Below are 288,358 nucleotides of genomic sequence, written 5' to 3'. Positions count from 1 at the left end.
TCACATTCAAATTCCAAACTCCATGGCCACTGAATTAACTATAAAATTTGATCTAAATTAATTCAGATTTTCTTTCATGTATCAATTTATTTTGCTTGTAGATTTAATTTACCCAGAGAAAAAAAGAGGGGGAATCTTTTGTACAAATTTTTCAGCAAACACAATGTAAACAGTGAAATGACTTGATCCACTATCTATTGCATATAATTGCAACAACATTCACTGAAAACACAGCACCAGCACTGCTGAAAAGAGGTTAAAATGAGGAGAAAATTCATTTTGTAAAAATGAACAAGAAAATTATTCCTGATATGAATCACATTTTTGAAGTACATATTTTGTCCCATGAAAAGCTGATTCATTCCATTACCATGGCGACCTAGCAGAACATGAAATTGCCATGGATTAATGGTTTCACTTAGGGGTCAATTTTCAACCTAATAGACATGTGTTCCTTTTTGTCCCTACTCTTGTTGTTAACATTTACCAAGGGCCTTACTTCCAGTGTTTAGATATATGTATCATTTTTTTTTTAAATCAGGAGGTGAGGTATCCAAAAAGATGATAGAGAAAATGGATGTCTTCGACAAATCTCCCAAAAGTAACTAGTAGTTACAAAAACCAATTCAACTAAGTGTGTTTGCCTTGACATTGAAAAATGTATCAGAGGCTGCTAGAGGTTCATTAAAATCCATTAGTCTCTTCTTTCTTGGCACAGAATAAAACTCCTTGTCTCTGTAGTCAAGTTTGGCTAGATGAGTTGGACTCTACCCAATGGAATATGATTGGAGGTCACATGTGCTACACTCAGAGATGACTCCTCACCTGCATGTCCTTTTTTCCTTCTGAATGACTAGTATTGCAATGCCCCAGATAACCTTGGAAGCAACACTTCAACAATGGCAGAAAAACTGTCCTCCTGGTGAGTGAATAATTTCACAAAGGGAAACCACTCTGCTGCCTTTGACACCAAACTTGTACTGTTACAGGAAAAAAAAAATCTTGTTCCCCAAACCACTGAATTTTAGAGGGGTATATTTGTTATTGTAGCTTAGCCTACTCTAATTCTGACCACAGATTTGGTAAATATGGGTATGTTTGTCTCATACAGTAATAACTATAAATTGAGAAGAAATCTAATTATTAGGAACTTAAATTATAAGACCCTTATCCAAAAAAAAAAAAAAAAGAGAAATGATATATCTTCTTAAATTACTTGGCCTTCCTTAAAAAAAATTAGAGATAACACAAACTGTGTATTATGCTTATATCTTTTGATTGACATAATCTAACAAACATCTAAATTAAAGGTTTTAGGAATGTAACCATAAATTCTCTCTAAAGCACATCGACACTTTTTCCTGAAACCTAAGTGTTTTGTCATTATTTGGAGTTCTCCGTTTTCTTACTAATATGGATCCATCTAAGTGTGGCAACTGGTCAATATTTGATTACCATAGCTTCTTATACAAGGTTCAAATAACACCATTTTGATATATTACCAATTCCAAATGAGCAAATTTGCCATTAGATAACAGAATAGTGCTAATATTAAGAAAGCTGTTACAATACTGATACTTACAACAATACAAATTCAATTATATTTTCACACCATATTTAAGGATGATACTAGTTTCCACATGTGCAAATAAGAAATTAAGGCTTAGAGAGAGATAAGCAAATTGCTCGAAGCTCTAAAAAAACATAAGCTACTGGAACCAGGATTTGGACTCAGTCTTTGACTCCAGTGTTTGTGTTTTTCATTCCACCGATTCCATCTCAGCGAGCAGAATACTCGGCACAATCACTTTGCCAATTTTTATTGGATGTTAGTATTTTACAGACAATTACATGTACTAGCAAGTATAAAGAATTTAAAAGTGATGGAAAACTCATATTCAAAACTAAAATAATTACAACTTTTAAATTTAGAATTGTGAGGTAACAGCTCTGATTCTTCTGTATCTAGATAAGATAAATTCTGAAATGAGAAAAGCCTTTTAACATGAAACAGAAGTCACACGTATCAATGCCCAGTGGGCAGAAAGTAGGTGAATCCCATCTTACATTATGATTTGGAGAATTTTTTTCTTATAACATTAAAGTGATAAACAAGCACCCACCTAAACGAAGATTGGTGAAATATGGAGATGTGGATGAAAAGATGAGGGGAAAAAAAGCCACGAGCCATCTCATACTAGCGGGATGAAGCACTGGCAATGTGGGGAGGGTGAGAACAGTGAAGAGGAGTGAGAGGTGCTCTGGAGACATTCAGGGTCAGAATCTATAGTAATAGTGGGAACCAGATGGTGAACTTCAGTGCTAAAATAACATGTCTGCTTTAGATGTGATAAACAGTTAAAAACAACTGTTTGAATGTATAGCTGAGTTCAGATGCTTGTTTTGATGTTTGTTGGCTGTGTAACTTTTGGAAAGTAGGTGGACCTATTTGACCATCTGTTTCTTCATGTCATACATGGAAAAGAATTTTTTTTTCTTTTTTAAAAATATTCATTTATGATTAGAAGAACTGGGGTGGAGACCAGAGGTATGGGGGCAGGGAATGAAGGGATTCACCAGTGACAGAGTGGGGAGACAGGCCCAGCTACTGAATACACTGCTGAGGGAAGTGGCAGGTGAGACAGGAGAGGTCTGCTGCACCATGTGGGTCAGCTCCCTGGTCAGGGATGGAATTCCTGCTACAGTGGCTGGAGATAGCTTGATAGTACTGTGTCTTTAACCCCCTAAGTCACAGGGAGGCCCATGGAAAAGAAATTCTAAGCCAGGATTGTTGTACATACTGTGCCAGGGTGTTTCCCAGATTATAGTTAACAAAAACAGTTCTTATGAGGAAGCTAAAGACCAAAAATTTAAATAGTATGACTCATTGTATAAAGCCAATTTGAAAATCAAGAAAATAATTTTGAATAAATTCTTAAAGATGAGTGATTGTCACTAGCTCTCTTAACTCTCAGCCCTAAGTTCCTACCAATAAATCACATTTATTTTGCCAATTGTGTAAAATCTGAAACACACAGTGAACAAATTAGAAATCCCTGAACTACTAGAAAATTATACTAGTAGCTCAGATACTATGTATCATATACTATGATTATATTACATGTTATTAATAGCATATATAAAGAATCACAAACCAAACTAGCATTTTGAGCATATGAATGGTAAATTAAAAAATAGTACTATATCATTATTAAATTTATTATTATCGGAATATGTGATTATGTAAGAAAATACTTTGTTCTTAGGAAATTGTACTGAGATATTTAGAGGTAAAAGGCAGCAATGATACAACTTACTCTCAAAAGATTCTAAGAAAGGAAATATATATATATATATACACACACACACATATATATTCATATATATTCATTCTCTGAGTCTGTTTATAAATGTTCATAATTATAAGTACATATAAAGTATATGAATGTTCTTTGTATCATCCTTGACAATTTTAAGTAATTTAAAATTATTTCTAAATAAAACATATAAGAGAAAAAAGTAGGGAAAATAAGCAAAAAGCTAAGAAAGGCAAAGAATCAGATGGGGAGGAAGACATAGGTGTGTGTCAATGTTCAGTGACAGACTCGTGGTTCGTCCTCTTCTTACTATTTAAGTAAATATATTCTACAGACACTTTTGTTTATAAAATAGTACATTAGGGGAAAAAATGATATATCAGAAAGGAGAATACCTAGGAGTGGAATTGCTGGATCCTACAGTATTCTATTTTTAATATTTTGAGAAACTCCATTTTATTTTCCATAAGGGCGGGACCAGTCTACATTCTTACCAATGATCGGAGGGTTCCCTTCTGTCCACATTCCTACCAACACTTGTTTCTTATCTTTTTGAATATGGCCCAGGCTCAAAGTTGTGAGATCATATCTCATTGTCGTTTTGATTTGCACTTCCTTGATAAGTGATGATGAGCATTTTTTCAATTGCTTGTTGGCCATCTGCATGGTATCTACCCAAAGTATCTAAAAACACTGATTTGAAGGGATATATTCACTCCTGTCTTCATTGCCACCCTATTTACAATAACCAGTTATGGAAACAGCTTAAGTGCTCAAGAATAGGGGAGTAGATCAGAAAAATGTGTGTATAAATACCAAATGAAACACTCCTTGGCTACAAAAAAAAATGAACTCTCACTATTTGTAATGACATAGATGGAACTGGAGGGGATTATGCTAAGTCAAACAAGTCAAAAGGAGAAAGATTAATGACAGGTGTTTTCATACGTAGAATATAGAGAAACCAAACAAAGGACCAGATAAGACCAAATTAATAACAACCCCAGAAACCTAACTGTAAAATTGAGGCTACAACATGGGAAGGCAGAGGGTGGAAGGGGGGCGTGATGGATTATGGTGGTGGGCTCAGGATCCTTGTTGGTGCGTGTGGTGACACGCATCTGAGGAGGTGTGACCCTGTACCTGAGTCAAATACAGTTTTGTAAACCAATTATTATCACAATTAAAAAAAAAAAAGAGGTGTGCAGGCCTCCCTGGTGGCACAGGAGTTAAGTCTTATCACTATCAAGCTATCAGCAGCCACTGCAGCACGAGTTTGATCCCTGGCCAGCCAGGGAGCTGACCCACATGGCGCAGCAGACCTCTCCTGTTTGACCTGCTGCTCCCCTCAGCAGTGTATTTCAATCAAGTTGCCTGTTCTGCTCCCCACTCTGTCTCTGGTGAAGCCTCTCACCCAGGCCCCTGCACCTCTGGTCTACACCCCAGCTCTTGTATGCATAAATAAAGCTTTAAAAAAGAGGGGTTCAGATATAGGAAAAAATAATGCTTTGCATAAAAAAGGATTTGAGCAAGAAAAAAGAAAATAATTCTGCCTATAATCTGTCTGAATATTATAATGCTATATAAGCAATATACTTAGAAAAGGTGAGGCAATTTATGTAAGATAATTGAATATTTGAAAGAGAACGTTCAAGCCATTTGAGCTGTAATGAGAATGTTAAGGTTAGGGGTTGTATTCATTATGTCAGGCAAAGGCTATGGGAACTGGAGAACTCATTTGCTTCACAATGGTGAATTCCAGGACCTTGAAGATATATTTTACTGTTTCCATTTGTACTGTCCAGAGAAAAATCCCTAACAAAGATTTCATGTTGATGTGATTCTTAAATTTTAATAACCAAAATATAGATTCCTCAGCATACACAAAATGATTATTGTATGATAAGAACTTTATTAGGAGATATGAGGAATGAATAAAACCTGAGCAGCAGACTTCCACCTGAAGGAACTTATATCATGAGCATGAAATAATTGTTATGAGATTGAACATTAGATGTCATAAAAGAATAAGGCACAAAAGACTTCTTGGAAGGAAAAAGTATTTTGTGGGGTTCCAAAAAAACATCAGTGACTTAAGAATGGATTATGAAGACAGCTGCTTATGAGAAGACTGAAATCTGAGTAAGGTTGCAACAGGCAACTGTCACTGGAGGAATCATAGCAAGAAATTCATACCAAGCAGCATGGGATTGCGTGAGAAAAATGAAGTTAACACACAGAGTGTGCTTAGTTCAGGTGAAGATGAATTGTTCTCCTGAGTGCTGAAGAAGGGAAGAAAGGAGAGTTAGACCTGAATTTGTGCCAGGCATTGCCTATAGACTGAGAGAGGACTATTTCCCAAAGGTGGTAGCACAAACTCCAGCAGCATAGGAAACACCTCAATAATGCAGTGGTAAAGGCCTCCATCTGCCCCACCTGAATCACATTTAAAAAAAAAAATAGACTCCAAGAAGAAATTCTCTGCTTGACTTTGACAGTGCCACACCAGAACCCCAATACTTTCAAGTATCCGAGCAGCAGGGGCTTTCTGAATGTCATTTCTGGCATGTTACTCAATTTGGGTTTAGAAATTTGTATGTTACAAATTTGTTTTCAATTTGATATTAATTATTTTGTATGAAACTGATAGCAATATGTTTATATGAAATCCTAAGTGTTCCCTAATTTCAGTCAGCATGGAGAACTTTCTTCTCCATATTTTGTTGTGTTATGTTTTGTTTCTGTTTTATTTTACTTGCCTGTGGGTTTTTTCTTCCATTTAAAGTTCAGGTAGGGGAGTTAAACAAAGTCATATGGCTTTGCCATCTTACCTGGGAGTTACTTTTCTTCTTTGATTAAACTCCATAGGAGACTGAGAAACAGTCTCAGTAAGCCCTAGGCTAAAATTTTACTGACTTCAGAGCACAAAAGAGAATTTCCTTTTCAGTGTATTACTGGGGATAGAATGAAGCATTCCCAGTTTCTAAATTGAATTAAGCCAAGCTTTCCTTTCTCCCGCTACATCAAGTTAAGAGATTTTAATAGATTGCACAGTTAGTTCAGGAATTATTCCAACAGTTGCAATGATCAGTCCAATAAACTTATGTTATTCAGTTGTACCCATTTCACAATTTAGAATACCCTAATTTTCATAAAAGTACAGCTCTTAACAGAAGGTCTCACATTAGGATAGCACACTTTCCAATGAAGAAAAATAAAAAGTGCTATTTCATTTGACCAAGTAGCATTTTCCATTTCTCGTGCTTCTGCAGTGTGAAAAACTCTTGGTAATAACATCAGGAACTGGGTTAAGAGAAAATATTATGAGTACTCTAAATTGCTAAAAGTAAATTTCTTGTTGGGGCAGAAAATTGTGTTATCTGAGGAATCATAAAATAGTACAGCTAAGAGGGACTGTATAATCATCTAGTTAAACTTTTTTTTTCATTTTTTAGCTTGTATCAGAGAAATTGAATAACCTGGTTAAGGCTGACCAGAGCTAAATTGAACCTAATGGCTGGGGATAAGGTAGAAATTTATGTTTGTAATATGCTCTTTTTATGTCCTCTGAATTTTGTACTATATGAGCAATTTTTTTCTTTAGTTCTTCATTAACCATATATAAAAAGTGTAGGAGATGCATACAGTGCCAGGCGGACAATGGGTGGGCTTGTGGTGGTTAATTATAGTCAACCTCCCTGGATCATGGAGTACTCACATGGTTGACTAAACATTATTTCTGAGTGTTCTGAAAAGATATTTCCTGATGAGATTAACATTTGAATTGGTGGGCTCAGTAAGGCAGATAGCCCTCTCCAGTGTGGCTGTGCCTCATGCAACCCATTGAAGGCCTGGGCAGAGCACGGACAAAAGATGGAGGAAGGGAAAGTCACCTCCTCTACCTCGTTGCTTGATCTGGGATATCCATTGTCTCCTGTCTTTTGAGACCTATGCCATCAGCTAGCCTGGTTCTTAGGTCTTTGGACTCTGAATGCATCACACCATCAGCTTTCCTGAATCTCCAGCATGCAAACAGTATATTGTGGAATTTCTCAACTTTCACAATTGTGGAGCTAACTACTGATTGTCTCTCTCTGCCTGTTTCTCCGTTTTTGTCCATCTGTCTCTCTTTCACATACACACACACACACACATTTTTAACAGGATGTCCATGGTTAAATATATTGTGTAGTAGATAAACCCAAATGTTATGGTTTAATACACATGACTGTATGGAAAATGTCATATTAACAATGCAGACATGCTATGTGTGATAAACCCAGAATACTCTCCTTTGAAACCTCGTATATTCTACAGGGTCAGAGAGTGTGTGTCTAATGTGGGAAACAAGAACGTGCAGAGTGAACCTCAACATTCCAGAAGTCACCCTGCATCCACTTGGGGTTGTCTTTCAAGCCACTTACTTAAAATCTGTAAACAGATTGTTTATGATAATTTACAAGTAGCAATGATGTTAGATAGATTGACCTCCAAGTGGGAACTGCCCTAATAATGAGAGCGAGAAAAGCAGTAGAAATGGGTGAGAAAAGATGGAAATGAAAAGACCTAGTGAAAGCTAGGTCATGTCATCAGGGGCCATTAGATGGTCTTTCAAAAAAAAAAGAGTAATATTTACCAGTGCATGACATGATATAGCCATCTTAATTCAATGTTTAGATTTCACATCTTAATCTTTCTGATTTATTAAGTTCTTGCTTGAGAGGAAGCAAGTTAACAGAGAGGAAGTGTTAACAGTTATGAACTTAGGCCCTCAAGGCAAACTCACTAGAATTGAATCCCTGCTCTGCCCCATATTTAGTTGTGAACTTGGCCAAGCTACTTAATTTCTCTGTTGACTCACTTTTCTTACCTGTAAAATAGGAATAATATTAATAGTACTTGACTCAGGATTGTTGCAATGTGGTAATGTATTTTAAAGGGTTCAGAATAATGCCTGCCCCATAGTAAGCGATTTGTAGGTTGTAGCTATTATTCTCAATGTTATAACTGAGGCTCAAAAAGAAACATTTTGTATGAACTCAGTGACAGAATTCGAATCTTGCTTTTTCCAAAACAATATGTTTCAACAAAATACAAGTCTATCTTGAAAGTTTTTATAAGTATTTAAAAATAAAACTGTTTTTTTCTCTGATACCCGAGCACTTTATACATATGTCTGTTATGCCACTTTCTGGAAGGCAATGTGATTTTGCTTGTTCTTTTGCAGGCTTCTCTATCAAACTAAGATTTTAGAGCAGAATTGTGGATCATTGATAATTGTCTTTCCACTGCCCGGGAGCGTGAATGTTAGACAGTGGTTCTTAAATATTTGGTGAGTGAACAGTAAATGCTGCAAATAATAATATAGGGTTGGGTCTGTAATTTTCTTACTTCAAATCATATTACTCAAATTTTTATATTTTATTACATGTAGTCACACTTGAGCATATCTTTGGCAGATCATTGCCAAAAAACTTAATCATATTTAGTGGTACACAAAAAAAGACATTTCTCAAGTTACCCTTATTTCTTTTAATCTAACATAACATTCCACTTGGCAAATGTCTCTTATGAGTCCCAGAGTCATAACTCAGATTTATGTCATTATTTGATCAAAGGAACATATTATCTGATGTCCAATAAACATATCTTCCCAACAGTGGGGATCTTGAGTGCCTTGGCTATGTTACAATACTTTAAGGTTGTGACTCTCCTCAAATATTAAGAAATAAAAATAAACATGTAATTCCTTTCTTTATAGAAAATGTCTTCAGTGAAAAAAATAGAACATTAATACAGCAAGTCTTATTAGCATTATTCATTTTTTTAAAAAAAAAGATTTATTTATGCATATAAGAGCCGGGGTACATGCCAGAGATGTGGGGGGTGAGAAGATTCACCAGAGACAGAGTAGGGAACAGAACAGGCAGATCTACTGAAATACACTGCTGAGGGAGCAGCAGGTGAGACAAGAGAGGTCTGCTGCACCATATGGGTCACCTCCCTGGCCGGGGATTGAAATCATGCTGGAGTGGCTATGGATAGCTTCATAGTGCTGCATCTTAACACTTTGTGCCACCAAGGAGGTCCCTTATTAGCATTATTCAAATAGTCTCAAATTTGTTCATCATTGCAGCTTTCTATTTATGTAAATTTCACAGACACATATATTCAACACAGATACACACATATACAACACAGATAACCCCAAAATTAAAGAATTTGAAACTATTTAAAATGGGAGAGTGCTGACTTCTGGATGATTCAGGAAATCTCAAAGGTATAAGGTGCCAACAATGTCAGTAAAGAAAAGTTGATATGAAATGTTTCAGGGCTGCAGTTCAGTAACGATCTCTCTACTGCACTACAATTCTACATTTTGCTTTACTGGAAAATTTCTCTTATGCCCTAGCAAGGCCACCTCAGAGTCTGATGAAGTCAATAAGATGGCTTTCGACTTCAGCAAAAAACCTTGTGACAAAAAGCAAGAGAAAATTGTTAAAATTTCACAGTCCAAACTAGGCCCTGCCATGTTTTTGAGTTGCTAGGAGGAGTGTGAGATAACAGCTAGACTGAATCTTGAGGGGCACTTTTAGGATAAGTCATTCAAGTAACCGGTTGTCCTTGCATCTTCCCAAACATATAACTTCAACTAAATCAACTCTGTAAGATCAAGGGATTGATGTGAAGTTATGAACAATACTCCTTTGTCAATTAAATTGATAGAAACCAACCTGTTTTTAGTCATTTACCTATATGAACAAAGTCAAAAACTCCAAGGGAGGGGGACCCATCACTTGGAGAAATTTGGGGCTGGTCTTCCTGGCCTCAGTTTCCCAGTTTGGTTCTGAATTCTCTCTACTAAATTTCTGTTTTACTAAACTTTGAATTTGCTTCACAGTGATTATTTCAGTCAACCATAGCACATAAACAAAAAATATAAAATACTCCAAGAAAAAGCGAGATTTTATTATTTACTACATGGATAGACCTTGAAGATATTATGGCAAGTGAGATTAGTCAGACAAAGAAAAACAAATACTGGATGATCTCACTTACATACGGAATCTAAAACACAAACAAAAAATACAGCAAATTCATAAATGCAGAGAACACATTGGTGGTTACAAGAGGCAGTGGGTGAAATTGATGGTGGTGATAAAAAGGTGTAAGCGTCAACTTGTAAAGCAAAATAAATCCTGAGGGTACAATGATTGTATCATATCTTTGAAAGTTATTGAGAGAGTAGATCTTAAAAGTTCTCATCACCAAAAAAATAAAGGCTTTGTAGTTATGTAGGGTATAAACTAGATTTATTGTGGTGATCATTTGCAACATATAAACTAATTTAATGATATATATCAATTATGTCTCAATTCAAAAAAGTCAGGACTACCCTAAGTTGTTGATCCCTGTTCCTCTAGTAGAGTCAATCTTCTACGGTTTAGAAGTAATTTCAATATTTTTATGTGGAACATGATCTTGGTTAAACAAAACATCAAAATAAACGCTTTGTATCCCTGGAAATAGTTCAGTACTAAAACATTTTTAAGGTTGCAGCACATTTATTGGCCTTACACTCACAATAAAAGAGTAGACATATTTTCTGTTATTTGAGGAATAATCACTTGTCAAATCTTAATCTCAGTATATTGTAGACCTTTTATTTACACACGTGACATTCCTTACTCAAAGGCAATTTATTTTTTTACAGAAAGTAATTTTAAAAATCTTGATAGTCATTTGAAAATAATTATAGCAATTTTTTTCAGCTGGGAAAATACCAGAGTATTTTGATGATTTATTCATGTTCACATAGAATTGTAAAAATAACTTATTAAAGGCAAGGGCCATGATCTGAACTGTCCTTGTCACCCTTCCGAGTACAACGGACAAGATACATGATGCCATATAGTTAATGTAAGGCTGCAGACACCACCTGGGGATGAATATTCCATGCCTTCTCCTCCATGTACACACTAAAATTCACAAAATAAAATAGAATATTATTTCTATTTTTAAGATTATTTTGAATAAAAATACTGTTGCTTTACCTACCATTATTAAAAAAAAATAAAACTTTCTCCTTCATAAACACAGCTTGAGGAAATAACAGAATTTTGATAATGGAAGGTCCTTATATATGTTAGTGTAGCTTTTTGTGGAGACAGTTCAAAGGCAATTCAACCCTTTGTAAACATCATCCTCATAATGCTAGCACTACTGTTGCCATCTAATTCATTTGAAATCAACTATGATTTCAAATGCCAAAGATATTTGGCTGCCAAAGATATTTTTAATGCAATATGTGGAAATGGAATTACTCTTTAATAACACAAGTTAATCTGTATGTGTTCAAGCTTTGAAATCATTACAATAATCACAGGTTCCAAATTGGTCTACTGATGTAAATCGTTCTGTTTTCAAGGTAATTTAGTAGTCCCTGAATTCATTGTATGAGTTGTATTTTGATAAAAGCTTGATAAATTATGCTCCTGCTTTTTTTTAAGTCATTGTGAGAGATTTGATTGCCTTGGGAGATGTTCAAGAGTTTATAGTCAGATATCTAGTTAGCCCTTAGTGATTGAGCAATAGAGCCTTATTATCAATGATCACTTTGATCTGTCCCTAGGAATGCATCACCGCTCTGTGTACATGTTATGAAAACATAGTTAAGAAAGTCAAGCGTGAGGCACATCAGTCTGAATCACTGAGTACTAATGCTGAAAAGTGGTGTTAGAGATCAACCAGTACCTTCACTTTTCACGTGAGGAAACAAAAATGACAGATTAAAAAACATGTACAGCTGCATGTAGTTAGCACAGGTAAAGCTAGAAGTCTGGGTTTTCTGTATAGTGATCCCATATTCTTTCTATTATATCACCTTAGTTTATTTTCAATTCAGCCCAATGCATTTGACTCAATGTTACCAAACAACAAAGTATTAGGTAATGTGCTGAATGATGGAGATAAAATAATAAAAAAATATTATATAGTCTTAAGAAGAGAGAAATATATAGATAGATGGCTTAATTTGAGATCAACCATAGTAAGAGAAAAAAAGACCAGGAGTCAGTGAAGTTTTCACCAGAGAGTCAATTTCTGAATTAAGTTTAGGGTAAGTCAGTTATTTGTCAAACCAAATAGGAGAATAATCTTATGAGAGAAATAGCATGAATAAAAGCAAGAACCTAAGATGTCCTGTCTGTGACTTTCCCCTGGCCACAACACCTCCAAAGGCAGATATTGCAGTGGGAAACCAGGATTTTCCTATATGCCAAATAAGACTACCCACCCCTGGCCTCTGTGACTCAATTAGCAAGAAATAAGTGGGTGCCATGGAGCATCTATTGTTCTGGAGTTAGAACCAGGACACACAGACAGGTGTTCTAGGGAAGATCACCCTTCCTTTGGCATCCACCTGTCTACCAGAGGAAGTAGACAGGGGATCCCTTACTCTTCATGCTCCCTGCAGAAGGAAACACAGCCCCAAGTCCTGCCACCTCATTGCCACATTCTTCCTGAGAAAATCAAGGTTGATCATATAGTAAGTGTATTTTATCTTGGATCATAAGTTGCTACATAAGCCAAAATTTCAAAAACAACCCTCATCTCAGCTTCTCAAATTTCTTCTAGAGGGAGATGTACAGTCAAATTCATGGTAAACCAATAGAGCAAAATATTTATCTTCAAAAGAGCCCTAGGTAAGTCAGATCATGCCCCTGTGTAATTTTTTAAAAAATACTTCTCTGTTCTGCACAACCAACCCCCTGCAGTCTGTTCCACAGTGGTTTTCTCCTGTGATTTGTTCTGTTGGCTTCGGCACAGAGCCCCGTTCATTCTCTGCTAAGTGTTGTTGCCTGGCCAGGGTGTAGCTGCAGGCATAACAGTCAAGAAGTCTTAGTGACATGGAAGAACCTAGAATTTACTTGGAGCTGGTCTTCAAAAAAGCTGTGAGGATTGTTATACCATTGCCTGAAGATGTGAGATCGGTTTCTAATCCTCATGGTCGATCATGGAAATTGTTGACATATGTAGCTATTGTATTTTTGTTGTTCTCTGTTTTTGTGGAGAAGTTATCAATCAGTGAGAAGCTGATTTTATGTGGGAAGAGAGAAAAAAGTTTCTACAATAATTGAAGAAAAATGTAAACTACTGGAAAATTTGGTCCTTGGCAAAAAGAGTTTAAAGATTTAGAGAAACCTTTAAAGGATACCAGCTTTGAGGAGGAAGAGGAGTCAACAGAAGAATAAAGCTTGGAGGTTATCAATCAAGAGTTGGACAGGTCTAAATCCTAAACTTAAGTATGAAAAGCTTTCTCTAGAAAATGAGTTAAAAGAGAAATCCCTATTTTTTCCCAAAAAAAGTGGATATATCTAAAAGGACACAATTCCTACAAAAGGAATCAAAATCCCTCAAATCATAAGGCGCTACAGTCAAAAGAATCTTTAAAACATTTTGAATGTTTTAAAACATTTGAATGTTTAAAACATTTAAGGGGGCCTCCCCGGTGGCGCAGCAGTTGAGTGCTGGGTTGCGAAGCTGCCTGCAGCCTTTTTAGTGCCTGTTCAATCCCCGGCTGCTCCCCGGCCACCGGAGGAGGGTCCCGCATGGCGCGCAGACCTCTCCTGCTGCCCGCTGCTCCCCTCAGCAGTGTCCTTCGGTCCTTCTGCCTGCTCTGCTCCCTGCTCTGGCTCTGGTGAATTCTCTCACCCTCCCCGCGCGTCTGACTGTATCCAGTGCTTGTATAAATAAATAAATCTTTAAAAAAAAATTAAGGATGACAAGGTAGTTTTAAATGATTATATGACTGAAAATTCCCAGCTTCAGGAGGAAAGCCAGAAAGTTTTTATAAGAGCTGAAAAATGGAAATGAATAAACTTAACAATTGAAAACTCCAAAGTAGATGTTGAAGAATTCTGTATGAAGAAAAGCAGAGCAAGTCTCTGACTGAACCCTTGCTAAAGATGAAAGATTGACTCCTTGCTTGGAGAAGACTTAAGAGATAATAACTTGGAAATGAAGAATGACATGGAAAATGATAATTGACTAAAATGACCTATGAAGAAACTGATTCCTGCTGCTAAGTTAAATACTTCTTGAAAAATCCAAGAAGAAACCAAATTACCCTCAGTTATCTGAAGTAGAAAAAGCAAAAGAAAAGCTTAGAGAGTATTAACAACCACCAGACTGAACAAGCATCTTTATAGTCAGAAAATGCAGCTTAAAAGTGAGAATCAAAAGCTTCAGCCAAAACTTCCAGTAATGACTGAGCTGATTATCAAGAAACTTTCCAAGGCAGATGAAAAGACCAACCAGGCACCTGAAGAGATTGAATCTTTTTTTTAAAAAAACAGCCAGTGCTCTTGAAGAAGAATTAAAGAGAATCATTCATTCTTGTCAAAGAGAGATTATTTCCTATGACCAAAAAAAAATAAAAGCTGCCCCATGACAATTGGTTGGCAGTTCAGAGTACTGAAAATCTAAATGATTTAAGGAAAGAACATGGTTACAACAGAAGGAAACTAACTGAAATAGTTTAAATTTTAACTTTTAGAAAAAGATGCTTATGCATTTGAAATTCCAAATACAGCTTTGACATTCCAAATACAGCTTTGGCAGAGAGCATTCTTCATACAGTTCCTCACCACTGGGTCAACCTTCACCTCAAATGAGAGGGTCTTCCTCACCTTCAGTTTCTTTGGAGGGTTCATTCAAACTCATACTTTTGTGTCCAGGGGGAGGACATGTCATAATAACACAAGATGGGGTTAGCTCCAGAATAGAAGATTGGTTTAGCCTTAGAAAATTAACCCATGTGATTCTCCACATTAACAGGATAAAATGTTTTTAAAATATGATCTTTGTAGATTCAGGAAAAGAGTTTTGGCAGAATTAAACATCCAAAATAAAAAAATCCCATTGAACCAGGAATTGAAAAAAACCTTTTAATATGGTAAAGGTTATTTACAAAAACATGCAGCAACATCTTACCTAATGGTAAAATATTAAATCTTGCTTTTCCCCTAAGGTTTGGAGCAAGGCTAAGTCCACTCTCATCCCTTCTGTTAAGCATCATTGTGGAGTTCATAGGCTCTGCAGTAAGTTAGAAAAAGAAACAAAATCCAGGCCTCCCCTGGTGGCGCAGCAGTTGCGCGCCGGGCTGCGGAGCTGTCCGCAGCCTCAGCAGTGCCAGTTCGACCCTCAGCCACTGGCGAGGGTCCCACATGGCGCGACAGACCTCCTGCCATGGCAGCTGCTCCCCTCAGCAGTGTATTTCATCAGTCTGCCTGTTCTGTTCCCCGCTCTAGTTCTGGTGAATTCTCTCACCCTCCCGTGCTTCTGACTGTACCCAACGCTTAATCTTTTTTTTTTTAAAAAAAATCCGTATCTATTCAAAAAAGAGGAAAACTCTCTTAATATGATTACTTACATGACAAGCCCTTTGAAATCTATCCCAAAATATGTTAGTTAGAATTTGTTGGTAAATTTGGAAGACTTCAGCTACAAGGTAAATAATCTAGCAATAAATGACTATAAAGATTTTTCTAAAATCTACATCAAAAATAAAGTAAAAAATTTACATCATAAAATAAACATCTAAGACTACATCTAGCATAGAGTTCTCAGATCTATTCTCTGAATTATCAATATCATTTCAAGGTTTTATGTTACCTAAGTGTCTTGGAAATTATATTCAAGCTGACATGCCACAAAACATGATTAGTCTTGAAAGAAAGTTTATAGAAATAATTCAAGTAAATAAATTTTTCATAATCAAACATTTTGTAAGAGTAGAGTTAGCCTATTTTATCAGTAAACTTATTTAAGTTTAGAAAATCAAATGCAAATAAAGTATTTTTTATACTTGTCATAAATCAGACATAGCTGTTTTATCTAAGTATTAAGCTGATCTTGTTAGCTACAGTTATCTTAATTAAGTTATGTGGAAAATTAAAACACTGCGTTGATTTCTGTAAGGAAATAAAGTTTAAATTTATTCCAATGTGGGGTTGGAATAACATGTTCTTTAAAGGCTGGATCCATCCCACAGGCCAGCAGTTTGTCATGTTGACTTGGCACGTCTACATGTCTAAACAGCTAGCTAAGCCAGTAGTCTTGAAATATTTTCCTCATATTCCTAGAAAATTTAAAGTTGCATCTAAGTTCTAATTATTATTGTAATGATTTGATTGCTGTCATATTATTAATGCTGCCTTTTAAAATAAAATTGTCACATTTTAAACATCTGATGAAATTAGAATAACATTAAATCTGAAAGGGAAAATTTAATTCTGATTAAACGAAGTGGGTTCTATAAAGTTCAGGGCACCATGCCCTAGACTGTTCTGGACTGCAATAGGGGGATATTTTGCCCTGCATTTATGATGAGCTACTATGAACAGAGAAGTTTTACCTAATTTGTGGAAACTGGTACCAAAAAATAAGGGAACAATATTGGACTAAAAGTAAATGCAATATTTACAGCAGGGTTTTATCACCTCTTAAATGCATAATTTATATAGTAGAATCCATGAAATACTACTGGTCAGTTAATCCAAATCTAGTAAGTACATGCTAAGAATAGGCAGCAGCAGAAATAACGAGGTTCATTGACCGAGCACACAGAAATGTTCTATCAGTAACAGTACTCAGGAGATTTACAACCAAATGAAATAATACATATGACTATGTATTATCCAGAAACCTTGTCAGAAGTCAAGAAAACATGTTTTCTGTGAACCTAAACAAATAGTACAAAATTTTTAAATAATTTATTGACCTATTAGATATACACATGGAACTTTTAATGTCTGTCTTGGAATCATGCAAAGGATAATTTCATACTAAAGACACAAGTGACCAAGAGACTTTACCTTCTCCTTAAGGAGACTAAAAATGTTTTTCATAAATCTTGAATATACCATTTTCTAAAAATCTGAGATGGATGAAGTATAGAAACTTGTCAGGACTGTGGACTCGATGCAATAAGGTGCTGCCATCTTCAGTATTTCTTATTTTTCTTTGTATGAGACTCTCAGCAATAAGGCTTTGACAATAGCTGAGGACAGGGAGGGGGAAACTTGCTTTGCACAAATGTCATTATTGCCACATTTGTAATCTGTAATATATCTCAAATTCAGAACACATTCCTGTGGGTTAAAGTAACTTTCTAACTTCCAGGTCTAACCTTTCCAAAATTTTCAGTACAGTCATGAAAGACACAGTGATTTTCTGCTGGCTCATGATGACTTCACTAAAGGACACTTTGCCAGAATCAATATTTTGAAATGTTGCTTTGTTTGGAATGATGAATACTTCACACCTGGCAATGAATGGTAATAGTAAGAATGGGTGAAATGTAGGACTTTCTTTTGAAAAGTAGAAGAGGGGCAATTTTGAAAGAATACATTGGGGAAAAAAACCACACAGGAGTAGACAAGTAAATCAATTTGGGGAACAAAAATGTGGAATTATCTAAAATAAGATTTACTTTAAATCTTCCATGCCTACATACCATTTGGAAATCTTCAGGACCCACTCCCCACTGCCTAGCCTAGTACGTTATTTTGAAGACAGAACTTAACTTGCTAAAATACCTTAATGAGATTTCTTTACTGTAACTTCCTAAAGAACTTTTAATATGGTTTCTTTAAATGAAATATCAAAAGAGAATATAATCCAAATGTAATTGCATCAAGATGCAATTGAATTTTGGGGGAAACTGACAACCTATTTCTCAAATTTACATTTCAAAGACCTAGCATGGCCTAGATTTATTTGAAAATAAAATCTTGAAAACAAGTGAAGGAAATGGGAAGACTTAAACTGCTAAATATTAGGACTTACAAAAAACCAACGTGATAGTCTGTGGTAAGCCAGCAGCCTCCTATCATGTCAACAATGAGTAGGCAAATAGAGAGATGACTTTGAGAGATCAATCCTTACCCCCTCCACCTGGCCATACTGTCACCCTCATCTCTCCCCAATTTTCTGTCCTAGGACTTGTAAAATAGATTCTAGAAATCCAGATAGTAAATATTTTGGGCTTTGCAGACCATACAGTCTGTCACAATCACTCGAGTCTATCATTGTACCTCCAAAGCCTACCTCTGCCCAAGTGGCAGAGAGGATAGGAGCAGCACGGCCCTTCGAGAGGATGAATCTATCATTAACCGGGTGTTGTGGGTCTGTCTGTTTGTACCTCATCGTGTGGAAGAATACTACGGACATGATCTCAGCTGTGCTGCAGCACGACATGGGATGGCCGGAACTGGAGGCACATGTGGCCTTGATGGAGCTGATGCGCAAGCGCCTGGCTATGTCCTGCAGCATCTGGACGGTGCTGGCATCTGGATTGGCTTTGTTGGCCATGGGGCTGGCCCCTTAATTGCAGGGCAAATACAGCCACCACAGCGCGGCAGTTGCCCCATAAGACTCCTGTGGTCACGTCTAGATTCCTAGAGGACTGAGTTCAGCAACTGCTGAGGGTGATGTCGGGCCACAGATATCACGAGATGCTTGAATTGCAAAGCATCTGGAACTGCAATATTCCTAGTATACCGTAAATTATTACTGCTATTAATACACGACAATTATTTTTAAAACAAAATTAATTCACGTAGTCTGGTGGTAAAAGTAAATCTGTGCCCCTGAACTCTCCTACCTGCCGAGGGTTATAATTTATCTGAAAAAAAGCACAAGCCAATGACAGTATATCCTCTCCAGTGCTAGCATGTTAAGCTTCTTGATTGTTGAGGAATCACTCCTAATATTGACTTCACATTAAAATCATGACACTGTAAAACAAAACAATAAAACTAAAGAAACAATGCCTGTGTTCAACCTCCAAACAAGTTTAATTTAAATTTCTGGGTGTAGGATCTGGGAGCCCTTATTTTTAAAATGTACCCCTTGATTTAATATGTAGCAGTTAAAAATATATATACAATATGCAGATATATTTAAACCAGTATTTCTTAACTTTGTACATTAGAATAATCGAGGAAGTTTAAAAAGAAAAAAGAAATCTCATGTTCAGGTTTTACTTTAAGCCAATTAATAAATCAGATTTCTGAGTGAGGAATCTGGGTACCAATAATTTTAAAAGTTACCCAATTTCAGCATTCAGTCAAGTTGTAAACAGCTAATTCAGGGGCTCTTGCTACTCTCTACATGTCTCTTACATTATATCTCAGGAAAATATTTTAAATACTTGCCATTTAAACTAACTTTTAATTGTTAAGACTTGATATGAAAATAAGCCATAGTTGCATGACTCACAAGACTGGAAGACTTGCTAAAGGAATGTTGGAGTTGGAAAAGTCCTTAGAAGGTTATTTTGTATTCATTACTCCCTTATCTTTTGCAAATTAGTTTGTTTATCTTTTTAGACAACTAAAGGAACAGGAAATGAAAACAGACTGGGACTCAAAGTAAAGATGGGAACTAGAGAAAAAAATTTTCATAGAATCATAATAGCAAACTATAAGGCACTAACAAGAAAGCAGTTCATATAAACAAACACAAAGCTCACTATTATTTTGCCTGAGAGCACTAATAGAGCCAAACAATTGGTGAAGAATGATTTATAAGGCAGTGTTCACATGGAAAAAAAAGATAGGAGAAATAGTAATTATTTAACATTTCAAGTTCCCAAATTCTTCCATTCATTTTAAAATATTGCATAAATATTTCCCAAAATAGTAAATAAAAAGGTTTTAACGTTAATGAAGGTCAATTTTGTTAAGAATGTGATCCTTGACATTTAATACACTAGATAGTACATATTTACCTCTGTCTTTACTCTGAGACTGTAGGTTTTTTCTATTAATGTTTTCCGGGGCCTCCCTGGTGGCACAAGGGGTTAAAACGCAACCTATGAAGCTGTGCCCAGCCCCTGTAGCAGGAGTTCGATCCCTGGCCAGGGAGCAACCCACATAGCGCAGCAGACCTCTTCTGACTCGCCTGTTGCTCCCCTCAGCAGTGTACTTCAGTCACTCTCTGTTCTGTTCCCCACTCTGTCTCTGGTGAATTCTCTCACCCTCCACACCACTGGCCTGTACCCCAGCTCTTGTATGCATAAATAAAAATAAATCTTTAAAAAAATTTTTCAAATATTGTAATGATTTTTGTAAATTGCTTGTAAAATACTTTAAAGTGTTCTAAGAGTTTTACAAGGAAAGACTGGGAATTTAAATATAGATTAATATTTCCTTTAATATGTTAATGTTCTAAATTAATTTTATAATATACAATTGAAAATAACCATACAAGTATAAAGTATGAGAATTTGATAATGCAAGATTATCCACTGTAGCTGTGAACACAGCTTAGTCAAGTAAATCAAAAACATGATGACACATTCTATTCCTTCTATTTAAAAGAGGTTATTACTGACAAAAGGGCAGCCAAAGAATTTTAAGTCAACATGCCAAAAATTTAGTTGTCTTTGAGAAAAGTCCATTACTTATTTTAGAGGTTATCTTGGAAGACAGTCAAAAGCTTTCTGCAGATAGGAGGAAATCAGTCATTAATTTTGTTTTATCCACACAAAATAGGGATTGGCAAACTCAAGTGCCCCTTGGGGTAGGAGTGGCGATGAGTACATGAATATCAGAAAAATAAAGGTTGAATGGATCAGTGACAAGCTGGAGAATACAAGCCTATCTAAAGGCTTTCCAAACTCAAATTTGTGAATATTTTGTTGGGAAATAAACATACCAGTTTTGCCAGTTTTGACCCCTTACTTAAAAGTCTGTTTAAAAAAAAGCTTTATTTTACATTTGTTTAAATTTTTCACTATAATTTTTTTCTCAATATCTGAAAAGTATATATTATATTGTGTACTTCGGATGAAATAAAACCAAGCAGAGTTACTAATACAAACAGCTATGGAGGAGTGACATTGTTCGCCCCTCTGACATTGTCTCTGCTGACACCACCCTGCTGTCATCAGCCTCCAGCCCTCAGTCTCCTTGAGACCAAGCAACTGCCTTCAATTACGTTGTAGCATTCTGATGGAGAGATAATTGAAGTGGATGTGGAAATTGCCAAGCAATCAGTGACTATCAAGACAATGTTGGAAGATTTGGGAATGAACAATGGAGATGACCACCCGTTCCCTCTACCAAATATTAATGAAGCATTACTAAAAGAGCTCATTCATCACCCCAGGATGATGAGAATAATGTTGTTATCCCTGTTTGGGATTAAGAATTCCTAAAAGTTGACCAAGGAACACTTTTTGAACTTTTTCTAGCTCCAAACTATTTAGACATCAAAGGTTGGCATGAAGTAACATGGTAGCCTGAGGCCAGTATGATCAAGGGGAAAATTCCTGAGATTTGCAAAACCTTCAATATTAAAAGTGACTTCATTGGAGAAGAAGCAACCCAGTAGGCAGAACCAGTGGTGTGAAGAGAAGTGAAATGCTGTGTCTTACATTAACACTGCAGATGGTACTAAAGGACACATACCACCAACCAGATGAAAGGAAACATTGGATAGGGGCAAAACAGCTCTGGTCTCATGGAACTTGGGACCCGGCACAGTGACACATGGAAGCACTCTATTTCTCAGAACTCTCCAGAGCCCCTCCTTTTGCATTTTATGGAGGCTTTATTACTTAGCCATCATTGATTAAATCACTGCTCATTGGCAATTGAACTCAACCTGCAGCCCTCTCTGCCCTCCCTGGAGGCTGAGGGTGGGATTGGAAGTCCAGTCCTCTAATCACATGGTTGGTTCATCTGAGGCTACCACACTCACATAACAAGACACCTTTATCGCACTCAACACTTAGGAAATTCCAAGGCTTTGGGGGAGTCTGGAACTGTGGATGAAGAAAAAAAATATGAGTAATATATGTTGATCATCTGAATGACAAAATGTATCTTATCATAATATCTGCTTTTCAGATGTGTTTTTCAGTCTATGAAAACTGTTGCCTTTTATAGTTTGTCTAGTTTTCTAGTTGTTTATGACTAGAGGGTAAGTCTCATTCTAGTCACTTAATCATAGTCTCAGAACAGTATTTTAAAATGTTTTCAATGTTGATACATAATAGGGGTATATACTTCACAGATAGCTAGTGTACAAACTCTACCACTTTCAAGGATCATTCACATGTTTACCTCCTGATGTCAAGAGAATTAAGTTTCAGATTCCTAACTACACCAATCATCACTAACATTTTTGATGCCATTTAAAATATGTTTCCCAAAGTACAAACTAATGACATTTTAATTGTTAAGAACTATAGAAAAATCCCATTGCTATGGTTAAATTTTCCAGAGAGATTTTGCACTGCTCTGTTAAACACAAAGTCCTTTTGCATTTGAATGATTTTAAATTAAACTCTTCAAAACATATCAAATATCTACTTTTCTTATAAAGGGTATGAAAAGTAGTAACCTTTTCTCTAATGACTAATGATCTTCATTATAAACACTGGTTATTATATGCTATTGAAATTCAATCAAAAAAATCAAAATAACTATTGAGAATTATGCCCGAGGAAGCTTATTCCAGTACCATCATTTAGTACAAATGTTCCATTTTTATTACTATACTGCAGAATATTTTTCAGATTATGTGACTGAGGTAACAAAAAATGGCTGCACACCAAGAAAAAGGAAGTGTCTTAAGCAAGGTTAAAGTTCAAGTCTCCTTCATATAAACGTTGAGAGATGGTAGGTCTGGGCTTATCAGGTAGCTCTGTTCAGTTTTAATGAACAGAGGCCTACAAATCTAAAATCAATGACCTTGGTTTGCAGATGTCTGTCTTCATCTTGTGTTGCTTTACATCCTCTTCTCCCTATGCATGTCTCTGTATCCAAATTCCCCCTTTTTTTGAGGACCGCACATAAATTAGGGTTTACCTTAATGACCTTGTTTGAATTTGATTGCTTTGGAAAGACCATTTCCAAGTAAAGTTACACTCAGACGTAGAGGTTTACACTCCAAGACATCTTGTGCAGAGGGGCAGAACAGTTTAATCTATAATGCATGCATGTGGCAATATTACTTTGATAGTCATGTGGTCTTCTCATGTTCATGTCTGTCAAATTTTTTTATTGGGACACTAGTCATGACAGATTAGGAGTCTCAACTAATTAATCTACAATGATCCTATTTCCAGATAAGTTCAGGCACTCAAGGAAAGTTCCCCAAACTCTGGGCTCTTCTCCGGCTTCCTGAGTAATCAAAACAGCATCAGGTGGGCTGGCAGAAGAAAAAGACCAGTTTAACAATTTTCTCACAGGAAATGTACTATGAGTAGGTAGATACTGACTTCAGGTCCAAGAACAGAGTTTAAATTTGCAACTAAGGAATGGGGTAGAGGCCTGTGGTGCTAAAAGGAGAGGAAGGAGTACTTCACATGATGAGGATATGACTGCATGTTTATGCTGAAACTAAATATGGGTTTTTTTTTTCAGATAGAGAGAACATTTCTATAGGTAATGCTATACCTGGTTAATATCCAATTTTTATTCTTCTAGGTAGTAAAGGAGCAGTGGTCACTTGTTTTGATTTGGGGAAAGTCAAGAGCTTCTTTTTAGCCTCCCTACCATACCCTTCATTGATCTCAACTTGAAATAACATGCATGCTAGAGCATCTTGGTTGGATGGGGGAAACCTTCCAAAAGTAAAGGTGGAGGTCATTATCCAAAAGGGGGAGATATTAAGGGAGTTTGGATAGGGAATGTGTATCTAGGGGATGTCAGTGGGCCACAGTAATCTGAGGAGCAGCAGACAGTGGGTGACATTTCACAGTGTACCCAAAGGACAGCATTTCTAAATGGCTGCACATTTAGTTTGCGGGGGTTGCATTTCAAACAATTAGATGACTGAAATTTTGAGTTTGGCACCAGCAGACTTTTGGGTGACAGGGTCCCATGGGGCCTGTTGTGAAGAAAACACAGGACCCAAACACTGGGGCCCTTTTAAACATATTGACATAACAATGGGCCTCCCTGGCAGCACGGGCAGTTGAGCCAGCGCTGTGAAGCTGTCCCCAGACTCTACAGTGAGAGTTGATCCCTGCTGGCCTCGGAGCAACACACATGGCAAGCAAACCTCTCCTGTCTAGCCCGCTGCTCCCCTCAGAAGTGTATTTCCTCAGTCTGCCTGTTCTGTCCCCTGCTCTGTCTCCAGTGAATCCTCTCACCCTCCTGCGCATCTGGCCTATACCCCAGTTCTTGTGTAAATTAAAAAATCTTAAAAAAAGTATTTACAGGGCCTCCCCGGTGGCGCAGCTGTTGAGCGCTGGGTTATGAAGCTGCCCGCAGCCTCTGCAGCGCCGGTTCAATCCCCGGCTGCTCCCAGGCCACCGAAGGAGGGTCCCACATGGCACGCAGACCTCTCCTGCCGCCCACTGCTCCCCTCAGCAGTGTACTTCGGTCCTTCTGCCTGCTCTGCTCCCTGCTCTGGCTCTGGTGAATTCTCTCACCCTCCTGCACTTCTGACTGTACCCAGTGCTTGTATAAATAAATAAATAAATAAATCTTTGGGAGGGGGGGAGTATTTACATAACAATTAGCTCCCTAGTGAAAGACATTTGACAATTTCTCCCCAACAAAATTGCCACACACAGGTCAAAAGAAAAATTACCAACCAATTTACATCAGATATGACAAAAGGCTAATTATTATAATCAGCACTTCTAAAAATATGTAGGATAAAGTGATAAAGTCTCCTTGAAAAAACTCTGAAAAACAACAGAAACAGAAGAGTTGACTGTTGGAAGTAAAATTATAATTGTGAGTACCCCCTGGGAAGATGGGAACTAGTAAGTGATGGTGGGGGCAGGTGAACACAGCAAACCCCCAGAAGGAGTCTGAGGCAGCTTAGGTAGGATGTGGAGAGGCTGTAATTTTTGTGCTGTTTATCTCTCTTCAGTTTAGGAATGGGCAACGTCATGGCTTCCGGTTGTTGATAAGCATCAGCAAGTAAAAAAAAAAAAAAGAGCTGAAGAACACAGGGGCAGTATGACCCATGTCCTCAGAGACCCCAGTCTCCAGCTGGGCAGCTCTCTTGACTCTCCTTGTTCTCAAATTTTCCAAGGACACAGTCGAGAGTGCATGTCTCAACACTACAACAATCATTTTGCAGCAAGAGAGCTGCAGAACACAACCACTCTAAAAGAAAGTTACCAAAATAAAAGTAAAATTGAACACTAGGCATCTCAGGCATATTTTTGGGAATACACATGCCAGTAATGTAAAACAAGCACAACATATATTCAAACAGTTGGGAAGAATATGATAAAGAAAAGAAAGAAGAAATTACTTTGAAGAACAAGCAAAGATAATGGATGGAGTAATAGCATGATTACACCAGAGAGGTTAGGAATCAGACAATAGCTCACCTTATCATAGTTTTTTTTTTTTTATCATAGTTAGGAAGTGCTGTTTTATTCCAATTTATGTGTTAATGAACTTTTTTACAACCTGGGCCAGTGAAATTCAATGATGGATGATATTTGAGTAATCATTTAAAAAATGTTTATAGAACTTCTCAGGTTTTCTATTCTTAGTTTTGATGGACTATACAAAGAAGTTGCCCATTTTATCTAAATTTAAAATTTTAATGGAACACGTTTGATCATTATATCCTCTATACTTCCACACTCTAAAGAGATAAACAATAACAGACATGAATGAGGGGCTAAGTGGAGCTTTCATTTTGTAAGTGATTTTGCAGGAATATCACTATTTTGTTCTTTAAGAGAAGCCAAATTCTGACTTTCTTGATCTGCTCAATTATTCATATATTTCCTATTTCAATAATTTCAACTCTATTCTAAGTTTCTATTGTTCTTTCTTTATAGTCATGATATTGCTATTTTTACTCTTAGGATCCTCAAAAGGAGAGCCTTGTTGGGCTATGGAACTAAGCACCAGGGCAGATGCACAAATCTGGGTTTAAGCAGATAAACTACAGGCCAGGAGTGTGTGTGTGGGGGGGGGGCAGCAGGGGCAGGGGAATAAGTTAGTGAGTCTATAACAGGGTGGTCCCCAGGAAAGGGGACCCACCCAAGGAAGTGTGGAGCTGAGCAGGGAGAGAAGCAGCTGCGGGGAGACTGAGAAGGAAGGAAGCAGGATGGAGCCAGGAGACCTGGAGGAGGCACATGGAGCCAAGAGACACGTGAAGAAACTACGCTTGCCTTTTGGTCGTGGACTGGGTGACACAGATGTGGGTGAGAGACCGGTGGGGAGGTGACAATGGCGGTTTTTGTCTTGATTTTGATTTTGCTCTTTACCCTCCAGACTTGTCTGTTGTTTCTCACCCTTTTCTGTGGTCCCCACTGGAAGAGACTATATACTTGTGGCAGGTTTTGGGGTCTTGTTCTGGGCCAATCCTGCTTGGGTGGACTTTTACCCAAGAGGAGACGGTACATTTTGGGTGCTTGATTTATAAAGTCTATTCTTTGCCTTTTTTCTGTATTGTTTCCTAATTGTATTAAAGTACATTTTCATCAAAGTCGGCTATGTTTTGTGTTGATGCAGCAGATGGCAGAACCTATCTAGAGCACGCAGGTTTGCAGGGTCTGGGGCGCTCCTCTCCCTGCCCTTTAGCAAGTCGACCTCAAACTTCTGTCTTTCACCCCGCAGGGAACCAAATTTACTCTCTTCCAACCCAAAACTCCGTTCCACCGCCCTGCTAGCAACCAAGGAGGCGGTGGCCCGTTGGAATGGGGCTTAAAAGTCCCAGACGGGCGAAAAAGACCAGGTCTAGGTTCTAGGGGACCGTTTTAGAGAACGTACTCGCCCCTCCCCTTCCGGCTGGGTCCGCCCGGCTTCTCCGGCCCCACGTGTGTCTGGCCCAGGCTGTAGGCGAGCGCCTCTGTGGAACTGACCTGGAATTGCGTGGGTTCGAAGTGCAGCGGTCCCTGCAGGGCTGCGGGAAGTACCATGGTGGGCCCCCTCAAGATCCCCCCGCCCCCCCCCACGTACCCGTTAAGTCTCCTGGCAGGCTGGAGGAAATGGGCGGGCCTGGGAAGCTGAAAGGGGAGACTGGGGACGTGATGGCTTGGGGCGGTGCTGCGCGGGCGGGGTGCGGGGCAAGAGCGGGGTGCGGGCAGGTGGGGGGTGGGAAGCAGCCGCTGCACTGCCGGCTCCCGCCCCAACGTTCCCACAAAAGTTGTGAATAACTTCAGCAGTGTCCCCTTGACGCCCCGGCGCTCCTCTGGACTGGCCCGGCACATCCCTCCGGGACGTCTGCATCTTTGCATTTTTTCGCCTCTGGCGAGCATTCTAAGTGGGAGTCGGGGGAGCTGAGTTCTGCCAGACTCGGGGAGAGGGTGACCCCCCACAGCTGTGCCCGCGTTTGCGGGGTAGGCGGCCTCGATTCTGTGGTCCCCTCGGAGCAATCATCGTCCCTCCACCCCCTTGACCCGCTCCCACCCCAAGTCCTGGCTCTGTGGCCGGCCCCCTTTCTTGGCCTGTGCTCTGAAACTTTTGCTGGTTTCGTTCATTGTAATTAATGTCAGTAATCGTGGCGAGTTGCCTTCTTGTGTTAACTTTGCCGATTTAGTTTCTCTTACCTTGAATCTTTCCTGAAGCTTCATAAATGCATGTCTTTTTCTTACATGAAACTTTAATTTCATGTTACTCCTCCTTAGAAGATCTAAATGGGTTTGCATCTGAAACGAAATTAAACTAGCTAATTCATTTTTGCGCTTTTTAAGCCCAAAACAAAAAGTTGATCCGGTATTGAACCGTATGAATATACTGTTTTCTTTTCCTTCTATGTATTCTCATGATAAGGTTTAATTTATAAAATAGGCACAGTAAGACTAAAATCTTACAGTTACAAAATAGAAGTTCTGTGAAAGCCTCCTTGTTCTCTTATTATCTATTGTAGGTAATATCTGACAGGGGTTGCCCGAGGGCAACTGAAACCATGAGAAGCAAAACCAGGGATAAGGGGGTACTATAACAATAGCAACTATGGATTTATAAATGAGCTGTTATTAATTCTGGTGGCTTTATGGTACCACCCATAACCCCAAGTTATGCCAGGTTTTTTTTTTTTTCTTAGTACTATACTAATTATTTCTTCAGTTTCTACTTAAATGTCTCCTGGGCATCTAAACTAATGTCTAAAAGTGAATTTTTAAAAAAAGATTTATTTATGCATACAAGAGCTGAGGTTTAGGCCAGAGATATGGAGGGTGAGAGGATTCACTAGAGATATAATGGGGAACAGAACAGGCAGATTGAAGGCACACTGCTGAGGGGAGCAGCAGGCAAGAGAGGTCTGCTGGGCCGTGTGGGTTGCTCCCTGGCCGGCCCGGGGATTGAACTAGTGCTGCAGATAGGTTGTGCCTCCCTTGTGCCAAAAGGGAGGCCCATAAAAGTGAATTCTTGATGTCCCTTGTCTCTGTGTACCATTCCTACCTCACTTAGTGATACCTCTGACTGTCAGGTTACTTGTACTATGAACCTGGGAGTCATTCCTTATTCCTCCCCTTTTCCTCACCATATTCAAGTCCTGTCATCCAATTTTTAAAACATTTCAAACTTTGACCTTTTTTTCCCATCTTCACTGTCATCTAAAAATAAGTATTAAGTAGAGACTGCCCTAATCTATTTGGTTCCTAATCTATTTTTTCTCTAACTATAGTAATGCATTTTTTTTAGAGACATAAAATTTTTCTACTGTCCTTTATATAACTTTAAATTTTGGTTAATGTGGATGTGAGCAGAAAATCTGTTTTCCAGATGTTGCTCTTAAAGAGATATGCCTTTGATTTTCTCTTGTTTCTTAGTGCTGGAATTTAAATCTGGTATTAAGCAATCTTGGGCTATTTGGATAAATGTGAGGTCATGGCCTATCTTAGATAACAAAAAGGAAGGAGCCTGGCTCTCCAATGTTTTGGTGGAGCACAGCCTCTAGCTCCTACATTTACATGAAATAACTAAACTTTATCCTTGTTAAGTCATTATTTTGGGGGGCTTCTATTACCAGGAGCCAAACCTAGTTCCTACATAATGTAGGTGGGATAAGATAAACTGAATAGAACTGTAGGAATAAAAAATTCCTAACATGTCTACTTTAGAGGACTGATTGAACTGTGACCTAGTTAACTAGCATATCCTTGAATGGGAAAATTTGTTCTGTTTTGGATGTACTAATTTTGAGATAGCTTTTATTATTCCATCTGTTCCTGATTTCCTGTGAGCCCAACTTGGATTTTACTTGATTCACTGCCCACTCTGTTTCATGTGAAATTTCTACAGTCAAGCTCCCATTAACATCCTATGTTCCTTCTGCCCCCTTAAAGTTCAGTGGTAATATTAATTCCCACTGCGAGTCTCATCTGCCTTGTCTGTACCTGCCATGAGAGTGGAACAGTTCAGTAGTTGGATTTCTAGGCCCCTTGTTTGTCTTTCAGTGGAGTAGTTTTGAATATATCATTTCTGTTGTGACCATGGAAACGAAGACTGTCAGGATTATTTAACTTGTCGGCTTACCTCCTGATTCTTAGTGTAGCACTTCTGGCTCATAGTATATTATTGCCTTAAAAAATTTATTTTTGAAGAAAATTTGATAGAAATCATGTTTGTGTCTGACTACATGTGTCCTATGTTTTCCTACATTTTAGCCTAAAGCACCAAAAGGAAAAATTGTGGGACGGGAGAAAAAGGTCATCCATCCATATAGTAGAAAAGCAGCTCAAATTACGAGAGAGACCCACAAGCAAGAAAAAAAGGAAAAGTAAGTATCTTTTCATTTGTTTTATGCATCGGTGAACGGTCCATTTATGTTTACCCTTAATCAGTATCCCCTTCTCTTCCTTTAATATTTGTAAAGTGTATTCCTTGCACTGAAGGTGAAATAGTGAATAAGAATTGAGCTTTTATAGAGTTCACCTAAACAGACACATAAATTTAAGTAGATTGTGGTGAGTGTAATGAAGAAAAATTAAAGAGTTTTTTGGAAATGGAGAGTAAGAAGAGATTGTTTTGCGTGGAAGGCTTCTGTGAAGTTACATGTGAGCAGAACACTGAAAGATGTGAGGGAGTAAGCTAAGCAGATATATTAGGCACTTTAGCCTATATGTGCAATATGTATGTGGAAAAGGAGATTAAGGAATATAGGTAAGCCAGGCAGCTTAGGGTATCCAGCCTTGATACTCTTCCACAGAACTAAGGATTCTTTGTACCACTTCCTAAGGTAGTTTTTAGGAAGAAAAAGAGGTTGCAAGCTGGGGAGATCAGGGAGGGTATCTGTTAGGGTGCACTGCCTTTGACCAACAGTATACAAAACCAGATCTGCCAGAGTTTGGTAAGGTTGACTCGTATGATAGACTCTGATTAACTGAAGATAGTACAGACAACATGGAGTAAGAGTAAAAAAACTGGTATGGTTTGAAGACTGACATTTCCACCAGCGCACAATTTACAGATAGCAAAAGGCTACTCTCTATCATCGATTTAGCTTTATTTTGTGATTTTTTTTCAGCAAAGCCATATTTTGTTGCTATGTAGTGATATATTTTCTCCTGCCAGTTATGTAACAAAGAACTCCAGATACAAAATAAAAATGATAAAGAAATTAAACACCATGATAAGAAGCTAGGATATGATTTTGAGACTTAATCTTAAATCTTAATTCTTTATCCCAACTGATACCTCTCTAGTTCAAGCCCTCATCGAGTTGATTGAGTTATTGCAATTTGATATTAAACTAGATTCTTTCCTTGAGGCTTATTTGAAAGGAATAAATTCCTTGACCTTGCTATGAAATTTTTTAAAATCAGTTTTGAGTTACAAATACCAAAAATAAAGTTGACATTTCAACATAAGGGGTAGGTTGCTGACCTCCATACATTTGAAAATCCACATAAAATTTTTGACTCCCCCAAAACTAAACTACAGTCATCCCTTGTTATCTGCAAGTTAGTTCAAGACTCCCCCCACCTGCCCCCCAATACCAAAATCTATGGATGCCACCTCCCTTAATTTGCCCTCAGTATCTTTGGTTTCTGCATCTGCAGATTCAACCAACCAATATCTGAGCTTGGTTGAATCCAGGAATTTGGAACTCTGCGATAGAAAAAACTCAGAGTTTAAGTGGACTCACACAGTTCAAACCTGTTAGAGGGTCAACTGTAGATATATATTTAAGTATGCATATACTGAGTTAACAATACATTGGTGTATCCACCAGGGTCAGTATAAGGCATTTTCACCCTCCCAAAAGACTCCCTTGCACATCTTACAGTCACTCTTTAACCCTAGAGTTTCAGGCAACCACTGATTTCTTTTTTGATGTGACCTTTGTCTTTCCTAATATTTCATACAAATGAAATCATACTGTATGTAGTTTTTTGTTTCAGCTTCTTATGCTTAGCATGAATAAAGTTCACAAACATTATGCTATTTCATGTATTAGCTGTCATTCTCTTTCATTACTAATAGTGAGTGTACCTGTATGGTTATGCAGTTTGTTTTTACAGTTACATGTTGATGGTCATTTGGATTGTTTATTTTTGGCTTTTATGAGCTCTGCAATCTAAGGACCCATCTACCTCTTTTTATAAACAAAAACAAAAGAAAGTAGCTATGCCCTTTCCTGTCTCGTCTGCGACTGCTTTCAGGCTTACAGCGGCAAAGTGGAGTAGTTGTGACAGAGACTGACCATGGGGCTCACAATGTCTTAACAATGGTCAATTGAGAAAAAAATTTACCATCCTCTGCTATTGTGAGTAAAGTTGCCCCGAACATTCATGTACAGTGTTTGAGTGGATAAATGTTTTCATTTTTGTTCCTAGACTGGAATTGCCGGGTCATTAAGTAGATGTTTAAATATATAAGAAATGAAGTTTATAAGAATTGCTGGTTAGATGATAGGTGTAATGTTTAAAAACATAAGAAATTGCCTTAAGCTAAAGTGATAATACTCTTAAATATTTTCACCACTACTGTGTTATGTTCACTCCGTATCCTTTTATGGAGTTGCATTATTAACTTTAAAAAAAAAAAAGTTTTAATAGGTGTATCTCAGTATTATTTTAATTTGTACATTTTAATGACTAAATGTTATCTTTTTATGTACTTATTGGTTAGAAAAATCTTAAAGTACTTGCTCAATACTAGGTATTGAGTTGTCTATAGTAAGAGATGTTTATATATTCTGTATGCAAGTCCTCTGTTCATTATTTGCATTGTGAATATTTTCTATTGGGGCTGAAAGATTTTTATAAAAAGGCTTCATTTTACTTTTCCTATTTTCTAGTAGTTTGAAGTGAGGATAAATCTGGTCTGCTTTGTTAGGGCGGTGGCAATAAGTTTTTTGTTCACTGTTATAGCCTTCGTGGCTAGCAAGAAGTGTGGCAAAACTCACTTCAAACATTTCTTCTGAATGAATTAGTATCAAAGAACTCATTTAAGAAAAGTAAACATTTGGGTCTCCAAAGGTGGCCTTTAGTCGTTGAAGAGCCAAAAAGAAAAAAAAGTTTCTAATAGTATTTCATTCTAGTGATTTTAGAAGCATGTTCAGTGTTTCTACATTAACTAAATTAATGTCATATATATATATATATATATATATATATATATATAAGAATCATCTTTGAATTAAAGTTCTTTTGGCAGTTTTTGTTTTGGACAAATTTTTCAAAACTTGCTTTGGAAATTTTCTAAAACATGTACCTTATCTTCCAAGGTTGAAGAATGAAAAAGCATTGCGTCTCAACCTTATTGGTAAGTGAATTTATCTGAAATCTGATTAGAGTACATTGAAGTTCTGCCCTATACCTATTTTTTTAAACTCTCCTAGTAAAAATACTATTTTCATGTAAGTGAATTTCTGTTACCAGACTGATACACAAAAATATTGGTTTAAAAAAAAATCAGACCTTTAAGACAAAATGTTGATTTTTTTTCTAGAAACTGGTCTGCGTTTATCTACCTCTCATTTACCTCTCTGAAGTTTAATTCTTGTTCTCTATTAAAATTATGGAGAAGAGGTCCCTTAGGCCATGAAAAGTTATGGCCATAACTTTTCATGGCCTAAGTGTTTTGGAAACAGCAGTTTTAATATAATGATATGGATACATTCTCCCTCATTCTGTTCACACTCTTTTGTTAAATTTATTATTGGTAAATTTTTGTTGACAAGTTTGAAATTTCAAAAGTGATTATGGGCTACTTTGTCATGCGTAAAATCTAACTGAAAGTAACCATAATGGTGTGATTTACTTCTAAGGAAAAGGTCTGTTAGCTGTTTGATAATAAAATCTTAGCACTCTGTAGTTTCTGGCAGATCTTATATACTTAGTCTAGTTACTAACTTTGAGGCCCTGGACAAGATATTTAACCTTTCCCATCTGTAAATGATAGTAATAGTACAAATTCTTATACATTGCTGGAGTTCTTGATATAGGACCTACTGTTTATTAATTGTCCAGCAAATGCCATCTTCATTATTTTCATTTTTTAAAAACTTAGACAAGTTCTAGCCTTTGCTTTTAAATACTTAGAACTTCATGTTCTATTAAAAGTATTTTCTTTAAAATTTTTGCCTCCTTACTAAATATATACAGAAAAGTATGCCTGCCACCCATCTTTTCCCCAAATTAAAATGTGACAGTTTCTAACAGAATGGTTTAATTAGATTTGAACCCACACAAGACTTTATATTTAACATTGAAATAAATGTTGATACTGTTGAAACACATTTATGTTGAAAGTTACAATGAGTACTTTGCTTACATGATGACTTAGTATTAAACTTATTACAGGTGAAAAACTGCAATGGTTTCAGAATCATCTTGATCCCAAGAAAGGAGGATATTCAAAGAAAGATGCTTGTGAATTAATTGAAAGGTAAACACAGGGCATGTTATGAGCGAAAGGTCAAAGAATTCTCTAACATGGCTCAGTTCTGGCTTAATAGAAGAATCCATGGGCTTTGTCACTGAAAATGCTTTGGATTTATAAATCTAACCTAGTCACCTTAGTACATCTGTAACCTTTCTGGGCCTCAAAATGGTAGTGAATGCAGTCTTGTCATCATGAAAGGCTTCCTGGAGAACTTTCATCAAAACGGACTCTTGGAGGGTAGGAGTAGTTGATTGAAGTAAAGTATTTTTAAGAATCTCTAGGCAGAGAGAATGATATCTAGAAGGCCCAAAGGTGAGAGCAACATATTGCAGTGATCTGCCAGCCATTTAATATGGCCAAGACAACAGGTAAAAGGAGGCAATTGAGAGATGTGCTCCTCACTTGGGCAACTTAATGAAATTTGTATTTACTTTCTGAGATAAGGAACCAGAGATGGAGCTGGGTTTGGTGGGGGATGAGTGGGGTCAGGAATGAGGACAAGTTCAGTTTTGATACGTTCAGGGTGAAGTTCTAGGGCATATCCAAATGGCGACATCCAGGAGGTGATTGAATAAGAGGAGCTGGAGTTTAACAGATGCTTTGAGTTGATTATTGAAATGTTAGAAATGGTTGTTGTCTAAGGAAAGTTTGAGGTCAGAGGATTTGAACTCGAACTGTAAGAATTTATTTATTTATTTTTAATTGAAAAGCTATTTTCTTTGTAAAGATTTATTTATTTATTTATACAAGCACTGGGTACAGTCAGAAGTGTGGGAGGGTGAGAGAATTCACAGAGCCAGAACAGAGAGCAGAGGAGGTAGACCGACAAAGTACACTGCTGAGGGGAGCAGCGGGCGGCAGGAGAGGTCTGCGCGCCATGTGGGACCTCGCCCAGTGGCCAGGGATTGAACCGGTGCTGCAGAGGCTGCGGGCAGCTTCGCAACCCAGCGCTCAACCACTGCGCCACCGGGGAGGCCCTCGAACTGTAAGAATTTAGAGAATTAGTTATAGATTGACTAATTATTTTAAATGAAGTAATATAGGCCAAGTGTACGGAGTAACTCAAATCATTTTCTTATTTTTCAGATACTTAAATCGCTTCAGCAGTGAGCTGGAGCAGATTGAATTACATAACAGCATCAAAGACAGGCAGGGAAGGCGACACTGTTCCCGGGAAACAGTCATCAAGCAGACAATGGAGCGTGAGCGACAACAATATGAAGGATATGGCCTTGGTGTGTTCACTGTGATTTTCTTTTTCTTTCTAAATTACATAGTAATATCAGACTTGTAATTCATTTCAGAAGCTTAATATGGTTGCTTTATTTTCAATTCAGTTGGTTTTCTTCCTTTGCTTCCCTTTCCTTTGTGAATATATGGAATAATTTGGTTTTCCTTTTGTCCCCAATCCATTCCCAGAATTGTCAGTTGTGACAATGACATCATCTCTATTGTGACAGTTTTTCTCTTCCTTCTGGCACATGCCTAACTTGCTTTGTCATAAAGTCATTCCTTGCCCACCAAAGTTTCTTTAAAGCATATACCCTGTTCCTCTTATTGTTGTAATTTTTATAGTACCAGACTGTACTTGTTGCAGTCATCCTTGAGAAACTGGAAATCATCTTTCTTTCTTAGCAATGTAGCATTTCTTACAGTAATCCTTCCATGCCTCAGATAAATTCTTGATCTTTTCAAGGTGAAGTATACACTTGAAAAGATGTTTTCTCCAAGAAGATTTATAGAACAATCTAGAATGTTGTTTTAGGGGATTGATAATAGATTTTACCATGGACTTTTTGCAGTTTCAAAAAAGGACAATTATTAATAGGTTTGGTTTATTTCAGATTCTGTGTCAATTTTTATTTAATAGTATTCTTAAACCAAGCCTTTTATACTTAAAAACTTAAACTTCTCATACAGCATTATGGCAATACTCAAATTTTGTTTTGCTTTTGATCTTTGTCATTTTTCTGAATTCTGTGATAACGAACAAGAAAACTATGAAATGTTATGATTTTGAAGACATTGTTTAATAAATATGAATTATTTTCTTTCCCAGAGATACCAGACATTATAAATTCAAGTAATCTGAAAACCTTCAGGTAAGTTTTTTTTTTAATTTGAAGCTTAATATAAAATGCATGAGAAAGTTTCTTCTCTTTTGAGGCTAGATGAAAATGTTTTTAACTTTTTCTTTTGTCAGTGTAAGACTTTTCCAGTAATAAAACACCTGATAAACACTGAAATGATAGTGATAAGCTTATTTTTCAAATATTTTCATTTCACTATTCATATCCAGTTCATATTTTTTTAAAATAATAGTCAACAGACGGGATGCTTGAGAGCCCTACCCTCAGACTTAACAGCATCTTGTTTTGTACAAGATGGTTAATGGGAAGTAATCACAGAAGAGTTGGTCCAATGCTATTTCCAGAATACTCTTGTGACCAGAAAGACGGAGTAGGAAATTTCTAGTTTTCAAACATGGGTTCTTCTTTAGAAAATGATTCTTAAAAAATTTGTTAAAGTAGTAAATGATTTTTATTAGTAACTTAGGTCTTAACTAGACTGTTGATAGGTCTAAAATTAATTGAAATTAGGTAAATTTAAGCTCATTCTCTATACCCTCGTTTTTATACTTGTATACTTAATATTTATATTCATAAAATATTAGTCTAATAGAGTTGATTGATCATATTTGAGAAGTAGATCACTTTTTAGTTCATGTATATATATTTGTAGTTTAAGTACATGGAGCTGATGGGTTTTTTTATACCTTTTCCCCCTTAATCAGATATATAAACATATTCCTTATTTGTTAAATAATGTATATTCTACCCCTCCCAAAACATGACAGAACAAATTAGCGTAGATTATTAATATTGTTGGTCAGAGTTCAGTTGTCAAAACTATCTTCACATTACTTCTAAAATAATTGAACATAGAAGATTGTCCCAGAAAATGCTGAGGTTGAAAAACAAGTTTTCTATTTTAACCATGAAACTTAACTGCGATTTTGCACTGTGTATAAGAAAAACCTTTCCAACAGTGCATTTTGAAGATTTGCCTTGTATGATATAGTAAATTGTTCCTCCTTCTGAGACTCTTGATACCATGTAGCCTATAAGGAGAGTATGTCGGTAGGGAGAAAAAGATTGGAAGGAGCTTGCTTGTAACATCTGACTAATATTTTCCTGTTTTGCTTTGGAAGTTTTGAATATATGGGAATTGCCATAATTAATGCTATTTAAAATTTATGCTGTTTTAAATATAAAGCATTTATATTATTTCTGTGGAGTACATTTGATTCTACTATTAATTTATAAACTTTCATCTTTCAGAGTTTTGAGTATTGACTTTCTTCTGCCTTTTCACCTCCCTCCCAACCATTTGTTTTTTCTTTTGTCTAGGGAATGGGATTTTGACTTGAAGAAATTGCCAAACATTAAAATGAGAAAAATTTGTGCTAATGATGCAGTTCCCAAGAAATGTAAGAAGAAAACTGTTATTACAGCTGTAGACAAAGATTTAGGGGAATTGGAACTAAAAGATGAATCAAGTGACACAGATGAGGAAATGACTGCAGTTTGAGAACTTCAAGTTACACTTGAATTGATTATGGTAAATAATTGTCTAATACAATGCTGCTATTTAGCTTATTCTCTTATATGTTGAAAATCCCATTTACAAATTCAAAAACTGCTTTTTTTAATTTAAAAATGAATGTTGCTTTTCAAACATGTTTTAATTTTTTTCCTCATTATCACTTAATCTCACTTAGGAACATGGGTGATAACCTGTTTTCTGAAAGGGTCTTACAGGTATTTGAGCAGTGATACCAAAATTGTTTGCAGTAATAATGTGTCACTAATCTTCCTCAAACATTAACGTATATTCCTTTCTTATAAAGTAGGGAAAATTTATATACTGATGGATTATTTTTATTTATTACCTTTGAACTAGAGTAAAATGTTTACAAAAAATCTATTTTTGTGTCATCTCCCAAACTTAATCTCATCTTTTATTAAGAGATACCTGAGATCAGGTTGCTTTTTTCTCCCTTCTCATTGTGAAAAATGATAGGATTTATTTGTGAAAACAAGATTAGAGAACAAATTATTTCTATTGTCCTGTATTTTCTTCTAAAAGATAGGTTACATTGACATGTAACTAAATGAAGTACGAAAAACCATGGATGTCATTGACTGTTGTACTTCACTGAGCCTGTTAAATACAAGTATTTTTATGTCATCTACAACACAACTGTATTTGAATATTTAAGAAATAATGTGAGGTTAATTAGGTATCAACAAAGTCTTGCTATCAGTTTAAAAATGTTACAGCATTTTTACTTCTGAAAATAAAATTTATTTCCATAATATTGTAAAGTTCTAATTATTTTTAAGTGGTAGAATTGATGCTTATTTGCTTGTTTTAGTAATCTGGATAAAAGTATGATTTTTATGACTACACAATAAGTTCTCATTAGTCATTGAAAATTTTCCTTTTTGGGGGCTTGGTCTATATTTAGTCTCAAAATGGCTATAAAAACTGAGTCATAAACTACAATTAATAAAAACTGAACTGGTCTGGTATTTGAAAAACCATACTGTTAGATGATTAACTTGTGAAAATGGTAGCTCATCCTCCCCCTCAAACATTTTTTAGTTTTCCCTGTTATTGTGAAAAATTTAATAGCTTAGAACTAGAACAGGTAAATATTTGTTAAATCAATGAATTTGCCCTTCAGAACCGTAATTGTCAGGTCTTTTCTGATTGGACCAAAGAAATACAAGAAATCATTTGTCTCTAGAGTAATACTTTTAAACGATATCCTTAGTCACTACCTATAGAACATGTTCTCTCTGCGGTGGTAACTTTTACTCTCTTCTGACCCTTCTTGGTTAGCAGTATATCTTTGTCAGATCACTTGTGGTCCATGGCCACAGAATGAATGTCGCTTTAACAAATACACAATTTAATGCAATCCCTATCAAAATTCCAGTGACATTAAGGAAATAGCACAAAATACTAAGATGATATGGGACCACAAAAGATCCTGAATAGCTAAAGCAACTGGCTCACTATCTCCATGCACAAAAATAAATTCAAAATTAAAGACAGATGTTAGAACTCAAGCCATAAAATACACAGAAAACATAGGTGATAACAGGACGTCAATGATGAGATGCTTTTGGAAATATGATCCTAACAGCGAGGGAAATGGAAAAAAAAAAAAGACAACTGGGACTACATTGATTGATAAGGCTCTTGTAAACCGAGTGAAATTATCAGCAAATTAAAAAGCCCACTAAAATGTGTGCACATCCCATTCAATATACGGGGTTAATATCCAAGATACATAAAGAACTCAATCCAACTTAATACAACCCAATTAGGCAGACAGAAGGGGCCTCCCTGGTGGCACAGGGTTAAAAACAGTGCTGTCAAGCTACCACCAGCCACTGCAACTGACTCACATGGCGCAGCAGACCTGTCTCGCTCACTGCTTCCCTCAGCTGTGAATTTCAGTAGGTCTGCCTGTTCTGCTCCCCACTGTGGTGAATCCTTTTACCCCCTGCACCTCTGGCTTACACCCCAATTCTTGTATGCATAATCTTTAAAAAAAAAATGGACAGATCTGAACATTTCTAGAGCATACACTTATGACCAACAGACATGTGAAAAGATTGTCGTGTTAGGGAAATGCAAGTCAAAACTACAGTAAGTTATCTCAAACCTTTCAGAATAACAAAAAAAGACTGCTACCAACAAGTGAACCCACATATGCCGATGGTGGGATGTCAAGTGGAGTGACCCCTTTGGAAAGTAATATAGATGTTTAAGCAGCTAAAAATAGAACTATGTGTGATCCAGTAATCCCACTTCTGGATATCCTAAGACTACAAACCCATCAACCCAAGGAGTTATTTATATCACTATGTTTACTGCAGCATTATTTATGATAGCAAAGATGGAAGCAAGTGCCTGCGTATAGATGATAGACTGATAAAGAGAAAAAGGTGCCAGCTCCTGTAGTGGGGAGAAATATCCCGGTGAGGCTGTAGGCATGGGGGTGAAAACAGACTAGAGAACAGGGCAGGTGAATTTATTGAAATACACTGTTAAGAGAACCCTGGAGCGGGATAGAAGTCTTCACACGTGAAGAATTTGGGGCACCCTTTTATAACCTGTTTTCTCAGACTTTCCATGACGGGGGGAATCAGTTTGGACCAGTTGTTTGCTGTGTATCTGGTTTGGGGCTTTGACCTTTGACACATAATGTATCCTGGTGGTGCTTCTGCATTCATGGTCAAAGCGATCAGTCTTAAGGCCTGGTTCTCCTACAGTTCAAATCTTTATTCAAGCCTCCCAAACCTGCCTCCTGGGCAAGGAGTGGGGGCTTAGTTTTTAGCCTTATTAAAAGGATTCTCCGACACTCCCCATGAGACTTGCCCCCCAAAAACGGGTCAGATGACATAATGCGACATGAGGAGTGAAGCATCCTGTTGCTGGAGGGCTGATTCTAATTTGCAGCTAAGCAGTTCTGTAGCCTGCAGCTGAACCCTTAAAAGAGGTGAAAACTCACACTTTATCAGAACTCGGGGGAGGCAATAATAGGCTTTCTCCCTTTTCCTCCCTGGAAGCCAGGTAAGAAAAATGAAGTTTCTTAATAGAGAACCAGCCCTTCTGGGGAGTCCTAGGGCAAGTTAGGGTTAAGTAGGCGGCTTCAGGCACAGTGCAGGCAGGGACTTTGGGGGAGTTAAAGCTTCTGAGATAAAGGCAGAGAAATCCAGGAGGGCTAATGAGGGCAGTAAATTTGAAGACTAATAAGGAGAGTAAATTTTAAGAGAACTTCAACGGAGCAGTAGAAGACTAAGAGCAGTAAAGCTGGACACAGCTCTCCAGGGAAGTACAGCCACTGACAGCGCCAATCATAAGAGGATGATTAGATTTTAGAACAGAAAAAAAGGTTTAACTATCCCCTAGACATGGGCCCATACGACAACGCTGCCTTAGGGTCTTTGCTTGTGTTCTTTTTCTTCTAAAGAAACTTTACTTTCTTGAATATAGTTTGCTTTTCTCCGCTTATCTGAAAAGTCTGAATTCCTTTTTAAGGCTTCATGAAGCAAGAACCGATGGTGGTTCAAGGGCTAAGTTAACAGTGTACACCGGTTTCACCGGCATCCTAAGGAACGTGAAGAGCCTTAGTCCATGTAGGCCAAGTTGTCACAGCTGAGGTGAATTTTAGAACACAAAATGGGAGGATTGCACGAGCTTCCACAGCCAACTTCGGTTTTCTCCTTTTACTTAAATTTGAATGATTCGCATATACTTGTGATGCAAGTCTAACACTGAAAACGTCATTTCTTAACCTTTTCTCCATACTTCACTGCTGATTAATATCAGCAGCTGAAAACCCTATGATTTTCAACATACCATTCTCCCTCTCCAGGACTTAATTTCTACCTGTTGACCTCTTTCCGTATGCATCACCCATCTCTTGCCTTCACCTTTCTTGTTCAGCTTAGATTTCATAATTGCTTTCTTGTATATGCCCTCAATTTCTTTTGCCCTGACTGCACAGTATTTCTCTCAAAACTCAAACCAAGTAACACCCAATCTGCCTCCCTTATGCATATTTCCAAGCAGCTCAACCCTGTTGAACACCAAACCACGCTCACATTCATATTTGCAGATCTCGGGTTCTCATTTCTGCTTAGCCACTTAGCAATTTTGTTTCCCTCCTAGGTTCGTTTTTCCAATTTTGAGAGGATTTCCTAATTTTTCAAAGGTTCTAGCTCACCTTTAATACTAATTTCAACTGTTGCCTTTCTATATAGCATTAGGAAAGTAGAAACTAGTTGATTTTCTTTCCCTTTGACTAACTGAGCTAGCTTTTCTTCTTTCAAAGGTAAATAGACCTGCTGTGTCCTAGATCCACCCTATTGTCTTTTCAGGAACTTTTGATTCTCAAGATTTTCCACCTAATTTCTCAAGCCAGAAAATTGCCTATGTCAGTCCTCGCTTCTCCCCTTTCTCTTCTGTGCTTTTCCCCCCTCTCCCCACCAGTACTGCTGGTTCTATTTCCAGAAATTAATCTTGTCTGCCGGAAACTGGAGCTCTGCATGCAGCACAAACTGCACGGCAAGACCAGCTCTTCCCCACCACTGCCTAAGCGTGAGGAGCTGTTGGAAAAGCAGTGGCGTTTCTTGGGGCCCACGCCAAAGTTGCGGCTGTGGGCAGCCCCTTTCCCAGGCACTAGCTGGGTGGAATGCCAGGCCCCAGCAGGAATTCCCTGCCAGCTGCCCGGAGTGCTGCTTTGGCCGCACCCTGGCCGCCCTGCAGCAGAAGGCCAGGAAGAGTGAAGCCCTTCCTTTCTCAGAGGCCAGGGACAGCGTCTCATCTTTGTTCCGAAGCCCAGATCAGAGTCGCCCAAGCTGGCACCTTCCATGTCTTATACCCTCTTCCAGAGTCCTCCCCCACCACCTACAAGTCTGACTGGGCCATTTTCAATCCTGTGTCTGCTTGGATTACAGCACCAGTCAGCTCATAGCTCGCACCTGATCAGGCCACTGCACCTTCCAGGCGCCAAATCCACGGGCCTCTCTACTGTCTGCAGCTGGAGGAGCCGCAGCACTCACGCTGGCCCTGTGGGGCCCATGCTCCTCCCTGTGGTCCTGAACCAGGGGCTGCCTGCCTGGGGGTGGGGGGGATGGTAGGAGAACCACTGCTGTCCACCATCACTGCTGGCCCATGCTGTAGCCTGAACCCCAGTGGGGCCACTGGTGGCAGGTGGTAAAATGCCTGTCACTTGTTGCTACTTGCATTGCCCCAAGCAGCTTCTGGGCTCAGCGCCCAAGGAGCAGCAACTGCGGTGAGCAGAAAGCCCACCCGCTTTTCCAACAGCTCCTGCCTCCCAGGAGGCGGAGGGAACGAGCTGGTCTTGCCTCACAGCTCTTGCCTCACAGTTTCTGTTTCCAGCGCATGTCCACTTTTCACCCGTATGTAAGCCACTGCGTCTTACCTGTACCGAGTGCCTCAGCTTCCTAGCTGGCCTTCACGCTGCCATCCTGGCTCTTCTGAAGCCACTCTCCAGAGTTGCTCATGAATTTAAAAAAATGGACACAAAAAATGCTGCTCCTTTGTCCAAGTCCTCATAAGGGCCACATTTTTAAAATAGCGTGCTTATATAATGAGCTAAATTTTGTTTCTGACCAATTTCTAAAAAAATGATTATTTTTAGTGCAGTTTTAGATTCACATCAAAATTAAGATCCGAGGCTCCCACAGAGGCATAGCCTCCCCTATTATCAACACGGCCTCCAGATTGGCACATTCATTACAATTGACGCGCCTACATTGACATTTATCACTTTTTGAATGAAATTTAGGACTGTGTCATGGCCAAAGAGGCCTGAAATGAAGATTTGACTGCTTTTTCCTACCTCAACTGCCCTTTCAACTGCCCTTGGCTTCCTATACATCTGACGTGCTGGCCTTGCGTCCCTTTTTGTGGTCAAGCTGGTTCCTGCAGTGGACCAGCTGTGTGCTGGCATCCTGATGACTGCCTTTAGCCTCTTAGTGTGCTTAGACCAGGTTTTGTCACAGCTGAAACGAGTCTTAGAACATTGTAATCCTCCTGGAACACAAAATGGGAGGCGTGGGAGAAACTACCTACCAGAGGCCTCTTCATGTTCCCCTGTCTTCCAGGGAGGGATGGGAGAAAGTCATTGCCCCCTGGGTTCTGATGAAGTGAGACTTTCCACCTCCGACCTCTTTAGGATACAGTGCGGGCGACAGAACTGCTTAGGAGCAAAGCAGAGTCAGCCTCCCAGTAAAAGGGTGCTTGTGCCCTTATGCCATCTGACCCATTTTTGGTAGGGACAAGTCTTATGGGGAGCTCACACCTTTGTCCTTCTCTCTCTCTCTCTCTCTCTCACCTATATCATCTATCTATATGTAATAAACTCTGACTCTAATAAGGCTTGTCTCTTCACTGGCTGAATCATGCTTGACAATTCCTATTTAGGACTTTGGTACTCAGTTCCCTCTTAAATGAACTCTAACCCACATCCTTGCTGCTCCTATTTCTGTCACAACTCTCAGTTTTTGGACCTTTAGTTGAACATTCAGTGACAATGATTAGTGAGTTAGGCACGGCTGTTGCAGCTCTGGGGAGGGGAGGAGGCTGTGAGTTTAGATACTCAATTTGGGCAGAAGAATGAACACGTGCATTGAGATAGGCAAGCAGTTTGTTAAGCCTGAATTCAGACTTAGAGGTTGAGGCTTTGAAGGACAATTTCTTCACTATCACCAAACTCTTAGATCAGAAATAGATTCCAGTCTTTCTCTTGTTATTTATTATCTACAAAATTATCTGAATCTACTATTTTATCTGAGTAGAGAAATGCCATTCTGTGGTATATCCAAGGCTTATTCATGAGAAAATTTCTTCTCTAGATCGCATTGTGATTTTTCTGTTTTGTCTTTTTTTTTTTTTAATGGTTTAAAAGTCTGTGCAGATTATTTTCACTGGTTTTCCCTTGTTTGTGCACCTACTTGTTCCTTTCAAAATGTCACAGGTTAATCAGCCTATGTTGGTCTTAAAATAATGATAAAAATACTTAGAACTGGCTTAAAAACTCAGATCGTTATAAAATCTTAACATTCAAACCTGTTTGATAAATTATCTGCAGAAATCCCAGTGACTGGCAAAAATTACAGCAACCACAACCAACGTTTGAATCACTTGTTTAATATACAAAGTCTTTCACAGATAATTTTTTTCCTTAATTTGTCTTAGTACACATTATTCACAAAACAGGAAATTCTTAATGCAAGAGAATTCAGTAAAACCAAAAAAGTACAAATGCTCAATCTCAAAAATTGTACACAGTTAAAATACTTTTTCCTTATTGGTTTTAATGCAGTGTCCAATTTCAAAATGGGCTTTCTTCAGATGTGGAGGAAACACTGTAGCCCAAAATAACAGTACTTCCTTTCAACTGTATTGATATGTAAAATAGCACCTTTGGGCTGACTTAAGGAAAGAAAAAAGGTCTTCATCTTTCTTAATTAAAGTGTAAGTCTTACACAATTAAGTAACAACTACAGGAATAAATTTTAAGTGCTCTATTTTGTTCCAAAACATTCAGTGGCAAGGCAAGGCAAGGCAAACTGTCAGGCTGATGGGATAATCTTCTACACCTCACCCCCCCATGACAATTACAACATCTTAACAAATTACTCTGAGCTAATTTTTCTATCAAAGAATACACATTAGAGAGATACCCAAGGACTTCTGCAAAACAAGATGAACGCAACTAAGAGGCTATCTCTGGGACTATAATTACATGTAACAACAGCTGATCAGTGATGTAATCAGAGTATTTTGAAAAACTCCTTCAAAACACATCTATCTCCCTTCAATTTTTGTTTTGATTTTATTTTTTGTTTGTGTTAGTACTTAAGTTTAATTGCCTTCTTGGGCTTCACTTAAAAAAAAAAAGAAAACTACTGGAATTTCACTGCTTTACAATTTAATCTTTGATTCTAAATAAAACAGACACAACTTTAGTTTAAAAAATTAACAGCATAAGGGGAGAAGGAGGGAGAGGCATCAGAAGGAGGGAGGGAGAACAGGAGACTGTGGTGATGGTGCACCGGTGCCTTGGGAAAGGAAATTCTATGGGACTCAACCTGAGGGGTTTGGGGGAAGAAAATATTGTTCAAAAAAAAAATTAAAAATTAAAAAAATTGCTACAAAAAATAAAAAATTAACAGCATAAATGTCTGTTTTGTGGTATTGACAATACCACAGATTCATGATTATAAAAAGCCAAGGTTTTTAACAGAATTGTAAAGTCAATCCTCATTTTCAGTCCTTTTTTCAATTCCATCTTATTAGTTACACGAGCAGGTAAACATGCTTCAAAATATCTTATTCTAGAGGGCAGTTACATCCAGTCCACAAAAACATTGTCAAAATGTCCAATTCTTTCATTGAAAGGGCAGATGTACCAATGCCACAAAAAACATAAAAAGAAAAAACAATCAACCTTAGGTTTTAGATAGTTATTTCATATCGTTTGAATCATAAGCAGCTATTGTAGGCAGACTCTTGAAAGATTCAAATTTGGTTCAGGGACTAAGGTCAGAACAGCAGAATGAAAGTCTGACTTTTAACCTGCAAGGGAGCTTTATTCTTTCCTCATTACAAGAAAGTCAAACCGATAAAAGTTAATTTTGAGGATTTTGGTAAGGCTGAACACCATGTCACCTTTTATGGTTAATATAGTATTGTTTATCTTTTCATTATAGAAATATTTTCTTAGTGTTAATTGTAGTCCTTAATAGGACTTATTTTAGCCAATCATCTCCCACTGTGAAATGAGCTATGCACTTCTGTTGCTTAGGTTTGTACAGAATTTAAATAGTATTAAGTAACTAAGGTAAATATCCTTTTTTCTTCCTGAGCAAACAAAAGATGAATCAGTATTTCTTTGTTTGCTGGTGACTAAATCCTCCCTCTCCCCCCCAAGGAATATCTGTAAACAATTAAGTTGCCACTGCTTAGGAAACTGACAGAAAAATCAAATCAAGGTTAATTCCTTGGGTAAGGAGTCAAATCACCCAAAGCTTTGTTATCCATGAATGTATTTATCTTAAGTCTTTAAAATGGAAATTTAAGAGGATGTTAGTACAAAGATTAGATAACTTTTTTTTTTTTAATAGTTTGGAAATATCACATCTTCATTTATGCAGAAATTTTGGTCCAAATCAAGGTTAATTCCTTGGGTAAGGAGTCATAGTTACATCACCCAAAACTTTGTTATCCATGAAAGTATTTATCTTAAGCCTTTAAAATGTAAATTTAAGAGGAAGTTAGTACAAAGATTAGATAACCTTTTCTTTTTTTATAGTTTGGAAATATCACATCTTCATGTATGCAGAAATTTTGGTCCAGTGTAGTTACCTCAATTTGTTTTCCCTATGCCTTTATTCCACACAAGTTTAAGAAAGATGAGTTTTAAACCTTTTGTTTCCTGTCTTGTCTGAAAATTTAACATTTTCTTGTGTATATACATGAATACATCCCCACACCACACACATAGACAGTTGACATTATTTACCTTTCTTTATTTTTAGGAATTGGATCTATTCAGACTCACGGTCAGCCATTACTAATATTCATATCACCTGTGTCCTCATTAAAAGATTATTTCTTTTTCCTTTGTCTTATTATAATCTGTGAAGAACAAGCAAACTGATAATAACAAAGTGCATCAGTTGAGACCCAGATTTGTGCAATGTGACACCCATGCTTTGGTTCTTCTGGCCATCGTGGTTGCCTGTTCACAGGAATAAATATGACAGCTAACAAAAATAAATCACCTCTTTTATGTAAGACATCATTCTTTGACAAGCCACTATATCTATAATCATTAATCTAGCTCACTGCAGTATCATTCACGCTTCAGTTTTACATGAATATGCAAAGAACACAATAATCAACTGAACTGTCAAACCCAAACAACTCAATTTATTACACAGAATCTGTGGAATATTTTTGCTTCCCATCTGAGCAAGGAAAATACTGTCAGTTTTTAAAAATAGAGCCTAAATGCTTGGTCATAACTACTCATCTGTCAAAATGACACCTCATGTGGATTAAAAAAAAAAACAAAACCAAAAACCTTGCACCTTCGATTTAATAAGAAATATTTAATTTTTTATTTCACTATTCTAAGTGCTTCATAATAGCAAAGAGAAGTTAATTTTAGAACTTTGCTAGCAGCAGGTTGCTTTATCTTTCTGTACTTTTGTTTTTTCAGTCTTTAGAAAAATGGTAACTTCCTTACTCAGGTCACTAAATTTCTTTGACTTAGTGCTTTGTAAAAATCAACATTTGCGAGTTTTTGAATAAAAGACTGAATTAAGCTGCTATTTTGAAATATTTAACTGTTAAATAGTGCAAAAATTTAATCTCTACATTTTAGGGCTGCACAAATCCATATGGTTAATTCAAATTGAGATGCTGTAAGGATAAAATACATACCGAATTTTGAAGACTTGCTTCATGAAAAAAGTTGTAAGGTATCTCAATTTTTTGTATTGATGTGTTGAAATGATAAGTTGGATATATGGTATTAAATAAAATATATTATCAAAATTAATCTCATCTCTGTGTTTTTACCTTTTTTAATAGGGCACCTAGAAAATTTAAAATTTACATATGTGGCCTCCATTCAATGGCCCTTGCTATTTTTCTATTGGGAAGCATTCAGGCCCTGATGGTTGATTTCAACTCCTGTGAGTATTTTAAAAGAGCTAATACAACCAAAAATTTTTCTGAAAATCTTTTGTTCATGATTTAAACATAATTCCAGGTATTAATATCTTTCAAGGTGTATTGCATCTATTTTAAAAACATGCATTTGTCAAAACAAGTAGATTCCACTATAGCCATAAAAATCTGTTAGCTGTCAAAGTATGAATATCAAAATACGCATCCTCCAAGTTTGCTTCTGATGTGCCTTAGGGATAATGCAGACAGTTTCAAGCTTAAAATCAATTATGTTTGCAATTTCCAGATGAGACAGTTAACGACGTGACGAGGCCATGGAAGAAATACACAACACACTGCAATTCCAGTCCGTGTTCTTGAGCTTCCCTCTGCTACTGTGAGGAGGATCACGTGTCCATTTAGTCTTTCCTTGTTGCCTAAAAGCATTCCTTGCTCCGATGGTTCTTAAATTGTCTTAGAAATCATTCTCTGGCACACAAACTTTTCACATTTTCTTATCACACTTTTGACTCTGCTTCTTGGGATCCTGGCTGTTTGGTGTATTTTCCTCTTTTCCTTTTTGAGTAAGGGAGGAAAAACAAGTCAGTAGGAGAAAGGGAAGAAGATAAAGATTTAATAATTCAGGATCACTTCTGACACTGTAGTGGCCGAGGGCGAGAAAGAATCTCTTTATATAGAAACTCCCCACTGATTCCATCACACGGGGATAACTTCAGCCAGGCTGCCCTCTGCAGGCGGGAGGGAATTTGTACCCGTCTGTAACACAGGCACTACCACAGCATCCTTGATGTCCGTGTTTATATTACATGAGAAGTTCTTCTCCAATTTTTTGGCAGTGTCCGGGCAATTCTGCACAAAGATCACCCGGTTGTAGGCCTTCAGCCTGCGCCACAACTGAACGTAGACTTTACATTGTACGTACATGAAGACCAGACCTCCTGTGAAGCCAATGGCCACCACTACCAGCTTCGTCCAAAATGGCCACTCAAGGACACCTTTGAAAAAAAAAAAAAAAGAGAGAGAATGTTATCACCAATGGATGTGGTCATTTATTTGTGACTTCTTCAGAAGACTGCTAAATTTTTTTTCAAAGATTTATTTATGCATACAAGAACTGGGGTACAGGCCAGATGTGGGGAGTGAGAGGATTCACCAGAGACAGAGTGAGGAACAGAACAGATAGATTGACCGAAGTACACTGCTGAGGGGAGCAGCAGGTGAGACAGGAGAGGTCTGCTGTGCCATGTGGGTATTTCCCTGGCTGGCTGGATTGAACCCACGCTGCAGAGGCTGCAGATTGCTTCATAGTGCAATGCTTAACCCCTTGTACCACCAGGGAGGCCCCCAAAAGGCTGCTAAATTTAGTAAATAAGAAATATATTATTGGGCCTCCCTGGTGGCGCAGTGGTTGAGCACTGGGTTGCAAAGCTGCCCGCAGCCTCTGCAGCACTGGTTTGATCCCCGGCCACCGGGTGAGGGTCCCACATGGCGCGCAGACCTCTCCTGCTGCCCGCCCACTGCTCCCCTCAGCAGTGTAGTTCATCACTCTGTCTGTTCTACTCTCCGCTCTGGCTCTGGTGAATTCTCTCACCCTCCCGTGCCTCTGACTGTACCCAGCGCTTGTATAAATAAAAAAATGAATAAATCTTAAAAAAAAAAAAGAGTACTATGACTCTTTAAAAAAAAAAAAGAAATATATTATTGATAACTGATAAGAATTATAACCTGAATAGCTTAACTGCTTTTAAATATTCTACAGTTATTGTTAAAATGGTATGTGAAGAGATTCTCTCACTTATCACTGTAAGAATCTTATTCTCTTAGCATCAAGTGCCGACTGTGATTATCAGACACTACATTAGACTTTTGATACTTTGACACTTATTCCTTAGAGCTAAATCTTTAAGTCAGGATAATGAATGTACTGAAAGAAAAAATCAGAATTTAAATTCCTTTTAAAAGGGTGAAGTGTATGGATTGTATACATGGTTCCCTGCACTCCCTCATTTCCATTAAAATAAAAAAAAAATCAGAAAGAAGATGCCATATCTCACCAGAGACAGAAAATGAGAATTCCTGAATACAGACATCCATATGATTAAGGATTTTAGTCATTTAGTCCCCGATATACTCAGGGAAGACCAGTGGTTCTCAGCCAGGGTAGTTTTGTACCTCAGGGGACATTTGCAACTTCTAGAGTTATTGTTGACTGTCACACCTGGTGTTGAGTGCTGCTGTCTTTCAGTCAATGGGGCCCAGAAATGCTGGGTTAATATCCACCATATAGAGGAAACCACTCTCCAAGAAAGAAGCCTCTAATCCAAGTGACAACAGTGCTGAGGCTGCGAAGCCCTGCTGTAGGAGACAAGCGCTGGAGCTCCTTTATTCAGAAACTGGGTAGGATCTAGTATGCAAATGAGGTATCTTGGAGTTCCTCACATTTAGAAGAATTTTTGCTCTTGGCTGTTAAATTGAGCAGACGTTTCTGTATGTTTAAAAAGCTTTCAGCCTCAGACAAGCTGGAGATGCTTTCTTTTCCACTTCTGGGGAAATCCCTGTAGATTGCATATACATTTCCCCTCTGCTTACTAAATCAAACTACCAACTGTTCCTCCTAAGTACCTGGAGATTTTCCATTTCTGTGCCTCTATCCATGATATATAATCTCCCTCCATTTTCTTTCCTATTTCTGTGTGTCTACTTGTCCCACAAATCCCAACTGTAAGGGGAAGGACAGGGACACGGAGCGGGTTTTCTGTGATCGAGCAGATGGGGTAAAGGAGGACAGAGTCCTGGAACCCTCAGTGGCTTTTCAGGCTTTTATTGGGATTTTACTGGGTACACAGCTGGCAGGGGTGCCAGGGGGCTGGCACAGCAAGTCTTCACTCTATCTGGGCTCTCCGGCCTTCTCTGGTGCGTCTCTCGTGGTTCTGCTCTCTGCTTCTTCTGGTAGTTCTGTTCTCTGCTTCTATTCGTTCTGTTCTGCTGGCGTCTCCATGATGCCGCCCTTATAAGCCCAGTCTTAGGCCAGGTGAATCCCATCTACATATGCCCACACCCTACTCCAGGTGCCCGCCATCAGGCATGCATTCAGGACCACAGGGTTCCGACATCTATCCTAATGGCGGGAGGGCAGTAAAGCCTGATACTTTTACCTTACCCTACACCAACTCAGTAGTAATTTACAGCTGGAGACAAACCTGCCTATTCTTCTGTAGAAAGACTTATTTTCTGCCTCTTGTGGAGTAAGTTCACTCTTGAACATAAGTCATTTTTCCTTTGCCCTGCCATGACTGTGACAAACACAGAATTTCTATCTGGTCCGTCTTTGTTTCCACAGTGCCTTGTTCAGTAGATAGCTCAAGGATGAATAAAGCTTTTGAATTTCTGATTTGATTGTATTGCCACAGTCTTTCCTTTTTTTTTTTTTTTCAGTCTTTTCAATATACCAGAGGTGACAGCCTTTCTGTATTTGTCAGTGAAGCTCTGCTTTCTTTGGTGGAAAAGGTCTTTCTTCTGAAGAAGACTCCAGTCTTGATCCATTTTTCCACACAGAAATAGAGACCAGAATCCATAAGGCACATGAGAATTTGGGCCAGGAGTAAGTAGCTGTCATTTTCTTTGCCAGTTCAGGGAAACACAACCTGATCCCTCTATTTTCTTTCTCAAGGTGTATTTTCATCAATTTTCTTTGTTCAAGTTGTTCTTCCTTTAAATGTCCTGGGAGGGCCTCCCTGGTGGCGCAAGAGAGTGGGGTGTGCCCTATGAGTCTGTCTGCAGCCACTGCAGCATGAGTTCAATCCCCAGCCAGGGAGCAGCCCACAGGGTGCAGCAGACCTCTCCTGCCTCACCTGCTGCTCCCCTCAGCAGTGTATTTCAGTCAATCTGCCTGTTCTGTTCCCCACTCTGTCTCTGGTGAATCTTCTCATCCCCCGCCCCCCCCGCCAACCACACCTCTGGCCTGTACCCCAGTACTTGTGTGCATTAATAAATTAATCATTGAAAAAATGTCCTGGGAAATCAAAGCTCCCACTAAATTCTTAGGCAAAGCTTAAAGTACAGAGAATCCCTCCCACCCCACATCCAAAATGGGTATAAACCCATTGTCAAAAAATAACCATCTTCTTTCAGAGATAGCCTGATCTCTCTCTTTGCCTTTAATATTAAGTGACAAGATTTTTGTTTTCTTTCTTTCTTTCTATTTATTTATTTATTTATGCATAGAACTGGGGTGACTGGGGTATAGGCCAGAGGAACAGAAGGTGAGGGTGCGAGGATTCACCTCAGACAGAGTGGGGAGCAGAACAGGCAGATCTACTAAAATACACTGCTGAGGGAAGGAGCAGGCAGACACAGGAGAGGTCTGCTGAGCCATGTGGGTCAGCTCCCATGCCCAGGATCAAACTTAGGCCGCAGCATCAGTGATAGCCTGATAGTGCTAATATTTAACCCCTATGACACCACAGAGGTCCAAGATTTTTGCTTCCAAAGAAGAAATAATTGTTGAGCAGCTATAAAGATTTTACCTTGGAAAAACCACTATCAGGACATCTCCAGAGGAGATCCTAAAATGGGGCTAAGTGGATTTTTGAAGAATGTTTTCATTGTATTTCTGTCCTTTTATTGAATCTTAGACAATTGCTTTCATATTCAACTTTATTGGACTAGTCAGTTCTGTGCTGTCTTCTGTGAAGAGGAAAGAATGGACACAATAAGAAGTGGTGGTGTGAAGGGAAGGTACAAAATTTTGCTTCTTGTGCATCTTTTGTGCAACCTAAAGAACTCTTTGTCTTCACTTACATGTGTGAATTGTTCATATGTGTGAATTGCTATTGCGATTTCTTTCATGGGGTGAAGCTCAAAAATCTCACCAAAAATTAAAATAAAATCCTGAAGTGCTTAAGTGGCATCTATGTGAACTGTATTTGTTAGGAAACATGTCAAACTTTCCCATTACGACAATGGCTTATAAACTGAGATGTATCAGTTGACCTCTCTCAAACTCATTTACTTCCCACCAATAATGTTTCTCTGAAAATATATTTCCTTGGCAATGCAAGAGGATCCTCTTCTCTCTCCACACAAGTGCTAGGTCACCTGGAAAATCGTGCTGCTCTGCTTTCTCTTTACGTGAATAAACCAGAAAGTCCCAGGTGGGTGTTAAAATATAGTTGGAGATAAAATTACTTATTTCCTCATCTTTAAAACATTGATCTCTAAGGTCTCTTCCAGCTTTTAAATTTGGGTTCTTGGAGTATTCTGCATATCTTATGTAGCAAATCATGTGATGGAGACACCTGGAGTGTGTCTTTTTAGCCTTTTTAAGTCCCCAAACAGCAGAAAAGAACCTGCCTCATTTAACAGCTGCAGAGACAATGTATATTTAGAAAAAGCTTCTCATTGGCAAATTGTGATATTTTTGGCTGAGTACTTAAGGTTATACAACATTACAAAGTGTGTTTGTGTAAGGGTGTGCTTGAGTGGTGGGGCTGGGGACTGGTTTTCTCCTTCACTGTTTAATTTAAAAATTGTTTAAAAAAATAAACTCACACATTCATAACTCTTCTACACCTGTTTAAATGGTAATATTGTGAGTAGATATGTATGATATATGAGCAGTACTTGTTCAACTTATATGCTATAATATCGAGTTCATGGACTCTTTGCAATGAATCATAGAAAGAACCTCTGAAGGAGATTTAGTGCAACTTAGTTTTACAATGAGGAAATTGAACTTCAGAGTGATTATTTTTTTCAAGATGACCAGCAAGTGACCAAGTAGAACTAGAACTCTGGCCTTCTGTCAGCTAGCCCCATTCAGTGTTTATCATATTTGGATTATTATAATAATCACAACATAATTACTTTCCAAGGGAATGTTTAAATAACATTGCAGGAAATGAAAATATGTATTTCAAGGAAGTGATTTTTAACACATACTCTAGGCCGTTGTTAATAGCTAATGAGTTTTGCACAGAGTTCTTACCTAAAGTCAGCCACAGTCAACAAAATTTTTTGAGTTTCTACCAATTCCAGTGGGCTCCGAATAATGAACCATGACCTCTGCCCTGGAGATACTTAGAGGCTTACAGGTAAGTCAAGTATGGAAACAAAATTACCTTGTTAGGCGAGTGAGTCTCCCCTGGTGAACCCATAATCTGGGGTCACATTAAACTCTGAACCTATAGTCTCTTTACTAGATAGAATAAAATTTTGTTATGTTTTCTTGGTCTATATTTTTCTGTTTTATTTTTAAACACACGAAACGTATAGCAAAGCATTTTCTAGAACATGTTAAGATAAGGCAGGAAGAACAATGCTACCCCAATTAGAAGATGGCAATTTGAGTATCTTAGGTATGAAACTTTCAAGCACTATATATTTGATTTTTTTGTGTCATCTCTGGCAGAAAGAAAGGGTGGTGAATGAGTTTTTTGAGGAGTCACATGTGTTTTAGCTTAAAGAACCACAATTTAATAATATATGAAGGATTTTTTCTTCTCCAGATTATTACTTACTGATGTTCAAAAGATTCTGCTGTTTTATATTTCAACTTCAATTCTAGTTGAGGAAGGGCAATTTATTCCTCTTCACATATTTTTGAAGATTTTCAAATTGAGTTTATAATAGTTTGACATTTAAATTAATGAGTCTTCTTAGCAACTTTAAAAAGTAAGTTCAGGATCAGCACTCACAGTCCCAATACAAAAGGAAGATTAAAATAATAACAGCTCATCCTGAGGCCCCTACTACTGTGAATGTGTATTTTGGGAGGTCAGCTTTTAACTATAATTGGTATATACAGAAGTCACAGTAGTTTCTATTTGAAATTACTGATTTACAATCTGTCCCACTGCAAGTGGTTTTGGGGGAACAGCCACAGGTACTGCTGTTGGTAAATATTTTCGCTCCTAATTCAATAGCTCCGAATACCAAAGATAAAAGACATCATATTTTCATTTTGTTGTAAGAAACCAATAATATATTTAAAAAGTATATGATAGGAAGGTGACACTTGACCATCTATAAATCTTTTTTTTAAAGATTTATTTATTTATGCATACAGGCCAGAGATGCGGGGGGCGAGAGGATTCACTAGAGACAGAGGGGAACAGAACAGGCAAATTGACTGAAATACACTGCTGAGGGGAGCATCAGGTGAGTCAGGAGAGGTCTGCTGCACCATGTGGGTAGCTCCCTGGCGGGGGATCAAACTTGTACTGCAGTGGCTGCGAATAGCTTCATAGGTTGTGTCTTAACCCCTTGCACCACCAGGGAGGCCCCTATAATCTGCCTTGTATTATTAGAAAGCTGACCTTTCATTATCATGCAAGCTTTTCTATTGGGAAATCTGATTGAGGGGCCTGAGTGACAAGTCCATTAGGAAGCTGTCATCTGAAACCCTGCATCACCAGAACTGAGAAAGGAAAACATGTTTTGAAGAAAAACTAAAAGAAAATAAAAGATGGCAAAGCTTAAATGTGAAGCATTCATATTTCATCATTCATTTTCCAGCACTCACGGGACCCCTGTGTGGGCCCCAGACACATAGCCCAGGACCTGCACCTGCGTGTCAGTGCTGGGGAGGAGGAGACTCATGTCCCCCTAGACTGAACTGGGTCTACTGAGGAAGACAGAGTTAAATGAACAATGGCAAATCTGTGAGGCTAGTCTCCTAGAAAGGCAGAGCTTCTCAACATGACTATGATGGACTCATGTAAGGGGTAACTAAATCTAAATCTTGGGGGATAAAACAGAGGTGTCACAGTGGTATAGAAACTCCACAGGCAAGTAAAATGTGCAGCCAATGGAGAGGCATGATGGGGTGGGGGAGGTAAGTGGGCTGCTGTGGAAACAATTGTTCTTAAAACTCAGAGGGCATCAGGACCACCTGCAGGTTTTCTGAGTCCAAATTGTTGGGCTCCACCCTCAGAATTTCTGGGTAGGGGAGGTGGAGAATTTGCATTTCTTACCAGTGCCCAGGTTGTGTGATGCTGCTGGTCTGGGAGCTACATTTCAATAAACAACTATTCTAATTTGGGGAGTTGAACTAGATTGTGCAGAGGGAGTAATGTTTAATGTAACTGCAAATACAGGCTAGGGAGGTGTGTGAGAATATAGGTGTTGATGTGAGTGTGTGATGGTTGACCAGACAAGCTGGGGAGAAGGGATTCACAGAGAGAGAAAAGCAGAGCAGGGTCTGGAAGCAGATCTGGCGGGCTACGTGAAAGGCCAGCATAATTGGCTTCAGCCTGGTCATGTGGGCAGCAGAGTCTGAGTTTGGGGCATATTTTAAGAGTAAAGAGTAATGACCAAGAGGGACTAGGTGATGACCAGACTGGTGTTGTAAATTTGCTGTGATTTTTTAAAAAAGATTTATTTATTTATTTATTCATTCATTCATTCAAGCACTGGGTACAGTCAGAAGCATGGGAGGGTGAGAGAATTCGCCAGAGCCAGAGTGGGGAGCAGAACAGGCAGAAGGACCGAAGTACACTGCTGAGGGGAGCAGCGGGTGGCAGGAGAGGTCTGCGCGCCATGTGGTACCCTCACCGGTGGCCGGTGGCCGGGGATCTAACCTGTGCTGCAGAGGCTGCGGGCAGCTTCGCAGCCCAGCACTTAACAGCTGCACCACCAGGGGAGGCCCTTTGCTGTGATTTTTTTGATTGAGCATAGGTTGAAGGCAAAACTGAAAACAGACCAACTAAGAAGCTGTTGCAGCATCTGCGTAAAAGCTATGATAGTTTGTATGTAAATGGTGGCAGTAGGGGAGGACAGAAAAGGACTCATTTCAGAGGCATCTCAGGCAGGACGATGAGGAATGAAGGCTCAAGTCTGGGTCTGGTTACTGGGTATTAGTGCTGTCTTTCTTACAGTGCTGGAGTGGGAAGTGGCAGTAGATTCTGAATTTGGCACAAACAGTGGTGTGGCTGGAAGACTTTAAGCACTGGTTTAGGAGGTAGGTAGATGCATGAGTTGGAGCGCACTGTGAGTGCAGATAAATTGGGGGTTACCACCATAGACGTGACAACTGAAGGCATACGACTGTCCAGGGGAACTAAAGAGTGAACAACCAGAGGAACTAAAGAATGAACAAGGAAACTGAGATAAATGGAAGGCAGCCTTGGTTTTATGAGTCCTGGAGAGACTTCCGTGGCTGAAGCTGAGACAGACAAAGCCACTGCAGGATAAATGATCACCCACATGTCTTAGAAATGAGATTAAAAAGAAAGAATCTGAGACCTTCTGTCTTGTCTACATACTGATGATGTGTGCCATGAGATTGCTTCTGTTATTCTGGGAACGATGCCCTTAATCTTTTTTCCCTCACATGTGGCCAGTAGAGAACAGAGTCCTGCAGTCTCATGGCCAGTGGGAATACAAGAGGTTACGCTGGGGGCAAATTTATGAGTCTCAAACATCTAAACTCTAAATTAATCATGTAAAATATTAAGACGCCGTCTGTAAGGTCTGCCTTTGATTTCTAAGATATCAGCTGAGTGCTAAGGTGATGATACACTGGGCACAGGAGGTGGGGATGGGGTGCTTATTTGCTTTTCCAAATACACTTGGATTGTGCTCCAATGTCTCTATCTACAGTGGACATGACTTCAAAAAAAGGTCTGATTCTCAAGGAACTTTTATTTATTTTTGTGTTTTTTAGAGATTTAATGAAACAATTCATGTAAAGTACTGTGCAGTTATTGCTTAACATTTTTTTTAAATAATAAATTTTATTTTTATATTCCCCATACAATTGCAACCCCCTTAGTTTGACCCCAATCCCTCCCCTCCCGCCCCTACCCTCCATAGAGTGTCTCTGGTTCATAGCTCAAGGAATTATTTTAATAGGGATAGAATAGACATTTTTAAATCCAGGATTTCAGTAACAATACAAAATGTAGTTGTAAATAATGTAGTTCAGTATAAATTGTATATAAATGCCTTAATATTGGATCAAAAAACAATCCCCCAAACCTCTCTCTGTTATTCTAGCCCTGCGATTTTCAACAGCAGTGCTTTTATTCTCAGTCAGAAGGAGACCCTCGGTCTGCGCCTTTGTCACCAGCTCCACCTTCTTCCCTTCAAAATCTGGCCCCTCCCTCCGGCCAGTGCTGGCGGGCGGGTCCAGCAGCTTCGCCGTTGCTAGGAAGCCCGCATTGCACCAGCCGGTGCGCGCTGCTGCCCCCGTGAGGGAGAACGCGAGAATGCAACACCCATTCGCTGTGCCGTGGAGGAAACACCCAACAAATCTTTCCCTTTTAAAGTTCTTTTGCCTGCTCAGCTCCCCGCTCTGGCTCTGGTGAATTCTCTCACCCTCCCGCGCTTCTGACTGTACCCAGTGCTTGTATAAATAAATAAATAAATCTTAAAAAAATAAAGCTTTAAAGTTCTTTTCCTTCTTGCTTCTGCCCTCACTCCCTCTAATCTTTTTCCTTCATTCATTGTTTCTTTTGGAGAAGGTGCATAAGCATTTCATAAATTTACAATTACAGAAGTTCACAAATTTACCATGTTGGTGTCTAAAAAATTTCTCCTTTCAAATTCAGCAGTGGTTTAATTTTGGTGGGGGGGAGAGGGGAAAGATGGGTGATGTTAGGAGGATATTTCTCAGTGTCTCACCAGCTATGATTTAGGTTATATGAGAAAACTGATAGAGCCAGATGAGATAGAGAGCTGGGTATCTTCAGAAGGGAAGTTAACCAATTTTTCCTTATGTTTAAAATGAGCTATTTTATGTTAGAGTACGCCTCCATGATTCTAGAACATCTTTCTTTACAGACTTAACATCATCCTTCACAATCAACAGCATGGCTCTAATTTTAAACCACAGTCTTATAATTTACCTGATCAAGTTATATAGTATAAGACATGATAAGTTCTCTCTGGAGTATCAACCTATTCATGCTTTAAAAGAAAAACGACCAGGGTAAATTAAGTAAAATCCTCCCATTTTCACAACTGTTTGCCTTTTCCCATCAGGCAAACCTGATCCTTAGTGAGTTCCTGAAGAGCCTGAAGTGGTGTATGTCATCTCTATATTTCTCCCCAAGTTTTACAAGGACTTGATAAGCTTTGATTTCAGTTGGGTCCCCAAACAGTCAATGATTTATAGTCATTGTATTAATCAATGACATAATTGGAGAAGACTCAGCTGCCAAGACTGATTTTTGCTAGTGTATCATACAGGAAGGTATAAGGTGGGTAAAGAGCTTCACAACGCACTTTCCGGTATCCTCAGAGAATGCAAGAGAGGAAAGAAGAAAAGAGAAACCTGGTCACTTACCATTGTCGTTGCCTTGCTTTATCTCCTCCGCAGTCCGGTCTATTAAAACATACAAAGACCAAACCACACAGGTGATGGCAATGACGTGGAAGGTGACAGAGCAGAATATTTTCCTCCTTTCACTTGTGGTCATCTGTAGTTTCTCCCACTGCAATCAGAAATGAATCACACGTAACTGAATTTCTGATCAGGACATTTTGTTCCCCTTATATATCCCAGATATAGAACATGAATGCAAAAAAAAAATACTAAGTCTTTGCAATTTCAGATGATGCTATAATATCCAAATAAGTCCTCATGTTTGGAAAGATATGAAGTCATAACTTGCAAGTTCTATCTAACCACGTATTGAAAAGAAAATAGAATTATCTATTCTCTAAATGAATTCCAGTAAGTCATTTATTTTGCCAGTTTGTAGTTTTCTTATTTGTAAAACAGAACAGTTTTAATATTGTACAATTTTAAGAAGGTATTTCCTTTTGGATTTCTGCATATGACATCTCTGTAGTATAGATTGTAAGTAGTAATAAGTAAGCTCTTCTTGGATTAATACATAACCTGATAGAGTGTTATTTTCCTGAATGTAGACATTTAACAAGTGCTTGAGGGGTTGAAAAACAGTTTCAAAAGAATGTCATCAGCCATCTACTACTCTTCTTCTAAGACACATTTTATCATCTGGGTGGGGGCAGATAATCTGGAATTTTGAGCAATCTTGATTTGCTGCTGCTCCGATGGTGTCATTACTAATCACAATCATTGTCCCTTAATCACATTCCTCAGACAGTTGAGACTTGCTCCTTCAGTCTGGGAGACCAAAAGGAACCCACTTTTTACAGTAGTAAGTTTAGGTTCCTATGAAGGAAGGTGTTCATTATTTAAAGAAATAGACTCTCAAGTGAAATTTTAAAACCTCAACAATTAGAGTTATCACTTCATTTCTATGTTAGGATTGTGTTTTAATTTTCCTTTGTATTATTTCCTTTGGAACTGTAGCCACATGAGATCTTATTAGATCACTTCTATGATCTTATTAGAAGTGACCTGATGTGCCAAGCTTTCGATAATCCACGATTCTTTACAACAGTCACACTATTATGCTCTTGCTGAAACAAAATCTTTAGATCTTCAGAAGACCCCTCTTCTAGTGCACTCCACGCACACCTACACACGCAGGTCATTCCATGCATGAGTTGTTGAAAGCCAGAAGGTACACACGATGCCCGTGAAGTCCAGGTTCTGCTACTGGCTTTGAGACACGGGTGACGCCGCTTCATCTCTGCAGCCCCAGCTGCCTCATCTTCATAAGAAGCAGTTTGTGGCAGAGGCTTTGACAGGTCTGTCAATAGGACACAACTCTTCTTCTTCCCTTACTGACAGACTATTAGCCCAGGCATCAAGCTCTGGTAAAAGCCTTCCAGGCAAAGGTGGACACATTGTTTTTCACCAGTGAGCTGTGGGCATTGTCCATAGACAGACTGAGATTGTGCCTTCCGGACACAGGAATTGTCTTTCCTCTTTTCCTTCATTTTCTTTTCTTTGTTTCTCTTCGAAGAGTCCCAACAGTCACCTTGCAACCTCTTGGGAAAGTTTTGAGAACTGGAGAGTCCTAAGACGAAGCAGCAGCAGCTCCTCTCTGCATGCCCTCTCCTGTATGGGGAACATGAAACCCTGTCCCACTAAGCCATTATTTCTCAGGATTCTACTGTTTGCTCTCAAATGTAATTCCTGATTAAAGAATTAAGTAGATATTTCCTAACTTCCCCTCCTGTCTGACAATTAAGTTTCTATAATTTCATGTGTGGGAGAACACAGAACTTAAAATCTGATCTTGATGTTCCAAGAAAGTTCTTTATACATTTTAGAGAAAAAAGTATTTATTTACAAACACCATCTGTTCTTCTCTCACGGGCCAGTCATCAGATAGTTTTCCTTATAAGAGTCTGTTAGAATGAACACTTTATACTTAATTTTTTATTTTCTTTTTCATCAAGCTATATTTTATATATTATTCCAAGTAAATGATGGTGAAATCTTAGTAACACAGGCAGGGAAAGACAGATGCTTCAATCTAGGCTTTGTTTTTGATTAACCAATATTGAATTGGAAGATTTTACTGTGTATATTTTGTTTTTTATAAAACTTCACATCATATTTGTGAGACATTGATTTTTAAAATGTTGTTACTGATTTATTATGATATTAATCAGAATGACATGCATAATTATGAAATAGAATATTTATAATTTGAAAATAATATTTGGTAATCTAATAAATATTTCTTGTATTACCTCAAATGAAATGTGCAGAATGATGTAGAAAGCAGCTTTACATATTCAAATTCCTGTGTTCCAAGTGGATTAGAGTATCTTCGCTAACAAAATATTCTTACCAAATCAACCCTCAATTATAAAACATTTTTTAAAAAACCCTCAAATTTGGTACTTCTTAAATCTAAGGGGCAATTTGATGAAATAGCTGAAACACATTCTTTAAAACTATTGAGTCTCAAGTAGGAAAATATCAGTGGGCTGACAGGAATGTACCAAATCATTCATAGATGCCTTTTAATTCCAGATAATGGACGCTCTGAAATTGTCACTTCCTAATTTCACCAGTATTTTAAGGAGAAGTGAAGTGTAAAGAAACCATTGAACTTTCTCACTTTCCTTTATAAATCCTTACAGGCACCATTCAAAAAAAAAAAAAAAATCTCTAGACCACACACAAGTAAATGTAATACCACAGTGCCCTCTTGCTAATAATCACATCACTGCATCTAATAATCAGGATGAAGCACTAGCAGAAATCAACATATTTTATAAAATGTGTTTCATACATATCCATGTATTTTTTAGGTCTTTATACAAAGTTTAAATAAATTTTGCAAACTTTCACAGTGAGGAATGGATTGAGAAAGCAAGAATAGAAATTTAATTTCATTAATACTCTCATAAAGGGTCTTTTTTTTTCATTTTTATTTATACAGTTTTACATCATTGTTCATTTTTGTACAATGCTTGAGTTTACCTCTCAGGTGTTGTGCCTGTATAGTTACCACCACCAAGACATCTCTGACTGTCACCATAGACTCCTGTGCTCTTCCCTCCCTTTTTAATCCCTCTCTCTCACCATCCCCTGCTGAATGTCTCCAATTTACAGTTTGACAGCCAGTTTTGTCTTTTTTTTCCTATCCCTTGTATGTTTTCCCTATGTTCCTCCTATAGGTGAAACCATCTGATATTTTTTTCTTTTTCCTTCTGGCTTATTTCATTGAACATAATCCCTTCTAGCTCCATCCATGTTGCTGTGAATGACATAAGGTTATCTTTTTGATTGCCGAGTAGTATTCCATTCTGTACATATACCACATCTTCTTGATCCAGTCATCGGTTTTTGGGCATTTAGGTTTTTTTTTCCCATCTTTTAGCTATTGTAAATAGTGCTGCAATGAACACAGGAGTACAGGTTTCCTTTTGAATTAATGTTTTTGTAAGACCCTTCATAAAGGGTCTTAATTCAAAATTTGTGATGCTGAAATGCAATGCCAGTTCACAAGAGATTTTGTGATAGGAAAATGATAATCTGCACAAATGCAAAGCATTTTGATAAAGAGTAGTTTTATAAATAGCATGTGGCTGTGCCCACACAACCTAATATGTCTACCACTGTGATGCCTCTAGATGGGGGGTTTCACACAGGGGAGCCTGATGGGTGACTCAGGGTGGTCCTGGCTCAACAGCAGCCATGTCAGTATCACCCGGACACTTTTGCAAGGCCATCGCCTTTCCTGCTTAGATTACTCAGGCCTGAGTCATGTGTCAGTGCTCAGCAATAAGCCCACACATGTTTCTCTAAGTGGTCTCCATGCAGCTGATGGAAATAAGATGGCGGCTCCCATTCCCTTCTCCAAGGGGCAGGGGCAAGAGAGACACCACAACAAACCAACACACTTGATTCAGCCTCGACCCTGCTAACTCCTCCCAACTGCCCCTGAGCAGTTCACATTCTTGTTCACACCTGCAAAATTCAGGATAAGCTCACATTGACAAAACCTGTTTCACAAAACCTTAGCACCTCCTAAGTAGGTGGTCCTGGATTTTGTTAGACTTCGCTGGGTCTTTGGTGCCTGTTTTATTCTTCTTGGCCTCTGGTCCCTTGAGCAACTGCTCAACAGTAGAAAGAATTGAACAAGAACTCTGTTAACTCACTTAGAAATAGACTGCTAGGTTTTTCTGAACACTTTCAAATTGGAACATAAATTGATGCAAACTGTGTCTGTAAAATTTCCTATTTGCTCTAGCTAAATCAAACTGTGCAGGTTTTCTAATTCAAATTACTTTATTTGTATTCTGACCTAAAATGGAAATTCAAAAAATACAGCCTAATGAGAATGCCTCTTAAATCTTTATACAGTGAAGAATAAAGGCTGATTATTTGCACATTATCAACATACATGAGATAGAGTCTTCTTTACCAAGTGCATCTTGTTTCTCCCTTGTCACAGCTCCACTGCATTTTCCAGCGCCCACAGAACAAAATTATTAGTGAATATAATGAAAAAGCAAATAACTATAATATCACCAGGTGGCGCTGGGCTCAAATAGTAGCTAGCATTACCCAGATTGTTTTTGCAAGCCCTGCCAGACTCAGGAGTTCCTATGAAGTCAGCTGCCCAGTGTAAATGCAATGTCACATTTTAACTGTTTATAATTTCCGGATTCTGCTTATCATAATATTGCAGGGTTCTACCACATACCAATGAAAATAATACCCAGTATAGCAAGTCTAAAGTTTTTTTTTTTTTTAATGTGTTATCTACAGGCCTTTCTAAGGTATATTGTACTACAGGATAGAGAGAAAATCCAGCAAAAATTCTGGGACTTGTAATATTGGTGACATTTCTAGAGGGACACTGGTCTGGGGCACTTGTTCTTAAAGAGTGTTCCCCAAAAAGCATTAGCATAGGTGGATTTAGTGAGGTGACATGCATCTGAGGAGGTGTGATCCTATGTTTTTGAATCACATAGATACTTGTAAATCAATGTTACCTCTATAACAATAACAACGACAACAACAACAAAAATAAAGCATCAACATCAACCTGGGACCTGTTAGTGTTAAATGAAATTAACATGAAAGCCTAGTAAGCAAACCAAAACCTAAGCCTATAAATGCTTCAAGGTTGGGAAATCAAAGTAAAAGTACAGTCAGTCTCACGTTGCTGAATAGGGTTTAATCTATAGCCAGTGCAGAATTTTCTTGCTTTGCTTCTCTGCCCTGGCTCCCGTGGGTGGAGGGCCCCAACCATTTCTGGTGTGGCACTTCCCTATTCAAATACCTATTTTTAGCTCAAATAAATTCTTACGAATTTTATTAGTCCTCAGTTTATCTTTAAACATCAGACATGCAATATTTTAGATCCCATTCCACAGCTTAACTGAATCAGAAATTCTGGTGCATGAATGACACTTGGCAGAGTTGTATATTAATCTCAGGTGAGTTTATGTATTTCCAGATTTCCTTCCGGGCTAAATTGTCCTCTTTGAAGACTTAGGGACTCAAAAAAAAAAAAAAAATCTCAGGTGAGTTTATATTAGAAATGGCAATTGTCATGAACTAAGAGTACCAGGAAACTAACAATCACTTTGGTTCTGGACTGTGGTGTAAATATCTAAGGTTGAATGAAGGGACACACAATCAACCCATTTGTTTAAAATGAAATGATTTGAAGTGATTGAATAATTACTCAAACATACTGTTTCATTTTTTAAATTTCACCTTTCAAATTAGTGTTTATGTACATGTAACCATATTAAAGTCTAATTTTCCTAGTTATACCTTTTGGAGACAACAAAACAACAGATTCAACATTGATGAGTAACTCTTGAGACTTTAACAAACCCCCTGTCAGGATTTTGTATTGTATTGTAAATAACTTTCTTTTAAAAAATGGATTAAAGAACACCAGAAGAAAAATAGGACCTCATCAGGCGTTTAAAGTGATATTTACTACCGGCCCAATCACTATGGAGAGCTGTGTGGAGATTCCTCAACCTACTAAATATGGAGCTTCCAAATGATGCAGCAATTCCACTCCTAGGTATTTACCCAAAGGATACAGAAACAGTAATTCAAAAGGGCACCTGCACCCCTATGTTTATAGCAGCACTATTTACAACAGGTCAGTGATGGAAACAACCCAAATGCCCAAAAATAGATGACTGGATCAAGAAGATGGGGTACATATACACAATGGAATATTACTCAGCTATCAAAAAAGATAAATTCATGCAATTTGCAGCAACATGGATGGAGTTGGAAGGGATCATGCTCATAGAAATAAGCCAGAAAGAAAAAGAAAAATACCAGATGGCCTCACTCATGGCAGGAATTTAGAAAACCTAAATAAGGGACCAGGAAAAATACTAATTATAATAAAATAAAAACCAAAATCAACAAACACACTACGGGGAAGAGGGGAAGAAGGGAATAGGATCAAAACAAGGGGGGTGGCAATTGTACGGGGACTATAACCAAGATGAAAATGCATACATTGTGCAAAAATGAAAAATTATGTAAAAATATATATGAAATAAAATAAAATTTAATTTTAAAATAAAGTGATATTTGCTAATGTGAACATTTTATAAAGTTTTTTTTGGGGACATATCCCCTCCACCCCCCACCATGATCTAGCAGGCAAGAGAGTAAAGCCATCTGCATATGTCATGTGTGAAACAGCTATGCAAAATCTGATACCTGCAGGTAAACTCAGCCTCTTACACTCCCTCTGATGACCAACAGCAAGATAAAAGATCTTAACAACGGGTACCCAGCCTCTGTATTCCTGAAGTGGATACCTTAGGAGGAAGGCATTAAATTCTAGCATAATTTTATATCTGAATGGCCTAGAACTAGAAACACCCCCAAACAAGAATAATTACATTGTTAATGTCAATGACTTGTTGTTCCTACCTATGTAAACTAAATTCAAAATTGTGTTTATTGGAACAGCTTTCACAGAATAAAATCTGTGGAACTGCTTCGAGGGTTTGAATCTCATAATAGAGAAACAGTCTGTTTTTGTTACCTCTTTGTATAAAGAATGGTAAGTGGATGAATTACAGTGTGTTCACTATGTAGACTCATTTAGAAGACTGCACAATGATAGCTTCTTTTCTGTTAGAATTGAAAAAAAAATCACAGGTTGTAATCTATGCCCTAGTAACTTTTCATTTTCTGTTTGGAAACTCAATTCAAAATGTTATGTTAAAGCTTCCCATAGAAATGCTGTTATGGGTGACAGTTTCACAAAAGGTTAAAGGGAGTCAAATATCTGAAACTGAAAACATTCATGTGGGTGTGGGGGTTATTCTCTGAGTCAAGGAGAAGATGAAGCCACACAGAATTGTGTTCTGGGCTCCCACTCTGTCTTAGTGATTTCAGAGCCCTCAAAGCTACCCAGAATGGGTAAGAATGAAAGACATGGCTCTTTTTCCTCAAGAGGTGATCAACCTGGACTTCTATACATGATGACTCAGTGTTTCTTTTAAAGGAAAAGAATTCAAGGTCATTGCAATATATTTTCCCGAGAAAAGCTCACATCACTTACAGTATTTACAATAGTATTTTGATCAGCCCAGTGAAGTAAAAGAGTGAAGGTGTTATAAAAGGGAAAACTTAACTTATAACAAAAATCCAAGCATCACTGAAACTCTAAAAAAAGAAGGCTTACTTATTTAAAGCAGGTGTAGTAAAAATGTATTGATACGTCATAGTATTTTACAATGTGAGGAACAAATTACTAAGAATGTGACTCAGTGCTACTGCAGACAAAGGTGTCAACTACCAGATGAGAAACTGTCCAAAGATAAAGACTCTCGTACAATCAGAGGTTAAGAGAACACTGAAGATGTTGCAAAGGACAGATAGAGTAGGGAGACCTGGGATAGTGCAGGGGTCTGGAGTCTGGGTGAGGAGCGGAGCATAATGCCACTGTCAAGTTGAACAGGTAAGAGGCAGCATGCTCAGAGTGGCGCTGGAGGAAAGGACTTAACATAGACTCGGGTCAGGCTGACCTGCTTTAGAGCTCTGGCTAGGAAATGGTAGATGGCTGGGCAAGACCCCTATCTCCTTAAGCCTCAGTTTCCTCACTTGTAAAAGTGTGATAATGAAATTGTCTCTTGTATAAAGCAACTGTGAGAATTATATGAGATAAATTCCAGAAATAGGCAGCACATCATGTGCCCTGCAGTAAACTGGAGTCCTGAACTGGTTTATGAAGCAAAGTTTGACACGGTTCACAGATCTTCTATTAGGCCCAAAATAGGCTTTAAAATAAGTTTATTTTTGGAATGCCTTGAAAGGTTACAAGCTCACTTTGCCTTCCCCACCCCCACTATTCTCCTTGGTTTACACCCTGCCCACTTTGCTCATTTATATTTCCTGCTTGGCACCTGTGGGCAACTGAAGCAAAGCGTTAGCTTTGTTTTAAGCAGTTTTTCAGAAAGGTAGAAGCTACAAAGTACAACACACACACCCACAGCTTTCAGGGTCTTGAAAAGATTTCAGGAGTCAGCATGTAGTGTTTTCAGAAGGTCTACTATTCTGAAGAGATACCCAGAAGGAGCAATGAGGAAGGTCCAAATTGAGTTAATGCACTAGAAGGAATTTATTAGAAAACTCATGGATTGGGAATATCAGTCTTACAAGTCTAAAAAGTCTAAAAATATTCAACCAGTAAATCCTAAGTTCCTAAAATATCTGTGTATACATATCAGATATATTATGTTCAGTCTATCAGGGTTAGAAATTTTCTCATATAAAATGTATGTAGAGTACATATCAAATGTGTATGTAAATACATATCAAAGAAATGTTATAGCAAATAATTTTTCTTATAAACCTTTTCTTTACATCCCTTTGTTTCCTTTGAAGAAGTCATGAGAGATGGAATTTTCTAAAATTTTGAGCAAGGTATTGGTAATAAAGAAAAAAAAAATGCTGGGTAAAATCATCCACTAGAGGGTGCAAAGATATCACACATGATGATGATCTGAGGGAAGAAAAAGAGTAACAAATGGGCAAATGCTTATTTTGTGGTCTTTCTAGAGAGAAGATAAACTCCGTGGTACTTAGGCACACCTGCACTGGAACTGCTAAGGTAACAGATGAAATGGTAAATTCAGGCTAGGGGACAGAAGCCTAGGAATCTGCACTCCTAATAAATACTCCATGTGATTCTATGTATGCTGAAATGTGAGACTAACTTCCCTAAGGAAAGAAGAGGTCTATTTAAATGTCCGATGTCTGATATTTCATCACAGGAGTAGGCATATGTTTACCTCTCAACCCTCTCCCCTCCAAAACAATCCCATCCAAATCTGGGTTGATTAATGCTATGTAAGAACACAAATTGATTAAAATTTAGCTAACAGATGCATTTAAACAAAGTTTACTTTAAACTATTTAGGACAATATCTGATTATCTGATTTCTCTTGAAGGTGATGGTAAAAAATACTATATCATACATTCTGGAAGACAAACCAGTATAGTATTGGTTCAGACATGCCAAGGCAGTGAAAAGTGCTGGTGCTCTGTTCATGGGGATGCTTAATTATGGACTCACTTAGTAAAGAAAATGATAATTGGATTACTTTTCATAAGATGGCATGTTCCCTTTTCTAAACAGATTTATGTCCTTGCCTAGGACCTTTGGAATTGCCACTGGTATCTATGATGCTCTCCTCCCAAAGTTCATTTCATGTTTATTTCTGCTGTGTGGGTCTCCCTCCTTTCTCTTCATTGACTCTCCATTGTGCGTGTGGGGTGTACACAGGTCAGTGGCCAACCTTATGCCTAAAATGATCAAAGCCTTTTAGCTTAGGAAAAAGTGCTCATGTACTAGCAGAATCATAGATCTGGGGGTATCAGAAGACTTAAAAGACCCAATTTTACCCCCTTACTTTCTATATGAAGAAACTGAGCCCAGAGAACTGAATTGAATTGCCCAGGGAAATACAACAAATTATTAGTAGACTTCCTCCCATTGCTTAATTGAGAAATGGAGGTTTTCATTCAGGAACTAATTATTGAAGCACTACAATCTATCAGATATTTTTTAGCTGCCAGGGAAAAAGATAGTCAATATTCCTCCTTTCTTGAAGTTTACATTAGTATCATAACTGTGGCATTTTGTGTATTTATTAGAACAGGGGACTGTATAATTGCCCATCAGCAAGAGATAATGGGTTTTTATTTTATAAGCACTTCTTTCTTTTCTGTTTTTTTTTTTTTGTGCGTGTGTGTGTGTGTGTATCACATGTGTTGTGTAATTTTCATCCTAAAATATTCCTGTAGGTGGCAGCAAAAAGGAAGAGAAGTTTCCTATGGAATCTCCATTGTATAATAGTGCAAGCCCAATACTACTGAGACCCCATCCTCACTGATTATTTTCATGGGTCAAAAAAACTTATTGCATCCTATTTCTTATTTTTGCCTCACATCTGAACATGTATTATGTGATCTGGTGTTGTGGATTTTCCTTTTGTTGTTGTCATTGTTGTTTTACTCTCAGTCTTTTAGACACACAACTATTTGAAATAAACCTGATATATGTATAATCTACTCCAATTTAAATGGCACCCAATGAAGCTTTAATCTCTCTAAATGATTTGAATTTTGGATATAATAATGCAAATAAAATACAAATAAAACAAATAGCTTTTTAGTTAAAATATTTAAAAGTCAGGTTTATCAGTACTTTGATAATAAGCGTAATAATTGACAATTGGCTCAATATATTTTCTTTGAAGTTGTTTTTGTTATGTTAGGGACAGCCTTTACTAAGGCTTCTATACTCAGCAAACTTAAAACTGTAAACTTAAAACTTAGTAAACGAACTGTAAGCTTAAAACTAAGTAAACTTAAAACTGTCCTGAAACTTAAAACCTAATCCTTAAAACTGAAGACTTGTTTTCAGAAGTGTGGGGTTCCTCAGAATCTCCAGGGGCACACAGATTCCATAATTTTTATCTATAAAGCTGTGTATTTTCTTAGGTCCATAATTTTCTTTGGATTCTCAAAGAGGCCTGAGACATCTTTCAGATTAAAAACTCTGCTCCCCCTTGAAGTGATTTAATGGTACCATGTCAACTTCTTACAGAAATAGGGAAGGGTGGGAATACATAATAATCTCTTCAGGCTGGAAATGAAACCTGTGGTTTGGGGCCTGGACATGTTTGGAAAATAAAGAATGACTCTTCAACCGCAAAGGGCCAGGTTTCGTCTTCTGCACTACTCAGAATGGATTCCAAATCCCAGGTGCTGATGCTCAGGCTCTGGGGGTGGGAGAAAAAGACACTCAAGCCTGTTTACATTGGAATGTTGGCCTCATTCCAATATTTTGCTTCCTTAGAAAGGAAACTCTGGATTACTCTACTATATTCCCAAATTTCAGTTTGTTCCCTTTAAGAAGAAGGTGCTTTGAACCTCGGGAAGCTTTAGGGTGGCTAAGAAACTCATTTCAGTTCAGAAGACACCAGAACAATTTGTCTGGGCCTCCAGGAACCCTTGCAAGGAGTCAGGTTTTTCTTATGATAATTCCTTAGATGCGACTGGTCTCTGGCAATCTGTGCAGAAGTTTTGACACAAGTGAGAATCTGTTAAATTCTAGAACAGATTCCATTTTTCTTCTTAGAGCTTAAGAGAAGTGAATATGAGAGGTACTCTTATTCAAAAGTTCTTTTTAACAGACTGGCATTTTTTCCCCGGTCTCTTTGGAAATCTAATAAAAACGAGCTGGCCTTACTTCTTTCTCTGTCTTTCATTCCCGGTTATTAAAATTATGATAATAAACAGCTTTCTCCACTGCAGATTCAGTTGTCAATTTCTCTAGTACCACTGAATCCCTGCAAAATGGCAGAAATTAAATGATAAACCAAGCTAATATTATTCTAATAATTTGTTCTTATAAAAAACAAAGAGGTGTTATCCACATCGAAAAATGGAGCAGGAAGATTTAATCTTCCCATTTAATTATCCCCTTTCTATCAAAGTTCATAAAAGGCTTCCAGTGCTTGAGCTGGTGATGATAAGCGGGGGAAGAGGAGAAGGTGAGTTGGTTTATGTGAAATTTTATGGAGTTGTGTGGGATGGAGATTTGTCCAAGAAAACCGCAAGGACTTAGAGTATGAGCATGAGGTGGAAGTGGAGGAGGTGAGAGAGGAGGAGAGAAAAAACATAATAAATCGCCTTGATTATCAACACAAGGCATGCAAACATGGGACACAGGATTGAGTTGGATGGATTAATGTGCAGGGAGAAGTAGATGTTTTTCCCAGGTTTCTATATGGAATTTGTTCAAAATAAATGTCTTTATGACTAGTTGGAGAGACTAAAAGGCCGGAAGGGACATGGATGTGGCTGATCTGTTTGAAACAATGGGAAGAGGGCCTCCCCGGTGGCGCAGCAGTTGAGCACTGGGTTGCGAAGCTGCCCTCAGCCTCTGCAGGGCCCGTTCGATCCCTGGCTGCTCCCCAGCCACCGGAGGAGGGTCCTACATGGCACGCAGACCTCTCCTGCCGCCCGCTGCTCCCCTCAGCAGTGTACTTCGGTCCTCCTGCCTGCTCTGCTCCCCGCTCTGGCTCTGGTGAATTCTCTCACCCTCCCGCGCTTCTGACTGTGCCCAGTGCTTGTATAAATAAATAAATAAATCTAATAAAAAAAAAAGAAAAAATTAAAAAAAAAGAAACAATGGGAAGAGTTGTCTGTTGGCCTAAGGAGAGGGGTGGATGGAGGGGTTGGAACAGCTGGGGAGGAGCTGAGGAGCATGTGGACAGCTTTGGCTTCATGATGGAATTCCTCTCCCACTTCTGAACTCACCAGATGTTGAAGTGAGTGGGTCTGGAATAAAATCTGTCAAGTGACTGATCACTGAGATTAGATTTACAAGAATACAAGTGGGGCAGCCTGTATGGACAGAGTATATAGAATTAGAGGAAATAAGCTGTAGGCAGCTGCAAAAAGTAGGTGCAAAATGTAGATGGTTCCAGGCCATAGATTTGGAATTCAGGCCAAGTTTAAACAAATCTCCAAGGACTGAGGTAGAAAGGAGCTTGGGTTACTAGGGTTTTATAAAGGTCATTTTTGCAGCTGTAGGGAGGATGAACTGGAGATAGTCTCTGCAACTAGTTTTTCCTTCCAGGGGTTGGGAAAGGACTGCAGTCTTGACAATGGGTCTAATTAAATGTGACTTCTACTTTGGAGATTATTGATGCTCTCATTTGTACCTTAACTTCCTGTCTCAGACTAAACACATATTTATAACTACATCACGCCTTTCTAACTTCCTTCCCTCTTATCTAGGAGGACAAAATTTCCCTTTACTGTTGAAATTCCTCATGACTCTTTGATTATATCTTTTTTATTTATGTTAACTTTTCTCTTTCCCTATAGCCCCTTCCTTTCAACATGAAAATCTCCTTCTCTGTCTTTCCTACTTTTTATTTCATAGTAGTTATTATTTTATTAATTGCATCACTATAGAAAACTTATAAAAAAGTAAAACAGAAACTAAATCACTCATAATCTTATTATATTTATGTTCTTTTTTTTTCTGTCTCTGCACATAAAATATGGAATGTAAACATTCAGACCTTTTTAAAATGAGTCAATCCTTGCATATGTTTATTTCTTTGAAGCACTAGTTGAATGGAGGTGGGGAGCAATATGGGGAGTAGCTGACAATTAGGACAGTATAAAGGCTAGGAAAAGGTCAGAGGATAGAGGGAGAAGGGAAAATATTTCCATGTTGGGGACCTGGGTGACAACGAGCATCATGTAGAAGCTGTTCTGGTGGGTAGCTGTCTCAGCGCTCAGGAAGAACTTGCAGGATGGCTCTCACAAAGGACTACTTAGAGGGGCACTAAAAATGGGAGTTACACAAGTCTCTGATTCTCCTCTCAAAGACAATCTGTCCTTTAAATCCTCTGATTTATCTGTGTTTGTGTCCTAGGCCTACCATTCCTCCTATAAGCAGAGCCAGGAGGACTGGAATTTAACTTCACCCATTGATTTTTCCAACTGGCTATCAAGTGGGAGGGTCCCTTCTGTACCACGATGTCTTGCTCAGAATCTATCCGTATAACTGATACGGAAACTCCCTTTTGTAATGTCCCAGGACATTATACATACAGGAAATGGGTTCAGCCTGGGATAGCTAGTGGAGAGGTAATGGGGAGACTTCTACACTATAAAACTAAACAATTGTGAGTCATCCAGCCCTAAATTGCTTTCTGTTTACACAGTTCTTAAAAACAATTTTGAGATATGTTTGACATATATACTGTACATATTTAAAGTCTAAGAGTTGACAAATATTGAGATATATATCTGTGAAACCATAACCACAATCAAGACAAGAAGCATAACTCACATCCCCTAAAATTTCCTCTTATCCTTTTGTAATTTTCCACCTCATCTCTCCATGCTCAGTGATTTGCTCTCTGCCACTGTTGATTAGTATTTCCAGAGTTTTATAAGAATTGAATTATATGATATATGTTTTTGTGTGGTCTGGTTTCTTTTACTCAGTATAATTATTTTGAGATTGACTAATAGTGTTATCATCTATTAATAGTCTTTTCTTTTATTGTTGATAACATTCCCTTGCATGGCTATACCACAATTTGTCTATTTGTTCATCTATTGAAGAACATTTGGGTTGTATCTAGTTAGGGCTATTAAAAATAGACCTGCTATGAACTTTCATGTATAAGTCTTTGTCTAGACACTTTTTTTCCCTATTGTATGGATTACTGAGGTTCAAATGAGAAGATTATGTGGTAGGTCTATGCTTAACACTTTAAGAAGCCACCACATTGTTTTTTAAAGTGGTTAAATCATTTTATATTTCCATCAGCAGTTTGTGAGTTCCAGATTGTCCACATTCTTATCACCTCTGCATTTGATCAGTGTTTTGATTTTTTGGTTTACTTCTGGACTCTACTCTCTGTTCTGGTCTACTGATTCATTTGTCAGTCTTGACAGTACTATATTGTTTTAATTCCTGTAGATTTATATTAATACTTCAAATCAGGTGGTGCTCATCCTTTAATTTTGTCTTCCCTTTTCAAAATTGACTTTGCTATTCTAATTTCTTTGCTTTTCTCTATGAATTTTATATTATATTTATACTTTACTGGGGAAAATCTGCTGAAATTGTTACTGGGATTGTGTTAAACCTATAAACCAATTTTGTGGGGGGAAAACTGACCTCTTTACAATGAGTTGTCCAACTCATTAACAGTATATTTCTCCACTTGTTTAAGTCTTTACTTTACCTCAGCAATGTTCTATTGGTTTCAATGAAAAGGTCTTACGCAACTTTTGTCAGATTTATCCCTAAGTAATAATTTTGATGTTATTGAAAATCCTATTATTTTTTAAATTCTAATTTTATGGTAGTTTATAGAAATAACATTTGATTTTTATCTATTGATCTTGTATACTGTGATTTGGATATTCCATAGGTTCTATCTAGATAATCATGGCATCTGTGAATAAATAGTTTTGCTTAATCCTTTCCAATTTGCATTTTTTATTGCTTAATTATGCTGTCTAGAGCCTTAAGTACAATATTGAATAACTTTTATTTTTAAATAAAAAGATAATACATACTTAATTGAAAACAGTTTTAAATTGATATATCATGTAACTGTAATTCATGTTCATCACTACATATAAACCATCATATAGCTCAACTGAACAATATATCACTAGTCTGCTATTAAAATTTTTGGTTGGTTTTGGTTTTATAACTATCCCTAAGATATTTCTTCTATGTTTTCTTTTAAAATTGTTATCCGGGTCTGCCCTGGTGGCGCAGATGGTTGAGCGCCACGCTGTGAAGCTGTCCACAGCCTCTGCAGTGCCGGTTCGATCCCAGCCAGCCGGCGAGGGTCCCAAATGGCACTGCAGACCTCTCCTGTCACACCTGCTGCTCCCCTCATCAGTGTATTTTGTCAGTCTGCCTGTTCTGTTCCCCACTCTGTCTCTGCTAAATCCTCTCACCCTCCCACGCATCTGGCCTGCACCCCAGTTCTTCTATAAATAAATAAATCTTTAAAAAAATTGTTATCCTTCTAGGTTTTACATTTTGTTGTTCATTGTGATAGATAATGTTGTGCCAAGACTTACGGCAGAAAAATATTATACACATCCAAGATTCTTTATTAAGTTTTTGGAAATAAAATTTAAGGAAGAAATTGTATGATCTATTTAAGAGTTCAGCACATAGAGCCAGATTGCCCTCCAGGAAAGTAGTACCAAAGTATCTCACTGCTGGCATGTTCTAAATGCCAATATAAGAGTCTACAATGGATATTAGACTACTGTTAAATTTCCATTTCTTAGATTGCTTATAAAGGGGTATTTTGTGTGGATATGTGTATATGTTTATTGACTGTTTACATGTTGTGAGTTGCATTTTTCATATATTTTCTATTGGTTCGTCATATTATTGATTTTTTAAGAACTTTTTTATGTTTATCTCCAGTAAAAATCTTTGGTTCTATGCTCCACCTATAGCTACTGACATGTTTACTGCTTCATAGGTAGCATTCTGGAAAGCATAGTCTACCTTTTGCCCTAATGCAAACTCTTTCTCAACTTCTATTGATTTTTCAACCCCCTGAAATACAGCTGTCAAAAATGTTACCCCACTGAAACTACTTCGCCGAAATTATTGATGACCCCCTAATTTTATATTTACTCCCAGTCTTGTCTGAAATATCAGACACGATTGCCTTTTCCAGTTTCTGTTAAATCCTGGGTTTCAAGAGTGTCACCCTCCACTGGTCCTTTATCCCTTTCTGGTTGCTGCAGTTTGTCATTCTTTGCTGGCTTCTCTTCTATGTGCCCCTTCATCATGTCTCTAGGGCTCCCTCTCCATCCATATCACAGCCACATTAAATTTTCTCCCTCTTCATTCATTCATCTGAGCCTGAGGCTTCCACTACCAGAGATGACCTGTTGTCCACACCTCAATCTAGGTCCAGACTCAAGCTCTCTCAGACTGGCCTACTTTACCTGTCTGGCTCACAGGCATCTCAGACTCATGCCTTCTTATGCTAACCACCCCCGCCTGCTCTTCTGCGTGCATATTCTTCCCTCCTTAGTCATTAAACCCTTCACCCAATCACTCAAGCTAGAAAGTCGAGAGCCACCATAGATTGTTTCTTCCATCTCATCCCACCTCTTCAGCGCTTGCAGTAGCTCAGTAACTAAATGCTACCAGTGCCTGCCTCTCTATCCTCTGAGTTACTGCTTTAATTGAGTCTTTTTAGCTTTCTAGCTTGTATGTGTGCACCTGGCCCACTCACCTGGGTGATTCATTCCTAATACATTGTTCAGAGAGACTTTTTAAAAATTCAAATATATTGATTCCTTACTTAACGCCTTTCACTGTCTTCTCATTTCCTTCTGGATCAAACTGAAGTTCTTCAGCAACGTATGTTTAATCTGACACTTATTTTCCTTTCACCTCATTTATTATCTGTTGTAACAATAGTATCAACATGAATAGCTTTAAATTGCTAATTTGATTTTCAAAATCTTCTATTGATAGGCATCTTATTTTCACTCCCATTGTAGAGGAGGGTGGGAGATAAACAGACTCATGCTTATCCTCTCTGGAAAAGCCAGTATATGCAAGTTTTGAATTACTCATCCTCTGTGCATTTAAATGTACTGGTTTCTTTTGCTTGAAATATCCTCAACTCGCTACCTCACATCTATTAATCATTCATAACCAGTTTCAAGTCCATCCTCCCCTGGGAAGTGTTTCCTACCCTTCCAGGCAGATGGGATCACTCCTTAGTCTGAACCCCAGAGGCGGGGTAGGATAGTGCTTCACACCATGCCTCAGGCATAACAGTGATCTATAGATGAATCCCAGCTCCATCACATGAAAATTGACCGAGACAGTTTATTTACCCTCTATAGGTCTCCACTTTCTCATTTATGTCACTGTGGTAAGGGCACCTCATTTGCTTCCTGCACAGTGCTTAGCAGCAGTGAGCAGTTCAGACATTGTGTCTGAACACTGTGGCCACTAACGCAATGCAGTGTCATGCTGGAGATGAATCACAGCTCTACCAGCCAGACTAGCTCTAACCTCCCAGGAAAACGTCCCTCGGACCTGATAATCTGTGTATTTGCCAAAATATCTATATTTATATGCCACAGATTATTTAACTCCCTCTTTGCTTTGGCTATAAAACATGCTGGAGGAAAACTACTCTTCCCATCGAACTAGTATGCAGGACCCCAGTGAGTGGCTCCCTGATAGTTGTCTTATGATTTTAGTTCACTCACTTTCTGTTGCTACAAATTCCTGAACTATTCACCTTACTTCTTGGTATTTGTAAGCAGGCTCAAATCCTTTGTACCTCCTGATGGAGTGCTAATAATTTTGAAGGATACAATACGAAAAAGCTGAACTAAGTAACCTAAAAGGTTTTGTATACTGACACTTGAATGCCTGTTCTGCTCAGTCACAATAATGGAAAGAAAATAATGTTAATTCTTTAAAGTGGATATGATCATTTGTACTATTTGCTATGGATAAAATTCTTTAGTGAAACAGGAATGGCAGCTGAAAGGAACTGAGGTATGCTTTATCTAAAAAAATGTGTTACATGAAAATCCTCTGGGCCATGAAAAGCCATACAGAAATGTCACTGAAAGCCACACATTTGTGTTCTCAAATCTTTGGGAATCACAAAATGAAACGTGACTACCTTTTTTGTAATGAACTTTTGAACAAAAAATGTAAGGGGCAGAAAGTCTTATAAATATTTAAAAACAAACTGGAAACCCAGACCAACAATTCTGGATGAGGGGCCAAAAATTACTTCCAATTACAATGGAAGTTACATGTGAGTTGTACTGTCAGGATTAGGGTTGAAAATGAAGTCTTCAAATCTTCAGACCTCAGTAAGAATCTTAACCTAACCCAGCTTCCTTGTTAATAGTGAGCTAGCAAAAAGAGTAAAATTATCCTTAGTATACTTTCACTGGGACTTTCCTTTAAGCAGCCACTTGGGACCCTGGGTCTCTCGAAGATACTTTTCCTTAGAATGTCAGTCTCTGAGGTCAAGCATGATGCTATTATAGCATCTCGGAAAATTATGGCATTTCCCTACTTACATGGAAAAAACTCAAAACTGGGCCTTGACTGTTGAAAGGAGGGTGATAAACTACAGGTGAATGATATTAACCTCAGAAAATTCTTTATCTTTTAGTGATTTAATTTCACAAACTATGAAAAAGCTGTTGATTGCAATCAATTTACATAGAAATTAGTCAAAATATGCCAACATTATTACTACAGCTTCAAAATGTAACTGCCTGTAGTAAATAACTTCACATCTCCTGGAAATGCAGAGATAGAACATAAATGCTATGGGATGATTTTAACTTTAATGCTTTAATATACACATTATCCCTGAAGTCAAATTCTTTCACCATAATGACACGATATAAAAAAGTAATAGCTTTCTGCATACAGGGGTCTATTTGACCCTGTGTATTATAAGATATGATTGTGATTTAAGGTTGGCAACATTGGAAGTGGTTTTCGAGGGGGAAAAAACAGTGAAGTGGGTTGCCTTGACAACATGGGTTCGCTGCATCAAGAAATCCATGACAATGCAGGACCTTTTGGTATGTCGAGATTATAAACTATCTACTAAATTAGGCTAAAATAAAGCTAATCCCACAGCAAGGCATTGTTCCCTGACCTACGAAATATTAGTTCTCACTTTTTATCCTGAACCCTATTAGAAAGTAGATGAAAGTTCTATGTGGGAAGACAGGAAAGCAGGAAGAAAATAGCAAGGGCAAGAATTTTATTCATGAGTCTATGCCCCTTTCCTCTAACCCACTGCACCTGCAACAGGATTCTGGGAATTCGTACATATTCTCTGAAAGTCAATCCTGCTAAGAAAAATGTATGTCGGGCTGAATCTGTTGATTTCCCAGGCAGTCTCCTACAAAGCTTCTCTGCGGGGAATATCACTTGCTCATATGCACATTCTTAAATAATGAGCATAACCAGGATTATCACAACAAAAGGCTAGTTATTAGTTGAACAGAAAACAAAACCTGTTAACAAAGGTGCTCGCTTTTTTGTCATGGCAGGACTGAGGACATTGATCTGTAACATGTCAAGACTCAAAGACATAGCCTGTTATTAAAATCCAAACCTGCATCTTAGAACAAGCCTGTTCCTTTCCCCTGGCCACTTCCCCTCTGTGACCCCTTTCTAAGGGCACGATTTCAATAGTCTGCTTCGAAAAAATCACCATAAAGCAATTTTGAATGAGAGTTTGGATTTTCAAGAATTTTTTTTAAAGGTAAGCAGAATTATGTTTTCTTGGCTTAAGAGGCAGTGTTAGTTTTATTTTCAACACAGTCTCATGCTATGATTCATTTCATGTCATCAGAGATGGTTTCTGAGTGAAGCAGACACATTGTGTGGTTGAGCCGCCCTTTGCTTTTGTGTTTCCTGGTGCTAAGATGGTGGAAGGAATTAGGACCGGAGGGAAATACATTAGGAGCAGAGCAACTGCTTCTGATTTAACAATGTGGAGAAGCACTAGTCTAAGTCCCTGTGAGTCCAGGGATCATAAATGGGCAGCCTGTGACAGCTCCAACAAGTGCAGGCCAAGGTAACCTAGCAGAGTGTGCCACTGAGTATGAAGGTTAAGAATGAAGAAAGTTTTTGTTCCAAGTGGTATTTATTTTCTTTCTCCTGGGTAATAGACAGGAAGTCTAATAGATGGACCCATCACTACATGAAAGGCCATTGTCACCCAGGAGGTTTTATGTCTCTTGGAGGCATAGGCACCAAGCCTATGAATAATTTAAAAGGTGCCAATGGATGAATGGAAACATTGTTTTTTAGAAGTAGCTTTAGAAGTGACAAGTGGACAGGCATGGCATCAACAATGACTCACTGACTAGCTACCAGGTAGTAAAATAGGCATATTATTTGGGAAATATGCCAGAGTATTCTGATTTAATCCTAATCATTAGAATTTCTCAATCAAGATAATAATGAAGAAAATCCAAGCTAATATAAAGCCATTAAGTCATGATCATAGCTAAGTCCTTTACCAGCTGACAAGCCAACCCACACACTTTCTATGCAGATATTTTTTTTTTTTTAAGATTTATTTATTTATACAAGCACTGGGTACAGTCAGAAGCATGGGAGGGTGAGAGAATTCACCAGAGCTAGAGCGGGGAGCAGAGCAGGCAGAAGGACCAAAGTGCACTGCTGAGGGGAGCAGCGGGCGGCAGGAGAGGTCTGCGCGCCATGCGGGACCCTCCTCCGGTGGCCGTGGAGTGGCCGGGGATTGAACCGGCGCTGCAGAGGCTGCTGGCAGCTTCGCAAGCCAGCGCTCAACCGCTGCGCCACCGGGGAGGCCCTCTATGCAGATATTCTTAAAGGAATCACAGGCAACAGGAGTTTTATCCCAGAAGACACAACTCATCTTTACCCAATGACTTTCACACGCCAGTGGATCATCTGTCTTGATCAGTCTCACATGGGAACTGTTTGCGTGAAATATGAGTCTATCTTATGGTCACGTGCAAGGAAACTTCTCGATTTTAGGGAAGGCAGGCAGTCTAAGTAACATCTTCAGATGTGACACAGGGATTCTTGCATTCTGGTCCCTTATTTTGCACAGATGAGTAATATTTGATTAAGTTGTATAATAATCTTCAGGTCTCAGGGGTTTTATCCTTATGAAATGTTAAATTTGGTAGTTACTAATATTTTTTTCTTTAGAGGCCAAGATTTTTCAGAGTTGCAGGGACTATCTTAGGTCAAAAGAGAATGAAGAATGTGAAGTGTTCTGAGTTCCCTTCATTTTTCTCACTAGTATAACTAGAGTATTTAAGTTTTTACCTCTTTTTTATTTACCCTTTTATTTATCATTTTAAAATCAGCTTTTAATTTTGGAATAATTTTTGATTTATAGAAAAGTTCTAAAGAAACAAAGGTTGTATATGCTTTAAGGAAAATGGGTTAAATCAGGCTCTTTTTGCCTTCCATTGCTAGCTTCTACGGCCATCACCTGTAGCTTTGCTTTCCTCCGGTTTGATGATTGCCAAACAGAAGCACCATCTACTCAGAGTGCTTGACGCCAGAGACTCAGGTGAGTCAGGTGCACAGATATCCAAATTCCGGGACACACAAAAAAGAGTTTGCAGCAATTGTGGCTAAATACTCTCCATTTTTCACTGAAATGGTAATGGTTGGCCTTCCTGCTGATAGTCATTGCTGAATTTTTTTCAATAGTGCCTCTTCTGTTTGACACCATGGTTCCTGAACCAAACCATACTACTGGGCATCAAGGTTGAGGGTTGAGGCCATAAACCAGTGTGTGTACATGACCTCCTAGAACATCGTCCAACACTCTAAAGTGTTCTGGGAAGTTCTACAGAGTAAGTGAAAATAACTAGACTACTGCTTTACTTTGCATAGGAAGTCTTTAGAAGAAAGATTTTAAGTGCATCTATAAAAATGATTAATTACTGTATCAGGTTTTCATATGTAAGTGACTGCCTGGTTCACTTAGCATAACCTATTAGAAAGTAAGCACAAAATAAATTTTGTTCAAATATGCCACATAAGGCTAATTGTTTTCTTTAACATTTTCTTTATGAACTCCTGAAATGGGTTCAGTATGTTAATGATTTTCCTGTCTTAATCTTGCTTACTTTATTAATTTGCTCAGCAAATTCCTTACAATAAAGTAAGCGTGCAAACTTAAACCAGCATAATTCTTATCTGAATGACTATACATTTGAATTATTTGACTACAAATGAATCAATGCATGGACCCCTGCAGTCATCCAGTACTATAGTCAGTTCTTTGAGAGTGTGCATGGTATTCTCTTGCTGGTCTTAATGTGCATTTAATGATCAATATTAAATTAATAAGAATGGAAAAGTGAACTTGTTACAGAATTGATAATAGAGAGTTAGGAAGAATAATATCACCACCTTATAGGATTTTACGGTTACAAAGTACTTTCACTTTTATTCCTCAATCTCCAACGTTGGCAAAGTTGGTGCTATTGTCATCTCTTTGCCCTCCTTTTATTTTTTTTTTGGTACATAAGGAACTATTTTAAGTCACAGGACTCATCTAAAGTCACAGGGCAACTTGTGAGGGATTTGACTCCAGTTCTTTTGCATACCCAGTCTAGGTCTTTCCCCTGCATTATGCTGTATTTATTGGGCACTATAATATTATAAATATTATAAATATTAAATATTTCAAATATTTAAATATAAATTATAAATATTAAAAATATTTGTAGAAATATAAGGATATTTCCTCCCTGCAGAGATAATAAACTCTTGGTCTGTTGGCTGAATCTAGCCTTCAGATCTGGTTTGCTTTGCTGCATATTTTTCAAGTTTGAATTAGTTATTATTTTAAAAAAGTGAAAGCCATAAAATTAAGTTTACGATTTTGGCTTTGCTTAAAAAAGTAGTTTTGCTTTGGAAACAATCAACTAGAGATAAGTAGTTATTACTCCCTTTTGTAGGTACATCTATTCTAGAATGTCATGGTCCTTCCTGCTCTGTATCAACTCCAAGGATTGCATTATTTACCATTTGTCATCACAAAACCAGACTGCTTCATTCATTATATTACCTATCTCGTTCCTTTTATAAAGTAAATTATCTGTGGGACTGAGCCTCTCTCCACAGACACTACTAGTAATTTTTCTCTGCCAATTTGGACAGGGTTGTTTTTGTGCATCCTTCTAGCTCTGGTTCCAAATACTCATTCAACAACCTTTTCATCTTAATTTTCTCTATTAAATTGCTCCCCTAATGGAAAAGAGGCAGTTATGAAATTGAAGATCTCTTCACCTAAAATTCCCTTGAGTTATAATTTAATATTTGGAATTATGTCATCCCTGTCTGGAATTACTAGAATTATCTCTCACACCATTTTTCAAGTTTATTTCAAAATACAACTAACCCATTTTGAAACCCCCTACCTGCATTCCTATTCCAAGGATATAAATTTTCTGGGACAAAGAATTTTGTCCTGTTTATCACTATAATCTTAGTGCCAGAAACAACGACTGGCACATAGTAGGTCTTAGAAAATCTTTGTTGACTGAATGATTAAAGTGGGATTAGTGAATTCTAACTGGGCATTACTGGAATCTTCTCCCAGTGGTCCTTATGTATGAATTGAGCCCAAGAGGACAGTGTAAGTCTCTTCGGGAAAAGTCATTTTCTGGATGTAGAGAAAGATCTAGCTTCAAAATTTGTTAAGTTTATTTATAGATAGAAATACTGCATGACAATATCAACTTTGCATTACACTAGCTCTACATTTACAGAAAACGTTGCCTTCAATAAAACAGAACAGTTTGAGCTCATTTGCTTCGATCCTTTTTTTTTTTTAAGACTTATTTATTTATGCATACAAGAGCTGGGGTATAGGCCAGAGATGCGGGGGGTGAGAGGATTCACCAGAAACAGCGTGGGGAACAGAACAGGTGGATTGACTGAAATACACTGCTGAGGGGAGCAGCCGGCAAGCAGGAGAGGTCTGCTGTGTCATGTGGGTAGCTCCCTGGCTGGGGATTGAACTCGTGCTGCAGAGGCTGCGGATTGCTTCATAGTGCGGTGCTTAACCCCTTGTGCCACCAGGGAGGCCCCTTGCTTAGATCTTAAATCTACACTGGTTTTCCACTCTGTACCAAGGAGAAATTGGTTTTCAGTTCAGCCTGCTTCTTTCTTTAGGATCAGTTACCTTCTATGCATGTTTGAGAGGTGCAGAACAGCTTTGCTATCAAGGACCAACTTGAATTTTCTTTACTTTTGTTTTTAGCTGCCTGCTTTCAACTTAAAAGGAGGAAAAGCTTCTGTTCACCTTTCAGGATGAGCCCTCAATACTCAACTGCCCTCAAACACTCTCCTTCCCTCTCTTGGGCTTCCTTCTTCTTTTTCTTTTCTTCCCCCTTCTCACCTGCCTTTCCCCCTGTTTTCCTTTAGTCCTGCTGTCCCAGTAGCTGAGTGGATATATCTACCTAATTCAGGGGAAAATTGTCAAATGCAAGATAAAAGCATTGGTGATTAGTCCGTGGGTGAAGTGGTATATCCATGTGGGAAACAAGAGGAGAGAGGCCACTGATGGTGCCATTTAGAAAAAAAGAGAAAATTGGAAGGAAGCTGGCTTGTGAGAGACGAGTCTGCTTTTGGAGTGAAATCATCCAGTTTTCTATCTTATTATCACGTTGATAATAACACACAAGTATGTTGATTCATGTGTAATAGGGCTGGACACCATCAGTCCAATGGACCATACTGAAGTATCTTTTATTTGTCAGTACAATAAAATAAGAAATTTGACCTGGTCTAAAATATTTGCTTTCAAAATAGCCAGGTTGATTCCCAATGCCTTGTGGTTCAAAAAATTGGGTTTAGGGGAAATTTAGTAAAGTTAGTGGAAATTTCCCCAAATTTAGGGGAAAATTTTTTTATATTTATGTCAAGATATGAGAAGCTGAAATAATGAATAAAGAAAAAAATCCCAGTGAAGGGAGAAAAATCTTTATCTGGAGGAAATTTGACTATTAAAGTAACATAAACTCAATTATTACTCCCATCTTAAGAAAAAATAAAATGAAAGGCAAATGTACTCTATTTCCTATAAAATATCAATCATAAAGGTGACGATTTGGGGAGATCTTTATTTATAACTGTGTGTGTGTGTGTGTGTCTATGTGTATACATATTAGTTTGACACTTTTATGCTTTCCATATGGATCATTGTAATATTGATTCCACATTTTAACCATGGTTTATGTTTGAAGTAGAAAAATACAGTGTTAAAAAAAAGTTCCATTTTGTGTGTCCCTAGTCCTCGTTAAAATAAAAATGGATTTTCCTTAGAGTGAAGCTGTTTCCTGTTAAAGACAGCAATAGAAAATCTAATGTATGTTAAGTATTTCTTTTCATATTGAGAATAGTAACAGAGGATGACATCAAGTGAGGTTATGATCCCTGAGTGATACTTTTCAAAGACAGAAACAGTGGCAAAGCAGTACGTGATTGGATCTACTCCGAAGAAAGTACCAAAGAGAAATCTTCCAGCCAATGCTGATTATTCACGCATTGTTTAAGTCTCCTTTGTGACATCCTCTATCAAATCCTGCTCAATATACCTATCCTCTCTCCCCAATGAATGAATGGCTAACTACTAAGTAGAACCTTCTTGTTAGTCTAAGGTTTGTAAAGTATGAAGAACAAAAGAGAAAAAGACCATCATTTTACTCTACGTTTATAGCTATTGTAAAAAAAAAAATAATAACTTCTCACAGGGAAGGTCTCATAATGAAAGTTCCAACTTAGGATGTGGCTTGCTTTCTCTGAGTTTCCTCTAGAGTTACAGGAAATTCCTGATACCTACGCTATCACTTACCACCAAGCCTTTCAAACATATTATAAAATAGTGTAAGTAACTCACCTTCTCCTTCCTCTGCAGTGGGCTATACACACTCAAAGAGCAGGTGTTTTTCTAGTCCATGCATTGTGGCTGGCAAATAGTACATGGTACAGTGAGTTGAACAAATGAGTGAACTGGGCGTCATATGAGCCTCTCAGAACAATCATTTAGAACATAGGTTTTGCAGCTGTGGGAACTCAAATCTGCCCAGAGCAAGGGCCAGTTTTATGGATGGAAGTATCACAAAAGTAGAAGCTATTCTAATGCCCAGAGAAGAATATTTCTATTTTGAATGAACTATTCTGTAATGCTCATCCCAACTGACTAAGCAGATTGTTTCTGAAATTGTGAAGACTAATTGATCTACGAGTGTTTAATCAAAGATTAGGATGTGACCATGGGATTAAATCCCAAATATTTTCTATTAGAAAAAAGCATGTAACACCTGCCTTTCCTAGGATTTTACACTGTCGTATTATTTTCACTGAAATGCCAATTGTAGTTTAGAAAGCAGGAATGAGTTAAGGAAATAATGCAAATAAAAGGCAATAAAAAATGAAACAGGAAAAAGCATCTTAGTGGAAAGGATAATGGTCCCATTGAGGTGAAGTAGTTTTCCTTTAATGATTTTCTGTTATTTTGTGCTTTGCTCTTCCTTTCCCTTCCCACAGCAATCAGCTAGGTCGCCTGTTGGATTCTTCTTTTTCACTGAATGAAACAGTGAGAATACATAATTGGGCTGTAAACCACACCACCCTCCACCAGCAGTGAGAAGTTTGTAGTGGAAAGCTTACCTGGCTTATTTGGAGAGTGTGAGTTGGAAAAAAAGAAATCATTTCCTAAGAGTGTTCTAAATGACTTAGATCGCCCATGGGACTCATATAATAATGTAATTGAAACAGAGCAAAAAGATAAGAGAATTAGTATGCATTGCAAATTATGAGTACTGAGTTTTTGGGCAAGAATTAAAAGAAAGTTTTGTCTTGTCTCATACTAGGGCAGAGATTTTCATGCCTCCAGGCTTTTGTATTTGTAAAGAAATGAACCAGCAAACCTACTCCTCAGAACTAGGCTCTGAGATGATAGGAGAACAGCTTGGATCCATTAAAACTTCATTTGTGGCAGATTTTCATATCATGCAATCTCAAGAAATTTGTAAAATTGATAATTAGAAAAGATGCCAGAGAGAATCCTGGAGTGATGACCGAATGTCCATGCCCACAAAAGCTCCTGCCAATGATCAGAAGAGAATCTTGTAGAAGTTCATCGAGAACTGACTCCACCATTTAGAGACTCCATACTATAACTCTTGGTTGTTGTTGTTGCTTTAAAGCAGAAAAGCAGTAACTATACAAGATGCTGAATACAGGCCACTGGACAAATGCAGCAGTGATGGTGGCATATGCTCTCAGATCAGGAAAGAAAGAGAAATGACACAAAGCAGATAGAAGGACTTTCAAAACGCAGAGGCTGGTGGGAACAGCATGAAGATAAGCAGTCTTACATGTGTTTTTCGCGCTACTGAGGCTGTTAATATTTTGTCAGCCTGCAAGATAATTGATGTTCATATAATGATACAACTACATACTAGGTGAAATTAAGAAGGAAGACTTATTTTTTCTCATTTTGGAAAGGTTTGTTTTTGAGAGATTTCCATTAGAAATGGCTTAAATAAAAACTAGAATTTGATGCTGAAAGGGATGGCTGCTCACTCTCACTTTGCATGACTGACACAGTGCAGCCAAGGAGCACAAGCTTTCGAATCAGGTAGTTTCGGGGTGTGTGATATTGGATTAGTTTGATATTGTCTTATTTTTCTCATCTGACAATTGCACTTCACACATCTATATGGAATGGAGTTTTAATAAGGATTAATTAAATGATATAGTCTAAATATCTGCACGTAGTAGAAATTCATTAATACAGTCATAGTGGTGGCTGCTTTAATGAAATTGCATATCTCCCATAAAGTAAATAAATGAGGCACTTTGAATTTCTGTTTGTGCTCAGGCAACATTATTCAATAGGGCACTATAGACCCTCAGTAGGAATCTGATCACATTCCCTGTTCTGTCCAATATGAAGAGTATGAGTTGCAACACTACTAGATCAGCGAGAATCAATACTAATTTTTGGGCGATTCACTTGTTTTGGTCTTTGTCACTTTTGCAGGATAGATGTTATGTGAAATTAAGGAAAGGAGGAAATTAACATAGTATTTATCAACATTTTTAAACAGTATTATTTGTAACAGCATTTTTTTTTTAAATAGGCATTTCAGTAAAGCACTGTAAGTTTTTTGCTGGAAATGTAGAAATACCAAACTCATTATTCCTTTTTAGTTGGCACATTAAAGTCATACATTGTAAACTTTTAAATACTGAACTGTTTTTGATCTATAATTACAAATGTATATGACTCAACCTAATAATTACTAAAGCAAAGGTGGTTGATTCACTGTGTCATTATTTGGAGAAATGAGACAAGGAATAAAAAGATGCATAGTTAATATTTTCTATTATATTTCTCAAATAGTTTATACATAGAAAACTATATAAAGAAGTAATTTAGCAGAGGACAGAAAGTTCTTGTTGTAGTATTGTTGCCCCTGCTCAATATGCAATAGTTGGTTTCTGTAGTTCAAGTTTAGATCTGAACTCCATGCATTTCTTCAGCTTCAGAATAGATCAGTTTATGGTTCCTAACTGATATTGTGTGCTTTTTCAAATTACACTAAACAGTCACTGTTAATTCTATATTTTTGTTTTTTCAATTTTTCTGAGCCCTAAGAATTATTTCTGACTCTAGGTATCTCAGAAGATTAATGGGAATTTTATTATGTGTTATAAGGGGAGGTGAGTGACTGATTGAAAGATGATGAAAATTGTTTTCCCCCTTCCAATAAGTTCCTGGTTTTATTTAGACTTTAAAGGTTTTCTTCTGGAAATATCAGGATACCTTGATAAATTTACCAACTGTAGATTTAGATATAGTAATAGTAGCAATTAATGAATTAAGATTTTACCGATATCTTCAGAGACTATTAAGCCCAAGTTTCATCAGACTACGAAGATTTGCACCTTTGTACTTTAGAAAGCCATTTCATCTAAACAGAAGCTACTGCCTCCATTGGCTAATGGTAGACATTCGGACTCATTAGCTAAATTAATTGTTTCATGTAGTAGGTCTTTGGAAAGTATAAAACTGTAATGGAATTACTGAGTTGAGAGCAATTAATTGGATATACTCCAAATACATTCTAACCAAATGCTATACCTGTCATTCTTAATGACCACTTAAAAACTACCAAAAGAAAACTGTTGTTGAATCTTAGTGCCATCAAAATAAACCATCTAGAACAGTTTAAAAATGCCTCATGCCTGCAGTTTGTGTTTTCAGGATGTGAAAACCATTTTAGATACTGCCATTTAAGTGTTATTCCAATTCTATTGTCTCAAAGGAGAAAGAGAGAAAAATGGGATACTTTTTCCTAGGTTTTTTAAGTCCATAAATTATAGAGGCAGGAACAGAATACATGTTTCTGTCGTCCAGGACTTATGTGTTAGGCCAGTAGTTGAAAATTCAGACCCCTACACCAGGACCACACAGTACTCAGAAGAGACGAGAAGGCTGAGATCCCAGGATGAGAAGGAAAGGGAAGAGTACAAAATATGGAAAACATGACAGCAAATAGTTTTTCAAAAGGTCAGCCACACTTAACTGCACTGGTCGTGTTCCTGTGGGTATGTGGCTCCAGTGAAACCAGAAGATCTGATTTTCAAATACAAAATAAAAGTGTGGAAACTTACATGAAATAGTCACATGTTTAATGGTTGTAACAAATTCAAATTGTAACTCTGTGGGTCAAATGAAACACATCTGTGGGCTATCAGGAAGCAACTTCTGGATTAGATTCTACCATTCTCTGTAGATACATAAATGCTATTAAAAATGAAAGATGTTGACATGCTGTCCTTCATCAGTATTTATGATTAAAGGAAAGTTTTTTTAAAAGCTAAGGTATTTCCTTATTCAACAGATAATAGGAGCTCAGTAGGTTGCTGCAACGTACTCATTACTAAGAAGATTAAAAAAAATAGATATTTCTGCTGCCTTTCTCTGGCTTATAAACACATTAGTTGAGAAAAAAAATCCTGGTAGGGTTGGATATAAAATATTAAGAAAAGATAAAACTTGTATAGATGAGGGGTGATTCCATAAACTCTGCAGGTACAATAGAACAAGAAAAAATTTCAACTTCCAGATAGCATCATATATTGTGTACTATACAAAAAAATGAGGGCACAGAGTGCATGAAAAAGAGAAAATTTGAGGGCCTGCCTGCTGGCCTAGGGGTTATGTCTCAGTACTATCACTGTTGGCCTGAGTTTGAGCCCTGGCCAGGGAGCTAACCCACATATGGCACAGCAGACCTCTTCTGTCTTGCCTGCTGTTCCCTTCAGCAGTGCATTTCAATGAATCTACCTGTTCTGCTCCCCACTCTGTCTCTGGCGAATCCTCTCAACCCCCATACCTCTGGCCTGTACACCAGCTTTTCTACACCAAAAAAGAGAGAAAATTTTGAATATTTTATTATCCCAGATTGTTGCTATCAAACAGAAATATATTTAACAAAGTTGAAATGGAAATTTTATATAGATGTAGGTTAAAAAAAGGGAGAAATATACAGATGTTATGAATGATCTATATTTCCTTGAGAGATAAGGAGAGAAATATATGGGATCACAGAGAACAATGTACAACTTAGCTCCTTCAGCATGTTTCTTTCTTTTTTTTTTTTTTTAAGATTTATTTATTTATATAAGAGCTGGGGTACAGGCCAGAGTTGTGGGAGGGTGAAAGGATTCACCAGAGACAGAGCGGGGAACAGAACAGGCAGATGGACCAAAAGCACTGCTGAGGGGAGCAGCAGGCAAGTCAGGAGAATTCTGCTGCGCCATGTGGGATTCTCCCTAGAAGGCTGGGAATCGAACTAGCGCTGCAGAGGCTGTGGACAGCTTCACAGCTCTGCGCTCAACCCACTGCACCACCAGGGAGGCCTAGCATCTGTTTCTTGCACAAAGAAATAGGCAAGGCATAAAAGTCCATTTCTATTCTGGGATTGATTCCTCTGGGTCCTGTGGGTACAGAGTGTCACCTTTTGACACTCAGGTCACCCATGTGTTAATAAAAGACAATGCATATCCCAATGGCACTTCGTCCAACGTTTTTGAGATTTATAAACCATTTGCAGATTTTTAAAATTCAGGCTACCTCAGAAGCAGGCAATGCTATTCTTCCTCTCCCTAGTTTTGAGACTTAACAAAGAACAGCAGTGGCCAGCCACCAACCTCATGCCTTTTGGAATATCCTTGTTTGCTTTTCATCTCTGCTCAACCTGGCACCTATCATGTTTATTTCTAAGCAATGTTCTTTTTATCCACTTTTGCTTTGCATTTAATTTAAATGAAAAAGCAGCTCCAGGCAGATTCATTATTTAAATTGCACAGTCTCCTTTTGAAATTAAGGCATCCATATATGCAGTCAGGCTAAAAGACACATAAGTTATATGCAAACATCCAGGAGTTTAGCTCTCAAGCATGAATTATACAAAGTTCATTGTCTTCATTTGTCTCCTTTACAAGTTGTCCTTTGCTAGTTTTGAGTGAGATGCTAGCTTTATATGAGTTATATTCTTGTCTTTGCTCTTTAGAAAAATAGATCATAAATGAGGAATTTGAAGATTAAACTTACAGACTGAAATATACTTACCTTTCTCCTCCTGCTTGATACACTATATGGAAATAATACTTTTCATTTCTATCTATTCTAATTAAACAGGCAATATCAAGCCAAATCCCCAAAGGTGAACATAAAGTCATCACCTCTTTTTGTTCTCTTACCTAATGCCTGACTTTCAAGAAATTAGGTGAAATCATATTACATAATATATTATCTGACATTGGGAATTGACCTTAGATAGGTAGAATGTTTTTACACACCCCATCCATTCAATTACATTAAATGACAAGTATATTTTGCATATACACAGCAGGCACACACACATGCTTTTCTTGATGAGGAAGAGTGCTGTAAAAGCCAGTCTCAAGAATAAAAAACACACTGGTATATTTTACATAATTGAACTCAACATAGCACATGTGCTTCCATGGATGGAAACATGGTAGCAGAATCTTATTGTGGGTGGAAATGGATATTAGGAGGAAGCCTGTTTTGCAAGTTCTCTCTGGCAAATCAATTCCAGCAAATACTCACCTTCCGGAGGGGTTTGAGCTTGGTCTCCATTATGAAGTCATATTTGCAGAGCTCACAGCAACGTGTGTCTGAGCTCTTGATCCACTGGTGGAGGCAGGACTGGTGGACAAAGCGCAGGGTGCCCGTGCAGCGACAGGGTGTGATGAGGGGGCTCTCGTCATCCCCTTCACAGTGACAGATCCTGGGGAAGGACACGCCAAAGATTTAGAATGCTTGGATATTTCACTCCAACTTGATGCCAGGACCGAATCTATGACTGATTATTAATTTTCTTTCTCTTGCATAGTCCTTGCTGCAATTTTAAGTTATATTACAAGGCATTAGACACCAGCATGTCAAAAATTGTTCTAATTTCATTCCTGCACTGAAGCCAATTTTAATATGACAATCATGGATCTAGGCCCCCAGCTCAATTTATGTAATAGGTCTTTATCTACAGGCATAAGCTTGCTTTTGTATATAAAAGTTATGATGTTGGATTCTGATAATCTCAGTGTCTTATTTTAATGAGATGTTGTATAGAAGCATGGTGTATAACTTAGTATATACAGCATTCTGTAAGTGTGGAAATTTTCTGAAAATTTTTATTGTGTCACCAAGAATAAAGAAAATACAGAAAGTCTCAGTTTGAAATACTACAATGATTTTCCTGAAATAATGCACCTGTATTTGGTTTCAACAAATGGCTTAAACTGACAATAATCATTTTTGTTGAAAGTTACAAAAACTAATTACATAAATTTCAAGTATAGTAAATCCTGTTGTTTTATGTTTTAAATATAATTACTACATGTTCCAAGAAAAATAGGTTTAATTAGTTTACTCAATTATTATGAATTCTAGTGTCATAGATTCACAATCTATAAAATTTTCATTTTTCTCACCTTCATTTGAAAAATTAATTTATTTTCATCATTAGATAGGGCTTTTTATACCTCAAAATTGTGAAGCCAAGACTTAGCACCTTAATAATTCTTCTGAGTTAACCAGTTGTTAGAAATTGTTAATAAAGTAATTTGAAATAGTATTTGAAATCTGTTAGAAATATGAATGGAACATTAAAAAATATCTGAACAGTTACTTTTTGAAGCTGAGTCATAGTGGCAGTTTGGACAAATGTATGAATTGCTGATACAATTCTTTCCTTTTAGGTCTATATGTCGTATTCTCCAGGAGCAGAGTTTTAAACAGTGGATTTTAAAAATACATTTATCTAGCTCAGCTGTCTCCCCTGGGGAAATGAAATGGTTGCTCAGATTGTTACTGCACTAAGATACAGGAATTGAAACCCACACTCCCCTAACCTCAAAATAAAGAAGTATGACACAGTACACAAGTATTTTGAATCTCTTTTTCTTAAGTAAAAATAAAGTAAGCAAGAAAGAACATGATTTCCAAAGTTCAGAGTCCAACTCCTCTCCCGATCTCTCACCATTGAGTTAAGAAGTAGCAGTGTTGGAAGTGGGAGCACATGTAAAAGCCTAATGTAGTTATTCTCTGAGAGCTTGCATTTTAATATGAAAGGCTGAAATCCCTCCTCTTCCCAAATATATAGGTCCTAGGGATCAGGGCTCAGGATACTGTGTCACAATTGTTGGCTATGTCTAGACAGGTGCTCAGTAGATGTTTGCGGAAGAAAGGAATTGTCAGTCAACAAACTATGATTTATGATAAAAATAACCAGTGAAAGCAAATCTGGGTTTCTAGAGTACCTCATTTTGTTGTAATATTTATTTATTTATTTATTTATTTATTTACTTATTTATTTATTTATTTATTTATTTATTTATTTATTTATTTATACAAGCACTGGGTACGGTCAGAAGCGCGGGAGGGTGAGAGAATTCACCAGAGCCAGAGCGGGGAACAGTACAGGCAGACTGACGAAATACACTGCTGAGGAGAGCAGTGGGAGAGCCGGGAGAGGTCTGCTGCGCCATGTGGGTTTCTCCCTGGTTGGCCGGTAATCGAATTCGCTCAGCAATGCCTGCGGACAGCCTTACAGGCTGTGTCCTAACCCTTGCGCCACCAGGAGGCCCAAGGTTGATATGCCTTAAGTTCTTGTACCTCTTATCTTCCTGCTTCCTATAAAGATACCTCTTTAGATCAGCAGGCAGAAAATTATGGCTGGATTCTTCCTGATGAAATTTTTGCAAAAAATGTTTGTCGGAACACACCCATGCACATATATTTATGATTTGTGTAGAGCTATCTTTGTGTAATAACTACAGAATTGAGAATTGCTGCAGATAGCATAGGGCTACAAGGACTAATATCTTTACTATCTGATCTTTTACAGAAAATGTTTGCTTATGCCTGTCTAAAACATGGAGATTATGAGTTAAAGACAATGTATGAATATCGTCCACAAGAATGAAAACAAAATTGACAAAATCACTCCTATCTCTACAAGTAATATAAAAATTGAGGGAGAAGTTACACAGAGAAGCACACACAAAATGAAAGCCCTTTTGACCTGATATTTCGAGCTACTTCATGAATAGTCTGCAGGGACAGGGGGGAAAATGTTTTCATTTAAAAAAAAAAATTCAGCTCATCCCTTTTGTTAATTGATGACTAAAGAAAGATTGTGTCAGGGGCTCCCTGGTGGCCTAGGGGTTAAGTCTCAGCACTATCACTGCTATAAGTCAACTGTTGTGGCCTGAATTTGACCTCTGGCTAGAGTGCTGACCCACATGGCAAGGCAGACCTCTCCTGTCCCGCCCGCTGCTCCCCTCAGCAATGTATTTCAGTGGATATGTCTGTTCTGCTCTCCACTCTGTCTCTGGGGAATCCTTTCATCCCCTGCACCTCTGGCCTACCCCCCAGTTCTTGTATGCAAAAAAAAAAAAAAAAGCTGTGTTAAATGCTGCACAGACGCCAAGATACCTCTGGCTTCTTACTGACATGCAAAAAGCAATGTATTCATGAGCAGATTTAAACTAACACCTGGCTGATGACTGAGTTCAAAGTGACCTAGCACTTTTACTGATTGTCGCCCAACTTCCTAACTCATGCAGCTTCCTTAAAAAGAAAATACTGAAACTGTTACCTGAAGCCCCAGCAACAATATCGTTGTTCATAAAAGTAAGGTTATTTCCCACAGGGAAAGTGAAAATCTAGGTTCATTTTCATTCCCACTTCACAAGATTTATTTTACATGACTTTAACATTTTTAGCATTTTCTAAATTATTCAGTTCAAATTGGACTTCAGGAGTCTTTTTCAAACCAGTTTAGATTGTTTGAAATGAATTTAAGGGCCAAACATTAACTTCAAATATCTACCAGAAATAAAAAAAAAAATAATGCAATAATAGCATTATGGAAAGAATTAAACACCCCTTGAATTGATATACTTCACACAAACCACAATTGCTGGGTTAAAAGTGAAATCCCAACAAATGAAAACCCAGTAAAGATAAGCATGCCTTTTCCAACAGCATAATTGCATAGAAAATTATTCTAATAATGAAATAAAACTGCATTGTAAAATATTCATAATTTTGATGATTTTTATGTTATGGGAAATCGAGCCTCGGGAATGAAATGATTCTGTAAAATAACTGGTGATCTACATTGGTGTCTGTCCCTTAGTGATAGGAACAGCTTTTATTGGCATTTAGTATTTTAACCAGCTGCTTGCAATTTAATCAGCATATGTTGAGATCTTCACCATTTAAAACTTGAATGAACTCGTACTTCCATATAATTTCTAACTCTCTGTGATGCTCAGACCACAAAACACCTTTTAGAAAATAAAATTCTGAAAATTTTGCATGTTTGTGTGTGTATGTCACACATGCATACGCTGAAATCCCATAAAGTTTGAATTTTGATAAAATAGGTTAGTTTTGGTATTATATACCTTAAAATGACCTCCACTGCTCCTCACCCCTCCTTTAAAAAGGCTCCTTGGTTCTGGTTAACTAACATATTATTTCTTGCATGAGATTTTTTTTTTTCTTTAAAATTATTGATAACAAGAGCCTTCTTCCCTCCAACGCTTTGATAGCCATAGTGGCTATTTGTACATATGAGTGTTTTTTTTTTTTTTTCCATTTACTCATTCATCATTTTTTTCATTCACATTTTCTTAGTTCTTGGGCATGCAAATAAAATCAGATAGCAGTAGATAGTGACTTAAGAGGGCGAGAAAAGAAAGTGGAGTTAGGTTCTGGAGTTAGATATTAAGTATCTGGACCACTGTGTTGACTCAGGGTGGATGGGAGACTCTCTCAGTCTGCAGAGAGCTCTGAGGACGACTTTCTTTGTTTCCATAGTAGCTGTGACAGCAAGGCATGTGTCTACGTGACTGCTAAAGACAGTAAGCTCTGTAACCTTTAACAGCATTTCAAATTCAGGCCTGTCAACTCTTCTCCCAGATTCTATGACATTTCCCCCCTTTTCTTTTGGCAAATCTTTCTGATCTGTCCCCTCTCTTTCCCACCTACATTTTTTTTTTAGCCACTCGCCAACTAAATCATCATTAAGCACAGTAATTATAGACATTGCTGTGTTTGTAATGGTTTCATTTGGATGTTAATCTTTACTCAAAAGTAATTATCATGTTTCAGAGTTTGGCACTCATTGTTAGATTCACTTTAGTACACTAAAATGATTAGAATACGTCTTGGGAAGCCATATTGAAAGGTATTGACTGAGGGTGAGAACTCGGTGCTCATGCAAATGAGTGAAGAGATAAGGTCTCTCTTTTTGAGAAATCTAGCACAGCCATGAGAGGATAGCAGATGAAAGTTTAATTTTCATTTTTGTTCCATTTTATTTTTTAACAGGGAAAAACAGCTTGTTCAGAAGCAAAACAAAGATGCCACAAAAAGGCAGATATTAAAAAACAATAGTCAGGCAAGCAAATGCCCTATTGTTAAAGGAAGTTTCTTGAGAAGGTAAGATAGTATGGAAGAGGAGTCTATTTTTGCACAAGTGGAAGAATATACAGGAGAGAAACAGTTTTTCACTGGGCAAGAAGTAGATGCAAAATGACAGGTGAAGATGAAAAGGGGTGCAGTAGGTGGGTCCAGGAAGTATTATTATCTTCCTGTATAGGAGACAACATGTATGCTAAAGAGAAGGGAGGAAGGCATGGAGTTAAGGCCTTGTAGAGGCTATAAATAATTAGAAAAAGCCACTTGGAGAATGTGATGGGAAATTAACCAAGCCAGAAAATTAGAAATGTGCAGCAGCGGAGAAATCCCTATAGAGATAAGACAGCACAAATTTATAGCAGGCATTGTTATCACTGCTGTGTACTTGGCAGTGCTGAGCAGTCAAAGAGCAATACTACAGTAAGCACAGTCAACAGCCTTTATCACCAGGTCAGAAATGGAAAGAACACAGGAGTGAGGATTCTGGTGCATCAGAGAATATGAAAACAATTGATCATAGTGTCTAGACGCTAAGCAGGGAGGTCAGTGAAACCATCTTACGGTTAATGTAAGCGGATGGACTTGAGAGACTGGAAGTCATAATAGTGGTGAGGAACTGGTGTTGAAAGTGGGGGAAGTAGGATAAAGATTGTCTAAGATAGACTACTAATACCCTTCATGGATGAATTCATATCCCTTTTGTTGCATTTTTTTTTCATTGTCATAGAAAAAAAATGTACAATTATTTGGTGTGTGAGATTCACAAGGGCATCAAATCCTGATATACATCCTTGCTCTCTGTTCCAGTAAACTGGAGAAGTTCTCAAGTTATTCATGTGTAAAACAAAGTTTAAAATACCCCTCAAGGTGTCATGAGGGTTAAATGAAATAAAAGGCTGCAGCACCTGGCATGTGGTAGGAAATAAAACATTTTGATAATTCTATTATAACTAATTTGTTACTTTTACCCTGGAGTCAAAGGATGAATACTAACTACTACTAATTTGATTTACTTATATCAATGTTTTCAGTGCACTGGGACTAGCTGATTTTAGCAGCTAGTTTGGTAAGTTGACTAGAGCAAGTGCTTGTTAAAGTCAAGGTCGTGATTCTGACCTACAGGTGAGTTAGCTACTGACACATTTGAAACCCAGGTCAATCAAGTCACAGGACATGGCTCAAAGAAGTTAGGTGACTGGGTATATTTAGATCTTTGATTGGTAAATTTGGGATAGAATTCACCTTAGCTTTTCTGAGGGTGACCTCAGACAAGTTTTCAGACAGTTGGTTTTGATATTGGTGACATATTACATGGTTATTATGAGGCTCAAATAAGATAATGTACACGAGAAAATATTGCAGGTATAAACACTATACCAAAGTAAAGTATTATTATCATCATAGAAATGATCAATAAATCAACAAAAAATGCTGCTAGGAAAAAATGAACAAACACATTGCACGTTTTTATAAAAGTAACTCAATTTTTCATGAATGCATATCAGCTTATAGGAACTGTTGTTTCACCTTAAAGGACTGTGATATAAAGAGAGGGAAATATTTCCTTTTTTTAACTTTACTAATCAAGTCTAATAACATTTTCTTGATCCTCAGTTTTCCTGATTTTTTTGCATAATATTGCTTAGCCCCTTCTTGAAGGTTCTCTATTTTACATATGTGACATTGCTGCTATATTACTACACTAAAAGTGGGATTAACAGGGCATATAAAATGATTTTAGGGATTGGAATAGTAACTACTTATACAGGACAGACAAAAAATTTTAGGTTTCTGAGTCTAGAAAGATGAGAAATGATAGGGGAGATGATAATTTGACAATTGAGATATGATAGTGAGGGATGATAAGGGCAAATATAGAATTCAACATGTCTAAATTCATAGCTAAGACTCTTCAACTATATTTCAGAATTAAAGGTTAACAGGGCAGCTTTTAAAATATGGGTGTAAGATGTTAACTAGATTTATTGTGATAATTTCACAGTATATCCAGATATCAAATCACATGGTATACCTGGAACTAATACAATGTTTTATGTCAATTACATCTCAATAAAAAATGAAGTAAAAAGTAATATATAAATAAAAAAATAAAGTAAAAAATGAAGTAAAAAGTATCAGTGCGGTAATTTGGAGGCAAATAAAAATACTAATCACCACTTTCAACATTTATGAAGGAAGAAAAGACAGGGAAGGAGAATTTACATGACAGCTGTCTTCAGGTATGTGAAAAGCCATTGTGTGAAAGGACAGCTGCTCATGTTCTGTCCCACAGCTGGATCCAATGATGAGAAGTAAAGAAAACAAATTTCCATGAAATATATAAATATATTCTATAGTATTATATCTATATTTACATTAGTTATATAAACTCTACAGTAGCATAGAACATACATGTATATGTATGTATCAAGGCTTGTCTGAAGATGGAATAAGCTGCCCCATGAGTCTTCATTTCCTATCATTGAATGTACTCAAGCATAGGAGGGTGTCTAGATGACAGGCATAGTATAAAAGGAACTCATGCAAGGATCAGTAAACTACGTGACCTCAAATTTCTTTTCCAAAGTTGCAGTTCTGCTATTCTTCCTTTCCCAAAGACTGATTTCTAACACCCCATCCCACAACTTTGTCAGCATTTCCCCTCTGCTTCTCCTGAGGGTTTTGTACTTGACCCTTGGATTTTTCCTCTCTGCACTGACTGCCCTTGGGAGAAATGCAGGTCTGCAAGTCAAGGATTGCTCCTGGACTTGTGGTTTTAAACATTCATCTCCAAAACCAACCTCTGCTTCTTTAACAGCAGTAAATTTCAGCAGTTCTGAAACTCCGGTAATGGTCTATCCCCAGTGGAACACTTTCTAATCCCCACACCTCACCATCCCCCAAATAGTTTTTCTCAATTTTTTTTTTAGCTTTTTTAAAAAATTTATTTTTCACATCATTGTTCATTTTTAAACAACATTTGCTTCCCCCACCCCCTCAGGTGTAGTCCCCATAGAGTTTCCTTCCCCAAGGCACCTGTGCACCATCACCTCAGTCCCCTGTGCTCCTCCTTCCCTCCCTCTGATCCCTCTCCCTCCTCCTCCCCTGCAGGATGTCTCTGGTTTATAATTGTCTGTTTTTACTTTGTTGTGGTTTTTCTTCCTAAATATTCCATCCTGTAAGTGTCCCATTCCCCTGACTTGCCATTCTTTGAAGCTGCCATGTACGTTGGAGTCTATATTCAAATTATCATTGATATGCCAACATTTTTTCTCATACCCATGATACTCCCCATCTTGATAACACCTCCTCTAAATTTAAGCTGTTCTAAAATTCATCCTTTGCTAAAACAGTCTATAGATCTCTTTGCAAACAATGCTCTCTCCATGGCTTGAGGTTTCATTGCTCTTAAATCCTGCACCACACAGACCCAGTTTTTGTTGTTTATTAATTGCTTCACCTATGTAAGTTATTAAATTTAAACTAAGCAAATTCTTATTTATTAATTTTTTGGGGCAGGATCTTCCTTGAATGTAAAGAATAACATGCAAAGTAGAATAATTGAAGTGACTAAAGTGTTAAAAAGTCAGGGAAAGGATGGCTAGGCACTAGACCATAAATGAACTGGGAATGCTTTAACTTACACTCTATTTCAACTCGCACAGAGCACGGACAAAAAGAGATTGCGTAGTGAGATGATTTGGCAATTCCCAGAAGTTGTTACTAACGACCAGCGTTTTGTTTATGTTTCGGGAAATTCACATATAATGAAAGTGTGAAATATATGATCTCCACATATACCATGCACTCTTTAATTTGCATTTGAGGAACTAAAATGAGGTATACCAGCTTTATGCCCTATCTGAGCATCAGAGGAAGCCAAGCAAACTGATCTGCAATAGAAAGGAGAAGTAACTCTTAATAAGACAGAAGACGGAATGTATTTGATATTATTCTTATTAACCCACTATTTCCAGAATCTCTTACTGACATGAAGTGAGCATATATTTTTCATTTAAACCCCAAAGTAGTCAGATTTTGAATATTTTATTTATATTTTATTTATAGTAATGAAGATAAGCATATAAGCTACCATTCAGCCTGAGATTAGCAGTAACTTGAAAATTCTACTTAAAAATGTAATTATGGCATAAGAACAAAATATTTTATGGACAGCTGATACCATTTTTGTAATCATAAAATTGGTAACTTTGAATCTGCAATCTTTTTAGCATTTACAAGGTGAGTGACAGTTCTTCACACACAAGTGATTTTTTGAAGTGTTTTGTTTTCTCAAAGGAACAATTTCAACTCAAAAAACTTGGTGCATAGCATGACTTCCTGAGTTTAATTTCATGCCCTAATTTGTCACCACTGACTTGGTCAAAACATCAGACCATCTGCACAGAGCTGTAGGGAATAATCAAGAACAAAGACAGTGACACAACAATGTCCCTGGTTCCTAACTTGATCCTGGAACTGAGCCTAAGTTGCAACTAATCAGCTGTGTTTTCCTCCCACCAAACATCACAGTGATGGAAAACAGTGGAGAAAAAGATAATGACCACCTTGTTGTGCCAATAATGGAAGCAGGGGAAGCCCAGTCTTATTTGAATTCATAGCTATTTTGGTTGTGTGAGCTGCCATGGATTGGGAGGATCCTATTTGAATTGGTTCTTGTGTGGTTCTCATCAGCTCTTGTGATAGTTCAATTCCATCGATACCAGGAACTTAAATGCTGACTGGACTCCAGGATTCTCACAGGAACTCCTGTATATCCAGGAGTCCAGGCCAGTGACTCAGTCACATAGGGTGCTAGGTCTTCTTTGAGGACCTTCTGAGAGGTCCCCCAACCAAATGTGATGGTATGTGTAGTCCCAAAGGACACCCAGGAGTGTACCCCACAATAGAACATATCTTCCTCATTTGTTTTAGCATTGGTTTAAACTGTCCAAACCCTCCATGTCAGGAGACATCAAAAGCTGGGTTGTGCCCTTGGGGTAATTTCTCCTTAGTTCACCATCATGTTGTTGCCCCCTCTCTACCCTCTTGGTGATCTCATAGCATTATGCACTTTTGGGTAAAGGAATTGATTTTCCCCACTGGCATTTACCTTTCCAGATCCTACCTTATAATTTTGGCACATATGTGGTGAATTAATAGATAATAAAAATTGAATGAATACTCTGTGGGAATGATTTTCTTTATATTCTCTCACATATCACAAGCATTCAATTTATACCAGTTTTGAGATCTTTTGGGATATGTTTGCAAGATTGATAAAATTAAAACAGAGATTTTTAAAGCAGGTATTCTTAGAGTTATTAGGTTTACTTTAAAAAAAAACTATTTATTTTTATTTTTATTTATTTATACAAGCACTGGGTACAGTCAGAAGCGCAGGAGGGTGAGAGAATTCACCAGAGCCAGAGCGGGGAGCAGAACAGGCAGAGGACTGAAGTACACTGCTGAGGGGAGCAACGGGCGGCAGGAGAGGGTTGCGCACCATGTGGGGCCCTCCTCCCGTGGCCGGGGAGCAGCCGGGGATCGAACCGGTGCTGCAGAGGTTTCGGGCAGCTTCGCAACCCAGAGCTCAACCGCTGTGCCACCGGGGAGGCCCTAGGTTTATTTTTTATTGGTTGAATGCATTGAAGTGAAAAGGAAGAACAAAATGATAGGAAATACACCAGTTTGCTTGTCTGTATAGATATAACCAAAGAAATAGATACTTAGTTAATACAAAGTAGGACAAAATTGGTGTCAATTTGGGAAAAGGAGAAGAGCACAGCTATGGGAAAATGGGAGTAAAAGATCAACTGTAAGGATTTTAGGTTTCTAATTAAAGCGTTTCCTCAAGACAGATGCTCAAGACTAATTTATATACAAGACCTCTGATCATTTGTTTCTCACCACAGGTACCACTTTTAAACTATAATGTTAATTTAGTTTTTAACTTACACTGTATGGGAAGTCATTTTGAAAAGTGGAAGGAAGAAGTTTCACACTTTCTCACAGATACAATCTTAAATTTGAGCTATTTCGATGAATAATGATACTTGAAAGATATTTTTTCCAGATAGATGTAGAATTACAGATAACAAAGTCAGAGAATAATTAAATTTGAAATATGCTATTCCAATTAGCAATAGAATTGCAAATATATAATTAATAGTGTAGTTCCTTACCTCTTTTTCTAATTCACATTTTTCTAGTGTGTAGTATATCCAGAAAGATCGCTAGACATTATGATTATCCGCCCTCCCCCCATTTGGTTCTCAATCATAGGGCAGAAAGTACAACTTGGTAGAACAAAATTAAATGGCTTATAAAAATGAAATCACAAAACTTTTATTTTATTTAGAATCCTGATGAAACAGAATTTTTAGTTAGGTTAAAAACACTAAGATTTCTTTCTGATAGGTTTCATTCTTCAAAAGTTATGTATATGAACTTTCTATATTGTCATTCAAAGACATAGCAGAAAATATAGTATAATCCTATTAAAATGATATGCATAATTATGACATACACAAAACATTCAAGGAATTTATTAACATGTAAAGTGTTTATCCAGATAATCAAGTTTAAATAAAATATTAGTTTTATTTATTTTTAATTTTCTTTGCAATTTCCACAGTTTTGTAATAATGACAAAAATAAAAAAAGGAATGCAAAGATTTATAGAAGTTTTTTCCAGTTCTACTTCACTTTCTTTTCCCTCATTGTCTATAAGTTAACAGATTCATGAATAAATTTGCTAGATTTACATATTTGAACAATTTGGAAAAGGATCATGTCTTATTTCAGTAAATATAAATTGCCTTCCTATTCCTTTCTTGTCCAAAACCACCCACGTGCCATTTTGGTTACACTTTTTATCATTTATATTTTAATAGAAATATAAAATATTAAAATATTTTAATAGAAATATAAAATATAAAACTCCAAGTACTGAATCCAAGTTTCTATTATATCTCTCAATATACTTATTTATTGGATAGACAGAAATATCCAATATCCACCCAGAAAACATATACCAATGCCAGGAATATCTTGTTTTACATAAATTCTAAGTAAATAAGACATGGTATTTCATGTCAGCTATAGTATACAGCTATGATCTAGGCACATATGTGTATTCAGACATTCCACTCAGGTATATGAAATTCAGTTTCTGTTTCTTAGAAAATAAAGCCCATTTTTCCTGTTTTTTGCTAATTCAAAGCTCTATCTTCAACAGTAACAGAATTTCCAACTGCCAGATCTGTGAGTGTGTTACAACTTTCTCAACAATAATTCATTGTCCACTGAGTCTTCTCAACACCTGCACTTCACTTTGTCTCCTTACATTTTATCATCTTTTGATCTTTTCACTATGAAATAATCTCAATGACAGATTGGTATTATTTTCCTCCACTTTCAATATCAATGACTTTCATTAATCATGTATGCCAGATGCAATCATTTTGTATATCTCTTCCCTGCTGTCTTTGCCTTTCTGTTATGTCTCTGAAGCGGTTTTTTTTTTTTTTTTTGAAGATAAAACATAAAAAAAGTGTATCTTCAACATGAATTGTAATGAAAGTAAAGTAGAACATTCTTTTTTTTTCCATTAACAAACTACAAAGGTGGAAAATGCGAAAGTGAAAAATTCATGTGTGGTCTTGCACTAAATATTATACAAGATAAATAAATAGATGATTCTGTCACTACTAATGCCAGTTTATTTTAAGGTATTTTTGAACTTTGATTGTCTTACTGCTAGTATAAATAACTATATAATTTGGGGAATACAACTTCACACCTCCTTATGTGAACATGCCTCACGTTCCACAAAGCTCCAGTTCTATAACCCTCCCCCCATTTTCCCCATCTCCTCCTTTGGTGACCAATGTATTATTCATAGAGTCTAAGAGTTATTTTTGCTTTGCCAGTTTGTTCTCTATGGTTATTTTTTATTCATAAATGAGTGGGGCCATTAAAACTGATATATAATATGAAGTTATCCTTTACTTTTTCATATTGATGGAGAATATGTCTTATTTTTAAAGGCATAGAGCAAGTGAAAAAGAAAAAATTCTGGGCTTAATACTTAGAAACCTCTTGCCTATTACTATAACAAAAACTAGCTTTTATTTTTAAATTGTTTTTTAATTTTCAAATAGCACTTTCATGTGGATATTTTTTCAAGAATTACATGGTGAGTTTAAAGCACTAAATTCCTTCATTGTGATTTCATATAAATAGCATTTACTTGAGTCTAATTATAACTGTTTAAGTATTACAGATTACATATATACACATACATACACATACACATATCATACACATAATGTATACATTTCATTTCATAATTATAATCACATGTTAATGAAACATATTGATGCAGGGTTTGCTGATTTCTGAGTTTGATCCCTTAATGATAATTGATAAAAAGAAGGAAATGAAACAGTTGCAAATGGAAGCAAAGAAGACAGTCCAATTTGCTGCAGCATATCACTGTGATAAACATAAGGAAAATTCATCTACATGCTATTTCACTACTGCAAGGTTATGAACATCTTTATAATAGCTAAGCTATGGAAACAACCCAAATGCCCAAAAATAGATGACTGGATCAAGAAGATGTGATACATATACACCATGGAATATTACTCAGCAATCAAAAAAGATAAACTCATGCCATTTGCAGCAACATGGATGGAGCTGGAAGGGATCATGCGCAGCAAAATAAGCCAGAAAGAAAAAAAAAATACCAGATGGTCTCACTCATAGCAGGAATCTAGAAAGTCTAAATATGGGACCAGGAAAAAGAATAACTATAAGAAAGAAAAAATCAAAATCAACAAGCAACAAGCAATTATAGACCAGAGACACACTACAGTGAGGTGCAGGGGGAAGAGAAGAGGCATTAGGGTCAGAAAAAGGGGGTGGGAATGTATGGGGAATATAACCAAAATGAAAATGCATACATGATGCAAAAATGAAAAATGATGTAAGAATTATATAAAATAAAATAAATTCATAAAAAAATAAAAGCTAACCATACCAGTGGGTTTTATTTTTTGCCAAGGAGAATTTGGGCTAAGACGTCTCCCAGGGAATATTGGAAGGTATGACCATGAAATAAGGTAGGAAATCAGTACAAATGATCTTCTAACTGGGTGACAGTAGCCTATGATTTGTCACACTAGTTCAGTGTTTGGGAAGAAAGGTGGTGTTGGTGAGAAAGAAGAAACATAATTCCTTTTTTCTGCTCCATACCTCTAAAGCAAATTTGCAATGATTTTACCAAAATCTTTTATCTTTTTCACCAATGACATATTATATGTAATGGATCATGCAAAATGATAAAAAAATATGTAAACTATGACTTTTATGATACAACTTTGTATTTCTTATGAAATTAATAAACTTATAATAGTATATTTTGAGACAAAAATGAAAAAGAGAGCAAAAAAAAACTAAGCATGATAAAATTTTAAAAATAACCCTTGTAAGAATGTGCAAGTCATTATATATCATCATGGGAAATTATTACACAAGAAAGAACTGATCTTGAGTTGTTTATTGAGAAAAAAGGGCAGGCTGACAGTGTTGATAGATGTTTGTTTCTTTGATATTCCTTTTCCCAGAAATACTGGAGTTGGAGAAGCTAGCCTTCTAAGAACTCATTTCATAATGTTCTAGTTTAACAATAAGACATTACTCCCATCCTCTGCCAACACTCAGTTGCCAAAGACAGTGGTCTACAATGGATCGTGTTAACTACATAAAGGTAGCCAGGGATGTGATCCGCCATATTGAAATGTCTTCATTATCAGGACCCAGGAAATAAATTTTGCTCTTTATTCTTCATTACTCAAAAAATCTGTGTTTCATCTCAACAGTTTGCTTCCTTTTCCATGAATTTTGCTTTGGCCACTGCCTATGAAAATTAAATTTATAGTAAGTCTCCATATTTGCATTTTTAATAGATTTTATGTTTTTCTATCCTTACTTTCAGGTGTTCTGATTTTCTCAATTTCCTATTTCATCCTTTTGTAGTGTGTGTAGAAATATACATATAGACATACACACATGTATACATGTATACATACACAGAGACACACACACAGTATGTCAAGCCATTTATGAAGGAAATAGAAAATGACCAAATACAAACATGTATCATCTCCTTTAGTTTGTTTTGCATGTTGATGTTCCTCAAACACAGACTTGCATCAAGCCTTCACCCTTATCCTCTAAAGCACTGTAGAGAGACCCCATGTAGCATTAACAAACCCTGTTACACCTGCCTATTTGCTTTTGTGTACTCGCTACTTCAGCGCAGCTCACCCTTTAGCACGCAGACCAGTTAAAACCTAGATGGCTGGGCCCTCTCCTCGAGTCCCTGATTCAACAGGTCTGGGTTGGGGCCCAGTAATTTGCATGTTCATAAGTTCCCAGGGCATTCTGATGCTACTCTGTTTTGAAAAACATGGATCTGGAGGCTTTCTCACCAACAGTCTCAATTTAAAAGTGAATTGTAAACTAGCTGAGAAATTTGACTTTTAATTCAAGATGAAAGCTGTTAAAAATATCTGCATCTTCTATTTCCAGTCATTGACTGTGAAGTTTGAGAACCACTGACAGATGGTTTCAGAGCTGAGAGGAAATAATTTCACTAGCGGTGACCCCCAGGCTCCATTTTAGTGTCTGGATGACAGATGTGCTGCCAGGTGCCCTCCAGTCCCTAGTCAGATTCTTACAGTACATGCCCTGTGTGCCGCTCCCATTTGTTCACTTGAGTTTGGACTAAATCAGTGGTCACAAGGCCTGGCTGCTCATTCAAATTATCTGAGATGCTTTCTAAAATGTACCCACACTGAGACATCATTTCCAGAGTGATCTGGGTGGGTGGGGTTCCTGCAGTAACTTTTTTTTTTTTTTTTTTTTTAGCTTCCCTTGAATCTAATGTGCAGCCCAGATTGAGAAGCACTAGCGAAATGACCTTCATGGTCCTTTCTGTCCTGAACTGGTGAAATTTTAAGGCTTTGGAATCTGATTGGGACCAAAATTCCTTTGACTTGGGACATTTTAATAGTGCATTTGACTTCTATTTTATTGTAGCATTTCCTTCCCTCCCTCTTTCCCTGCCTCGCTCAACTGAGGCTACCTTAGAGTGTAGCGAAACATTATAACTCGGTCAAAGAATTTTGAACTGACTTAGGTAAAAGAATCGCTAAAATGAAGACATCAGAATTTGTTAAAGTGAGACTCAGAAGGGCCAAATAAAAACATAAGAGATTTTGATTACTTTTTGTATAACCTTAAGGGAAAGAAGAAAGCTTTCAGTATAATGTTTGAAGAAAAATCCACCTGCAAGAAACTTCCCAAGCACAGAAACTTCTGTATTATGGTATCTTCACTTCTGCATAAGCCTGGATGTGAGTGAAGGGGAAGTAACAGACTGCTGGAGTCCTCCTTCTAACATGACAGAGGTGAAGAACTTGGTGCTGAGCAGAACTGTCAGAGTGCTGTGAACAGAAGAGGCTCCAGGGGCATTTTAATTTCCAAACTGAATTGGACACTGGTGTTTCAATTTACCTATACTAACAATGATGGCTAAAATGACTGGGTAATATTCTACAGCAGTTATAAGGAAGATGAGAAGCTAAATATGGTAATTGGAAATGGAGGGAATGTTCAACCTATAAACAAACTCTCAGCTAAAAATACATGATAGCAGCAATAAGCACTGTCACCCAATAGTCATTAGTTTATTTTAAAATAGTGCTCTTTTCCTTTTTGCATAATATATAGGGGACTTAAATTTAATACATGTGTAATGATTTAAAGATGAATTTTGCATGAGAGGAGAGTGTTTTATTTTTCTGTCTTTTTAGAGATAAAGGAGAAATTGCACGTTGTAGAACAGATATTAAGTCCATTAAAGGAAGCACATAGTTCATTATTATGCAGTCCTGAACACATATTGTATTTATTAAGAAAATATTTCTTTTTTTTTTAAGTTTTTTTTTTTAATAGAGGCATGTTTTATTTATTTATTTATTTGTTTGTTTGTTTTGTTTATACATGCACTGGGTACAGTCAGAAGCGCAGGAGGGTGAGAGAATTCACCAGAGCCAGAGCGAGGAGCAGAGCAGGCAGAAGGACCGAAGTACACTGCTGAGGGGAGCAGCGGGCGGCAGGAGAGGTCTGCGTGCCATGTGGGACCCTCCTCCGGTGGCCGGGGAGAAGCCGGGGAACAAACCGGCGCAGCAGAGGTCGCGGGCAGCTTTGCAACCCAACGCTCAACCGCTGCGCCAACGGGGAGGCCCCAAGAAAATATTTCTTATTCACTATTTTACACTTATTGGTATTTAATGTAGTCAGAAATTACCAATAAAAAGATAAATGCAGCACAGTATCAACAGCTTTGTAATATATAAATGGTTACATCATACCTTTAAGGTTGAAAAATTTAAGGTTGAAAAATTCCTGATTGATATTCAAATCTACTTTCACCTGGTTTTATAAACCGGGAAATGCCTATTTTTTTCTTTTTTAAAGTACGACTTGTTAAATAATTGGCCTACAGTATACATGCTATTTCCAAAAATCAAAATGACCTGTTAGCCAAATTAAAAGGTAGTTAATCAGCTCACTTGGTTTTGGCCATGTGAGATAATTTACCAGTCAAGATAATCAGTATTATTGATGACACTATCATGTTTTTGCTGGAAAGATTATCTCCCAAATTCAGAACTATTAGGAAAAAAATCCCTGGCAAAATCAAGACATGTCTTTGGAAGCTATTACAAACATTTCTGTAAGCCTTTCAAGTTATTTTTCTCATAAGTTTCATTATCTCTGTGCATATATATACATATAAATCATTGTCTTTACATTGTTTTTGTTTATTCAAAAATACAAATTACTGATATAAATGCTGACAGACTGTGTGAAATGATATTAAACATTTATAACATTAAAGTGTGGTATTATAAATATTTTTTCTATGTTGGAGAACGCTTACTCTGTAAAATAAAGTAGCATAGCGTATATCTGAATTTTTACTGAGGACTGCAATGAATAATATTATTCATTTTAAGGAAAGTAATTAGGTCTAAAACATTGCATCCTACTAGTAATCCATACATTTGCAATGCACATTCATCTTCCATTTCTGATCAGATAATGGAAGTGGCAGTCATTTTACCTTTTCAAGTTTAACCTCTCCATGCAGAGCTAAAGCAAGAGTTGAAAGTGAGACCTCTTGTCTCTGTGTCAAGTAAAACCTCAAGTACTTTGTCTCTGGCAACAATGTTCACACCTGTATTTCCCAAGGACTCAGCTATTATTAAAATGAACAGGAGAAAGATGCTATTAATTCCTACAAGACTCAGCAAAACAAAGGCAGAGGCATAATGAAGGGAATAAATTTACAAACTTTCTTAAGCAATACTGTTAGAAATGAGTGCTTGTCAGTAATTCACTTAGGAAGATCTTTGTCCCTGAATATTGGAACCTCTGCACAGGTGATCTTACTCATGAAATGATCTTTGACAACAAAAGGCCAGTCTTACTTTTGTATAGAAAAAGTAGTAAGTCAGAAACTTGAGCATACACGCACACACAGAGAGATATATGTAGTTTATCATTAAGTACTATTTATTTCAAAATACTTTAAAAATCTATGCACTTTATTTTTAATATCTCAGCCATTCTCACTTCTGCCCTGGGACCCAGCTATAGCTTTCTAACTGATTTTCTTTGGCCTCAGTATTGTCCCCTCCTAGCTGTTCTGTATGCCTGAGTGATGTCCCAAAACATAAAAGTGATAGTGTCATTCTTTTACCTAAAAGTCTCCAGAAACTTTACCTTGTCATTAGAACAAAGTTCAAATTCTAATGGTGACTGATAAGGAGCTCCATGTCTGTCTTACTCCCCTCCTCTGCCAGATCTCACTGAAATCATTTATACCATATGCAGGGTAAGGTAAAAGGTATCAGGCTTTTCTGCCCTCCCACCATCAGGATAGATGAGGGAACCCTGTGATCCTGAGTGCATGCCTGATGGCGGGCACCTGAAGTGGGTACACCTGCGCTAAGACTGTGCTTTTAAGGGTGGCGTCACAGGGACGCCAGAAGCAGAAAAAGCAGCAGCAGAAGCCGAGGAGAAGCTGAGATCACCAGAGAGCCCAGATAGAGTGAGGATTTGCTGGGGGCTGGGAAGCCTGCCAGCCTCCCGGCCCCCCAGCACCCCTGCCTGCCATATGCCTGGTGAACCCCAATAAAAGACCTGCAAAAAGCCACTGAGGACTCTGACTCCTTCTTTACCCGGTCTGCATGGGATCAGGAAACCTGCACTGTGTCTATTCCTGCCTTTACACCATATCTCACTCATCTCTGGGTGTTGAAATTTGCCATATCCTTTTTTCCCCTGGAATGGGTTATCTCTTCTCTGTTTGACTTACTCCTACTTACCCTTTGGATTCCTCCTTAAGTGTTAGTTTTTCAGGGAAATGTGTCCCTTTAGCTTCGTTCATGGATATTTTGGTTTGTTTTTACACTTACTTGTTTGGTTTGTCTTACCAATGTAGAATTCATGTTCGTAAGGATTGGGAACATTACTGTATTTTCCATTTTGTAAGAACTTGCCTTGATGCAAGGCAAATTCCTAATAAATAGTTGCTGATGTGTGAATGGTGAATAACTGAGTACACAAATATATGATGATGGGGTAAAAAGGGTCCATTATTACACAGTTCTCTTTAGAACCTTAGTCCTAATATTCGAAAAGTATCTAAAAAGTCAATATTACCAATGATAGTTCTTTCTCAGAAGCATGATCTTACTACACTTAAAAAGTCTTCTCTGCTATGGACATTTTGAGTTTCAGGAAATTTCCTCTCCCAATTTTCCTGTATCTAGTTTAAAGTTATTACAACTTGTAAAAATAAAATATTTCAACATATATTTTTACTATATTCTCATCCAATTTAGCCTCAAAATTCTTTCTTAATAAAAAAATAATAATATGCATAATGGAAATTATAGCCTGACATAAAGTATACCCTCAAGTTCACCATTCAAGACAACCTAGAACAAGAATATTACCAGAAGCTATTATCTACCTTTGGATTCATTGAAGAACCAGTTGATGGATTCAATGTTCTTTATTTTTCTGTGTTGCACCACCCAATTCCCACCATTGTCCTCATGATTTTATCAGTTCTGTACTCTTAGCATACACCCATTACAAAGTTAATCCAAAAGTTCTGCTTAAGCGGTTGCTAAATGCCAGGATTATTCTGAGAAATCAGAAGAGTTACAAAAACATGTGTAAGATAAGATTCCTATCGTAAATGTTTGAAGAGAACACTTCTTTGTTCCTACTGCTGGTAAGTTCCCACTGTTGGTAAGTGTAAGCCTTAAGATGTCTCTGTTCACAATCTCTCTTCCCTCTGCTACGTAGAAGAAGCTTAAGTGCACTTTGGAAACAACCCAAATGCCCAAAAATAGATGACTGGATCAAGAAGATGTGGTACATATATACCATGGAATATTACTCAGCATTCAAAAAAGATAAACACATGCAATTTGCAGCAACATGGATGGCGCTGGAAGGGATCATGCTCAGCGAAATAAGCCAAAAAGAAAAAGAAAAATACCGGATGGTCTCACTCATAGCAGGAATCTAGAGAACTTAAATAAGGGACCAGGAAAATGAATATAAGAAAGTGAAAATCAAAATCAACAGAAAACTATGAACCAGAGACACTTTTTGGGGGGTGGGGGGCGGGAGGGGAAGGATTGGGGTCAGAATGGGGCATTTGCAATTGTATGGGGGAATATAAAAATAAAATTTATTATTTAAAAAAAAAAGAAGAAGCTTAAGTGCAGTTGGGGAAAATGAGAATACAGAGATGGGGAGAATGAGAGAACCACATTTTTTGAATCTCTGGGAAAGAGAGTCCCAGATGCCATTTTTCTGTGGCTAATGCATTCGTTTATTGCTCAGGCTCACTTCAATTAGTTTTAGTCATTTTTATCCTGGTAGAAGAATCCTGATTAAAATGGGTAGGAAGTTAAGGGTGAATGTGGAGAATAGAAGCATAGAGAAGAATCCAAATGGGTAAGTGGTAATGAGTATGAAGGTACAGGTCAGAAGCAACATGTAGTAGAAGGAATGACGGGACTTCAATGGACAGTGGCACTATCCAATGCAGAAGAAAAACAGTCAAAAATTTCAGAGGATTTGTAAATTCACTGAAGGATAATGGGGTTAGTTGGGATGAGGAAGTAGTTCTGAAAGAAACAATAGCCAAAACACAACATCTGTGTTCCTGGAACAGCTGGAATTTTGTCAGTCTATGCTTTTAGTGAGATGACCCATACTCTACTGGCATGACAATGTAATTATGGGGAAATCTGATTATGCTTTATGTCAGCATTTGAGACACTATGATACAGAACTATAATTATGCTTCTCAAACTCACCTTTCAATTTCTTTTTCTCTTTTCTCTTTCCATTTAGATCACAAGAAGAATTTGCAGCATAGTACTGTGGTGCTTAAAGCGTGGTTTCTTATCAGCAATACCTATGTCACCTGGGAACATTTGAGAAATTCTCATTCATGGGCCTAACCCCAGAGTAAAGAAGTCAGAAACTCTGGCGGTAGGTCCAGAGATCTGTATGTTAATAAGCTCTCCATTAGGTGCTGACACTCCCTTAGGTTTGAGAACTGCTGGTGTTAGGTATTCTTTACATATTGGGTCCATTGCAGGTGAGATAATCCATTTAGTGCTATGATTTAACACAGTCATGTGACTTCCTTAGATAAATATATTCTTTCTAAATTTATTAATTCAAAAACTGTGCATTGAGTGTGTGCTATTTGTTTACCAGTAAGCAGTAAAAAAATCCAATACAGCCAATCACAAAAATATACCAGCTATGGAAATTATGCTATGCATTACTTATAATAGTCCAGTGTTGATAACAACTTAAGTGCCACTGACAGGTGATCAGAGAATATGTGGGGTATGTGTATCTATACATCTGTGTCTATACAGTGGATGCTACTCAGTTATAAAAAAGGCTGAAATCCTGCCATTTGGATGGATGGACCTGCATGGACCTGGAGGATATTACGCTTAGTGAAATAAACACATTTCAAGAAGACAAACACCTATTGTTTCACTGATATGTGGCACAAAAAGAAAACAAATAAATGGATTAACTAAGTAAAACAAAAATATACCTTTAAACTATACAACCAAGTTAGTGGTTACCAGAAGGTGAGGGAAGAGGGGAAGGGTAAATCAGGCAAAAGGGGTTAATTATATGGTGTAGGAGAGAATTGGACTTTTTAGTGATGGACTTGATGTAGTATATATGCATGCTGATTTTTAATGCTGCATATCTGAAACTTCATTTCACTGTTATAAGGCAATGCTATTCAATTAAAACAATATCAAACAAAAAAATAAGATTATGCTTTGGAAGTGACTCCTGGGGCGTGAGTGTTTGCTAGGGAATCACAAATGTGTCCCTAAAAGTGGTGGTTAAACTAGAAAGAATGACCAGGCTCTAGTCTGGTGCACAGCAGAGGGGTAATGTGAAGTCATTCTAGGTCCTGAAAGGAACAACCCCGGGCATGTTGAGGGAACTGAAAATAGACCAGCATGACTAGGTTTTCTGTTCATGGTGCTGGTGGGAGTTGAAGTTGGAGGAGAGATCTGATCAATCTTGCAGGCATTTGTAAATCATTTACATTTTTTTAAAATTTTTCCATTGAAGGCAATTAAGAGGTCATTGAAAAATTTCAAACATGAAATTGCTTGCTTTTGGTGTTTTGGTGTGTATTTTTTTTTCTATAAAAAGGTAAAGCTTTTTCACTCTGCACAAGTGTCAGTGCAATAGCTTGATGACTTAAATTCCCTGTAAGTTATAATTGGCTAATAGAGAAACTCTGAATAAGACTTTGATAAGGATAAGAAAGGGTAAAGAGTCCACATGAGAACAAAATGTAAGGAACAGAAAAGGAGGAAGAGCTCAAGAGTTCCTTCTCTTTGTGGTCATGGCTCAGACTGGTCCTCCCTCCCCGTGCATGTCTGAAGCAGCAGGAGTGCAAGTTCACAGTCTGCTTCTCTCACCTATCATCTCTCTCCCCTACAGATTCCTGCTGCTAGGGCTGTGTCCACCTGCAGACTTTTCTCATACTTAAGGTTTTATTTTGAGATTTCATTCACTTTCCAGGCAACTCAGTCACTTCCCTGAGATAATACCCAAACCTATATGTCCTACCTGGCCTTGAAAAGATTTTCCATTTTTAATATCTTTGTGTTACTACCCTGTGCTAATGCATCATGTTCATGACAGCTGCACACACATAATTGTTTAGTGCTGATCTGTGTATAGATCCTGGATGTTTGAAGAACGCTACAGACTCAGCCCTGACTGCTCTCCTGTTTCAGTGACATGTCTCATATCACGTGCTGGAGAGCTGACTCTGATATATTGTCTTTACCACAGCCTACCTGTAACTGAAATCATGTTTTTCCCAAATCAACTTGCCTGTGACCTCTTCTGCTTTTGTCAGTAACATCAGAATTAATCTTTCTAAAATTCTAAAGTTTGGAGTCATCCTTGACCCTTTGTCTTATGTGCTCACCAACTCCAAGCACTAAGATTGCTCCTGTTGATGTGGGATCCAGGATCCCACTTGTCCCTCCCTGTCATTACCCATTATCATCCCAGTCCTACTAACCCCAAAGATGGACACCTCCATTATATCACAACCTGTTCTTCTAAATCTAGGTTTCCTTCCAGGACACACTCAGAGACACTGAGACTACTCTCTATATGCTATTCTCCACCAAGCCTATTGTATATAGCAGTGGCTATTCCTTATTATTATTATTTGCATTGGAATCTATTATTTCTCTTAAAGGAATATTATATAGAATCACATTGTATAAGAGAGATAACATGAAGCTTCTCTGGTTGAAGATGGGTTGAAGTGAGCACAATGCTCTTGATCTCTCCTCTGCTTTTGAGTCAAAAGGCTCTCATTCAGGTAGTTTGGAAACGATGCATAGGATAGAGTTAAACTCCTGGAAGGATACCCTTATTTTCTTCACCACATCTTCTTAAGAAATAGTTGTTCTCCATCTATGCAAATTTTTCAACCTAGTCACAGCAAGTTCACACAAAATTTTTAACTGTCCCGGGACTTATGGTATTTCCCCTCACTTGAGTACCTGAAATGCCACCCATGCATCTCTGCCAATCTGAATTCTCAATTCCAGTACCACCTCTTCTTAAGGGGTTTCTGGTTGTCCCAGTCATCAACAATTTTTTTTCTTCAAATTCCTGCTGTATTCCCCTTTTTATTTTATTTTATTTTTTTAAATCTTTTTTTTTTAAAGATTTATTTATTCATTTATACAAGCACTGGGTACAGTCAGAAGCGCGGGAGAGTGAGAGAATTCACCAGAGCCAGAGCGGGGAGCAGAGCAGGCAGAAGGACCGAAGTCCACTGCTGAGGGGAGCAGCGGGCGTCAGGAGAGGTCTGCGCGCCATGTGGGACCCTCCTCCGGTGGCCGGGGAGTAGCCGGGGATCGAACCAGCACTGCAGAGGCTGCAGGCAGCTTCGCAACCCAGCGCTCAACTGCTGCGCCACCGGGGAGGCCCTGTATTCCCTTTTTTAAATTCATCTTTGAACTTCAGTCTTTTCAAGTGCGTGCTAAAAATTTCCCACTAGATAATAGGATACTTGAAGGAAGAATCAACTCTTCTGTCACTTTTTATCCTCAGTTTCCAGGATATGGGCATCTAGCATGCCCATTATGTAGCTTAATAGGTATATTTTGAAAATAAGCCACAGCAGGAAATAGTAACTATAGACTCATCGATCTCACTTTAATTAATAGAAACCTAAGTTAAATTTCCTGTCTTCAATTATTTTCCTCCAGAGTGATGCATTTAAAAAGTTAGGCAAACCGTTCCCTATGATTTTAATTACAAGCATCTTTTTATCCAATTACCATTAAACATACAAACAGCACCTCTGACTGTCCTGCACTGAATTATACTGGAAGTAGGTCTGTGGATGACAGCAGGTGGTTGTAAATGGGGAGTTAGTCTTGATCAGAAACGGTATTTTAATCTATCCCCCAACATTTCAGCAAAGTCACACTCAAATCAGAGTCAAGATGATAAGAAATGCATATTAATACAAATCAAACAGTGTCACTTCTATTTCAGATCTCTTAGAGTTTTTTCCACGGCTCTCGCTCTTTACCTCCACCGCACAGCTATCTCCCCCACCGCACCTGAACCACAGCAGCTGGCTTTCAGTTCCCCGGATGACTGAGCTTTTTCCTTCCCCCTGTTGCCTGCAGTAGCACCTCTAGCTGGATGGCCTCCCTGATTCTTTCCTTGACTAATTCCTGTCATCCCTTGAGCCTCTTTGGTTTGTCATTTGCTTAGCAAGATTCTTCTCTGATATACCAGGATTCTTCTCTGATATTCCAGATAACAAGTCTTCCTTGTCATCTACTCCCATATTTCTTTTTTTTTTTTTTAAACTTTTTTTAAATTTTTTTATAGAGGCATGTTTTTATTTATTTATTATTTATTTGTTTGTTTGTTTGTTTGTTTTTTGTTTATACATGCACTGGGTACAGTCAGAAGCACGGGAGGGTGAGAGAATTCACCAGAGCCAGAGCGGGGAGCAGAGCAGGCAGAAGGACCGAAGTACACTGCTGAGGGGAGCAGCGGGCGGCAGGAGAGGTCTGCGCGCCATGTGGGACCCTCCTCCGGTGGCCGGGGAGCAGCCAGGGATCGAACCGGCACCGCAGAGGCCGCGGGCAGCTTCGCAACCCAGCGCTCAACTGCTGCGCCACCGGGGAGGCCCAACTCCCATATTTCTTAACATGATTGTAATCATATGTTAAGGGTGAGTTAGTTTGTTCTGACTCTGTGTTCCTCATTAGGCTGCAAACTCTAAGATGTCAGAGACTACACAAATCTCAAGCACTATAATATTTCTAGTGCCTAGAGGAAAACTTAATACATAATACATGCTTGAATGAATAAGTGAATGAGCATTTTATGAATGAATATCTTGTAAAACTTTTGGAGAAACAGACTACTCTAATATTATTTACACTCAGACATTAATTCTCCTTCTTGTCTTGCCCTGAATGAACATAGTCAGCAGTCACTGGATCACATCATTCACAGGAAACATACTTGTTTAATAAAGTAATTTCAACTTTCATAAAAATAAGTCCAAACAACCAAGCAAGCGTTAGCCAACAAGAGGCGTCACTTGTTCCCAATCAGAAAGTAGCCAGCTTAACTTATCAGGTATCATGTGAACATTTAGGAATATGTTTTTCTTAAAATGGTCTCATTTATGCATAGTAGCATGGGTATTCCTCTAATTCTTTTTAACATTATTTTAAAAAGAGGTTAAAAAGTGCAAGCAAGAAGTGATAGAGCAACACAATGTCAACATGCTGAAGCCTTTCAGTATGTGATGATCAGGAAAGTCAATGTTTTCTCCTTCCCTGGAGACTAGTAGCCCAGAGCTATGTCCATCACAGCTCTCCATGTCTTTTCGGTCTTGAATCCAAAAACTAGAGGGCAAATGAGTGCCAACTGAAAAGGAGATTTTCTGATATAAAAGGATATATTTTTGATACAAAAATCTGACCTTAAGAAACCCAGGGCTTGAATTTCTTATGGTTAGGGTGCTACTGCTCACCAAATTTGCACTGAAGAGTGAAAGATTTCTTTCACATATTTCCTCCACTGTTTATGTCTTAACTAGAATGGGTACAAAACCTCAACTAGTTTGTCAGTCCCTTTACCAGGATAAACCAGTCAATTAAAAGAAAGGGCAAGAGCAAATCTGATTCTATTCAGCTTTTAAACCCATGGAAACTTCTGCATTGTTCTTCTCATACCATCTTCTCTCCTTTCATCACTGTATATCCAGTTAGACCAAAAAACAGTATGAACAATGTTATATTCTGAAAGTAGGAGTCAAATGCCCAGCTAATTTGTATCAGGAAGAACTACATTTGGATGGCATCATTTTTTTTTTCTCAGTGGTGACTGACCTGCATGCTTTCAAATTATCAGAGTCATCGTTGTAGGTGGCAGGAGGTTCTTGAATAGAGCGGTTCATCTGGAACCCTGCATCATCTGCTTACCTGCCACCATCTGCTGCTGCCAACATGTCAGTGCTGGGATCTGTTTCTGAAACTCTTTTCTTGATTGCTTCATTATGCCTGGAGCTATGCAAGAGCTGGGGAGCTCTGTGGTGGTATCTATCTCCGCTTTCTTTGTGGTCCCTTGATGGTCTCTTCATCTAAGATGAGCATCTCTGCAGGGAGTGACTACATTCTTGGTACCTTGTGTCTTTGCTTCTGAGGCAACTGAAAGAGCAATTTTCATATTCAGTCTCTTCTTGTTGCTCTTTACCTGTAGATTGCAAATCAACCAGCTTAGTTCCATCAGGAGTAGAATATCCAGCCAAGGTTCCACAAGGTTTATTATTATTTGTTCTCCATCTTGAGACAAGTAGAATCAAATTTAGGCTCTTCTTCTTGCCTGAATCCAGCAAATCTCATCTGTAGTGGATGAATCTGAAGAATCTGTGCAAAGCTCATTCCATATGGCACTTGAGATTTGGAGGGGCAAATCATTTTTTCTTCCTTTTATTGTTCTTCTGCATGCTCATATCTCTCAAGAGACCTCTCTCCTCCTCCCAGGCCTGTTTCACTGATTTCTTACCAAACTCCTTCCTAGCAGGGCTCAGCACCATGACTGGGGTGCACTGCTCATGTCTTATGCCATGTCATGCAAGATGGCAGATCTAGACAAAGGCCAAGGATGAGAAATGGGAATGGAGAGGAAAGCCATGGAAAAACAGAGAGAGAGAATGATGAAAACGATAACATGGACCAGAAGTTGGTAAACAAAGATCAACTGAAGAAAATGAATTAAAGAAAAAAACTAAGCTAGTATAAATTGGCCGTGGACAATGTAAGGCAGAAGCAAGAATAAGTCTCCGAATAAAACAATATAAAACACTGGCTTCAAGCAATGCTGAGTAGAATCATTTGTTAAGCACTTACCTGCAGATGTCTTGAGTGGATGGACAGACAGACAACCTTGACTGGCTCCTGGGAGCTGTCCCTGTTGTTGGGCTGCTTGCCTGGAGAAATAAGTTTGATAATTTGGCATCTTGATTCAGATAATACATGGTTGATATCTTTCTTTTTTCCCACATATTTAAAAAATTACAGCAAATGTTACGGCCGGTCATGTTGCTCAGAATGCAGCTCACATACAGGAAGTCAGTGGGCCGTTTGCAAAAGTAAAACTCAATTGAGGAACTTGAAACAGCTGAGACCCTGTACCACTTTGCTGTTGCTTCATATATGAGAGAGGAAGATGATTCCACAAGTTTCTATTCTATTTACTGTAAACATTTGAGTGGAATGGCTCAATTTGTCTTGGAACATGCAGGCAATGTCTGCAGATCCTGTGATCTAAAGGACTTCAAGCCCATTATGTGCATGAATGATAATAACCTGGGAAATCTAAATAATCAAATAGCTTTTAGATTGCTAGATACTGCCTGGAGTTAACAGTAAGTCATATCAAGAATTAGTATATCTGATAAACACATGCAGTTTGCAGCAACATGGATGGAGCTGGAAGGGATCATGCTCAGCGAAATAAGTCAGAAAGAAAAAGAAAAATACCGGATGGTCTCACTCATAGCAGAAATTTAGAAAACCTAAATAAGGGACCAGGAAAAAGACTAATTAATACAAAGTAAAAATCAAAATCAACAAGCAACTATAAACCAGCGACACACTATGGCGGGGGGGTAGGGTGGGGAGAGGAAGGATTAGGGTCAAAATAAGGGGGGTGCAATTGTATGGGGAATACAACCAAAATGAAAATGCATACATTGTGCAAAAATGAAAAATGATGTAAGAATTATATAAAATAAAATATTAAAAAAAGAATTATTATATCTGAAATGTTTAAAAGGCTGCTTTTATTACTATTGTTATTTCATTATTAGAACTAATAAATTGTACCCATTGCAACATTATCTTCCATGTCTTTTAACCCTGTGCCCATAATGAGCCAATTTGCACAAAGTTGAGTGCATTTTGCTAAACTCCTACCTTTGAAATGTAGCATTTTCTTAAATCTATGTCACTTCTTTAAACTGTTTTGTATTTAACACAGATAATGATAAATGAAAAGCCAAATTTACTGCATGTCAATCATTGTGCTGTGGCTTTATGTACTGTCTCATTCCTATAATAACCTCACAGTGGGAAACAGTTTTGAGTGAATAGCATATGTCAGTCCCTGGTCTATGTAAATTTCATATGTTCATTCATCAACATATGCAGAAATGTATGTGGTAAATATTATAAATATTTCCTTATTTCAGAAGAGGAAAATGAAAAGTTGGTGCTGCTTCTTACTGGCAGATGATAGACTGGAGGGTAAGAGGAGGAACCTGATCCTCCTTCTGTTCTCTACTCACCCAGCATTACATCATCTCTTCCTTTTCCCAGAAGGAAAGTAAGAGAGTACTGGCTTTGGATTCAGGTCAGTGAGACTATGTAGATGAAATACACAATTTTGCCAACAACAAACAGTAAATGTAAAGATTAAATCCCTAATGTAAAGTTGTTCTAAAAACTTCCATAATAGGGCCTCCCTGGTGGCACAGCGGGTTGAGTGCAGCACTGTGAAGCTGTCCACAGCCTCCACAGCGTGGGTTCGATTCCTGGCAAGCCAGGGAGATACTCACATGGTGCGGCAGACCTCTCTTGTCTCACCCGCTGCTCCCCTCAGCAGTGTTTTTGGTCATCTGCCTGTCCTGCTCCCCGCTCTGTCTCTCATGAATTCTCTCACCTTCCTGCACCTCTGGCCTGTACACCAGTTCTTGTATAAATAAATTAATCTTTAAAAAAAACTTCCATAATAGAGGTATACTTAGACAATTGTAGGATCCAGAGAGACAAACTAAATTCTGACTTACTAGGTCAGTTCAAGAGGAGGCATGTTAGGATGAATAAATCCACTTTTGCCAACCTCTACCCCAAAGATGTTGACATCCTTGGAACTTCTGAAAATGTTTTTGACAAAGCAAAGGAAATGTTGCAGATATGATTAAGTTGAGGATCGTGAGATGAGCAGATTATCTTGTTGGGTTCAGGATAATCATGAGGACCCTGATAAGAGGGAGAATTGGGGTCACAGGATGGAAGGACGGGTGCAGAATTCAAAGAGGAAGATGCTTGAAGATAGAGGAAGGAGACCCTGAACCCAGGATCACAGATGGCTTCTAACAGCTGAAAAAGGCTAGACAATGGGTTCTTGTCTAGAGCCTCCAGCCCTTCTGAAATCTTGAATTTAGAATGTTTGACTTCTGACCTCCAGAACTGTAAGAGAATATATTTGTGTTGTTTTAAGCCAACATGTTTATGGTAATTTGTCACAGTAGTGGTAGAAAAGTAATATAGGAGGTGACAAGTCATCTTAAAAGGCAAGTAGGTAGAGCCCAGCACATTTGGATGCAGTTGAAAGCAGAGCTAGCCATTCAAGCCCAAGCTTGATCAGTCACTCCCAAGTGACCCAGGAATCTGTGCACATGAGCAGATAGGTTTGCTGTCACAGCAACTGAATTTTGGGATGGATGTGATAGTTTGTTTATGGAAAGAGCTGACAGAAAGAAACCCCAAATAAACTTTTACATTGTTAAAAAAAAATGGCAAGTAAGAGTTATTAAGGAGGAGATTAAAGATATTCCAAGCAGGGTAGCAGTGTGCCGGGAGGCAAGGAAGGCATTCTCAACATGCTCTGGGAGGCTGATTGACATCTGCTCACCATGACTTATTTCTGAGTCTTTTCTTTTTGAATGCTGTATATTTCTAAAGTCTTTCAACACCAGTCCATGTATGATTATCACTTTCAACATCTGTATCAAACTCACTTGTTTCAAGTAATTTTATTTAGCTTAACTTCATCTTTGCATCCATTGAACAGTAAAACAGCCACTTTTTGAAAAACTGACAAGCATTTCTGTACTCTAAGCCGTAAATTTCATTAGGTGGTGCACTGTTTATTCCACATACATTATTGGGATTAGCAGGAACTTTGTTGTACAGCAGCATGGAGTAAAGGTCATGGAAGTTTACCAATAATTCTGCTGTAAAAAATAAAAAAGGAATGCAGCCTCAAAATGATCTCAAATCACTGATGATATTCTGTATGTGGATATGCTGAGTGTGATGATGACTATCTATGGCTATTTAATGATGTGCCAAAACCATTTCTTTGAAGCTGTATAGCAAAGATGCTGGAACAGACATAATCACAATAAAATAAATTTTATAATCTCATAGGTCTGAGAAACGTACATTCTTCAGTGGGAAAATGATTTATTAATAAATAATAATACAGAACATTAACAAATACTGTTTTTCTTGGAAAGGTTTGTGGTTCACCATGAACACTAAATCAGGTAGGATTTTTGTCTATCCTTCTTAAATATTTTGAATGGAATAAAAATCATTCCTTGCTGCCCATAAAGAATAAAATAGTTCATGTCCAATATTAGTTTATATGGGTCTGCTAATATAGCAGCTGCTATCGACGTCCATCCTATGGCCTTGGTCTGCTCAGAGTTCACTGGTATAACAGGTTCACTGCTTCATGCTTGAGTGCCTGTGCCTCTTGGGCGCTTTGATCTGGGTCTTTTCTGGTGATACATGCACTTGCTTGGCTGCAAACAGGCACAACCTGTAAGTTAAAACCCCCAGGGGACAACTCTTGGATTGGAGGCAGTCGATAAATGCCCCATGTTTTCCAGTCTCCCAAGAGGTTAGTTTTGAGTTAAGAGTTCTTTAAAGGTCTCAAGTTGGATTAAGACTCAGGTGTCCCCAACCCATTGACACAACCTTAATGGGCAGGTCCCATTTTCCTGTCTTTTCTTTTGCTGTGTGTGCTTCCTGGGATTACTCCTCAGAAAAGTTACCTGAACCCAACTAAGACAATACCTAGATTAAGAATGGAATCTATTTGATATAAAATCAACTCTAGCTTGTGTCATGTTTCTTAGCAAATGCCAATTAATGATCAATTATGTAATAGATATTATGGTAAGTTCTGGGAATAAAGAAATAGGTGGCATCCTGAAGAGGCTTATTGTTTAGTGGAGGAAGGAGTAAGTGAAGAGGCAATTTTCATACAATCTAGTCTATCTTGATAGAGTCTGGTAAGAGGAATTTTATAGAATGGAGCAGGGATTTAAAGTAAATAAAAGACCCATTTTTTTTTTCTGAGACTCCAGTGATAACATCATAGAATGCTCGATTTTTTGGGAAAGAAAAGTATTATCTCAATTTCCAAATCTTATATATCTAGAAGAGATCGTGAACTTCTGTTCATAATTTCATTACAACCTATTGTGGTGGGAGATGAAGAATATCACTTAAGGGAAACTTACAGTGTACAGGAAGAGGAATCATTCCCTGCTTTCTACTGCATCCTGCAGTAGAGTAGAACAGGGAGGAAAGAACAAAGGGTGAAATTCCAGTGCCCTCTCTTTCTATTCTTCCACCCTAGGTTGAACATGGTTTGGAGAAATGGTGTAAGGGTGGGCAGGGTACTATGAAAACTTACCACAATGTGCTTGGGTAACACCAAGAACATGATACTTGTTCTTTCTTCCCTGGACAGACTGCGTGGTTTTAGATCATCTTCTCAGTGGGCAAAGGTGGTGCCTAATGTAGCACCTGCTGGTGTGGTCAAAGTGGCTGAGGTGATGAACATGGGACACTGTACACTTTTCCCCAGCCTGGTGTGGGATCAGACCATCTGAATGTCTTCTTGTGCTTTTGTGAGTAGATAAAAGATAAGTGGTATTGCTAGCCTGGGGAAGTAGTAGAGTTACCAGAGTTAAAGTTAATGTGATTTTATAACAGAGGGCACAGGGAAGACTGCATGGGCAAGAGATCTGGCAATGTCAGTAAAAACCTAGATAGTCTGGAATATCAGAGTCCTGCTTGACAGCAATACAAGAGCTGGTCACCCAATCCACCAGCTGGGGTTGGTGTTTTAGCAGCAGCTCTGATAAAAACCTGCAGTAAAGCTCTCTAAACAGAGTTTCTGTCCCAGTGTATTTAGTCAAATGGGAAGAAATCATCAAAGATTGAATGTGAATAAGTTCCAAACTGATAGAGACTGGTCTTTTTGGGGAAAAATATCAAACATTTTCCATATCAGCAGGAAAGGAGGCTCAATGAGAAAGATAAGGACTGATCAGTTTTAGGAAGTCACATTTCTGCCCCCTGTATTTTTGCAAAATTTGCTAGCTGTGGGCCATGTGGTATTCTTAAGAACTCTGTATAGCAAACATCTGTACCATTGGCTGACAATAAAATCTAGATGTAGAAGAAAGTGTGCTTGATGTTGAGTCTATAATCTTATAGATCAAAAATGATACATAAAGGAAGATGCGGGGTAGACAGCAAATGGAGATAAGAATGGTATGGCAAGCTGTCTTCAAATTCTTCAGGGAGCAGCAAGTTGTATAAGGAACTGAACATTTTTCCAAAGTACCCATGCAAGTCCTTGCTTCTGGTTGTGCAGGTGTGAGGTCATTAACGCAAACACTGGAGGATTATGGTGGGCTGCATCAGCAGGTGAGTTGGTTGGCTGCTGCCCATGCACCTGCCAGCCTCGACTATCTCTAATGCTGCTGTAGATGGTTATATCACTTCTCACCTGAGTCCTCTAGTTTTAGCCCCACTGCAAGAAGATCAAGCTCTACATCTCGGTCCTTCCCTCAGCCTGACACAGAACATTGTCCAGAGAAAGGAAAACATTATCACTGTTTTTACTGCTTCCCATTCTTCTCCATTTTGATCTGTATTCCACAGAGCTTTGAGATTTATCTTCCTAAGGTGTAGTTCTAATTATTTCCTTTGTTTTACCAAAAGGTTTTAATGGTTTCTCACTACCTAATAAATACAAGAGACTGGTTTGGGAATTTAGGCCTTTTAAATTTTAGATTCCATCGACTTTTATGGTATTAAATTTAGCCACTTTTTAATTCCTTGGTTCCAGCAAAACCTAGCTTATTTGTTCTTCTCAAATGAGATTCATACTTTTATTTCCATGTTTTTGCTCTATAAAGAAAACAGCAAGAGAAAAGCTTTGGAATTTTCCCCTCAAGTCCCAGTTAATTTTCGAAGCTTTATATACAACCATCTTCCTTTGAACTCCAAGAGTCCCTTTAAATTTCTCTTAGGGTATCACCCTTGCACTCACATTTATTTAATCATCGAGTTCCTGTCTAAGCATTTCCAAACTGCCACAGTATTCTGGAGCTAATTTTCTTTCATGGTTCTCTACCAGATAGAGAAAAGAGGCCCTGTCTTACTCATTTTAGAAATCTTCATAGTGTCTTGCATGGAATAGGTAACTAATAAAGAGTAGTGGAACTGAATTGAGCTTGGTAATAATTGAATTGAGTTCAACTGAACTTGGTGATAGTTGGACTGAGTTGAATTGACCTTGGTAAATCCTATCCTGATTGCAGTAGAGATCGAGATGACAATCAGTGAACCAGGAAGAAAGGCTCTACTGTCCTCTGCAGAAGAGAAGTTCTGCTCTGCAACGAAATAAATGAAATAAGGCCAAAGTTTTACATTACACTTGAGACCCTTTTCTTGGACTTCGAAGTTAAAAGACATGTCAAATGAGAGATGCATCTTCTGAGGACAGGCATTTTCTTTTGAAGATAGAGATTTCTATTTAGGAAATGACATATTGTATTGTGTAGGGAAGAGCATGTCTTTCAATAATTTTTAAACTAGCAATGTCTGCTTAAAAAGAAAACATGGTAATAGAGGATAAAAGTGAATTAAAATCTTTTAAATGCATGGCCCTATTCAGCAGCAATGAATTTTTTTAATTCGCTAGTTGGTACATTAAGAGAGCTTGGTAATTTGTTCATCCCTTTAATAGGTGCAAGATTGAAATGCAGTTGGGGAGGGTAAAATAACAATTGACTGGATGAGTAGAATAATATGTTCTTTGAAATGAAGCATTCTTTGTAATGGATGTTTATTTCAGATGATTACATTGTACAGTGCATTCAAATGGGAAAAACAAACAGAAGACCAGCTGCACTAATTTTATCAAAGTTATTTATATCAGCAGTATAATTAAAGGCAGTAATTTCAAATTAGGTTTTCAGAGAATCCATTTATAGGCAACACAAGACAACTTGTCTCTATGGCATCTAGGCCATGATTGTGCTCTGGGGGGTAATATTAACTATTGCCAATTGGCCTTGGCATTTTGAAAATTAATTATTGTTTCAGAAGATGCTAAAGCTGTTGCCTCCTGCTGCCTTGACCAGTTTAATACACTTCACTAGGAGAACCTGATATATAATTTATGGATGTGACAAAGAATAATTATGCATAATCATTTACAAATGGCTTCTCTTATTAGTAATACATTAATAATATCCCATGAGGAATGATTCTAGAATTTCAGATAGGAAATGCTGTTGCAGAGCTTCTTTTTCAAAAAAGCTTCCCTTAATTTCAACTGCATTTTATGAGTAACATGTTGAAGAATTAACTATTAAATGGAATATTAAACTGACTCTAAGAAACAGAAATAGGTCAAAAACATTCTGAAAGATATTTTTTGAAGGCAAAGTATCTAATGATTAAATAATAAAAAATTAAAGAATGTATTTATGCAATTTCAGAGTTAGGGGAAGCCTAAGAAAGTCTTTTCTCATGCTGTTTTCTTTATAAAGCAAAAACATGAAAATAAAAGTATGGCCTGACCCCCATCTGACACTATATGACTGATAAGCACATGAAATAATGCTCAATATCTCTAATCATTGGGGAAATGTAAACCAAAATCACAATGAAATACTTCACACAGATTCAGAGAATGACAGATACATGCACATTACCTTGGTTACAATGAAAAAAAGAAAGAGAAAGAAAAGAAGTGTTGATGAGGATGTGAAGATATTAGAATTCTGTGCACAGCTGATGGAATTTAAAATAGTGTAGTCACTATGGAATATAGTACGGTGGTTCCTCAAAATATTAAAAATTGAATTATATGATCCAGTAATACTACATATATATATATATATATATATATATATAGCCAAAAGAACTGAAAGCAGTTCTTGAGTTCTTGGAGCTATTTGTACAACCACGTTCAGAGCTGCATTATTCACAAGAGTCAAAATGTGGACGCAAACCCATGTGTCCATTAATGGATAAATGGATAAGCAAAGTGTGGTATTTGCATATGATAAATTACGATTCAGCCTTAAAAAGGAAGGAAATTCTGACACATGCTACATGAATGAATGAATCTTGAAACATGCAAAGTAAGTCAGTCATAAAAAAATACTGGATGATTCCTTTTATAATATTTTACTAATGTAGTCAAATTCATGGAGATAATATAGGAGAATGATGGTTTCCAGGAGCTATGGGGGGAGGGGAGTTGTTTAATGGGCATAGAGTTTCTGTTTTGCAAGAAAAGAGTTGTGGGGATTGGTTGCAGAGCAATAAGAATGTATTTAACACTGCTGACCCATACTAAAAGTTGGTTAAGATAGCACATTTTATCGTACGTGTATTTAACTACAATAGAAGAAGAAAAGGAGACAAAGAGAAAATGTGAACAGGAAGGAAGAGATACAAACCTTTGGGTACACTGACCAGAGTAGTAACCCAAACATCGTTCTTAGTTTTCTAGTCCCTGATACTAGAAATATGATTTGTACTGTCCATAAGATAAAAACACTTGATCTTAGCCAAAAGGCCGAGAAGCAATCATAAGATAAAAACAAATGAAATCTTTAGAAGAAGAACAATTACTGCTAGAGGAGACAAAAATTATTCAATCAAACAAAAAGCCTTTCATTTCAGAAAAATGTATGTCTGAATAAAAAGACAGCAAACAATCACAAGAACATTAGCAAAAGATTTACACATGGGTCAGGCCAAGAGCATGAGAAGAAACTTTTGAGGTATATAGAAATGCAGAGAAAAGATTTCAAATTTCAATATCATGGGCTATAGTTACATATTATTTTAGCCTGGAAAATTTTAGAGCATGTCCGATCATATTTCTACACGTTGAAATAAAATTATTTTTGCAAATAACCTATGATATACTTAATATCTAAACTTAAACAGTGCCAACTTCATGTGTAAGTTATCAATAGATTTTTATATAGGATTATTGATATTTTATATAAGCAAAATCACATTCAACTTTAGAATAATTGATTTGTAGATATTTAGTTAACAATCTAATAACCAGCCTACTCGCCTGTTAAAGCCATCCTCTGTTCATTGCAATCATATTATCTAGATTAAAAAGAATGTTTACTTTCCTATTCCAAATGCCAAAAGAGTACAAATAGGCAGTAAGACAAAAGAATATAAAAAGGCTTTACAAAATTAGTCTCAGTTTTCATACTTATTTCATTTATAATTTGTATTTTTATGATTTTATCATGTCAACCTATAAATTATAGTCCCTAAAGTTACTAAGCATCTGGCAAATGCATTTGCTTAATGTGATAATATGTCATTCTTTCATTTCCTATATGTTAGCTTCTACATAGTGTCTGTTATAAGAAGCTAAAGAATATTTCTTAAAACCAAACTGTTTCTTCATCAAATATGTCATTTTTTGAGAATGAAATGACAGTTTAACTTTGATTGACAGAGCACAGGGAAATCAAGTAATGATACTGTTTGGGAGAAGAGCTAAAGTTATTGTAATTCCTACAATTTAGTCATTATGACTAATAATACTAAAAGAAAAGTCTATAGGACAAAAAGGTTTCTAACGGAAATTAACTCTTGTGATATTCATAAATCTGGGGTTTAGAAAAAGTCTTGGATGTGTTTATCTGAAAATAAAGGATCTCCTCTTATGTCATTATTACACCTTAGACTAGAAGTGGGAAAGTATAAGGAATATTTTATTTCCTGAATTTATGTAGGGGCTAACAAATTTCTTTAAGCTGACTTCAGTAGATAACAAGTATGTATGTGCTAGTGAACAAGTCAAGGCCCTGCCACACCAAATATGTGGCTTTGGCATCATGCTTATTTTGAGCTAAAGACACTTGAAAACATTGCACAAGAAGGTCACTCTGAGTTCCCCCTTTTCTTCCTGGAAGCAAGAGATGAAATTTCCATGTAAAAGATGCCCTCACTATACCAGAACAAAAGAACTACTCTTATAACCAGAGATGAGGCATTGAGAGTGAAAGAATTATGTACAAACAGCCCTTGCTCAAACTTACCTTCTGTTAGTGTTTTCACATAAATTTTGTTACTTTTCCACAATTGCTACTCTTTGTTCAAACTAGTATGTAAGCACTCAAGCTTGGTCACTTCTTCGGGACTTCATTTTCCTTTGAGGACTCACATACACATGTAAAACCTTATCTTGAAAGTTCTTACCCTTTGCAAAGGCTGGATCGACAAAGTTCTTACCCTGGATCAAGAAGATGTGGTACATATACACCATGGAATATTACTCAGCATTTAAAAAAGATAAACACATGCAATTTGCAGCAACATGGATGGCGCTGGAAAGGATCATGCTCAGTGAAATAAGCCAGAAAGAAAAAGAAAAATACTGGATGGTCTCACTCATAGCAGAAATCTAGAAAACTTAAATAAGGGACCAGGAAAAAGAATAACTATAAGAAAGTAAAAATCAAAATCAACAAACAACTATGAACCAGAGACACTCTATGGGGGGTGGGGGGCGGGGAAAGGAGAGATTGGGCTCAAAATAGGGGGGTTGCAGTTGTATGGGGAATATAAAAATAAAATTAAAATTAAAAAAAAAGTTTTTAAAAAAATGCTAAGAGGGTGGAGAAGTTTTACTTCCCTATGCTAAGAACAGAGAGTCTTGTTTTAGGTCTCAGGAACACTGGGGTTCTTTTGATAAAACATCTTGATAGATAACCTTGAGTAACCTCTAAAGAATTGTAAAGGCAGCTTTCTACACTAGTCTTTCATGGATTTCAGTTCATTTTCTTCTTTTTTTCTTATTAGGTACTTCCTTTCCAGACTGGTGGAAGCAGGAACACAACTGGTTCGTCCATATTTGAACTAAATATCCAAACTTTCCTGATCTCTTTGGCTTGATTTGAACTGGGTACAACTGTTTGGAAGTTGCTGAATTGAAGGTCAACATAAACTTGGGTCTAACAATGGAGACACTGTCCTATTCTTACGGAAGTCTTCCTACCCTTCATCCTGACTCAGCTAATATTGTCCCATTTTCCATTGGTTACAATATCCAAGCCAAATTTCTGATCTGTTAGATCAGATCATAATGAGTAAGTAAATTGACTTTGTATTTGATTAAGTTACTGAAAAAAATTTAATTGAGCTTAGGTACATGGGATTTCATAAATGCGTATGTGGCAGCACTAGTGATTGCTCTCATTTTTGCCTATCTCTGGAGGGTAATTTTAAAGGTTAGTTTTAGGTTTCTATTATTCTCCGGGAAAAATAAGGACTAGTTTATTTGCTTTTATGGGATTAGTCTCCCAAAAGCACCTGATCGGTTTTTCTCAATATACCCAGAGTAGACCTCTTATAATAACTGTCACCTTGGTATAGGGAACTAGAGGTTGATGGAGGCCTTGTGGACCTTGGAAAGTCTACTACTATGACCAAAAGAGCTATGAACACCATCAAGACTGAGAAGAGCGCTTAGGTATTTGCCTTTTTTCCTAATTGAAGATGGAATAACTACTCCCTCTTTTTGTGATCTAGAAGAAGGTGGTTTGGAGGGGTATCATCCAGGTGTAGGCTTATCAGTGAACATTTCCTCCTGAGTAGGTCATCTTTCTACTCAGAATAAAAGGATGAGATCATCTTCTTCTCCTGTTTGACTTTAGGTCTCTTAATACAGAGTAAATATCCCTGGTCTGTTCCATTTTACTTCAGTATTTATAGGCATATAAATTCTGCATATGTATTCTATTAAATTTTGGCCTTTTCTCCTCTTTATCTGTTTGTGTTAATTCATTGGTCGATCCAGCCTCAAAAGAAATGAGAGAGGGTGGGGAAATTGTCCCCTCTGCCCTGACATTTTCTTTTAACAATAAATGTAGTAAAAAGATGGTTCTCTTAAATGCTTGATGCTTCCCCCATCTTTTAATACTCAAATAGAATTAAAACTTACAGAGTACTGCATCACTTGGATTTATTTACCCATTAAAGTTTACAGTTGTCACTGTTTGCTTAAAAATGTATGCTGGCCCGTATGTTCACAGAAGCATTAGTCACAATAACCAAGACATAGAATCAACCTAAATGCCCACTGATAGATGGCTGGATATAGAAGTTGTGGTTATATAGTCAACAGAATATACTCAGCTATTTAAAAAGATGGAAACTTGCCTTTTGCTACAACATGGACAGAACTTGATATGATTAGTTTAAGAGGAAAAAAAAAAAAGCCAGAAAATGAGAGACAATTACCAGATGATTTTACTTACTTATGGAATATAAATAGCTAAAGAAAACAATTTGGCAAAACACAACAAACATAACTCTTAGATCCTAGAAAACATGGTGGTTACTAGAGGGGAAGAAGGAGGAGGTTGAGAAGAAATAGTAAACAGGCTCAGTGTGATAGTAAAATGGCATTAGAAGTTGGATAATAGGTGAATGAAGCAGAAACACATTGCAAGGTATGAAGCTGTATTCCTGAATTTATATAGTTTTGTAAATTAATGGCAAATCAATTCAAACAATGTGTGCTTAAAAGTCACTTCAGTTCTGGGTAGACCATTCTCAATGTACTTATAAATCATTGCCTTGCATAATGGTTGATCTGATTGCCTGTTTTGTCTTTTGACTAAGAAGACAGGCTTTTTAGATCTCTTCGTAGAGTTGCTTCCACAGCTACTATTATAACAAGATTGTTTTCTATGCTCTAAAGCCAATGCATGGGTGATTAATGGAAACTACCAGGATATACTATTGATCCTTCTGGTTTGTTTCCCTACAACTCCTGATTTGTTAAATTAATTTTAGAGAGCTAGGATATTATGTTTCTGTGGGTCTGTCAAAAACAAACAAACAAAAAACCCACTCTCCTCAAAACACTATCTGGAGAGCTACCAGAATATTTGAATACAAAGAGTGGAACTGTTCAATATTATTGGGCAATAAACTGAACAATCTTAGATTAAGAATAAGAAAAAAAATTCCTTTAGTGCAGGCTGAGCACAAAATGTAATACTAATTGAAATACCATAATTCCATGTTTTCTTAAAAGGTGAATTATTGCTAAAAATGGGGACATTGAGGTAAAAGAAAAATACATTTATATAAAAATACATTTATATAAAATACATTTCAAAATCAACTATTGATTTTGAAATCATCAATTAAAGGGAAAAACTGCCATGGTTTTTCTTCTTGGAGCTTCCTAGTTCTCCTGGTTAATGTTATGTATCAACTGGATTGGGCACAAGGGGTGTCCTGACTAAACAGTATTTTTGGGTATGTCTGTGAGGGTATTTTCTGGTGAGATTAGCATTTGAATTGGTAGACTCAGTAAAGGAGATTGCTTTCCACAATGTGAGTAGGCAACATCCAATCTGTTGAGGATCTGAAAGGAACAAACATCGGAAGGAGGAGGAATTCACCCGTTTTGCTTCCAGCCAGCCTGGGTTAGCTGGGGATTGGATCTCTTCCTTCCCTGGACTGGGCCTTACAATGCTAGCTCCCTGATTCTCAGCCTTTAAACTAGAACTGGAATTATATAATTGGCTTTCCTGCACATGACAGGTTGTAGAATATATAGCCCCTCTAATCTTAATCTTGTGAGCCAATTCCTTACAATACATCTCTTTCTATTGGCTCTGCTTCTCTGGATAACCATGATTAATCCTCTGAGGTGGGTTCTGAATAATCAGCAATGACGTAAATGATTTACAGTTCTTTAGACATTCTTTTCTTTTTTGTAGTAAGCAATATTTTTGTTTTTCAAAATTAGCTTATTTTTATTAGTTTTACTGTAACAGAAGGAAAATGGCCAGGAGGGGGAAATGTGAAAGAAAATTATATATATATATATATTTTTTAAAGATTTATTTATTTATTTATGTATACAAGAACTGGGGTACAGGCCAGAGGTGTGGGGGGTGAGAGGATTCACCAGAGACAGAGTGGGGAACAGCACAGGCAGAGTGACTAAATGACACTGCTGAGGGAGCAGTGGGCAAGACAGGAGAGGTCTGTTTGCTATGTGGGTAGCTCCCTGGCTGGGGTTGGAACTCGTGCTGCAGTGGCTGGTGATAGCTTCATAGGTTATGTCTTAACCCCTTGCGCCACCAGGGAGGCCCGAAAATTATATATTTTTTTAATAAATAGGGTGTAGTGAAGATGAGACTAGTAAAGAAAAGACTGTAAGAGAAAAGTAACAATGTTATTACAAAATGTTTCTCCTATACTCTCTTCAAATTCAATTTTTTTTCTTACTTTATACATTCAGTCATGATTTCATAATATCCATTTTTTCTCTAAAATTTTAATTACAAAATTTATAACATTTAGGTAAAGTAAATTTTTCTGTGAGCTTTTGTACTGTTTTCTTAAGGGTGTTTAGCCATTTTAGATAAACTATTATTTTCTCAGATTGTCCTTTAAGCTTATATTTTACAAAAATGCTCAAGCAAGTTTAAGAGCTTGTTTGATAAGCTTTTATTTACAAAAAAAAAATCACCTAATAAGTTTTTCTATTAACATGAAATAAAACTAGTAAAACTTAGGATTTCCCCCATTATGCTAGGGACTCATTTTTTAAAAATCCAATCATTAAACTAATAAAACTATTTCCAAAGAGTCTTTAAAGAAGAATTTTTTTTTTATTCAAAATATAGGAAACTGAGATTAAGTAAATATTTTCCTCCATGTAGATCTTAGTTTCTAGATATTAGTAAATTGTTAGATAACTAGTCAGCTCTATTTTAGGTATTGAATATATTATCCACTATGCATAATATTGCCTAAGATTTAGGAGTACTGTGTTCAGTTTACTTAGAAATTTTAAGGCATATGTTCCAGGTCCAGATTTTGGAACTATGGGCCATGAACTGGGCAAGTTGTTCCTTTTTGCATCTTCTAGTTAATTGTGAAAATTTTACTTTGTCAGTCAACAGTGCAGAGCGGCTATCGGCACTATGGCCCAAGGACTAAGACACACTGCTGTTTTTGTAAATAACATCTTGTGGGAACACAAACATGCTCACTCACATACACAAGTCTATGGTTCCCTTCATACTACAGTCAGAGTTCAGTAGGTGTGACATACTGTGTGGCCCACAAAGTTGAAAGTGTTTACCATGGGGCCCTTTATGGACAAAGTTTCCTGAACGCTGGTCTAGCGAACATTTAAGTGTTTATGGTGAAAGCCTACATGGCCACTTTCAAAGCCAGGCTAGCAGAAAATCTGAAGACAAAGAAGAAGCTGTATTATTGTTGGGAAAATAGAAATAATGAATGAACTGAAAATTACCACAAAGAAGAAAGCGGTTAGATACATTGATAACAATGAGTATTATTGAAACTACTACCCTATCACTAAATGGTAACTCAGTGAAAATGGGTCTGAGAGGAAAGAAGAATAGAGCAGTTCAGCGGCTTGAACAAGTAAAGGAAAACATGCAAATACGCCATTAGAATATTTAAAACAAATCCTTTTCTGTCCTTTCCTGTTATGCCCCGTAGTATTGGCTACAGGCGCATCTTTGGGAAGAAAACATGTGAAAGCACAGGGAGTTCACGATAGTCCCTTCCCCCCAATGTGACTATTTTTTTGGCTTTTCTTAAATCATCATGGCTGTAGAAGGAAAACAGTGTTATTTGAGTTGAATGCACAGCACTAGATTTAGGCCTCATGAGATTCATTTTTCTAAAATATGCTGAACTCAACTTCATTTCTGGTAAATTATGTACCTGGCTCAGCACATTCCAGAGAATGAGGTTTTTTTTGGAGCACAATATTCTCCGTTAGACTGGATATTCCATTAAAATGAATGGATTTTCCTCACTGAAATAGGCAACCAGAGACCTTGTACTGACAAACATCATACAAAAAAGGTCATTTTCCAGGAGTCTTTTTGGAATTTCCAGGAGTCTTTTTGGAATTTAATTCTAAACTTAATTTCCTTTAAACTCACAAGAATGTCTAATGTTACAGTAGGAGAGGCATTTATAGGCAGTAATAAACCACAGAGGAGGATATGTGAAGAAGATTAATTGGTGACAACCAATGTTTCTTGTTTTCAAATCTATTCATTAGAGAGAATGATCTGGTGAAATATTAAACAATTTATTTTTAGGACAGAAACAGCACCTGCAACTGAGAAGTTACACTTTACTGGTTCCCAGTAGCTGGGGCTGCAAACTGATTCACAGAAGGGTCTCAGAAGCAACTCATCACCTCTTAGCCAGACGTCAGTTTTAAAGTGATAAAAACTGAATGATGATTAAAAAAACAGCAATGGCATTTTTCCTCATCCACAGCTAACTGAAGCTCCCTTTATGAGTACACTGCAGTCTCTCCCTGTTTATCCCTGGTTCTGTCATGTGTCCTTGATAAAAGTGCTTAATGGGTTTATTCTACTTACTTACTACCTCAAGAAAACGGAGATAGGCTATCTCCTTGAAGATAAAGTCAAAAATGAGTTCAGTACAACCCATTTCCTGATAATTAGAGACAAAGAACACACTTCAATTCACCTTTCCAGGAAGATCTGAAAAAGGACTGAGAAGCCAGAAGCTTTTTTTATAAAGAAAAGAAATAGAGCCCTTAGTTTAACTTTTGGGTGACAGACTGATTAGTGGCCAGGTATGGGAAGGGATTAAAGTTAGTATGTTATAGATGGAGCTGGGGGGATCATGCTCAGCAAAATAAGCCAGAAAGAAAAAGAAAAATACCAGATGGTCTCACTCATAGCAGTAATTTAGAAAACCTAAATAAGGGACCAGGAGAAAGACTAATTATAATAAAGCAAAAAACAAAATCAACAAGCAACTATAAGCCAGAGACACACTAAGGGGGGGGGGTGTAGGAGGGATTACGGTCAAAATGAGGGGGGTGGGAATTATATGGGGACTATAACCAAGATGAATAAGCATATACTGCGCAAAAATGAAAGATGATGTAAAAAATACATAAAATAAAACATAAATATATAATAAAGTTAGTATGTTAGAGAGAGTAAGCACAGATGATACAAAAGGCCACGATAATATAATTTTTACAAAAATACTGGATATCATTTTTTGAGTTCACCAAGAAACATGAAGTTAGAATAAAACAATTGCTGAAGTCCTTGCGATAACTAAATGTGATCAAGAATTTAAAACTTTTAAGAGTAGCTTAACTAGTGAGTTAATAAAAGGAAAATGAAGCCACCTTCTAAGTTTAATGTTTAAAAAAAAATTAAGAACTTGAAAATGGGTTTTGAAGCCTAAAAATTTCTGTTTGAATTCCTACTCTCCAACTCACTAATCATATGGTTCCTATGTCCCTTAAAAGTTACTGAATATCACCAAGTCTTACTTTCTTTGCCTATAAAACATGGATAGGATTTCCTGCATTATATGTAGCTCTAAGGCTTTCTTTAAAACCAAGTGTAAAGTGTCCAGTACACTTTAATTTCTTTCTTTCTTTCTTAAGTATGTTAATGGAAATTAAATTCCACAGAGAAACAACAAAATGCCAATTAAATCTGTTCATTCACATACTCATTTATATAATCTAAAAACAGATCAGTGCTGCAATGAAAAAGTGCATATATCCCTTCAAATTAATGTTTTTTTCTTTTTTTTTAAATTTTTTTTTTAATAGAGGCATGCTTTTATTTATTTATTTGTTTGTTTGTTTGCTTGTTTTATACATGCACTGGGTACAGTCAGAAGCGCGGGAGGGTGAGAGAATTCACCAGAGCCAGAGAGGGGAGCAGAGCAGGCAGAAGGACCGAAGTCCACTGCTGAGGGGAGCAGCGGGCGGCAGGAGAGGTCTGCGTGCCATGTGGGACCCTCCTCCGGTGGCCGGGGAGCAGCCGGGGATCGAACCGGCACAGCAAAGGCCGCGGGCAGCTTCGCCACCCAGCGCTCAACCGCTGCGCCACCGGGGAGGCCCAAATTAATGTTTTTTTCTTTCTTTAGGTAGCTACCTAGGAGTGGGACTGCTGGATCATGTATTATATCTATTTTTAATATTTTGAGACATCTCCATACCGTTTTCCATATGGGCTCCTACTAACAATATACGAGGGTTCCTTATTCTCTACATCCTCACCAACACTTTTTAAAATAAAAAACTAATAGAGGTATTGCTGAATCACATGATTTCCACTTTTTAAATTTATGTTTACTGTGGTAAAGTTGGTTTACATTATTGTATATACTTTGGGGTTATAGTTTTAAACCTTTACAAATGTATGTTTTCATAGACCTATTTCTATTTGAAGAAAGCAAAGACTATAATACGGGAACACTTCATGAAGTTTAGCTCTGTGATGTCATCTCCTACATTCTCCCATTAATTACCATGTACCAGCCAAGGAACCTCGCTGGTACATTGTGATTTCTTCCTTTCTGTTCCTTGACCACATTGAGTTTTTTCCTGGAACAGCAAGTGACTTTGAATTTCTCTTCCTTCTGAACCAGACACCTCTCTTACAACCTTAGCAGAAGAGTAGGTTCCTTCTACTCCTTACTCAGTTTAACCTCAAGGTCCTCTTTTTTGTTATATCTAAAATAGTCCCCTTTTATGACATATAACTGCTTATTTTCTCTGTAGCACTTATCACAAATACATTTTATCCATTAGAACAGGAATCTTGCTGATATCTTTCAACATCTGCCTAACACATATTTTTCTTATGTTTACTTTCACTGAGACAGAAGTATTTTAAAGGAATTTTCTTTTAAAGGATGGAGTGTGGGGAGTGGTTAACTCAGCATTCCATGTCTTCTGCTCCTGAGTGGGCACTGACACTGCCTGGTGCTGATCACAACTGACCAGTTTCCCAGGGCAGCCTTACTGTCAACAGTCAGGCCAATCTCTCTCTGTGTTTTTTTTTTTTTTTTAAGATTTATTTATTTATGCATACAAGAGCTGGGGTATAGGCCAGAAATGTGGGGGGTTCAGAGGATCCACCAGAGACAGAGTGGGGAATAGAGCAGGCAGACTGACGGAAACACACTGCTGAGGGGAGCAGCGGGTGAGACAGGAGAGGTCTGCCTCACTATGTGGGTTTCTCCCTGGCCGGCCAGGGATCGAACTCATGATGCAGAGGCTGTGGATTGCTTCATAGTGCGGTGCTTAACCCCTTGTGCCACCAGGGAGGCCCTAATCTCTCTGGTTTATTTTCCTTCTTCTGTTTTATCCCTACAGATTTCTCTTACCTTCTTCTTGCATGACTAAGCATTAATAAAAATATTTAACTTTTCCTAGCATTTCTTCATTTTAATATTAGGAGTGGTTTTAGATCAAACATCTACAACACTGCTGATCTCTAACTGCCTTATTTTCATCTTTGTCAATCAATCACAGATTTTGTAAACAAGGAAGCTGGACTGAGTAGAGGCTGAGTAACCCAAGAGCAAAGAGTAAGCAGCAAACTGGGGTCACCTCTCTCCTGCCCCAGTGCCTTCTTCAACATGTTCTGTACCCAGATCTCTTACTTGCTTCTGAAATCTTCTGATTTTAATATACCTTAAAACATATGAATTCATGCTGACATTTATTCTCTTGAATTGATAAATACATATCAATTATGTAAAAATTAACAGAAGCTAAAAATCCTTAAGATTTCCATGCTTATCAACTTATCTTCCACTTGAATATCTTTTACACATGCACCTTTTGTATCTTCTGATCTCTTCCTACTACATTGTTTATCAGAATCTTAAGCTATTAACACAGTTAAGTCAAGGCTTCAATGTACTTGCCAAAATAGGGTAGGGGAAAAAAAAAACTTGACAAAACACCAAGCAGCTGACAAATGCAATCAGGTGTGATACACAGATTTGCATTGCCTAACTCGGGATTGGACACTGAAAAGTACATCAACAGAGTAGTCTCACTACCTTATTTTTCATAAACAACAAAATTCAAAGGCAATTACATGCTATGAAAACAATTTTTTTTTTTACTAAATAAAAGAATCAGTAGTTGAAAACAATAAATGTGTGTAATGCCATCTCCATTTGCCTCTTCCTGGGAAGAGCATAGTAATGTGAATCTAAAAGTCATGTTTAAAATTCCTAACATGATGACATAAAAATAAAAATATATTCTATTTTCAGGTTCATTTATGTAAATATTTGTACCAGGGGTGCAGAGTTCATGAATATATTTTAATTTTTTTCAAATCAGAAAAAAAAATAATAAAAGTGAATGCATATTGCTGGTGGGAGTGCAAACTGGTCCAACCACTATGGAGAGCTGTGTGGAGATTCCTCAGCCTACTAAAGATAGAGCTTCCACATGATCCAGCAATTCCACTCCTAGGTATTTACCCAAAGGACACAGAAACATTAATTCCAAAGAGCACCGGCACCCCTACGTTTTTGGCAGCACTATTTACAATAGCTAAGCTATGGAAACAACCCAAATGCCCAAAAATAGATGACTGGATCAAGAAGATGTGGTACATATACACCATGGAATATTACTCAGCAATCAAAAAAGATAAACACATGCAGTTTGCAGCAACATGGATGGAGCTGGAAGGGATCATGCTCAGCAGAAAAAGCCAGAAAGAAAAAGAAAAATACCGGATGGTCTCACTCATAGCAGGAATCTAGAAAACTTAAATAAGGGACCAGGAAAATGAATAACTATAAGAAAGAAAAAATCAAAATCAACAAACAACTTGAACCAGAGAGACACTATGGGGGAGCGGGGAAGGAGGGATTGGGGTCAAAATAAGGGGGTTGCCATTGTATGGGGAATATAAAAATAAAATTAAAAAAATAAAAGTGAATGCATAATAATGAATTCAGATCATATTACACATTCTTTATACTAATATGGTAAAAAATATAATTAATTTTTTTTTGGCATAAGGGTCCACCTACACAAAAATATGTAGGGTCCGTGAAAGTCATAGTGCAACCTTATCTATCTGTCCTGCTAGTTACTGGACATGAGGCTGAGGACCTGATCCCAAAACTTCAGAATATTCTGCAGAACTAAAGATAATCAAACTCACTGTAAGTTTTAGTATATCAGAAAATTTCTATGTCACGCTTGACATCATAAATAACTACAAAGATACAATGCCAATATATTTAAATTGTTTAAAACATTTTGTCAAGTATATAACTGAAGAGCAATACTGAAAATGCCACCCAAATGGAGTGCTGCTCTGGATGAAAACTTTATTAGCTGCACCCTCTTTCCGAGAGGTTTGAATATACATGTGACAGGAAGATTGAAAGGAACTGCCCGGTCTTACTCAGAGCAAACTTCAAAGTGCATTTTTGGACAGTGAAGATGATTAATGATGTTCTTCCACTCACTCTATACTTTGCTTTCATTACAAAAATTTTTATATGTGTGACAGAAATAGTCAGTGTCCCCTTGAACTTATTGCTGGAGTGTACGTAACATTTAAAGAAAAAAATCCTGTTCAGTAAATCAGCTGCACAGTTGAGTATTCTGAAGGCAAATGTGAATGCATTCCCTTTATCCACCCTTTTCTCCTTTCTTGTGATATTATTTTTTCCCATGGAAAAGAACGATGAAACCCTAAGTAAAAAACTGACCATTGTCGCCCCCTGGTTGAGACAATAAACCTGTTCTGGAGCACTAACTCTCAACGATACTTCACATTATATATAAATTTTTCTAAACTCACATTAAATGACATTTTAACTTGTAATCAAAGTTGCAAGCTTTCCCACTCCATTGGATATTGTGAATCCGTTTCTCAGAGCTGAGGGCTTTTGATGACTGCAGAGGGAACTGTGTCCTACAGGTGTGACACAGTGACACTCTCTGTCCTCCTCAGGCAAACACTCATGTTTGATGCTGCATGCAGACATGCTCCCGGAAGTCTCCCCTAGCAAGTTAAAATATCTCCTTTTACTAAATGTGCTGTACAGCACTTTATACATAGAGCCATTCTTAGTAGTTGGAACAAATCTCAATAAAGGGTCCAGGTCTTTACTATCTTCACATCTAACTAGTTCTAAAGTAAAGAACAAAGTTACTGGAACATCTGAACGACATGTCCACGTGTCTTTCAAAACCATACAATATGTCATCTGATACTGTTCTTTGGTTGATAAAGCTTTGGCCATTATAGCTCACTGTGTTATAATAGTTTTCTTCTGTTTCATCAGTTTCACTTTGTAGGTGATACTGGGATTGATTTTGAAGATAGAGTGAGCACTGACAATGTTTTTCTTTCTATTCCTCCTAACCACCTCTTCCTCTTTTTAGTAGCAAAACATGCGCTTGTAGCCACGTGTGTGCACACGCCCCCACATAAAAGACTCTCAGAATTTGTGTCAGTGCTGTGTCAATGTAGCAGCGAGTGTGATTATTTTATGAATTTATCATCAGGAGTCTGTAAAGGAAGTACACGTTCATATTTAGAGCATTTGTATTCTCCAAAAATATAAAACCCTGATTGTAAGTAGTGACAAGTCCATACTTTCTCAGCTGCTATGTTTGTTCTCAGTGAATAGACTGAGCTCCTGTCTAGCACAGCCTTCACAGGCAACTCTTATTCACGGAGCAGGGGTATCAAATGAGAGATGTTGTGTCACAAAATATAATTTTCAGGACCTTCTTTTTTGGTCTCTTTTCATACACCGCAAAGTTCTGCTTTGTACTTCCTGTTTCTAACCACTATTTTATGTTCCCATTTTACAATATAATTTTAAAACTGTTCAAAATTTTACTCTTAAATTGGTAAGTAGACATGATGCCAAATCATAAAACCCAGAACTTCTGGCATTCTTGTTACATACCTAGATCCCAAGGATGCTCAGCTATCTGAGAAAAAGGCTCTTTTTTTTTTTTTAAAGATTTATTTATTTATTTATTTATTTATGCAAGCACTGGGTACAGTCAGAAGCACGGGAGGGTGAGAGAATTCACCAGAGCCAGAGCAGGGAGCAGAACAGGCAGAAGGACCAAAGTACACTGCTGAGTGGAGCAGCGGGAAGCTGGAGAGGTCTATGTGCCATGTGGGACCCTCACCCAGCAGCCAGGGATAGAACCAGCGCTGCAGAGGCTGCTGGCAGCTTCGTAGCCCAGCATGCAACCGCTGCGCCACCGGGGAGGCCTGAAAGGCTCTTTTTTTATCCTGCATCCATATCCTGTCTTGCCATTGTCTTTTTTTTTTCAGTTTTTTCTTTATTATTTATTTTTTCCTATTTTTAAAATTATTTCTTATTGTTAATTTTTATTTTGTCTTGTCATTGTTTAATCAACTTTTGGTGACCAAAATAATAGGGGGAAGTTTTACTAGCAAAAAATTGTTCAACATGACTTTTTAAAATAGTCAAATATAAAATACTTAAAAAAAATTGAGCGTGTATCTGACAACGCACAAGGTGATATTCCTAAGCTGCAGGGTGAACTGAAGGTGAGCTGCAGGGTGACATTATCATAAGCTGTTCCTGTGGCACAATGGGCTGAAGTTGCAGGATTGCTATCACAGTATTCACCGTCAAGAGAAAAATATTACACTTTCAAGCATTAATTACATATAATTCTCCTCCCTGCACTGTAGCCTTGAACACCAACAAAAATGTCTCCTAAATTAGATGCTAAAAATAGTATTCTACTGATTGGGTCATGTAATTTGATGTCTGGTAATTTAATGTCTTACTGATATCAAATTGCACGCATTTATTTTCCTTAATCTTCAAGAATGATTAGAATTATGTGAGGAACCCCCAGGATAATGGAGGATACCTGAGGATATTCTTGTTTGATTTAGAATCTTATTTATGGTTATACTGTTGCATGATGTCCATTATTAATATAAAAACTGGAACATTTGATGGGAAAATATGTTTGCATGGTCCTGAGTTTTTAAAAGCTTACTTTGGAAAGGCCTATGTCAGAATGAATGTAGGCATGGTTCCTTCACAAGCTACCAAACATTTCTAATTAGAAACACTGTTGGCGTTTTTGTGATTGAGCTGTTACTTATTTGACATAAATATCTGACCAACTTATCATGATAATGTTATGTCACCCTGTGTGGCATCATAACCATCATTTTGAGAAATTTTATGATTTTTTTGAGTATATTCCAAACAGATCCAGTGTCCACAAATTTGCTGCCAAACTGGAAATGAGCTAATTATTATATTCAACATGAGGGCTGAGATTCCAGTTTCAATGAGGCAGTGAACTAAGTGCCAGTAATAGAAAATGAGTAAGACATAGTATCTGTCTTCAAGACCACAGTCTTACAAGTGAAGCAGTTGCGCAAACCATGAAAGTATACACTATATGATATATCAACAGGCTCATGCATATTACAGAGAATAGCTCAGAAGAATGACTAATCTAAGAAAGAAGAGGAGCAGATGGAGGTAAAACAGACAAAGAAAGATTACAGCATGTGACAAGTGAAGTATTCTTCAGGGAAGACCAGACCTCCCCAGTTATGCGTAGGAAGTAATCAGACACAAATCAGAGACAAGTGAACAACAGAGCATGTTCATGATCACTGAAACATGCATGGTGTTAAGCAAAGAGCAGAGCAACGAGACTAGAATAGGCTAAATCACAAACTAAGGTTTATGACTTGGAATTCTAACTTTGAAAGGCAAAACCAAATATATCAGAAGCAAGATATTTTAATTCTCCTATGAATTTCCCCACAGTTAACAGTACACTAAAAGAATTGTAAACAATAGCGTTAGAACCCTACAGGTGCCTTCATTTTAGAGTGTGATATGCAGAAAAGCCACAAAATTAATGAAAAAGCTCAATGAAGTATCACAAAGTGAATTAGGTAAAGATATAGAACATTGCCCCATTTGAGAAGAAACCTTCAGGCCTTTTCTCATACAATTTTTCCCCATAAAGGGAATCAATCATTATTTCATCTTTTATGGTACTTACCTTCTTCCTCTTAAAAAATATTTTCAGTATCTATATATAATATCCTAATAACTTTGTTATAACATTTCCTGTTTTTAAGTCTTTTATAAACAGAATAATACAGCATGTGTTATTTTCTGACTGATTTCTGTCTCTAAACATTAATTTGTGATTAATTTAAATTTTGCATGGGTAAGTAGCTCATTTTTCACTGCTATATAGTCTTCCATTTCATGAACTTGTTGCTGTTTCTTTACCTAGTTTATTTTTATTTTTATGGTAATTTGGGTTATGTTTTATACTATTAAAATTAATTATCCTATGAAGATTATTATATTTTGGCATAAATGTACACACATTTCTATTGAATTAAAAATTAGTGGAAGTTTGGGGTCAAAGGTATATGTATTTTTAATTTTAGGAAATAATATCAAAAGTGATTGTTTCAATAAAACTTCCCACCCACACCAATTTTCCATGTTTTGTCCAGCACTTATTATTTTCAGTGTTTTAAAATATAGCCATTTTTAACATCAGTGTAATAGTATCTCATTGTGCTTCAAATTTGTATTTCTTTCATTAGACATGAGCTTAATAGTTTTGCAATATTTACTATTTGGATATTTTCTTTTTTTTTTTTTTTTTTTTTTTTTATAAATTTTATTGTTATATTCCCCATACAATTGCAGCCCCCCATTCTGACCCCAATCCCTCCCCTCCCGCCCCCGCCCCCCTAAAAGTGTCTCTGGTTCATAGTTTTTTGTTGATTTTGATTTTCACTTTCTTATAGTTATTCATTTTCCTGGTCCCTTATTTAAGTTTTCTAGATTCCTGCTATGAGTGAGACCATCCGGTATTTTTCTTTTTCTTTTTGGCTTATTTCGCTGAGCATGATCCCTTCCAGCGCCATCCATGTTGCAGCAAATTGCATGTGTTTATCTTTTTTGAATGCTGAGTAATATTCCATGGTATATATGTACCACATCTTCTTGATCCAGTCATCTATTTTTGGGCATTTGGGTTGTTTCCAAAGCTTAGCTATTGTAAACAGTGCTGCTATAAACATAGGGGTGCAGGTGCTCTTTGGAATTGATGTTTCTGTGTCCTTTGGGTAAATACCTAGGAGTGGAATTGCTGGGTCATATGGAAGCTCTATGTTTAGTAGGTCCAGAAATCTCCACACAGCTTTCCACAGTGGTTGGACCAGTTTGCACTCCCACCAACAGTGCAGAAGAGTTCCTTTTTCTCCACACCCTCGCCAACATTTGTTATTGCTAGTTTTTTTAATATGTGCCATTCTCACTGGTGTAAGATGGTATCTCATGGTAGTTTTGATTTGCATTTCCCTGATGACAAGTGATGTTGAACATTTTTTCATATGCCTGTTGGCCATTTGCATTTCCTCTTCAGAGAAGTTTCTTTTAAGCTCTTCTGCCCATTTTTTGACTGGATTATTTTCTTTGTTGTTGTTGAGACTCATCAGCTCTTTGCAGATTTTTGTGATCAGTCCTTTATCATTAGTGTTGGGTGCAAAAATGTTCTCCCAGTTGGTGGGGTTTCTCTTTGTTTTTGTTATTGTCTCTTTTGCTGTGCAAAAGCTCTTTAATTTGATATAGTCCCAGCTGTTCATCTTTGCCTTCACTATCACTGTTTTGGGTGATGTGTCTGTAAAGATGTCTTTGATGTGCAAATCACGTAGTGTTTTGCCTATATTTCCTTCTATATATTTTATGGTTTCAGGTCTTATGTCTAGTTCTTTAATCCATTTTGAGTTGATTTTTGTGTATGGTGTGAGGTGGTGGTCAAGCTTCATTCTTTTGCATGTAGCGACCCAGTTTTCCCAGCACCATTTATTGAACAAACTTTCTTTGCTCCAATGCATAGTCTTTGCTCCTTTGTCAAAGATTAGTTGACCATAAACCTGTGGGTTTATTTCTGGATTTTCTATTCGATTCCATTGGTCTGTATGTCTGTTCTTGTTCCAATACCATGCGGTTTTGATGATTATGGCTTTGTAGTATAGTTTGAAGTCTGGGAGTCTGATGCCTCCATTCCCTTCTTTTTTTTTCAGGAGAGCTTTGGCTATTCGGGGTTTTTTGTGATTCCATATGAATTTCATCAATAATTGTTCTATTTCTTTGAAGAATGACATTGAAATTTTGATTGGAATAGCATTGAATCTGTATATTGCTTTTGGAAGGATGGCCATTTTAATAATGTTTATTCTTCCAATCCATGAGCAGGGGATGTCTCTCCATTTCTTTGTGTCTTCTTCTATTTCTTTTAACAGTGTTTTATAGTTTTCTTTGTATAGGTCCTTTACCTCTTTTGTTAGATTTATTCCCAAATATTTGATTTTTTTTGTTTCAATAACAAAAGGGATGGTCTTTTTGATTTCTTCTTCTTCAGATTTATTGTTTGTGTATAGGAAGGCTACTGACTTTTGCGTGTTGATTTTGTATCCTGCCACTTTACTGAACTGATTGATGAGTTGAATTAGCTTTTCTGTGGAGTTTTTGGGGTTCTCTATGTATAATATCATATCGTCTGCAAATAGTGATAGTTTGACTTCTTCTTTTCTTATTTGGATTCCTTGGATGTCTTTCTCTTGTCTTATTGCCCTGGCTAGGACTTCCAGTATTATATTGAAAAGCAATGGTGAGAGTGGACATCCTTGTCTTGTTCCAGATCTTAATGGAATTGCTTTCAGCTTTTCACCATTGAGAATGATAGTGGCTGTTGGCTTGTCATAGATGGCCTTTATGATGTTGAGGTATGTTCCTTGTATCCCAAGAATTTCAAGGGCTTTTATCATGAATGGGTGTTGCACTTTGTCGAAAGCTTTCTCAGCATCTATTGATATTATCATATGGTTTTTATATTTCTTTTTGTTGATGTGTTGGATAACGTTGATTGATTTTCGGATGTTAAACCATCCTTGTGCCCCTGGAATGAATCCAACTTGGTCGTGGTGAATTATCTTATGGATACATTGTTGGATTCTGATAGCTAAAATTTTATTGAGGATTTTTGCATCAGTGTTCATTAGGGAGATTGGCCTGTAGTTTTCCTTTTTTGTGTTGTCCTTGTTCGGTTTTGGTATTAGTGTAATGTTGGCTTCATAGAACGTGTTTGGTATTGTCCCTTCCTTCTCAATTTTTTGGAAGAGTTTGTGAAGGATAGGCACTAATTCGTCTCTGAATGTTTGGTAGAATTCATTTGTAAATCCATCAGGTCCTGGGCTTTTGTTTTTGGGGAGGTTTTTGATTACCATTTCAATTTCGCTAATTGTAATTGGTCTGTTTAGGTGTTCTATTTCTTCTTTATCTAGCTTTGGGTGATGGTAGAGTTGTAGGAATTTGTCCATCTCCTCTAGATTGTTAAACTTGTTTCCATATAACTGTTCATAGTAGTTACTGATTATTCTTTTGATTTCTGCTGTGTCCGTTGTGATTTCTCCTCTTTCATTGATGATCCTGTTTATTTGTGCTTTCTCCCTTTTTTCCTTTGTGAGCCTGGCTAGGGGTTTGTCTATTTTATTGATTTTTTCAAAGAACCAGCTCTTGGTTTCATTGATCTTTTGGATTGTTTTTTTAGTTTCAATTTCATTTATTTCTGCTTTGGTTTTTATTATTTCTTTTCTTCTACTGGTTTTGGGGTTTTTTTGTTGTTCTTTTTCTAGATCTTTGAGCTTCGAGATTAGGTTGTTTCTTTGCGTTCTTTCTTGTTTCTTGATGTGAGCTTCTATTGCTATATATTTTCCTCTTATTACTGCTTTTGCTGCATCCCATACATTTAGGATATTGGTGTCCTCCTTGTCGTTCAATTCAAAAAATTTTTTAATTTCTTCTTTGATCTCCTCATTAGTCCAATGGTCTTCCAGTAGTGTGGTTTTTAATCTCCATGAGGTAGGAAAGTTCCTTGCCTTCTTTTTATGGTTTATTTCTAGTTTGATGCCTTCATGGTCAGAAAAGATGGTTGATATGATTTCAATCTTGGTGTATCTGTTGATGTTTGTCCCGTGCCCCAGTATGTGATCGATCCTGGAGAATGATCCGTGTGCGCTTGAGAAAAATGTGTACTCCATTTTTTTGGGGTTTAGTGTTCTATAGATGTCTGTTAAGCCCAATTGCTCTAGGTCTTTATTTAGAGCTTTGGTTTCTTTACTTATTTTTTGTCTTGTTGATCTATCCATTGTTGATAGTGGTGTGTTGAAGTCTCCCACTACGTATGTGTTTTCTCTGATGTCTGTTTTCAGAGAGGACAACAGTTGTCTGATATATTTTGGTGCTCCTTCGTTTGGTGAGTATATGTTAATGAGTGTTATTTCTTCTTGAAGTATTGTCCCCTTGATCATAATGTAGTGACCATTGGGGTCTCTTTTTATCTTTTTGAGTTTGAAATCTGTTTTATCTGATATAAGTATAGCTGTTCCTGCTTTCTTTTTTGGTCCATTTGCTTGTAGGATTGTTTTCCATCCTTTAACTTTGAGCCTATTTTTATCTTTTGTAGCTAAATGTGTTTCCTGGAGACAGCAAAAGGTTGGGTTTTGTTTCTTAATCCAGGCTGCAACTCTGTGTCTTTTTATTGAAGAGTTTAGTCCATTTACATTTAGAGTTAATATTGATATGTTAGCATCTGTATTTGCCATTGTGTTTGTCTTTCCTTTGATTTTATTTATTCTTTTAATAACTTTTTTTTTTTTTGGCCTTCTTTCGTTGTTATTCGTCCCTCTGAGGTTCTGGCTTTAGGACTCCTTGTAGTATTTTTTGGAGTGGGGGTTTAGTTGCAATGAAATTCCGGAGTTTCTGTTTGTCTGGGAAGGTCCATATTCTTTCTTCAAAGAGGAAGGAGAGCTTTGCGGGATAGAGTATTCTTGGTTGGCATCTGTTTTCTTGGAGTCTGTTGACTATGTCCCTCCACTCTCTCCTTGCCCGTAGTGTTTCTTCGGAGAAGTCTGATGTCAGCCTGATTGGTTTTCCTTTGAATGTTATCTGTTTCTTCCCTCTTGCCAGCTTCATTATTTTTTCCTTGTCCTGGATTCTTGGGAGCTTTACTATTATGTGTCTTGCTGTATTTTTCCTTTCGTCGTGGAAGTTTGGTGTTCTTCTTGCTTCTTGTATATCAATTTTCAGCTCCTTCTTCACATTTGGGAAGTTCTCTTCAATTATCTCTTTGAATATTTTCTCTGTTCCTACATCTCTCTCCTCTCCTTCTGGTATTCCTATAACTCTTATATTTCCTTTCCTCATGGAGTCAGATAGTTCCCGAAGTCTTTCTTCGTTCTTTTTCCTTCGTACTTCTCTTTCCTTTTCTGTTTTGGTTCTTTTTATTTCTGTGTCTTCAAGATTACTTATTCGTTCTTCCATTTCATCTATTCTGCTTTCATTGCTTTTCCCAGAATTCTTTAGTTCTTCCATTAATTCTTTGATCTCCTGCATTTCTTTTACTTCCCTCTTTAGGGACTCAATTTCTTTCTTCTGACCATTGTTTTCCCTCTCTAGGGACTCAATTGCATTCTTCTGATCGTTGATTATTTTTCCCTTATCATTGTTTTCCTTTATGACTTCTGTCAGTTTTTTAATCACGGCAATTTTAAATTCTCTTTCTGGAAGGCTCAGAAATTCTTCCAAGTTATTGTCGTTGCAATCTGGGGGCTGGCTTTCTTTTTGTGGTGTGCTTTTTCTCTGGAGAGTTGCTAGGTTGCGTGTGGTTCTTCTCCTCCCTACTGTCTGTTTTCTAATTTGCCGTATGCGTTGGGACACTGTGTTGTTGGGACTGGCCGGCATCTTGGGTGGGCTTCTCTGTTCCCCTCTGGTTCTTCCAGGAGTCATCTGTCAGTTTCAAGCAGCCTTTACTGGAGAAAGGTCCCTGTTCTAAAATGCCGATGTGGGGACACACTCCCCTGTGCGCCTGGTCTGCCCCGGCGGTGGGTTCCTGCTCCCCTCTGGGCTTGGACTGCAGGCCAGAGGGGGTCTGGCGTGGGCGAACTTCCCCCGCTCACCTCTGGCTCCTGAGGAAGCCTTCTGCAGGTAGTCTTTACTGAAGAAATGTCCCTGTTCTAAAATGGTGATGTGGGACACACTCCCTGCGCTTCTGGTCTCAGGCACACTCTTCTGCGCGCCTGGTCTGCCCCGGCTGTGGATGCTCGCTCTCCCTGTGGGCTCAGACTACTTGTTCAGAAGGGGCCCGGTGTGGGCTAACTCCCCAGCTGGCCACTAGCTCCTTCAGTAGCCTGTGCTGGGGTCAAGTCGCTAGGTGGCACCAGAGATCTCTCCTAGAGCCCTTGGGGAGCTGATTTTCCACCCCGTGGGACAGGGAGCAGAGCGGGGATGGTAGGGTACACCTCAACGGCTTTGGGGTGCTGTGTCTGCCTTGTGCCCCACCGTCGTGGGGAACCCACGCCCCTAATTTCGTGCCCCGGGTCTCAGTTCCAAAGCCCTCAGTTCCAGGACGCGGGCTGTAGCCCAGATCAGTGGCGCGGGAATGGCGCCTTTTGAATCCCGCTCCCCTGCCTGGGCGCCTTGTTCCTGCTCACTCAGGGAGGGCCTCCGCCCGGGTCTCAGTTCCAAAGCCCTCAGTTCCAGGACGCGGGCTGTAGCCCAGATCAGTGGCGCGGGAATGGCGCCTTTTGAATCCCGCTCCCCTGCCTGGGCACCTTTTCCTGCTCACTCAGGGAGGGCCTCCGCCGTCTCCCCGCAAGCCTAGGTTGCAGGCGCAGGGCCCTGGGCAGCTGCAATCCGAGTGCCGCTTTCGCGCAAGCTTACCGGGCGGCCGGGGCTGTGTGCTGGTGCTGGTCTCCTCCTGGTGGGCGGGGCTCTCTTTAATGGCGCGTAGAGCTCACCTCCGCGGCGGATCCTGCAGGGTTCGCCTCAGCTCCCGTTCACGGGGTGTGGTGGCTGAAATAGTTCCTTTCCACTCACAGTCCCGCTTGCTGCATCCGTTTTTCTTGTTGGGCGTTTTGGTTTGTTGTTTCCCTTGTCTCTGCCGGTCGGAGAGTGCCGCCTCTGTGGGCGGGGGAGGGGAGCAGGGTTCTGCGCTTCCCTCCCTTCTCGCCCTCTTTTATGGCAACTTTCTTCTTCGGGCAGTTTGCTGGAGTCGACCGTTTATCTTCCGTGTCCCAGTTCTCACTGGGACCTGCCGCTTTTCCTCCCTATTAACTTTTTTTTAATGGGAGATCTTACTCGCAGTGTCTCCTCGCCGCCATGTTGCTCCGCCCCCTTTGGATATTTTCTTTTGTGACATGTCTTTAACTTTAATTTTTCTTTTGGGCTGTCAGGTTTAACTGTCCCCCCTCCCTCAATGAATCACAGTTTCTTGTATGTATACAGTAAATGTCTTTGTGAAGTATGCTGAAAATATTTTTTCATATTCTTGCATATTCTTCATATTTTTTCATATTCTTCATATTTCCACTCTGTCAACAGTATATTCTGGAGAACAGAATTTCTTCATTTGAATTTAGTCCAATTATTTTTCCTTTTCTCTTTTGGTTAGTGTTCTCTATAGCATATTTAAAAGTCTTAACTGTTCTGAATTTACTAAGAAATTTTCCTATGTTTCCAATACATAGGCTTCATCTAGAAGCCAAGAAAATAAGCCAAAAGAGGGCTTCCCCATTGGCACAGTGGGTGAGCACTGCGCCGAGGAGCTGTCCGTAGCCTCTGCAGCATGGGTTCGATTTCCGGCTGGCCAGGGAGAGACCCACATGGTGTGTCAGACCTCTCCTGTCCTGCCTGCTGCTCCCCTCAGCAGTGTCTTCAGTTCGTCTGCCTGTTCTGCTCCCCGCTCTGTCTCAGGAGAATTCTCTCACCCTCCTGTGCCTCTGACTGTACCCCTGTTCTTGTATAAATAAATCTTTAAAAAAAAAAAAAAGAAGCCAAAAGACATCCTCCTAAAAAGCCACCTCTCTGTGTACTTCTAGTGAAAGGCCTTTGTAAGTTATTTGGAAAGTGGAAGACAAAAAACAGTCATTGGGTCTCTCTGGTGGCACAGCACTATCAAGCTATCGCCAGCCACTGCAGCATGAGTTTGATCTCTGGCCAGCCAGGGAGCTACCCACATGGCGCAAAGCCTGCCCCTGTCTCACCTGCTGCTCTCCTCAGCAGTGTATTTCAGTAGATCTGCCTGTTCTGCTCCCCACTCTGTCTCTGGTGAATCCTCTCACCACCAGCCCCCCAACTCTGGCCTGTATCTCAGTACTTGTATGCATAAGTAAACAAATCTTTTTTTTAAAAAAGCAGTCATTATCCCCAGAGATATGTACAGTGGGCTGAGTGGGCTGACCTGAGATTTATTTTTTAAGATTATTTACTTATTTATACAAGAACTGGGGTACAGACCAGAAGCGTGGGAGGGTGAGAGAATTCACCAGAGACAGAGCAGGGAGCAGAACAACGGAAAACACCGCTGAGGGGAGCAGCAGGCCAGGCAGGAGAGGTCTGCCGTGCCATGTGGGTTTCTCCCTGGCCGGCTGGGAATCAAACCTGCGCTGCAGAGGCTGTGGACAGCTTCACAGCGCTGCGCTCCACCTGCTGCGCCCCCCTGACCTAGGCTTTAAAGTGGCTTTCCAGTGAGCTCTTGAGACATTCCCATTTCACTTCTGTAAAATGTAGCAGTTTGTGGGAGTTTCTGAATTTCCTGAGAATTTAGGACAGCTTCTTGAAATGTTTGGAAAAGTTCTACTTTAGTATTTCAGGCAGAGTGGAGGAATTTTCAGGGATAGCCTTTCAGATCTTCAGTCCATCAGATCTTCCAGGGTTGGTATAAACTTCCAGTTAATACTAAATGTTCTGTACATGGAATGCCTGCAGTCTGCTCTTTTTCTAATTGAACTCTGACATCTCTTTGCATGCTTAGTTATCTTTCCTTGTTAGACGCTGTGTTTGTAAAAGTGCTTCTTAGAAATAATGTGAGATAAAGTGAGAATTTGCTTATTCTAAGCAGCCACTGTTTCTAGTAATCCAGAATCTCATTGATTTTGCTCCAGACACTGAGATGATGTGAAATGAGCTTCAGGTGCTGTGGGGCATGTCTACTTCCTACGCACATTTAATCCTTAAGGGTTTAGCATTGAAGAGGCATAAAAGTAGGGGACGGTTACCAGGTTCCTGACTGGATGGGTATAGGCCTTTTCCTTTGGCTTCTCAGATTGTCAGCTATTCAACCTGATTTGCAACTGGTAAATTCCCATAGGGGAAAAATAGCTCCAAATGCCAATCTCTGCTCTTTTGATTTTTATCTTTTTATTGATGCTGGCTGCAATTTCACCTGTCATGTTAATTCTCCAAAGTCTTCATGGAGATGATTTCTTATAATTTTTCAGCTTTTCTAATTGTCTTTGGTGGGAATAATGATCCATATTGTTATTATGAGTCACCTCTGAGATCACTTCTTTTAAGCTTAATTTCTTTAATATAATTCATTAAACACAAACCTCTCATCATGCATAGTAAATTTCAGTTGGGTCAAAGAGATTTACATGAAAAAACCATAAAAAGATGGAAAATAATTTATAATCTTAGTATGATAAAGATTTTGCTAAGTTAGACATGAAAACTAGAGCTGCAAAGAAAAAATAGATTCTACTATGTAAAATTTAAATAATTCTGTGTACATTAAAAAATAACAATGTTAAAAGACAAGTTAGGCTCTGAGAATAAGTATATGAAACGTACTACAAGGAAAATTATATTTATTATCAATTCCTCAATTGCATTATTATTTTAAATTTTTTTACTTTATGAAAACATATAAGGGAAATACACAACATTATTCATGTTAGATTCATGTTCATGGACGTAAAGATTTCTCATTACTTAGTGAGGATGCAGAATAATTTTCTAAAGGTGTTGAGTTCATTAATTAAAAAAATATTTATTTAATATCTACTTTCAGTCACACATATGCTTTAGGACCTGGAAACAAGATGGTTAACAAGAAAGATAAATGCTCTTATTCTGGTCATCAATCGTTGTAAAGTTCTGTATTTGTTCTGTATATTCAGATATTCATTATCTCCTGTCTAATAATAACTGACAATTATGAGGTTTTTTACATTTATGTTTATTAATCTTTGAAAAAGAGGAGAGCTAGGTGGACAATGGGAATGGCTGAGATTACCTTTGAATTCATAACTCTCTGGGGTCACTCTGATGGTTAAATGCGTCCCCTTGCATTTAATTGGATAGTTTATAGAGAATGTAGCTCCTCACCCAGTTCCTTGTGTTAATGTTTCAGGGAACCTCTCTTAGACCTATTACCTAGTCTTATAAATGAAGGCAACAAATGAAATAAAATCATTGTAACATTGTTACAAAAGCCAGTGTCTTCTCTTTGCTATGGCTACAGCCATTTCTCTCCCTTACTGTTTTCTGGAAAATAAAATTACCAGCAGGTTGTATACAGGCTGAGAGTGATTGAGGGTTTGTCAATCAACACTCAGGGTACTTCAAAGGCAGAGCACTTACAGTAGAATGATAGCTGCCAAGATTTTGCTTTAGCAGAAACTTCATATTTTGAAGTCTCATAACTACCTTACTTTCAGTAGTAACACAAAGTCCTTCACCAATTGCATTTTTTGTAGCATGTCTTATTCTGATAGTTTTTGTATGCACTTGTAAATGATGATGGGATGGGCTGTATTAGAGACTAATCAGATGCCAATGCCATTTTTCCCTAAGGTTAAATTTGTAGTTCAATTTCTTCTGCTACATTTTCTCATGTGTATCTTTATTGGTATTAGTATTAGTATTTAAAGATGTATATGTTAGATTTGCAAAACTCTGAATAGTACGTAATCAAGCAGGTCATGACAATTTCATTCTCTAGACAATTACATTTTTTAATAAAAATTCCTCATAGCAATTTAGTTTGAAATGAGAAAGATGCTAGTTTTTCTAAAAATAAAAAAAATAAGTATTTTTCTAAAGATTATCTTACAATTTTTTAAAACTTTTATTTTCTCTTTTTAAAATCCATTTTTCTTGTATTAAAAAAATCAAAGTTTATTGTTCAATAAAGTTGAAAAAAGAGAAAAGTTTATTCAGATAAAGAAAAATTGCAGATCTTCCACCATGAGGTACTATTCTGATTGTAAATATATTTGCTTTGGTTCACTGTCAAGGGTTATTTATATGAAGAGAGTTAAGTGTGCAACTGAGGGGTCTCATATTCCAGTTTCCAATCTGTCATTTGCTGGCTGTGAGATTTTGGGTAAGTAGCTTAGCCTCTCAGTGACTTAATTAGCTTATCTGTAAAATGGCAGTAACATGATCCACCTCATAAAAGCACTAATTGAGATAATACATGTAGAGCTCTTTAAAAATTCTTGCACATAAATCACCTAAAATATAGCTTTTTATTTAAATTGCAATTTCCATGTTAAAAATGAGCTATTTAACATTTGATTTTAGAAAGTTAGTAACGTAGCATTGGCACATCATAAAATATTGTCCCATAATAATAGTTCAATGGCTGTATAATACATAGATTTGATGCTATTATTTAATTAGCTCCTTATTTAATAGTTTCATTGATTTACCATACTATATAAATCTTCACCTCTATGTGTATATAATCTCCACCTTACCTACCACCAAAGTTCTAGTGCTATTCCACTATCAGGCAGAAGTTCTCTACCCTTTTCTCTCACCTTTTTCCCTACTCCCCTGAGACAATAACAAAAACAAAGAGAAACCCCACCAACTGGGAGAACATTTTTGCACCCAACACTAATGATAAAGGACTGATCACAAAAATCTGCAAAGAGCTGATGAGACTCAGCAACAACAAAGAAAATAATCCAGTCAAAAAATGGGCAGAAGAGCTAAAAAGAAACTTCTCTGAAGAGGAAATGCCAATGGCCAACAGACATATGAAAAAATGTTCAACATCACTTGCAATCAGGGAAATGCAAATCAAAACTACCATGAGATACCATCTCACACCAGTGAGAATGGCACATATTAAAAAAACTAGCAACAACAAATGTTGGCGAGGGTGTGGAGAAAAAGGAACTCTTCTGCACTGTTGGTGGGAGTGCAAACTGGTCCAACCACTATGGAGAGCTGTGTGGAGATTTCTGGACCTACTAAACATAGAGCTTCCATATGATCCAGCAATTCCACTCCTAGGTATTTACCCAAAGGACACAGAAACATCAATTCCAAAGAGCACCTGCACCCCTATGTTTATAGCAGCACTGTTTACAATAGCTAAGCTTTGGAAACAACCCAAATGCCCAAAAATAGATGACTGGATCAAGAAGATGTGGTACATGTATACCATGGAATATTACTCAGCATTCAAAAAAGATAAACACATGCAATTTGCAGCAACATGGATGGCGCTGGAAGGGATCATGCTCAGCGAAATAAGCCAAAAAGAAAAAGAAAAATACCGGATGGTCTCACTCATAGCAGGAATCTAGAGAACTTAAATAAGGGACCAGGAAAATGAATATAAGAAAGTGAAAATCAAAATCAACAGAAAACTATGAACCAGAGACACTTTTTGGGGTGTGGGGGGCGGGAGGGGAAGGATTGGGGTCAGAATGGGGCATTTGCAATTGTATGGGGGAATATAAAAATAAAATTTATTATTTTTTAAAAAAAATAAATAAAAGTTAACATAAAAAAAAAAGAGTGATTGTTGTAAACAACCTAATCAAGAAATGGGCAAATTAAGTAGTTATTTCAAGACATGCAGATGGCCAAGGGGCTCATGAATAAAATGTTCATTATCACTTATCACTAGGGAAATGCAAATCAAAACCACAATGATATATGACCTCATACCTCTGAGAATGGCCCATATCTAAAATACCAGAAACAACAAGCACTGGTGAGGGTATGAGAATGTAGACTGGTTCAGCCCCTATTGAAAGCAGTGGAGGTTCCTCAAAAGACTAAAAACGGATCTGCCATGTGACCCAGAAATTTCACTCCTAGCTACCCAAAGAACACAAAAACACTAATTCAAAAGGAAACCTGTGCTCCTGTTTATTGTAGCACTTTTTTTATGTAGCCAAACTACGGAAACAACCTAAATGCCCCCAAACAGATGAGGCGATCAAGAAGATGTGATATATACAGACAATGGAAACTACTGAGTGATTAAAAAAAGATAAACCTATGCTATTTGTGGCAACATGGATGGAGTTGGAAGGGATTATGCTATGTGCAATGAATCAGAAGGAGGAAGAAAAGTACTAAGTGGTTTCACCTATATGTGGAATATAGAGACACCAAAAAAGAGTCAAAGGAAAACTTAAAAACAAACTCTGGAAGGCTGATCATGCAGCATAGCATCAAGGAGGGTAGGTGAGGGAGAGGCTGAGGATGAAACATGGTGGTGGGGAGAGCACAATGGACAATGGTGGATGACTACACGTGCTTTGGTGGTGGGAGAGCTACACTGCCCACACCCAAGGGGAGAAATTCTATACTGCCAAAAATTAACAAGGATGTGAAACAATCATACTTCATTAAAAACATGTAGGAGCATAACAAAAAAAGTTATTACTGTGATTTGTTATCTTACTTGCTTTGGTTATTTATATCCCACATGTAACAGGAAACATTTGGTAATTGCCTTTCACTTTCTGACTTATTTTAGCATAATCACCTCAAATTCTATCCATGTTGTAGCAAAAGGCAATTCTTCATCTTTTTTAGTAGCAGAGTAGTATTACATTGAATTTATATTCAATGACTCCTTTATATTGGTGAGCATTTAGGCGGTTTCCATGTCTTAGCTACTGTGAATAATTTAGCTATGGACATAGGGGTACATATATCTTTTTGAAACATTAATCTTTTGGTAGTTGACTTGTCTTTAACTTTTTACTATTATATACTTTATTGGTTTCCTATCATTCCTTTAACAAAATACCACAAATTTAGTGGTTTTAAATAACCAAATTTATTATCTTATAATTCTGCCAGAAATCTAAAATCATGATATTGAGGATCATATTCTCTCTGAGGTCTCCTGGGAAAAACCATTTTCATGCCTTTTCCAGCTTTGAAAGTCACATTTCTTAGTTCATGCCCTTTCTTTGATCTTCAAACCATATAACTTCAATATTTGATTCTGTTGTCACAGGTCCTTTTCTGACATTGATGCACTTGTCTTCTTCTCTTATGGACCTCTGTGATTACATTGGGTCCACCCAAATATTCCAGGGTAACCTCATTTCAAGATCCTTAATCTCAACATATCAACAAATCCATTTTCCATGAAGGCAACACAGGTTCCAAACATCAGGGTGCAGACATCTATGGAAGGGTATTGTTCAGCCTACCACATATGTCACATGGAAATAAATCTTTAAAGAAACTAGGAGGGACTGGGGTCAAAATAAGGGGATTGCAATTGTATGGGGAATATAAAAATAAAATTTATTTAAAAAAAAAGAAACTAGTTTGTATGAACTCCTTTATTATTCTTAGAATATATTCTTTAAAATATATTTTTGGATGTAAAATTACTTGTCAAGTAACATTAAAGTTTTTGCTATATATTGCCCTATTAAGCATTTAGCAAAAGCCTATTTAAATGAGTACTATCCAATTAAATCCAAGAATGTTGTTCTAATTTATACCATGATTAGGATTTTATGACAGCTACATTTTATTTTAATGTTTAGCATTTTGGAATTTCCAAACCTTTTAATCATCTTAACACTAGGTTTTTAGTTTTTGTTTTTTCTTGTCTAGTCAGGTTTCAATAACAAAAACAGAGAAATTTCCTTAGCTTCCTGTAGCTGAACAAAATGTTAACTGTACAGAGGCATCCTAGTAAATAAGATTTGCTCTCCTATCAATCAAAAAATAACTATTCCATTAAATACAGGTGACAAAAATAGGTGAGATATTGTAACACCTGCAAAAAAAAAAAAAAACTCCACAGAAATAAAGCTACAATTTCCTAAAGAAATCCATAGGCAACATATCATAAAAGCCACAGTTTTTTTTTTTTAAGTGCTTACCATATGCCAAAGACTATGATGTATTATATATTACTTTTAGAATCTGCCATAAGTGTAACTCATGAATTGGGGCTGCAGAATAAGGATAGCATTGATTCAAATCAGTTATGTAAGAGAAAAGAAAAAGAAACAAAACTCTTATTCCCTTCTTGATGTGATGGTAAGTTACCATGCATTCCTAAACACCTCTTCCAAAATAAAACATGAAAAAAAAAAGATAAGAATGAAAACATGAATTACAGAAGTTGCCTAAATGAAAATCACATAGACCTACTTGATTCATCCCTAGGTGCCTGCCCAAGGCTTCAACTTGGGGTGTAGGGGCTGAAGGGAGGCCTTGGTGGGGGAGAGAGGTCTTTCATTTTCCTTTTTGCTTCTTTCTTAACTGACTTCAGGCAATAACTGCTTTTTATTTTACCATTAAACATATCACCAGGACCCAGAGGACAGTGTTTTAAGTATTTAAGGTGGAATAAGAGCTGTTAAAACATAATAAGAAAATAGAAGCAAGGAAACAAGTGATAGCTGTTTTTTGATGTAAACATGTGGACTTGACATAGTGCCCTCAGCATTAGAGCTACTCTAGCCTCTCCTTTTCTAAAGCTGGGACAGGTAGATAATTTCTAAGAAGAGCCTCTTCCTTATGAACCTGTTTTATCTTAAGAGCTGAGGCAAAGACCTGACCAATGAGTTTACCTGCAAGAATAACAGCAAAGAGGAGTTACCAAAAATGGTTGGGGGGTTAGAGTTAAGTCTTATTGGTCATCAGTACTCCTGGCTTTTAGTCCCTACTATCTCCAGGGAAGCAGGAGCTCACAAGTCAAATACTAGACAACTAAGTAATACAACTATTGTAAAAAAGTTTTAAATTAAATAACCTGCATCTCTTGAGACATAATAATTAGAGTCATAATTTTAAAATAAGTGTAATTATGCTTAAGCAGAAAGGTGGAGCGACCAGCAATATCAAACTAGAAAAATAATCCATAAAAATTAGAAAAATTAGATTTTAAAATATAGTGGTTGAAAGAAAGAGCATAATAGGAAAGAACATAATAAATGCAGTCTGGATTTGGCTGAAGAGGAATTAGTGATTTGGAGGCCATTCATTCATTTGAGTGAATTAGTAATAGGAAGATAAAATTGAAGACTTTTCTAGATGAGAGTTCTAAAGAACAAAGATATAGAAAACTACACATAAAATGTAATCATAAAGATAAACTTCACAAGTTTAAAGAAAGATGCAAGACCGTAGATCTTAGGTTGAGAGAAAGCAAAACCATTATCTAACATAGTTAGAGAAATTTTAAGACTATCAAAGACAATGAGAGCATTTCAGAAACATTCAGAGAGAAATAGCAAATCTCTTGTATGGAAAAAGAATCAGTTTGTCAAATATTTTGATAGTAACCCTTGATATAGGAAAAATGGAGCAACATTAAAAAAACTATTAAACAATATCCAGCTGAATAGAAAACAGACAGCAGGGAGGAGAGAACTTCCCAAATGATCCAGCTGAATAATAAACAATCATTTTTTTCCAAACAGAAACGAGAACAACATTTAAAGACATATATTAGATTATGCATGTCATTTTCTTGCCATTATTCTTAGAATAGCTTCCCATTATTCTTAGAATAAAATCCAGAAAGTTCTATAAATTTCTGGATGGATGATTTGTTTTACTATTTCTTCTCATCTTTTATTTTTTTCTCTCCCTTATTTGTTACATTTTGCCAACTTGACAAACTCCTTTTTCCCTCAGAATTTTGGAGTTCACTGTACCTACAACAAGGCCCTAGTCATTATATCTAAGGCCTTCAGAGCATTCAGGCATCTCCTTGAAATATCTCTTCCTCAGAGAGGGCCTTGTCTCTTCATGTTAAATTGAAAACAAATGAACAATACTTTATCTCTGCTACAATTCTCTATGACAACTCTTGATTTCCTTAGCAATGTTTACCACTATATGCTAACACTTGTTTATATCTTCTTGTTTGTGGACTTCTAGTGAGTCTGAACCTGGGACACGACGGGGAGGGAAATCAGACATGGGGGACTGTCATGTCCAGCATGCAGTAAATCTTTATTGTCTTAGTGCTCATTATACACTATTTTAATTGCAGCAGGTGTAACATGAAAGCATACCATCTAATGATAACATGTATGAATGATTAGTCTATTTTCTTACTATTATCTATTTACTTCAAACAGTAGGGTACCAGGTGGTTAGTTCTCACACACATAATCTTATTGCCCCCTAGCCAGAGCCTGGGAAGTTCATTTATTATTTTTGTTATTCTCAAACTGTGGAGATGTACACAGGTCACTCAACACCAAGTCCTGCCACCCAGAGGTTTTCCTCCGAGATGCATGTGTTTTCACATGCCTTAGGGACTCCGGCCAAGGCCCTTCTGTTCACTGCACAGGGTCTCTCCATTTTGTTATTCTCAAACTGTGGAAATGTAAAAGCCTGACTCCATGCAGGTCACTTTCCAGGCTCTCAACACCAAGTCCTGTCACTCAAAGGTTTTCCTCCAAGACACATGTGTTTTCACATGCCTTAGGGACTCGGGTCAAGGCCCTTTTGCTCACTACGCGGGATGGCCGCCTCCAACACTTGTTTATATCATCACATGTTTGTCACAAGTCTCTTCCACTATGGAAACCCTATTAAGCACTGGACTTTATCCAATTGCTAATTCCCCCTTCAGGGCAGCCCCTGACACACATTGCGTCCTGATACATTACTGAAGAGGGTAGCCTGGTGGAGAAGAAAACATCACTGTTTTTTTTTTTTTTTTTTTTTTGTGGTCTCAGCTTCCTCATCTCTAAAATATATGAATTTTTTAAAAAGATTTATTTATTTATGCATACAAGAACTTGGGTACAGACCAGAGGTTGGGGGCTGAGAGAATTCACCAGAGACAGTGGGAAACAGAACAGGAAGACGGACTGAAATACACTGCTGAGAGGAGCGGCGGGTAAGGCAGGAGAGGTCTGCTGTGCCATGTGGGTCACTCCCTGGCCAGCCGGGGATGGAACTCGTGCTGCAGAGGCTGCAGATAGCTTCATAGTGCTGTGCTTTAACCCCTTGCACCATCAGGGAGGCCCCTAAAATATATGAATTTTTAATGAGCTAGCTAAGTTGTGTGGATGAGCTCACTTGTGAAAATGCCTAGAATGGTGTCAAATATTTAACAGATGAATTGGTGATGGTAATGAAGAAGATCGAGTTCTTAACCCTCTTCCTTGGCTCAGTTGCCCTTAGTACAGAATTATTAGACAACAACAAGCTAGTACTGCCATAGAGAGAATTGCTAGGTTCCCTGTTCTCCCTTCTGTCTCATGGTAAAACATGAGTGTTTCATCTAGGTCGGAAAACCACTTGAACTTCATTTTGATTATCATGACAGCGTTATCATGCCTGCCAGATTAAGGCAATCGTCATCTCTGTATTGTTTTCTACACCCAGACAGTGTGGATGGTATGCATTATGATTAAATAATACTGGATCTGCTCTGCCTCTTGCATAGAATTAATTTTGGTATAGCTTCCATTTCATTAGAGAAACACTTTAAAACAGGTCAAGTGTAACCAAGACTAAATTGAAAATGCATTATTCTATTTTGGTAAGCCCTCCAAGCTGATACATACGTAATGCAATTTTATAAGGAAGTTCAAATGTCAGGCAGGCTCCTTTAAGGAAACAAATGTCTTAAGTCTCACACTAGGTAATTTTAGAATAAATTCTGAGTAAATCTCCTTTGCTATCCTGAAGCATTTCCTGGACAGAAAATAAGCTATTTATGTGAGTTATGTGGAATGAAGCCGACAAGAGTATACTGAATACTTTTCTCTTTATTGTCTGCATCTCTTTGGAACTTATTTTATGTTTTGAGGAATATCTTGGATATTTCTGCATTTCTCTTTAGTAAAGAATTCTTGGAATTATGGATGTTTAAAGAAGTTAACATATGAAAAAAAAAAGAAGTTAACATATGAACAATTTTATTTACCTGGCTATTTAATCAGTTAGACAATCACAGTGACTTCTAACTTTTAAGTTAGAAATGACAAAGCAGCTCTGTACAGATAAAACAGTAGTCAACATTATTTAAACAACTTCATTTAAACAACATCATTTCCGCAGTAGTCAACATCATTTAAAAAATGAACATCTTATTTCTGTGTTTTTTAAATGAGCACACATAGCTCATTTTTTTAAAAATGAGCACACATAGACTAATGGTTTGTACTTTGGCATTATCAAATCAGCACATAGTTTGGGCATCGGGATGTGAGATTTGAGCAAGAGGAATGACAAGTACAGTGGAGCTCTGAGTTGTGCCCATAAATCATTAAGTGTAGTGTTTGGCTCTCAAGATATCCAAAGCAATTGAAAGAGGAGAGGGTTGAAATTGCATTGCTTTTAGCCAAAAGGTTTTGGAACAATGTGAAATGAGAACTTCTTGGCTTAAAGTTTAATTTGTGTCACGAATTTCAGGAGATCATTGGATTTTCTAGGAATATTTTTCCTTGTTTAAACATATCGTAATTTGATAATCTGATTCTCTTAGAAAATCTGAGTGTTTATACTGATATGTCTATTTTTTTCTGCACAGCCCTACAACTTAGATAGGATGCTTCAACCTCATTATTTTTCTACTCCTGTGTCTTTTTAAGTGGAAAAATGGTAATACATGGCCACACACATTCACCCTAGTAATAAAGACAAAATCTGTTCTAGTTTCCTCTCTCATTCAGCGCCCATACTCCAGAATCCACATATTTTTCCTTTTCAATAATATTTCATATTCCTCTCTACCTCTTAAATTCCCATGTTTCATGTAGCTCAGTTGTGATTGGGACAGCAGCCTGCCATACAAATCTTAGAGCTGTGTTTCCCTACATGGCTGATGGTTCTGGAGAGGTGAGCACTAATTAATGTCAAGGTTTACCCTTAACCGAGTGTGGACAGGATATGTGTGGAAGAGCTGGGATGTCTTGGGTGGGACAGGTATCCAGAGGACAGGGGGCAGAACAATTTTCCAACCTTAAGAAATTTAAAATACTCTTATATTGTGCTGATAGCAGTATAATTTTCTTTTCCTTTTTAAAAGATTCATTTATTTATGCATACAAGAATAGGGGTACACGTCAGAGGTGTGAGGGGGTGAGAAGATTCACCAAAGACAGAGTGGGGAACAGAACAGGCAGATAGCAGTATAATTTTCAGTATGAAACAATGTTGTTATCTCAGATAGAGCTTTTTTTAAAATATAATTTTATTATGTATTAGGCAACAAGTAATACTTCTCTTTGTAGTTGGGCAGAAAGATCTCATATGCAAATTGTATGTTCTGTTTTCTCATTTGGGTTCAGATATAAGAAAATGGTAAGGGATAAACTGGAAAGATGGAAGGATGGACCACATTTCATTAATAGCAGTCTTCAAATCTCCTTCAAATACTTGGAATATGTATTCCTCAAACTATCTTTAGCATAAGGTCTGATTTTCTGAATGTCTATATTAAAGATCTGTGGTGAATCAAAAAAGCAATTATTCAATTTGCATTTCTAAAGGTAAAAATAAGTTATTAAGTTGACAAATTTTGGGGTGCTGTGGGACAAAGTATTATATCTATGGATTTTGGGTAAAGGTGAATGGAATGAAGAGTACCTCTCATTCACCTCTCCCCTTGTGGTTGTAAGAAAGATGCACTATAATTTTCCTCTTTCCTTACTTCAACAGAAAGATGAGGTGGAAAACAATGACAGTTGTTATTGAATTTTGTCTTAAATTGGTGCTATTTATGTTGCCTTTCCTTCATAGAGCTTTGATTGTAAATTTCAATGAAATGAAATCAAATGAGGGAATACAAGATGTGTCTCTGCAGTAATTAGTGAGATAGAGATTTGACAATTATCCAGTTAATCTGATCAACAAAGACAGCCAAATTGGGTAGTTTAAGTCTCAAAGAGGATTCATTTGGTCTAGTCAGTCCAAACTGGCTGTGCACATTAATTACATTAACAACACAGCTGCCAACATTCTCCTCTCAGGCACACATGGAAAAGCTTGACACGGGGCTGTGAAGGACACAGGATGGAAACAGTATGAGGTGATGGTAACCGAGTAAGTGTAGTTAGAGAAGCAAAGAGATAGGACTGTTTTTAGCGTGCAAAAAAAGAAAAAAATTCTGTCAGTAAAAACTAAAATGGACAATACCTAATAATATAAGAAATAACAGAAAAGGAGAGAGGCAGTGAGAGGAAATGTGTACTCCTATGGAAAAGCAGCCAACATATCATCTTTTGTTTAAATGAGTCAGTGGTGATCAAAAAACTCTTTCAGTTAGAAGATAAGTAAGTACCAGGAATGTCAAGCACAGAGCAATGACTACAGTTAGTGCTGCTCCTGATAATGAAGGAGAGTTGTTAAAAGAGTAGAGCCTAAGAATTCTTGTTACAAGGGAAGCAATATTTTTCTTTTCCTTTGCATCTATATGAAATTGTGGATGTTAACTAAACTTCTTGTGGTAATTATTTCACAATATATGCAGGTCAAATCATGATGTTGTATACTCTAAAGTAACAGTGTTATATGTCAATAATATAAAACTTGGGGAAAAAACCCTCTTCTTTGTCTTTTAGTAAATGAAATATGCCTATTTTATTTATACATAGCATTTGAACTGAAATATAGCCACACCCTTCAGCAACCAATCTTTATAGTTGCTGGAACTAAATGACTATAGGTGGTCTAGTCTCATGATTGGGAAATTTTGCAAAATTAAATTATTTCCTAAAATAGGAAATAGGTTGGTATTATGAATTTAAAGAATTCTTGTTTAGAGTATCGATGTTAGAGATATTCAAAGAAAAGAAACACCAACATAGTTTCAGACCATTTTTCTTGCATTGATTTTTTGTTGAGTAAATATACAGGGAGAGAGTTATGACTGCTTAGAGCATCAAATGACAACATCTACCTCCCTTGTTTGAACCATGAACTATCTTTGCCCTTAAACATCCCAGAAAACTATTATTAATAGCTAGTTAGATAGTGAGTTTATGATCCTATTTTATCAGATTCATTATTAAAATATCCAAGTATCTGCAAAACATGGAAATGCTGCATTTTTGGTATTCAATAAATGGTATTCAAAATAAATCCATTCCTTTGGAAAAGAAACTATAATTGCAAAGTTGCTTTTTATTTCTGTTCTGTATGATGTAACAGATGATCAATTGTTGGTTTCTACCCCTAGTAACACAAAATCACGTTATCCATTCCCTTTAAGAATTATTATAGAAATCAAATACTGACCCACTTAAAGTTTTATTATCTTTCCTGGAAAAACACCTTTCAGCATTGCTACAGTGCCACAGTGACAATTAGAGGGGTCCCTGGATCCCATTCATGATTCATAGTTCTTTATCTTTAATATTTCTTGTTATGAGAAAATTATCTTCAGTCAACCAAGACAGAGTGGCAGCTATCAGGATTAAAGAACTTGTAAATTGACATTTTAAATATTATCACAAATTTTCCATACTCAGATTACTTTTCCAGTTTTTTTTTAAAATCTAGGTACTATTCATTAGTTATTGCTACAGAGATGTTTAACATATTCTTTACAGCAGCAGTGTCTGACTACTTCGTATAATGATGGAAAAATTCTGTAGTTACATTGTCCAGTATGAAAACTGATAAGCACTTGTAGTGTTTGCAATGTGGCCAGTGCAACCAAAGGGCTTATTTTTAAATTCCTATAATTGTAATTCATTTTTATTTAGATAGTCATCTGTGGCGAATGACTATCATATTGAACAGAACTGTTTTAGAGCCAATAACCAGCTACTCATTACTTTAAATTCATCTGAATAGAAAATTTTTCCATCTTTATCCTAAAGTAAATCTTTTTTGTCTTGACCTGAAGGACCCAGACTCTTGGAGACGGACTCTCCCTATCATTACATCATCAGACAGATTTAAAAGACATGAGATCCTAGACTCAATTTGCAAGACTACTAATTTACATTATGCCAAAAAGAAGGAAACATTTAAAATATGCAAGTACAATATTGAAGAGCTTATATTAAACTGAACTGGTCCATTTGACATATTTTGAATTAGCTACTGCCAGAGTTGTTTAATATGTCATTCTCTATTCTCCTGCTGTCTGTTCTTTCTCATTGAGTGTTTGGCATGATCAGAAAGGCCACAGAATGAAGACCGAATCAACACTGAAATAAGACTACATTCACCTACCAACTACTGAAGGAGATATAATATTATTGATCCTAGCTTCTGAGAGAGTGTCCTGTTCAGAGATTTAATCACCAATAATATTTAAAAGTGGAATTAAAAGCAAACCTTAGAAACCAAGAAGTCAACTTTCCTTGTATTAGAGATGAATCCCTTTCAACACCAACCATCCAAATACTGGTCATATCAAAGCACATTTGAAAAGTATACCTCCAACTCTGCCTGTTGGACCGAACAAAGTGAATATCATGCTAATATGGAAAGAAATCACACTAAAGTACAGATTATATAACTGAAGGCCACACTACTGAAAGAAAAAGGAGAGAATATTTTTCTTATCTTCCTGTGCTTATCACTAGCCAGAATATACATGAGTCCTCTGATACAATTTAATTGTCTAACAAGAGCTACCGAGCTTTATGGTGTCCAAATCACAATTCTGCAGGTAATTCCCTCTTATCATCTTTGGTTGTGGTCAAAGAGGTCACCAAAATAGATGGTCAGATCAACAACTTTCCCAGTCAGATTCCCACTAGTAGATCTCCCAGATGCTCAAAATGTCTTAACTGAAGGGCAGGCCAATTTGTTGCTCTACCAAAAGCTTCCTAGATTTACAGCTTTTCCTATGTTTTAAGACCCAGAAATGTTAATGTCCTAGACTGAATTCTGCAAAAACAGATAAACAGCAACAAAAATCCACCTTTATACTAGAGGGTCACAAAATCGAGAGAAATGTCCAATAATATCAGTATGTACATTTTTATGGTGATGATTATAATAGCTTTGAATCTAGCATCTAGAATAGTTTCTTACATTCAATAAGCAGGCACTCTAAAACTATTCAATGTTTCAGTGAAGAATTATAAAAGCTGCTCTATTTTGTTTCACAAAAATAGAGCAGAGCAAGTGGGTTTTAGCCACAGGAAAAAAAAAGAAACAAATCTCACTATGTATATGTCTCTGTAGATACATACAGACATAATTCCTCTCTTTGCAAGTTTTTCACCTGATGAAAGCTATGCATATGTAACCAAAAGTCATGAATACACATATATTTAAAAGAATGTGAAATAACTTCAGGTGTTTCTTTTTTCTGGACCTCCTAAAGCAGTTTAGAGAACTATGAACCTTCTAAAAAATGAAACTTCTAAAAACTTTAGATGCCCTAGATCAGTTCTCATCCCCTTTTTCTCTCACCCCCCAAAACCTTTGTGGTCAATGCTCTTGAAAAAAATAACTAAAAACTAAAAACTATTATGTGATTAGATGTTGTAAGGATGTCAAATTGCTATAAAGGTTTTTACTTTTTTAAATTTTTTTTTTAGAATAGAATTTTTAAAAAAGATTTATTTATTTATTTATACAAGCACTGGGTACAGTCAGAAGCGCGGGAGGGTGAGAGAATTCACCAGAGTCATAGGGGAGAGCAGAGCAGGCAGACTGATGAAGTACACTGCTGAGGGGAGCAGCGGGCAGCAGAAAGGTCTGCGCGCCATGTGGGACCCTCACCCGGTGGCCGGGGATCGAACTGGCGCTGCAGAGGCTGCAGGCAGCTTCTCAACCCAGAGCTCAACTGCTGCGCCACCAGGGGATGCCCACTATAAAAGTTTTTAAACTGTTTTGTTAGATACTTTAGAGGCAGAGCCTGAGATGAGAATTCTTGTCCAAGTGATTTATAGGGCAGCTTTTGAAGTGGAAAGTGGGAAAAAGTTAAGACAGTTGGACAAAGCCATGCCATTGTCTTAGCTGAACACTAGTTTCAGCTCATGCAATACAGAAGTTCTGGCACCAAGTGTTAATTCCACCTTGAGGCATCAGGGTCAGTAACCCTGTTCCTGTCAAATATCCTGGTAGGGCAGGAGCACATACAGGCTCCTGGGTGAGAAAGCAGGTCTCTGCAGAGGGGACAGCTCTGATCTGGTCTTGGCTAACTCTCCCTGCAGCTGAGTGATGACTTGTAGGAGGGATCTGGGAAGGGAATCAAGAGCAGCCATGCCAGAAAACTCCTTCAATCACTCAGAACCACTGTAGTTCAGATCAAGTTTGCTCCACCTTGATGTAATTTTTCCAGGAATCTGATTGGACGCACTTTCTGGAAATTTTTACAAGAGGGGTACAAATGGCATGAAATAGAGCCTCCATGGTTGCACTTGGTCTGCATGAGGATCTAAGTGACCCTCATCACCCCCTCACCACATATCCCTTCTCGATTCCTTCCACCTTTTGTCAACCTCCCTGCTGATCTAGGTGACTTGCCTGAGGGACCCGAGTCTCTGGTAAACTCATCCTTATTGGGTCTTGGTTGTCTCATATCCATAGCCACATCATTATAAGAGAAAGAAATGCTCTAGTGTATCACTTGAGGGGCATGCAGCAGAAAGTTCTATGCAGCAGAACTTTCTCAAGAGGAAAAGGGCTAATAGTGGTGAAGAGAGCATGGTCGCAGATTTCTTTACTTGATGGGCTAGTAGCAGGAAAGCTCAAAGTGAGAGGCAGCAGACAGAGCTTTAGGTTAACTTAAATGGGACTCTTAGCTGTGCCCTCAGGTGAAGGACAAGATGGGGGGGTTAGGGCAGAAGCTGATTGAAATCCACTGGGTAAGCCATCCTGTCCACTTGATTATTTAGTGCTCTGCTGTCATAGAGACTCTGATGAACATTAAGATGTTAAATATGCAGGATAAAAAGCCAACCTTTGACTTAGGGAAGCCCTCTGAAGAGGGTGGCTGCTGGCGAGTTAGCTGAAGACATTCAGAGGCACTGGAAGAGGTGCTGGTTTTGAGCACGTGGATGGGGTATCACATGTATCTATTACAAACATTTATACTTTTTGTCTTTAACTTGTGTATATTGACGACAATAAGTTCAAGGTCGGGACTGGTTCAAGGATTAACTCTATCCACATATTCCATATTAAGAACATTTGTTCTAAAACTAATAAAACAAAATAGCCTCCATTCATTTAGATATTTACTGAGTGTATACTACTCATCAGTCACTTTTCTAGGTGCTGAAGAAGCAGAATTGAACAAAGGAAAAAAAGTTCTCATGCTCATAGAGCTTAAAGAACTATATATATACATGTATATATATATATGTATATATTCTACAGATGATAATAAAATCCTTAAAGAAAAATTAATCAGAAAGTAAGATAGGTCCTCACTGATTAGGTGGTATCTAAGTGGAAATTTAAAAAAAAAAATCAATGAAGCCAGTTATGCAGATATCTGGGAAATGAACACTCTGGGCAGCAGGAGCATGGGGAGCAAATGTCTTGAAGTGAAAGTGCATGTTTGAGGAACAGCAAGAGGTCACTGTGTCCGAAGCTGAGTACTAAAAGGAAAAGTGATAAGAAATACAATTAGAGAGATAATGTTTGGCCAGATTAGGGTCCTTGGTCAAGGTAAGGATTGATGTTTTACTCTGAATGATACAGGAAACCATTAGAATAATTAAGCAGAAGCAAGACACTATGTGACATATTTAAAAAGGATCATTTTGATTGTTGTATGAAAAGGATATGCATGACTGACTCCATCATGTCACCATTTAATTTCTCAGTTTATTCCCTGCAGAAATCTGGTAGGTCAGGCAAAAGCGAATAGAGCAAATAGTTGCTCTAATTGCAGCTTCTGTGCTGTCCGTGGTATCATCACTAGAGCAGAACAACACAGCATCAGGGAAATAGTATGAAGTTATTGATCTACTTCGTATTCATCATAGAGAGGACCTAAAGCAATCTGCATTTATCTGGCATGGCCATCAGTATACCCTCCTGGTCCTGCCCCAGAGATAGGTCACACAACAGACTGTTGAAGTCGATTGTCTGGCAATTGTCAAACATTATAATCATACAATCAATATAAAAATTGCTTTGATTTTATCATGATAATCAGATCTAATGAACAGGACAGGCCAATAATTTGAATGCCTTATTAGAAAACATGTGTTCCAGAGAATAGGAGAAAAACCCTATAAGCATTTGGGGCTGGCTAAATCAGTGGAATTTTTAGGAGTCCTATTGTATTGGATATGTTAGTATATTTCTTTCAGAATGAAAGACAAATTTTACATCTTAGCCTATTGTTAAGAAAGACCCAGAGTGCTTGGTAGGATTTTGGAAGCAGCAAAAATCACACTTCAGAATAATGTTCATACCCTTCATCAGATCACTCAGAAGACTACCAGTTTTAAGTGGGGCCTAAAATGAGAGAAGGTTCTGCAGCAGTTGCAATATAATCAGTCTTGATGACAGAACTTCAATAAGTAGCAAATACTATTAGAATTACCATGTTAAGAATGCAATGCAGATTCTCTATCAACCCCCAAAGAGATAAACCCTAGTGTACTGGAAAAGGGCTATGCTGTTGCAGCAGATTTCTCTCTCTAGTTTGGAAAGTATCTCCTGTCATGCTACTTAGCCCTAAAATGACAAAAGGACTGAGCATGCATACCAGCTGGCCACACCACTGGAACTTTCTCTCATGAATTTGATTATATAAGTTGCACTGTCTGGCAGGCAGAGCAGCAATTCACTGAATAATGAGGCTTGCCATCATCGGAGGCAGGATTGCCGCCATATCATGAGGAAGCAAGAAATGTTTTAAAATCGGGGTATCCATTGCAACATTTTTCATTCATTCCCATGCTGGTTTAACTGAAAATGGTTAATTACAGCAACCACAGTCTGTAAAAGGCATGATGATCAGGATTAGAGGTCAGGTCAGAAGCATTCACTTGAAAGCCACTGATCTACCAGAAGTGATAATGAAGAATAAGGGGTATGTGGAATGAGTGGGAGAAGACGATGCATGAGTTACAGTTTTGGCGGTTGCAATGGCAAGAGCTCATTCTACTAAAGCAAGTCTTTTAATTTTTCCTCAGAAACTGTGACCAACAATTACCTGCAATTACCCATAACACAACGGAATGAGTTCACATGGATCTGAGTGGCTCATACCTGAATTTCATATAAAACACAGCCAAGATACAGTCCAGCTATTTCTCTGTTAGCATTTACTTCCTTCAGCTTCTGGGTACTTTTGTTTCTAATATCCTGAAACCGTGATTACCTTTGGAAAATTGTCTTTTGGTTTCTAGAACAGCTTTATCTGCATGGGAAAAGACTCAGAGGGTCTAGACAGTCCCCTTTTTCCAAGTTACCATGAGCCAATGCAGGGATAGTATGAAAGGATGGAAGTTTTACTTCCATACCTCAAATGGGGGCATCAAGTACATTCTATATGGCAGAGTTTCCTCTGAAGATATGGGAACTTTTCTTGACTTCTTCCTCTTCCAGATCCTCTTTCTTCTACTCCTCAATGGCTTCTCTGGGAACATCTCATTGCAAAAAATTCCCATCTCAGGATCTGCATTTGGGTACTCTGACCTAAGCAGATTCTATTTGTGTGGAAATTTGGATGGGTTATTTGAGTCTAGAACTTATGGCAGAAATCTGGACTAGAAATATCAATCTGAGAATTGTAATATTGATTCTCAATAAAATCATGAAACTAGATGAGATCACCTAAGAAGGAGTGAGTGTATATAAAGAAAAAGTTTCAGGATATCAGGATTTCTCTACCATTACCACCGTTACTCGTTCAACTAAATTTATGTTGATATATTCAGGTTTTCTCTCAATATGGACCCTGACTTAGGCTCTATGAAAGTTCTTAAATTATTCCACCTAATTTCTAGTTGCTTCTTAATTCTGCACCACATTTTACTTCATCAATATATCAAACTTACCCTCTAACGATATATAGTCAGAAGGTATGGCTGATTTATAGGCCCCTTGCATAAGAAAAACAGATCTCTCAATAAATCAGAACATTAAACACCTGTTCAGAGATGCAAATGCTTGGCTCAGTTTCAGTTAAAAGAATTACCAACACTTTTTACATCTGGGAAGACTTTCACCTTGACATTGCTTAAAGGCAAATCTGACAATATAGGAGACATGGAGATTTACAGAAGTAAAATGAAAGTATGTATTTAATCAAAAGAAAATGCCTATTTAAAATGTTATGGCTCATATAATGCTTTATATACAATACATAATTAAAAAGTTTACAATAAACTGTCTTGCCTATACATGCTGCTTCTTCATTTCTATAGAAAAAACTAGGGTACAGAGAAGAGAAGGCTTTCAGAATACTATTTTATATACTATATACCATCTTAACCTTAATATTATAAAGGATATTTCTAGTTAGAGACAAACCAAACCATTTAGATGACCCTTTGTCTAGTAAATGAAGTCTAGGGATTATAATATGAAATGATGGAAATAAACTGAAATGCCACTTTGTTAATGTAGTGGCTTTCTAATTTCTTTTCACAAGTGATTAGATTTTGTGAGCTGCTTCCTACATAGGCCAAAAAGCACAAAGTGCTTTATTTAAAAGAAAATTTTAGGTGTTGATTTGAATAGAAAGTACAGGTTTTCTTTTCTTTTGACAGTTTGCTCTTGAAAGTTTTTCTGTGAAATATATATTATATACTGTTTCTAGTTGAATGTAATGATCCCTCACACTAGAAAAAAATAAAAAAAAAAGAACAAACTTGTCTAATTTCACATATTGAGGAAACTATTTGTGAGCTATATGTGTATTAAATAGCAGCAGAAAGCACTAATATCAAAAGAAAATTTTCAAAAAATGTTAGTAAGTGAATGCTGTTATATTTTCACTGGAGATATTTTGATAACATCACATATATTGTTTTAAACCTATATAGCTTCTTTGTAGTATTGGGATCAATTTAACATTCTCAAGGCACAACAATCTTATTAAAATAAGAAAAGAAAAAGTAATTCACATGTCTAATATATTTATTTTAAAAATATTAGAAATATAAAGTAACAAAAAAGCTGAAATAACCACAAAACAATACTGCAATTGAATAATACACGATACAAAGATTCAGAAGTAAAAACTAAGAAGAAAATTTTTAATTATCATTAACAATTCAATATTTGTTCTTTATCCCATGCTTGGAAGATCATTATATAAGGTTTAAAATGAGTAGGAAAAATAGTAATGTTCAATTTAATATGTAAATTATCCAATTATGTCTCAAAATTTTTGATATGTTCATAATCCATCTCTATGTTCCCAAGTCAGATGACATTCATCTGGTCAGACTATTTAAAACCTCACTTCAATAGACCTTAAAATAATTTTGTGTAACTTTCTCCTTAAAATCCATGTTTTCTGGATTCTAATACCCTGTACTTATAGCCCTTTCAACACGCTTTCCTGATAGCTGATCAAGACATGCCCAGTCTTCAATCCCCAGTTTATATACCATTTTTCCAAGAAATTTAATCTGAAACTATCCTGTCCTAACCAAATGGAAGTGATCACCTCTGTACTCCCATAGCCTCTGTCTATACTTCTTTTTGGCTACTGAATTATGGATTCATGACACAATCACGAAGATGGGTGTCAGGTCTGGAACCCCAGAGAGAAGGGATATGATTGAGCAATAAATGTTAACTCGTGAACCAACCCTCTCCGTACCATTCCCAGTCTCATCAAGGGCCCGACAACTTTGGGTCCTTCCTCCACTTTCTGGCTCAGCAACAGCAAGATTAGGACTTGGAACCTAAAGAAGTCAATAGAAGGACAAAAAACTTAAAAAAAAAAAAAAAGTCCACAGCGCCACCTTCTGGAAAAGGAAAAGTAGTTTAACTTTCTAAGCTACTACTATCAAGAACTTAAAAATATGACAACACAAGAACAGAAGATTGGAAAACTTCCTAAACCTAGAGAAGGAACTAAATATGCAAATCCTTGAAAAAAAAAAAAGAACACCTGGTTATCCAAACACAATAAGAGCTACACAAAGACAAAGCAGTGAAACTACTACCAAGAGTTAAAAACCAAAAATATTCAAGGTAACTAGGGAAAAAAGCAGGTAACTTACACAGGTACTCTAGTTTGACATACTTTAGACTTTCCTGAGGAATTCTACAAGCAAGGAGAGAATTCTACAAGCAAGGAGAATGGCATATTCAGAATATTCAAAGATAAAAATTGCCTATCAAGAATACTATATCCTACAATACTCTTTCAGATATGAAGGAGAAATAAAGAACTTTGCAAACAAACAGAAGCTGAATTTGCAAACACTAGATCTCTACAAGAAATGTTGAGAGGAGCACTTATATTTAAATTGAAGAGAAAAAGCTCAACAAGAAAACTGACAAGGAAACAGAACCAGAAAATGGCAGTAGCAAATACCCCTATATCAATACTCACCCTAGAGAGTTACTCTACAATCCATGTTCTTAAATATTATATTATATTGATTATCATACCCTTGAAAATACTCCATCTTTTTTTGACATAAGAATTATTTTGATAAAATTATTTTGATAAAATTAGAAAAAGAACATCCTGTGCTACTTTAATGTATACTTCTCCACCACTTTAAAAGTTAAAGGACCCAAATATTGCTACATTTTGCCATTTCATACTTGACAAGTTATATGCTCCGAATAAAGAGTTTATCACTTAGTAATTCATGAAAAGTAGTGAGGACTCAACCATTCTGAACATAAATAAAAGGAAAGCTATATTGTTTTAAATAAAGTGAATTTATGTACACTGAAATCTTTTTATCCCTATGGGTGTTTGATAGTTGAGGTTTTGCTATTGTAAAATTAAAGTGACTGTTTAAAAAAAGAACTTTTCATTTCTCTCCAGATAGAATGAATTTTTTTATTGTCTCCCACACAGGGATGCAGTTAATACACTTCAGAGCTTAGAAGAACTCATAGAGAGGAAACTACACTCCTGACTTTTTTACTTCTAAAAGAATAAATTAGAAGGTTAAAAGTTATAAACAAGATGCATTATATCAAGCTCGAACGGCAGCTTGGAAATGCTGATTTAATTTCAATCCTGGTTCATGAAACAGTATTTGGTGTGACAACAGAGTTTTCTAGTCTATTTATAAGTTTCTAGGTCAATATTAACATTCAAATTCAGAAAGATGACAATGTTCCACAGCTGCAGGCAAGACTTCATGATGAGACTAAAATAATAGACAATTGAAAGGTATGACTTTCATTTACAAGTACTTAAGAAAACCTCCTTCAGGTAACTGATATCATCACGGTCATGTCACATAGGAGGCAACTGTGTCTCAGGGAGGTTATGTGAATGTCTCGGGGTCACATAAGTAAGAAATGACAGAGCAGAAACTACACTCAGATCCTCTCCCCCAGAGCTAGTACTTTTAACAACTTGGTCATATTGCTTCTCAAAGATCTCTGAGGGGATCCAGGCTTGAATGTAATTAGCAATGCTCAATATCAGTACTGAGATACAATTTCTGGAGGTCTCTTGCATCTTTACCTGCCTTACAAACAGATGCATTGATGGCTTTTGGTCTGGAATATCTTGTTAAAGTATATTTGTATAAAGGATTACATTGCAAAATAAATTTTTTTCATAGGATTACATTGCAACATAAAATTATGTCTCCCTAAAAAGCAATGGACAGACATGTTTACTGTCTGTTAAAATATTAGAGTTTCTTATATTTAGAGCACCACTCCTGAAACCAACCCACTGTGTTTGCAGGTGTTTCTGGCCATCTTGGCATCGTGCTGTAAGAACTGACCTCAGAAAACCAGTATTTAATAAAATACTGCTACCCAAGCAATTGCTAATTTTCAATGAGTAATTAAATTCTTTATTTCTGAAAACACAACAAAAATTTCCCTAAATTGGAAGTGAATTTAGGTTCTGTAGCACCTAAAATTTGCCACTATTTTGGGATCTTCCTTTAGAAAAATAATATAAAATGACATGAAGTTCAGGACTGCTGGAAAGTGAGAGGTCCTGTAATGGAAGTTCTATTAGAGGTAAATCCATCTTTGTCTGAGTTATATTTTTGGAAGACATAATTTACACTTTGACAAATGACTCTAAATGACTTTTCACTCCCTAAACAACAAGCCTAAATGTTAAACAGTGTCTCATTTTAGAAAGTAGCTATTAATTTTTGTTTTCTAGGCAAAATAAGAATCTAGAATATGTCTTCTACACCATAATTTTTTGAAAACTCTGATATGTATTTGGATAATTTTGTAGGAACATTTTTGAAAAATCTATTGAATCTATAACATAAATATGATCAAGCTAAAGTCTCATATTGATTTTTTTCTTTTTTTTTTTAAATTTATTTATACAAGCACTGGGTACAGTCAGAAGCGTGGGAGGGTGAGATAATTCACCAGAGCCAGAGCGGGGAGCAGAGCAGGCAGAAGGACCGAAGTACACTGCTGAGGGGAGCAGCGGGCGGCAGGAGAGGTCTGCGCGCCATGCAGGACCCTCCTCCAGTGGCCGGGGAGCAGCCGGGGATCGAATCGGCGCTGCAGAGGCTGCGGGCAGCTTCGCAGCCCAGTGCTCAACTGCAGTGCCACCGGGGAGGCCCAATCATATTGATTTCTAAAACCTATACAGGTGACAGAAATAGTCACATTTTAGTAGCATCGAGTTGGGACTCTTGAAAAATGGAGTTGATGGAAACTGAGGGATGACTATTGATAGTTTCAGCTATCGATAGATGAAACTCTAAAAAAACAAATGATCACATACAGCACTGAAAAGGAAAAAATAGCATAATTCATTTTGTTGTGTAAAATCATTTCCTTTTATCATAGTAAAAGCTTAAAATGGTTACCATTATTAAGTCATATGTTGTATTGTTCACAGATAACAATTAAAGGTTAAACATTATAAAATATTTACTTATATGGAAATCAATAAACAATTTAAAAATGAATATAGTTCACCTACTTTTGAAATATTACTTGATCGACTTGCAGATCGCCCTGGGGATTTGTCATTCTGAAAAATATAATTAGAGACACTGATTAGATCTATAGCAAGTCTTTACTACAGAGAGAAGACAGCATAGCATAGACCAACATGTAAATACTCTATAAATTTATAAATTTTTATGATTGGCATACAAGTTGCTTAGACAGGATAACTTTTTCCTACTAGTTATGTGTCTCTAGAACAGATTAGTACCCTTTGGAAAATGTTTCTGTTAACATGAAGCTTTATTTCAATGTAGGTTTATATCAATGTATTCCTAGGAAATGTTTATTTCTTTACAAAAATTTAGGTAATTCCTCTGAAATAAAATTAGATGATGGAAATAAAATCAATGATTTCCTTTTTTGATTTTACTATCAGGAAATTCTGAGTAACTTCTGGTTCCCTGTGTCAGTCAATACTGTACCAGGTACATGGCATATACAGTTAACCCATGTTCTCCTACAATGCATTTTATAAGTCTTTACTATTATTTTACTTTTAAGAAAAAACTTTAAAAGATACTTTTAAAAATGAAAACATGTTTTTAAAATTAAAAATACTTTACATCCTTGGTTCTTGCTTTTTAATGAATTTCTAATTTAGTATAAAAGAAACATGAACGTTTTTGAATAGATAACTTTTTAATAAGCCATACAATTTTCAAGTAGAAAGGGGCCTTAACTAGTTGCACCCCCTCCTCTGAAGAATAGAGGCATCTGTCCTGACAATTACAGAGTTGCTACTACATCAGGGCCAGCCTGAGGCCTATGACTCATGTATTTGGTCAATCTACTTGTCATTACCTGCTGGTGGATAACTGACTTACAGATCTGAATCCATGGGCATCACAAATTTTACATGTAGCAAGAAATCACAATACAATCCTCCCTCTGAAGAAAAAATGTTGGATGCACCTGACTTGGAAATCAAGTTTGTGAAGGATCTGAAATAATTTCACCACTTACATACCTCAGCATTCTTTAAAAAAAAAAATCTTTTTTTTTTTTTCCTGAGCATTTGGACTTAGCGACAAATCACAACTGAATAGACTGGCCAGTGAATCTTGACAGAGGTCATTTTTAAGAACTAAACTATAAGAGCAACCTGTGGGTCTGAAATTACCCACAATGATGGCTTGAGATAGTTTTGGAAATACAGTAGAGGCAGGACATGCCAAATGTGTTATTGTGAATAAACAGTAGCTGCATTCACTGCAAACTGTCACTGTGTCATGCACCGGTTGGCAGAGATTTCAATTGAACAATACCTTTTCCTTTCCATGTGACATCTATCTAGCATAACCACTGATGTCACTGTGGCGTGTGTTATTACAGAACGAGATGAGTCACAACGATATGATTAGTTACACCTCATAACGGTCCTGCGATCCAGCTGGAGATTAATGTATATGCTACCCACACACATTTTTCCTTGATTAGCTTCCTCTGGTGATGGAGAGAGGCATTTCTCTACTGACATCTCAACTCCTCTTCTAGAGACTAGGAAACAAAATCGATCTGTCTTTCCTTCTCAATGAAATTCAGGATTTTGATACATGATTGTACAGAACAGAGGTAAATAAGCCACAGTAAGTTTTACAAGGAGTTTTGCTGTAGTGGTTATTTTGTTATGTTCTCTATATTTGTGTTGTATTTGAGAATGTGATTAAAGAACTAGAATTGAAAGATGCTTCAGTAAGAGGTACAACAGGAAATTCAATTTGGCATTTGATTACTTAATTTTTCAAAACAAATAGGATTTTGGGCTTATTTTTATATAAAAAAAGGAGGGTCAGTTTCTGCCCACAACTGGGAGTTCAATACAGGTTTATGATAAGCAGATAATTCCCATATGCTTTATCTGCATTCCCCAATCTTATGGAGAGGAAGCATCTTCCTGATTATTTAGAACTTCAAGACAACTTTTAACTTGAAATCCACTGGCTTCTATTTTCTCCCCTGAAAAGGTCAGATACTGAAAGATATAAATGAGCTTAGGCATAGGTTAACATTTCCCCCATGGCTGTGTTCTCTATCATTTCTATTCAAATTAACACATGGGAGCAGACTGGTCCACACCATTGCTGTGCTGCCAGTGATGCCGATTAAGACATGGATTTGCTACTAGACCCACACTATCCTTAGCATGTGTATATTGCTTGACATTCCAGGACTTCAATTTCCTCACTAAGAAATGAGGCAGGCTGCCTTGGAGATTGTTGCAAGGATCAAATGAGTTATAAATGAAAATATATTATAGATTGCAAGGTTATAATATTCCCATTATTCACAAGCAGAGGAAACCAAAAGGGCTCTCTCAAAAATCACAATTACCATCACAGGTTACCAGACTCATAATTTTAAAATAAACCTTGACTTTTCCATCCTACGATTCCACCTATTGGGGATTTGACTCTAACATATAAAATTTAAGAATAAAAAATCAAATTTTTATCCAATCTGGGGGATTAAGGAAGTTTGCTCTACTCTGCTTTTGAAGCAAAACACCAGAAACACTTTTTCTTTTGGAAAACTTCCAAAGCAATCTGCCAAATTTGCTACTAATTGATTTGGTGGCTTGTCCCATTACTATTGCAATGACATATTCTTCTTTGTAGATTAATCAAATACGGTTGTCATACCTCATTATGATCAGTTTGAATTCTTTACCTTATATTGAATAGAAGCTGTCTCAGAATCTTATGTAACTTATTGGTGTCCAAATTATAGTGATCTTGTAAGTCAATGAAAATTGGAACCAACAAAAAGCTCCAGACAAGTCTGCTTGAAAAATGTGGGATCACCCCCAGTCACGCGAGATCTTAGTAGATTGTTTACAGCCTACAGAAGGAAAGAGTTCTAGTTTCACAAGTGTTTTTTTTTTAACATTTTTGAGAGATTTCTAATTTTTGGTTTGATGTGAATATATCCTATATTATTAATTTTGGGTTTTGATTATTACTAATATAATAATAATTGTTTTTCAAATTTGATCTTATTAAACAGGGTTGAAGAAAAAAAAAGATTACCAAATAAGAAAATCATCACTAAATTATTTCAAGATATATTCAATGTCATGATATAAAAAGAACTTTTTTATGGTTGCCATGAGGATTGTATATTTTGTTTTTCTTTCTTTTTTTCTTTCTTTCTTGCTCTTTCTTTCTATACAAGAACTGGGGTACAGGCCAGAGGCACAGGAGGATGAGAGGATTTACCAGAGATAGAGTGGGGAACAGAACAGCAGATCGACTGAAATACACTGCTGAGGGGAGCAGCGGGTCAGACAGGAGAGGTCTGCTGCCCCATGTGGGTATCTCCCTGGCTGGCCGGGAATCGAACCCCTGCGGCAGAGGCTGCGAACAGCTTCACAGCTCTGCACTCAACCCGCGGCACCACAGGGGAAGCCCTGTATCAAATTTTCTATATCTAAAATAGTCCCTTTTTGCCTAGTATCACCTTGTTCTGAACAGATTCTGTCTGACCTCCTCTTTAATGCTTTGTTGTTGTCTCATATTACTCTCGTTTATGTTTCTGATTCTGTATTATTCTTTACATCTTGCTCAGGCTTTAGGTACGTTTTTTCATGTCAAAGAATTCCTTTTAGGGGAGATCTTGTACATGTCATTAGCTTTTGTTTTTCCAGGAAAGCCTTCATTTCTCCATCTTATTTGAGTGATAATTTGCATGGAAGAATATTTTTTGCTGGTGGTTTTTATCATTTTGTATTGTGAATGTGTCATTTCGCTCTCTCCTAGTTTGTAGAGTTTCTGTGTAAATTATGGTGATACCCTGATTGGGGTACCTTTGTATGTTATATGTTTGCCCCGCCTAGCATTCTTTAATGTTTCTGACAATTCAACAAGGATGCATCTTTTTACATTTAGAAACTCCTTCTGTTCCTTTTGTTTTTTCCCCTGAGATCATAAACCTATCTTTCTGTGTTTGCTTAAGATTCTCAACTTCATTGGACTTCCTGTGATAGGTCTAAATTCTTTGTTCAATTTTCCAATTCTCTGTCACTGAGTTTGGCTTCTGGTGATTTATCCTCTTTCAGCATTTCCTTCTTGTGATTCCCCAGACTGGCTTTTTCTAGGTACGTGTGTTGCCTTACTTTGTTTCTGCAGGAGGTGGCGCTGTGACTTTAATTTTGGGTTCCTCTTTTGTTTGTCTTGGCAGTGGGTGGAGATAAGAAAGGGTTGTGAGCCTGACAACGGAGTCTTGTGGGGGGCAACCGAGGCATAGATTCCTGTGCTGCCACATCTCCCTGTGGACCTGAACAAGCACCAATCTGTGCACAGAACCTATGTTCTAGGCCCCTGCCTTCTTGCCATGGGTTTCTGCATTTAGCAGCGGGTTTCTCTCCAGTCTCAAAAATTCTGGATTCCCTGAGGGGAGAGAAGGGACTCATCTGCCCACACTGCCACTAATCAAGCTCTCTGGGACTCAACACCAGGCCACAGGGCTCAAACAGCCAAAGAGTTCACATTTGTTGAAGGGCTCATCAGCACCAGATAAGGTGTCCCAACAGTTTATACCATCTCCCAGCTTGTTTGGCTCTTAGGAATGGCTACTGCTGTGGCCACAGTGCCTTCCTCTCTCCCTGCTCCAGCACCTCTGTGAGTCACCGTCCACTGACCTTAGAAGTAAAAATGTATGGCTCATCTAGGAAAAACAGCAATGAGCTGCTGAGATTTCTACGAGTTGTAGTTGTTTTCTGGTTGTTCTTACGAAATCAGTTTGCTGCCAGCTATGTATTCCATTGTGTCATGAACATCATATCTCTATAATTAAATGCTGAAAAGACATTAGACAAACCTCAGACATCATGTTCTAATGTAAGATCCAAGCTAAGAAAACCTCTTAAAGTGATAAAGACAATATTCTAAAAGTCAATACCAAATAGTATTCTAAATGGTATATGCCGGAAATTCTAGGGATGTTTCCTCATGCTTTTATTATTCAACTTTTTTAGTGTTTCTTTCAAATATAATAACAAAATAAAGTAACACTTGGTGGAAAAATATTGAAAATGATCCAGTGAAACAATCTTCACACATTAATAATATGCATGGAAATTTTAAGAGTTTTTCATTAAAAAGAAAACTACTGTAGTTAATGATATTTTAGGACAAGGGCTTGGTATAAGATAGAAATTCTAATGTATAAATCCTACTCCTATCAATTGTTCATTAACTGTGCAATCTTGGGAACTCTCTGCCAGTTTCTGCAATTACAAAAGGAAAACAATATGGTCTTTAACATTAAGTACTGGTATTATAAGAATTAAGTGTGAAACTTTATGTAAAATTTTAGCCAATATCCAATTAATTCCTGCTTTTAATTTTTATTAAATTAGCATGTTCATGATTATATAATTTTTATTTTTTATGGCTTCTAATGATATAATAATGTGGAATTATAAAAAAATGATCAGGAATGTGGTGATCAGTTAACTTGTCTTTGCCTGTTGAGATGTTGCTACATTTTATTGCGTAGACTCAGACATTTTATCAAATTAATATTTTAAAAGTAACACTAGATGGAGAAATTTGTTGGCACAAACAAATAAAGCATCATTACATGCCAGATCTCAGAGATACCATTTGAACTCTCTAATAGATGAAACAAATATGGGTTAAGGAAACAAGTCACTCAAGATCCTAGTTAACTTGTGGCACCTTGGTTTTTGCCATAAGTACAAGATTTAATCAGCTAAACTTATTTAATATTTGTTATTTCATTCATTTACTCAGTCACAGTTACTTATTGCCATTACGGGTCAGATACCTAATTATATCTTTCTACTACTTGTTGATAATACATTGAGTAAAATATAAACTTAAAGAACATAACAATTAAAATTTATAACATATATAAATTTTATTTATGGTCAAGAGTGTTTAATAAGTTGTCAACCTGACATTCACAGCAGTAGTAAATGATAAGTGTTTTTAAAGATAATTATGACTAGTGCCATGTAACTTCACATAGAAAGAGTACCAGTAAAATGATATCTATGTTTGTTTCAAATAGTTGTAGCCATCCTACTACTTATATAGCAGTAGTAAAGACTACATTTTTGGACTTTAGTACACAATTTCTCTTTACGTTAATGTCCACTGCATGAACTATGAGGAATACAATATAGTAATTTCTCCCTTGTCTTATACACTGTTTGCTTTCGTAGAGTTATACAGCAGAACTGATGTACGTTTATGAGCTTATTTCATAAGAATTTATCACCAATAACCCCAAGTTAGTAATTGGTTCTTGTTCAAGTACAGACATTAAGAAAGGTGATTTTATGCAGGAATTGTTCCCATACCAGCCTAACAAAGTCTAGTATCAAGATAAAGAAACCAGCCTTGTCACATTTTTGCTTGCAGATTATGTACCTTTTTAATAGTTTCACTTCTTGTGTAAATTTTGTTTTCTTTCTTCCAAATCCAATGTGACTTGTGCCTACTAACTTGTGTTTAAAGATAACTAATAGGATGAAAGATTCTGAATCCATAATTTCTTGTCTGAACTTGCCTCTGGATTTTAGAATCACCTGTCCAACTTCCTTCTCATCATTTCCAGTGCTCTACTTAGTTTCTCTACATAGATAAATAATAGGCAACTAAAACTTACTTTTCTAAGTCTGAGTCACTCCTACATACTATCTGTGAAAGGAGGAATAAATTTCAAAACACAATTTAATTATGTACAGAAAAAAAGAGTAAGGTAAAGCTCCTTATAGTTCAGCACACCCTTCCACATATACAATCACTTCTATTCACAGCAACTAGAATTATTCATGAAAATTAAATCAGACCACTCAGCTATAGGAATCCTATACTGTGAGTCCTTGATTCCATGATAAGTGTACACACATCTCAAAAATGCCTAAATATTTAAACATACTCTTCACCAAAGACAATATATAGATGGTAAATAAGCTCATGAAAGATGTTGACCATCATAAGTCCATCATAGGAAACGGAAATTAAAACCATAATGAGAGACCACTAAAATTAAAATATAAACAAAAAAATTGACAAGTGTTGAGAGGATATGGAGAAGTAGGAATCTTTAGACATTATTGGTGAGAATGTACAGCCACTTTGGAAAGTGGTTTTGCAGTTTTTAGAAAATTAAACACATACATACCACACTCCTTAATCACTCTACTATTAGACATTTTACCCAAGGGAAACTAAGGCACATGTCCATATAAAATACTTGTCTACAAATTTTCATCGCAGTCTATTTTCTAGCAGGAAAAAACAACAACAACGTGGAAACAACCTAAATGCCCTTCAACAGGTGAAGGGATAAACAACTTGTGGAATATACAAGCAGTGGGATACTGCGCAATGAAATGCCTGACCTACTGGTGTATACAACAACGATTGTATACACGATTCTCAGATAATCATAAGGACGATTCTCAGATAATCATTCAGAGTGAGAAACCAGAGCAAAAAAAAAGAGTATGCACATTATATAGTATTCCAATCTAGAGTGGTCAAATTCTGGAACATTCAAACTAATCTGTAGTGACAGAATGCAGACCAATATTTGCACAAGGATAAGGGTGGTAGGATAAAGGTGGTAGGATGAGTGAGTGGCAGGATGGAGGAATGACACAAGGATACAAGAAATCTTTTACAAGAAGAAGATTATGCTCATTAACTGCAGCAATCATTTCAACAGGACATCCATATGTCAAAATTATTCACTTGTACCTTTGTCATTTATATTATGTCTGTTATATATATCAACAAGGTTATAACAATATAGTAAATCAGGCCACACCACTTTTCTGCTCAAAGCCCTCTATTGTCTTCCCATTATTTTTAGAATAAAATTTTAAGTCCCAACTATGTGGTTAAGGTTCTACACGATCTGGCCCTTGGTCAACGTTTCATCCCTTTTCATTGTCCTATGAATGGCTCCAGCAGGTCTCCCTTCTGGTCTTGAAGATGTCCAACATGCTTCTGATCAGGAATACTTGCTAGTCCTGCAACTGCACACACCTTCTACTACAAATCCTCACAGATTTTGCTTCTTCTCTTTCACTCAAATTAAATTCTACCTCCTTAGAGAAGCCGCCTTGACCACACTATTTACAGCTGCCCCCCACACTCCTCATGTGTCACTCTTGGTCCTGTTACACCAAACTATTTAACTTACTGGTAATTATAACCACCTGGCATATCATATAATTATCTGTTTGCCAGTTTCTTGTGTGTTTCTTTTCCTCATTAGATTATGACAGGTATGGCAATGGAAAACGTGTCTTTTTGTTCAGTGTTACAAGTGCCTCACCTGGAGAGTATCTAACATACTATGAACTCAATAAAGTTACAGAAGACATTATCTTTATGCTAAACCTTTCTCCATAAGCTACTGCACTGTAAAAGCCTGACTCCTTTAAAATTATTCGTCATTTTAAAAATTATCATGCAATACTACAGGTTATGTATGTGCTAAAATTGGAATCATAAAACAATTATGTTTCCAACCTAGCTTTATTCAGCATGCAAAAATTCATTCTGAAATGGGTAGTGATGCCTAAAATACATGACATTATGATGCTAAAGGGATAGAGGGCAAAAAACGGGATAGTTTAAAGAAACTAAGAGCTGTAAAAGAGTCTATAGTAAAATGACAGTTATGTTACATCTAAGAAATATAATAAAAAATTTTTAAAGTACTCACCAAGAATGCTTTTATTATATTATAGTCAAAAAAAGTTTTTGTGCGTGTCTGTGCAAGAAACTGTTTTTCATTATAAATAAAGTCTTACACAAAATATAATTTACATTGTTCATACTTTTCAAAATCCTACATCCCTTTTAAAATTTTTTTCTCCCAGTACACAAAGTGAAAGGCTCAATAAATTTATTGTGGACCTGATGCATTCAGTTACCTATGATACTTACATAAACCATACCTAATGTGTATGAAAGTAGAGAGAGAAATCTAGGTCTGTGTCTACACCCTTATAGCTTAGGTATAAAGGCAAAATCATCTGTATTCATGGAAAGCAAAGCTGGGATGTGCAAGGGAGAATCTGTTTATAGTCAAACTCCAAAAGCAGAATCCTGCTGTCTAAATGTCTTTATTTTTTTTTTTAATATTTATGCATATAAGAGCTGGGGTGTAGGCCAAAGGTACTGGCTAAGGGAGGGGTAAGAGGATTCACCAGAGACAAAGTGGGGAGCAGAACAGGTGGACTGACTGAAATACACTGCTGAGGGGAGCAGTGGGTGAGACAGGAGAGGTCTGCTGTGCCATGTGCCATCCCTGGCAGGGATCCAACTCGTGCTGCAGTGGCTGCAGATAGCTTCATAGTGATGAGACTTAACTCCTTGTGCCACCAGGGAGACCACTCTAAATGTCTTTAATAAGATGACTTCTGTAGTTATGTCCATTCTTCAAGTCACCTTCCAGCACTCACAGCTTCTTTCTATTGCCTCTAGAAATAGTTCAGGCTTTCTGGTCATCTGGGTGTGCATGCTTATTTGAAATCAGCAGATGCAGTTCTGATATTAACAAAGAAGTTACATTGTGATTCATGTTGTTTCAGAAAAGGAAACCTGTGTCAATTTTCAAATTGACCTTAATGAGTAGAATTAACAGAAAAATGCAAAGACATATTTTAATTTGATTTTAGGCACTTGAAGCAAACGTGATTATTTTTCAGCTTATGGTTGAAGTTTCCACCAGAGAACTAAAGCCTGGTTTGGGGCCACTGAAACTATTTGACAGAACAAAGCTTAGTGCTTATGGGCATTGGGCTCTCTGTCACTCATGCTGTATCAGATTCCAAAATATATTTCATATTTGGGAAATAGTGTATATTTTTATGACTATTTTCATTGTATCTTTTGCCTCTTAGGAGATATGACACATGAGAGTTTATATTTTTATGTAATAAAAGCTTCAAATTGAGGACTAGTATATTATTAGCCACCTGGTACATTTATATTTGATACCAGGAAATGCCCAAATGTCTTCATGTGCCTAATAAAGGGCTATTTTTCTTATTCAAAATGATGTTTTAAGGAGCACTTTATGCCAAATGATTAACATTCTCTCAAACTACAGCTCTCACAAATGCAAAGCAGTGAGTTTCATTCTTCTGTTCAGGATTTAGCCTGAGAAAAATATTTAACTGCCATAAAGCAAAAAACACAGCTGGAACAATGGCAAAAAAGCACTCGTCAAATTTTAAAACCTAAAGCATACTTTAAATTACAAATAAATTCAGGCATCAGAAATATTCTTAATTCTTGGGGCCATTACCTAACCTCTACCTCCTTCCTAAGTAGTGGCTAATTTAAACGTCAACTGCTGCAGAGAAAAACCATTGGATGAAAAGAGGAAACAATTCCCGTAAGTCCATGATTGATGTTTCAGAAGACTATTTTCTTTCCATCAAATTCTTTTCAGGTTAGTAATATTTGCCATATGGGAGAAAATAGTCTGGCATTAAAATCAAACATTCAATACAATAATCCATCAAAAAAATTAATCTCATTTTGACTTTCACTTTTTTACTCAAAAAAATGTTCACACGTTAAGTCAAGATTGGTCCATACATATGAAATATCTCAGAACCCTTTATAACACATTGCATGGTAAATAGATTTTACACTCTGTTTCCATTTGATACCTTACAGAGACCCTTCATAGAGTTTCCGCTGACTCAGACTCTATTCCCCTGAAATACGAGGACTAGACAAATCATAAAAGAACACCAGAGACTAATTCATTGCACAAATGATTATTCACAAATTATGGAGCCTGGTTGTTATATATAAGAGAATTCAGCATGATGAAAAGGACAGCCCTCCCTACTCTTGACATTTATATTTGGCAGAATGGTCGTAAGAGTGATAGAACACAGTAATTTCAAAGTATACCATATCCGTAGTGAAAGAACACTAAACTGAAATGTCACGAACTCAAATACTGGCCCATTTTAAAAGCTTTAAAGAACACTATTTAAAAACTAAAATAGTAGAAGAGATAATCATGTAAATTCGCTAACATGACATTCAGAATAAATACTCTGGAGGAAATAATTTTCCCTTTGAAAAAGTTTTCAATTATGCTTAATCATTTAAAACTTCTTTTATGTGATACTTTTCAGAGAAAGTTTTTTATTTCATACTTTCATGTTAAGATTAAAGTACATTTTATTTAATATAGTAATAAACACCACTACCACCACTTTAGGACTTCACAAAATCTTGTCCAGAGGTAAAAAACCTGTTTTTTACATTATGCATCTTATGGTGGAGTCCAATGCCATTTGAAATGACATTCCCCCAACTAGTCCGAATACCTGAAGGATGGTAAAAGAAATAACAAATTGTGATTCATTTTTTGGTTGTTGCATTGCCTTTTTGTCATTTACTGACACCAGTACATGAATTGCCTAATTATTACATGCCAGCAGCATGATTGAACCAACCTTGATTCATAGCCATTGAATATGAGAGACTTGATGGTTACACACCAGCTGAAAGAGCTCAGTTTAAGCCTTTATTAAAGACTGATCACACTGTAAAAACTACCAAGGTGTTCCTGTCCCTTCACCCTCCCACCATGTTATTTTCCTCTCACCTAACCTCCTTCAAGGTAGGGCATTCATTGTCTACCGTCATATGCCTTGTTCCCAGTTACAGGTCCTGTTTCAATGATGTAGGCAGAAGACATAAAACTCATGCAACAGAGACAAGGGAAATTTATTACTTATTATAGCAGCAGCAGCAGCAGCAGCAGCCTAGTATTAGCATTAGTGCTCATTCTCCATGGCCAAAGGAGAGTCAGGTGATGTCTTTACAGCCAATGGTTGTGTAACAGGAGAGACACTCCACATCCCTGCCCTTTGCTTTAGACACTATCTTCTCCTATCAAGACTGCACTGTATAGCATCCTTGCAAAGATGGTATGGGTCACAGACAGGCAGTGACTCTGCTAGCAAGGTGTGCAGAAATGTGAGAGATTCATGGAAAAGGGCATTCTGCCATGGAAAAGGGCATTCCACCATTAATTCCGCTTAATGCAATTCATTTGGTTGTCTTCACTGAATAGGTGAATAATAGAATGTAGAAATTCTAGAACAGGTAGTTCAAAAAAGCTATATATCTTGTGACTCAGAATTCCCAGAGGACACAGGTGGTAATCAGAGAAAAGGAGATTCCTGTTCGCCTACTTCAATGAAAAGTCCTTGCCTCTTGTAATAAATAACACTCATCAGTGTGGACCTAGGTCTTCCACTAGACCCGTCAGACTTCGCTTTTGTCCTTCTGAGAACTATTATCGCTACTGTCTCTTGTCTACATTGCCCTTTATCTTCTACTCTTCATAGGGTAGAGGTAGCTCCTCTTCATAGGACAGTGCCAGGAAGCTTGAAGACTAGGTCCTCAACTCATTTCTTATGCATATTACTTAACATCACCTTTGGTGAGTCAAAATGGCCGAGTCTCAGCTTTCTAATACACAAAATGAAGAGGTCATTTTTTTCCATCTTCTTTATTATTTATTTTAATAATATATTAATTATTCTCTTAGTTGTGATTTCACCATTTAATTGCTCAGGATTATGAGTGCTGTATATGTGTTTGTGTGTGTATGTGTGAGGGGGTTCAGGGGAGATGGAGACACTTGCAGCTGAATTTGCCCTTAATTTCACCCTTTTTGTGTCCTCTGAGGAAAAAGGTAAATCCTCATTCCTTTATTGACTGCATATTAAGCAGTGAAAAGGTCCAGTAGAAAGTTTTCCAAAAGGGTCTACTCTAGCTAGTAACTGTGCATAATTCATTACAAAATCATATGGCTTCGTCTTCACCAGACCCTTGCAGGTGGGCATAACTTCTGTCACCCCTCAATGTGCAATGAGGATTCCATTAGAAGCAGAGACTTGATTTAGATCCTGAAGATGTTCCATCGTAACAAAATGATCTCATAAATTATTCAATTTTATTTAATCTTTGTTTTCTCATTAAAAGAACCCGAATAATAATCTGCACTATGAAGCCACCCTAAGGATTTTGAAATGTTTGATGTAAAGTACTCTAGCACATACTTGTTATAAATAAATGTAAAATATTTTTTATTCCCATTCTAAAAATTAGGAAGCTTAATATTAGGGTGTTTAAGTAACTTGTCTAAGATAACACAGCTGGTGCTATATGTTACTTTCCTTCCAAGGTCACCGATGTTCCCCAGTGGAAGTTTTGTTTCCTAGGAAGCCTGACCTTTATTAGTGGAGATGAGGAATGTGGTATGTTCACCCTTCCTTATGTGTCTCTCCTCTCCAGTTAGCCACTGTGCAGGGCATACCAGGTAATGGGAACTAATATACCAGAATGTTACTTCTACTTATAATTTTTTTTATTATGTTAAAATATACATAACATAAAATTTACCACTCTAACTATTTTCAAGTATATAATTCAGTGGTAATAAGCACATTTATAATGTTATTTCAGTTATTTTTAAATGTCTTTCAAAGCTTTATTTTTATATATGCTTATATAATAAATATAGTATTAGATTCAGTTTTAAATTATTTAAAAATATACAGGAACTTTTTTGAGTATGTGTGATGGCAGCAGAACCTAAAATTATGGAAACCACTGGATAGGGAAATGGTTTTTACAATCCTCTACCAAATCTACAATTGAGCTGTGATTTCTATTCACACTGCCATCTTGTTCCTCTTCCACAGGCTTGCTAAGAATACTAAATGCAGTCAAACAGAACAGTTAATTGACTACTCTATAGGGTATTAACTTCCTACTGAAAGATTAGGAACTGTCATCTTACATAGGAAAGATCAGGGCAGAGAAAACAACAGCTGCACTTTCCACTAGAGGTCAATTACACCCATTGCTGCCTTCCACATAAACCATATTAGTTGTTTCAGATGGAATAAAAAGAGAAAGAGGGGCCTCCCTCGTGGTGCAGGTGGTTGAGCGCAGCACTGTGAAGCTGTCTGCAGTCTCTGCAGTGCGGGTTCGATCCTGGCCAGTCAGGGAGCTACCCACATGGTGCAGCAGACCTCTCCTGACTTGCCCGCTGCTCCCCTCAGCAGTGTGTTTCAGTCAGTCTGCCTGTTCTGTTCCCTGTTCTGTCTCTGGTGAATCCTTTCACCCTCCCACACATCTGGCTTGTACCCTGGTTCTTGAATAAATAAACCTTTAAAAAAAAAAAGAGAGAGAAAAAGAAAAGAAAGCAAACCAAGGGAATGAGAATCTGTAAGAGAATTTTATCATGTGGAGGTACTTATTGAAAATGCAAATTCCCACTAATGTCAAAGACTGAATCTGTAGATATAAGTTGGCCCTTAGAAATCTGCATTTTAAAACATGTAACTTTAAATTTTGTTAGGGGTCAGCAAAAGAATACATGAACAGATAAAGAATACATGAACGGATGGGACAAGATGCTATTTAACTGACAGTAATTTCTGCATATCGGCTAGAATATTCTTCAAATATTGAAACTAGAAAATTGGCACTTAAAGAATAAAAGACATTTCTAAATTTTAACATGAAGTTGATGAACTTTTTAAGTGAAGCTAGTGGAAGTATATACTCATTGTAAATAAAATAACTTCTGAATTTGTGAAGTAATAGAAATTCACATCTTTGATATTTTTGTTTACCAGTATAAATTACGTATGTCTATAGCAAAGAATTAATTTCCAAATAAATAGAATAATATTTAGTGTAAATAGAGATTCTCATTGGAGTGCCATACACCACTATATTTTAGGTTGAGAAATTTAGACTTTAAAACATGTATTGTTTTCTATCTGTCTTTAGTGGTCTTACCCCTTTGTTATATAACGCAACATACTTATGGTTGTAATTTGTCTTTAGTTTGTATATTTTATAGCCTAGATTGTGAAATGTATTTGTTTTTCATCTTCACGGCTCCTGTCATTATATCTGGAAAATGCATACAAATATCCCAGAGTCCAAATTTACAGAACAATTTGCCTCTGTTTTTCCTTTACTTTTATGGTTTATTTTTTCAAGAAAAAAAATCTTTAACCCACTAATCATTAGGATGGGGAACATATAACTATATTTTTATTCTTCAAACATTTTCTCGAAGCAATTATCAAACAAATCTTTCTTTCTCCATATATTTGTGCTTTCTGACATTAAAAAGTAATTCAAATTATTATTTTTTTTAAAGTCAATGTATTACTGACCCTAGTGACTATCTTCTGGTGTTAGAGAAAATCAGGCCATGCCATGAAGTGGCAATAAGGGCTGAGGCGGGAGTTGGGGCTTTCTCTGAGGAAAATGGATGCCTGTTCCATTTATCAGGAATGATTGGGTCTTGTTCTGGGATTGAGAAGAACCCTGTTCACAGTTGGTGCTGAGGAGAGTTAGGCATTGGGTTATAAGAGAACAGAGACAGAGGGGATTCCAATTAATAGGAGAGAAATTGACCCTGGAGAGAGATGACTTTACCTCTGGGGACATTTATGGCCAGTGGGTTCTAGGAAAAATATGCAATCTTCAATATAAAGTTAAATTCTTTCTTTTCTTCTCTGATAAAACATATTGCAGGTTTTCTTTTTTTGAATATTTATTTATTTATGCATACAAGAACTGGGGTACAGACCAAAGGCATGGGAGCAGGGGTGAGAGGATTCACCAGAGACAGAGTGGGGAGCAGAACAGGTGGATCTTCTGAAATACACTGCTGAGGGGAGCAGCAGGTGAGAAAGGAGAGGTCTGCTGCACCATGTGGGTTGCTCCCTGGCCAGGATCGAGCTCATGCTACAGTGGCCATCGATATGCTGTGACTTAACCCCTTGTACCACAAGGGATGCCCCGTATTGCAGGTTTTTAATAATAAATGTGATAATGTCTATTCTACTCTGTAGAGGTAGGAGAAGGGCCCATTTCTTCCCTTTTGTTAAGCAGACTGAGAACTTTAGTCTGATCATGAGTCAGCAAATGATCTCCACACTCATGTCTCTCTAGTCACTATGCTCCACTACCTCATTCATTACCCTACTGACATTTTCAGTAACATCTTGGGTACTGTTAATGTAGACATTAGCTCCACAGGGATCCTTTATGAGAAATTCTCATTTATTTCATTATTCCAGGAGAGTAATTGGACTGTACTAAGAGAAACAGATGGAAATAGTTTGGATTGGATAACACGGCTAGTAAAAGTTCAGGACTAATAAAGTCAAGGTCAGGAGATTGTTCTCTGTGGTAAACAGGGAGTAATTAACTCAGAAAGAGAAATACTTGTCTAAAGGCAGTGATTAAAGCTGTATCTTGGCCAATGACCAAGGTCATTGTGAAGCCCAGGGAAGAGAGAATGCTTAATTTTTCCATCAACAGACTCAGTCCAAAATGACATGTGAATGCCTGTGGGTAATTCTGACAGCTCTAGGCAAGGAAGAAGGAATTAAGGGCAGAGAAAGGAGAAGGAGAAATTATAGAAGAAGATTAAAGGATCACATGTGTGTTTGTGGGAGTGCAAAACTATAATTTAGAAGATATACAGGACTGTAATTATTCGAAGGGAAAATACTTTTGGAATTTTTCAATGCTAATATTGTTAAGATGACCTGCTTTTACTCAGAAAGGACCAGAGGAATCACTCAGAGATCATGATAGGATGATGTTGGTAGTGATATCTCACTCCTAGGCCAACACGTTCAGAGATTCAGCTCCAGGTAATAAAGGATTTCTGCAAGGTATGGACTCTGAGAAGTGTTCAGAAGAGGAAAGTTAAAAATGTGAACCAAAGGTAAAATTATTTTTCTGTGTATGTAACAATCTATGGGTATTTATTTATTTATTTATTTTAAGATTTATTTATTTATTTATACAAGCACTGGGTATAGTCAGAAGCGTGGGAGGGTGAGAGAATTCACCAAAGCCAGAGCGGGGAACAGAACAGGCAGAGTGATGAAATACACTGCTGAGGGGAGCAGCAGGCACGGTAGGAGAGGTCTGCATGCCATGTGGGACCCTCACCAGCAGCCGGGGATCGAACCGGCGCTGCAGAGGCTGTGGGCAGCTTCGCAGCCCAGCGCTCAACCACTGCGCCACCGGGGGAGGCCCTCTATGGGTTTTTAATGAAGAAGAAAAATGAAAGGTTACAGTGGCTTGAATCCAGGGTATAAGTTATTAGGGTTTCATGTCAGAGGGACTGAATCAATCACTCGGCCTGCATGGGGCAGTGTGCATGCTTCCTGCTTCCTGGAAGGTGCCTTGGAAGAGTGTGGCCCTTTCCGCACTTAAAATTTTCTTATTTACATATTTCCAGTTTGTCTATTTGAATAGTACTTCCTTTGATAAGATTTCAGACAGAAGCCCAAATCCACGGTGCTTTGGGTCATAAATAATATTTCATTTGGTTATTTCATCTGTAGTTCTTTAGTTCTTACAAAACCATTTGTGCTCATGACACACATATACCTGATCAGTTAAACATACATGACTTAAGCAGACATTATATCAAAGTTACTCTGATACCTTAAGCCAAAGAAGAAAAGTGTAAGAAATAATTATCTCACCTAACCTACTGCTCTTTTAAGTGTTGTTTTAAAACACAGGTTTATGCGGAGCTTATCTGCTATTCACTGTGGGAAAATAAGCATTTGTTTTATTTTTTTTAAATAGAGGCATGTTTCATTTATTTATTTATTTGTTTGTTTTGTTTATACATGCACTGGGTACAGTCAGAAGCGCGGGAGCATGAGAGAATTCACCAGAGCCAGAGCGGGGAGCAGAGCAGGCAGAAGGACCGAAGTACACTGCTGAGGGGAGCAGCGGGCGGCAGGAGAGGTCTGTGCGCCATGTGGGACCCTCCGCCGTTGGCCAGGGAGCAGCCGGGGATCGAACCAGCGCCGCAGAGGCCGCGGGCAGCTTCACAACCCAGCCCTCAACCACTGCGCCACCGGGGAGGCCCAAGCATTTGTTTTAAACAATATCCTTGACTCCCATCTTAGTAAATTGGAAGCAGAGAACAAAGATGGAGGACAACCAAATCTCAAAGACACATAAGAAATAGACTGAGGAGGGCCTCCCTGGTGGCGCAGCGGTTGAGCTCTGGGTTGCGAAGCTGCCCGCAGCCTCTGCAGCGCCGGTTCGATCCCCGGCTGCTCCCCGGCCACCGGAAGAGGGTCCCACATGGCGCGCAGACCTCTCCTGCCGCCCGCTGCTCCCCTCAGCAGTGTACTTCGGTCCCTCTGCCTGCTCTGCTCCCCGCTCTGGCTCTGGTGAATTCTCTCACCCTCCCGCGCTTCTGACTGTACCCAGTGCATGTATAAACAAAACAAACAAACAAATAAATAAACATGCCTCTATTAAAAAAAAAAAAGAAATAGACTGAGGAATGTTTTCTAACACTGAACATTCAGTAGAGGTTCAAAACACAGATTATACAGCTATTTGATGTGGCACCAAGTATCCAGAATGGTTCCACTGCTCTTACTCAGCTCTCTGCCTCTTACTTGTTTACCACAGTAAGTACATGAGGAAAGGCTTTTTGCACAGTTTTGAAGGATCTAAATATTGTTCTCAGGGACAGGCAAATAAGATGGAGTTTAAGAGAAATGTAATATTGTGGTTATTATTGCTGAGACTGCCTTTGATTAAGTTAATGTATAAAAAAGTGAAGACTAACACACCTTCTTTACTTCTGTTTAAACAGACTCAATTATAACAAAAAACAGTGGAAAGATGACACATCATCACTGAGAAAAGTGCTAAACAATTTGCTGAATTAATGATCTCAATAATCTCTCCAACTTTAAAAATGTATAATAAGAAAATACATAGGTGTTGGTGCTGAAATATGCATTTTTGTATCACAATTTAGACTAATCTTGTGACAACACATTGTGACTCCAGCTGAAGCTTTGGTTGAGCGTGTGCAATAAATCAGCTTAGTTTTAGTGAGAAGTACTTCAAATAGAATTGTTCCATAAAATATCAATTTAAATTTAGAAACTGACCCCTATTTTCAGATCAATTCCTATTTCACAAGCAGGTGCTGAAGCACTTTTCAGAGTGACTGTACTAACTCATTCTCAGGAAGCACTTATTGATTTATAGTTACATGTATTTGTTGGTAAGAGAGGAAGACTCCAAGGAACCAGTAGGTGATTTTTCTCAGTACTTTATTTCCACTATCAAAGGAAAGTTTTTCCCTCAACGACTATAGGAAATATATCAGGATGATGTTTTGCAGATATCAGATGCAAAATTCTAATAAAAGTTCATATATGCCCTGAATGACATGGAAAATGCATATTATTAATCATATTTCAATAGACTTTTCTACAGAATAAGCATTTTCTCAGGTCTCTCTCTCTCTCTCTTTTTTTTTTTTTTGTGGGACCTTCCCAGTTGTGGGACCCTCGCCAGTGGTTGAACTGGCGCTGCAGAGGCTGCGGGCAGCCTCACAACCCAGCGCTCAACCGCTGCGCCACCAGGGAAGGCCCTCTCAAGTCTCTTTCTAAGTAAAAATATCAGTACCATATACTGAAAAGAGTGTATGTTGTAGAGTCAGGATTTGTAGTTACTTAAACTCTCTATCTGAAGTTGACTTATCAGTAAAATGAAAAGAAAAATATTTAATTTGATAGCAAGATATGAAAGAGCCTAGTATAATACCTGGAAAATAAGGAAGTAGTATTTATAGAGTATTCCCCCCTTGCTTATGCATTGTTGTACATTACAACTGAAAGAAGACAGCCAAGTAAAAAAAATGGCCCGTTATATTTTTTTACCCTAAAGTAAGAATATACACATACATAAATATATATATACACATACATATATATGCGGTCTCATTTCACAAGGATTGAAATGACATAAGAAATAAAGAGATAATAAAATTAGAAAAAAATTGAGTGAGAAAATAGACTGATAGACTATAGACATAAAATTGGAACAATTGTGAGAAGTAGACCTTAAATTTCTACACACTTTTATTCAATAAAGGGCTGAACATTTGCTTCTGAGCTCCCAAGTGACCAACACAAAAAGAAAAATAAAACCAATTCCAAGCTTTGATTAACTATTTTAAAACTCATAGCAATCCCACAAAAGAAAAGAAAATTTTCATAACACTTGGTTCCAAAAGTGTTACATGACTTATTTTTTAAGGGACATAACAATGCAGTAGGTAATGTGCTCGATCATGAATTTGAGAACACAAACAGCAGTGGAATTCTGGGAAGAAGACAGAGTAGAAGCATCAGAAATCTCTTCCCAAATAGACAACAATTACACAGAGTCTGTCTGATGTCACTGTTTTGGAACTCTGGTATTTATCGAAGGTTTACAATTTTCAAAGGAAGCCTTTGATGGTAAATTGTGATTAGTTTTGGTTAATTTCAGGTCTTATTGCAGTAACAGCTTCCTAGTCTTCACTGTCCAGACATGTGGCAAGGAGTTGTGCACATGTTCTTGAAAGAGTTTGCAGATGTCAGGGTGAGAAAAGAACACAGACCTCCAAATACTAGAGTCTGTAATCTGATTGCTGCTTTTGATCTCAGATGTGCAGAGAAGGAGGCATTTGGCGATTGTTGTGCACATCCCTTCCACTGATGTAAGCTTCCTTTTCTAGCTGAAGAGAGTTACAAGGGATTTAAAGGGCTGCTATTCCTCCCAACCCTCTTCATTTTCTCTATTTCCCTTCTAGAAGCCATACAGTAGAAAACAAGACATTCAAAAGCCACTGAATATATGGGAGCAAATTAGAAAGTCACTATATATATGCCTAGAAAAAAATTACAGGTTCAGTAAAACCCAAGACCTTAAGTTTATACTTCATGTTGATTCTCAGCTCAGAGATAGTCCCCAAGTAATTATTTTTTAAATAAAACAAAAAATCCTAACAAATCCTGAGGAAATGTTATATGCATTTTACCACAATAAAAAAATTGGAAAAAAACTTTTCTGGAAAGATTGCTTGGTGAAACCATGATGCTCGGACAAAAGCATCATTACTGTCTCTTGGTAGGCAGGCAAAGCTGATCTAGATATGCAGCTTTCAAATAGTTTCATAATTAATTACCCTTCTCACTTCCTTACCCTTCAGCTCCAATGGTATAGCATCTAATCAAAATTGACATTCTCTGATTGCTCATCCCAGAAACACGCCATAAAAAACTCCCAGGAGCGAGTGGTAATGTGGAAAATGAGTGAGTATCCTGCATGCATGACCCTGCCTCTTTCATTCCAAGGAGTTTAGCAATTTCCTTTTACCTTAGAGAAGCAGGATTATTGTGGAGCTGGAAAGTTACAGCAACACACACTGTCATTTTTTTAAAAGTCTACTTTTTAGAGCATTTTAGGTTTGCCAAAAAATTGAGAGAACCATAAAGAAATTTCCCATTGATCCTGCACATGTACAAATTCTGCTAAAGTGGTACATTTACTGTAATTGAGGAATCTACACTGACACATCATTATCACCCACTCATAGTATCGTGCATTCTATGGCTTTGGACATTTATTGTGATACTACTATTATTGTTTCACACAGAATATTTTCACTGCCCTTAAAATCCTGTGGTTTTTTTGTTTGTTTGTTTTTGTTTGTTTTTGGTCTATTCATATATCCCTCCTTCATTGTCTCTGGCAACCACTGATAAATATCCCTATGGCTTTCCCTTTTCTGGAACATCATATAGCCAGAAGCATAGAGCATGTTGGCTTTTCAGATTGGTTTCTTTCACTTAGTAATATGCATTTAAGTTTCCTCTACGTTTTTCATGGTTTGTTAGCTTATTTCTTGTTAATGCTAAATAATATTCCATTGTCTCGATTTACTATAGTTTATTTATTCACTTACTGAAGTATAAGTTAGTTGTTTCTACATTTTCACAACTATGAATAATGCTATAACCACTCATGGACTGGACTTAGTGTGGACATATTTTTAACTACTTTGGGTAAATACCAAGGAGCACAATTGCTGATTGTTGGATGATATCTTAAAGGAGTATATTGAGTTTTGTAAGAACACTGTCTTCCAAAGTGACTATGTCATATTCATTCCCATCAGCAATGAGCATTCCTGTTGCTCCTTTTGGCTCTTTCTTTCCCATATCTCCACCTCCTCTTTATACTTCCTTTTTAATTTTTTTTGAAACATACTTTCTGGTAACGTTCAGCATATATTGTTGTGACTTCATCTTTTTTCCTCAGAAAAACAGTACCCAGTTCATGGTACTCATAGGCTGGAAAAGTCACTCACTTTCATAGCACATCAGTATTTGGTAGACTGAGGTCTCTTACTCAGATGTCAATAAGTAAATGAAGGCCAGATACACAGGCTAGAAGTAGACCATTGGAAATGGATACGTTTCCTTCTTTTTTCTTTTTATCTATCTATTTATTTATTTTTAATTTTATATATTTTTTACCTCATTCTTCATTTTTGTACAATGTATGCTTTCTCATCTTGGTTATAGTCCCTGTGAAATTCCCACCACCAGGAGCCGCCCCCGTGGTGCAGGGGTTTGAGTGCCATGCTGTGAAGCTGTCCTCAGCCTCTGCACTGTGGGTTCGATTCGGCTGGCCAGGGAGCAACCCACACGGTGCGGTGGATCTCTCCTGCCTCCCCTGCTGCTCCCCCCAGCAGTGTCTTTGGTCCTTCTGCCTGTTCTGCTCCCGCTCTGTCTCTGGTGAATTCTCTCACCCTCCTGTGCCTCTGGCCTGTGCCCCAGTTCTTGTATAAATAAATCTTAAAAAAAAAAATTCCCACCACCAATTCTACCGTGAACCATTACCATAGTCCCTTGTGCTCTTCCCACCCCTGTTTTGATCCTACTCTTTCTCCCCCTTGTAGAATGACTCTGGTATGTAGTTGCCTGTTGATTTTGATACTTACTTAATTATAATTACTTTTTTTTTCCTGATCCCATATTTGGATCCTCTACATTCCTCCTGAAAGTGAGACCATCCAGCATTTTTCTTTTTCTTTCTGGCTTAGAAAATGGATAAATTTTCAAAGATCACTAATTCCCAATATTACACCTTGCTGAGGTAAAGGAAACAAGTTCAGGGTTTCCTAATAATGCTGTCTGGTAGGAGAGACACAGACAATGTGCAGCGTTAAGAGATTACACTGTCAGTGTCAGGAGAAAATAGAAAAATTTCATCTCCTTTCAGCAACTATAAAGAAAATTGTCTTTCGTGAAGCATGGCACTGAGGGGGGAGGGGGGCTGAAGACTTTCCCTTGAGAATTTGTAACTATAACTAGCCTGAATTCACATTACCTGGCTGAACCAAAATACCTCCAGCTGAGAATTTATTTTAAAGTGATCTCAAGCTGGTAGTGCCCTGAGGTAGTAGCTGAAGCAAATATAAATTTTCTCTGATGGAACCAACTTTAAGATCTCAAAACAATTCTCAAAGGTAATGTTCCAAGATACAGAGTGCACAGTCAAAATTCAAAATACACAAGAAAACCAGGTATCATAAATGAGAGTTAGCAAATTAATTGACACTTAAATTTGACATGCAAAGACTTCTGATTTGGGAAGTGTAAGAGAAATTACATGTTAGAAATGTTTTAAAAAATAAATGAAGGAATTGAATATATGAATCAAAAAAGGTTTATTAAAAATTATCCATTAAATTCTAAGGGGCACCAAATTAAACTCTAGAACTAAATGATAAAATTTTCCCCTAAACTTATTCATAGGTTTAAGTGCATAGGTTTTATGCATTATTTTGTTGGATTTATTCCTGAGGATTTCATATTTTTAAAGGTATTATAAATAGTACTGAATTTTTATTTAATTCTAAAATTACCTTTTGTTAGCAAAAAAACTGTTGATTTTTTTTTTGTATATTGACTTTGTGCTGGCTTTTCTAAATTCATTTATTCATTCCCTTATTTTATTTTTGGATTCCTTAGGATTTTCTATGGAAATAATCAGATCATTGGCAAATAGAATCACTTTTGCTTCTTAATTTCTAATTTTTGTGACTGTTACATCTTTTTCTTGTCTTCTTGACCTGGCAAGAACCTCCAGTAAAATGCTGAAGTGATTAGGGCATGCATCCTTGCTTTTTCCTTATCTTAGGGCATTCTGTCTTTAGTGTTATATGTAATGTTAGCTGTATTTGTTGATGGTATTTTTTTTAATCTGGGAAATCTCTTTTCTATTCCTAATTTCCTGAGAGTTTTTATCATGAACAGTTACTAAATTTTGTGACCATATCTTCTTATGCTGTTGAGTTGATGATATGATGTGGTTATACAGCTTCTCAGGGGTTGCTTTATGAACCCACCTAAGCTGGAGAACTTGACAGTGGCTAACTCAATGATATATCCAAATGGATATATGGGTCTCCATCCTTCCTTATTTCATTCTTTTTATCCCTCAACCCTGCTTCTTGTGAATAAACTGTCTTTGATTATGCTGTTTCCTAGGGATCCCAGGCTAAAACATGTTGAAAACATTAAAGACACTGAATCAACAGTTAAAACTAGTCTACACAGATAACAACAGAACCAGATTTTTTTTTACTGTTGAATTCCCTCCAAATTTTAAGAAGCAAATAGTCTAAAGCACACAACAAACTCCTCCAAAGAATAACCAAGGATGTTTCTCATTTTAAATAGCTAGCATAATTGTAATACTCTCTGCGTATGTCAGAGAAAAAGATAAAAGAACTGCCTAATTCAAAAACAGATGAATATTCTAAATGTTTACAAACCAAATCCATCAATATAAAACACTATAATAAAATCAATAAATTTGTAATTCTCTTCACTATATGAGACTAGATTAAATTTATAAAGCTAATTTGTACATTTCGCCTCTAACATATTTAGGTAGAAAAGTAATATATTCATTCTATAAAGTAGAAAATATTGATAAACTTTTGCATTAATTCATGATAAACATTATTTTTAAAGTAGAAATACAGAATTTTTGTAATTGACCTAAAACCAGCCACCCACCCCCAAAATACTTCAGTATATTTATATTACACAAAATATGTAATACTAAATACATTCTTTTTAACATTAATTCTAAGATAATGGTGTTAGCTGCCACAGGTGCTACACTATTATTTCAGAATTTGTGTTTTGCAGTAAGACATAATAAAAGAAATAAAAGGCAGAAAAGAGGAAGAAAATAAAAATAAATATTTTTCAGAGTATGCAATTTTATACATAAAATATTCAAAATAGCTACAAAAATTATTATAATTAAAAAAGGATTTAGACAATTTCTGGATATAGATATCTATAATAACAAGGTACTAATTTATGTATTACATAAACTTTTTTTTTAAAGATTTATTTATTTATACAAGAACTGGGGTACAGTCAGAAGCGTGGGATGGTAAGAGGATTCACCAGAGACAGAGTGGGGAGCAGAACAGGCAGTCTCATTGAAATACACTACTGAAGCAGTAGGCACGACAGGAGAGGTCTGGGGCTCCGTGAGGAATTCTCGCCAGCCGGCCAGGATCGAACCCACACTGCAGAGTCTGCGGACACCTTCACAGTGCGGCACTCAACCCGCTGCGCCACCGGGGAGATTTTTTTTTAATGGATGTCTGAGACAAAGTGTCACTCAAAAACAAATTGGAGGGCCTCCCCGGTGGCGCAGCGGTTGAGGGCTGGTTTGCGAAGGTGCCCGCAGCCTTTGCGCTGCTGGTTTGATCCCCGGCTGCTCCCCGGCCACCAGAGGAGGGTCCCACATGGCGCGCAGACCTCTCCTGCCGCCCGCTGCTCCCCTCAGCAGCGTACTTCGGTCCTTCTGCCTGCTCTGCTCCCCGCTCTGGCCCTGGTGAATTCTCTCACCCTCCCGTGCTTCTGACTGTACCCAGTGCTTGTATAAATAAATAAATAAATCTTTAAAAAAAAAATTGTAAAAAAAAAAAAAAAATTGGAGCTCAGAGAGAAAATGGAGCTCAGAGACAAGATGGAGCTGTGAAAGAAAGTGGAGGCAAAGAAAAAATGGAGGTCAGAAACAAAATGGAGGCCAAGACAAGATGTTGCTCAGAGACAAGATGAAGCCCAAGACAAGACAGAGCTCAGAGACAAGATGAAGCTCAGAAACAAGATGGAGAACAGAAATAAAATGGAGCTCTGAGATTATGGCACTCCAAAAATAGATGAGGTCAAAGACAAGATGGTGGTCAAAGACAAGATGGAGCTCAGAGACATGATGGCACCCCTAATGAAGATGGAGGTAAAAGACAAGATGGAAGTCAGAGTACTAAAATATTGTAATATATGGTATGAAAAGAAATCTAATATCAGGTAAGAACTTTACAAGAAAATTATAAAATTTTATTGAAAGGCTGTAAAATAAGCCTCATCAAATAATATTAATGACTGAAAACATCATATTAAAGATCATCACTTCACAAGGTGTTATATCAATTTAATGTAATTATGGGCATCAGATGTTACTGCTTTATAAGTGCCATATAAGTATTAAGCATTATTTTAAAAGGGAGAAAATACAAGTCATATAAGTGGATACAATACTTGTAGAACATATAACCGACATAGAATGAATATGTAGATTATATGTACAATCTCTAAATTAATGAAATACAAAAACACTATCTGGAAAAGTTGACAAAAGTAGTCTACATAGTTTATTAAGCTCATTTGCAATCATAACATACAAGCAAAATCCATGAGCTACTACTATTCCCATTAAATTGACAAAATCTAAATAATTTCACAATATAATTTTTTTTTTTTTGTAGGACTCTCGCCGGTGGCCTGGGATCGAACTGGCGCTGCAGAGGCTGCGGGCAGCCTCGCAACATAGCGCTCAACCGCTGCACCACCAGGGGAGGCCCCACAATATAAAATCTTGACAAGAATATATTGCTGTCACTAGTACCCTAGCTAATGGAAATTTAAATTGTTATAAGTGCTTTGTAAAGCAATTTTTCATTACCAATAAAGTTGAAGGTATATACAATTATGGCAATGTTTTTCAACAGAATCACGAAGATTTGTTTCCATGATCTTTTAAATACATACACGTGTTTCATGAATATTCTTTTGCATTTACTCATTTAATAAAAAAAAAAAGACAATGTTTCTTTTTAGTAGTTACTGATTATTCTTTTGATTTCTGCTGTGTCCGTTGTGATTTCTCCTCTTTCATTTATGATCCTGTTTATTTGTGCTTTTTCCCTTTTTTCCTTTGTGAGCCTGGCTAGGGGTTTGTCTATTTTATTGATTTTTTCGAAGAACCAGCTCTTGGTTTCATTGATCTTTTGGATTGTTTTTTTAGTTTCAATTTCATTTATTTCTGCTTGGTTTTTATTATTTCTTTTCTTCTACTGGTTTTGGGTTTTTTTTGTTGTTCTTTTTCTAGATCTTTGAGCTTCGAGATTAAGTTGTTTCTTTGAGTTCTTTCTTGTTTTTTGATGTGAGCCTCTATTGCTATATATTTTCCTCTTATTACTGCTTTTGCTGCATCCCATACATTTAGGATATTGGTGTCCTCCTTGTCATTCAATTCAAAGAATTTTTTAATTTCTTCTTTGATCTCCTCATTAGTCTGGTGGTCTTCCAGTAGTGTAGTTTTTAATCTCCATGAGGTAGGAAAGTTCCTTTCCTTCTTTTTATGGTTTATTTCTAGTTTGATGCCTTCATGGTCAGAAAGATGGTTGGTATGATTTCAATCTTGGTGTATCTGTTGATGTTTGTCTTGTGCCCCAGTATGTGATCGATCCTGGAGAATGATCCGTGTGCGCTTGAGAAAAATGTGTACTCCGTTTTTTGGGGGGTTTAGTGTTCTATAGATGTCTGTTAAGCCCAAATGCTCTAGGTCCTTATTTAGAGCTTTAGTTTCTTTGCTTATTTTTTGTCTTGTTGATCTATCCATTGTTGATAGAGTTGTGTGGAAGTCTCCCACTACGTATGTGTTTTCTCTGATGTCTGTTTTCATAGATGACAACAGTTGTCTGATATATTTTGGTGCTCCTTCATTTGGTGAGTATATGTTAATGAGTATTATTTCTTCTTGAAGTATTGTCCCCTTGATCATAATGTAGTGACCGTTGGGGTCTCTTTTTATTTTTTTGAGTTTGAAATCTGTTTTATCTGATATAAGTATAGCTATTCCTGCTTTATTTTTTGGTCCATTTGCTTGAGCTAAAAAGAAATTTCTCTGAAGAGGAAATGCAAATGGCCAACAGGCATATGAAAAAATGTTCAACATCACTTGTAATCAGGGAAATGCAAATCAAAACTACCATGAGATAACATCTTACACCAGTGAGAATGGCACATATTAAGAAAACTAGCAACAACAAATGTTGGCGAGGGTGTGGAGAAAAAGGAACTCTTCTGCACTGTTGGTGGGAGTGCAAACTGGTCCAACCACTATGGAGAGCTGTGTGGAGATTTCTGGACCTACTAAACACAGAGCTTCCATATGATCCAGCAATTCCACTCCTAGGTATTTACCCAAAGGACACAGAAACATCAATTCCAAAGAACACCTGCACCCCTATGTTTATAGCAGCACTGTTTACAATAGCTAAGCTTTGGAAACAGCCCAAATGCCCAAAAATAGATGACTGGATCAAGAAGATATGGTACATATACACCATGGAATATTACTCAGCATTCAAAACAGATAAACACATGCAATTTGCAGCAACATGGATGGCGCTGGAAGGGATCATGCTCAGCGAAATAAGCCAGAAAGAAAAAGAAAAATACCGGATGGTCTCACTCATAGCAGGAATCTAGAAAACTTAAATAAGGGACCAGGAAAATGAATAACTATAAGAAAGTGAAAATCAAAATCAACAAACAACTATGAACCAGAGACACTTTTTGGGGGGTGAGGGGTGGGAGGGGAGGGATTGGGGTCAAAATGGAGGGGTTGCAATTGTATGGGGAATATAAAAATAAAATTTATTTTAAAAAAAAGACAATGTGACTCTTTGGAACTAGATTGCTAGCTGAGATTTCTTTTATGTAAGGATACTATGATCTTAAAAACTTTTAACATTTCAGTTACTGAATATTCCGAAAAATGCCTTTTAAGTGATCTTGCTATTGCTGTTTTATCCCCTTTGTTTTTAATCATAATGGTCTCATTTTTTATGAAAGTTTATCTGCTGTAGAAGGAGAGAAAATGCCATAAACACAACTGAGAGATGTGAAGATGGGGAGATAAAGAAAACCTAGATGAGTTGTATTCCTTGAACCCTGACACTTACTAGCTCAAGTCCACATTCCATGGGTAAAAAGCACACAGACAGGAGCTGCAAAAATATTTTCATTAGGGTCTCTGTGAGCTAGAAAAGTGACACTGTTTTCATGCTGAGAAGACAGAGTGTGACAAAGACAATGAGTGAACAAGATGGTTTTCTCCTTACTCTGTCACGGCTATGTTGCAGACAGAGAAAACAATGCCATTAGGATAGATGTTTGCTGGCTTGGGAACACAGAACAGTATCACTCACTGTATGAACATCGATGTAGTATCAATTTGGGGACCTACAGCAGAGATAGGCAAGATTACTGGCAAGCAAACAAAAGGCATCTTTAAGGACTATCAGAAATAATTGGAGGACCTCCATGGTGGCACAGGGGTTAAAGACACAGCATCAACAAGGTGTCTCCTGGGAGCTAACCCACATGGCACAGCAGACATCCCTGTTGTGCCTGCTGCTCCCCTCAGCAGTGTATTTCAGTAAACCATCTGTTCTGTTCCCACTCCTGTCTCTGGTGAATCCTCTCCACCCCTGTACCTCTGGTCTACACCCCCATTCTTGTATGTATAAACAAATAAATCATAGAAAAAAAAAGAAAAGAAAGAATTGGAAGTTTTAGTTAAGACTCTTATGGTTGCCAGGGACAAAAACCTGAACTGACTGGCTTATAATGGAAGGTCAGAGTGTGGTACTGGATTCAGAAGGCCAAAAGTGTCATAGGAACAGGTTGCTTCCCTTTTTGTTAAACTCTGTTCTCTCCATGTCTGGTTTCATTCTTAGATTCCATATATGCCTGTGATAGTTCCTGACAGCTCCAGCTTTTCATTATTCTAAGGTCAAGCTCAGCAGGAAAAGAAGCTTTCCTCCATCCCTGTAAACCCCCAAAAGTCTTCACTCTTATTGGATTAGATTTCTGTTGGCATCACTCATTCAGCCAGCGTTGAAAATATTTTCACATCATCTGAACCAACAGGTTCAGGTTTCTCTAAAAATAAAATAGTTGACTATTGCTAGAAAAACACAGAACAGAAAGTTGGGAAGGAAAACAAAACAAAACAAAAATATCCAATATATAGGGTAAGATTTGTAAGATTGGGCATCCTGTGTTTTTCACATGAGCTCATAAACCAGTGAGCCAATCAGCACAGAAAATATGACAGCAACAACAGTGTAAAGTAGACAAGTTACAATTTATTGGCTGCAATCTGGGGATGACCTTTTGAGGAATTTAAATCAATCACCCATTTCTACCACCAGGACCTTGCAAGCGCTGAATACCTAAGTCTGCAAAATTAGACTTTTATTGTTTTGATTTAAATTTATCAAACACATTGCTTCTAGATATCATGTACACAGGTACAAGAATTTGTTTTTCAGAAATAGTGGGAGGGCTCTCCCTGGTGGCGCAAGGGCTGAAGACACAACCCATGAAGCTATCTGTAGCCACTGAAGCACAAGTTCGATCCCCGGCTAGGAAGGTGACCCACATGGCGCAGCAGACCTCTCCTGACTCGTCTGTTGCTCCCCTCAGCAGTGTATTTCAGTGGGTCCACCTGTTCTGTTCCCCCCTCTGTCTCTATGGTGAATCCTCTCACCCTCCACACATCTGGCCTGTACCCCAGTTCTTGTATAAATAAATAAAAAAAAAATCTTTAAAAAAAAATAGTGGGATTAGGGAGAGAATGAGAGGAGATAAGGGAGAAGAAAATCAAAGCAAAAATTCTTGGGTTTTGATTTACAGCCAAAGTTGCAGATCAACAAATATACTAGTTTGCTGCTATCTACTGGTTAGATGACAGGAGTCAGGAGGCCATTACTATAGCTAATTAAGGATTTATCCTGCCAAATTTATTTCATCATGGGCTAGTGTAGATTTCCAACAGCAGGTAAAGCCCACTATATTAAGTGTACCTGAAAACTGAAGGTGAACAATTGCCAACTGAAATGAATGGTGCCTGTAAAAACCCTGACAGCACGAGGGCTCTTGTTTACTCTTTGTCAATTCAATGTTCAGACTTAACACCAGCAGTGGATACAACTCTTACTGTGTCTGCACTATCATTTTGGGCAGAACATGTAGAAAGAAATAAAAAGCGAAGCACAGAGCAAAGATCCAATTTTCCTCCTGAAAGAAAAGGATTCAAGAGGTGAAACAATTTGTTTGGTTGATCCATCCCTGTGGACTATTGGGCATCTGAAAAGGAAAATAAAATCACCAAGATAAGTGGCGAAGCAATGTTGTATTTCTATTATAACAAGGGAGCTAATAGAGAATACAAAGCCTTGATGAGGGTTTAGATTGAGGGAACAAGAGCAGTAATGTTAATGCTGAATGAGAAATTTCCTGGAAAACAGAAAATTATGCAAAGGAAGTAAAGGGTAATACTAATGATACATTATCAGTTAAATCTAAATTGCTAGGCCTTAGCTATTATCTAGGGATACATTGGCAGCATTTTTACCCCCCTCCCATGAGCAATGAAAGAAACTTGATTCTACTATATAATCTGTAACCTGACCTTCTTCTGTATGCAGCAATGGCTTAAGTGATCTGGATGTTTTTCATTTTTTTTTTTTTTTTTTGCATAAAAGAACTGGGTGTAGGCTAGAGGTTGAGGGGGAAGTTAAAGGATTCACCAGACACAGATTGTGGAGCAGAACAGGTGGTTTTACTGAAATACATTGCTAAGGGGAGCAGCGGGCAAGACAGGAGAAGTCTGCTGCACACTATGTGAGTCAGCTCCCTGGCAGGGAATGAACTTGGGCCATATTAGTGATAGCACTGAGACTTAATAAACCCTAGGCCACCAGGGAGGCCTCTGTTTTTCATTTTAAAGCTACTTGTAACTCTTTCAAAGCAACTCAAATTCTTAATCAAATTCTTAATCGATTCAATAATATTGGACATACAAATAATTTTACATATAATTTATATTTAAACCATCATAAAAACCCAAATACAAGGATAAATACTGAGATACAGAGCAGAAACATGATTTGTCCCAAGCCAGAGAGTAGTAAACTACAGCTAGAATCAACTCTGTCTGCTTACTTCCTATTCCAGAATTCTATGATAGCAACATAGCTTTTACTCTTAGACACGTGACAAACAGAAGTCAGTTTCTAAAATGAGCAAAAAAGAAAAAATATTTTGGATCCTAATGCAAACTTTAATGTGTACTGAGAATGACAAAGTGAAATTTGAATAATATATTTGGGTTCTGTAAATTTAACTGTTAAATTTCCTCATGTAAATTTGTTTAGGATTCTGATATTTTGCACTTGTTTAAAGAGAAAATTAGCAGAAACATCTCAACTGAAAGAAAGTCAGCATGTGGCAAGAAAAAAAAATGGAGATGACTTCCTACTAGCTTTTATATTCCTTTCATAAGAGACTTGCAAGTCACAGCAGAAAGGATGGCGAGGAAACAGACTGTCCATCTTTGTTATATTGAAGTCTGACAGGATTTAAGGATCACACTTAAGATGAAAATTTTTGAGATCAATAATAAAAATTGATACTCCAATATTTTTTCATAAACAATGAAATGATACAATTTTTTGTTAAATAGATTTGCAAATTGAAGTCTCTAGAGAGTAGGTCATTGTGCAATCTGGCAGGCACACAACATACTTTTGGAAACTAGGGGAATCACATGGATGTAAACTTCAGTCTCCACAGTTGCTTCCCCCCTTACTGGTATTGACTTGGTGTCTTCTTACAAAATAGAACCCTCAAAAAATATATGTGAAGAGACTTGTAGCACCATGAATCTAGGACAGAACCAGGGACTTCACCAAAACATTGAATGATATTAATGTAAAGATAACGTCAATGATTTTCTGAATGAACTGCTGAGAAAATGTGGACAGAAGAAGCATTAGCAATTTTGATTGGGCTAAACCCAGGTTGTCATTAGTTCCCTGCCCCTTCACATCTGGAGTGCAGAGCAATGATGCTACTTTATGCATCCTAAGAATACAGTTTAGGAACTGCTGAAGAGAATATTACTCAAGAAGACAAATGTTTATTTCTTTTCTATTAAGCTGAGGAATTGCAAACCATTAAAAAGAAAGAGTTCTCAAAAAAAAAAAACTATCACAATCAGTCCATCATTGCTTTCATAACTTGAGAAACAATTATTTTGTTTTTATTATTTGAAATAAAAAAAATGGTTGTTTTTGAAGTACCATTGGTTTACGTCTTTGTTAGTGTTTTCTAAGTATAGGATTTCCCCTCAGATGTAATCACCATAGTGCTCCCATCACCAGAGCACCTACAGTCCTCCCAGGTAGTCTCTTGTGATCTCTCCCCACCCTCCTGTCACCCCTTCTCTCAGCCTCCCCTGTGGATGCTTCAGTTCTATGGCTCGGGTTGGTGAGTGTGTTAGTTTTCAATCTGTGCTCTTAGAAACCTCAAGGGGCTACTAGTAGAGGAATGTTGACAACCTGAGAGTGATTCAAGGTTCCCTACCACAGTTGAAGTTTAACTGGATCTTTCTAGCATTATCTGTTTAAGCACCAGGCTTCCAATGAGATTTTTTTTAATTGAAAAAGGGGTTTAGGTATTAATTACAAGAGGAAATTTCTTCTTTCTCTGATGAATAAATTGAGGTCCAGAGGGCTTAAGGGTCTTTCCCATGGTCACCCAGGGAGCTAGAATTTTTTTCAATCCCAATTTCCGAAAGTAGATACATGATTACACTTGAAGGACAGAAGCCTAAGTTGCAATTTCAATTCACCAGTGAACATTTTAGACTGAGGTTAATAGAGATGCTATGACTTTTATGAGTTAAGACGGAATGAATGATGAAATGCTTTCCACCTTGACACCTTAAAAGACACATTGAATAATCTGAGTTTGGTTCTGACCTCCTAAACTGTATGCCTTGTATTTTCTCATAGCCTGAAATTTTCAAAGACAGATGCCTCTTAAATATATCATAGTAACTTAAAAATAATAACTAAAAAATAATAACAATAAAAATATTGCATATTGATTTTCACTTACAAAGTTTAGACTAAAAAGGTTTTTAAAAATTAGGAAAGTTTTCTTGTTACTTTTTTTTCTTATATTTTTAAATACTAGAATCCTGGTTACTAGAGTTACTACTTAAAACTTGAAAAGTACTGAAGCAAACATTAAATCAAATGATTTATTTCTAAATTGTTTATTCCTTTCTATATTATTTCAAATTATCTTAATGTTTTATTTATATTTATTTAACATATTATTTACGCTGGCGGTGGTTCATGAAAATGTAAACATTTGGAAAGCAAGAGATTTATTATTCTTAAAACATCAAATATGAATTGTAATTATTTCATAATGTTGAACAAAAAGTAGTAGCAAGGTAAGCTTTTTTATTCATGGTATATGATTTCAATATATGGAAACTTAATTCCAAAAATCTTAAGACTTTGGGGGGAAGTTAATAATATATATACATATAAATCATTGTTTTGTCATACAAACACTTCCTTTTATATCATCTCCCCCAAAAGGACATGATAATGTGCCTTACATATATTTAATACTGGCTTATAAGTTTTTCCTTCGTTTGGTCAATAATGATTAAAAGCATTTTCAGGTAATGATCTCGTGATGTGATCAATCATTCTAAGCTCCAATCTGCCACCAGGGTTTCTCATTTTGCTGAAAGCAAATGATTTCTTGATAATGATCAGAAGCAGCACATCTGTATGCTGGGAAAAGTTAATTAAAATGTGATCCCATCTGGTAGTCCAGTTGGGAATGTCACTATTCGATTTAATCTACATTGAGCTGAAATGAACTATGCATAATCAAAAGGTATAATGCAGTGAGGAACATGGAGGTGTAAGTTAGTCACTGTTGCACATGTTAATTTAAATCTTTTGTTTTCTATTCTTAAAAAATTACCTTTGATAAAAGTTAGATATTGAAGAAAGTAGAATTTCCATATGATTTTCTCAAAATGGGTATAATTTCCTCTGTGTGATTTTTGTCTTCCCATTTATTCCTATTTTCTCTTATCATTTTCAGTAGGGTTGAGTACATTGACATTAGCACCAAACATTCTTTTGAGTGTTGACTTCAATTGTTCAGTTTTTTCTGATCGCATATATATTAGGATGCTACTGGCACCATAAAAAATTACCACTAACTTGGTGCCTTAACAACATAAAATTGGTATGGAACAATTCTGGGGGTCAGAAGTATAAAAAGGGTCCCAATGGCTAAAATCAACTATAAGCAATACCATGTCCTTCCTGGAGGCTCTAGAAGAGAATCTATTTCTTATCTATTCCAACTTTTAGAGACTGCCCATATTCCTTAGCTATTACCCTCCCCACCCCCTTTCATCTTCAAACCCAGCAATAGATAGATGATCAGGTCTTTCTCATAATGCTATCTCTGCTTCTGACTCTTCTGCTTTCCTTTTTTTTAAATTATTTTGAGCCCAGCCAGATTATGCATGATGATCTTACCTTAAAATCATCTGATTAAGAAACTTAATTCCATCTGCAATTTTAATTTCATATTGCCATATAACATAACACAGTCACAAGTTTTCAGGATTAGGATGAATTGTTTGGACTATAATTTCTTGATCTTCCACAGCGGTAGCTAGTTTATTTTAGTCTTTACTCGAGTAGAGTGATGTCCTTACCTTCCTCTCAGCATAACTGGAAAATGTTTCTTTTTTGGGTTTGGCTGATGTTCACCAGTGTGCAAAAGTGCCAACAAATAATTGTTACAGGTTTTCTCAAGGGATGAAGAACTGCAGATAAAAATTACATTAAAAGGTGCTTCCCTTGGGTATTACAGCATAGAAATGAGCACAATTTGGTGAACATAAAATTCCATTTCTATGCGTGGAAAAATAGAAGTCTTCTTAAAACTAACTGAGACTTACCATAGGTACTATTTTCATGTTCTACCCAATTATTTAAATTACTAATTTAGCTAGGTTTTAGAAATTATGGGTTAGCTCATAAATCTATCTTATAAAGTCCATCTTATATTTCCAATCTTATATTTCCACCCGTCCCCCATCTTATATTTCCAATTTTTCTTTGGAAACTGGAAATTATTTTTCATAAAATTTCTGCTAATGTTAAGTAAGTAGGAAATTAGATTTTGCTTGCTGAGACTGAAGTTTAGGAATTATTAACACAACTATAAATTTCAAACTTCAAAGAAAATGTCTAATAATGGATCTGTTCATGTTTTGGCAAAAATACATCCAGCAGGAAAACCATAAAGGATGACTGTTAGGATAGAAATGGTACAAGCATAAAATTATTTGTATTTGGAGATAATAATTTTGAAATTAGAAAAGTATAAGAAATTCTAATGCTGTTAAGATGTTTAATTCATCATTGTGGTTGTAATCATACAAGCCAGACAACTAGAATAGTCTATGTATGTATGTAAATATACATATACACACACATATATGAAGGGACTTGTTATGTAGATTTGACATTGCACAATTGTGGGAGCTGATTAAGCGGTTTCTGTTGTCTTTGTGTTTGATGCTGAAGTTTAATAGCCACAGGGTAGGAAGGGAAGACAGGAAGATGGATATGAAGTGAGAAAGGATAAACTTAATCACAATCATGAATTAGAGCCCTTGAAAACAGACTGGAAGCCTGTCAGTTTTCATTGCCTCTGACCTCGTAGATACTGGTGTTTTGCAGAAGCTGAGGCTCTTTATCAGCTAACCTAGGAGTCAGAGAAGCTAAAGGTGCATCCAAAGTAAGAACTGGAAATTGCTAGAGTGGATACAGCGTCACATCAATGAGTTGAGTCAGTAGCTAAGTGACCATATGTCTGAAAGATAGAATATCACTCTGCCCTCCATGAGTCCTACAATCTCCCTTGTTGCCAATCTCAACTGGAAACACAGTGAAGGGAATTCTGGGAAATATTTGGCTTAACCAAGTTGGCAAAGCCACCTGTAGTGGCAGGATGGGCCACTGAGCAGGATTTCTATGATCTAAGCAGACCAGGGTAAAGTAGAGTCTTGGAGCCCTCATTGGGTTTCTCAGGCTTTTATTGAACATAACATATAGTGCAGCAATCAGGTACACAGCAGGCAGGGGTACAGGGGGACAAGAAGGCCGGCAGGTCTCCAAGCCCCTGGCAAGTCTTCACTCTGGGCTTCTCTGGCATTCTTTCTCCTCTTCTCTCTCCTTCTCTCTCTCTTTTGCCTCTGCTTCTCTTGGCGAATATCTCAATACCCCTCTCATGGCTGTGGGCTCCACCACAAGCCATGTTCCCCACCCGTCCCCCAAGGGCGGTTTCCTCAACTCCTTACCCTTACTCAACAGTGAGCAGGGCATCACCCACAGGTGATTTTAAGAGACTCACTGCCTTTCTTCAACATACTTAGGCTGCTTAACAGCCGCTCAGGGCTTCCCAATCTCAACACCAGCTTTTGCCTTTCTAAGTTGGCTTTTTTCCTCTGTTTAGCTGCTGGGCAGTACACAGGCTGCTTTTGGCCATCAAGGCTCACTGGCCACCCCCAGATTCCCATCTCCTGGGGTGTACAAACAATACCATCCACCCCCAGGGTCCCCAAAACATAACATTACCCTGCCAAAGTTCCTCCACCTTCTGGCGGGATTGTCAGTCCAAGTCCATCAATTGTTCCTTGTGTCAGCACTACCAGTGAGCTCCAAATCGTGGTCCTTTCTTCCCCAATGATTCTGCTGCCTTAGGAGTCATGGGCTGGTCCTCTCGGGTCTGTCTCCTCCCTCCTCCCAAGCTCCCGGACCTTGTCCACCTCCTGTGCTCCTGCAGAGTCTCTAGCTCTTCCAGCAGCTCCCGGACTCTGGTCACCACCTGTATTGCCATGGCACATCTAGTGTTGTCACAGGCAAACAGTCTGCTATTCCCCAGTCCCTCCTGAGGTCTTTGGAGGGCTCCATACCAGTCTGCTTCGCATTATCCTGCCAACTACACCAATTGTAGTGGCAGGAAGGCCACAGAGCAGGATATCTATGATCCGAGCAGACCAGGGTAAAGGAAAGTCCTGGAGTCCTCAGTGGCTTTCTCAGGCTTTTATTGAGCTTTTACAGGTAGTGCAGCAACCAGGTAAACAGCAGGCAGAGGTGCTGGGGGGCCAGGAGAACAGCAGGCCTCCAAGCCCCCAGCAAGTCTTCACTCTGGCCTTCTTTCTCCCCTTCTCTCTCTCCTGCCTCTCTTCTGCTTCTGCTGCTCTTGGTGACTATCTCAATACTGTACCCATGGCCCACAGAAGTAAACAACACAGCTTACAACAATGTAACAACTGTGGGTGCCCCATCAGGCAGGGCAATCCTAATGGTGGGAGGGCAGAAAAGCCTGAAAACCATTTACCCTACACCACCACACACAGTCTGGGAACATTTATGATCTAATGAAATTTTCCAGTTGTGAAGAATAAATAAACCCTGTTGTTTTTCTCCTTCCCCACACCACAGTCAGTTTGGGTATTGAGTTTGCGGGTTTACTAAGTGATAAATTACAGGATATTTTTCTTTGGGATAAAAATCACTAATTGATTAATTCTTTAGGTCTCTCATCTTCCTCTTTCAACATGTTAAATATCATTTTTTTTAAAGATTTATTTATTTATACAAGCACTGGGTATAGTCAGAAGCGTGGGAGGGTGACAGAATTCACCAGAGCCAGAGTGGGGAGCAGAACAGGCAGACTGATGAAATACACTGCTGAGGGGAGCAGTGGGCGGCAGGAGGGGTCTACATGCAATGTGGGAAACTCGCCAGCGGCCGTGGATCGAACAGGTGCTGCAGAGGCTGCGGGCAGCTTCACAGCCCAGCGCTCCACCAATGTGCCACCGGGGAGGACCAAATATCATTGGTGTTTTTAAGAAAAATATTAATTTATTCTGTTTTGCAGTAGAATGTAAGAGATTATGCCAGGAATTTAGGCACCCGTTGTAAATACAAATGCAATACTTTTTACTAGCTAAATGAAATAGAAAATTGAGGTGATTATTTGTATTATTCCAGGTTTTTCTTTAAAGAGTCTCTTTCATTTGAATTCTATTTCTCAAAAAACTTTCTTTTTTATTATTTAGGTATTTCCATTTATTTATTATTCTGTATCATATTTGTCTGGCCTATGTGGTGAATACACAGACATTTTAATGAAGTCAGCTTTCATAAAATTCTGCTCTAACAATTGGTGAAGAGAAATATTACTTCCATTTTGAGGTAAAGAAATTGAAAAAACTATGAATGTGTCCATACATAATCAAGAGAAGAATTCCACCAGTTATTCTGTGTAATACATAAAGAAAAAGTATCTTAATTGGATATATAAAGCAAAATTTCATTATATTGGGCTACCTCATCTTCAAAATTGTCCTGATTCCTAATTCCTTTATGTGGACAGATCACAGACAGTGGCAAAGTTGAAAGTTGAAAACATGTATGTATATAACAAATATCTGTGAATCAAAATGTATAAATGAAGATTTTTTTCATATTCTAGATTTTTAAAATATAATTAATACCACTTCTTTGATCACTGTAAGCATTTTCTACCTTGATGTAAAATTATCCAAACAGCACACTTATCTTAATCATTTAAAAAATCTAATAATGTTTCTAAGATGTATTTGCTGAATATGTAAAATTTTGCTGAAGTTTTACATATATCTTACATTTTACATGTATCTTACTTTGACAATACACACTGAGAATTTGGAGTTAATTTTGTACTCTACACTTCCCTGATGTTCATTATGAATATAAGAGTGGGGCTGTAATGAAAACATAAATGGATATTTGATAAGTACATTCTAATCCTCTTCATTATAAAATAATCATGCATCCTTCTACTGGATATAACAAGGCTCTAATTATATTGAAATGTTCATGGGACAACATAAACCACAGAGGCAAAATATAAAGCTTATGGCATTGGGATCATAAAATATGCCCTCAGCATTCTGAGCACAAGTTTAACATTTTTTTTATATGTGTAGTAAAAGAGAAAGCATAGATGAGAAAACTTTATGGTTCCATTTCAATCTAAATCAGGATGCAGTCTTCTCATGATCTACACGATAGATCTTTACAGTTCATTCTACCCTTAATGAAGTCTGAGGACAGAAATGAAAGGAGGCTGTAGAAAATCCTTAGGTGAAATAAATGAGTTCGTGACCTGTATTCTGTCCAAACTTCCATACCTGCTCCAAAATTGTTCCTGTGCATTGAGTACGAGCATGTTTATCTACAGAACTGAGGTATTCTTGCTTTGCCTAGGGATAAACTAACCCTCCCCTCACTTAATATTAATTAATTTTATATGATAAGCTTGACCAAACAGAGTTTTTCTATAGCACTGTTTTTTTTTTTAATCTCTAGATTTAAAAAATTCCTGAAATTCTATGCAAAATTGTCCCTTATATGAAGATACTCATTTTTCTGGGTAATAGAATCCAGTCTTGTATAAGACAGTTGGGATGATGACCACAAAAGTTTAAGAATCACTGCTTTAGTGAGTGCTTAATGAGTCCCCCTGAACATTCTACTATATAATATTTTTTGTCAGTAAAGAAGAGGAATACTTTAGCACTTACTGCATGGCATTTTGACAGTAGTACCTTATTTGGGGACATTTTGTACTAGATAACAATGAAGACTGATATGAAGGACTCACAAGTCTCCTTTTCAATTAATGAGTCATATTGTCATAGTGGCAGTGAATTAGTTATCACCATGATACCATGATATCACCATGATATCACCTGGGACCAATGGTACGTTAGCATTGGCTCATGAGAGGCAATTATTGTATCTTCAGGGATGTTGTGACCAGTTGTTAATCACAGATATTATTAAAAATATAAATTATATAAACTATCAATTAAATAAGTAATATTAAAAACCAACATAAATGCTCAAACTCATTAGCTCTTTTTTAAAATGCATTTTACTATTATCTAGCCTCTTCAGCTTATTTAGTATTGTATCTGTACAGTGGAAATACTCCATAAAGACTTCTCCTGTGTATCTTATCCCAATCTGTATCTAAGAGGTCATTCTGGTGGCTTGATATCAGTCATAGTTAGAGAAACTACTGAAATCAGCAAAAACAGCAAATAGAGGTTTGTTGTTTCATTGTTAGATTTAAGATTACAGAGAAAAGGTTAATAATGTAGATTAAATTTAAAAAAGTGTTATGTCTGTAGCCATTATAGTGTAAGTAGCATAAAAAATTGAGTACTTAAAGACAATGATCCAGCTGACCACAGAAAAGATTTATCCCTGACCACTGATGATTGTGATGTTCCAACACACATTTTCAGTGTTTCATTTTCATCTTGCTTCCAAATAAAACAAAAAACATCAGTCAACATCCTTTCCAGAACAAAAATTGCAGTCACAGTTTAATTAGCAATATACTATAATCACCAAAAAAGTGTGAAAATCAATTAACTCTATGGAAATTATAATAAGGAATATTGCATAACTTATTTGCAAATTTGTGTGCTACACATATTTGATATCAGTAAAGCTGACATAAGTGTGTATAGGAATATACATATACAGATATTTTTTGGTATTTGTTAAATATCACAATCTCAGATATGAATCCATTGGTTTTACCAATGGTATTTCATGGTGTCCAAGTAAAAACATTTTGAGGCTAGCTGGCTATACTCAGAAATAAATATGAAGGGAATTTTACCTACCTCAGCAGTCATAATTATTAACTGCTATATTGGAAAAAAATGAGATGGGTAATTAAAACTAAGAAAATAGTATTACTTACATGGCTTTTATTGATTTTATATTATATTCATTATATAATTTTTTCTCAATGCTAATTTATTTCTCAGAATGGAGAATACAAAACTTACCCTTATATGGAATTTTCAGTTTTCATACTTTTTAAAAAAAGATTTATTTATTCATTTTCACAAGAACTGGGGTATAGGCCAGATGTGTGGTAGGGTGAGAGGATTCACCAGAGACAGAGTGGGGAACAGAACAGGCAGACTGACGAAATACACTGCTGAGGGGAGCAGCAGGCAAGACAGGAGAGGTCTGCCACGCCATGCGGGACCCTGGCTGGCCGGCTGGGATTGAACCGGCTCTGCAGAGGCTGCGGAGAGCTTCACAGCGCAGCACTCAACCACCTGCGCCACCAGGGGAGGCCCAGTTTTCATACATTTTTATGTATTATGTCATTGATCCAAATAGGATTTTTGAATACATAGTTAAAGTGTTATTATCTGAAGAGACACAACAGAGGGTGCTAATGTTCGCAGGGATAACTTTATTTCAGAGGTGCACAGCTATTCCTTGCTAGAACTGAGAGTAGAATTTATGACTTTCACTGGACCTACTATTAAAGATAGCCAGTGCCTCTCCAAATAGAGTCTCTATTTCAGTATAACTTCTAAATTTGTACTTGAAGCCTTACTTCACTCTCCTAGTTAAGACAAAGGCAGTGGACCGAAATGATAACAGCAAATGGCACAGGAGAGGTCTGCACTATATTTCAGGGCAAGATATTTCCCCCCTCTGTGTTCTGAATCCTGAATGACAGGTTTAAGATTGCTTTTTTGCCTTAATTTATGTTGTGAGTTTCTTTTTATGATTATCAATGAGATCTCACATGAGTATGCAATCATAATAAGAGTCAAACTCCAGCAATTTCCTGACAAGTTATAAAACAATAAAATACTCCTAAATGGTATACCACGAAGATGATATTTTTATACCAGAGGTGTGGTGACACCTATAAATCATCTAAGCATTCCTCTCGAGATTTTTATTCTCACTTGGAAAAACTAAAGAAAAAATGCATAAAGTATTATCCAGAGAAAACAAATGTAATTTTGTAGAAAATAAAAGATCCAGATATCTTATAATGCTGTTATAGGACAGGGAGAGGGGCAGCCCAAACCCCGCAAACCTGCCTATTCTATATGGGTTCTGCCATCCGCCGCATCAACACAAAACATAGGAGACTTTAATGGGAAGGAACTTTAATAAAACTAGGAAACAATACAGGTAAGGCAAAGAGTCTAGTTTCTAAATGAAGCACCCAAAGTTACCCATCCCCTCGTGGGTAAAAGTCCATCCAAATGGGATTGGCCCAGAACAAGGCCCCAAAGCCTGCTACAAGTCTAAAGCATCTTCCAGTGGGGACCCACAGAAAAGGGTCACAAACAACTGGACAAGCCCGGAAGGAAAAGAGCAAAATCAACATCAGGATAAAAGCTGCCATTGTCACCTCCCCACGGGTCTCACCCACATCTGTGTCACCCAGTCCATGACCAAAAGACAAGCACAGTTTCTTTACGTGTCTCTAGGCTCCATGCGCCTCCTCCAGGTCTCCTGGCTCCATCCTGCTCCTTCCTTCCTCAGTCTCTTCTTCAGCTTCTCCTCTTCCTACTCAGCTCCACCCTCCCTTGGGTGGGGCAGGGAACCTCCCCCTTTCCTGGGGACCACCCTGTTACAATGCTTATGAAAATTAGAGAAGTATTTGCTTATTTTATCTGCTGCAGTTCTCTTCCCACATTTAAGCTTTACCTATCCTTCTAAAAATCTGAGAAAAATAGAACGGTAGATCATGGCTTCTTAAGATATATCTTTATTCAAATATACAATTAAACTGAAGTTCCAATACATCTGTTACCATGTTCTACACAACAGGGTTGTTTGGTTTTTTGTATCTACTATAAAAATGTTGCAACTTTTATTTAGATGTAAAAAAAAAAACAGTTTCCTCAGTGATTGTTCTACTATTATTTAACATCAATCATTAGCTGTCTTGTAATTATTGATGGCAAAAATAACTATACATACATATATATACACACACATTTATACATATTCACATATATATCAGGATTATGAAATGCAATTTTTCATTGTTTTATTTAATCCTCGAGAGGAAACTTGTTTTTAAAAACCAATGAAAATCTGGCCAATTTTGCTTTTGCTTAGTTACCAATAGAGAACAAACATTGCATTGTCTTCAGCTTCAATAATATCATTTTAAACCCAGCACTGACAGCAAAGGTTACACTGGTCTCTCCCTCTGTTCTTATTTTTAGAAATGTCCTCATCTACTGATTGAGTGATTTTTATCAGTTCTCTTAAGTTAACACTGCAATTTTTTCCCTCTATTTCATTTTGCATCTATCTAATAAAATTCCTTATAGGAGAAATTACCCACATCAATAGAACTACTCATACAACTAGAGTTTCCAGCTGAATTTCTTCAATTATACTCACAAATGCAACTTTAAATCAGGAACATTTGGAATCACTTGGCAATTTGTTAGAATCTCAAGCTCTGACCCAGTCCTCATTCTTGGGGGGGGGCACCCTCAGCTTCCACAAACAGTTTCCTTGCCACCCAGCCTTTCCATCTTCAAGTCACCAATAGGTTGCTGACACATCCTTCTGTTTTGAATCTTTGACTTTCCTTTCTGCCACTAGCCAGAGAATAGTCTCTGTTTCAAGGACTCTTGTGCCTAGTCTTGGCCTCCCAGATGATCCCCCCCCTTTCTTAAGGTCAACAGTCCCATTAAATAACCTTATCATGCAAACTGTATGCATATTCACATCCCCAGAGATTATGCATGGGGCAGGGAATCTAGGAGGACATCTGAGAATTCTGTCTACCCCACAGAGCCACGAAGTGATGATTCCTGAATGAAAGGACAATCCCAGTATATGAGAAGGAAGGAGGGAGACTGGTAAATATAGAAATCTGTAGACTTCCATTTTATTTGTCAAGTAAGTGTTTAATCCAATAAAAGCCAATGCGATTTTTTTGGCCTCAAAGTTTAAGGCATGCGGAAATGTTCTCAAACAGCTGTGCAGAGTGCCTATGTTCTAAGAGCAGACAGAAGTTTCCTGAACTAAACTTAGAGAGGAAGGAGCAGTGTCTGCATCAGAGGGCTGCCCAGAGAGAAACCAGTTTTCCTAAAAGGGAGCCAGAATACCACCAAACTCCAGAAAATACCTAGAGGGGAAATTTGCTAACTGACATTTTCTTCTTACTGTACAATGACTATAAAGAGGATCACACATCCACTATAAAGAGGATCACACATCTTTTAGAATTTTAAGTAGGGGATAATACCACTGAATTAATTTTTTTAGAGATTTCAATAAGACACAGGAGGACACAGTTTCAACATGTTTTATGGTTACAAGGCCGATGCAGGTGTCTGGTTAATCGTGATGGTTTTCTTAAGAGATTCATGATAATGATGTTCAAACAATATAGAATGAGGGGAAATGATTTGATCTCCCCTCTCACTTTATTACAGATAAGAAATTGTGAAGTATGAGTCTGACAAACACAGTAAGTGACATCTCATTTGTCACATGTTTCACAGGTTTGGGAGCCTTGGATGGTTGCTTCTGTCCTCCAGACCTTTCACCTTGGTACATGCAGACTCAAGGCCAAGTATGAGGGAAAGTTTCATGTCTTGCCCATGTCACCTTCTATAATATCAGTGACTTTAGATTAACAGCGAATCTTTCATTTAGGGCTGAGGGTGATGCTCTGCTTTTGTTGAACAGTTAGAAACTGTTCAACAGGTTCCCATTCTATAAATATATTCATTTAATGTAATTTTAAAACCCTTTCTTTGCATTTTAGTAGAAAAATAAGGTGGATTCAAAGAACTCAAGTTTATTATAGTTTTATACTTAATAATTTTTCCCTATATTCAAATATCTACCAAGATTCACTTAAAAGTGGTTTTAAGAGATTTTATGTAATGTTTTGAAGAATATGCTATCATTTGAGGATTAATCAGGAATAATAAAGATTCTACATGTTTGTTTTCCTTATGCTATGTTCATGAATATATTTATAATAAAAATAAAAAAATACTTAAAACTATTAATGGTACCTCTTAAAACATACACAACGGGTCAAGTCACTATCCTAAGAAGTTAGAATCATAATTGCTGCTTTTCCTTAAATACAAATTTTTTTTGATTTTGCTCAAGTTGGGTTAGATTAAATATATACAGCATAATGCAAAGGTTATCTTTGGCATCTATTCAAAGTTTCCTTAGTTGTTAGATGCAATTCTAAGAAAAACATTATTTGAACAGAAATATAGCTGATAATGACAAATGCAAATGAAATAATATTTAGTATTCTCAATAAAGTGTTCACCATATGCTAGGCATTCTGGCAAGCCCTTATTTATTTTCTCAATGTGATGAGACAGTTATTATTATACCCATTTTCAAGAGGAGGAAACTGAGCCTTGAAAATATTGAACTACCTTAGCATAATTTCATTGGAAATTTGGAATTTGTATCCAAAGTCTGTTTTAATTTTTTGTCTTCAAAAAAAGTCATGCCTTGTCACCTTTCTGTTTAAAAGTCTCTAATGTTGTCCTGTCTCTCATGAACATTCCAAATTAATGCAATTTCCTATAAGGTGGGGCCTGAGCTGACTCATGCTTCATCTTTACCACTTACTATCAGCTGACTCTCTTAATCAAACTCCTACTTTTCAGTTTTTGCACTGCTGTTCTCTCTTCCTGAATTTTCTTCCCACATGACTTACTTTCTTATTTCTTTCATAGTTTCACTTAAGTGTCACCTTGCTAGATAGGGCTTTAATCATTCTTCCCTTTTATTTCCTCATACTACTTATTTATGTATTTGTCTATCATTTGCATAATCTCTTTTTTCCTCCTGCATGAGAATAAGGCTTTGTTTTGTCAGTACCATACACTTTATGCTTAGAACAAGGGCTGTCATGTAGTCATCATTCCAATATTGTTGAATGAATTTATGAATTATTAACATTTTATACATCAAGGGAGAGCATGCATTATATGTCTGGTCCCTGACAGTCTCAAATTCAGTTCAGGAAGATTTAAAAGGAATTTATTGCTAACTCTCAGTTCAGGAAGGGCTTTACAGAGCAGATATATTTTTCGGGAAGAGATGAAAAAATATCATTCCCTGGTTTTTAAGATAATAACAAGGAGGGCAGGAAAAGTGTTCAGTTTCAGATAAAGAAGAATGTTTCTGAAGAGAAATCAGTGAGTAAATTTATATGAATTTAGTAGGGAAGAGGGGAAAAATGGAAGAGACCAGAAAGGTAGGGTTATTTTAAGAAACCTGATAGATAGTTAAGAAGAGGGACAGGAGCTTGCTCATGATTTAAAGTTACAGAAGCTTATCTACAGGTGTTCAAAGTAGGTTAGAGACAGAGAAAATGGGAGGTGAGGAACTGCCCTGGAAAAGGTGCTAACAATTTCCTGGGGAAGGGGGAGCTTTTGGTTGTATTTCGGGTAAGAAGAGTCTGCTAGGTCACGCATTTGAAATGGACTGGCTAGGGGGGACCAAGAAGAGGCAGGAGAAGGAAAGAAAACTAGCAATTTATTCATCCCTACTTACTACAAACTTCCATATAGCCACACTTAACACAGTTTTATATAAACAGAAGATAATGAAATCATTTTTGTGAAAAGTAGTTCAAATTATATAAGCAAAACAACCTATGGAGACATTAATGAGGTATCTTGCTAATATCACTGTTGTAGAGAAGGACAACTTGGTCATAGGATTTAGAATAGCTAGAAATAATTGAAAGTATATATTCGCTATCATGTATAGATAAAAAATAGGTTATTTTGAGAGTGTAGAACAATTTCTGGTAATTTTTCTACCTTTAAAATCATCATTACAAATTCCTTACCTCTAACCTCTTTTGCTTTTTAATTCAACCTTTTGCAAAGGAAATCACTTACAATTCATATTTAAAGAGAAAATAGGTAGACATTCAATTCATATGATTCAAGTCAGAGCATTTTATGATTATCTACAACTGGGGTGAGACACCGCCTTCTCAGAAGCTTTGGTCAATGAATCACGTCTAAGTTGCATGCTAATCTCCATGATGATAAGGCTGTGCCATCTCTGAAGATGAATGAGTCTTTCAAATGGTAGTTCTGCATTTGGAATTTACTGACACTATAAACTGAAAAGAAAAAAGATTTTTTCTTTTGCTAATGAGGGATCATTTCACTTATTCTTTTTTTTTTATGATGAATGGCTATATCCATAAATTAAAAGCACAGCATGAAACTATCTACCTACTTCTCTCTCAGCCATCTGCATTGTATCATTTTAAAGTCCCTTGCAAGACGTTTGTAGATGTTTTGTGTTATGCTTCAGGACTTCTATTGTAATGTAGTCTATGCTCATTGTGGAGACCATATAATGTGGAGATAATGATATCAACTATTATCAATTGATCTTTTAAACAAGATTCTCTTGTGCTGTACTGATTATAAACACTGAAAAATGAAGAATTTGGGATCAGCACAGAGACCACAATGTTTATTTAGGAATTTATTCAGAGTTTCTTTTTTTTTTTCCTAGTTCTTATGCAGGTGAAGTCAGATAAGCTCAGTGCTTTGTGAGACTTACATCCGATACATCTTTTCCTTTGAATTGCTATATGTGATGCTCACCTTAAAATCAAGCCACTGAAAGTCAGGTACTCTTGAGGACTTCAACACACTAGAGTCCTTGGTGTCTCTTGAGAAAGGAACTTCATGTAGCACCAAGAGGAAGCCAGCAACAAAGCATCAGGAGGCAACAGGGCAGAAGGTGGCATGAAGCAGCTGGGCAGTCTCAGAAGCAGGAAGGCTGCTCTGAGTGGTAAAGCTGGAGGTTTTTTTTTCCTTTCTGGGGGTGGGGGGTACCTTTTTATTATAGGACCTTGCTCCCATCACCTCTGGTTCCAGGACTAACTGGGACTATTTGTCTCTCCCTCCCTCTTTTGGGGTAGGGGAAACTCTAGTTAATAGAATTTCACCAAGCCTCCCAGACCTGCCAGACCTTATCTGGTCTGTGGAAAAAGTGATTGTAGCAGCTGGACTGTGGGATGGCAGAGAAGCAGCCATGTTCCTCTAGGGGAGCATGTGAGAGCCTTTTTCCATCTCTCATATCACATAATTTCTTGGTACATGTACTCAACTATTTAGAAAACAATATATATTAGAAATTTAGGTAAAGTTTCATTCTGTGGTTACCTGCTGAAAACTAATGCTACTGACTCAGTTTAAGGAGAAAAAAAAACTAATTTGTTCTAAATGAGGACAAAATAACTTTAGTATTATGACAAGGGAATGGGGTAGGAAGAACCACAGGCACTTTGATCCAAAGATATGATAAACACTCCGGGATGAGGCAGGCGTGCGGGGTAGATCTAGAAGTAAGCAGTGGGAAAAAGTCCTTAGGCAGGTTGACATGATGACATGCAGCATACGATGATCAAGACAGATACTTGGGAAGGTCCCTCAAGCCGTCAAGATCAAGCACATGCACACTTGCAGGGCTGGGGAGTATGAACAGAGGGTGTGCTGTAGATAGCCAAGCATTTAATGGCATCAGAGAGAAAAAACAGGAACTGTTAGGACTGAGATTTAGGACCCCATTCTCTAATCCACCCACAAGGAAAGTGCAGAATTGAAGTTTCATGGAAAGACTCCCTGATGGCAAAAGGGGTTAAGCACCGCACTATGAAGCAATCCACAGCCTCTGCAGCATGACTTCGATCCCCGCCTGGCCACGGAGCAGCCCACATGGCGCAGCAGACCTCTCCTGTCTCAGCCGCTACTTCCCTCAGCAGTGTTTTCTGTGGATCTGCATGTTCTGCTCCCCACTCTGTCTCTGGTGAATCCTCTCTCCCCCCCCACACCCCCGCCCCGCCCCCGCATCTCTGGCCTGTACCCAAGGTCTTATATGCATAAATAAATAAATCCTTAAAACACAAAAGAAAGAGTTGTCCAGTAGACTATAGTGTGAGAAACAATTAGGAGGGAAAAAAATAGCACAGATACCCAGATTATTAAAATCACAGTATTTGGTAGTCAGGGACAAAAGAAAAAGGGAAATCACTTTCAGTTTAGAGAAAAAATCGTAGCTAATTTTTATAAAGTACTGTTGAAAAAGTGTGTATGTATGAAGAAAATATATAAACAGATAAGCCAGATGACTTTGATTCATGTATGTGAAAAATTCTGAGATCTACTGCTAGTAGTAAATATCAATAATGTCACTTATCATTATTAAACAGGTAGGGGAAATATAGTACTTAAGCTTCATTTCTTTTATGTGTGAATAAAAAGAGTTGCAGGAACTTAATTGGAGAAACTTAAGGGAAATTATTAAAAATAGTCACAAATTAAGTAGAAGTTAAAAATACCAAAAGGTCCTGTTATTACTATTTTTTAAAATACAGCTATTACATAAGAAGTAAAAATCAGAACAGTCCAAGCCCAGAGGGGGAGTAGGCGCCCACGGCTGGTGCAAGAGAGTGCCTCTCGACATCGCCGTTTTAGAACAGGGACCTTTCTTCAATAAAGACTGCTTGAAACCGGCAGAAGGCTCCCAGTGGAGCCAGAGGTGAGCTAGGAAGCTCGCCCATGCCAGGCCCCTTCTGGCCAGCAGTCCGAACCCAGAGGGGGAGTGGCACCCAAGGCCGGGGCAGACTGGGAGCACAGGGGAGTGCATCTCTGACTTGCCTTTTTAGAACAGGGACCTCTCTTCAATAAAGACTGCTTGAAACTGGCAGAAGGCTCCCTGTGGAGCCAGAGGGAGAAGGTTCCCTTCGCTGGCTGTCAGAGGTGAGCTGAAGGCTCCCACAAGCCTAGTCCCACTTGGCAGGAAGTCTGAGCCCAGAGGGGGATCCAGTGATTTGGAATCCAGAGTGCAATCCAGCTGCCCCACTTCTAGGGAATTCTGTGGGACTTCAAGACACACCTTTGTAATTAAACACAGCAGGAGAAGATATTCTGTGACAGTGATCATTAACATACTCCAAGTACCACTGCCTCACTAGACTGCCGATATAACAGTATTTGACTTGATTGGACTGCCAGTTTCTGAAACCGCTGAAAGAGCACACCAAAAAGATGCCGGCCAGTACCAGCAGCACAGTGTCCCAATGCATATGGCAAATCAGAAGACAGGCAGCAGGGAAAAGAAAAACTACATGCAACATAGCAACTCCTCAGGAAAAAGACACACCACAAAAAGAAAACCACCCACCAGGTTGCAACAACAGTGACTTGGAAGAAGTCTGAGCCTTCCAGAAAAAGAATTTAAAATTGCCGTGATGAAAAAACTGATGGAAAACAACGCTCAGAAGAATGAAATTGAGTCCCTAAAGAGGGAAATGAAGGAAATACAGGAGATCAAAGAATTAACAAAAGAGCTAAAGAATGCTAAGAAAAGCAGTGATAACAGAATAGAGGAAGTGGAAGAATGAATAAGTACTCTTGAAGACACAGAAATAAAAAGAACAAAAACAGAAATGGAAAGAGAAGTACAAATGAAAAAGACTGATGAAAGACTTCGGGAACTATCTGACTCCATGAGGAAAGGAAATATAAGAGTTATAGGAATCCCAGAAGGAGAGGAGAGAGACCTAGGAACAGAGAAAATAGTCAAGGAAATAATTGAAGAGAACTTCCCAAATGTGAAGAAGGAGCTGAAAATAGACATACAAGAAGCAAGAAGAACACCAAACTTTCATGATGAAAGGAAAAATACAGCAAGACACATAATAGTAAAGCTCCCAAGAATCCAAGACAAGGAAAAAATAATGAAGCTGACAAGAGGGAAGAAACAGACAACATACAAAGGAAAACCAATCGGACTGATATCAGACTTCTCCGAAGAAACACTACGGGCAAGGAGAGAGTGGAGGGACAAAGTCAACAGACTCCAAGACAACAAATGCCAACCAAGAATACTCTATCCCGCAAAGCTTTCCTTCCTCTATGAAGAAAGAATAAGGACCTTCCCAGACAAACAGAAACTCTGGAATTTCATTACGAATAAAACCCCCACTCCAAAAAATACTACAAAGAGTCCTAAAGCCAGAACCTCAGAGGGACGAATAACAATGAAAGAAGGCCAAAAAAAAAAAAGTTATTTAAAGAATAAATAAGTAAAATCAAAGGAAAGACAAACACAATGGCAATTACAGATGCTAACATATCAATATTAACTCTAAATGTAAATGGACTAAACTCTTCAATAAAAAGACACAGAGTCGCAGGCTGGATTAAGAAACAAAACCCAACCTTTTGCTGTCTCCAGGAAACACATTTAGCTACAAAAGATAAAAATAGACTCAAAGTTAAAGGATGGAAAATAATCCTACAAGCAAATGGAACAAAAAAGAAAGCAGGAACAGCTATACTTATATCAGATAAAATAGATTTCAAACTCAAAATGGTAAAAAGAGACCCCAACAGTCACTACATTATAATCAAGGGGGCAATACTTCAAGAAGAAATAACACTCATTAACATATACTCACCAAATGAAGGAGCACCAAAGTATATCAGACAACTATTATCATCTCTGAAAACATACATAAAACACATATGTAGTAGGAGACTTCAACACACCACTATCAACAATGGATAGATCAATGAGACAAAAAATAAGTAAAGACACTAAAGCTCTATATAAGGATCTAGAGTGCTTGGGCTTAACAGACATCTATAAAACACTAAACGCCAAAAAATCTGAGTACACATTTTTCTCAAGCGCACATGGATCATTTTCCAGGATCGATCACATACCGGGACACAAGACAAACATCAGCAGATACACCAAGATTGAAATCATATCAACCATCTTTTCTGACCATGAAGGCATCAAACTAGAAATAAACCATAAAAAGAAGGCAAGGAACTCTACTACCTTATGGAGATTGAAACCCACACTACTGGAAGACCACTGGGCTAATGAGGAGATCAAAGATGAAATTAAAAAATTCTTTGAATTGAATGACAAGGAGGACACCAATTTCCTAAATGTATGGGATGCAGCAAAAGCAGTAATAAGAGGAAAATATATAGCAATAGAGGCTCACATCAAGAAACAAACAACTCAAAGAAACAACCTAATCTCAAAGCTCAAACAACTAGAAAAAGAACAACAACAACAACAAAAAAACTGGTAGAAGAAAAGAAATAATAAAAACTAAAGCAGAAATAAATGAAATCAAAACTAAAAAAACAATCCAAAAGATCAATGAAACCAAAAGCTGGTTCTTCGAAAAAATAAATAAAATAGACAAACCTCTACCCAGGCTCACAAATGAAAAACAGGAGAAAGCACAAATAAACAGGATCACAAATGAAAGAGGAGAAATCACAATGGACACAGCAGAAATCAAAAGAATAATCAGAAACTACTGTGAACAGCTATATGGAAACAAGTTCAACAATCTAGAGAAGATGGACAAATTCCTACAACTCTACAATCACCCAAAGCTAGATAAAGAAGAAATAGAACACCTAAGCAGACCAATTACATGCAGCAAAATTGAAATGGTAATCAAAAACCTCCCCCAAAACAAAAGTCCAGGACCTGATGGATTTACAAATGAATTCTACCAAATATTCAGAAAAGAATTAGCGCCTATCCTTCACAAACTCTTCCAAAAAATTGAGAAGGAAGGGGTAATACCAAACATGTTCTATGAAGCCAACATTAAACTAATACCAAAACTGAACAAGGACAACACAAAAAAAGAAAACTATAGGCCAATCTCTTTAATGAACACTGATGCAAAAATCCTCAATAGAATTTTAGCTATCAGAATCCAACAATGTAGCCATAAGATAATTCACCACGACCAAGTAGGATTCATGCCAAAGACACAAGGATGGTTCAAGATCTGAAAATCAATCAATGTCATCCAACACATCAACAAAAAGAAATATAAAAACCATATGATAATATCAAAAGATGCTGAGAAAGCTTTCGATAAAGTGCAACACCCTTTCATGATAAAAGCCCTTGAAATTCTTGGGATACAAGGAACATACCTCAACATAATAAAGGCCATATATGAGAAGCCAACAGCCAGTATCATTCTCAATGGTGAAAAGCTGAAAGCATTTCCATTAAGATCTGGAAAAAGACAAGGATGTCCACTCTCACCACTGCTTTTCAATATAATACTGGAAGTCCTAGCCAGAGCAATATGACAAGAGAAAGACATACAAGGAATCCAAATAGGAAAAGAAGAAGTTAAACTATCACTATTTGCAGATGATATGATAATATACATAGAGAACCCTAAAAACTCCACAGAAAAACTAATTCAACTAGTCAATCAGTTTAGTAAAGTGGCAGGATACAAAATCAACATGCAAAAATCAGTAGCCTTCCTATACACAAACAATAAATCTGAAGAAGAAATAAAAAAAATCCCTTTTATTATCGAAACAAAAAAAAATCAAATACTTGAGAATAAATCTAACAAAAGAGGTAAAGGACCTATACAAAGAAAACTATAAAACACTGTTAAAAGAAATAGAAGAAGACACAAAGAAATGGAAAGTCATCCCCTGCTCATGAATTGGAAGAATAAACATCATCAAAATGGCCATCCTACCAAAAGCAATATACAGATTCAATGCTATTCCAATCAAAATTTCCATGACATTCTTCAAAGAAATAGAACAATTATTGATTAAATTCATATGGAATCACCAAAAACCCTGAATATCCAAAGCTCTTCTGAAAAAAAAAAATAAAAAAAGAAGGGAATGGAGGCATCACACTCCCAGACTTCAAACTATATTACAAAACTATAATCATCAAAACTGCATGGTATTGGAACAAGAACAGACACACAGACCAATGGAATTGAATAGAAAATCCAGAAATAAACCCACAGATTTATGATCAACTAATATTTTACAAAGGAGCAAAGAACATGCACTGGAGCAAAGAAAGTTTGTTCAATAAATGGTGCTGGGAAAATTGGGTCGCTACATGCAAAAGAATGAAGCTTGACTACTACCTCACACCATGCACAAAAACCAACTCAAAATGGATTAAAGAACTATACATAAGACCTGAAACCATAAAATACATAGAAGAAAATATAGACGAAACACTACATGACATGCACCTCAAAGACATCTTTACAGACACATCACCCAAAGCAATGATAGTGAAGGCAAAGGTAAACAGCTGGGACTACATCAAATTAAAGAGCTTCTGTACAGCAAAAGAGACAATAACCAAAACAAAGAGAAACCCCACCAACTGGGAGAACATTTTTGCACACAACACTAATGATAAAGGACTGATCACAAAAATCTACAAAGAGCTGATGAAACTCAAAAAAAACAAAGAAAATAATCCAGTCAAACAATGGGCAGAAGAGCTAAAAAGAAACTTCTCTGAAGAGGAAATGCAAATGGCCAACAGGCATATGAAAAAATGTTCATCACTTGTAATCAGGGAAATGCAAATCAAAACTACCATGAGATGCCATCTTACACCAGTGAGAATGGCACATATTAAAAAAAAAAACTAGCAACAACAAATGTTGGTGAGGTTGTGGAGAAAAAGGAACTCTTCTGCACTGCTGGTGGGAGTGCAAACTGGCCCAACCACTATGGAGAGCTGTGTGGAGATTTTTGGACCTACTAAACATAGAGCTTCCATATGATCCAGCAATTCCACTCCTAGGTATTTACCCAAAGGACACAGAAACAGTAATTCCAAAGGGCACCTGCACACCTTTGTTTATAGCAGCAGTATTTACAATAGCTAAGCTATGGAAACAACCCAAATGCCCAAAAATAGATGACTGGATCAAGAAGATGTGGTACATATACACCATGGAATATTACTCAGCAATCAAAAAAGATAAACACATGCAGTTTGCAGCAACATGGATAGAGCTGGAAGGGATCATGCTCAGCAGAAAAAGCCAGAAAGAAAAAGAAAAATACTGGATGGTCTCACTCATAGCAGGAATTTAGAAAACCTAAATAAGAGGCCAGGAAAAAGACTAATCAATATAAAGTAAAAATCAAAATCAAAATCAACAAGCAATTATAAACTAGAGACACACTATGGGGAGGAGGGAGAGAGAGGCGGGGAAAGGAAGGTCTAGAGTCAAAATAAGGGGGGGTGCAATTGTATGGGGAATATAACCAAAATGAAAATGCATTCATTGTGCAAAGATGGGAAAAGATGTAAGAATTATATAAAATAAAATATTAAAAAAGAAGTAAAATTCATATGTATCAAAATTGAAAATAACAGCATTGAAGCATCCCAGAATCATTAGTACTATAAGAGTAATCACAGAAAAAGGAATGTACATGAAAAATATGAGTTTTATGTGAATTGTTTATTTTATTGATAACCTTACTGTTTATTACTCTTTCTTACTCAGCATATAGAAGGTTAAACTAAGGCATGGTTGCAAGGGCAGTCATTCACTCACAAGCTTTAATAAAAGTTTATAAATGGGGTTTAAGTCCTAGATCTGCCATCTAGCTGTTAAACAACATAAATGTTATTTTACTCCTGTAAGTCACAGTGAATATAATAAAACATTTCCAAATCTAAATCTTGCACCAGGAAGTCAGTGATTTCTGACTACCAAGATGTCAACAGGGGATGTTCTTTGCTTCACTCAGAAGAGGAATAACTAACAATTATCCAGGAAAGAGACACTATTAAGAGAATCTCATAGCCCCTCAGGGACCAAGATAGTTGGCATTAGGGTTGATGCTGGGGAGATGCATTAATTAGTGTGATGGGACGTGTGTGGAGAGTGTGACATGAGGAGACACTTTGGGTCTTATGGGAGATGGCAGCACTGCCGGCCAAGCCAAAACCCCTGGGACAGAAGAGCTAAGACTGAGATACACACCCCTGGCCCCAGTGAGGTCCAGAGCTGAGCATCTATGCGCTTCCCACAGGCCCAGACCCCAGAAACTGAAGAGACCTCAGCGCCATACCCCCACCTCCTAGAACTATATGGTTGCAGTGAAATGTCCAGCAGATAGACAGTCGCATCTCAGAGCTGGGACCCCAAAGGAAGAGGGTTAAGAGTGGGACCATGAACTAGAGCCAGACCTGATGCAGCATGTCCACCACAATTCTCCACACCTCTCTGACACAGAAGTGGCTCTTCACTAGCCTGAGGCACCTCAAGGATCCACCAGTAACAACAAAAATAAATAAAGCTATAGTGGCACCTCCTGGCACTCAGTTTGTCATATAGGGACGTTATTATTTTCATGTATTTTCTTCCTATCCCCCTCCCTTTTTTTTTAACAAGTTGTATATGTACAACAACAAGTTGTATATGTACAACTCTATGGCATTGGCTAATAACTTACTATTATCCAAAACTGAAATTTATTTCATACTAAGATTACATGCTTAATCATAGATAATTTAAAAAGTCTTGTAAATTGGGACTGAAACTGCAAACATAATAATAGCTTCTGAAGTATATTTGCTCACAAATGTGTTAATGTATATTAAATAGAGTAAAAATCTTTAACACATGAGTATTCATAACCTTCCCCATAGCCCCAATTTACAAGGAGCTTAGCTACTTGCTTTTTGAGTCAACATCTGTGCTTGATTTCTTTTGAGGACTAGTTAGTAGATAAATCCCAAAGAAAAACCACAAATCAGTGATGGGAATTTGATCTACCTAATAAAGATAATAGAAAAAATGTGGATGATGGAGTTTGGCAGGAAGAGAAAGAGCCGCATCATAGTTTGAGTTTGGAAGATCATTTTGACCTGGACATAAAAATGACTATTGAAGAAAGAGATGGTTTGGCTTAGTTTTGGGCTATTTGACATCAGAGGAATGAGCAAAGGAAGGTCTTGTAAAACAGTGATAGAGTTTGTTTTTTTTTTTTTAAGATTTATTTACTTATGTACACAAGAACTGGGGTACAGGCCAGAGATGCAGGGGGTGAGAGGATTCATCAGAGACAGAATGGGGAGCAGAACAGGCAGATATATTGAAATACCCTGCTGAGGGGAGCAGCAGGCAAGGCAAGAGAGGTCTGCTGCGCCATGTGGGTAGCTCCCTGGCCAGGGATCAAACTCATGCTGCAGTGGCTGCGGATAACTTCATAGTGCTGCGTCTTAACCCGCTGCGCCATCAGGGAGGCCCCAACAGTGATAGAGTTTTAAGTAAAATCTCCATTATTCTTCTTTGAGATAATTAGATAAAAATTTACTAATTTCGTGTCTGTTGTAATTCTTGGAATAAAATACAAGTGAAAACTGACCCACGTGGAGTTTGGGGATGCAGGTTACCATAAGGGCATTTCACCTCAATGTTTACGTTCAGAGTCCTGCCACATTTTACGTTCAGAGTCCAATCATTTCCTAGAGTACAAAAGTTTTTTGTGATCTAAGGCATTCTTATGCCCTGGTAACATATATTAAAATATATGACAAAAAGAAATATACAGTAATTACTTGTTTATTGTGCTTATTTTAATAAGGACATTTTAAAAGAAGCATACAACATAATAATGTTTTATTTTCCTACTGTTTTAATCTTTCCAAAATAGTTAGATGAGCCTTTATTATTATTATTATCTGTGAAATCAAATGTCCTTGGCTCTGAAAAGACAGATGGGAGTGACTCTGAAATCATTTGGTAACATGAACAGAAACTAGCCACTTGATAGAAGATGCTGAAATGACAAAAAAAAACATTGTGTCTTCCCTCTAATGTAGTTATTAATTGGGTGGCTTTTCAAAAGGTATCAAAAGGCAGAATATTTTATGTCTATGCAAATTTCACTAAGCTGCTAATAATGTCTCTTCATTTATTAAAGACCTGAAATAAAAGACACCTGTATTTCAGAATAAAATCAAACTTAGCTTATCCCAGAAAGTAACAGATTGAAAGATGAGTTCTTAAAAACTAGACATAGTGGTATGATGAGTCTGGACCTTGTAATTGCAGTGTGCGCATAAATTTTTCATCCCCTGATAGCACAGATGACCTGAAATTAAACCAAAAGCACCAGAGGTCCAGGGGTGAGTATTAGAGAGTGTCTTCTTAGGCAGTGGTGCAATGAAAACGAAGTGAATGTGAATACAGTTACATTTTGGTGGCATGAGGGTTGAAACCAGAATTTCCACATTTGTTAGGTGCATTGATCACAAGAGTTTTAGCACAAGGAATATAATTAAGGGGCAAATATTTAAGTCAGGGAAAATTTCCCATGAATACTTACAAGCAATAGATACCATATTTTCAGTCTCCCTTAATTTATTTTTGAAAAAGGGGTGAGAAAAATCACTCATTTATAGAATCTTTGATGTAGCATGGAGGCCATTCCAAAAGTGAGTGTGGGAAAAGAACGTAAAAAACACAGCATATATGTTTTATATGCTACTATTATATTTATTCCAGAACAGATGGACTTCTCTCATATATATCCAATGTAAAAACCAAACCCACAAATAGTATTATTGAAACCCAAGAGTGGTACAGTGGAATTATTTTGAGGGCTACAGTTTCATTTAAAGATAATTTATGTATAAGACTCATAACATCTCAGTGTTTTTTTTTGTGCTCTGGATATTATACATATTCATTTGTTCAGAATCATTTGTCAATCAAAAATATTTTTACACTAGAATATGACATCATGCTAGATGAAAAAAAAAACCTCTTATTGACATGGATGGGAATTATAGAACTGCACAATTAAACTTGAGACACTAGCTCCCAAAAAGATCTCCCCTCCTCTGAGCTATTTACTAGGCATTTCTTCTTAGTGCTTTTAAATCAACATAACATTCCCAACTTATTCTTACATCTTCAATTTTTTCTTTGATTTTTTTTGTTGTTGTTCCCTAGGAACAATTTAGGTTTCCAGTGTTTTAACAATTACACATCTCTCCCACCTCTTCCTTTCCTTTAGGCCATCAATCCTAAACTTCAGGTAAGCATTTCATGCATTCTACTTCCACAGCCCACTAACACATAGTAGCTTCCTGTCTTTTTGCCCATATTACTCTATTAGGAATTTTTTGCTTTCAAGCTGATGTTCCTGAAATGCCCAAACAATGGCTGCTTATGAAAAGTACCCCCCGCCTTTTTTTTGCTGAGAATCAACAGGGAAAAATAAAAGGATGTGGTGCTTAAACTACGGTATCAAATTCCCCTTCCCCCTAATATCAATATTCTTCTTTCACTTGCTGCTATGTACCAATAGGGTTAGGGAACAGAATTTTTCCTAAACCTGCCATGGAAGCTTTCAGATCAACAACATGATATTATAGGAAAAGCCAAGCATATTATGAAGGAATTTTATCTTTAGATTAGTTTTCACATTCTTTCATTTGAAGAAAAATCTCTATATCAATGTAAAAAATTATATTGAATTTTTAATTAAAAATAACATAGATTTTACCAAAAATTGAATGATCAGCTTAATTTTAATTCAAAGGCTTATAAATATAATTCATATTTATTCCTTTGCTTTTCTGATCTGCATATTCAAAATATAATTTAAGATATAATTTAAGACAAGAGATAAAAGATATTTCCTTACGTTCAACAAATGCTTGCTGATCTTCATAATCTAATATTTGCAATGCATATTTCACATTCTGTATTTGTGAATTTGCATTAAAGTATAGATATAATTCTTTCATAGTGATATAACTAAATTACCATCATATGTACAGTTAATTCTAACTACTTAATTAGTATCATCTTCTAATGTACATGGCATGCAATTAAAACATTTGAATACCTATTTTAACTGAAGAGTAAAACATAATCAGTCAATCCTGATTTAGATGCAATTTTCTATATATGGAATTGAGAATTAAACACCAAGAACTACAACACATAAAAAAATGCATATTGCAATGTACTCACTAGTGTCTCATAATGTGGTGGTGTCAGTTTTAGGGCAGAATTAGAACAAGAAACCAGAGAGAAAGCATGGAGAAAATGTATAACAGTAAAAAAATACCAGCTTAGAAATTAAGGCACTCGTTCTGACATACTTTGGCTCAGTCCTTCACAACTTTCTGACCTTAAGCAAAGCAAAGTACTGAAATTTCACTAAAATGAGGCCTCCACCCAGAATCCTCAGAGGCCTCAATGCAATGGTGTTTTTGAACAACTTGCCTCGGTGTCTGACATAGCATATAGTGAATAAATTTAGTTTTTCTCCTTTTATATGTTTTATTTTTTAAATAAGAGTAGCAAAAAAAAAATGTTCTCTCTAAATAAAAAGCAGAACTAAACAGGCTAAAATGTTATCTTAATCTAGCGATGTAAGTTACCATGGTGACGCAAATACCATCTACTATTCTCTCTAGTTAGGTAGTAACAGAAATATATTCCACAGACCAAAAAAAAAAGCATTTTGAAAAGTCTCAAGTGTTACTGGCAGCAGTGGATTTATAAAATCACTTACTGGGGATGGGACCAGCACAGGCCTGTGATTCTTCCAGACTAGAAAGATAGGGACCTCATAGGAAGAACTTCTCAATCTTTAAGAATTATCCTCTTGAAACACCATTCAAGATATTTCCGGGTTTTGAAGATAAATTTGATTTTACTGATAGAGTGAAAGGACAGTGCAAAGAGTGTTTGGTCACGTTATTAAGTTCAATATTATATCTTCTTCCTCAGTATTTGTTGAAAAAGATGCGCAATTTATGCAAACAATTGGGGAGAGTTTCTGTGAGGAAATGGCTGATGGAAAACCCTTTGTATTTATTGTAATAACTAACAGATAAACTGAATAGCAGTTGTGGCATGGATCTGGACTGATATCAGTGTGAGAAATGTGTTTCTCTGTCTTCTCCCGATTTTTGGGGGGTTACTGAAAATATATACTTGCTACACATTAGGTATCTTTTAGGTTATAAAATCTATGCTGTATTTTCAAGTTTTAGTTTCTACAATATTGCTGTTTCTGAAAGGAAGTGCTTGCCTAAGTAAGTATATCAGTTTTTACTATACCTTTTCATAATAAAAGGTACAGTTTTGCAAAATTCCTAACACATTGAATAAGCAATTAGTAACATTTATTTAAATAAAAATAAAAAGTAAACATAAAAAAGTAAAAATAAAAAATAAAAAGTAAAATAAGAAAATGAAAAAGCAAACATAAATGGGTACATATGAGGAGAGTAATAAGGCAAACATTCACAAACAGATGCACATATTAGCATGGAGAAAAAGACCATAGAAATTCTTAATAATTTCTGAAGATACTGATAAAACACTATCTCTAGATTTTCCTCAAATTCAAATGCTCACCGATGAAAAAAAATATTCCAGCATGCTTGCAAAATGTTGTCTACCCTTGTAAAAATGAAAATGTCTTAAAATATTTGAAAAGCACAAATAATTAAGAAGATCTAATTCTTCGCTAAATCAGGCAAGTGTGAAGTAGCATGACATAACCTGAAAGCACCTGAATCCTAATAATTAAAAACAAATGTACACACTGAAAATATTTGATTTTTCTTAACTAGATTCTGGGAAAAGAAATTTCTTTACAACATGTAAAATCTTCACACAACTTAAAAATAAAACACTAATCATTGGATTCTTCAATGATTAAAAGATTCTTCAACAATGAAAAATTCAACTGAGAAAAGCAGTAGTCTGAATTTTTACCATTTAATTGTATTATTATTAATTATAAACCAGTATTTTTTATTTTATTAGCACATACACTATCTTTTCTCCTTAACATCATTGTCCTCTTGTATTCTAGTTGATTAATACACCCAACATATAATTCCCATGGGTCTTTAATATTTCCTATCTTAGGCATAAATTAGTAAGTATTAATAATTATACAAAACATTGCATACATAGAGAATTCTGGTGACACTAAAAAGATATACAAATGTAATTTCAGACAAGAAACAATAAAATATCATCTCGTATGGAGACTGTAGATAATTATGATGTGCTTTATTTTTTAAGGTGATTTTTCATATAGTCTTTGAACTACTGTACATCAAGATTCATTGCAAAAGGAAATTGCAAAGCTTTTAAATGAAAATGCCATCATAGACATTCCATCAGGGGAAAGATGGTGGGTAAGATGTTGTCAACCTCTCTAAACTCCAGGGGACAAGAGCAGCTTTCACATCAGTGAATAAACAGATAATAACTGGGAAGTTCAAGGTGTCTCTGAAATCAATTACTTTCCTTTTAAATCCTGTAGACTATTTCCGCACCGTGAACTGAAATACTCATGGGGAAGAACACTAGGTACTAAAACTGCTCATGTCTGAAACTGACACTCACATAAGACTGTCTTTCACATGCTCCGACTGGCAATTCTTAAAGAATTTGTAATACCATCACCATGTCACTTGTGAATTGGAGAACAAAGATTGTGCTTTGCTTTTAAAGGAAGCCATAAGTTCCTCTATGTTTTAGATAATATTTTACCCAGAACTTATAAAGAGTGAATCCTAAAGTTTATGTTTTTAGTCATAAACAAACCATAAATTTTTGATCTTGGGAAGATTTAATATAGACTATTAGGAATCACTCAAAAGTCAATATAAGGGTAGAATACAATATTTTATGTCCCTGGACATCTACCTGTAAGTTTTCTAAAATTCTCTGAGTAAACCCTGATTTTTATTCTATCTAGAAGATCCAATATTAAATTATTTTTATTTGTGTTACTAAAATGAACTACATATAGTGACTTGTTTTTACTTTTTTATTATTAAGATGTAACATAAAGTTGGTGAGGTGTTCTATTCTTACCTATGGAACACAATTTTTTCTTTAAAGATTTATCTATTTATACAAGCACTGGGTACAGTCAGAAGTGTGGGAGGGTAAGAGAATTCACCAGAGCCAGAGCAGGGAACAGAACAGGCAGAAGGACTGAAAACACTGCTGAGGGGAGCAGCGGGCATGGCAGGAGAGGTCTGCACGCCATGTGGGACCCTCGCCAGCAGCCGGGGATCGAACTGGCACTGCAGAGGCTGCGGGCAGCTTCGCAGCCCAGCACTCAACCGCTGCACCACCAGGGGAGGCCCAACACAATAAAATTTTACATCTATATACATTCATGTATATGCTTAGATTAAAACATACAACTTTTCAGCAACCTAATATGGTATTACCTTCTCTCAGTGAATTGTTCTTTCTCAGAATTAACTACTAGTTAGACTTCTATCACCTTCTAATAACTACGTTTTTCTTTAACTTTATACAAATAGAATAACAAAGAATGTGCTTCTGTGTCTAGTTTCTTTCAGTATAAGGTTTTGAGACTCAACCATGCTATTGCATGTATATGTTTTGTATTCTTTTCTTAAGTTGCTGTAATGTATTGGTACATATTTTATCAGTTGCAATATTTTTGCAGGTGTGTTATAAGAGTGTTTGTATTGGAGAGAAGGTATTTGAAATTGGAAGGCAAACATAACTTTGAGTTATGATATATTCGGTTCTTCAGATGAAACTATTGACCAAAATTTTACATGATTTTCCTAGTGCCCATACTCTGTGACTTTGCACATATTGCTATGATTTTATGTATAAAAGATAAATTTTTAAAAATTCATTCTTTCCTCTGGTGAGAATAAGATTAATCAGTTATAGATATCTAGGTTATCTGATGCAATTGCAGGGAATTCTATATTACAGAAAATCATTATCTTGATTATCCTAATACTGAGTACTTGTTCACATAGCAGAATGACTTCTTGTGCTACGTTCAAGTGACAAAAACAGCATTCATTCACTACCTAATTCAATGCATTAAGCATCATTTTAGTGTCTCCTCTGCTCCCTAGACAACTTTGTCCCCTGAATTCACACTAAAACATCCCATTTGGAATTTCTGGAAAGAATGGTCTTCATAGCTATACATCAATGAGAAGTTACATATTTCAGAATGCTTTAAAATAATATTTTCTTAACATAAAACATGTACTTGAAGAATATATCCATTTTCCCTCCTGAATTCATAGGTGTCTTTAAACTTTGCATCTCAATTATATCCACTGAGTGTTAAACAGCTTTTAGCTTTTCAATCACATTCTCCTTCATGTAATACTTTGTATACAGCTCAAGCACAATGACCACTTGAGAGCATTATATTGTGAGTAAAAGGCAATAGACATTTTACTTGAAGCTGAAGCTAGTCATTTTTCTCCCTCGTGTAACAGCCTTTTGTATCTTTCCATCTAAATTACATGTGGTTTAGGGAAAAAATAAATGCAGTCTTTAATTCCATGGTAAGATCAAGAGTGTATTTGAGGGCCTCAGCACAGCAGTTGAGCGCTGGGTTGCCCGCAGCCTACGCAGCACCGGTTCGATCCCCGGCTGCTCCCTGGCCACCAGAGGAGGGTCCCACATGGCGCGCAGACCTCTCCTGCCGCCCGCTGCTCCCCTCAGCAGTGTACTTCGGTCCTTCTGCCTGCTCTGCTCCCCGCTCTGGCTCTGGTGAATTCTCTCACCCTCCCGCGCTTCTGACTGTACCCAGTGCTTGTATAAATAAATAAATAAATCTTAAAAAAAAGTGTATTTGAGCAAAATATTTTGATATATGTATATTCTTACAGTTAAAAATAAGAGATTATTTTGGAAGAATTAAAGAAAAATTACTTGTAAACCAAACATTGGATATCTGATTTCTTTAGCTAGAACAATAGTTGGTTCACAAAGCATGCTTCTAAAACATGAAACAATGAAACATGGTCTCTTCTCTCTCTCTCTCTCTCTCTCTCTCTCTCTCTCTCTCTCTCTCCTTACTTTAGTATGTCCTTCCTTTTCTGCATATATTCACGCTTATAGCATACACTTGGTTGAGAGGAAATAATCCATGAGAAGCAGTTCTTGAGACAAAATGAGATCATATGAAATATCTACTCAGAGACATGTCATGGTAGGTCCACAACAGCACTCCTGATAGGTGCATTTATCCAAGAATAAAACTGGGGCCTCCCTGGTGGCATAGGGGTTAAAGTCTCAGCTCTATCAAGCTATCACCAGCCACTGTGGTGTGGTACCATCCTCTGGCCAGGGAGCTGACCTACATGGTGCAGCAAACCTCTCCTTTTTCTCACCCACTGCTCCCCTCAGCAGTGTATTTTAGCAGATTAGCTGTTCTGCTCTCCACTCTGTCTCTGGGGAATACTCTCACCTCTCTCCCCCACCACTGCACCTCTGACCTACACCCCAGTTCTTGTATGCATAAACAAAAATAAAATCTTAAAAGAATAAAACTATATTCTCACATATTCTGCAAATTTCCAACAATAGCCAACATCTAGAGATGTGGTTCACTTTAAAACCAAGAACTGAAATATCAAAAAGTAAGCATGTCAGATACCTCTATTTTTGAGTCACAATCAGTTTTCTTCAGCACCAGTTCTCTAAGCTCTCAGACCAGGAGCATCAGCATCACCAGGGGAACTTGAGAGAAATGCACATTCTCAGGTTCCACCCCAGACCTACACAAGTCAAGTCAAGCAGTTTCTTTTAAGTTCCTCCAGAGGATTCAATATACAACCAAGATTGAAAATAACCATTTAATAGAAAATTGAACTAAAAGAATTTGAAAGGATCTAGAAGAAAATGCAATAGCCAATAATTAAAGTGAAATTAAGCAAAAATCACTAAACTAAATGAGTATAACTTTACTGTTCTGCTACCTCTATGAGAAAATACATGAGATTTTATCTACTAGAGATCTATGATGATGACATCCCGTGCAAAGTTGAATGAGTTATCCAAAGAGCACAAATCCAGAGTGTGCACTGATGCCTACTAGCTGATATACCTCACCATTTTCTTCAAAATGGTGAGCAGCAGTCCCTTCTGGTCTACATTTTGTCCTGTTTTTATTTTCATGTGCACATCCAACTCTTGCTATCTTTTACTACTTATATTTCAAATTAGTCATTTAAAAGATAAAACACAACTCTTGGAAATTTGAATGATCCCAGTTTCCAAATGAGATTGTAGTGAAGTTATGCACTCCTAAATAACCGCTGAATGGCCTACTTTTTCACCTTTGGATAATGGCCCAGACACATTGGCTGCCTGCATTATCCATGAAGCCAAGATGGACATCTGTAGATACATATTCCTATACCTGCACAATTATCTTTCCTAAAAGTACAGTTTCTAACAGGTAGAAATTCAAACATTCCTTAACTTAAAAGCAGTTTTTGCAAAGTATGGGACTTTTGAGCTCTATTTTATTGAATTTGTTTTTTCTTATTACATAGCACTGAGTTGAAAACAAGCGCTATGTATCAATTTTCAGTTAGATTTTTCTAACTGAAAAATAAATATGTGAAGCCATCAGCTTCAAAATGTAGGTCATTGGGCTCCAAATTTTCTCTCCATAGGTGATGATACATGTTTGAAATTATTGGAACAAGTGACCCCATTAAGAACTCAAACATTAGTGAACTCCCTGCCACCACATTAGCTGCTGTGGAGTAACAGGTTGATGGTGATTCATGGGCACACTTCAAGGACCACAGGGCCCACACCAGCATTACTCTCACCTGTAGAAGGCTACTATGCTTGTCTTTCTCTTACTTTATCAAAATGTTCTACTCAGTTTTCTTAGAGGATTCTTTTTCCACCAAACTCTTAAATACTATCATTCTCCAGATGTCCTTCTAAATATAGTTTCATTTTATTCACTTTCTGAGGAAAGACCCCTCCAAGCTTGGAAAAGCCTGTTCTTGGGAACATGCTTCAGCTCTCTATCTATCCATGACCTCAACTTAGCTATATGCAGGAGGACTATGGGCACGTTGGTGGTGGGTGTAGGGTGGGTTAACATACATCTAAAGAGGTGGTGTCCTATATTTTCAAATCATATACAGTGTTATAAATCAATATTATCTTTTTTAAAAGATTTATTTATTTATTTGTTTATATAAGAACCAGGGTACAGGCCAGATGCATGGGAGGGTGAGAGGATTCACCAGAGACAGAGTAGGGAACAGAACAGGCAGACTGACAAAATATATTGCTGAGGGGAGCAGCGGGTGAGACAGGAGAGGTCTGCCGCGCCATGTGGGACCCTCTCTGGCCGACTGGGATCGAACCAGCGCTGCAGAAGCTGCAGACAGCTTCATAGCACAGCGCTCAACAACCTGCGCCACCAGGGGAGGCCCAAATCAATGTTATCTTAATAAAAAAAGATGTATGAAAATGCTCAACACTTTTTTTTACAGTATTTTTAAAACTTTTGCTTCTAAATTAGAATATTGATTCTAAAGTGATCGTCACAAAGTCTGGGTAATCACAGTAAAAATCTGGCTCTTTCCTGGGATTCTCCTTTCATTTCTACACACATTCTTGTACTGCAAGCTTCCTGTTGTGCTATTCGGTGACACAGTAATCTGAGAAATTGAAAAAAAATTACTTACATGCAGATGCTGATAGCATTTGTTTATTTCCAACTACACAATATAATTGCAACAAAAACCACAACTGACCAAAATCCAATAATAACTCCTGTTCACATAAAATGAAATGTCCATTGCACTAACTGTGTGATGCCTGGAACACCACTTCTCCATGGTAACTACCTGGCTTTTTCTAGATAAGCATTTCTGATTCAAGCACACAACTAGCATTCCTGACCCAGCTTGCCCGACCTAGTTTGGCAGAAATTCTGTAGCCTGATTTTGAAATGCTACAGCTGAAAGGAAATTTCAGGTTCAAGTATCAATTAAAACATCTTTTTGATGTATGTTTTGGAGATTTAGTGTCGAATAATGAAAGCCTCTTTCATAGACAGAAATAGCACTAGTAAAATGAATATCAGTGGGGAAAAGGATCTGCAAGTGGGAATGTGAAGGGAGGGGCACCTGGAAATGCATTTTAAATTGACTTTCGTATTTCAGGAGAAAAGGAAACATGTTGCTTGGTGGAGATTAGGTTAGATTGTCTGATCCCTTTCACACAGAGTTGGAATTTCACCCTGGTACCATCTCTACCACTTCAAGCCAGATATATCAGGTTCTTTGGACTCCTTTCATCTGCTTCATTCCTTTCTTGCATTTTTGCAATTATTTCCTAGCTTTCATAAGAATCTCCCTCTCTGACTTTAGCTAATCCTATCCTGTAATTAATTAACCCATAATTTAAAATATAAAATTATGGGCCTCCCCGGTGGCGCAGCGGTTGAGTGCTGGGTTCCGAAGCTGCCCGCAGCCTCTGCAACGCTGGTTCGATCCAAGGCTGCTCCCCGGCCACCAGAGGAGGGTCCCACATGGCGCACAGACCTCTCCTGCCGCCCGCTGCTCCCCTCAGCAGTGTACTTCGGTCCTTCTGCCTGCTCTGCTCCCCGCTCTGGCTCTGGTGAATTCTCTCACCCTCCCGCGCTTCTGACTGTACCTGTTTCTGACTGTACCGTGTTTGTATGAATAAATAAATAAGTAAATCTTAAAAAAAATAAAATAAAATATAAAATTAAAAAATGATTTTATTGAGGCCAGTACTATATATTCTCTGGGAAACCTTAGAAAGGATTATGATTTGTGTAAGACTAGCAGAGCAATGGGTTATGCAAAGTGGCTGACTATCAGCAAGAATAAAATTTTTCACCTGTTTATAAAGTAATAGCTCCAAGAAAAACCCAGCTGAAACCTCAATGTCTAAACCATTCTGCTGTAATATTTGCATTTCATAATGACATCTATAATACTTCACACATTTTCTATTTATTTCAAAACTGCACTTTAGTCATAACACCATTTCTGCCCATCTCTTTGGTAAGAGAATATCTCCACAAGAACTGAAAATGTTAATTTGCTGTTTGGTTCACTCCATTATGAAGTTCTCCATGACTTCGGAATAATTCAGAGGAAAAGGTCACGATTTATATTGAAAGCCAGCATTACTTGAGGCAAATGGTATCTACTGAGATTATCATGTGCAAAGATATAATTTCTTCTTTTCTTTTTGTTTACTTTTATGTATCACATATGCATGCATAGACACACATATAAGTTATATTAAACTCAAACATATAGTGCATGTGGTCACTTTTCATTAAAATATTAAAACAAAAATATAATTTAAAAATGTTAAGGACTGGGGCCTCCCTGGTGGTGCAAGGGGTTAGGCACCACACTATGAAGCAATCCACAGCCTCTGCAGCACGAGTTCGATCCCCGGCTGGCCAGGGAGAAACCTACAGGTAGACTTCTCCTGTCTCGCCCGCTGCTCCCCTCAACATATATTTCAGTTAGTCTGCCTGTTCTGTTCCCCACTCTGTTTCTGGTGAATCCTCTCACCCCCCCCCCCCCGCACCTCTGGCCTGTACCCCAGCTCTTGTATGCATAAATAAATAGATTTTTAAAAAAAATAAAAACAATAAAAATGTGAAGGACTGATTTGCATTGTATAAATAATGAAGTGATGAAAGCAACACTATAAATTTTCATGGAGTTCAGTCAGTATAAAACTCAGTTATTTTTATTGTCTTTGGATTTCCTTGGGTAGGTTATTTTTTTTTTTTTTAATATAAATGGTGTCACTGGAAATGTTCTCAGCATAAGTTATCAGATTGGGAGATGCCTCGAGTTTGAAAGCTTGACCATCAAGATGGAACTGGGTAAGACTGCTAACTAAGGCGCTCAATAATTGAAGCTTTTTGACGTCAGTCTCAAGGATTACCCTTGTAAAGTGTAGACTGCATCTCTGATGTAGATCTCCCAGGTTGCTGAGGCTGTGCTCAATGCAGGCACAAGAGGAGGATGGGAAAGCTCACTGATTAGGTCCCAGAATGCCTTCACTCTTGGCTGATATGAGATCATTAGCAATATTTAAGTATTGAATTTTTTTTAATTTAAGTACTTTCAAAAATTTTAAATCACAAATAAATTTAAGAATGCCCAATAATATTCTGCATTTGTCCTTAATGTCTATTTTGTTTTTAACTTCAATGTTCTTTTACAAAGAAGCAAATTCAAACTTCTATTAAAATTAATTAGGTTCTGGGTATAAAGTTACACTTATACAAGTGTCAGAGATATGCTGTGTAACCTTGAACCTGTAATTAAAAGTCAGGTACTGTGCTACAATGGTAGATCTCTTGTTGAGTGCTCTTAATACACACAAGCAAAAAACACCCCAAAATATAAAAGGGACATGCAGGAATTTTTGGAGATGGTGGATATGTTATTGCAGTCATAGTAATATTAGTGTATACACCTGTCCAAACTCACAAATTGAATTTCTTAATTACATGCAGTTTTGTATAGACCAACTGTAGCTCAATTTTTTTTTTAAAATCAGTTTCTGTTTCTCTGGTCTCTAACATGAAAGTCTATGGGTAAATCCATTTCTCTCTGTAGTCTAAAACTTCCTGGGTTTATGATGTCTAAGTGTTCAGTGTTCCCTGATTCTTCAGCACATTTCAAAGGCAAATATTTCCAAGATGTTATAAATTTTTTTAAGTTAAAATTGAAATTCTCATTCTAAACAAACAAATAAAAAAAATCACTTATGGACCAATATACTATTTGAGTTTAAAATTAGAAATAACCAAGTAAAATTTTCATTATTATTTTTATAAATCTGAAATATTAGTCATTTAATAAAATGTTTTAGAATAATTTTTACTATTTAAGCAGAATACAAATATAAAATATGACGCTTACAAAGTAATTTCTCCATGGTTAAGTGATCACTATGAATATCACTTCCCCCGAAAACATAGACAAAACACTCCATGACATAAAGGTCAAAAACATCTTTGAGGACTAAAACAAAGGAGAATATAAACAAGTGGGAATACATCAAAATATAAAGCTTCTGTACAGCAAAAGAGACATTAACCAAAATGAAGAGACCCTAAAGTAGGGGAGAACATATTTGCCCACCATACATCTGACAAAAGACCAATGTTGAAGAGCTACAAAGAGCTTATACAATGCAATAAAAAAAAAAAACAACTAAAAAACAACCCAACCAAAAAATGGGCAGAGGGTTAAATAGGCACTTCTCCAAAGAAGATACACAGATGGACAATAGGAATATGAAAAAATTTCATTATCAATTATCATCAGGAAAATGCAAATCCAAACCACAATGAGATACCATCTCACATCTGTGAGAATGGCCCATATTAAAAGACCAAAAACAAGTGCTGGCGAGGGTGTAGAAAAAAAGGCACCTTCTTATCCTGTTGATGGGAATGCATCAAAACATTAAAAATGGATCTGACATATGACCCAGCAATTCTACTCCTAGGGGACACAAAAACATCTCATACCAGGCCCAATGCAATGTGGTCTTGCCAAAGTTGATCATTTTGTGTTTTTATGATTCTCTACTGTAAAACCCTTTTTTTCATCAATGTCAAAGGATTTAGAGCTATCTAAATCTTCTAAGAATGTTAATAATTTTAATGCTGGGTCTATGTAGATTGTATAAAATACCAAAATATTGTACCTAGTTATTCCAGTAAAAAACTAGTTCTTCCTTAAGAAAAATCACAGCAACTGTTTAATATTTAATTAAGATATGTGGGGAAATGTGCCAACCAAATGAAAATAAAAACAGCATACATCTTTTTCAATCCTCTTAGCTCTCTTCATGTTCCCTTTTTATGAGTGGAAATAAAGTAAATACTATCTTTAAGTACTATGTTCAGGGAAAATGCACATGTATTTACCAAGAATAAAGTAGTAAACATTGTCTCTATGGGTAGCCAGAAATTACTTATTTCTCAGCAACCATATTGCACTCAGAGTTGCCTCATTTCTACTAAATGAACAATAAAATGGTACTTCCACAAAGAATGTCTGGAGCTTGAGCAATAACACTGTAAAACTAAGGGGACCAGATGTTTGTAATTACATCTAAACTGCTGTGAAGGCATTGAAAAGTTGGCTGGGAAAAAGGAATAAAGCCTGAGGCTGATCAATAAGCAGGAGTTTACTTCTCATATCATCCTCTGTGCTCTTTGGCAGATTATGACCATGCATTACATTGATCTTCAAAGAAACCACAGAGACCACATGAGACAAGTAAACTAATACTTTAGAGAGATTTTATAAAATAATGTGGCTCAACTAAAACTCTTTATCTTCATATAGTTTCCCCTTCTTGACTGGATACGGTAACAAAAGGTCCTTAATGATAATTTATTAGTTTATACTATTTATAATGAGTAGATGATTCTAGTACAATTTTTACACATACATATTTGTAAAACTGTGTCAGAGTGTGTTTGAAGAGGCATAAGTAATTGTGACAACACTGAGGTAAGGGATGGTGTTATCTGCTTCTATAGGATGCTATGTGTGTGTATGTGTGTATGTGTGTATGTGTGTGTGTGTGTGTGTGTGTGTGTGTGAGAGAGAGAGAGAGAGACAGAGAGAGAGAGAGAGAGAAGGGATTCACCAGAGTGAGGAGTAGAGTGGGGAGCAGAACAGGCAGACTTACTGAAATAGACTGCTGAGGAGAGCAGTGGGAGAGACAGGAGAGGTCTGCTGTGCCATGTATGGGTGAGCTCCCTGGCCAGGGATTGAACTCAGGCTGTAGCAGTTATATCACTGGGACTTAACCCCTAGGCCACCAGGGAGGCCCTATACTGCAAAACCTTGTGAGATGTTACTGAGCAGTTCCTTTGCCAAACACCTCAACTCTCCCAGCAATGTTGGTAGTATATGTGATGATGACCTATCAATGAGGAAACTGAGGTTCAGAGGACCCAACTAACTTGGGCAAACCCCACAGCAACATGGTAAAAACAGATTATGAGTCAGGTTTTTCTGACTCCAAACCTGTTGCATATTATTGAATGTTTTAATTTGTTTTCTTTTTAAGAGAAAATAACATGAAACAGAAAGATAACAGATCGCCCTGTTGACCACTAAACTTCAGAACTTTCCAGGCCTTCTCATTTTCTCTTTTTATTCTTTCTCACTAGGAACATCATTCACACTCACAAACAGATTCAGTGACAAAAAACAAACAAACAAATAACCATGTCTCTAACTCAGAACACTCCTTAAACTGAAAATAATTTATTGATGTCTGTTGGCATCTTATTTAAGATGTTCATAATGTCCTCTAACTCATAGTAACTAACATAAATTTTACTATCTTCTGCACATGCTACCCAATCTCGCTCTATTCTAGTGTTCTGTGCTTTTAACAGTATCGGCCCCTCACCAAATGATGCAAGCTGGAAACTCAGGCTGGCTTGACCTCCTCTCTCCCTCTCATTCTGCATTCAATCTGTCATTAAAGTCTGTAAAGCTGACATTACACATTTCATTCCCATATAGTTTCAATTTCCAACACCACCTCTCATGAATTCTAGTCCATCATCTCTTTCCTGGGATATTGAAAAAGACTTCTAAGTAGTTTACTTACATCTTTTGTCACATTTCATTTTCTGTACTATAACTAAACTTAAAAAAACAAACAAAAATAATGTACCCATGTTACCTACTAACTTAACATTCTTTATTGCTCATGGGATAATAAGAAAGTTCATTGACTGAGCCCTGCCCTGTCCAGCATGGTCGAGGCCCTATTCTCCAGCTTCAGCTTGTGCAGTAGTTGATCAGCATTTTCTGCTCCAATTATACTGGCTCTCTTCATACCTGCTACACACTGTATACACTATAATTGTTATCATCTTGAGTGTCTGCACATAGTTTCCTCATTATTGGACACATTGTTCAATTAACTCTTACCCTTCAGATGTTAACACAAGTGTCACTTCTTTAATACTGCCTCATTTTCTAATTACATGCACTTTACCACAATCACCACTCTTCTCTAGCACCCATCACAATTTCAATTTTATAATTTTGTGTGCTTGGTTATTTAATTCATGACTATTTCCCAATTAGATGTGAGGTAAAGAGCTATATATAGTCAATGCCCAATAAGGGATGGCAATAGCAGGAACTCATTATTTGTAGAATAATATTAAATTCAAACAATGTTGGGGCCTCCCTGGTGGCACAGTGGGTTGAGTGCAGTGCTGTGGGGCTGTTCTCAGGCCCTGCAGCATGGGTTCGAGTCCCAGCCAGCCAGGGAGACACCCCCATGGTGCAATAGACCTCTCCTGCCTTGCCTGCTGCTTCCCTCAGCAATGCTTCCTGTCTGTCTGCCTGTTCTGCTCCCCACTCTGTCTCTGGTGAATTCTCTTACTCTCCTGTGCCTCTGGCCTGTACCACAGTTGTTGTATAAATAAATAAATCTTTAAAAAAAATAAACAATGTCAAATAGTCAAGCTGATAAATTTGTGGTAAGTTAAAATACTCACATTATGAAGTAAATCACAAAATATGGGATAGAAATTTTAAAGGTCAAAGAATGCAAACTAAAAATTAGGAAATTTTGTTAGATTTAGAGAGTGACTACTTATAATTTTAGGTTTTCTCTGATTTTTCAGTTTCATTGAGAAATGAGTAAAAATCCTACAAATTAAAAGCTGTCCTTTATAGAACAAAACACCATAGATGTGGAAAATTACAGCTTCAAATTCTAAATCTCTTACTTATTGCCAAAGCCCTGGGAACCAATTTCTCTTTTACTAGCTCAGAAAATAGAACCACTCAGTTACAATCCCACCTTGGGAAAGTACCATCTGCACTTCTGTTGTCACAAAACAGAAGTTCCTTTGGCAAAAAGAAGCACAGAATAAGTTTCTCTCTGGTAACTTCACATCCTCATAACGCTACTGGCACCAGACATGAAAGGAAATTGGCAGATTAATGAGTCATTAGATAAAATTAATAAAAGCATAATTTTGCATGGATATTTTTACAATTTACAAGTACTTTTAAAAACTTTTCATTTACGGGCCTCCCCGGTGGCGCAGCGGTTGAGTGCTGGGTTACGAAGCTGCGCGCAGCCTCTGCAGCGCCGGTTCGATCCCCGGCTGCTCCCAGGCCACCGGAGGAGGGTCCCACATGGCGCGCAGACCTCTCCTGCCGCCCGCTGCTCCCCTCAGCAGTGTACTTCGGTCCTTCTGCCTGCTCTGCTCCCCGCTCTGGCTCTGGTGAATTCTCTCACCCTCCCACGCTTCTGACTGTACCCAGTGCATGTATAAACAAAACAAACAAACAAATAAATAAATAAAGCATGCCTCTAGTAAAAAAAAAAAACTTTTCATTTACCCTCTTATTTATTTTTTACCTATGACCTCAACTTAAAATTTCTTTTTTTTTAAACATTTATTTATTTATGCATACAAGAGCTGGGGTACAGGCCAGAGATGCGGGGGATGAGAGGATTCACCAGAGACAGAGTGGGGAACAGAACAGGCAGAGTGACTGAAACACACTGCTGAGGGGAGCAGCGGGAGAGTCAGGAGAGGTCTGCTGCGCCAGGGGGTTGCTCCCTGGCCGGCCAGTGATTGAACTCGTGCTGCAGAAGCTTTGGATTGCTTCATAATGTGGTGCTTAACCCCTTGCGCCACCAGGGAGGCCCTCAACTTTAAATTTCTTAGATGCAAATCATTTTATCATTTGAGTTCTCTAACAGGACTGAAAAGGAATATATAACTACAAGAAAGAAGGCTTGCATCCTTTTTCAGGAATTTCCACTCTGCACTGGGTCACATGATTTTTTATCACAAAGAAGGCTCACTCCTCTTCCTTGTTGAACTGCCATTCTAAAAGTTTCCTGCCCTATAATCATTTCTATGTTCTGCAGCATGTACACACAATGGGAAAAATGCAAGAGTATCTGTTAAAAACACCACTGTCAACTATTTGCCAATAGGTAGGGTAAAAACCAGGTGGTGGGTTTCAAGCAGTTAGTTGTTTGAGGTGTGAAAGTCACAGCTGTCATTGAGAGAATGTGGGGATTTGTGACTCCTTCCTCCATAAAAACAAACACTTCACATAGAATTTTACATGAAACTTCAGATGATTTGTGGCATCTTGAATTTCATTCATGGATATTGGTGGAAAAAACGTCTTATAAACTGTGAAGTCAATAAAACAGAGTTACTACTTGCAGTTCTCTCCTCTTATTCAGCTACTCTCAAATCCATTAAACTGTCAACACAAATAGTCTCACTTCATTTTCTTTAGGCCACCAAAAATGGAAAGATTAAGGGAATAGGTGAAGAATTTCCTTTATGTTTCTTTATTATCTAAGAGCTCTGGAAATATTTGGATGGCCGACATTTGTGTCAAAAATACAACTACAATGCTAGCTGCTTTGCCAGTTGCTATGTATAGGCAACCTCAGAGACACCCAGCAAGGAAGACAATATTGCCCTTATGTTACAGATGAAGAAACTGAGTGTCAGTGAGTTTAAACATAGAAAGTTTACATGGACCAGGTAGGTGATAAGTGGCAGAACCAGAATCTACACTCATGTTTAATAAATTTCATACTCCTTTCTCTGTCCACTACTTGAATTTTATCTAATGAAAAATAGGTATAGATCATGATAGTAAAGACTTAAAGCTATGACTTTCCCAACTTTACAGCAAAAACAATTTCCTAATTAAATCTAGGTTATCATCAAACAGAAACCATTATTGCTGTTTTGTAAACCGTATCAGTGGTCATTAAATTAGTCTTAGATGATTAACTAAATAGATACTTTTCCATCCTGATTCCACCATTTTATCATTATCACTGCTAGAGCATAAACATTTACAAAGCAGAATGATCAGAAATAATTAAAATTTGCTGAAATAATGTAACCTTAAGGAATCTAATGATAGAAATGATAAAATAATGACAAGTCTCCAGGAAAATTACATTTCGGTATTCTAAATTTAATAAAAGACAATCAATGCATTTTTGAGCCAAAATTTATTGGCTCAACAAAAATTGAGAAAAAGAAATTGTAACCTATTTAGATAATTTGGTCTCTTTCTAAAGAAACTTAATAATTATAAAACCCTTTAATGTAATTTAAGTCTTTATTTAGGGAATAAAGTTCTAATATCACAATATCTGGAAGAGTAGAAATAAGCTTAAACTATAACTTGAGGTGATGGAATTACCAAAAAGCACATAAAAATATTAACAAGTTAGAATTAACTAGTACACAGACTCAGTTTTTGATAATTTCATAACACTTAATATCACTCAGCGGTCATGCATATACATATGTTTTATATACATTTAATTAAGTTATATGTATTTAAATAAAAAATCTAGCCTTATTTAATTTTTATATTTACATTAACTACATCACACATATGTTTATATTGACAGTATGCTTTTTTATTTACGCATATGTATAATGCAAACATACATTAAATATATTAAAATATAACCTATAAATTAATTTCAGGATCCACCTAAGTATTTATTAAAATTAAGTTTTCATACAGGGCATTTTTAGAGAAAAAGGTTATTTTTCCACTTGGAAGAGTCTATCCTTAGAGCTATGAGATGCTATAGTCTTTTTCTATGTTTCTGTGCTTTCCAGTCTTTCCTGCTCAAGAATTCCCACTGACAACTTCGCTGCTTTTTTGATCTAGCAATTTTTCAACTCCATCCATTCAGATTATGTGGAGTCAGTACTGAATTACAAATATGTTCATAGTGAGAACTAAAGGCTGCATGGCTGTACAGTGGACACCTGTCCTAAATTAGGTGTCAAGGGACTGAAATTTGTCATATGTGAAAGAGTAAAATTTGACCCCATTCATTTTTGGCGCTATAAACACTCGGTCTCAGTATACTTGGATGTATTTTTTCTTTTCTGACTTTATAACAATACAGAACATATTTTGATGACTCTCAGTTGTTACAGAGAAAAGTTGTTAATTTATTAGAGGTTTTACCTTATTGCATTTTTTTTTGTGCAAAACTTCTCATACATAGAATTTTACATTACATGAAGGAATTACCTTTGAACATCTACCCCTTCTTAATTTATAAACTATTTAATTCTAATTATGGAATGAATACAACTCCCTATGTATTCACTCAAATTTACGCAATAATTGATCATGTTGATTAATTTTTTTTCACAGCATTATTTTTCCCTGATTTAGGAATTTCAGTGAAATTACGTAGATTAGCTCTTAGCAGTTCACATATCACCCCTTCTTATATGAACATGAATTATAATTAATTTTGTTATCCAGATGTTGAATGCACATCTATGCTCCTCCAGTGGAGGCCATGAGAGTGGGTTACCTTTTATTATATAACATAAGTGTAAAATTAATGTTGATCATGAATGAAGACAGGATGTGATATGTTTTGAGTCCACCCTATGCATCAAACACTGATAGGTCTTTGTTTTGTTATGAAACTTTTATGGACATGAAATGAAGATAAATGAAGTAGTTGACAAATAACATGGTTTTATGACATGTCAAAAATAACTGATTGAATATCTTAATCCCTAGTTTAGTTTCTATATCTATTAATTTACCTAGTTCAATTCCTCTAAATTATTGAACAGTGATTTGATAATTTTTTGTAGGTCAATTTGTAATTTTTAGGGCAACCTGGTGATTTACATTATAGATCTAAAGGTTACAAAAAATATTTTTGGAGAATATTAGTGGTTACCAAACAGCAATGCAGACATTTATTCTCTTTCTGCTTTAGAAAAAAGGCAATGTAAGAAAAATGGTCAACTGATTAATACCCAGCAGAAGTAAAAACATTGCAAAAGAAGTCACAATCTAGAAATCCTAGTAGAAAATCTAACTTATTAATGACAATATTGTCATATTGTCCATAATTCTCACAAAGAAAAACTGGCCAAAATTCACGGTTTTCTCACACTTATCTCTTTAGAATTGGTGACTACAAAATATATTCTACTACAATTATATAAACTTAAAGGTCCCTTTGCATGTAGAAAATAAGAATATTTTCATTTTTTAGACTAAAAAGAGAGTCAGTAAAAATGTGTGGTTGTTTTGCTGCTATTCCCAATGAAACTAAAAATAGTTATTCATATTCATTCTCATATCAGCCCTGAGAGGCAGACAGTAAGAGAATGTCTCCTTTCACCTGAGGCTGAAAGTAAGGTAAGTAATGTTATAGAACTGTTTACATATGAAACTCTTCTAAGTATATTGGGACTTTAGAGAGCTTTGGCTGTCTTTCAATAACCAGACTTCTGACCAACATATTGTCTTTTTCTATACTGGATTAGAAGAATCTCCGGGAGAGAAAACTAGTCATTTTAAGGATTAAAAACTAGCTGAAAATTATAATAAATAAGACTCTTATAGGGGATTACTCTAATCATTAATATTATAAAAATTATAACTAGTTCAAATAACATTGGATTAAATTTCTGCTTTCACTGACATGATTTATAAATTCACTATTAGATAAATTGGTTAAAACAGTGACTAGTGAATTATTTATGATGTTGAATTTAATGTTTCCTGTTTGGCTCTAAGTTTCCTTCCAGTAGTAGGCAGCAGAAAAGCAAAGAATGCCCAGCAGTTTAGCCCAGTGCCTGCCAATTGCTAGCATTCAGTAAGACATGACTGAACAGAAAAACTTTTACACTAGTTACTATCTTGATATACTCCATAGGTGCTTTGTAAATTAGAGGTGATACTGTTAATTCTTTGCATAATGCATAAATTGAATCTTATTTTGCAGTTTTGTAAAAATGAAATTGAATGATCTATGTGATTAGATATATTGGTGATGAAAATAATACCTTTCTTTCTTGACTGGAATTTTAAACTGATATAGCAAAACAAGTACAAATTCAAAGTAAAACCAGGCTCCAGTATTAGTGGATTTATAGCATGCGCACCACTAGTGTTGATTCAGTGTATCTAAAATGAGGCACCATTAAGGGTATTCCCTTCTTAGCAAACACACACAAAGCATGTACACAATCTCCCTGGGTGATCCTGATATCTATCCCAATTGGTTCACTCTTAAAATATTCATTTCTTTAATATTTTCTCTTAACTTTATGGAATCATTTTGAATAATACTGGAGGAGTGAAATGCATGAAAAAAGAATGTTTTTTTTAAAGATTTATTTATACAAGAACTGGGGAACAGGCTAGAGGCATGGGAGGGTGAGAGGATTCACCGGAGACAGAGTGGGAGCAGAACAGGTGGACTGATTGAAATATACTGCTGAGGGGAGCAGCGGGCAAGACAGAAGAGGTCTGCTGCGCTATGTGGGTATTGCCTTGGCCAGCCGGGAATCGAACGCAAGCTGCAGAGGCTGCAGACAGCTTCACAGCACTGTACTCAACCCGCTGCGCCATTGGGGAGGCCCAAATGGGGTTTTGATAATGGTTTCATACCTATTTTCACTTTTTATATCATTCTTCCCTTCCTCTTTTTATTTAGTAAGACCTAATGCTTCAGTTACTATGGAATTTCAGTCTGTGATTATTTTTCTTTTATAAGTATAACCTCTAAATAACATAGATGAATGAAAGCACAAAGCAAGGGGTTAAAACGAGTCTTTTTAAATAAAATAAAGTAAAAATAAATTCATTGATTTCTTTTTTAGAAGGCAAATAAAATTGATGCCAGGAGAGGGAGAAATAAAGACTATTTACATCAGAAATAAGGAAAATATGTATTCAATTTTATACGCACATATGTGCAAGGCTTCAAAAACAACAGGAAACAAATTAGCTGGTAAAGGAATTCACAGAAGGCAACAAAATACTTTATTTACTCATTGAGGGCTGAACATCAAATATTTAGGCCATGTGATTTTTGTCTTGTATTTTAGAAGTCAGTGGGTCAGAAAACAAATGTTAAGAATTCTAGGTATTTTTTTGGAAGATAGTCATCAGAAACATTTATAACTTCATATCTTGAATCTCCAGTTAAACAAAAGGAGAGAACAGTCTTTACATGTTGTAGACAGGGACATAGCGCTCCTTGTGCATCTGAGTGAAGAACAGAAGCCCAGGGCTGTAGTCCTGGCAAGGTCATTCTCTTCAAGTGAACGTACAGGAACATACAGGAACATACAGAACATACAGAGATGCACACAGAGCAAAGAAAACAAACAGGGCACCCAACCAATCAGGCCGAGCAGCTGAATCAACCCTCAAGTCAGGGGTACTGAGTCACAGTCAGGCTCCTTCACATCCAAAAGGACAAGAAGAAAGCACTCCAGAAGAAAGATACAGTTTGCCAACATGATTTCTGACCACTAACTGTATGCTTTCTCACTCAGTGCCTATTTGCTATGAGTTTCCTAAGAACGAACTTACCCAGAGCTCAAAAGAGTTTGGGAAATCTGACATAGCTTGGAAATGAATGGGTACATGACAATAATTTTTCTGTCCTTACTCTGCAATATAGAAGCAGAGAAATACTAGAGGACTCTTTAGCTGATATAATGCAAATTGCTTGCCTATCATCTCACAGAACACATCATTCATATTTGCCATTTAAGTTCCCCACAGAGCAAGAGACTTCAGTATTTAGAAGCTGCCAAATCTCCTTACTGCTCTGTCTTCACTACACAGTGGCCCCTTCCCTGAATTTTGAGGCAGTACACACGGACCATAGAAAAGGCAGCAAGGGGATGGAGTCTGCTTGTCACCTTGGACTGGAGGGTTATCACATGTACAACAATGTTAAAAACCCAAATGTCCATTCGTAAATGCTGCCTATGCCAATCTTACTTTTGGTAATATAAATGTACAGTGAAAATTTAAGTTTTTCTTTATGAGTCTGTTTTGAAGGGAATGGTGAACATTTATATGGGAATTAACTAGATAAACAACTGGATTGGAGACCCCACTGCACAAAATAGATAACCCTCTCACCTTTCCCAACTGACCCGTTAATAACCTGGCCTTGCCTGATTTATTAATTTTCTGAATCGAAGTTTTCCAAATGGCAGATTGATTGTATCTGGCCACTCGGGTTTTTGGTTTAGTTTCTAAAACATATTGTATATAGCCTGGAGCAATGTTGAAATGTCAGGATTTTGTGGGTAAGTTCATATTGTGAACAATGAAATGAAATAATTCAAAAGTTTAATTCAAAATGTCTAGCATTCAGGAATGAGACATTCATTTTATACTGAGCTTCAGTTGTTTATCTGTTTTACCATTTGGAAGATAAATGCAAACTAGATGTAACAATTACGTTAGAAACTAAAATGTTTCATAGATGACTTCTTTTTTTGCTGTTTCGCTCCATAGATAGTTAGGTAAGTAGATAGATAGGTAGATAGGTAGGCAGGTAGATATCACATAACATCTTTTATCATTGCAATCATGCAATACTGCTGATGGGTCAAGTTATACTAAAGATGGAAAAGCAAGCACCAAGGAGGAAAGGAATGCTAGAGCTGCCAGAGGACCATCACAGGGCTAGAGTAGGAAGGATTCAGAGGATCCTGGACTGCCTCATTCTATCTACATCCTTTTCTTTCCTGTTGGAAAGCTAAAAAATGCTTTCAAGATTCCCTTGCAGCTAAGGTACTTTATGCAAATTACATCCATCAATTACATGCTGTACTGGGATTTAGAAAAGGTGAAACATCCTTCTTTCTGGAGCTTGTGTGTCAGTTTCTGTGATCAAGGCTGTCAAAATGGCAAAGTTCCTGAGCAGCATCCATGAAGCATCTGTTCTCTAGTTTTGTAGATGTTGGGATGCAGTTGTGATAGTACAGGTGGGGGTTCTTGCTGCAAGTATTGTCCTGATAGTGCTCTCAGACTTAGCATTTCCTTTGGTGGGTATAATGAGTATACTTCTGGGAATGTTTTCAAGAAGTTCAGCTGGAAACTTCTTTAGCCCTCTCAGTCACTTAATTCCCTTTGAACTGACTTCCTAGAGTAGTTTTTGTTTATTGTAAAGTGCTCTCATGGATAAAAGGAATGAGGGCCAGATGCCTCTCAATTGAATTTTCCAATCTTAGAACCAAGGGAATTGTCCAGGTACAACATCCAAAGGAGTTTTCCGTTTAGAAGAGCCTAACATCCATCCAAAGTCAGATTATTTACTAAATCCAAATACAAAAAGACAAAAAAGAAAATAAAAGGTCAAATTACCAAATCAAAGCTTTTAGGGAAAAGAAAAGCAGGAAAGCTAATCCATGAAGACAGTGAAAGAAAACAGAAAAGGTTTGGAGGAATTTATCAGCTAGTATTTGGCTTTCCTTGGTCTTCTTTTCAGTGAGTAATTCTTTGGTGTGTCAGAGCCTGACACATTCTCCATGAGATTTAATAGAGAGCTTAATTATGAGGATCCTCATTCATATACCATACTAAAAAATTTAGAGTTCATGTTTAGAAAATGCTGAGACACTGACAGTTTTAGAGCACTAAGTTATACTTGTATTTTGGAAAGAAAAATTACAAGCAAAGTTCAAACAACAGATTAGAAGCAGTGAAACCTGCAAGCAGAAAGACAAATTAGGAGACTATAGAAATATTATAGTACTGGTAAGATGAAGGCATGAACTGAAGTGAAGACAAATTGAAAAGATGTATCAGAGGTAGATTTAATAAGACAATGAATATGAGACAGAAGGTACATGACAGGAAGGGATGAACTTTCTAATATGGGCAACTGGGTAAACTGTGACACTTTTCATAAAAATATAGAACAATTACAGAATTCATAGAAATAAAGTACGAAATAGGACTCAGCAAAGTAGAAAGTCAGCATTACAGTCTCTGATCTTGTCTCTGATGAGTTGTATGACCCTGAATAAATCCCTTATTCTTTAACAATAAAAATAATATTAAAGGATTTTTATATTCTTTGAGTAAATACCAAGGAGAAGAATGTTTGGGTCAAATGGCTGATCCATATTTAATCTTTTGAAGAACTGCCATACTGTTTTCCATCGGGGCTGATCCAGTCTACATTCCCAACTTAATTCTAAAGAAGACTTAGAGTGGATAAAAAAGATTTAGTATATATATATGCACAAAGGAATACCTGTTAATATTTCAGGTCAACATTGCTTATAGTACCACTATTTACAATAGCCAACATGTGGAAACAACTGAAATGGCCAAGAATGGATGAGTGCCTCAAGAAAATGTGCTATCTATACACAATGGAATAATATACAGCAACAAAAAAAGACAACATCATGCCACTTGCAGCAACATGAGTTATGATAAGCTAAAAGGATTGTGATACATTAAATGAGTCAGGAGAAAGACAAATAATGAATCATGTACTTATAGGTGGAATATAGAGAAAACAAAGGGTCCAATAAACCTTAAAAACCAAGTCTTGAAAACTGACTATAGAACTAAGGAATCCAAGGTGGAGAATGAGGAGTAGAAAAAAGTAGGGAGGGGACACAATGGACTATGATAGTGGACCACAGGTGATTTCATGGTGGATGCACTATGGTAACAACACCTGAGGGGAGAGATACTATACTCCCATAATACAAATGAAGATATAAACCAATCATTACCATCATAAAAATTTTTTAAATATCAAGGTAGACTTTAGGGAAAGAAGCATTGTTGTGAACAAACTAGAATATTTTGTAATGATCAAATGGTCAACTTATGGTAGCTATAAAGATTATGTAACCAATAGCATAGCTTCAAAACATTATAGCAAAATGACATAATTAAGAGAAACCTACTATCATGGCAGTAATTATTAACATACTTCCCTGGAACTGCTAAAACAAATAAACAAACAAATCAGTGAGGATACAGAATATTTGAAAAACATGATCAATAAGCTTGAACTAAGGGTTTTTATAATATATTGCACCTGAGAACTGCAAAATACACATTCACCCCCCCCAAGTACACAAGGAACATTAAAGAAATTATCATTTGGTAGAACAAAGTGATCTAAACAAGTTTTAAAGATAGAAATCAATAATAAAATTATTACAAGAAAATTCTCCTGAAATGAAAGTTAAGAAATATACTTGTAATATTCCATGGGTTAAAAAAACCCAAAAACTCATATGAAACATTTTTAACCAAATAATAATTAAGAACAACATATTTCTTGTATCATATAAAATGATAAAGGAAAATAGAGATATTGAGTGATTAAGGAAAATCATGGAAAAAACACCACACAAAATTGATAAAGGATAAAATTTGTTCTTTGGAAAATATTGATCATAAGTAGCAAGAAATATGATTAAAAAGTAGAGACTTGTCAAAAATACCAATGTCAGAAAAAAATGACATTATTATAGATCTTATAGGCATGGGTAAAATGATGTGAGCAATTCTATACTAATAAATTGGAGATTCTAAAATCATTTGGACAAAATGACTACATTTTTGGAGAAAAATGGCTTATGAAAACTGACACAGAAATAAAATAAATTTTCCCTTCTACATTTCTGAAATTTGTTGAAATCTCTTTTCACTGTAACAAATGTACTCCCTTTTGTGTTTTTACACAATCCTTTAAGATTTCAGGAAAGAAAGGGAATGAATCACTACCCTCAGAGTGTAGTACATGTTTAAATAGAAAGACAAATATTTAAGGAAAAAGGTGACTTGAAAGGGACACTTTTAATCTAAAAGTAAAACATCCTTTGGTCCCTTTTAAATAAGAATTTAGAATACAGTCATTTTTCAATGGAGAAGTAATCTTATTTTTAAGCTCTGCTCTTCATTTACATTTTTGCTGCAAAATCAATGTATTATAGTAATTCAAAGATTAGCAAATACACTTTTTTCTTTCCCTGATAAACATGAGGTAAAAGAATATGTATTCGCAAATGCCTTTCACTAAGTGTATGTCTCTGTAAGGGAATTAATGGAAGCAGTGACAGTAGAGCCAAAACACAGGGCATGGCAGAAAATGTAGTGTATAATATAATACCAGGCTTTGAGAGAACAATATGGATATAACTGCACTAATTTTTAAGTTTACTCCTACATAGTGAGAGGCAATAACAACAGCAGCAATGTTATTTCCATTGAATAATGCCAGTTTGTCTAATTTCCATAGGTGAAATTACTCAACCCATGAAAACAAGACAACCAATTTTTGTTTGCAATCACATCGCAATATGTGTAATAAAAGTTGGTTGGTGTGACAATGTGTCTGTGAAAGTTGACAAGTTGGTAACTGCAGTGTGAAAGCTATTTCATTTTTATCTTTAAAGAATTACTGAATCGTTAAATTAAATTTTATTCCTGTAGGCTGCATCAGACACATAGAAACCAGGTGCCTAAGTTCTTATATCTGCATGTGAGTTGCTGGCTTCCTAATGTGCAATCACAAAGCTGTACTCATGGATTATTTCACTTAATAATTACAGTTGACAATTATGGTGTTATGAAATAATTTAGCAGGCCATCAACTGAAATGTTGCTTTTGGCTTTTAACCTAAGGGATTTGTTTCATATGTGGAACAGACATTTTTCTGAAAGATATTGTGCTAATAAACACTTAAAACAAATTATGTCTATGTGAAAATTTAATAAATAACCTTATCCCTTCCTCCATATATATAGGTGATAGTTGTTAATATTCACAAGGATAATCAGGCTATCAATTATTTCAATATAAGTCAAAAAGATATTTTTTATCTCTAAATTCATTTTAATGCTGTTTAAAATTACATTTCATTTGCACTTCAACATTTAATAGGTGCAAATAAAAACTCTTAGAAGGTATTATCACTACTATATGTAAATGCACTAAATAGAACTGTTTCAGATCTGATGGATCCCCTTGGACAAGATATTTAGATAAAATCTAAACTTTCCCCTGTGAAACAGTGAAGATAATATTTGCATTAGAGGGCTATTTTGAAAATGTGTGGTGTAAATATACATATATCAGATCACACACATATGTATGTATGAATGCATAAGAAAGTTTGCATTTATGTTAAAATTACTTCTATGTTAAAATCTTTGTAACACAATGAGTATATTAGAGAATGGATTAGAGAATAAAATTTACCAGCAAGTAGACCTTGGGCAAGTTACCTCTTTGCTCTGCAAAATGGGGATTTTGTACATTTTACACAGTGCTAAGGTTAAGGATTAATGAGCTGTTAACATATCAGGCATTTAGAATATTGCCTGATATGTAGTGTATATTCACAAATGTTAGCTTTTATTATATTTTTCCCACTTTGTGTTTTGCCAAGTGAGATATATAAATATATTTACATGTACTTGTTTCTTTCCCAAATGTACTTTGACACACGGCTCATCTACCACTGTTCACTTTCATGTGGCCACTAAATATTAAAATTGCTGTCACACCTACATCTATAGGACTACATCTGGATATTAAGGCTGAATAAATGATGCAAAAATATTCAATTAATTCCACTACGTCTAAAATTACAATCTTGTATTATTTTAAGATTATTTCTCTAACTCAGTTCCTAAAGATGTTTATGTTTACTTACTACATCAAACAGGTTATAAATCTTTAAACATAAACAGAATATAGAAATTTAAATTTTACATGATAAATGACTTATATAGAGTCACAGAATACCCAATTTGCTTCTCTGCTTACTACCATCCTTTTTACAGTACCAACTCTTAGTGGTCTATGGGGAATACTGGAACTCTGCCAGCCCAACCTCCCACCCCTGATCTAGATAAGGTACCCATCAAAACAGTTTTTATAATACCCTTTGTTTACTCCCATCATCCTCTTAACCTATTCATTTATTTGTTTTTTTCCACCAGGTTTTTGAGGATAAAGACTGTGTCTTTTTGTTTTTTTTTTTAAATACTGTATAGTATCACATGGCATAGTGTTTTACAGATAGCTCACTCTCAAGAGAGCAGTCAAATAAATTGATACTTTCTAGGCTGGGTGATTACTGATAAAAATAATTCTGAACAAGAATATATCCAAACACCCATTTCCTTGTGTTTCATTTGCCCTCCTGTGTTCCACCATAACAGAGCTCTGGAATACCAAATTATACCTCAACAGCATAGTGACCATAACAGTAAATTACCGAAGTTCATTTAATTAAGCATCATCATGTAACTGATGTTCAGATTTAACTGAACAAAATTTTCCACAGGAAGTAGCAGAGAGGATGGCAAACATTTAGAACTAGATTACTGCACTTTCACTTTTCTAATCTGATTGAACCTTCGTTTCTCTATTTATATAATGAAACAGCAATACTTAGCTTCAGTGATGTGTCGAGATACATGTCTAAAGTCTCTGACATATAATAGGCACTAAAATACTATTATAACATTGTATTATGAATTATTGTGCCTTGAGATACAAATTTATCTGAGAACTCTGTTTGCCCTACTTGAATTAGATATTTGCACAGAAACAACTCCAGATTCTACATTTGTACTCTGACTTGTTCCACTTATTTTCAGGGATAATGTTTAGTCTTAGGCAAAAAATGACTCAACAAATACGCTAATTAGTTTTGCCTGCTCCCTCCCTATAAAGCTTAACAACATTCCCGCAAAAACAAGAACAAAGAGGAAATATTTGCCATATGTGTCATCTGTGATTGGAGAGAAATAATATATTCAATTCTACATAGACAAATGTGTTGTCTCCTGATTTGGATAGAGACAACTCTGCCCATTGGTTCTCAGATAATGAAATTAGAATATTCAGAAACCAATATATTCTGAATACTGTAAGGATAGTAAGATCAAACAACTGTTGAGAATTAAACATCTTTCTGAGGCACCCACAATTTAATTTATATCTAAATCAAACAGACATGACATATTTTGATAAAGAGTAGCTGTGATTGATCTTGTGATTTATTCCTTAGAGGAAAAGATCTCTTCATATGAGAAGTGTTTTCAGATCAATTATTACGATTGTGAATAATCATGTTTTGACATTGTTCAGTAACTATGCAATTAAAGTTAATATACTACTTTATGCTGCACAGCAAATGTAATTTTTCTTCATAGTGGGATATTTGAAGCATCGGTCTCCCCTTTGCATTCTTCAATCTAATCTGTTTCCATAACAACCACTGGCATATATTTTTAATGATTTTGCTTTCTTACAAAAATCAAAGCTCTTGAAGAGCATAATGTCTTTTACTTCATTTCCCTCATTTGTCTTTTATAGTTATTCTAATAAAAATTTAGATTTCAGTCACTATTGCCTCTGGCAGTACTTAGTAAAGCCTTTGTAACAGCAATTAAAAATAATAACTGATAAATTATCAAATAAGAAATAATTAAAAGACAAAATGAGGTTAAGAGAAACTTCAAACTCTGTATTCCCTGACATAGTTTGTCATCAAAATGCATATAGGCCATTACACAATAAACAACTGACCCACTTGCTCAGACACTAAAAGAAATAAGGGTGAGTCCATTGAAAATAGATTTAATGAGAAATTTAATATACTCAAACTTCTCTTTCTATTTACTTTTTATTTGGTTTCTAGGAGAGGTTATGTTTTTAGGGCAATACCAGTCTGTTTGCTTTAGGTATATGTATGATTTCCTTTAGCCTGGATAACTTCCAAGTATGCAATGAGAATAATTCAGAAGAGACTGAGAAAGATGCTTTTGGCAATTATTAATTGGTAAATATGATTTTTTGTATGCAAAAATTTATATTTCATTGTCCTCTAAAGCTTCAGGAAAACTGTCGGCAATATTTAGAGTTCTTACTGAAGACAGAATATTATTACAACAAAATGTACTTTTATAATTATGATTTTAGTTTCCAAAACCTTGTGTACTTTGTTGATAGAAACCATCTCAGAATTGTTTGATCTTAAGATTAGTTTGTCCATATTTTAAAGCAACTGCAAATATTCTACTTGACTTACTTTCCTTTAGACTTTCACCAAATTTTGCTCTTTTATATTATTATTCCTTTTAATGGTAAGAGCACTTGTAATTAATTAGAGTCACACAAATCCTATGAATTTATTCATTTTCTATGTGATATCCAGCAGAAGTCAGTGTTCATTAAATCATAAAGACTGGGATTCTGGATGGAAAAGTCTCAAGCTTAGGGGCATATTTCCCCTATATTACACAAATGTCCCAATGGTCTGGTTTAATATAAAATACAGGAAAAAATAAAAATAAAGTATAGCCCAGGAGCAAAAAAAGAACAACAAAAAAGCTGATAATAGTATGATTCTTCAGCTAAAAGATACAATCCATTTACATAGCGCTAACAAATATCAAAAACATTTAAACAAACATCAAAACATCAACATCAATATGCAAATAGATACAATCCATTTACATATTTCTAACAAACATTATACCATACATGAAAGGTATAATGAAACAATGGATAATATGCATCGTTTAATATTATAACATTTTATAAATATATATCTTTCTGTGTTTGTCACTTGAATGTCATCTATATGAACTACATAACTAGCTATCCGTCCCATTAGTGTTTTCCTGCACAGCAAACACCTCATCCCGGATCATACACCCAGAAGGATGCAAAATGTGCCCCAAGCTGATGAATACATATTGGAAAATGGCAAATCACCTCATCGAACACACTTTGTTCTTCTCTCCTAACTATAGTCTATTTATTCCCTCAAAGACTCCTCATTGATTTTAAGAAAGTAATTTTCTCCAGAGTCATTGCTGACCACCTGAAATGACAGTTTTTGATCTCCCTATTTTGACTGCCATAGATTTTTTTCAACTCTATTCCACTATTTCTGGTTCTTATGATCTCCTTTGCACTTCTTTTAAAATTAACACTGGATTTTTGAGTTAGTACATTTTTAAGAGTATAGTTGGTAAAAGATGTTTTGTTTTTAAAATGTAATATAGTAAATTCAAATGTAGGTATCTTCCTTGCTTGTCATAAACAAGGGTTGCTGCCCTACCCCTTAGGCCATTTTTGTGAAGGCAGTTGCTTAACAGGGGTAATCTCTCAAACCCCTCAGTGTTATTACTCAATATGAAAATTTTTTAAAAGATTTATTTATTTATGCATACAAGAACTGGGTGTGGGGGTGAGAGGATTCATTAGAGACAGTGTGGGGAGCAGAACAGGTAGATCGACTGAAAAGCATTGCTGAGGGGAGCAGCGGGTGAGTTGGGAGAGGTCTGCTGCTCCATGTGGTTCAGCTCCCTGGCTGGGGATAGAACTCATGCTGCAGTGACTGCAGATAGTTTCACAGGTTATGTCTCAACCCCTTGTGCCACCAGGGAGGCCCCTCAATATCAACGTTTTAAACTAAATAATTTCTGAATTTAAAAAAGTAATCTAAACTGTTTGGTAGACTGAAAAAGGAAGCTATTCTTTTCAATCACATTAGTTATTGAGTCCACAATGGTGAAAATGACTATAAAATTGTCCATATTTACATTTCAGTCAATGTAGAGCAGAAGCTAATCTAATGGATACATATAGCCAAGGGATATTAAAAAAGGGGACTTATTTGTCTTTACTTGTCTTAGTTGTCTAAAGGTAAATATATATTTAAAAATATATAAAACTCTATCATGTTTTATCTCATTTGCAATTTTGGTGTTTAGTCAAATGTATACGGTTCATATAATGACCATTTCTTGCCCCACCCAACCCCCATCTTAACCTGAGGGAAACATGATGTAGAGTGTTCCTCTAGATTTAGACTGCTTGGATTGTTAGAATTCCAGCTGTACTAGTCATCACTAATTATTACTTACCATACTTTAGGCAGATTTTTAAATTCTCCTTGTCTCAGTTTCCTTATCCATAAACTGGAGAAATTGATTATAACTACCTCACTGGATTTTTGTGATTATTCAAAACTTACAATATGTGCAAAATGCTTAGATAACTTCTTGATACATAGTTATCAGTCATCACCATCACCCTAATCATTTGCATCATCTTTAGATGGAGGATGATTTGTACTGGAAAGCTCAAATGCTTTAGATGACAGCAGAGGCGTAATAACAGAAACAAGATACACAAAATGGAAATGAAGGACAAAAGTGCTATTTTTCAAAGAAGGATAGCATTTGTGACATAAGCTGGGTAAATGCTCTTAATTGCCATATTCTGGTCATATGGAAAACTATCTTTCTCTTCATTCTGACAGATACATATACAGATAATATATTCATAAGTGATTCGCCACCATCATTATTTGATGAGGACAATACATAATCAGAATTCACGGACTTGTGCTAAATTCAGTGAATGAAAGAATTTTGAGTTATCTCTCTTGGAAAGTAATAATCCTTTGTCATGAGAGAGTGGAAACATGACATGAATACTTGACAAAAAACATGGACTGTGGCAGAGAGGGGGGAGATGCTCACTAGATCCTTCTCTTCTTCCTGATCTCCTAGAAAGAGAATACTTGCCAGCCTCCCTTGAGGTTCAGGTGGGGTCAAGAGACGAGATTTTGGCCAGTGGAAGGATGTCCTCTAATCTGAGGTTGCTCCACAACAGCCCTTACACAATGGCCTACATAGTTTTTGTTTTTCCTTGGTATCTTAAGATGGCACGTTCTTAAGAAGGCAATATCAAGAGATGGAAGGAGCTTGTATCTCTGAATCCACATTTGGCAGTTAATCTCCAAGGAAAGTCGCCCAACACACATGCATCATGAATAATTATGAAAGAAATATTTTATTATTCTATATTAAGAAACAGAGATCTGGGCATTCGTTTGGAGGTTATCCTCCAATACAGCATTGGATTTTAAATGATTAATTACTGAATTTAATTAAATTGTTAATTTGATATCCTTCTCTTTCTACCAGAAATATTAGGATGGGTAGCAAACCCCATCAAGGAAATGGGAGGGTGTGGTGTAATGGGAAAAGCCTGTCCTTGAGAAGCCTAAGTTTTGGTAATTTTGTGTTATTTCTAGCTAAGTGACACGGACAAAATCAATTTCTCACAGTACACATCTGTAAAATAAAGCTAACATCATGTTCCTGATTATAGAAGAAAGTCAGCTAATATTCACTCAAGAGTTTTCACGGTTATGATCTATTGTTCTAGAAAACAGGAATTAAGCACTGAAGTTACTCTAATAAAAGCACACAAGTAATTTATTTTAACCTAAAAAATTAGCTATTGTATTATGCCCGACAAAGTCCAGCCTTTTGTAAAAAATCTGGTGTAATATATACATGGTGCTAACACATGTTAAACAACGTTATTGAAAATAACAATTTATAAAAAGATGATGTGGAAGAGGAAACATTGCAGATGATAATTTCAGACACTATTCCTTAGAAATTTAGCTTTGAATTGTTTTGCCTCATTTCTCTGCACCCTCAGCCATCCCACTACGATCTCAAATGACAGAATCTAAACAGGATTTCCACTCCTGTTTCCTTTTTTTTCTTCCTACTTTTGTTTCTATGTTTTGTCACCTGAAAACCTGTTTCTTCAGAAGGTTTCTGTTGATATTCACTTAATAATGTTTGCACAGCATCATTACTTTTATGTAAAATAAAAACTAAAATAAAAGGAATTATCAAATAACTCAAAAATAAAAATAATAAACAAAATTTTGTTCATATCTTATTATATAATCATCAATTAATAAATCAGGCTAATGAAAACATGAGTTTCCCTAGAAAATGCTTAAACTACATCTAACATCAATTCAAATCTTAATGACTAAATGAAACTTTTCTTATTTAAATCAAAATGAAGACTATTACAGCCAACATCTGATCAAAGAACATTTAAACCTTCTTTTGCTAATGAGTTCTTTTTTTCTAACCACTGGAAAATAATGGTTACTTAAAGCTAAGCATTTGAATGTCAAGTAGAAAATAAAACACAAACGAATATATTATTGATTTGGTCTTTAAATTACTTTTGCAATTATTTAATTCACAATTTTATATAAAAATTAAAACATTGAATCCTTTTTCAGACAATTTGAGAACATGCATTTGAAAATACTAAAGTTATGATTGTGATTACTCATTATTTTTAGATAACTGCTTTTCCTTATTGACTCCAATATTTAAGAGAAGAATGTGAGAATATGAAATTTAAATATATCTTTAAGGTCACCAACATAAAAAAAGTTCAACCAATGTAACTGAAAGAAAAAAAGTATTTAATCTGAATTTTACTCCAATATTATATGATGCTGTGATTTTTAAATTAATATCCATTAATTAAAATAAACCTCTGAACAATTTAACATAAAATAAGAAAAATGTTTAATTAGAACATCTTCCTCTCTCCATTTCCTTAACATTCAATTTACAGAGAAGCCATTTTGAGGTAAAATAACTTTTCACTCACCAATGTGGAGGTTTGTTGGACATCAGTCAAATCCCCTGAGATCTCGGGTGTTCGCGTGTTGTTTGGGATTCTGTGAGGGTTACGAGCTATCGCTTCACACCAGCCCAGCATTTTCTCCTTCCTCTTATCCCTTTTCAATTTCTGAAATTCTGAAAATAATTTACATTCCCTGAAATAGGTCATTTATTCGAGCTGTCTGTTTTTGGACATAATTGAGATTAAAGCAGCAATTTAATGAAATAGCAATGGAGACATTTTATTTTAACCATAGTTGATGGGGAAGAAAAAAAAGGAATATCCCAGAGTTACAAGACAATGAAATATTACCCATCTTTTATAACCCAATTTGCGATACTTCCAGACTAGAGATTCCTTGCATTTGGTTCTAAGTATTTTGTTCAGGGATCAGTTATAAGACAAAGTTTTAATACTGGGAGCTAAGAACAAACCCAGCTCCTGATATATCTACATATTTCAGTGTGAAAATTTGCTTTTCAGCTGAATGTCCTACAAATGCAGACTAAATTGAACACAGGCCAGTGACAGAGATTACTCATTCTGGCAGTGGTATGATTATCCTCTTCATAAAGTTCTGCCATCTAAAGAAGGCAAAATTTTAGTATAAGCGAAGTAAGTTCGGTGTATGACATCCATTACCAGTGCAATCAATTCAAAAATAATGATTTAAAATATTTCCTTACTAGATTATGAGTAAAAATATTCCACAACAATGCTTTCTGGCTTTCTAGGCCTTCCTGTTTGGGGGGAATTTTTTTTTTCTGTCTATGAAAAGTTTTATCAACAATGACTTTTAATGTACTGGAGAAAACATTGTTTCCCTTATAAAGTTTTACAGCCTACTTTTCCACTTCACCAGCCTCAGTAATTAGAAATAGTTTATTGCAGGTCTTTAGTTAAATGCATTACACTGTCAATTAAATATCAAAAATAATGTGGAGTAATTATTTTTCACAGCATCCAAAGCAATTAGCAATCTGGCAGTTTATAACATTTCAGGGATTCAAAATAGCACATTTCATAACACTAAGAAAAGTAACATAAAGAAAGGTTGCACTAACGGATTGATGAGTTATTACTCCAAATGACAAAATACTCAAGTTAAATGGATCTGAACAATGTAAATAGAGAAGTTATAAAAAATTCATAAAAATTAAGTCTAAGATACTCAATGGAATGGATTTCTTAATATGTCTGGCAATCTAACATGAGTGACTCATTCATTTGAGGTGCTAGGAAATGGAGGGCAGAATTTGGAAACAATTGTTTGAATAAGCTGCAAATTATTCGTGCTTGCTCTTTCAAATACACTGCCTGAGATTTTATGGAAAATTCTTATCTATGTAATACATAATCTGCATATACAACTAATTTGTACTCCACAGAAAGTAAATATTTCCTGTTTCTCAGTACCCAGTATCTGGGTTACTCATCAGCTTTTAATTACAATTCTTGAAGTATGCTAAGAGTAAATGAAATGAGTATCTTTATTCAAAAGCAAGTAGTAAAATGATACATAATGACCAAAACAGTTTAATCAAGTATAAACAAATATTCTACTTGTAAATCATTTGCTACATATTTTTAATTTTAACTCCATAATTAAATATCACTTTAGCACTTATAATAAAATGTTGACTTTATGCATGAATAAAAAGCATAATAAAGCAATTGACAAAATTATGACATTATCAGTATCCATTCTGGAATATGTTTTTTAAAGAAGCCAATTTATATTCTAATCAGCTTTTAAATTAAAAAATCAGTCTAATTTCATGTGCAACTTTTTTTGTGGTAGTTGTGGTGGTGAACGAGGTCTTCCTCCTTACTCAGTCAACATTAATCCTTAAGTATCGACTGAGCCCCTACCAATTGTAGGTCATCAAATGGCATGGCAAATCTTTAAGATTAAGATTAATTTTATCTCCATCTGAGTTAGATTCATTGCAATATTCTAGAGCATTTTATAATTCAAAACTGTTAAAATCTTTCCGGCTAATATTTGGTTTTGTAAACTTATTTACTCAACTGTAAGGTGACTGCTTCCTCCTATTGATCACTGATGTCTTCCTTGAAGTTGAAGTTTGTACAAAGTCATCTTTGTGAATAGTTTTCCTAAACTGCTATCAACAAGTCATTGTGACAAGTACTATTAAACTTTGGCTATACCTGTTGGAGTAGTATAATAAAATGTCTAGTTTTCTTTTGCTTTTAACAGTTACTATTTGAGTTCTAGAATAATTAGATAGGTTCAATAAATCAACAAGTTAAAATACATGTTCTTTTTTTAACCTAAATAACGTGCTCATAATAATCAACGAATATTCACCATGGAGACTATACTTACTGTAGTGGAAAACCAGAAAAGATAGGATACATGTGTATGGCCTGGTAGACTGGAAAGCTTATCACTGAGTTTGAACACAGTCTTAGGAATGTTTACAAAGTTAGATGTGTGAAATGATGAGAACAATCTAACTACACAGATTCACCTTAGCTTTTAATGAAATGAAAAATATATGAGAATATTTAAAAAGCCTACAATGGTTGCATTATTACACCTGAACATTCACATCGTATTGTAAGACAGAAATTTCATCTAACAACTTCTTCTGAATAATATCTATCCACTGACATTACTGGTGATTTTAGAGTCAAAGAACATACCCTGAAGAAAGCAATGTTTCAATGGCCAATCAAGACGCAGCAATGGTATAGGTGAATTGAAAGGCACAGAGAGGGGGTTCCTGAAAAGGAGAGACCCACTGCCCCACCCCTTAAATTCCTGTGGTAAGAGACTTAAATAATTATTCAAAACAATGTCTTCTTTTCTATTGTCACAAAACACTCAGACTTTTGGTTACATTCCAAAGAAATCTTTTCAGCGTCATTGATGTTAAAGATTGCAGAGGGGCTAATAGTGTTAATTGTTCAATCTCTGCAAACCAGTCTTCTTCTACATAGTTTTGGAGTACCCCTCATATTAATAGGTATAAGAATGTACTATCAGTCAGAAGGTAGGCAAATTACAAGCATTTAAAATTAACCCTACAGCACTTTAAATACTAAGTATCATCAGTAATATCAGAATAGGAAAGCAATCATTAAGCATTGGTGTTAATTGCTATCTAACCATTGAACCAAGCTAATACGAGATGCAGTAATGAGTAACTTATATAATGATCACAGGAAACTGAGATTTAACTAAGCTTAATTTTTAATATGCTATTTCAAGTAGATATTTCATTTAATAAATAGCATAGAACATTCTCTATGAACTAAATTGAAAACAAATTCAAATTAAGAAGAAAAAAATACAAGTTAATTGGGTGCATCTCATGGAGAATAATTTAATTTGGGAAAGATTTACTGAACAGTTCCTTTGTGCCAGACTACTTGGAAGTATTGGCACAGCGATTAAAGAGCTCCGGAGCTTAGAGTTAGTTGGGGAAACAGACAAGTAGACCAACTTTTGATAGCAATGCAATGAGCACTAGGAAAACTTAGAGAAGACATTTGACTTAATATCAGTTAATGAGGAAGTTGACTTTGAAAGACTATAAAAAATTAAATTATAAATAATTTACATGCAAATTAATATTACAACTTCAAAGGTTCTTCCACTACAAGCCTATTGTACAACCATAGAGGACATTATTCCTATTGTAATCTGTGCAACTGCTCTGAGGTATGATCTTCACGTAAAACATAAAATGGATAATGCACCTGCAGTTGTGCCACCAGGCAAAATTAAAGAATGACTGATTTCTCCAAGTGAAATGTACTATATTTGTCTTATCTTACCCCAAATCAAATGAAATTTGGTTTTAAAGTAAGAAAATTTTCCCCTATAGAAAAAATCCAGTTGGCTACCTCTATTTTGTCCCTCTACCACCTTAACTATTTCCTTCTTAAAATTTGCCCACCCCACATCATATCCAGCAGAGTATATAGTTAGGCTAATTAAATGCTCCCTTTTGACACATGGATGCAACACAGAGAAAATTTCCTTCAACCTCTAGTAGCATAGACAATGATCAAATTTGAGAATAGCCCTGACTAAGATATCAATAGGAATTATCAATGGGACATTTTAGAAATTTTACTGTGTATTTATTTAGCTAAGATAAGTATCAATAAGAATAAACTCTCAACTATTGGACATTTTGTCCTCCCTCAGAGTACTAATAAAGATTAACTTCTATTGTGAAATAACCAGCTTGAGAAGAGACAGGAATATGCTTCTCATCTTCACTGAACTGCAGTATCTCTGAAAATTAAATGTTCATGGAGAGGTGTCTATATGTTTGGGTGTGTGTGTACATTTTGCAAAAGTATGTCTTATATATTCAGAAAATATAAAATGCATGCCTAAAACAAACAACCACTGTTCCTCTAGAATGCTTACTGGATACTTGGAGTACTGAATACTAGATACTTAGACTTAGAGTACTAAAGATCACCAAGCACAGTATGAAATTTGAGTCTTTAGACCATATAGTCATTAAACAAGACAACTACATTTGTTAAGCATACTATTGATACCATGCAATGGATATCTGTGTCCTATGGGGTCTTCTGATTTCTTGAAGGGGGTAAAGGCTTCTTTAATGGAGAGAGAGGTTCACATTTTATATTTGAGGAAGTGGAGGACTAACAGAGAGCCCAATAAATAATTCTTGTTAAAAATGAAAATATATAGAAGAAAATTTCTCCTTCATTGAGTAAAGTTAGAAAATGGGAAAAACCACAAGGTGGCTCATACTGAAGGCCTAAATTCATAAAGTGTTTTTTGCTTGGTCTATAGGAAAAACATAATTAACATATAGTTTTCTTTTAAAATTTATTTTTTTTAAAAAAATTTGCATTGATTTCTTTTAAAAATATTGACCTTTCTATGAAGTCTTATAAGTTACTCCAATCTTATGAAGAAGCTTGCTGGTGAATAAAGAAATGAGAATGAAAGGAAGTGAAGCTTTCATTCCCTCCTTTGTTGAATGCAGAGCAGAGGGAGAAAGGTTTTGAAGAAATTGTTCTAGTATCATTATGAACCATGATACTGAAGACTGGAAGAAATAGGAAGAAGAGATGGCTTCAGGTAGATAACTATGGGAAAAATGTAAGCAAAGTGACCCCTTCAGTCTAAATATATTAAGAGAAGTGACCCAGGAAATTCACACACCAATGTTCATGCCAGAAATATAGTAATGACTAAAAAGTCTCTTTATTGAATCATTTTTGCTAACTCAGCATGCAGGATATGCGTTGGGTCAATCATTTACTGGACATAAAAATAATCTGAGGGTCTTATACCTGAAGTTGTGATACCTATAGCATTTGGGAGTGATCAATTTCATCATTGCAAAAAGACTAAGCTGAACAAGCTGAAAATACAATGATTTTTTTCTTAGAAAACTGAGCCTGTAGAACAAACCACCACCACAAAACATGGATAGAAAGATGAATATAGGGACTGATGACCAATTTCAGAATACTTAGAAAGAAGCTTCAGGAGCTGGTGGAACACAGTAATTTTTACGTGTGAATGGAGGCACAATATGGACTAGCTTGAGAAAAATAATTTCTTGGAAGTGGCATTCTTAGTGGAGGGCTCCATACTTCCCTGGATCTTACCATCAGACACTTACTTAGATCTCATGAAAAATAGCTAAGAAATATACATTTGTGCCACTTGTGGGGAGAGAGTAGAGTAACCATCATGAAATACCACAAGGGACATTCTGTAAGAAAGACCTAACGTTCAGAAGAAAATATCTTAGCAGATTTTTATTATCCTACCTGGATGAGGGCATTTCTCCATGGTAATCTTCATGCCTCTTCTAAAATGAGAGAAGCTAAGAAATACTTGTGAAGTCCCAAAGCTCATGAACATAAGCCCAATTTTTTTAATTAAAAATTTGCACAGAATATTTTCCCTCTACTGTACCTTACCACCATGCCAACAGGTCTGTAGGATAATAACAGCAGAGTGCATCTGAAAGAACTGTGGGACACAACCTCTCTTCGAGGGCATGTACTCAGGAAGGCTCAGAATCAACAGAACAAATACAAGGGTGCTAGAAGAATTTGAAGCATCTACAACTATAACTACATTTAACATTAAATACAGCACAGTTTCTAGCCAGGATAACATAAAAATTCAGATTAGAGATGCATTTACTTTAGATTGTATTAATGATACATCACATGTTGTTTTCAACAAAACAAAAAAAATTGAAAGTAAGTTTAAAAATAAGAAAGATTTGGAAGAGACATAAAAAGGTATCAGAATCATATTCATATATTACACAAATAGTGGAATTATAAGATTTGGAATTCAAGATGTTACAGTTAATTTTAAGGGCTGCAATGAGAAAAGCAGATACCATACAAGACAGGATAATATAAACAGAGAGATAGAAAGAATCAAAAGGTAATACTAGAAATCAAATCACTGCAACAGAAGTGAAAAACGCTTATAGGCTTCTCAGTAGAATGGACAAGAATAAATAAACTTGAAGACAGTACACCAGAAACTCCCACCTAAAATGAAAAGAGAAACAAATTAAGAAGGCAGAACATCCAAGAATTATGGGATTATTACCCAAAATGTAAAGTATCTGAAGTAGACAAAAGAGTTAACAAAGCAGAAGAAATATTTTCAAGATGCAATATTAATATATAGAAGTCAATTGTTTTCCTATAGTCCTGTATACCTACATATCATCAATGAAAATGAACAGTTTGGAACTAAAATGAAAGCAAACCACTTTGAATAAAGTAAAAAAAATATTTAGGTATATATCTAACAAAATAGCTACAGTATGTATATATAAATAAATACATATATATGCATATATATATGCATATATACATATATAGGGGAAACCGTAATATTTTGATTTAAAAAATCTAAGTAAATACAAACACATCTTATGTTTTTGATTGGGAAGACTCAATATTGTTAAGATAGCAGTTCCTCATAACTTGAACCATCCATTCAGCTCAATTCAAATCAAATTCCAAAAAAAAAAACCACCATTTTGTAGATATTGAGAAATTTATTCCAAAAATATACAGGAAGGCACAATACTTAAGCAGCCAATAAAACAGCAAAGAAACAAAGTTGAAGGACTCACACTACTCAGTTTCAAAACTTACTCTAAAATGACAGTAATCAAGTCAGTATGGAATTGTCAAAAGAATAAACATAAAGCAATGGAACAGAATAGAGTTCAACAATAAGCTAAAATACAATCAACTTTTCTTTGAAAAACAGCTAAGCCATTTCAATGGAAAAAGATAATCTTTTCTATGAATGGCTCTGGAAGAACTGAACATATGCCTATAAAAAATCAACTCTAGATCCAGAACCTTACACCTTTCACAAAAATGGTCTCAAAATGGATCACAGTCCTAAATGTAAATACAAAGCTACAAAACTTCTGGAAGAAAATAAAGGAGAAAGTATAGATGTCTTGGAGCTCAGCAATTAAGTGTTAAATACAGCATTAAAATCACAATCCATGAAAAAAAAACAAATTGATGTTAGTAAAATTATAAAATTCTACTCAGCTAAAGACTCATAAGAAAATGAATATAAACCAGACTCAGAAAATATCTGAAGAGAACATATCAGATAAAGGATTTGAATTCAACATATACAAAGAACTCTTAAAATTCAACAATAAGGAAAAAAAAAACCCGAAAAAAATAGGGATGACCTGACTAGATACCTCATCAAAGATAAACAGATGGCAAATAAGCATATGAAAGACGTCCAACATCATAGCTCATTAGACAATTACAAATTAAAACAATAATGAGATACCCACTGCATATCTATTAGAAAGGCTCAAATCCAACTGTTAACACCAAATCCTGGTAAGGATGACAAACAATAGGAACTCATACATTGCTGGTGGGAAATAAGATGGCAGCAACTTTGTTAGATAGTTTGGTAGTTTCTTAAGCATGTAAACACAGTCTTGCTGCATGATGCTGCCATTTATAGCTATTTACCCAGAATGTTTCCACCAAAACCTGTACACAATGTTTGCAGTAACTTAATTCATAGTTGTTAAAAGATGGCAGCAACTAAGACATTATCAATAGGTGAATGGATAAACAAATTGTGGTGCTACCAAATAATGGTACATTATTCAGAAATAAAAAGAAATGAGCCATAAAAGGTATGAATAAATCTAAATACAGATTGCTATGTTAAAAAGAAGTGAGCCTGAAGGGGCTATTTTGTGCGATTCTGTTTATAAGCCTGTGTTTTGATTTTCCCTCTTTGCCTCTTTGAGGACTGTTTTTACAGGTACATGTATGATTTAGGTGAACAAACTAGGTAGCTACTATAATGTGCGTAAAAAATTCTAGTCTCAGAAGAAAACTAGGGTTTTTCCTCATAAGAAAGTAAAGACCTAGCACTGTGTCTTTGCAAATATAAGTAAAACTGCACTTGTATAAGGTATTACACGGACTTAAAAGATCGCTAAGAGAGCTGCCTGTGTCTATATGGTGTATGTCTGGGTGCCTGCCCCTTTGTGTCTAATTACGCTGGCCTCTAGAGGATATAAAATTGGAATAGATGGTGCTACAGAAATTTTGAGCTCATAGAAATATAATGGGAACTGGTACAAGTGCTTCCAGGAAGAACGGTCTGGGGTAATTTTGGTTAATGGGAAGTCATTTGAAATTTAATGGGTTGGCTTGAAACATATATGCATATAAAACTGTTTTGAGTGTCATACTGGAAAGAAGTTTTCTCTATGTGACAAATGTGGCAAAGTCTTCTAATAAGATGTTTTATTTAAAAAAAAATGGTATTTGAAACTTCTAGAGACATCTCCATAACAGGAGGTGGTATCATGTTACCCATCCCCATTTAATGAGGGGTGGAGCTAAGCAGCCAGGTGAAGCTATACAAATTGATCGGTTCAGGGGAAGACACGTGGACAAGAAGGGCACTTGCTTCTCAGCTTTGGACTTGCACCAGGGACGTGGGGGAAGTGGAGGAGATACACGTAAAGATACAGGGAAGAAAGTAGGTGCGTGAAAGACACATGGGGAGGCTGACAACGGCAGTGGTGATCTTGATGTGATATCTCCTTTTTTCCCAGTTTAGAACCCTTTTTCTGCAGTTCACAGCCAGAAGTGCCTTAGACATGTGGCAAGCTTTTAGGGATCAGTGGCCCTCAGGTATTTGTTTCCACACTATACCTATCACCAAAACCCATCATCTTAGTCCTCCCCAATAGGCCATTATGTTCCTGTTCTGCTATGCTCTATCTTCTCCCCGTGGCCTGCTGATAGCCTCAACTCTACAGTCAGATTTCTTGGCTCTTAAACTATATGTATGCAAAACATATTTTAGTTAAAGAAAATGAATGTTTATTAATGTGTTATCATTGATGTGTACTGAAAAGTGTGATTGTCGGTCCCCCTGAAAAAACAAAATTATGAGCTTATGCAGAGTTCTCATGTTACCATCTAATTTCACCTCAAAAGGAATATATATTCTTTATATATACTTTTGTGTACACATATATCTTTATACAAGAATATATAAGAATATATATATATCTTTTATATATATTCTTTATATACAGGCACATACATACATATGCTTTATATATAGACAAGAATACACACATACACAGAAATGTGTAATTTGGAACTGATTCCATTAGAGATAAATCTGGATATGTGAATAGTAACTTTTAAAACAGCATCTGTGACGAGTCATCTGAAGATAAGTTTAACATTTAAAATTTATTCTGCTTCATTGTGGAGAAAAAAATTGAACTGGGGATAAAAGAAGAGAAGCAAACTTTGTTTTTTTGACACAATAACATAAAATGGGACTTTGGTGGACTTCATACTCCTCAAAGACTGATTGTGTGATGGCAAGCTAGTAGTGCTCAACCTCTGAGGTTGGGATTGTTTTTTTTTTTTTTTTTTCCAAAAAAGATAAATAGAATCATGTGAAACAGACAGAAGACTGTAGTAATGCACTCTGCCTTACTGCCATATTCCTGACTACACATTCTTCAGTAACATTTAATAGTCTTTATAATGTGCTAAATAGCTTCTTAAAAATACATTTATAATGCATGAGACATGTCTGAAGCTTTAAACAACAGCCCAGAAGGAGCAAGGTTATTCTGGCTATACAAGATTTCTAGAGAAAAAAACTACAAAGGATGGTGTCATTTTGGAATTATATGAGTGAGTTCAGTATCGCTGTGGTACCATTTTTTTAATTATTTATGATTATAAGAACTGGGGTACAGGCCAGAGGCATGGGAGGCCTCCACCAGAGGATCCACCAGAGACAGAGTGGGGAACAGAATAGGCAGGTAGACCGAAGCATACTGCTGAGCGGAGCAGTGGGTGAGCCAGGAGAGGCCTGCTGTGCCACATGGGTAGCTCCCTGGCTGGGGATTGAACTTGCGCTGCAGAGGCTGTGGACAGCTTCACAGCACTGCGCTCAACCCCTTGCGCCACCAGGCAGTCTTGGTACCATGCTTTATTTCCCTAACCATAATCTACATTCATGATACCTTGGAGATTTATGCAAGTTTAACTAGGGTTTCTGATCAGACAGGTATAAATAGCAAATATTCTCTAGGGAATTTGTTATAAAGATGCTGTATGACCTTTGGCAATGGTAAATACCAATACTAAGAGCAATCCAATGGATTTGCTCAAATGATAAGCAAACAGACTCAATTCCGAATATCCAGTAGGTTGCAGAAATGAAGCTCTGACCTCAGAGACTGCAATTCCAGAACAGGAGTAAAACCTGCCATAGGGCCATTAATGATTGGCATTCTTTGACCCCAGAATTGCTATCAAATAAAAATACAAAAGACATGTTATATGTTGCTACCACTGGAAAAATCTCTCCAAAAGTTTCTATCATACAAACTAAGAGGCATAGAAAAACTTGAAATAAGGGAGCATTTTCAATCAGTTTACTTATTTAAGAACATTATGAAAGTCTGTTTTTTAAGATGACAGACACTAACGTTACTAAACAATATTATGCTAATGATTATTCTACATTATACAAAATTAATAGCTACATTTAGGAATTATTTCAAGATTTTTACCTTATCCAGATTTTATATCGTTAAAGATCAAGAGTATTCTGGCATTAACATATATTGTCCATTGCACATTGTACATCAAAATTTCAAGCTGCTCTCTTAGTCAATATTTAAGTAGATGTGTCAAATAATAGTGGAAATTGGCAACTTGCAGAATAGTGAACTCTACCAAGACTGTTTTTGAATGTGAGAAATGCATAAAATCTAAGAAATCTACATACTTAAATACTAATCTTTCTCTAGGAATTTGAAACTCAATTTGATTACTGACTCAAAGATAAAATACATAACTTTCCATACTGTTTAAGAACAATTTCTAGATAAAACACATTTCTATGTGATCAAGTACAATAATATAAGGGGAAATAATGAGTCATAATAGAAATTTTCAACTTTCTATGCAGAATTTTTTTAAATTTCTACATTATACCCAAGGTGCCAACTTGGTGCAAATGTCAAGCTGTGCCAGAAACTTTTTCTATGAAAAATTTTACCATTCAAACCAATCTCCTACTCCATTACTCTTGCATTGTCCAAATATACTTAGGATATGCACAGAATAGAGTAGAAATATTGCATTTCAATCTACTACCCATGGTTTTAGTTTAGTTTGTTGGCATTTTATGAAGTGTTTTGCATACTGCAGAAAGTGCTTTACATACTGCAGAAGGGATATGTTATTTAAAATTAACTTTTATGACAAAATATCTGAAGTACACATTTCTTCCCTGATGTCACATTTACCCAACTTCAGAGTGAAGCAAAATGCAATGAGTTAAGAAAAACCGTTAGTTGATAAATGTTGCCTTTCCCCTGGTAGCCCAGACAAAGATTAAGATGTCTGGAAACAGATAAAGCAATGAATGGAATAAATCATGGGTTTATGTGCCAGTAACAATGTACTTTTTTCCCCTAAGTTTTTCCTTAAGTATTATAATAAGATTCTCATTCATAATAGTATTTGAAGAGTCTATAAAACAGGTAGTCCAGAACAATTAAAGGTGCTTTATGAAATATCTAATTTGCAAGAAATGTTCTGGGTAGAGTATAAGTTGGATTAATATCTGGCTGGTGTAAAGTGCCTAATACCATCTATCCCAATGTCAAGTCTACATTTAATAAGCAAGAGCTCATAGTACTGTGTAGGACTCATTCAGAGAATTCTGAATATAAGTTTTCACCCTCCAAAGACTTTCATAGTAAAAAGGACAGAGAAGTGAAAGGCAGAAGAGAGAATCAACACAAAAGACACAAAATCTTTAAAATATATCACATTTGGTTTACTATGATAAAGTATATGTATGTGACTTTATGAAACCAGACACAGAAGAAAATCATGACAGGATGTACATTTGATAGCTCCATAGTCCTATGAAAATGTAATGTCTACTTCTTTATTATTTATTCTGTACAATACATCTTCATTTGTCAATATTCAAATCCAAGAATTTCTAGTTAATATATAATCCAAAATCAAATGCCAAGAAAATTTCGCTATTGAGAACTTAATGAAATAACTAATTTCATGACCTCTAATGTCCAAAACAATTGAATTTCATTATCCAAGGGAGGATATTTAATACTGGCATTTGCTATTAATTAATTTAGTCAAAAAGCAGCTTTAAGTATTTGAAACAAAGATGCTTAATAGAAAAGATTTAAAGAAGTAATAAAATCAACCATTAGATGCAGTTAGAAGTTTTATTAGATACAGTTAGTGGAACTAAATTCTAAATATGTCAGCATGTGAGTTTATAATTCAAAATAAATTCAGATATACTGCTTTGCTTTGGCCAATCCTTTTGTCATATGTAAAATGCATGTTTTCTGAACTGTCTGGGCAAGTGTATCACCTTCCAGTAAAATTAAGCTGATTGCCTGTCCAAAGAGAAAATAATGACAACACTTAATTAGAATGAAATGCCAAAGCACATTTAAGTTTTCATTTATATCTACACAAGTGGACTCTTGAAAACTGGCAAATCTGGACCTATAATAGAAGATGAAAGCAGACTTTTGGAAAGTTGATTGGAAGCTAAAGGCTCTGAACAAAGAAATATCTAATGGAAGAAATATTTGAAAATCATGCTTTGCTTTTATACAATAAAGAGGCATTGTGACAATAACTTCTTTGCTTTACATCAGAAGAAACAATATGATATTACAGTTATATCTTTAAGAAAAAGGTAG

At 36.8% G+C, this 288,358-nt stretch overlaps 2 protein-coding genes and 1 pseudogene across 3 annotated transcripts; 2 read left to right on the top strand and 1 right to left on the bottom strand.

Moving 5' to 3' along the window:
• The first annotated feature begins 18,811 nt into the window (after window positions 1-18,811).
• On the top strand, window positions 18,812-21,747 carry LOC311178853 (S-phase kinase-associated protein 1-like; annotated as a pseudogene). The gene is made up of 2 exons: window positions 18,812-18,882; window positions 21,210-21,747. The product of its transcript is annotated as an S-phase kinase-associated protein 1-like (transcript).
• A 5,460-nt stretch (window positions 21,748-27,207) lies between these two features.
• TMA16 (translation machinery associated 16 homolog) lies at window positions 27,208-37,747 on the top strand (the record flags this gene model as incomplete). Its single annotated transcript, XM_084244873.1, has 7 exons — window positions 27,208-27,238; window positions 29,932-30,044; window positions 32,997-33,034; window positions 34,075-34,159; window positions 35,243-35,391; window positions 36,216-36,258; window positions 37,567-37,747. The coding sequence occupies exons 1-7, from the start codon at window positions 27,236-27,238 to the stop codon at window positions 37,745-37,747; spliced, it is 612 nt and encodes a 203-aa protein (XP_084100999.1). The 5' UTR covers window positions 27,208-27,235.
• An 11,415-nt stretch (window positions 37,748-49,162) lies between these two features.
• Window positions 49,163-275,141, bottom strand: MARCHF1 (membrane associated ring-CH-type finger 1; the record flags this gene model as incomplete). The annotated part of the gene is given in 14 exon segments (XM_084244872.1): window positions 49,163-49,461; window positions 59,754-59,901; window positions 92,589-92,769; window positions 119,597-119,685; window positions 119,689-119,847; window positions 119,851-120,074; window positions 120,077-120,199; window positions 120,202-120,226; window positions 120,228-120,258; window positions 120,260-120,329; window positions 120,332-120,354; window positions 120,617-120,696; window positions 179,811-179,861; window positions 275,031-275,141. Coding segments are annotated over 14 exon segments (1,614 nt in total).
• Window positions 275,142-288,358: the final 13,217 nt, after the last annotated feature.

Source organism: Talpa europaea (genome assembly GCF_964194135.1).
Source record: "Talpa europaea genome assembly, chromosome: 10".
Classification (NCBI taxonomy): domain Eukaryota; kingdom Metazoa; phylum Chordata; class Mammalia; order Eulipotyphla; family Talpidae; genus Talpa; species Talpa europaea.
The sequence above is the reverse complement of the archived record's forward strand: the minus strand, read 5'-3'. Positions and strand labels throughout refer to the sequence as shown.